Source organism: Pinus tabuliformis, chromosome Q (assembly GCF_031772625.1).
Source record: "Pinus tabuliformis cultivar Carrire ecotype Pingquan chromosome Q, CPIR1, whole genome shotgun sequence".
In the NCBI taxonomy this organism is placed as follows: Eukaryota; Viridiplantae; Streptophyta; class Pinopsida; order Pinales; family Pinaceae; genus Pinus; species Pinus tabuliformis.
In genome coordinates, this window is record NC_142296.1 from 1,060,202,160 (window position 1) to 1,060,490,517 (window position 288,358).

The following is a 288,358-nucleotide window of genomic DNA, read 5'->3' on the forward strand; positions in this document are numbered from 1 at the left end:
GTTCTTCGCACTCGACGACAGACTTACATTATTGGTCTTCGATCGGGTGATTCCACGAGTGTTTGACTCCAGATCATTCTTCACGCTTCGTGGATTGTACTGGCAGTGCCTTGAGAACCATTGACCTTACTGGTGGTTTCTCTCGCGCTTGTTAACGATTTACATCATTGGCCGGTAATCAAGCGATTTTCTAGTATGCTCGACTTCAGCACATCTATTCGCATATTAGAAATTGTACTATGATCGGTTGGGTTTCAAGACCCCGGACTAAGATTACATAAGTTCAGGTTGCGTGGATTGGTTCGTGATTGCATACATGACACTTTGATTGGATGCCTGCGACCATATCCGAGTCTTTTTGGATGGCTGCGACCATACTTATATTTTTATATGGTCTTATCAACTGGATGGCTGCATCCATGCCACAGACCACGTCTATCTGTCTTTTGGATGGTTGCGCCCATACCTAGACTTCATGTCTTTCTTTCACTATCAGAGATATCAGTTGTACTTGCGCCTGCAGGCTCTCGGCGATGGTGTTCCGGTTCGGTTATGATTTCGTAAAGCATTTCACCCCTCCCACTCTCTCGGCCTTCATGCTTTAGGGGGCATATGTTACACAGTAATTTGTCACTGACCTCATATCCCCTGATCTCGGATAAAGTCAATCTCTGAGCGACATCTCTGCTGTGTCATACATCAAATAAATGTGTCCACATCTTCCCAATCATTCAAGAAGATTAACAAGTGCTCTTTAATCCTGAAGATTGACCCTTTTTACCCATGTTTCTGCATCGTCGCAAGTGAACCTCATTCTGCCTACAACGATTCTCTGTGATGAACTATAACGTCGTGACGTCGTCGCAAGGGTACATCTGTTCCCTGCGACGGTTGAATTTTAGGGCTCGGCGCAAGTCCTCAAGATCTTTCTTGCAACGATGGCTCTGAATACACTGCTTCCTTGCGACGTCGTCGCTAAGCCCTAGTGTATGACTTGCGACGATCCAGATATGGCGAATTAGTTCAAACAGAATGCTTCTGGGTGGTTCTAGAACTGGTTGTTGGGTCAAGGGAGTTCGCCTTTCCTCCTCTGGGATCGTGGTTCCACCTTTTGAGAAACCTCCCTTGAGGATAAGCTCTCTCTCCCTCATTTTATGGAGGCTCCTCCTCTTATAAAAGCACTCCCTATTGCTATGATTAGCTAGTTTTTGGTATTGAGAAAATTAGCTAGCTTTGGTGTGAGTTTGATAGTTTGCAGTGTGAATTGCTGATAGTTTAGCAATTGGTTGTGGATTGCCTTAGCCTTGTACTAGTGCTTATGAGAGAGAGAGAGAGTTATCATCTTCTTGGGAGACCCTTTTTTAGAATGAATGCTTGAAGAAACATACCGACTGGACCCTTCAAGAAAGCTTGCAACGTCAAGGCTTAGTTGTAAGCTTTGCTTTTATTCATTTTAATACAATCAATGGTGATTTCCTATGTCTTATGTAAAATATACTTGATAGCTTATGGTTCCTTGACTTTGTAAGTAAATAGATCATTGTTGTACTCTGTTACATGTTTTGTTGTTCTCTTGTGTTGTTTCAGGTGAATCGCTCATTGAGGAAAAGGAAACGATAGCTAAAGCGGTGCAATGGAAGCTTCATCGAACATCGGTTTGAGGTAGGCTATTTCAACAATGACTGTTTAAGAAAATTAGCTGTTGTTTTGTCTTGCTGTGACTAGACCCACTCTAGGGCTAGAGGGGTTGCCTCTGTCCGCAGAGGGAACATTTCCTACATCACACTCCCCCTTTGTCATTGATGCCAATATTCTTGTCCTTCCAACATTCTCTCCCCCTTTGACATCAATGGCAAACAGGGTGCCTAACTGTCAAGTTGCTTCTTTTCTTCATGAATAGTAGTTCTTCATAGGTATGTTACTCCCCCTGTCATGGTGCTCTTTGATCTGGCAATGTGGTCCATGATAGGAGTCTTTGCATTTCTTCATGCGATGAACCAACTCCCCCTACTTGTAGCTTATTTAGAAAAGAATGATCAAGAACTCCCCCTAACTTTATGCATGGTCTCCTTTTATCGTCAAACACTTGGGATATCACATCTGCCAAGGATGTCTTCATCAAATCAACAACATGTGTTGTTGGCTGGAGTGTCCAAGAGACTTTCGAATCCAATTTTCTTCCTTCTCCATACTTGTGTAACTTTCTTCTCTGGCTTGGTCGTCATGGTTCTAGCTTGTTTAGGGACCCAAGTCAAGTTACAATCACGAGCCATATGTCCAATTCTATGGCAATTGAAGCATTCCATCTTGTTCATGAGTGAGGGAGCATTAAAACTTCTTGCAAAGTTGCTTCTAGAAGATTGACGAGGACCATTATATTTTTCTTTGTGATATGCCCTACAATCTTTTGCCATGTGCCCAAAATTTGTACAAGAATAGCAATAACCAAGAAATATACTTGGGAGATGAAGATTTATTTGATGTACTTCTGAAGTCGTTTTGCCTTAGGATTCTTTGATGATATTCATTGCCTTTTGTATTCTTGACACCATCTACAAGTCTCCTTGAAGTAGGATTTATTCCATAGTTGTCTTGACTCTTCTCCTTGCCTTTGTTGGAACTAGGAGCATCAACATTTCTTTTTGGCTTCCTCACATCCTTGTTGTTTGAAGCATTATCATACTTGCTCGAGGATTCACCTGCATAGCCAAGACCTGATTTATCAAGGGGAGACCTTTGATGACATAGAATGTCATCTAGGGTTTGAGAACTTTTCAAGTTATTATTCAGCAAGTCCACTTCTTTTTTATGAAAGACATTTTCTTCCTTCAGTTTTTTGCATTCTTCATCCCTCTTTGACAGAATGATCTCCATTTCTTCCTTCATCTTGGTTGCTTCACATGATTGGGCCTTCAGAGAAGTGATTTCTAATCTTAACTTGGTGATGTCATCATCCTTTTCTTCTAGTTGGCACATCATGGTGTTTCTCTCCTTTTCTTCTACATCAACTTGTCCTTCTATGGATGTCAAAGCTTCCATCACCTTCTCAGCTTCTTGTGCTTGTTTCCTTACTTCTTCTAGTTGAGATCTAAGGGAGGAGACCTCCACTTCAAGTTTGTTTAAACTCTTGAGTCTTTGTTCAAAGTGGCTTGACAAAATTTCTTCCTTTTTCTTTGCCTTATCCAATTGATTTGTCATGGATATGATTTCTTCATGATGCTTTCTTTTGTTTTGATGAAATTCTTCCTTAAGTTTGGTGAGCTCCTTATCTCTTTCTTGTACTTGAAGCTTGAACAAAGGTCAACTTCCTTCCTTGTCTTGTCTTGGTCACCATTTTTGTTATGAAACCAGCTCACAAAAAGATAGAAAAGAAAGATCAACTTCTTAGAAATCGGCCTCTTCGAGGGGGAAAACTCATTTACATTACACAAATGAACAATTCTTGGATTATACAAATGAGAAGACCACCTTTCTATATATAGGAGTCTAAGGGGTCATAATATAATCAGAGCCGACATACCAATAATAATGTAGGGGCACAACAATAACAATAGTCGACTTCTATGGGGCACAATAATAACAATATGGGGACTACGTGGGCACAACAATATAATAAGGGGGTTACACTAATAATAGTAAAGGGTTACACTAGTAGTATAGGGACCTAACATGCCCCTCTCCTTCAAAAAGTGTTGTCCTCAACACTTGAGTAGTTCTGGATGCTTCTGTATAAAATTCTCGTCCTCCCATGTGGAATCTTCAGCGTGTAAGTTCTTCCACTTGATGAGATACTCTGAAATTGATTGATTTCGTAGCTGTCGGATCCTTGTTTCTGTGACTGCTTTAGGTTCCAATATGATTTTTCCTTCCTCGTCAAGTTCTCGCAATATTGTTTGAACTCGACGCTTGTCACTTAGAAACTTCTTTAAGCATGAAACATGAAAAACTAGGGGCACTCGGGAAGATGCAGAAAGCTCCAATTTGTATGCCATAGTACCAATCTTTTGTAACACCTTGTACAGACTATAATACTTTGGTGATAATTTATTATCCTTCTTAGCTTGCTTGAGGGATGTTTGTTTGAATGGTTGTAGTTGTAGACATACCCAGTCACCTACATCAAAACTTCTTTCGCTGCGATGTTTATCTACCCGTTGTTTCATTCTATTCTTCGCCAAAGTGGGGTTATCCTTTAAAAGCTGGAGAACTTGTTGTTGATACTAGATGTGATCTTTCACTGCTTGAACTTTTTTCTCTATCTTGAGAGTTTGAGTGGTAATTCCTGCTTATGCATTACAAGGTATGCTCGGATTCATTTCTTGATGCTTGATGTGATCTTTCACTTCATGAACATTTTTCTTCTTGATATGTCCTTCTATCTTGAGAGTTTTGGAAGTGGTAATTCTTGCCAATGCTTTACAAGATATGATCATATTCATTTCTTCTTTCTCTAGGATTGGTTCCTGGTGTATATCCTTTTCTTTTGATGTTTCTTAATCATTTTCTTCCTCCTCTTCACAATCTATGTAAAATAATTTCTTCTCGACACGCATATGACCTTTAGTGTATTTGCTATTACAAATGTAACAAAGCCCTTTTTCTCTTTTTTCTTCCAATTGTTGTGGTGTAAACCTTGTAGGTTATGGAAGGCTAAGAGCAAAAACACTTCCATATTTATAGTTGTGAGTGGTAAGATTCCTTGTTTCCATAATTCCCCTTTCAATTTTCCTTGCCAACCTCGATGCCTTCTCCAATGAATCAAGTTCCCAAAGACGAACCTCATGTTGAATGTTATCATTTAAAGTCCCTAGGAAGACATCAATCCTTTACTTCTCTGGAATATCATTTACTCTTATATTCAATTTTTGGAAGTCCTCAATGTGCTCTGCCATTGAACCCTTTTGTTTGAGATTTATCAATTGGTTAAAGAAGGTGTTGCTCTTTGTATCCTCATAATGTGCTATCATTTCCTCCATGAAAATTGACCAAGTGATAAGTGGTTTACGAGAACAAAGCCCTTTAAACCATAAAAAAATGATTCAATTCTAAATATAAAGATGCAATATGTACCTTTTGTAACAGTTGTACATCATGTAGATCAAAATATTGTTTCACCTATAGTATCCAATTTACCGGATCCTTGCCATCAAACTTTCTCATATCGCATTTTCGTGATTTAAGGAGTTCAATCTCGAAACGACTGTAACTATGTAATTTCAGATCTCCTAGGTCTGAAATTGCGACATGCAGTAGCTCTCTGTGTCCTCCTTCCAATGCCACCAGTCTGATCGAAATTGGATTCTCCAAGAAAGAGTTATGCCCAATCTCCGAAGATGACCTTCTTATATACTTTTTCAATAGAGCAAACTTGTACAAAGTGCCACATATTACTGTTTCGACCTTCAGACCTGAAAACAATACACAGAAAAGTCCAGTCCGTCCTCTTTCTGTAACTTTTTACGAAATTTCAATCTGATGATTAGAGACAAAGTTATGACGATTTTCCCCAGGTCACCTATTTGAGATATAATTCGAGATCCTGCCAAATCCCTAACTTCCTTGGATCATATCTCCAAAAGTCTAGCGAGAAAAGATCTAAAATTCGGACCCGAAGTGCAGAGAGATTTCGACTCAAATGGGTTTTTTTTAGATTCTGAAATGTTGTAAAAAAAAAGTTATAGCGAAAATGCCACGATGACCTGTTTGGAGCAACGAAACCGTAGAATCCAAAGCTCTGATACCAAATATTATGAAACCAACTCACAAAAGAATAGAAAAGAAAGATCAACACCTTAGAAATCAGTGTCTTCGAGGGGTAAACCTTCTTTACAATACACAAATGAACAATTCTTGGATGATACAAATGACAAGACCTCTTTTCTATATATAGGAGTCAAAGGAGTCATAATATAATTAGAGTCGACATAACAATAATAATGTAAGGGCACAACAATAACAATAATGGGCTTCTATGGGGCACAACAATAACAATAGTGGGCTTCTATAGGGCACAATAATAACAATATGGGGACTACATGGGCACAACAATATAATAAGGGGGTTGCACTAATAACAATAAGTGGTTACACTAGTAGTATAGGGACCTGACAATTTGGTGCTTTCTTCCTAAGTGCCTCATTTTCCTTTTTCAAACTGTTAATCTCTTCCATGGCAGCTATAAGTTTAGTCAAGAGATCTTCTTCAAAGCCTTATTTTCTTTCTTCTTCTAGGTCTTCTTTGGCCTTGAAGCCATCATTCTTATTTTCAGCTTCCTTGATGGGTTCTAGATTTCCTTCTTGCTTTCCATCATCTTCTTGACTAGAGGTCATGGTCAATGCTCCTTTTAAGTAAAGGTCATGAAGTTTGTCACATATATCTTTTGTTGACGAACATTTTTCCAAATTGGCCTTTATAGAATTTGGTAGCCCATTCAAAATTGTCTTCATTGCTCTTGTATTGTGCTCCTTGGATTCATCGTCCATCATGTTATCAATATTCACTTATTCCCATACTCCAACCCCTTGAACCATTAAGAAATTTCTCATTCTTACCTTCCATACATCAAAGTTTCCATTGAACTTTGGAACTTTCTCAATTTGATTGTCTTCAATTTTCATGGTTGAGGATGAGACATCTTTAGGAGGATTGGAGGCTTTCTTCCTTGACTTTGCCATTTGTGTTCTAAGGATCAACCTTAAAGTTGTTAGGCTTTGAGTGAAGGTACTAGCTTTGATACCAATTGTTGGAAATATTGAGGGGGGAAGGGGGGTTAATCAATATTTCTTTTCAATTGTTATTTTTACCAGATAGACCACTTACATTTAGAATACAAAATGAACAATAAGAATAATTGTTTTTATTAATTTCTTCTTTACAATAAATCAAGTATAATATATGTAGAGCTCCAACCCTAGATGAAGACACCAATCTTCAATCTCAAAAGCTCCAACCTATATTTGCCAAGCACCGACTTGGACTTCCAAGGCTCCAACCTTGTCAATTTTGAGGCACCAACCTCAAGGGCTCCAACCCTATATCTAGTTAGGGCTCCAACTAAGGTTCCAACTCTATCCTCCAAGGCACCAGCCTTGTCTTTTCGAGGCTCCAACCCTCAACTTCACTTCATCATGGTGTGTTTGGTTATACTTCAAGGCTCCCAATGTCTTCTTCAACAAGCCCTTTCAATCTTCACTTAGTTTTCACTTTAGTCTCCATGTCACATCATTAATGAAAACCTTGTTCTCTTAGAAGGTGTCACCACTGCTCTTCATCGTACCCAAACAAAATTCTCCAAGGTTATTCCATGAGGGCCTTCAATAGTGCATCATGAACTCCAAGGATGTCTCCAAGATTAGCTTTGATTATGCTTCCAATTCCCTTCAATTGGTCTTCAATGACAACTACAAAGTACTCTCCAAGATCTACAAGGTTCCAAAATAGTCTTCAAGATTTTTCCTCAACAACAAGATCTGTCCACTTCAAGTCTGTTTCAATGATGATTAAGTGTGCTCCAAAAATACTCAAGAGGCAGCTCCAAGATGTCTATAGAATGCTCAAAAGGTTGTCTAAAAAAAAAACTTCTCCAAACCATGCATAGTATGTTGTTATAGGACTGCTCATAAATGATGCTCCAAGATCTTCAAAAACAATGCTCCTTCAACCTTGTTCAAACCAAATTTTATCACTATTCAAGCCTTAACAAGTGATTGTTCTATAATAACTTCGAAGTATAAGATTGAAATTAAGTCTAAGCTCCATCATCAATAGTCTGAGATATTGTCACAGGTTTTTGGATATAATCACAACACTTTCCTCAAGTTTAGATTCGAACTACAACAATTCTGAGCCTTCTTTGCAATTATTATTCCACAGATCTGAGTTGGAACAACAAGTCTGAGCTGTAGTGATAATTGTTAGTTTGGGTCCTAAACTTGTGGTTGTCCTACCTAGTCTTCGAGCTTTAATTTGTTGTAGGCCTTAACAATCCAAACTGTTATATGTTCAAGCTCTACACACAGATCTGAATTAATAGGAGATATCTTAAATGCCCAAACAATGATTAAAAATCCTCCTAAGTCTCTTTGATGTCTCACTCTGAATTCCTGTGATTTTCACCAAAAAATCTTCTCTAAAATGCTCACCGAATTGTTGGCTAGAATGATAAGTTCAGATGTCAATATATACTAGTTTAGGTCGACTCATAAAAAATTATATTTTTTATAGCTTAAATTGATATATGGTAGATAACTTTATTGTGTATGGCAAACAACCTTAACTTATTTTCAAAGGGATTGCCATGATAGTAATATAATCAATTATAGCACCAAGGTTATACAAATGTTTAACACATCATGTGTATTTCATTAGAGCATCAAATTTTATATGGTCTTCCATGTGATGTATGCATTACATCTGTTTGCCATGTGAAAGATGGACCATATAAAACACCATGCAAAAAGTCTTTGTATGCCATATGAGTGTTGTATCCCCTTTGCCATCCCTGTCTCCCATGCAAGTGATGTCTAACACCATGTTGTTGCATTATACATTTGTCTACCGTGTATGGTCATAGAGAACCATCTTGCCTACATTATACATTTCCATGTATGGTCATATGTATGCCATGTTTGTCTGCCATTAAACAAAGCCATTTGTTAATAAGAAAGCTTTTATATTGTTTCAAAACATATTCATTGCCAAGGATTATGTTTGTTTTAATAATGTTTGGGATTTATAAAAACAAGTAGACATTACTATTTAAGGTCATAATGTCATCATGATATGCTTCATCCATGTCATCTTGATATGTCATAGTGTCATCATGTACTAGTGTAGTGATATGACATAGGCAACTTCATCATTAGGAAATTTCCACGATAGTAAGATAGTCTTCCAACCATCAAATGAGATCTTCCATTTCATCAACTGATCTTCCAACCTCCATTAAGTACCATCATTAAGTGTGGTCATTCAAGAGTATGACATCATCAAAAGTATAGCTTCATCAAGTATAATCCTTCACATGACGAGGTTGTATATTAGCACTTAGGATCTAGATCATCAATCAAGGCACATGATTGGCACTTGTCAACATCATAGTTAATTCAAGTATTTCTTAGGACATCCTTTATTAGTGGTTTGACTTCTTCGTGACTTGACATCTTCATTGATGTTGTCCTAGTCAACCAACCACCACGAGTCATGGCATCATCGTCTGGAACCAGTCATCTTAAGAATATTGACATCTCAGTCAATGCCATATTAACATAAATGACAACCTTGATTAACAGTGACAAGACCTTGGAAAGGAGGGTTGGTGAAAGCTTTGGTAATCTAGGTGATGATCAAGAAGATAACTCGTCGTCAAGTCCACATGACTTTGAGAGCATGTGTGTTGAGAAAATTGGGCCTATGGAAAGTGAGGTTGAGACTAATCTTACCTTTCTCAAGGATAGTACTCCCAATGATTCTCCTCTTGAGAACCTTGAGGAAGGTGATCCCATTAGCCCCTTAGAGGATGATATTGAAGATTATTTCCATATTGTAAAAGAGAAATGGGAAATTATTGGTCCTCAATTTGACTGTGCTCCCATTTATGACACTGACAAGGAGGATGAGGTTGAGAGAGGTCCTCCCTTTCTCCCAAGCATTATTTATGAGGACATATCCATCAATACCTTTGGGAAGGAGAATTATCATTTTCCGTTGCATGAAAGGAGAAATTAGGGATGATTAATTCTCCTTTTTGGTAAGACCCTATCTTTGGTACCAACAATGATAGGATTGATAAGGCCTTTGCTCATACCTATATTCCTTATGATTCTGGGAGTATATTCAAATCACATGAGCCTCTAGAGTTGGATTTTCAGGTAAAGGATCCCGTTGAGACTTCATCCTCCCCTTTGCCCTTTTCTATTGTTCATTATCTTGAGTCTTCGTCAAGTGATCCCTTCACCCCTTGTCATATGATCTCAGGTAACCATGAACCTGAGTAGTGTCAAGGAAGAGCCCCTCATTGATTATACTTTATTTCCTTGGACACACCCTCAAGGTTTTGATCACTCCATGACCTCCCCTCTCCAGTGTGACCATCACCTTCAGAAACCCATTTGTTGCACTCCTTTCCCTAACCTTTTGTTCCCCTCTCATCACAACCATGTGGCATCTACAAAGCATAATATTATAGACAATAATTATGATAAGGAGTTCTTGAGAGTGATCATTCATTCCACCATTGTGTGCTTAGAAGGAAAGCTCGAGACTTCTAGATTGACATGTTCTCTTTCTCCTAGGGCTTTCATTTACCTTGGATGGAGATCATGTTTTCCCACCTCCCACCCGCTTCATCTGCCATGTGACTATGTCCACATTCGATTTGGGAGTTGCTACATGAGTAATCATACTGGCAGGCATATGTATATTGATGTGATGATATGTTGGTTGCACTGGCTTTATGATTACACTTAGTATTAGCCTTACTATATGCATGTTAGGATAAGATGCATTGCATGCTCATTTTCTCATTAGAACTAACATCATATGATATTTCTCATGGTAGAATAGGTGCATTTGAATTTTCATATTTATTTTTCTGTTGATTTTATGGCCTAACATTAAGCATGTGCGATCATGAGACATCGTGAAAGCATGTTGCCCCGTGTTTTTCATCTATTATATGTGCAACTAATAGGTTTGTGGTAACCAAGAGATTGTTGGAGTTCTCATGACCTCCCATTCGAGTAGCTTCATCCACTTCTTCGAGAGATCACATTCCAGTTGGAGCCAAATGTTACCCACCATTTTGTGGGCGATAGCTTTAGGAGAAAAAATTTCTCCAAGATGGTCCTCAGCCAACATCCAAGAACCCTGCAACCACCAACTAGCTCGTTGTGCCACTTCTCTGCCACTTGAGCCATCCATGTGGTCCCTCACCCATCTGCCATAATCGTAGGTTTGAAGGTGGGCCTCCAAAACCTAAAGGTATGCCTTGTCATTTGGTAATTAAGTATTGTAGTTTGCTTATCCTGGACACTTTTGAGCATGGATTAATGGGGGGATTCGGTGGAAAGAATGGGCTATGTCTGTGCTCTTGTCCCCTAGACCCCTTTTGGAGGTTAGCCTTGGATTCTAGTCCTCTGGGATCTATTTGACTGACCATTTGGCTTTAGGGATGGTACTTCATGGGAAACCCTTTCCACATATATTGCCCCCTTTCCACTCAGTGTAACCCCATTCATCATTTCTTCCACTTGGGTCCACATAGGGCTAGCTCTCCCCTTCCCTTTGCCCACACCTTGGGCCAGGCTTGGAATGATGTCGTGGAGGTTGATGCAGCGAAAAAAGAAAAGTAAAGAACAATTGGCCACATTCAACCAAAATGCAAAAAATGGTCGGGACAAACACATTTAACACATAGACGAAAGCCAATACATGAGCTCTACCCCCATCATCACAGCCATCACCCTAGTTCCTATAGGTTCTACGAGCCTCCTTCATCATATAGGAAGCCATGATTGTCCAAACCCCTCGTGGGCAATGAACCTCCCTACCTTAAAAGCGGGTATCCATTGTTATATCTCACACATCATGTTCTTACCCCTTGAGCCCGAGGAGTTAATTAAAGAGGAATCATAAAAGGCAAAAGGAATATAAAGAAGGGTGGAAAAATCAAGGTCGTGGCACCTCATGTACCATGATTTCTCCCTCCTATACATTATATGCCTAGGTGTGGGCTTCCCTCTTACTAGCTACCCTTGTAACCCAGCATGTGGCCTAGGGCTGCCCCTACTCATTCCCTACTCCATTCATCTCTTTATCACATGCCACCACCTTTTAAAAGATGTACCTTGGACATATTATCCCCTTTTGAAGTAGAAACTACCTAATAGGATATTTGGTTAACCCTATTTAGAGTTTGGAGACATTAGCACATGCCAAAGCCTATTATAGAAGGGCATGCTCTTATGAAGTCCCAACTTGTGGTCAATGGTTTGTAAGCTCTTTTACTCAATTTCCTTCATGACTTGTTGTACTATTAGGCTAGGGGACACATTGGATCTTATGCAGGATTGCAGATGGTCTCCATCTTGGGCTTGGTCTCCCTATACGGGGTTCTATACCTCCAGAGGGCTATAGTGGCACATGTACGGTGTGTGTAAAGAGCCATGGGCCTCCACAGTAGAAGACAACACTCCATGGATCCCCATAGATGTTCATAGATTGCTCGAGATTCACTTATTGGATGAGGAAGAAACACTCGGTTCACCTTTGCCCAGCGAACCCCACAGATGTACCATGCACTTGTCAGCTAGCCAAGGACTTGTATGTTGATGTGGCATCACTTTGGATTGGATCATTCTTCTCTCTTGAGAATTTCGCACTTTTTCTTGGAGGATGAATTGGAGCATGGATGAATTTTGATGTTTGGATTGTTGTATCTTATCTTGGATCTTCTTTATTGTCAAATTGTTGATGGTTGGATATACTCTATTACATGTAAGTACACACATTTAATGTTATTTTTCTTTTGCTTTTGTCATATGCATTGAATGGGATTTTCGCTATAGTAGGGCTAATTGTTGCATTGGATAGCTGCGAAATTGTGGAATTATTGTTTCTATATAGCCACTCCCAATGTATGGGCCATATCTGTTGAATGAAATCTCCTAGGGATAATTCTACCAGTGAATTTATCTTGATAAGCTATCTCTTTTTTCAAAGCGAAGTATAAAAGATTTGACGTCACTTTTCCTTGCCCTAAAGGCCAAGCGAAGTAGTCCTTAAGGCCTCCTTGACTGAAATACGAAGTCCTTTCTCATCATTCTCGTAGACTCCATTCTCCCCAAGGGATTAGGCACTAGTCTACCAATAGGTGATCACTCAAATAACATTTTTCTCCACCTCTTCCCTTTCTCTTCTAGGTCTAGTCAAGTTGGGTCACCTAGGGCATCACTTTCCCAACAAAATAGCCATAGAGAAAGTTTGATCTCCTAGCCTCTACTGCATTGATGTGTCATCAAGGGCTCCTCCAAATTTGAAGCCATTTTGAGAGGTGGAATTGTGAGATAACCCAAGCCCTAGCTCTAACATCAAACTTTGCCCTGGTATTCCCTAGGCTAGCACCTTATATAATCAATTTGACACCTTTGATTGGAAATCTTTGCTTTGTTCCTTTCCCCTTCCTTGTATAGGTTAAGAACATCATTGATTTCTAGATTCCGTCTCCTTAACCTAAGTTGGGTCCACTTGGTCCCATGTGGTCCCATGCCTTTGAAAAGTCAATTCTTCAATAACCATTCGGGAAGTCAAGTTCAATAAGGATTTTAGGATTGGGAAACTCCTTTACAAGGCATATTCCTCTAACCTAACCCTCAAATCCTCACCTTCTTATCCTAGAAATCTTTGTACCTAGCTTAAAGAAAAAGTAAGCTCCATCCTTAACCTCCTAGGAAAATGATCATTAAGGTCACTTCACATCTGTTTGTTGATTCATCTTTCACAAGTGACTTTCTATATACCGGCTCTCCTCCCATTGATGAAAGTCTGTAAAGAGTAGGGAGTCTTAGCTGAGGTGATAGTGGGCTAAGCCTCCATTGTTGCCCTTAACCTAGTAGTAGCTCTTCAAAGATCCCCTTTTAGGACCCCTGCTAGTTTGAGCAGTAACAGGACTCCCATACTGTATTCACACTGGAAGTAACTTTCAGTCCCATTGACCTCCTTTTGTGGTCATTTATTGCACATTAATAAAATTATCTTATTTTATGAGAGAGGATCCCTATGAGTCAAGAGTTCGTTACAAAAAACGACTATCAATGGTTTTATCCATATTAAGACTGGAGTCTTTTTGCTGCTAGAAAAAATTACAGTAATGGTATTCTACAATGTAGAGGATATTACCATCACAAATGGATCCAAGTTCGATATCTGCCAATGAGGATCTATCTAAGTCATTATTAGAAGAAAAGTCATTCAATGTTTTTATACATATTAAGACTGAATAGTCATTTTGCTCCTTATTCAGGCGACATTAACATCAAATACCTATATAAAAGTTCTGCTGGAAAATAACAGGTATCAGTTTAAGTGAAGAGGGTTAAAGAACATAAATATAGTTTTACCAATAATTAATCCATAATCTTCTCAAACATATGGTGAAAATATCCATATACTGACTTCTAGAAGAAATTTATCATCAAAGATGTATACAAGTTCTGCAGGGAAATAACAGGGTTCTGCAGGGAAAGTTATCATCAAAGACGTATCAAAGACGTATATTAGTTTATTTAAGAGGGTTGAAAAACATAAACATACTTTCACCGATAACTAATATCCATTATCTTCTCAAACATGCCATAATATTCTAGAAGATTGAAAAGGGAAAAAATTATTTACATAACCCATTCCTACTGTCATCAAACATGTAAGATAACTTGGCTATATAACATCGATATTACTTTTATTTGTAAGAGATTACCAGCATGGCTGGATGCAAATCCAACAGTAGGCACAGCCCCTATGTTGTTGGAAGAGGGATCCTCGCAAATTGTGTAAGGCTCGATAATTTCTTCCCACACTATCAATGTCACAAATCTATTGTTCCCAACTTTCCTAGGCTTGCATCCTTTCAAGGTGATTGTCTTGGAATTTATGTATGCAATCATTCAATATTACAACACTTTTAACAGCAGGAATGTGACATTAGAACAGAGACCAAAATTGTCAAACTTTCCTGATGATATGCATGAATATCATATACATAATTATTATTTGAACCTAGCTGCAGTGGCAATTAAAAAAGCATGAAAAAGCTAGATTTCTGAAGTCCAAACTACTGTGCAAATTAATAACTATGCAGTTGCATGTCTGATCAAGAATTTCTGAATTGACGTCTTATTGAGCTCCAGCCAACCCAAACCCTAATCAAGAGTTTCAACAAATATTAAGTAAGAAAACGATAACCAGGTTTTTCAAGCAGAAAAGCACCCAAGTTGTGGAAAGTGATTATTGGTTACTTACTGTATGGTACATAGCTTCCATCAAAGAAATCCTCTTAATTTTCAGATACCATCAACAACTTATATGGAACCATATTTAATGGACTGAAGTGTGGAAAATCTTAATATTGCTCTGAACTCACCAAGTAATCTCCATTCATAAGTGGACTAAATGGATACTGCACATTGATCACAAAAAGCAATCAGCAAGGCTGAAAATAGTTGGTCTGGAATTCAACATAAGCACAATCAACCCTGTTAAACATTTCTAACTCTAGGAAGAATGAATATGGCCCTTCACCCACAAACATAATAAGACCTGCATTCTGAAATAAAGGAGACTTTAAAAAATCAGAGAAGGGAACCTTTCCACAATTATTCTTCCAAAAAGAAAAACACTATTGAGCAGGTTCTATTAATCAAAAAGCTCATGCACTTGCTGCTGATTCTTCCATCAATATGTGAATGACATTCCAAAAGGGAATGGAAGATTGTTAACCATACATCAAAATTGTATTGATGATTGCCTGTCTGGAGGAGCAACACACTGCCATAGTGATGCATAGTCAGGGATTTCAGCTGCAACAATTCCAAGGGCTGCGAGTCGGCGTCCGTATTCCTGAGATCACAGCAACATAATGAATATAATGAAGAAAAACATGAAAGGATGTATGTTTAAACAAAAGGGGAATATGAATATGATGCATATTCTGAACCTCTTCATATCAATTCCGGATTTCTGTGAAATGAATTATCCAAACAAATATGATCAAATGGAAATCACAATTCAAATAAATCATTAACTCAACAGTGGAAAAACTTAAATCACAATCGAATAAATTATTTTCAGAGTTCACGACTATCAAAGAAACGCCACTTGATAAGGCAACGAAGAAAACTGTGTCAAACAGGATGAAAGAAAACAAATTAATTTTTGCTCTCTATCATGAACACATGCGAAAACAAATACAATCAACGCAAACATGATTACTCAATTTGCAAAAATTATCCAAATACATCTGTATTCTTAAAAATGACAGTTCTAGGGAGAAAAACCATGGATGGAGATCCAACCATTAAATAAAAGCACTCGGTTGATAGATACAACTAAAAAACCTATAACTTCCAACAGCATAGAAGCAAAACAAGATTGATCTTCACTCTCTATTGTAGTCAAGGATAACTATGCTTCCATTGACATGAGCAATTATTGTAAACACACATAGGGCGGTGTCTTCACCTACATATGTAACCGATACAATACTAATGTACACAATTTACAAATTTGGAAAGGTTTTGATGAAAATAATCATGCCATTCTCCTTCTACAATATCTAATTCTTTTATTAAATATCCCCCCTGCCCCAACACCCCCGCCCCCCCATACTAAAATTTACGGTCTTCTCGTTAGATTTAAGGTTTTTTTTCCATTTTAAAGGTGTCTTGTCTTGTCATGCACGACTCATTTGAAGCAATGCGGTAAAATTGTGGGAAAATACCAAACTAAACAAATGATAAAATTTAAGTGTGTTTTCATGCTATCATTTTACATTTACACTCCGTCCCACACATTTGGCTATCTCCAGAGTCCAGTTCTTATTCATTTTGACTCTTCCAAGGCTTGATTTTTGCTAGCATGAGCTGGCTTACACTGTTCAATGATTTCACTTTAACAAATTTAAATTTCTCATCAGGGAAAACAATAATAATAAATCGTGTCCCTTAATTTCCTTTGCTTCTGTAATTACAGCCATAATGAAGCATAGAATCAAAAGTTCTCAATAAAAATAAACACTTTTCTTCCTCCAGCAAATAACATAAAGTAATTCAAAGCATCTTCGGCATGATTCCATAAATCACTAGTATAAGCAATTTTATATATAATGTTGTGTACACCAGAATGTGTTTAAAGATCCTTGATATATATATATATATATATATATATATATATATATATATATATGAATGATAAATACAATGACAAATGACCTTGGTATATATAGGCATCATGGTAACCTTTCATGTAAAGTTATGTCTTTACATGATGCACCTTTTAGAAAATACATTTAAATTTAATATATTAGGTGCATATATTATTAATAATGTTATTTTATAAACGTATCATTGCCTCCCCCTTCAAGATGCTTTGTCCTTGGAGCATTTCCAAGGAGAATTACCTCAGCTGATTTCATCTTTCGTTATTGAAGCTCACCTTGATTTCAGATTTGTTTTTGAATATTTGTGAGACTTGCTTGTTGGGATTCTGACATTTCAGAGTTCTTTTATTTTGTTTCTTAATGCTAAGTCTCTGTGACTATAAAGTGGTATTTGCTCAATGTAGTGTAATTCACATGAAGTATCGTGCAAAACCTAAGAAGACAAGAAACAAGAGAGATGAACTCCAAGAAAAATCTATTTGATAATAGAAAATAAAGAGCTATGTTCACTTGTCTCTTCAAGGGGGCAACCTCCAAGAGCAATGCTCTAAATACAATCACAATTCTTGACAAAACATTACATAACCTTCTACTCAATATATATCTATCTATATAGAATATTAACTACCTATGGGCCCACTTATAATGAGGGTCTACTAAATAATTTGGGCTTTATTAACAAAGAGGACCCATTTGACAATGACTGGCTACTAACTATTTGATGGAACCATATACATTAATAATGTATCTAAGGGGTTAAGGTAGGGCATTAACATGCCCTCCCCCTTCAAAAGTAGTGTTGTCCTCAAAGTTCAAGGTGTGGAAATTGTTGGAGAATCATTGTAGGTTCCCATGTGGTATCTTTCGGTTGCATATCTTTCCACTAGATCAATACTTCCTTGATAATGCGTCGGTGCAACAAGTGCTCTTTGGTACCCAATACTACTTCTCATTGGAGCCAAATGGAACCTTTTTCATTAAGTTCTAGTAGGTTGGTCTGCACTTCGCAGTTTGATTCCACAACTTCTTCTGGAAAAGACACCTGAAAGACTGGATGAATCTTGGACTGGGACGGAAGTAGGCAACCTAACCAATACACTGTATGATTTGATAGGGCCCATAGAACTTAGGAACTACCTTCTGGGGAACATTATCTTTGGCTGATGTTTGTTTATAAAGGTGCAAGTGAATGAACACTTGATCCCCTTCAACAGAAGAACATTCAGATCTATGCTGATCAACTTCTTGTTTCATTCAAGTTTGCATCATAACCAAAATGTCCTTGAGGATATAGATAATAATTTCTCCAGTATGAAACATTCTATCTACTACACAAACCTTGAATGTGCCTAGTACATAGGATGCCATGGATAAGGGGTTTGGTCCTAAACTACTTCATATGGTGTCATTTTCATAGTTGTATTGAACCACCATTCAACAAGGGGAAGCCATTGTGCTCACTAGTGCGGCTTTTCAAAAGCAAAGCATCTCAAATAGGTTTCCAAGAACTTGTTGACCACTTATGTTTGACCATCCACTTGAGGATGATATGCAGTGCTCATATTTATATGTGTAGCTTGAATTTTAAATAGTTCTTTCCAAAATCTGCTAGAGAATGTGGGGTCTCAATCCGAAACAATGGAAGTGAGCATACCATGTAGAATAAAGATCTGATCCATGAAGGGCCATGCAACCAAGAAAGAAGTGAAAGGATAACCTAGAAAACAAAAATGAGCAACTTTTGAGAGACAATTTACCACCACCTAAGTCACAAGGATTTCCAACCTTTAAGGTTGAAGTTCGAAATGCAACAAACACCAAACAAATTTGGAAGTTCATTTTGGTTTAGCAAAAGGTTCATGAGGTTAGATGCCATCGACTACTTCCATGTGTTGTTGTGAGATTGAACCAGAGTCTTCTACATATTATTATGAGTTCCATTCCAAATTTAATGGTTAACTTCTACATGCCCTCCTACCACCGACTGGACTAGTTGAAACCTTTTGGGCTCTGGCCTCATCTCCATAATGTGGAATTGTTTGATTTGATGCATCAAGTGATTGGTGTCTCCATACAGTATACATGTGGCGATTGGTGACGCGTGAAGATTGCAACTTATTGTTGGCCATACTCACACTATCACAATTCAAGTTGTTCCACTAGTCATGGTCATACAATCACGATGCACGGGTCGTCACTCACAAACTATGGCCCACCATTACCAGGGACCAAGCGGCCATTTATAATTTTTTTGTTTTTTGATATCATAAGCTATTTATTATTAGTATACTTTATATTATATATTTTAGAATATCAATAAATAAGTTTAAATTAAATATTAATAAAATCTGTTTTCTATATAGTTATAAATTAATATAACAAAGGTTTATATATATATATATATATAATCCAACCTAACGACAAGCCTTATGTGAATCTCATAGAGAAATTCAAATTCGAATCAAACTTCATAGTTGGTGAACCTAAACTCAAACCCAAATCATGTGGCATAGACCACCACCATAATCACTATGTTGTTTCTTGCTTTTGGAAGTCTATATTAAAATCCATTGAAATGTCTAATCCAAATCTATGTTGGGATTCATAGAGGTTGAAATGGCCCTAGTAAGTTTATTATATCCCCCCTATTTCTTTGGCAAGCATCACAGGATGTTACAAAAGCTTGGATATTTTTATTCATGCCTTCCCAGAAGAATGAACACTTAGTTATTTCATAAGTTTTATGAAAGCCAGAGTGACATATTGTTGGTGATGAGTGTAGCACCTCTAAAACATTTCATAAGTTTTATGAAAGCCAGAGTGACATATTGTTGGTGATGAGCGTAGCACCTCTAAAACTTGTTTTATAGGTTGAATCTTTTTCCAAAACAGTGTGCCCTTTATACCGCAATGTATCTTGTTTCCATGTATATTTTTTTTGAGGTTTGGCATCTATTTCATGTTGTTGGATGAGTTGCTTTAAAGTACTTTTTATTATCCATTCCCTACAGGGTTTCCTCAAGCCATCCTGGACTTAGTAATGATAAGGCAATGAGTTGTTAAAATCTGAAAGTTCTATGTAGAAATTAAAAAAAATCTTTGCAGAAACTTGAAAGTTCTATGCAAAAAACTAAATGTACTTGCAGAAACTTGAATGTACTTTCCAGAAAACAGAATGGAACTGAATGTACTTAGCAGAAAGTTGAATGTACTTTGCAAAAAAATAAACGTATTTGGCAGAAAGTTGAATATACTTTGCAGAAAATTGAATGTTCTATGTTGTTACAATTACTTAGAATGCATATTTATTCTTCACAACTTTTCAGATTAGCAATTGTAGATAGAACATAAACTTAAGGATCATATGAAGACAACCAAGCACAAATATGAGACACTGAGAGTTAGGTCCAATGACTAGGGCAAAACCCACAAGGAGAAAACCCAAATGATTCTTCTTCTATTAGATTTCTTCAATTGTTCAGTAGAGTACAGAGAGAGAGAGAGAATGAGAATGAATAAAGTCACCAATGTCTGATCAACTTGCAGCTAAAGTGCTCTTTCTCTTTGCTTGAAGATCTCCTCCTTTTCTTGATCAGATCTTGTCCTTCACACTTGCTCCAGCTCTTCCCTTGCTCTTACTCTTCACTTGCTCTCACACTTCTCTTGCACACACTCAACACTAGCCCTCCTTCTTCACAATAAATATGTTACATCAACTCTCATTTGCTCTTGCTTAAATAGATGAGAAAGGAGAGGAGTTACAAAATGAATTCATGCCTTGAGCCAATAATAGGAGAATCGAATTCCATGAGAGAGGAGTTACTTGAGGAGAAGTGTAACTCATCCCAAAAATAGAGAGAGACGTACACATCTTGAGGAGTTACAATTCAAATTAAGGAGAGAGAGAGATACACTTAGACATGAGAGAATATTTGGTGAGGTACAAATCGAATTGAATGAGGGAGTTACAAGAGCATTTAATGAGAAGGAGTTACACTTTTGCCATACATTGAATTAGTGAAAGAGAGTTACATTCTCTCAAGTGTGGAGTTACTATTTTATTCCAAAAGAGAGGTTCAATTTTCCAAGTAAGAGATTATCAATTTAATTTACTTATTTCATGAGAGAATTCGTTTTTATCAATCTATTAAAGGTGAATGACTTTAGACTATTTTATAAATAATAGTATCATAATAATAGTAATACTAATAAGGATAAAAATATTAATTCTTGACTTGTATAATCATGATTGATTTGATTTTAAAATGGATTCCATATGTCGAGATCATCCTTGATCATTTAGACATGACTTTCTATTTTTAGAGAGTCACTTCCAAATTGAGATGTGACTTACTATTTTGGAAAGTCATATTAGAATTGTTAAAAATGAAATTGTTCAAACAAAACAAAAAGATATCATTTCTTCTAGGAGAAATTCATCCCTAAGTTGTCAAATTTTAACACTCCCATTCAACTAGGGAGAAATTTCTTTCTGCATCAAAGATCTTTGCTTCCTCTGATCTCTTTCATTCATCTCAATACAATGTTGTGTTGTAACATCTGTAACAATGAAGTCACAATCTAAAGAAGAATCATCCACTTGACACAAATTTGGAAAGGAAAAAAACATCACATGTCACATAGACAAGGATTACACTCAACCAATTTTCATCTCAAAAAAATAGGTGATAGAAGACAGACATCACATAGACAAGACTCAAACAAGTCACACAAACAAGAATCAAACACAACCAAGTGTCAAGTGGTGGAACCCCTGCATCCTAGACAAGTCTCACTACACCTATTGGCCAAATAAGTGGCTCTTCCCACGTCCCATACTGTGGGTTAGATGCATACTGAGGCCTACTCTTGTGGCACACACTACACAGGAGGTCCCTCATCCTCAGAAGCTTCCCGACATCATTCCCTAATCCTGTGAGCTCTGATAGGGCGGAAAGGTAGCTCAGTGTTCTCAATCAATTGTGACTGCTTCCTGGAAGGGTCATGTCCATAAGTCAAAGTTGCTCTCTAAAAAACAAGAACTTTCCTTTCGATAAAGACTTGGTAAGAATGTTAGCTATCTAATCATCAGTGGAGATGTGATGGAGACTCACTGCTCCTCTCTACACCATATCTCGGATATAGTGATACTCGATCTCAATATGCTTGGATTTGTCATGAAACACAAGATTTTCTGCAAGACGAATATCGCTCTTATTGTCACAATATATAATTGTTGTGTCTAGAACTTGCTCAAATACTTCCCAAAAAAAAATTCTCAGTCAAAATGCCTCACAGCTAGCCATGCAAGCAGCAATGTACTCAGTGCAACAGACTTCTGCTTTCTACTCATCCAAGAAATCATGGCAAATCCCAAGTTAAAGCAACACCCAGAAGTGCTCTTTCTATCAACAGAGTTACCTGCACAATCAGCATCAGTATAGCATCAGTATATCTATAAGTCTTACATTTTTAGCAGTATATTTCAATCCTAGATTTATAGTTCCATGCAAATATTTGAGTACATGTTTTGCAGCAATCCAATGGGCATGAAAGGGATCAATCATATGTTGACTTAAAGTGTTTACATCAAAGCATATATCAGCCCTAGTGTTTACCAAAAATATCAATGCACCAATGAGTTGCCTATACTCTGTGGGATTTGCTAGACTAGGTCCTGCAACTTTGCCACATAATTTCTTGAAGTTCATTTCCATAGGAGTATGCATGGACTTACATTCTACCATAGAAAATATTTCAAGAAGCTTAACAACATATTTTCCTTGAGAAACATAAATTTCACCAGCGCTTTGCTAGACCTCTAGACCTAGAGAGTAATGCATCAAACCAAGGTCTTTCATTTCAAATTCAGAAGTTAACTCCCTCTTACACTGGAGGATAAGAGGTTCTCCTCCTATCAAGAATAAATCATCAACATACAATACCAAAATCAAAGGTATACCTTGGACTATCTTGAAGTAGAGGTTTGGGTCTACACTGCTTCTTGTGAAACCAAGCTTTATCAGGTAGCTATCAATGTGAGCATACCAAGCTCTTGGAGCTTGCTTCAGCCCATATAAGGCTTTCTTCAGTCTGCATACATGATTTTCCATGTCATGCTCTTCAAAGCCTTGTGGTTGTTCCACAAATACCTCTTCCTTGAGGAAGCCATGCAAGAAAGCAGTTTTCACATCCATTTGGTGAAGAGTCCATCCCTAGCTAGTAGCTAAGGCAACAACAGATCGAATAGTAGTATATCGAGCTACAGGTGCAAAAATCTCATCATAATCTATTCCCTCTTTCTGAGAGAAACCTCTAGCTACAAATCTAGCCTTATATTTTTCAATACTACCATCTGCACCATGTTTAATCTTAAACAACCATTTGGAAGTGATAACAGATTTACCCTGAGGCCTAGGAACCACTTCCCAGACATCATTTTGGATGATGGACTCGTATTCTTTAGTCATGGCATCTTTCTAGACTTGTTCTTTTGCAGCTTCTTCAAAGGTGCATGGTTCTGCCTGAATGATGTTGCTCATGGCAGCAACATACCCTTGAAACCGACTTGGCTTCTTACTTTCTCTGAACGTTCCTCTTGGGGAAGTGTAACAAATAAAATATATAAATAATATAAATATAATGTAAAAGATAATAATCATAAATAATAGTTAGTTAAGCTAGTAATTAGGTTGAAGAGGCATGTCTAATAGGACATGAATCTTCATGAAGAGAAACTTGCTTGGTATATAAGCAAGCCTCTCATTCTCATTTGTAAATCATTATCATTCTTATTCATATTTAATAATATAATATTTATATCCTCAATGGATAATTTCATATTCCAAGTCTTCTGGAATAATTAATTTGTAGAAGGAACTTTGTTCGCTTCATGTGGTATCAGAGCCACGTTGGCTGATCACCAGGCCTTTGGCTATCAACCTATCATCAACTTCGTTGCTGTCATAATTGAAGTGTTTCACTACATATTGGGAGATTCTCCATTTTTTAAGTCTTTGGCCATTATAAAAAAAAAAAAAATTAATAAAAAATAAAGAAGAAGGGTATATAAAAAAAAGAGGAAAGGAAATAATATATTCCGAAGAAAAAAAAAGTGAAAAAAAATATATATATATATAAGGGTTTTACATTATTGATAAAAGTGCATAATAAAGATAAGCGGGAATCTTTTCAAGTATATTTAAAACTTTTTACGTGGAGAAGCCCGCGGTTTTAAAAACAACCCATGGTAATTGCCCATGGTATTTTAGAAAGTTAAAAGAAAAAGAAAGAAAAACAAAAAACAAAAGGAATACGTTTTACTTTTTACGTGGAGAACATTTTAACGGAGGTTTTAAAAACAACCCACGGTAATAGCCCATGGTATTTTAAAAGTTAAAGAAAAAACAAGGATACAAAAGCTCTTACGTGAACGTAAATATTACTTTTTACAGGAGGTTTTAAAAACAACCCATGGTAATAGCCCATGGTATTTTAAAAGTAAAAGATATTTTGATAACATTGGAGAAAAAAGGTGTGATCTAAATAATTTTAATCGTTCAAATCTAAAGATTGTGACCGTACCAAGAGTCACGTCTCATCCAAATTAGTCACGACTCATCCAAATTCTAAAAAAAATATTATTTTAATTATAAAAAAAGGATACTATATAAGCCTTATATAGTTACATATAATTTTATAATATATATAAATTAAAATTATATAATATATATAATTTATAATTATATATAAAAAAAAATATTATTATATAAGAATTTTATTAAAAGAGTGAACAAAAGAAGAAGAAGAAGCAAAAGAAGAAGAGAATATTTGAAATATATATATATTAGATTTTTATAAGAGAGAAGTGGAAATATATTTTATAGATTAAAACAAAAAGAGAGTTAAAAAAATTATTATATATAAAAGAAAAAAAAAATCCCAAGTTCATCTTAACAAAGTAAAAATGGAGTCAACTGATAAAGAAATTGAGTGTAGTCCAAAAATGAGAGATGAAAGGTTTCCTGAAACCTTTGGTAAATATGAGAGATGAGAGGTTTCAAAAACAACTCCTCCTAGGGGAAGTGATTGATGAACGATGGAACAACACACTCCATCGTCCCATTCATGCTGCAGGGATCTACCTGAACCCCGCATTTTCTTACCCATGTGGATTCGTATTTGATGCTGAGATCATGGATGGATTCTTAACCTGTGTTCAGAGGATGGTGCGATCTCCAATAGAACGTAAAGAAATCTCCAAAGAAATGGAGACATACAGGATGGCAGGTGGCACATTTGGCTTTGAGATGGCTGTCACTGATAGGATGACTAAAATGCCAGGTATTTTTTAGTTTGTTTCAAATTTCATTGTCTCTTCAAGTTCATAACTTCATACTTTGCTTCAACTTTCAAATTTCATTTTTTTCTTATGTTTATTTAAAATTTTATTTGTAATTTTGTTGTAGATGCATGGTGGAGAATGTATAGTGCCAGGGTACCCCATCTGCAAAAGCTTGCCATTCGAGTCCTCAGCCAAACATTAGCTCCTCAAGATGTGAGCACAACTGGAGTGTATTTGAAAATATACACAACAAGAAGCGCAACAGGTTAAACTTAAAACTTAAAATATTGCAAATTTCCAATTAATTTTTTGAATTCATTAAACAATATTTTTTTTATAATTATTATTACATGATCTTTGTATAGGTTGGAGTCCCAACGACTTAATGACATGGTATACGTCTACTATAATCTTCGATTGTGGGTGAGGCAACTTGAGAGGATACTTGATATGGATGCCATCTCATTGGATGGGATTGACACCACTGCTGCATGGAGGGTTGAGGTCGAGAAGTCTCTCATGGAGTCTGCCAATGATTGGTTAGAGAAGGGGGTAGTGGAAGGCGTAGAGGGGGAGGAGGAGGAGGTGACACCACCTACCCGGGCTACCCCTGCCACCAGTAGAGGATGTGGTCTACCTCCTATAGCTCCTACTCCTAGTTCTTCAGCTTCTAGAGCACAGCAGAGTCCACTGCCAACTCCATCGGCATCTACATCTAGAGGGAAAGGGAAAGCTATTGCATTTTCTCGCAAGAGGGGCAGAGGAAATCAGTTGTATTAGTTATTTGGTGCATTTCATTGTATATGACATTATGACTCATAATATGAGATACATTATTATATTTTTTATTGATATTTTGAGGATGAGTTGGGACTCAGGAGTCAGGACTTACTATTCAGGACATGATTCACTGTTATGAGTGATGTAGCACTAGAAATGATATTACACATCTTATATATTAGTTCTTTTATCATATTTATGTGTCAATGTATTTATTTTATGTTTTCGATGCTTTAGATATTAAGAAAATTGAAAAAAAATGGATATTTTTGTATTTTACGATTTTTTCCCGATTTTTACAATTTTTCCGATTTTTTTTCTATTTTTTCCCTTGCCGATATTATCCCGATAACGATAACTGCAACATTGGTTTTTTCCTCCAAAAATAGTCCCTTCAAGAAAAACATGCCTACCCTCTCATTTTCCTGACACATCTCAACCCTAACAATGTTGGCAATTAATGGTAATGTTAAATTCTTAAAGTAAAAGTGACATTTCCTTTATTTTTCATTTTCATCCTTTTACTTAAATTTTTAACATTACATGAAATGACTCAGGATGTTTGAGAGTGGTTTCGACCTCATTGGATTTCATATGGAGAAACTGGAATTTTAGATTTCACTCAAAATTCAGCAGACTTAATGGTTTTCAGAGTTTCCTGGTTTGGGGTTTGCAATGTTTCCATTTGATTCTATTATGCATGAGGGTATGAGATTGGCATTTGATCAAGAGCATGAAGCCCTTTAAGAACCTTGATTTTCGTGGCATTGATTGTTGAACTTTGTTGATGTTGGTGGTATTGAATGTTGAACTCCTCTACCATGGCCTGAACAAGAACGCACCCTTCACTCAAAGGAAAACAACTGGTTAGGCATGCTAATCTTTTTCTGCCATATTATAAGGTTGAGGAGATAAACCCTACACTCAAACCAAAATCATTGGTTAGGGATGATAAACCTTTTCAATTTCTATCATGTTATAAGGTTGAGCAATCCAAGTTTGATGACTTTGAGCTAGATGATGTTTATGTATCTCTTGTTGATGATGTTTATGTATTTCTAGGCGTTGAATCAAATGATGAGTTTCATGAGTAACCATGTTGATCAGTGATTTGTAATTTTGGTGTCTATTTTTTCTACTACTACTAAAGTTGTAGAGGAGTTTTAGGAGTCCTCAAACTCGGAGCCATATTATTTATGTAGCTCATGTTGATAATCTCTTGTCTAGTAGTGGTGATGAGTTTGATCATGATGAGAGTGATCATGTTGTTGATCATTGATATGTAGACTTGTAGTAGTTCAGTGACCCCATAGCTTAGAGCATTTTTTTCGAACTCTAGAGGCCATTTAGAGCCTCATTGATTATGTATTTTGTTGCGGATATGTATTGCACTCAATGCCATTTTGATATATTCACCTTTACATGGTATACAGATGAGAAAACCTTGCATATTTTGTTTTTATTGGTTTGGAACCATGGTTTTAAATCTTAAAAATATTTTTTTCATTAAAAATTAATTATTCAATGTATTTTTTTTAAACCGGTTCGTTTAGACCGGACCAGTCCCGGTTCGACCGATTCTAGTTCGAAACCCGGTTCATTAGGTGGACCGGTCCGGTCACCGATTCTAGTTTTAAAAAAATTGTTGGCAACATGGTGGAGCATAAGAGCACATCTGGGTGTTGCTTCTCTTTGGGGTCAGCTTCAATATCTTGGATGAGCAAGAAGCAGAAATCGGTTGCTTTAAGCACCGCAAAGGCCGAATACATTGTTGTGAGTATGGCCTATTGTAAGATGTTTGGTTGAGAAAGGTCTTTAGTGAGCTATTCGAGCACGTGCTAGATACCAATGTGATCTTCTACGACAACTAGAGTGGGATTCGCCTTTAAGAGAATCCTATGTTCCACGACCGCTCCAAGCACATTGATATCACATACCATTTTATCCGGGATATGGTACAACGGGGAGCAATAAGGCTCCAACACATCAGGACATATGAGCAAGTCGCAGACTTGGAGTCGTGGAAAGACCCTCTTATGACAGTCCCGCATGAGTTGGACACTGAGCTTTGGGAGCTCCTGGGGGCTTGGGATACTTTTTGGAGCTGAGCAACCATAGGGTGAGTGGTTCACCTTCCCCTAGTGGTGCGCTATGTACAGGGTAAGTGGTTCACCTTCCCTTGTGATACCCCATGATGATTGACATGTGTGTAGGGTGAGTGGTCCACCTTCCCCTACAATTGGCATATGCATAGGATGAAGGGTTCACCTTCTCCTATGGAATATGAGCAGGATGAGTGGTTTACCTTCTCCTGTCGATGCCCCAGTATACATCCTACCCATGGAGTCTAAGACTCATGGGAAGTACCTCTCATTTGGCCATTGAGTTGGGAAAAGTGGTTAGGGACCATAGCACTACCGATGGACGCATTGTGTACTACTGTACTCCCTATGACTAGGATGCATGGTGTTCAACAACTTGATCTGGGATCGTGGACTGACTTTTGTCAGTGAAGAGTGGTAAGGTCTTGTGACTCACTCTCGATCACTTCTTCATTATTACTTCATGATTCAGCAGAGCAAAGCTAAGATGACAAAGATGGTAAACGACAACGAGATGGCATGATGATGACAAATGGATTGGCAGGTGGAATTCTCCCTAGTTGAGAGCGAGTGTTAAAAGTGGCAACTAGGGCCAAATTCCACCTTGGGACAGCTCATATGATGGAGATGATTATTGCATCGAATAGGTTCGAGAGGTCCAAGATTGATATAAAGTTCATCTCTTTCGGACAAACAGGAGTGTGATATTGAATTTATTCTCTCTCATGTACAAATTGTTCAGGTCGGCCTCAACTTAATGTAGGCTCAAGAAGCCCAATAGATGTGTCTCTTCACCCACAACAAAGTGTATAAATACTAAATAGAAGAGACCTCTCTCCTCATTTGGACATCATTCACTCAACCATCTCTCTTCAACAGATTGGTCCATACATCTTGGGGATCTTCTCTCTCTCTCTCTCTCTCACCTATGGCTAGTAGCACTGTTTTTCTGGGCTGAAATAGAACTGAAAATTTCAAATTGTTGACCACCGCTAATTTGACTGAATTTGACTGCGTTTTTGGAGGCAGAATTTCGCTCTCGAGTCCACATTGATTGGCACAAAAATCGAGGTGTTTGGGGCTATTTGACCTGCATTGACCGCAGGGTTGTTTGACCACAAGGTTGACTGTTGTTTGACTAGCGTTTGTGGCACTGTTTTGGGTTGAATTTGACCCTTGATGGAGGCCGAATTGATCTGCCTTTGACCAAGCTTCAAAGGAGCAGTTTTGCTGTTGATTTGACTAGCATTGACTTTCTGGTTAGGGTTGACGATTGACTGCAAATTTTGACAGAGTTCATTTGACTTTGTATTGAGCTAGTTTATTTGACTTTTGTACTCTCTCTCTCTGCTGAACTATTGAATAATAATAAGAAGATTTGATCAAAGGATTTTCCCCACATTGGGGTTTTTCCCTGGCATCCACCAAATCTAGTGTCCTCTTGTCTTGGCTTGTCTTTTGCATTTGTTTTTATGTTGTTAAAATTGGAAACTAGGACCAAATTCTACCTTGGGACAGCTCATATGATGGAGATGATTATTACATTGGATTCCTCTCTTCGAGAGGTCCAAATTTGATATAAAGATCATCTCATTCGGACAAATAGAAGTGGAATTTTTGAATTTATTCTCTCATGCACAAATTATTAAGGTCGGCCTCAGCTTAATGTAGGCTTAAGAAGCCCAATAGATGTGTCCTTTCACCCTCAACGAATTGTATAAATAGGAGTGACCTCTCTCCTCATTTGGAGATCACTCACTCATCATTTCTTCTCTCTGCTAATCTGATTGGTTCGTATAGCTTGGTGATCATCTCTCCCTCTCTCTCACACGTGTGGATGAAGGACGAATTTCTGGGTCATATTGCAGGGCAAATTTTAGAGTTTCAGGACAGCATTGACCAAGGCTTCATTGACCAAGTTTGACTGTGTTTTCTGGGGCCAAATTTCGCTCTCTTGAGGCCACATTTATTAGCACAAAAATCGAGGTGTTTGGGACTGTTTGACCAGCGTTGACTTCAGGTTGGCTTCTGTTTTGACCAAGGAAAATCACAGCAGATTTTCTCTCCTTTGACCAGGTTTGACCGAGCTGTTTTGGGCAGCATTTGACCTCCTCTTCAGGCCGAGTTTGACTAAGGACCGAGCTGCATTTGTGAAGTGTTGTTGTTGTTTTGACCAGCATTGACTTTCTGGGTAGGGCTGAAATTGACTGCAGAATTTTAGAGGGCTGATTTGACTGTATATTGGGCAAGTGAATTTGATTATTGTACTCTCTCTCTCTGTTGAACTATTGTACTCTCTCTCTCTCTCTCTCTCTCTCTCTCTCTCTGCGGAACTATCAAACGGTTTTCCCCACATTGGGGTTTTTCCCTAACATCTTCCAAATCTGGTGTCCTCTTGTCTTGGCTTATTTTCTGCATATGTTTTTATGTTCTATCTGCATTTACTGTCAATGTGATTAAGTTAATGTGATTGCTACTGGAAATAATTGGAAATTGTCATTGGGTTGCTAAAGAAACAATGAAGTAAATTGTGCTAAGCATAGAACATACCATTGTTATCTAAAATTAACATATGTTCTATCTGCATTTACTGTCAATGAGATTAATGGTTGATGTGATTGCTACTGGAAATTGTTATTGGGCTGCTAAAGAACATTGAAGTAAATTGTGCTGAGCATAGAACATACCATTGTTATCTAAAATTATCATGGACCCATTCAAGATGGTATGCCTTGAGGTGAGTGGAGGTTGGCAGTTTAAGATCTTCTACCAACTGATGGGGTATCAGATTCTTCTTGTTGTCATCGTCCATGACCATGGAAAGCTAGTATGACCTTGATCTCTCAAATCTATGTAAGCAGGACTTCTTATTGTTATCGGAATAGTCTCTAGCAATTAAAATGATTTGCAGGTCAGTGGAGGTAAGAGTGGTAACATCAACTTTTATGTCTACATATTCTTGTTGTTTTCTCAGCAAGTAGGGCCTTAGCATTCTTGCTTGCCCCTACTAGCAATACACGACATTGATCACTGGAATGATCATAATTTTAGTGATAAGTACAATACTTCTTTCCATTGCCAATGGAAGGAGAAGCATTAGTGGATCTCTTAAATTTTCCATTCTTGTTAGGCTTATTAGCCTTGACCACAAAAGAGGAAAGTAGAAGTTGTTTCATATAAATTCTTATGGTAGGTACTACATGAAAAGATTTAAAGTAGCTGACGTTTTGAGTCCTCAACTGAGACTCGACATCAAAGAATTAAACTTAGATTCAATTTTGAAGCTTGCTCAAAGGCATGTTCCAATGAAGAAATGGGGAAAAGTTGTAGCTCTTTTCAAAAGTTGAGAAACAAATATAAAACAAATTTGATATAAAAAGTATCCCCTTAAAGTCATGGACCTTAAGCTTGATCAAGAACTTGTTAAAGACTTCAAAGTATAGTTAGACAAATTGGCCAGGGAGTTATTTGTGTAGAAATCTCTGTTTTCCCACCCCGGTTTTCAGTTTCTCCTTATTTCTCCCATATAGTTAAATGCCCTTTCCCATAACCATACATTTAACAAGCCGAAAAAAATAAATTTGCTGAAAACACAAATTCTGGAAATTTTACAGAATGCTGGAAATTGTAAAAATAAAAATCAGCAGTAATAAACAGCCATTAAAACACATTTAAACACTGAGATTTTTGGTCAATGTGACCCTAGAAAAACCCCCTACAACTCTTGGGGAAAACCAGTTTGAGAGCTCTTCTTTATTTCTGAAAATTGCCTTTTACAGTGAGAAATTTTCAGCAAAAAATCAGCAAGCAAATTTACAACTTATCTCTTTTCCCATGCTTCACAGCAAACTGGAAATTACAACAAACAGGACAGCAATAAATGTTGTACGGTCTCCTCGATTTTCGTGCCCACTTTCAGCATTAAATGTTGTTGTATGGCCCTCATTTTGCATGCAGAAAAACCAGCAAACTGCTCCTCGATTTTTGTGCAAACCTCTCCTCGAAAATCATGCCAAAATCTGTCTTTCACTGTGTGCTGAATCAGCTGTACAAATCTGCTCAACTGCAGCCTTGGAATGTGTGCCAAGCTGCTGTCTTCTTCTCCTCCCTGCTCAGAAATCTCTCTTGCTCTCTTGCTCTCCTTCTCCCAATCTGCTCATAAAAGAATTGAATCGAATGTGATCTTTTCCTCATTTTCCTCCCTTAATATAACTCCAAATGACTTTTGGGTGACCCAAGTGATTTTTGGGTGATCTCTAAATCCAATGGCTGAGATTAAATGCTCATTTAAATCTCACTTTTTATTTTTTAATTCACCCCACTTTAATAAAGACCCACTTAGTCATTTATTTCCAAAGTCACTTTTCCTTTCTAATTTTTCATTGACTTTACAAAAGTCACTTTAAAATTAGACCTAGTAACTTTATCACTTAAAGTCACTTTTAAATTAGATTTAACTTTATAAAATTATAAAGTCACTTTACGAGAAAAATTAAATTCTTTTGGACACTTTTCCCTAGGCCAAAGATCAAAGCCTAAGGGAACCACCTGTCCTCCGGTACCAAATTTCAACACTCCCTCTTACCGAGGAAGGTGTTCCTCACCACACCCATCTTGTCTCTGAAGTAGAGATGCTTACCTCGTGGTAAGGCTTTGGTAAGGATATCTGCAACCTGCTCATCAGTGGAAATATACTCAAGCTTCACAACTCCCTTCTGAACATAGTCTCTGATGAAATGATATCTGATCCCGATATGCTTTGACCTGTCATGAAATACTGGATTCTCCGTGAGTTTAATGCAACTCTGATTATCACAGTAAATCACTGAAGGTCTCAACGGCTGACCAAATAAGCCAAACAACATCTTGCGAAGCCAGATAGCCTCACAACTAGCTAGACTGGCTGCCATATACTCTGCTTCCGCTGAACTCAGTGCTACTGACTGCTGCTTCCGGCGGAACCATGACACTAGTGCTGAACCCAACCCAAAACAGCACCCTGAAGTACTCTTCCTATCAGAAGCACAACCTGCCCAATCAAAATCAGTGTATCCTGCCAATCTCACTCCATCTCCCTGCCTGTAGTCCAGACCATAATCCACTGTCCCCTGCAAGTACCGCAAAATGTGTTTTGCAGCCACCCAGTGAACCTTCCTAGGCTCACACATAAACTGACTCATCGTGTTGACTGCAAAACAGATATCTGGTCTAGTGTTGACCAAATACATCAAGGAACCAATCAACTGCCTGTACAATGTGGGATCCACCAACTCGGAATCCGAAACATGAAGCTTCTTCCAATTGGTGATCATTGGTGTCGACATGGGTCTACAATCCTCCATGTGGAATCTGCTAAGAATGTCCACAATATACTTCCCTTGCCCCACGAAGAAATGCCCCTCCTCCTACCACACCTCCAAACCCAAAAAGTAATGCATCAAGCCGATGTCCTTCATCTCAAACTCCGTCGCAAGATCTCTCTTGCAGTGCTCTATGAGTCTCTCTGCACCTGTAATGATCAAGTCATCCACATACAGCACCAGAATGAGAGGCTCCTCACTAATCACAATAAAGTAAAGGTTCGGATCTGCCTCACTCTTTGTGAAACCCATCCCCTGCAAATATGTATCTATCCTGGAGTACCAAGCTCTGGGAGCTTGCTTCAGGCCATAAAGGGCCTTCTTCAGTCTGCACACATGGGACTCCTTCCCATGCACCTCAAAGCCCTGTGGCTGCTCAATGTACACCTCCTCCTGTATGAAGCCATTGAGAAATGCGGTCTTCACATCCATCTGGTGGATCTTCCAACCCATCTCTGCTGCTATCGATATAATGGAGCGGATCGAAGTATATCGAGCCACGGGAGCGAAGGTCTCCTCATAATCAACTCCCTCTACCTGGGAGAACCCTCTAGCCACAAACCTCGCTTTGAATATCTCAATGCTGCCATCTGCAACATGCTTTACCTTGTAAAGCCATCTGGAAGTAACCACGGATTTGCCCTCAGGCCTCGGCACCACCTCCCAAACATCATTCTTCATGATAGAAGAATACTCCTCCTGCATGGCCTCTCTCCAGACCTGCTGGCTAGCTGCCTCCTCATAGCTAGAAGGCTCAGAGTCAAGGATGCTGGTAACCATCGCCATATAGCTACAAAACCTCTCAGGTGGTCTACTCTCTCTGACCGGCCTCTTCGGCTCAGCAACAGATGTGGCATCTCTCAAGGTGTCCTGAAGCCACTTGGGCTTCCTCTTCCCTCAGTGCACATCTCCCACCGGAGAATGAAACTCCTCCTCCTCATCATCATCAGTAGCCTGAACTCCTGACTGTCTGTCTGCTGTCCTCCTGCCTGCACCTGAACCTGTAGAAGCTGAGGCACCGTGTGAACTATCCATCAATGGACTCCCTAGTGAACTGCTCTGCATGCTGCCCGGAGCACCACCCCTCTGGCTCGGCGAGCCACTGCTCACTGACGGACCTGACATCCTCATAGATGTACCTCCGGATCCTCCTGATCCCTGCCCACTGGATCCCTGCGACTGACTCAACTGCTGCTGAGGGTCTGGCTGATCCAGATACTCTAACTCCCGTGACCTCCTAAAGGCCTTGTCCTCCTCGAACTTCACATCTCGTCTGACAACAACTCTCCTCTGTGCAAGAATGTAAATCCGAAAGGCCTTTGAGGTCTCACTGTAGCCCACAAAGATAGCCTTCTCTGCGGTGGGCTCTAGTTTGGTCCTCTTCTCCTTGGGTATATAGGAGTATGTAATGCATCCAAAGATATGAAGATAACCAATATCAGGCTTCTTCCCAAAGAAAGCCTCCTCCGGAGTCATGTGCCCCAAGGCATGATGCGGACTCCTGTTCTGCAAGTAAACAGCTGTGTTGCAGGCCTCTGCCCACAAGAACAATGGCAACCCCTGATCATGTAACATGGCTTTTGCAACCCCTATGATGGATCTGTTCTTCCTCTCCGCAACCCCGTTCTGCTGGGGGTTGTAAGGAACAGTGAACTCCCTCCTAATGCCTGCCTCCGCACAATAGTCAACAAACTCTCCAAGGGTGTACTCTCCTCCATTGTCCGACCTCAAGGACTTGATCTTTCGACCTGTCTGAGTCTCCACAAGAGCTCTGAACTCCTGAAACCGATTGAAGACCTCACTTTTGGTCTTCAAAAAATAAATCCAGGTCCTCCTGGAGTGATCATCAATGAATAAAACATAGTACTCATATCCACTCAAGGAAACATGAGACATCCGACCGCTCACATCGGAATGAATCAAATCAAGTATCCCCGTCGCTCTGCTGTCACTGCTGGGAAAAGGGGATTTGGAAAATTTGCCCATCGCACAAACTCTGCAAGTATCAAAGTGATCAGTACTGAAATCTGGCACACCTGTAGTGATCTCCCGCAATGTCCTCAAGGCTCCATGATACATATATCCCATCCTGCGGTGCCAAATCTCACACAGCTCAGAACTGCTAGCTCTGCTGTCGGTACTACTGCTCAATGCCAAAAGGGGCTGGAATGCAAACTTGTACACCTTTGCATGGCGTACACCTATCACTCTCGCTGAATCAGCTGGAGTGCCCCTGGGATACATCAACACCTGTCCTCCCCTGAACAGTACCTCATATCCTCTGTCCTCCAAAGCTGAGACGGATATGAGGTTCTTCCTCATCCCTGGCACATAAAGAACCTCTGACACCTTCAAGGGAAGTTTGGACTCCCTCTGAAATGTCACTGTCCCCACCCCGACTGCTCTAACAACTCTGTCATCACCGAGTACTACCTCAATATCAGTGCCACTCTTTGAAAGCTCTGAGAAGTACTCACGGACTCCTGTCATATGACGTGAAGCCCCACTGTCCACATACCAGATACCTGAAGATGCTCCGCTAATTGAGGGAAAAGCATGCTCCCTCTGAACCTGTGTGGCAGGTGATCCTGCACTAGAGGACTCACACGTAGTGAACGCAAACTCTCGGTCAAAACGACCAGCAAAGTCCTCAATCTCTGCTGAAGCTACCACGTCCTGGTTCTTCCCCTTCTTCTTCTTCTTCTCCGGACACACAACTGCATAGTGTCCCATCTTTTGACAATTCCAACACTTCACCTTGGAATAGTCCTTCTGTGTGTTCCCCTGTTTACCTTTACCTTTGTCTTTGCCCCCACCACTGCTTCTGGAAGCCTGCTTCTTCCCTTTGCCTTTCTTGCCTCCTGCCACCAGTGCTACATCCTCATCCTACTCAACTGGCTTGGCTGCCCCAAGCTGACCTTTCCTGATCTCTGTCTGAATGCAATCATCCCAAAACCTCTCCCATGTGGGAAGGGTCTCACGTGCACAAACCCCATCAGCAAAGTTCAACCATGAACGGGGGAGGCCATTCACTGCAATCCGCACCAACTCAGTGGGTGGAATGGCCTCTCCAATCGCTGCCAACTCATCTCTCACATTAGTAATCTTTGTGAGATATCCAACTGCACTATCATTACCCATCTTAATGTTCTTCAGCTTCTCCTTCAGGACCATCTTCTGGTTCTCATTGGTACTCTGGTAGAGATTGGACAATGCTGTCCACATCTCATGGGCATTGCTCTTTCCTCTCACATGAGGAATGCAATGGTCTTTGATTCCGTCTAGAATCAGCCTCTTACCCTTGTTGTTCTTTTTATTATAAGCTGTCAACTGAGTAGCATCAGTAGGCACAACAACAAGGTTCTGTGTGGTATGCACCATGATATCCCAGACTTCTGCCTCCTCAAAGATACTCTGCATTCTCTCCTTCCAAACGCTGTAATTTATATGCCCATCCAGCCTATCCTCCACCCTCAATCCCAATGACATCCTGCTGTCCTAAACTTGAAAAATAGCACTGCTGTAGTAAAGATAAAACTGTTGTTTATGAAAAAATCAGCTTGCTGGAATTTTCTAAGTGAAAAATCAGCGACTGTAATTTTTCATTTTTCTGTCCCAAACTGCCCTTCAGCACTCAAGCTCCGATACCATGTAGAAATCTCTGTTTTCCCACCCCGGTTTTCAGTTTCTCCTTATTTTTCCCATATAGTTAAATGCCCTTTCCCATAACCATACATTTAACAAGCCGAAAAAAATAAATTTGCTGAAAACACAAATTCTGGAAATTTTACAGAATGTTGGAAATTGCAAAAATAAAAATCAGCAGTAATAAACAGCCATTAAAACACATTTAAACACTGAGATTTTTGGTCAATGTGACCCTGGAAAAACCCCCTACAACTCTTGGGGAAAACCAGTTTGAGAGCTCTTCTTTATTTCTGAAAATTGCCTTTTACAGTGAGAAATTTTCAGCAAAAAATCAACAAGCAAATTTACAACTTATCTATTTTCCCATGCTTCACAGCAAACTGGAAATTACAGCAAACAGGACAGCAATAAATGTTGTACGGTCTCCTCGATTTCGTGCCCACTTTCAACATTAAATGTTGTTGTATGGCCCTCGTTTTGCGTGCAGAAAAACCAGCAAACTGCTCCTTGATTTTTGTGCAAACCTCTCCTCGAAAATCGTGCCAAAATCTGCCTTTCACTGTGTGCTGAATCAGCGGTACAAATATGCTCAACTGCTGCCTTGGAATGTGTGCCAAGCTGTTGTCTCCTTCTCCTCCCTGCTCAGAAATCTCTCTTGCTCTCTTGCTCTCCTTCTCCCAATCTGCTCATGAAAGAATTGAATCGAATGTGATATTTTCCTCATTTTCCTCCCTTAATATAACTCCAAATGACTTTTGGGTGACCCAAGTGACTTTTGGGTGATCTCTAAATCCAATGGCTGAAATAGATTTAGATCAATGGCTGAGATTAAATGCTCATTTAAATCTCACTTTTTATTTTTTAATTCGCCCCACTTTAATAAAGACCCACTTAGTCATTTATTTCCAAAGTCACTTTTCCTTTCTAATTTTTCATTGACTTTATAAAAGTCACTTTAAAATTAGACCTAGTAACTTTATCACTTAAAGTCACTTTTAAATTAGATTTAACTTTATAAAATTATAAAGTCACTTTAGGAGAAAAATTAAATTCTTTTGGACACTTTTCCCTAAGCCAAAGATCAAAGCCTAAGGGAACCACCTGTCCTCCGGTACCAAATTTCAACAATTTGATTCCAACCATTGAGCTAGCACCACATCCCTTTACTGTTTGTAGACAATAGCCTTGAAATCATCCCAGCTGGTGATGAGCTGTTGATTTTTTTGACGTTAGTGGCATGGTGTGTGTTTACCACGACGTTAAAGCCTGCTCCTCCATATGTACATATGCAAACAATATTTTCTAATGTCCAACCATATTATGTTGCATCTTGAAGTATGATTTGAGACTACAAAGCTGGGAATCCAGCTTGTCCCTATGAAAAGATCCATCAAACTTTGGAATTGAGAACTTTGTGTAGAGTAGCCTATTTTGAAAGATTGTTGGGTAATATGTGTAATGGTTGGTATGTTGTGTTGTTGTAATGTCCCTGATTTTGGTGAGTGCAGAAGTTACTAAGGAGTTTGTCCAATTTTGATGATATTAATAAAAAGGGAGAAATATTATTTTATTAGAAAAAGGGAGGCAAATATTATTTTGGTGGAAAATATTATTTTATTAGGAAATGGCGGCAAATTCTATTTTATTAGAAAAAGGCGGCAAAAGCCACTTAGTGGAAAGTGGCCCCCACCAATATAATAATATTAAAAAGGGGAATCTAGAAGCTTGGAAGAAGACTCAATGAAAAGTTATAAAAGGAGGGTGGACTCATTTGCTAAGTATTCTATCTGATCATTTCTCATTGTCATTGAAGAGAAACTCAAGCGAGTTTCAGATTGAGGATTTCAAGCAAAATTACTCAACCTAGTTTCGGTGGTTCTCATTGCCACCCTAGCTAGTTCTTCTCCAATTTCCGTGGACACTTTCTTGCCACCCTCGTTGGATTATTTCCAACATTTTTCTTGAAGATCTAACTAAATTTAATTGCAGAGGAATTCCAGTATTGTGGAGCAAGATTTGTTATTGCAGGAAGGCAAGGATTCCTCATTTCAAGAGGTCGAAGTTTCCAGGGATACATCATTCTTCAAGGTCGATTTATTCTTCTCCAAAGGGGCTGAATATCTAGATCAGGAGGGCTGAAATTATTTAAGAAACATAGAGGCTGAATTGGATTTCATAGTGCCCACTGTTCAGCCAAACATATCAGGGATTGTCCATAATTTTGATGCCAAAAAGGAAGATCAAGCTCAAGCAAATCTGTTATCTTGTAGCAGGGTTCTAACCAGAGGAAGAGAGACTGAATTTCTTGAGCATTTCCAGAATTTGTGTCACAAAGAAGGTCGAATTTCACTTCAGCATTTTGGGCTGGGTTTGACCAAAGAATGAAGAGGCCGAATTCACTGTCAAAGGACTGATATACCAGCATTTGATTTCAAGTAAGGGGTTGCATTCTTCCTTGTGCGGGGCTGATATTTAATGCACAAGAGTGGGCCAAAAACATCTGTTTTTATATCAGCTGTGTGAGTAACATCAAAGAGCCACATTCCTCACCTATCTGCTGTGCGTATTTCCTTTCCTTGAGGACAGGTCTGTGCATGAAACTGAACATTATTGGCTGAACGTTTCTCACTCCATTGGCTGGGTATACTGAAAGGAAGGGACTGTGTTTTAATTTGCTGACTGTATATATGTATTGGGCTGCGTTGCATGAAGGAAAAAGGGTAATCGTCAATGGCTGTAGCTTACTTGGCCACTGTATATTGATGCTGGTGCAGATTTGGCATTGCAGACTCCTTTAATGGTGAATCTACCAGGTTCTCCTGTCTAATGTGCTTTGTTTCCTTCCTTTACCAAGCCCATGAAACGTATATGAATGCTTAAAGGATTTATGTGTATTTTCTGAAGTGTTATTTTAATGGAAAATGGTGTTTAGTGGCTGCCATTGTGGTTGCAATATCATTGGTGTTTGTTGAATTCAATATAAATGTCTAATTGATATTTTGAAGGATCCTTATTAGCCTGTACTTCGGCATTCAGTGGCTAAATGAAACAAGAACGCAAACAGTGCACCTACAGCAGTATTTAAACTAACTGTTTGACAAAATACCAGAATGACAAAAACCATATAAACACAGAAACTTAGTGATCATTTGGGGGTTTTTCGAAAAATTCCAAGAAGGGAATATTAAAGTTGTGGAGGACTCTAAGGTGTTGGTTGTTGTTTAAGGACCCACAACAGATTCTTGTGTATCCATCATTTGCCAGAATAAGGACTTCATGTCGTACATCATTTTGGCTAGTAATTTATTTTGATGTTCTTTATTCTGCAAACCTCTTTGCTAGCACTTGATAAAGTTGTAGTCTTAGGAAGACCGAGTCTAGAACTTTCATTGTGGCATAAAAGGGTGACATTGGGACAAATTAGATTTTATACTAAAAAGTTCCCACATCATGCAAACATTTTTCGGAGATTCCGCTAGTTTTTTGTGACAACTTTGCATAATTAACTTTGGAAAGATCTGTACTAAAAGAAAAAAAATGAATGATTTCAAGGGGATTAACATCTAGGTTACCTATAAATGATTATGGAAGTCACCCACACGTATTGCACTCAAAGTCTTTCATGCAGATCATGTTGAGATTTAAGGTGAAACCCTTAATGGGAGAAACTGCAAGAAAACAAAATCTGCATCATAGAATCCTACTTGCATTTTTATCTGCTTTCGAAAGCATAGCTATAGGAGCTGCTTTTGCACTCCCACTATGTATCTACATAGATGTAGTTTTTTAGTCCCATGACCTACTTATTGTGGTCATTCATTGGATATTAATAAAACTATCTTATCTAGAGAGCCCTAATTATCAATCAATATTAGGATTGATATATGCATTATTAGATGGTGGAAAGTGATCATCTTTGACCATGTCACCTACTAATCATGATATGTACAAATATAAAATGCAAAGTTACATAAGTGATCATCTTTGATCTAGTCACATATGAAATATTTTTACAAAGAGGTAGATCAAATGAGACATTTAATATACTAAACGACAAAATACAAGGACGATACACATTTGGACTAGACCCACTAGACTAAAATATAGATTCTGTCTGATGGTGCCAAAGCATATAAATTGGCACTCCTAGCCTTTGTAGGCTACGGATTATGCCATGCCGACTCTTTGGCTCTTGGATATGATGATCTCAAGGCTGGAGATTATGCCGTGCCCTTTCTTTGCCCCTTCTGTACGTTGATCTAAATGTACATGTTTGTTGATTTTTAATGAAATATATGCTACATTTTCACCTTGAAAAAAATTGTAAAATATACCACATATGGGGAACAATTAACCAGAACTCATACATTAGAAAACATACAAATTTTTAAAATTACTACTGAAAAATGTGCACACATTGACACACCCATAACCGAAGTAAATGATTGCCATGTTAAAGTTCTCCGTTTATACTACTCTAAATTCATGTATTTCTATAAATCATATTATCTTAAATTTATTTTATTCATTTTATATGCATATACAACCGCAGGCATGTTAGCAAACACACATGCCAGAAAGTAAGCACATACTCAATAAAGGAGGGCAGACCTAGTAAAAATACATAAGAAATATGTCATTCAGATGGAATGTATTTGGTTTCAAAGATTCATACCTTCAAAGGTTGAAGCACGCCAGAGACATATGGTGAATGGCGAACTGGGAGTGGCTTGTTTGTCATTCTATATGTTGCAGTGATTCCCTTGAGTTGTCTCAAAACCTGCAAAACAGAAAGGAATAACACATAAATGCTATCAGTTGGTTCCCATTTTCTAAATTTATACTTATGGGTAGATTACAAATATTTGAATTATAATGAGAACATTGTGGTAGACCAGATAGCAGCAATATCAACCATAGTAAACAGATCCTGTTTGGAAAAACGTCTTATGGCAGTATGCTCTCAGTGCAGGGACAGAAGCCAAATAGCATACAGCAGGAATGGGTAAGCTGTTCTCGTTAGCAACCAATGGCATTAATTGCTAACTTAAGACCTCTCTTTTATTCTCTTCCAACACCGTTTCCTCAACAATTTTGATGAAGAATACCTTCCACTGAACTGGTATATTTGAAGCATTGAGGTATTGCCTAGCACTATGACATTTAGTGCCATGCATCTACTCTTCCCATCTTTAAGCAGTGCATGTAATGGCACAACCCATGAGGAAAGGGCATTCTTCCTCGAGAATCAATTTTAAGAAATAAGAAACTAAAGACATGAAATTAACAGTCCATCAAGATATTATTATTATTTTTCATAAAATAAAAACAAGCATCGCCACCTGTGTGACAGCAAATTTCCTATTCTAATTTCAAACATAATAATGACAATTAAGTGATCTCATGAAAGAATGCATTGACCATAAGAAAATGGTAAGTGCTTTGGCTCTTACCGAGATCTATTTCTAATATAGTAAATGGCAGAGTAGAATGATAATGCAGTCAATGTCCTTGACTAAATTGTTTAGTCAAACCCAAGCTCCAATTTGATTCCATGTAATTTTAATCTTTCTGACTCATGGAGCATCTTCCAGCAGATATGGTAATTGTAAAGACTCAATGGTTGCTTAAACCTTCTACAATGCTCCTTCTATTCCAGCAGTTTATGCGCTAGACAGAGTCAATCTTGAAGAAAGTTATCAATTTACTCTGGGCAGTGATAAGATAAGATAAGATAATTACATTAATGTCCAACAAATGACCACAAAGTAGGTCAGTGGGACTGAACTTTGAAGAGTACAACTAGTATGAATACAATGTGGGACTGCCAGCACAACTCCTAGAAACGTCAAAAATAATACAACGAACAAAACCTACATATATGTATAAAACCGTGATGAAGGTACAGTGATATAAAACACTAACTGAGTTTGTCCAAGACTACAAAGGTGGACAAGCCAACACAAGAACCTATCAAGAGAAGGAGATCAGACAATGGGAACGATAAAGTCAAGGTCTCCTGAGTCTGATGGTCGAGGGCAAGGGGCAAATTGGACACTAGCAGCTAGCTCATTATCACAGTCTTCTAAACCCTCAAGCTGTCTAGCTGCATACTCCTAACATCTGAGGTTGAAGAAGGAAACTTTGAATAGATCTTTGATTGTTCTTCTAGATCTAGGAGGTGGTTTGATGGGTGGGGCGTGCTCAAGTCTAGATTCGTCTAGAGTTGATCTCTCTAATGTTTTGAGAACATGTGGCTCGATGTACCTTCCAACATCTTTGTACCAATCTCAATAATATTGGGTGGTCTCCTAATGGAGGAGGCTGAGGAGAAGCCCAAGGTCTCACCATCCTGTTGTCTAGTGGACTTTGGATTTCGCCCTATCACTTGTTACTTTGATCTAATGGATCAACAAGGAAATATGACGTAATCAGTTAGGTCATCCTAGCGCAAGGCATGGCATGCAGTTGTTGAGCTTTGTGCCGGAAAATCTCTTTGATGAAAAGGACTAAGCAACTTTGATCCTGGTACCGAAAGAAAGTAGAGAGGAAGCCTCTTGAGTCCTTATAGAGGCAGTGACAGTATCCTCTGCTCCCATAGTATAGGGGACACTGAAAAATGAAGTACATCTCTATGTCCAGCTCCTTAAGGTGGCACACTTGGTAGATCCTATCAGATCATGGTATACAATGATCTATCTCTAACTAGAGTCAATGGGAGCTAACTCGAAGCTATCCCAAAGGGATCCTAAGTGAGTGCATCCAATGTCTATGTGTATACAAGGGGTGATGATCATGCCATCACGCAACTCCAAAAATGCTCTAGGTAGAAAGAAATATTCAAGCTCAAGCTTGTCGAGGTTGAGATCTAAGTGAACTAAATGTGCAATCTGTAGATATCTTCTCTAGTAGTCTGCTTATGTGTCTGTCTAGTCAGCAAGAAATGGTGTGGCTCATCAGAGGAGAATCTAAATGGGGGGAAGCACTTTGGGGAAATAGTACTTGTCTAAAGAGGCCAAGATGCCTATGAGAACCAGCCTCATGCTTGGCTTGGGGAAGGATCTAAGGCAAGAAGCCTCCATGGAGAAAAGTGCAACGTAGTGATACCTCTCTCACCCAATGACAGTCTCTGAGAGATAGGTCTCTATGAAGGAAAGAAACCAAGAAAAAAATGACCTCGAGGCAAAAAGGGTGGACACCAAACTTTACCTGAATGATGGGCTATCGAACCATCCGCTTACATCAAATGATGCGTCTATGAAGTAAAGTTTGTACTCTCTCCAATGTAGTCCAGTTTGTCTGCAACAAGCTTCATCCCAAGATCTCAAAGCCACGGAGAATTTTGATTCTGATAATCGCGTCCATGAGATAGAGTTTGGCCAAGATGTCCTGAAACTGTCCCTGGAAGCATTGTTACTTCTAGGTAACTATAATTTGTGGCAATCTCAGTCCCTTAGCAATAAAAGTGTGAATATGTAAGACAACGCTTTGATGCATTCAAGATCAAAAACTTAGTTTTAGCTAAGTTGACCGTCAACTGTCGAAGATCACAAAAATTGGCTAGTGTGTCAATTTGTCTCTATGATCCCTCAAGAGTAGAGGCCAACAAGACCAAGTCATCAATAAATAGGAGTAGAGATATCAACACATGATGTAGAAGACAACCATCGCCTTCCTGGATATTCTGTTGATCTGGTGTAGCATCGGATGTGGTCTAGCCATGAAAATTGGTGGAGAGGCTAAAGCACATGAGATCTCCAATGCCCAGGAATGGTTTGGGCAGATTCTAAACAGTTTGGGAGATATTAAAATAATTAATATTTTTAATGGAGTCCTTAACTCTAAACTTAGGAAAAATAAAATATTAATGTGAATTAATATAAAATTGTGTTAGAAGGGTCCAAAAGTCATGGACCAAGCCAGAGTTAATCCTAGCCATTGATTAAGAACTTAATCTCGGTCGTTGAATTGTCAACGAGAAAAGTATAAGAGGAGGCTTGAGGGTCACTTGGAAAACACACCGAGTTAATCAAGAATTCGATTTTCTGGGGCAGGGCTTGCTAAGCAAATCGAAGGAGTGATCAGAATTGCAGCTGACGAGCAGTGAATACAGAATCAGAGAAGCAGACCAGGAGCATCAACGCAGAAGCTGGGAGTGAGGGATGCAGAGCCAGCTAGAGGCCACACAGAGCCAGTCAGGGCCCACGCAGAGGCAATCAGGGGATGCGCAGTGCCAGAGAGAGCCAGCGTGGGTGACACAGAGGCTCTAGAGGCTGACACAGGGCGAGTTGGGGTGACACTGGGCCAGAGAGGTTGACGCAGTCCCTAGAGGCAAACGCTAGAGATTTCATGGGGCAGATTGGAGCTGAGAGCTGTGGGATTGTTCATCCGGGGTTTTAGCTAGAATATCTATCTTCGATTGAGAGGTACTACTGCCGAGATCATTCTCTATTGGGTGAGTCGGTTTGGCACCCAGATTGTATTCTGAAACTGCTTAATAATAAAACCCTCAGATAGCTGCACTGGTTTTCCCGCATTGGGTTTTTCTGGGGACATTGGTCCAAAAATAAAGGTGTCACTTGTGTGCTTTTTTTCCTTCAGTTGATGATCTGTAATGTGTTGAGCATGTACTTGTATTTATTTTCAGTATTTACATGGTAAATAACTTGTTAATTAAACAGAACAAGTAGGCAGAAATAAATCAGAAAGTACATGAAGGATTTCTAACAGTTAGACTTAGAAATTCCAACATGGTATCAAAGTGTGGTTGCAGATCACAGGAGAACTGAGGGCATCAGCCGAGTAGAGCAACAGCAGCAGAAACAGTTGTCCCAAGTGACAGAAGTTGTTCCTAGCAGAAAAGCAGCAAGGAAGGGGTGACGCAGTGCCTACATCATCAAGTTTGAGCCAGGAGAAGGATCAGCGCAGTGGCAGAAAGGAGCAGACCTGACCTACGCAGTTCCCGGTCATCTTTCTCAGTCAAGAAGGATTGACGCCTGTGGCCAGGAGGTGCGGATTTTGCTAGTGTCGAGATTGTGCAGAGTCTAGAAGCTCTAACCTTCAGTTTGATGGGGCATAAGAGGCTGTGGGTAAGTTGCGGAGTGAAGCTAGTGGGGTACTGTGGTCAGAACAATACCTAACAGGGCAAGACCAAGGAGTAGGGAGTTGTTGTTGAGGATTTCTACCCAAGAAATTTGGATCAGTGGTGCAGTTGCACTAACGATCAGAGTGGGGGCATCTCGACATTGGCAGAGGGGTTTCCAGGAGGGAAATCGAGGCTTAGAGGGAGTCACACTGAGAACTTCCAGAAGGGAAGTAGAGGAGCAGCGAAATGGCAGTGAACGGGGTAAGAGACCAGGACAGACTGGACAGAGCCTCAAACTTCATAGTCTAGAAGGCCAGAATCTTGTCCATTCTAGACAGGAATCATCTCAAGCACTTCGCCTTGAAGACGATAGCGATCCCAATTGACCCGGTTGAGAATGACAAGTACAAGGAGGCAATGGTGAGGGCCAAGAGCATCATCCTTGACGGGCTCAAGGACCATGCAGTACAACATATTGTTGAAAAGGAAACAGCAAATGTGATGTGGGAGGCCCTGACGAAATTGAATCAGCATACTTTCGTGCAGAGGAAGATGCTACTAGAAAATCAGATGCGGTCATACCAGATGCAGAAGGGAGAACAGATCGACACCTTCCTCAGTCGATTGAAGGAGATCCGAGATCAACTGACTTCCATAGGGGCCACGCCAAATCAAGAATTGATGGTGAGGACAGTCGTGAACGCAGTCTCAGAAAACTGGGAGGTGTTTGTCCAGAGCATATTGGGCAGGTCGACCCTTCCAGATTGGGAGGAACTGTGGGCAGCTCTTTGCCAAGAAGAGATCAGAATCAAGAAGGAGGAAGAGGAGGATGTTGCCCTAGCATCTGAGGGAAAGCAAGAGAAACAGAAGAAGAAGGACCTCTCCAAGGTCAAATGCTTCCACTATGGGGAACTGGGTCACTATGTGAGCCAGTGTCCAAGGAAGAAGAGCAAGGGAGAGGCTTCCGAGACCAAGGCTGCGCTAGCAAGGGCGGAGAAGGAAGTGGAGACAGATGATGACTGTGCCATGAGTGCTCACACGCCACTTAAGAGGAAGTGGGAAGACATCGAGCTATAGTCAGATGAACTATAGGCGATGAGGGGCAGGATCCTCGAGATACCCACCCTCTTGGATTATACCTTGCCACAGGAGCCCTGAAGAGGAGTAGCAGTACTGGCGGATGTCAGTAGAGACAAATGCGAATGGAGCGACAGAGGGAGCTACAGTGCAGGAGTCCTAGGACAGCGTGAGGCAGCAATGTGAGGTGCATGGAGTTGTTGCAACAGCGCAGAGGTCAGAGAGGGAGCACTTGTCAGCGACAGAAGGAGTTTCAGCATTGTGGGTGTCTCTAACCTGACGGAGATGTCAAAGTTGGGAGATCAGTTACTTACTTCTCAGTAATTGAGTTACAGTGCAGCAGTTAGCAGTGGCAGTACTATGGGCAGCACAATGCAACATGATGAGAGAGGTTTCCGTACAGATGCAGCAATGGCAGTGGCAGGGCCATGGGTAGCAGTACATGATGCAGCAGTACAGAGGATGTTGGGCAGCAGGCCTAGCATCAGCACCAGGACCGATGCCAAATGATCAGGGTGATGCTCAGTGAAGAGTATTACTAGAGCACAATCCTCGCTAAGAGGGAGTGTTGATTTGGGGTAGCATCGGATGTGCTCTAGCCACGAAAATTGGTGGAGAGGCTAAAGCACATGAGATCTCCAATACCCATAAATGGTTTGCGCAGATTCTAAACAGTTTGGGAGATATTAAAATAATTAATATTTTTAATGGAGTCCCTAAGTCTAAACTTAGGGAAAATAAAATATTAATGTGAATTAATATAAACTTGTGTTAGAAGGGTCCAAAAGTCATGGATCAAGCCAGAGTTAATCTTAGCCGTTGATTAGGGACTTAATCTCGGTCGTTGAATTGTCAAATGAGAAAAGTATAAGAGGAGGCTTAAGGGTCACTTGGAAAACACACCAAGTTGATCAAGAATTTGATTTTCTAGGGCAGGGCTTGCTGAGGAAATCGAAGGAGTGATCAGAGTTGCAACTGGGGATAGTGAATACAAAAGCAAAGAGGCAGAGAGGGTGGCAGGAGCATCAGCGCAGAAGCCGGGAATGAGGGACGCAGAGCCAGCTAGAGGCCACGCAGAGCCAGTTAGGGCCCACGCAGAGGCAGCCAGGAGCTGCGCAGTGCCAGAGAGAGCCAGCGTGGGTGACGCAAAGGCTCTAGAGGTTGACGCAGTGCCTCCAGAGGCTGCACAGGGAAAGTTGGGGTGACATTGGGCCAGAGAGGCTGACACAGTCCCTAGAGGTAGGCGCTGGAGATTTCGTGGGGCAGATTAGAGCTGAGAGTTGCGGGACTGTTCATCCGGGGTTTTAGCTGGAGTGTTGATGCTACAACATCAACACTCCCTCTGACTAAGGGAAGCATTCTCAACTAATCTAAGCTTGTCCCTGAAGTACACAAACTTCACCCTGTGGCAGAGCCTTTGTGAGAATGTCAACATCCTGCTCATTTGGAGAAAAATACATTCGAGCCTCACTGCTTCCTTCTATACCATATCCCAGATGTGGTGGTAACATGTTTGTAATCACGGTCGTCTCATGCACTTGATCAAACAATCTTGCGAGTAGCTTCCGAAGCCACACTGCTTCACAACTCGCCAAACTAGTTGCAAAATACTCGACCTCTGCAGTGGTGAGTGCAACAGATGTCTACTTCCTACACAAGCAAATTCCAATCTAAATCATCATCCTGATGTACTCTTCCCATCTTCAACACTCTCTGCCCAATCTGAATCTGCATATCCCTACAGCTATACTTCTCACTTCACATCTAATTGTACCATGTCAGTACCTCAACACATGTTGTGCCACAACTACTTTCCGGCCACCCTGACTGGGTGCTCCTTTTGACACTGAAACAAATCTTGTTGTGGCAATCATGGCTTCTCCCTCTGCCATGGAAGCAAATCCTTCTGCCATTATTGCTTCCTCTATCACACGAGTTATTTTGCTTCTATGAGAAATAAGTCATCTAATAGCAAGATCCACCATGACTCATCAGATAATCACCATGCCTGAGGTTCGTACAAAGCCTTCTTTAGACTGCAAACATTAGATTCCCTCTCTTGTACCTCAAAGCCCTGAGGTAGATCTATGTACACTTCTTCCTCAATTACTCCAATGAGGAAAACGGTCTCCACATCCACCTGATGTAATTTCCCACCCATAATAGAAGCAACATAAATGGCAGTTCTAATAGAAGTGTAGCTGACAACCGGAGCAAATCCCTCTTCATAGTCCTCTCCCTCTTCCTGGGGGAATCCTCACTTTGTATTTCTCTATGTTGCCATCTACCGCATACTTCATCTTCTAGATCCACATGGAAGTCACTACTGACTTCTTTCCGGCACAATTTTATCCATCATGGCATCCTTCAAACTTGATGGCTTGCCTGCTCCCTTTGAACTAGGAGCTGCTCTTCGGGTCATCAAGCACGATGTCAAATCAATTTCTCCCTCTAAAACACATAACATTGATCCTGGTAGAATCCTCTTGCCACAAACTTTGCTTTGTTCTTCCAATGCTTCCATTTGCTGCCAGATCCTTGTCAGCCTTCACGATGTACCTGCAAACCTCACTAGGAGATCATGGAAGAAACGATTATAACCCAGCGAAAGAAACAAAAAAAACAAGAGGATAACCAAAATTAAATTAATAATAATAATAATCAAGAAATAACGATATGAAGTACTTATCTTTTGAGGTTTGAAGGAAATTTGTCAGCTCCCTCTGGATCCTTGCTTTCTTTGAAGAAATCATAGAAATCCATACGCAAACTTAGCATCTTTGTCCTCATCATCAGCATTTTGCTTTGATTTCCTTCCTTGCATGAGCTAGGGTTTCCTCTTTCAACGGAAACATCGATCTAGGTCTAGCTCTAGGGTTTTATCCACAAACCCTAGGGCTTTCTCATCCAAGCCTTCAAACACTAGGACTTCCAAATACAAACTATGTCACGTGCTAATTGAAATTTGTTGCTTTATAGGTGAAGAATGCATTCTCCTCTAGCTCAATTTGCTCTAGCAACAGCATGTTAAGTTATGGTATGTTCTATGCTTATAACAATTTACTTCTTTTTCTTATTATATTCCACCGATTAGCAATCACGTGTACATAAAGTAAAGTGCAAATAGAACATTAAACGATCGACAGAAAACAAGCCAAGACAAGAGACACAAGATGTGGCGGCTAGCCAGGGACAAACCCCACAATGTGTGGGGAAACCCTTTGATCAAATCTTCTTTTATCTTCAATAATTCAACAGAGAGAAATAGTACAATAAATCTGATTCATATCAGCAGTAGCAAACCCTAGATCAGTAGCATCAGCATTAGCGGCTTCATTATCAAACTAGGGCAGACCATATCTCACAAACCGACAGTCGGATTGACTTCATTCTACCACCAAAAGTTGCGGCTTTCAGAGGAGGTTCAGATGAACCTACAGCGCAGTTCCAAAGAGGAGATCTTCTAGGCCACGCAAGTCAATCTTTGCTTCTGCAATTGCAGCTTCAGTTTCAGCAGTTTCCGGCTTCAAACTAGGGCAGTCGATATCTTGCAAACCGTTCGTCGGATTGACTTCATTCCACCACCAAAAGTTGCGGCTTTCAGAGGCGGTTCAGATGAACCTACAGCGCAGTTCCAAAGAGGAGATCTTCTAGGCCACGCAAGTCAATCTTTACCTCTGCAGTTGCAGCTTCAAATTCAACAGCTTCCGGCTTCACATGTGTGAGAGAGAGAGACCCATTTCAGCGCAGTAGAGAAGAGACTCATATCTGCGCAGTAGAGAGAGAGAGATGTGATGAGATGAGTGAGTCTAAATGAGGAAAAGTCCTCTTATATTTATACACAACGTTGGTGGGTGAATAGATGCGACTGTTGGGCTTCTGAGCCTACATGAGTTGTAGGTCGGCTTGATAATAATTCCATAATCAAAATAAATTCATATCTCCATGAATACTTATCGGAATTGGATGATCTTTATATCAATCCTACACCTCTCGACGAGAGGAATCTAATAAAAATATCATTAGCCATGAATAAGATGACCCACATGAAGTTTTGCCCTGGTTGCCAATTTTAACACAGCAAGACTCAAGTAATGGCACCCTAGCAACATAATCTCAACAGTATCATATATGTAAGTCATCTTCTTGCAAGAAGATAATTTCATGGCCCTGCATACTTCTTGTCCTACAACGCAGCTTTCTTAGTAGTTCACAATCTAACATTAATTTCTTCAAGCCTTGTTTCATTGAACTAGAGATTTGCAACAGCTCCAAAAGAAACTTTGATACAAGGTTAAAATAATCAAAATATCCATCTACCATGGCACCATATCTCAGCCAACAATATATACAAACATGAGCATCATTCTTGAAACAAGTTTCAAATTTGTCCTGGAGGTTATCCAATGAGCCTTTGTCTAGGATTAATTTTGGCTCCTGCTACTAGTGTTCTATTCATATTATCAGTCATTCAAGGATGCTTAAATTCGATCAAATTTCAATATTAGTCAAATGTATCGGGATCAATGATAGACTTTGTAAGGCTTGTACTTTGCCTCTTTAAGGAAACAATGCCTTCCAATTATCATGAAAGTATGCTTCATAAAATTACTTCAGCAAAGAGAGAATATAGTATTTCAATATTTTTAAATCTTCCAGGAGAACTTGCTTAATCAACTGGTCCTTAATAAATGTGTAAACAACAACCTTCATATGGAGATAAACATACCTTGTTTGAATTTAAACTTGCTAAAGCCTTACTTCTTTAAACAATGATAAGAGTAGATGATAACCTCTTCAAACCAAAGTTTTCTTATTGGCAACTTAAGTCCACCATTATTGGCCTTCTGAGGCATTTCGGTCCTAAATTGACAAAAGGGTTTGAGGCCTCTAGTTCTGCAACCTAGTCTGCCCAGATTTTTGGCCTTGACCAATCTACACTAAGGCCTTTTGGCCCCCTGTCACAAGCCTGAGGCCTCTCAGCCTCCGTCTGAGGTTCTACAGCCTCTTTCTTGAGGTTTTGCGACCTCTTTCCTAACAACTTCGGACCACTTCTCTAGTTGCAGCCTAATCCAGTTAACTTCGGCCTTCCTTTTAGTAATCTCGGTCAGGTCTCTAATTCTGATTCAGCCTTGGCTCAAACCTTCTCTTGGCTTTCTCTTTGACCTCATCTAGTTGTAGCCCTTGCTTATCTCTTCTCTTAGGGCTTCTCTTTAACAACCTTTGCTATGAAATCATGTTGATTTTTTAGGATCTTCTGGCCTGATAATTACTTCCAATAATTTCTTCATTAATTTATCATGTATCACATTCATCATTAAGCAATTATACATAGAAAATATTCAACGGTAAAACAATAATGACGGTAGGAGCATGAAGGAACAACCAAACACAAGAGACACAAAATTTATCCTGGGAAAACCCTAACCATGGAAAAACCCAACAACCTTTTCTTAAAGAAATTATCCAATTCAACAAGAGATACAATCAAATATCTATAAAACAACACGGAACTTCCTAGGGCTAGACCGGCCCTTCATCCATGAACAATAGTTCCCAAAAATGGATACAAGGTTTACTTCCAGGGTTTCCTTCCAACTAGGCCTCCTTCAATCAGAAATTGGGTCTTCCAATCTACCTCAGAATAAACACAAACTCTTCCTACAGATTCATCCTTTATTCTACCTCATATTCTTCCTTCTTTTGGCCTCATATTTATCCTCCTTTCTTTCTCAAATTCGTCCTTCTTCTATCTCAAAAGTCCTCTTTTCCACGTGTGAATAGAAACAATGGAGGATGAAGATGATCTAAATTCATGCCAAGAGGTGGAAGTCGAGTTTCCTTTATAGTGAATCGTTGAGCCCAAATAGGTGTGACTAAGGGGGCAGGATGACTTGAACTTGTGGAGGAGCAAACTTGTATTTTGGAGGAAAAATAATTTCAATTTTGAATTTTAAATATTTTTCTTTGCATTTCCTTTTCAAGGTATGTTACCCACCACCTTGTGGGTGATATCCCCAAGAGAAATTTTTCTCCATGATGAGCCTCTGCGGGCAGCCAGCAGCCCCTTCATGCCTCCTACTAGCTCGTTGTGCCATTTCTTTGCCACCTGAGCCAGCCATGTGGTCCCTCACCCACTTCTATTGATCGTATGTCTGAAGGTGGGCCTCCCGAATCTAAAGGAATGTCTTGTCATTTAGTAATTGAGTATTGGGTTTACTTATCATGGCTACTTCTAGGTATGGATTGATGGGGGGATTTGGCAGAAAGAGTGGGCTTAGTTTGTGCTCCTGTCCCCTTGATCTCTTTTGGTTTTTATTATTGGATCTTAGTCCCGTGGGATCTCCTTTATTGACCATTTGGTTATAGAGTGGTACTACTTGGGAAACTCCAATTTTGGGTGCGTGGTCCCACTCCTTTATCCACACATATCACTCCCTTTCCACTCACTATACCCCCATTCATCTTTTTCCCACCTGGGTCCACATAGGGCTAGCCTCCCTATCCCCTTGCCCCCACCTTGGGTCAAGCCTAGAATGATGCCCCGGAGGTTGAAACAATTAAAAGAAAAAGTGAAAAGCATAAATGGACACATTTAACAAGAAATAGTACCACAAAATGCAAAAGATGGTCGAGATAAAAATAATTAGCACATGGGAAAAAGCCGACACATGAGCTCTACCCCATCCATGGCCATCACCCTGGTTCCATAGGCCCTAGATGAGCCTCCTCTATCATTCAGGAACCCATGATTGTCCCAACCCCTGGCGGGCAATGAACTGCCCTACCTCAAGGGGGTAATCACTGCTATATTATACACATCATGCTCTTGTCCTTTAAGCCCCGAGAAGTTGATTAAAGAAAATTCATAAAAGGAAAAAGGCATATAAATAAGGGTGGAAAAATCAAGGTCGGGGCACCTCATGTTCCACAACTGCTCCCTCATATACATTATATAGCCAGGTGTAGGTTTCCCCTTATCTAGCTACCCCTATGCCCCATTATGTGGCCCAAGGTTGGCCCCCTCATTCCCTATTCCATCTCACCTATTGTCACTTGCCACCCCCATTAGAAGGATGTACCTTGGACATACTATCCCTTCTAAGAACTAAAACCACCTAATAAGGTCCTTGGCTAAAACCATACTATCCCCCTTTGGATTTTCGAGACACTAGCACATGCCAAAGCCCACTACAGAAGGGCAAGCCATTATTGAAATGCCCACTTTGTTATCCATGATTTGTAAGCTCCTTTACCCGATCATTTTAATGACTGATTGTACTGAAAGCCTAGGGGACGCATTGGATCTTATATAGGATTCCACGTGGTTTCCATTTGGGTTTGGTTTCCCTATATGGGATCCTGACCCCTAGAGGTCCACATTGACACATGTAGGGTGTGCATAGAGAGCCATGGGCCTCCACAACAACTAACAACACTCCACAGAGATCTTCGTGGATGTTCAGAGACTACTAGCGATCCTGTTAAAATTGGCAACCAGGGCCAAACTCCATGTCGGTCATATTATTCATGGAAGCCGATATTTTTCTTGGATTCCTCTCGTCGAGAGGTGTAGGATTGATCTAAAGATCATCCGATTCTCACATGTATTCATGGAGATATGAATTTATTTGTGTTATGTGAGAATTCGTCAAGGTCGGCCAACAACCAAATTACCCCCTCTTGTCCTCAACATTTCACCATAAATAGGAGAGGTCTTCAAGTCATTTCACACTCATCTCTTGTCATCTCACTCTCCACTTGTTTGGGTTCTTGGTCGAAGGAGAGGTTTAAAGGAGATGCCTTCTACACAGCCCTAAAGAAGGAGTCTTGGACGTGCCCTAGCCGCAGTCAAGAAGGGCAGTAGTGTAAGCCCTCAACGCAGCCAAGAAAAGGGTATCTAGTCTAAGGGAGCTTCAATGCAATCTAAGGAGTCCTAGAGGGAGCCCTAGCCGCAGTAAAAGAGATCTTCACACAGCTGAAGGTAAAATGGTCCCAATAAGTTGTCTCTTATGCCCTAGCCGCAGGTCATGAAGGGACCCTAATTTTCTGTCTCTAGAAACCCTCAAACGCAACAAGAAGAGAGCCTTGATCTGGTGTCTATGCAACGCCTAATCTGCAATCTTCAAAGGTCTTTATACGTATCGTAAAAAAGACCCTAGGAGAAGGATTTTATACGTTGGAAGAAAAATGAGGAGATCTGGCCGTAGGCAAAAGGGAGATGTCCTACATTGCCATAAGGAAGCCCTCAAACATCTAAACTCAGGGCTAAAGGGAGTTGCCCTCTTTGTTGTTCTCAACAAGAACAAGGCACAGCCATAAGCCCTAATTGCTGCCAAGAAGAGGCGACCTCAATCCGCAATGAAGAGTGATTCAAGAAACCCTTATTCGTTGTAATAAGGTATCTCAAACACGTTGTCTTAGTCTTTGATCTTAAATGGACAATGGAAGAGGTTAGTTTGAATGTAGCTTTGAATAGACAGCGGCAGCACTATCTTTGGATGTAATCACAAGAAATATAAGGGATAGCAGAGTTCTGTCAAGGACTAATATCAGTCAACAGAAGCTTGGATTCATCTTTGATCTCATACAGTGATAAGGTCGGATAAACTATTGTGGAATGTTGGGTAATGAAGCATCTTGTCTCACAATCAACAAGTTCGGATGGCTTGTATTGGGAGGACAAGTATTTCGACATGTGGGAACTCGGATTACTGTGATCAGAATTTCGATGCTGCTACAGAGGTCACATTTTGGTGACACCTGTTTGAAAGGGATGACAGCAGAGTCAAGTTCTTATGATGCTTGGAGGCTGGTTGATAAAGGACTGGAGGCCTATCTTGTTGCTAGGCTAGGTTGCAGGCCATAGCCAGCAACAAGGCTATTCTCAGGATTGCCTATAAGATGGACAGAGCTACTAATCATGGGCTCATTGAGGATTAGACAGCTAGCTAGGTGCAGCATGGTGATGAGGTGTAGCATGGTGATGAGCTGCAGCACGATGACAGATGCAGCATGATGGATGCAGTATGATGAGTGCAGCACATTGTAATGAAGTGCGGCACAGTGATGGGTGCAACACAGTGATGGGTACAGCATGGTGATGGAATCACCAGTGTTCAGATCTGCTATCTCATGTGTCATCTTCCTAGAGAAGATCTCTGCTCTTATTTTGTCAAGTCAAAAATGTTGACTTCTGATGTATATGTACTATCTCTCTCTGTTGAACTATTGAAGAACATAAGAAGAATTGATCAATGGTTTCCCCACATTAGGGTTTGTCCCTGGCTAGCGCCACACCTTGTGTCCTCTTGTCTTGGCTTGTCTTCTGCGATTTATGTTTATGTTCTATCTGCATTTTACTATCATGCTAAATGTGATTGCTAATCTGGAATTGATATTGAGCTAATATGGAAAATTGAAGTAAATTTGCTCTCAGCATAGAACATACCTAAAATTAACATGGTATCAGAGTTGAGGCAAAGACAAAGCCCAAGCAAGGGTGGAAAAACAATCACCGAAGACAGTTGGACAAGGTAAAAGGCTCAATGGGTTCCTCATCCCTCTTCCCGACTGAAGTCAAGCTCCGTAAAAGGTCTGTCATGGATGGAAGATGTCTCTGAATCTGACATTGGAAGAGCAAGAAGTGTTGGATTACGTTAAGGGTAAAATCCTTGAGCCTCCATCAAATGCACCAACTACTACAAAACTCAAGTACACTAAGGGTGGAAGGAAAGGCAGATGCGTTGTGTGCAATAAGTTTGGCCATTATGCAAAGGAGTGTCCAAATAGAAGGGACACATCACTTGATGATGATAACAATCATTCCAGGGGCATCTTCAATGATCTAAGGAATGTAGGTCATCAAAGAAATGCCCGACTCTTCAAAAAAAACAAGGAGCTCTAGGTATGAAGAATCAAATGTTGTTTTTGACAAGCCAAAGGAGTATTATCTTATATTGGCCCTCTCCACTACTTCTCCTCCAGACTCTTTGGGAATCTGACTTATTGATAGTAGTGTTTCAAGGCACTTCATCGGATAGAAGGAAGCTCTCTCTAATCTAATAGAGAAGGAAACAATCATGAAGATTATACTTGGAGTCAATGCCACCTATCCCGGAAAGGATGTAGGGAATGTTACCCTTCAATTGAATAAGGGTAACACGATTCATTTACAAGAAGTTCTGATCTCAAGAAGAACTTGGTGTCCATTTCAACAATGGAAGTCAAAGGTTACAAGGTGGCATTCATTGATGGAAAGGTATGTGTTTGGAACAGGAATCTTAAAGATGTTTTTGAGTTCAGGGGTGGCAATTCGTATCAAGTTGCAGGAAGTCCATTAGGGACCATGTCATGTGACACATCTCTTTTATGGCACCAGAGGTTTGCCCATCTTCATTATAAGGTCCTACCCAATGTGAGTCGGATGGTGAAAGGGATGCCTAAATTCAAGAAGAGCATGAAGGTACATGTCAGATATGTACCGAAGGAAAGCAATAGCAAGACCATAGATGTGGAACAACCTGAGGAGTTTGATATTCATGATCAGGAATCTCATGTATACAGGTGAAGGAAAGCTCTCTATGATTTAAAACAAGCACCCTGAGCTTGGTATGAGAGGATTGGCAGTTATCTGATGAAGCTGAGATTCACTAGGAGTGAAGCAAATCCAAACCATTGCTTTAAGGTTGTGGATGATAGACCTCTCATACTGGTACCTTATGTGGACGATCTCTTTCTGGCAGGTATAGACCCTCTCATTTACAAAAGTAAGAGGGAGTTGCATTCCAGATTTGGAATGGTGAACTGCAAGCCCGTGACTACCTCAATGAAGCCTAACTTTAAGAAGTTATCCAGTAGTGATGCCGGACCTGATTTGGGAAATGCCTCTGAGTTCCATAAACTCATACTAGCATTGATGTTCTTGGTGAACTCCTGTCCGGATATATGTTTTGCAGTTAGCATGTTGAGCTCATATATGGTTGAGCCTCACTGGATTGGTGCCAAGAATCATTTGAGATATCTTCAGGGCACAATCACACATGGACAGAGATACACTGCTGGAGCTATGAGACTGCATTGTTATTCTAATGCTGATTATGCAAGCAGTATGGAGGATCACAAGAGCACTTATGGTTGTTGGTTCTCTTTGGGTTTTGCTTCGATATCTTGGATGAGCAGGAAGCAGAAGTCAGTTGCTTTGAGCACCGAAGACGCCACAAACATAGCAGTGAGTATGGCCTCCTGTGAAGCTGACTAGTTGTGGAAGCTCTTCACTGAGCTGTTTGGACATGTGTTGGATACCACCGTGATCTTTTGTGACAACCAAAGTGGGATTCGATTGTTGAGGAATCCCATGTTCTATGATCGCTCCAAGCATATAGACATCAGGTACCATTTTATCTGGGACATGGTACAACGGGAAGCAAGTAGGCTCCATCACTCTGGGACTGATGTGCAGGTTGTCGATATTTAGATGAAGCCCCTGGGAAAGGTCAAATTCTTGACTTTCCGAGAACAACTAGGAGTCATGGAGAGACTCTCTCCTGAAGATCCAGTATAATATGGACATTGAGCTCTGGGAGCTTTGGGGGGCTTGGGCGTACTTCTTGGAGCGATGAGCAACCATAGGGTGAGTGGTTCAGCCTTCCCCTAGTGGTCTGCTACAGTGTTGCGGGGGAGCGCCCCCCCCCCCCTCGAACCCGCTCCCGAAGCGCGCTCCGGGCCGGAGCGGCTCGGGAGCGGGTCGGGAGCGCACTCCCAAAATCGCTCCCGGACGGGAGCGATTTTCGGGAGCGCGCTCCCTTAAAAAAATTTACGCTCCCTGCTCTGATAGGGAGCGTTTCAGGGAGCGATCGCTCCCGAGCTCCCGGAGCGCTTTTTAATGCCCGGGAGCGATCGCTCCCTGATCGCTCCCGGGCATTAAAAAACGCTCCGGGAGCGATTTTTAACCAGCCGGGAGCAGTTCGGCGGAAAAAAATTCCGCCGGACCCGAAAAATCAAAAAAATTTAACTAATTTTTTTTTGTTTATAAGCCCAATGGGCCAAAAAAAACTCATTTCAACTTCATTGAGCTTGAGATTGAGAGCTGAGCAAGAGCAAAGGAGCAAGGAGCAAGAGCTGAGGAGCAAGGAGCCAGAGCTGAGGAGCGAGGAGCAAGTGCCAAGGAGCGAGGAGGAAGCTTGCAGAGGTAAGTAACTTAATCATTTAGTTAGTTTAGCTAGTTAGGTAGTTAATTTGGTTAGTTTCATTTACCTGTTTGAGTTTAAAGATCATTAATTTAAATTAAATTAATAAATTAAATGAATTAATCCCAATAAACTAAATTAATTTGCAGATTCAAGACTCAAACCCTATAAACATCAAACACGATGGACCTGAGGATTTTTAGTGGCATTTTCCTCTTCCTGGTCCCCTTTCTGGTTATTATGGTGGCGGAGAGTAGGAAACGGAGGGGGCCTGAAACTGAAGAGGTGGATGAAGAAGCCGGAGGAAGTCAAATGGGTGAAAACCCCAGTGAGGAGGATGTGGAGGAGGGTGAACATGAGGGTCAAAAAACTAAACAAGACCAAACTCCATTGTGGAAATATGTTCACAGGGCTGAAACAGGGAGAGGGGGTGGAACCACTAAATTTCATTGCCCCCATTGCAACACTGACTACACAGGCTCATACACCCGTGCTAGAAGACACCTCTGCGGGAAAAGGCCATGGGATGGAGAGAAACAAATAGGAATCAAAACTTGTGACAAGGTGTCAACAGCGAATAGAGCCAAATACATAAAGGAAGAGGAGGACGCCCAATACAGAGCAAAAAGATCAAGGGGTTTCTTTGAACCAAGCTCACAAAGAACTCCTTCAGCATCCTCCCAAGGCAGTGGATATGGACATGGAGGCACAGGGTCATCATCTTTACGCCGTAGAACCATATCAGATTTCCTTGATGAGGGGTGTAGGAATGATGTGGATTCAAAAGTTTACAGGTTCCTCTATGCATGTGGGATACCATTCAATGTTCTACGCTCACCTTATTGGCACGAAATGGTTTCTGCCATAAATGATGCCCCTAAAGGATACAAGAACCCTGGGTATGACAAGGCAAGAACTGTTGGCCTTGATCATGAAAAAGCAAAAATATCACATTCTTTGAATAAAATGACAAGTTCTTGGACTGACAATGGGGTGTCCATTGTATCTGATGGATGGACAAATGTAAAAGGCAAGCCATTGATAAGTGTTCTTGCCGTGTCTGTTAGTGGTCCCATCTTTCTAGCTGCACATGATTACTCAGACAAGTTCAAGACCGCTATCAACATTGCAGAAGCATTGCTTGAAGCAATTGAGCGTATTGGCCCATACAATGTCATCCAAGTCATCACTGATAATGCTCCTAATTGTAAGGCAGCGGGAGCAATTATTGAGGATAAATACCCGAACATATTTTGGTCTGGATGTTTGGTTCACACATTGAACCTTCTGTTGCATGATATTGTCAAAAACAAAAATGAACAATACCAATGGATTGGTGATTTGTACAAGAAAGGAAAAAAAATGATAAAATTTATTACAAATCATAGCAATACCCATGGCCTTTTCCGCAGTCACTCGAGATTGGAGTTGCTGAAGATTGCGAGGACTAGATTTGGTAGCTATTACCTCACCTTCAGGCGCCTTTTGAAGGTAAGAGAGGCATTAGCTAGCATGGTATCAAGTCCACATTGGCAGGTGTTAAAGGAAAGGGCTACAAATGTAGCTGACATTGCAGGTTTTGAAACGGTGGAGGAGGCCGCTCTTGATGGGCAGTTTTGGACAACTGTGAGACAGGTATTGGATTTCACCAAGCCAATTTATAACATGATTCGGTTTGCAGATACAGACAAACCAGTGATTGGCGAGGTGTATGAGCAAATGGATACCATGTTGGGGGAAATAAAAGACATTGTTCATAACAAAGATCCCGACCTGTACAAACTGATTCACGATTGTGTGTGTGAACGGTGGAATAGGCTTAACCTTCCACTACATTGCTTGGCGTATATCCTTACGCCAAAATACTACTCAGATTCTTGGTTGGGCAAACCTGCAGCAGGGGGTGGTGTTAGGACCAAACCCCATTTAGATCGAGAGGTAACTAGAGGATATCTGGAAGCATTAGAAAAGTTGGTGCCTGACAGGGAGGAATGTGCAGCTGTGCGCCTTGAAATAGGCAGATACTTCACTGGCAGTGGTTTGTATGGTAACTTCCATGCAATGGATGACAAAGATAAATTTGATTCTCTCACATGGTGGGAAACATATGGCGGCCACGGACTTTTGCGAAAATTGGCAATAAAAGTTCTTTCACAGGTTGTAAATTCTTCTTCTGCAGAGAGGTGTTGGAGCACCTACAGTTATATACATAATGTGAAAAGAAACAGGCTCAACGAAAACCGAGCAGAAAGCTTGGTTTATGTGGCACTACAACTTGAGGTTGTTGAGCCATTACTGTGATCGGGCTAATGAAGATCCCACATATAAAATTTGGGACAATCACCCTGAGGACGACAATTTGGAGGATGGCATTGTACATATGGAAGAACTAGAAGAGGAGCTTGTACGGGATGAAGCTGAAGCAGCTGCAGCAGCCATGGCACCTCCACCTCCACCATCCAGTAGCAGTTCTCGGGGCCCGAGTCTTGTTCCATTGCTGTCGCCACCTCCATCGGCACCCTCGCGTGGAGGCTCTAGTTCTGGTCGTCGGTCTGGGCGGGAGACTCCTAGAAGACCACCACGACCTACTTATACTCCTGGAGACTCTCGTGGCAAGGGCCACTTGTAGATTTACAGTTTACTTGTCTTTTTTAGTTTCTATTAGACTTGTCACTTTAGTTTTCATAACTGTTCAGTGTTGAGTTTTGAGTCCTTGACTCTTGACTCTTGACTCTTTCATATCATTATGACATTATGATATTTTTTGTAAACATTATATCACTGTGACAATGAAAATTTGAAGTTTGAAGTTGGGCCTTGGCAATTATAACTCATTGGTAATGATTGTGAATTATGAATATGATGCTTTGTGAAAGACTAGTCACTAAAGTTGTTTCATTTCATCTCATTATTCATGTTTCATTTTATAAATTTTTAACATTTCATATCATGTTAACAGTTAGAAGTTAGGAGTCAGGACTTAGAAATATCTTCGATATTACTTCTTGTAATGGTTAAACTTGGCTTACAAGTACAACTTGTTACTTTGGTGATCAATGATGATAAATGTTATTGAATTTTCAATTCTGAAAGCTTGAAGTTGAAACTTTAATATTGAATTTGATGAATCATGATTTATAAGACTCAATATGTTGCAGTTGTAATATGTATTTTAATTTTACTAAGGTTGATGACGATTATAATTTCTAGATGATTGATGTGATATGGTTCAATGATCAATTTATGTTTTTTTATGTTTTTTATGTCTATTTCATCATTCTACATGTTTTTGTTGACATATATGTATCAAAAATTAAAAAATATAAAAAATATATATATTTTTAAAAAATCGCTCCGGGATTCGCTCCCAAACCGGGAGCTTCTGAAAATGGTCGCTCCCACTCCCGCTTCCGCTCCCGCTCCCAAGTAACATTGGTCTGCTATGTAGGCAGGATGAGTGGTTCATCCTTCTCCTACTGAGACACAGTCATAAGGTGAGTGGTTCAGCGTTCGCCTAGTGATTTGCTGTGTACAGGGTGAGTGGTTCAGCCTTCCCCTGGGATACCCCATGGCGACATCTAGGCAGTATGAGTGGTTCATCCTTCTCCTGTTGAGACATCCTACCCATGCAGTCTGGGACTCATGGGAAGTACCTCTCACCTGGCCAATGAGTAGGGAAATGAAGATAAGGACCATAGTAGTACCGACGGACGTATCCTGTAACTATCATACTCCCTATGCTAGGATGATATTGATATGGGATCAATTGGAACTGACTTCGAGTCAGTAAGAGTGATATACTCACTCTCTTTTGGAAATGATTTCGAATCAGTAAGAGTGGTATGATACACTTTCTTTATTTGGAACTAATTTCGAATCAGTAAGAGTGGTATGAGACACTCTCCTTTATATGGGACTGACTTTGGGTCAGTAGAGGATGGTATGATACATTCTCGATCACTTCTTCTTCTTCATAGTTCAGTAGAGCAGAGCAGAGCAGTAGAGGGCACTAACGGCAGAGGTAGTATGGACTGGCAGATGGAGTTCTCCCTAGTTGAGAGGGAGTGTTAAAATTCGCAACTAGGGCCAAACTCCATGTGGGTCATATTATTCACGGCAGCCAATATTTTTCTTGGATTCCTCTCGTCGAGAGGTGTAGGATTGATCTAAAGATCATCCGATTCTGACATGTATTCGTGGAGATATGAATTTATTTGTGTTATGTGACAATTCGTCAAGGTCGGCCAGCAACCAAATTACTCCCTCTTGTCCTCAATGTTTCACCATAAATAGGAGAGGTCTTCAAGTTATTTCACACTCAGCTCTTGTGATCTCACTCTACACTTGTTTGGGTTCTTGGTGGAAGGAGAGGTGTAAAGGAGATGCCTTCTACGCAGCCCTAAAGAAGTAGTCTTGGACGTGTCCTAGCCGCAATCAAGAAGGGCAGTAGTGTAAGCCCTCAACGCGTCCAAGAAAAGGGTCTCTAGTCTAAGGGAGCTTCAACGCAATCTAAGGAGTCCTGAGGGAGCCCTAGCCACAGTAAACGAGACCTTCACACAGCTGAAGGTAAAAGGGTCCCAATATGTTGTCCCTTATGCCCTAGCCACAGGTCATGAAGGGACCCTAATTTGTTGTCTCTAGAAACCCTCGAACGCAGCAAGAAGAGGGCTTTGATCTGGTGTCTATGCAGCTCCTAATCCGCAATCTTCAAAGGTCCTTATACGTTGTCATAATGGAGACACTAGGAGAAGGATTCTATACGCTGGAAGAACAGTGAGGAGATCAGGCCGCATGCAAAAGGGAGATGTCCTACACTGTCATAAGGAAGCCCTCAAACATCTAAACGTAGGGCTAAAGGGAGTTGCCCTATTTGTTGTTCTCAACAAGATCAAGGCATAGCGATAAGCCCTAACCGCTGTCAAGAAGAGGTGACCTCAATCCGTAGTGAAGAGTGATTCAAGAAACCCTTATTCGCTGTAATAAGGTATCTCAGACACGTTGTCTCAGTCTCTGATCTTAGATGCACAGTGGAAGATGTTAGTTGGAATGTAACTTTGAATAGACAGTGGAAGATGTTAGTTTGATTGTAACTTTGAATAGACAATGGCAGCACTATCTTTGGATGTAATCACAAGAAAGATAAGGGATAGCGGAGTTCTATCTAGGACTAATATCAGTCAACAGAAGCTCAGATTCATCTCTGATCTCATACAATGATAAGGTCGAATAAACTGTTGTGGGATGTTGGGTAATGAATCATGTTGTCTCACAGTCAACGAGTTCGGATGGCTTGTATTTGGAGGACAAGTATTTCGACATGTGGAAACTCGGATTACTATGATCAGAATTTCAGTGCTGCTACAGAGGTCATATTTTGGTGACACCTATTTGAAAGGGATGACAGCGAAGTCAAGTTCTTATGATGCTTAGAGGCTGGTTGATAAAGGACTGGAGGCCTATCTTGTTGCTAGGCTAGGCCGCAAGCCATAGCCAACAACAAGGTTATTCTCCGGATTACCTATAAGATGGACAGAGCTACTAATCATGGGTTCATTGAGGATTAGACAGCTAGCTAGGTGCAGCATGGTGATGAGATGCAGCACAGTGATAGATGCACCATGATGGATGTAGTATGATGAGTGCAGCACAGTGTAATGAAGTGCAGCATAGTGATGGGTGCAGCACAGTGATGGAATCACCTGTGTTCATCTCTACTACCCCATGTGTCATTATCCTAGAGAAGATCTCTACTCTTATTTTGTCAAGTCAAAAATGTTGACTTCTGATGTATATGTACTATCTCTCTCTCTATTGAACTATTGAAGAACATAAGAAGAATTGATCAAGGGTTTCCCCACATTGGGGTTTGTCCATGGCTGGCACCACACCTTGTGTCCCCTTGTCTTGGCTTGTCTTCTGCGATTTATTTTTATGTTCTATCTGCATTTTACTATCATGCTAAATGTGATTGTTAATCTGGAATTGATATTGAGCTATTATGGAAAATTGAAGTAAACTTGCTCTCAGCATAGAACATGCCTAAAATTAACAGATCCACTTTGGGGACAATGGTGACATGAATGGTACATTAGGACCAGCAGGCCCGCACAAGAGCCCCACAGTCTTGGCAGGTGTCCCAGCACTTGTACGATGTCATGGAAACATTCATTCTGCCACTTGGACCATTGCAGAGGATCTACAAACATCTCTGATTCATATGGAGACCCATGTGGTCATTGATGTGCCCTCAGACCCACTAAGAGCACCACAGGTCTACTACTTGGAGAACAAGGCGCCACCCCCTTGTCCATAATATTCCGAGGAATTTATTCCTCAATATGGCACTTCAAGATGTTATTAAACCTTTGGAGGGCCCTACGACATGCATACATCATTATTTGGCCCCTTGTGAGGCTTGTTTTTACATTATGAGTTAGTATGGTGAGATTGTCACCATTAGGAGTTATTATTTGCACATTATTTTATCTTTAGGGGCCCATAAGCTAATTCAAACTCCTTAGGAGGTTGTATATTGATGTTAGATACATTCATTTGTATCATCACTTGACTTGGGATCTCTCTACTCATAGAGAATTTTCGCAGTTTTTCCTTGGAGGATATTTTTGGAGATGGAAGAATTTTGATGTATGGATTTGGGCTATTTCTTTTATCTTGGAGCTTTGTTATGCAAACGAATTGTTGGTTGGATATACTCTATAATGTTGTAAGTGATTTTTATCGTTGTTATTCTAGTCGGTGCATACTGCTAAAATTAGGACCAGTTGTTGCATAATTGTAATGTGGAATTAAGCAATGTATTCATTAAATGTATGGGCCAATGTTATATGAATGAAATGCCCTAGAGATTATTTAGCTCGAGAAGCTTGCATCATTTGCTTTAAACTATAAATGCTTGAAAGTCACTTTTATTTTTTCACCATCTACATTGGATGAAGTTGACTTTTTAGGCCTCCTTGATCAAGAATTCAAGTTCTTGCTCATTACCATCCTTGACTCAATATCCCCAAGTGAATTAGGCACTGGTTCTAGAAAAAGGATGATCACATTAACTTTCTTTTCACCATTTTCCCCTTTTTCCCGAGTCTAGCCCCAATGGGTCACCTAGGGCATCAATTTCTCGGCAATTGGTCCAAGGAAAAATTTCGATCTTCTCTAGGCTACTATGCTGGTGGGTCCCCTCCTCTCCTCCAAATTTGAGGCCATTCTGACGGTGGAACCTCCGGGAATCACAAGCCCTAGCTCTAGGACCAAATTTTGCCTAAGCATCCCCAAGGCTAGACATTAATAAGATCAGTTCAACCTTCTGAAGTAAATATTCTTGCTTGGTCCTTTCCCCTCACCTTGTTCAGGATAGGAACATCATTGGTTGCTACATTCTATCTCCGAACCTGGGCTGGGTCCACTTGGCCCCGTGTGGTTCCACTTCTCAACTAAGACTATTTGTCAAAGACCATTTGGGAGTCCAAGTTTCAAGGATTATAGGGATTGAGAAACTCCTTTATAAGCTTATTCTTTCTCCCTCAACCCTCCAATCCTCACCCCTTACCCTTGGTGAACCAAGTCCCTTGCTTAAAGAGCAAACAAGTTCCATTTTTCATTCCATCCTTGGGAAAGGGTTTTCAAGGTCACTTCTCGCCTATCCATTGACATCTACTTTACAAAGTGATCCCTACACTATCGAGACTCCTCCCATCGGTGAAAGTCTGTAAAGAGCAGGGAGAATAGTTGTGGTGACAGTGGGCTAGGCCTCCATCGTTGCCCTTGACCTAGCAGATGCCCTCTTAGGAACCCCCTTTTAGGTCACCTACTGGTTTGAGTGGTAACAGGGTCGACTTGGAGTAGCTAGGAATAACGACTACAACTACCCCAAAATTCAACACCTTTTACCTGGTTGCCATGTGGAGCCTCTTCACAAGTCTCCTCCTAGGTGAAATCATCCCACAACCATTCCCAGGTTGGGAGATTCTCCCGTGCCATAAATCCTCTAACAAAGGTACCCCATTGCTCTATGAATGTGTTCAGAGACCTATCCCAGGTTAGGAAATTCTCCCGTGCCACGACTACTTTAACAAAGGTACCCCATTTCTCTGTGAATCTGTTCAGAGTGTCCTTACTAGTTACGAGTCCAACACTTTCTCCACTACTGCAAAAAGCTCGTCTCGTACTTGAGATATTCAGGTGAGATAAGAACTTGTCTCAGTCTTGGACATCTCGGTGCTCCCAAGTTTCTCTCTCAGCACCATTTTTCGGTTCTAGTTGTCACTTTGGTATAGCTTGGTCAATGCCTCCCACATTTCTCTGCAATTTTCTTCTCGAAATATGAGGAATAATGAGATCCTTCATTTCGTCCAGGATAGTCCTCCTGGGTTCACGTCCTTCTGCTTATGGGCGACCAAAAGTGTTGCATCGATAGGAGGAATCTGAGTTTGTGCTACAAACTCTCAAATCTCATTCTCCTCTAACACCAACATAATTCTCTCCTTCCAGATGTTGTAGTTAGACAACCCATGCAAATGATCTTCCAACCTGTGACTGTTAGTCATCTTCATGCAACTAATCAAACATTGTCAAAAACAATTTTCCTTGATAAAGAAGAAAATTGTGCTCCTCATGTTGTCTACAGCTGCTCAAACCCCACAGCCTTCTGCCTTCTACAATTCTACCACCCCCAACCTCCACTAATAGCACCTATGTTTGTTGCACAAGGTTGTCGGTTGACCGCTATGTGGGGTTCCTCCTGCGGGTTGTCTAGTCTGTGTTGTTGCCTGTGGTAGTCAGTGCCCCTGCAATCGATCTATCCCTGTTTCTCTATCAGCCACAGCTAATTTCCTTGATGCACCAAGCCCTACCAACTCCAAGTTGGCTTTCTCTGAGCCTATGCATTCCTGTCAACCATGTGTCCTTGTCGGCTCAATGTCCCATTGATGCAATCCCCTCACTTAGCCTCAACCATCAATGTTGTTGTTGGGCTTAACTATCATCTTGGCATGTCTTGATGCCTAGATGTCGGCCATGTCTCCTTTTGCGGTTGGTCAGCCCAAGTGGTTGTAGTTTCAGCTACGTCTATTGTCACAACCCCAAGCCTTGCAGCTTGTTGGCTTGGCTCACTTGCCCCCTGTGCTAGTTGTTGAATCGCTATTTGCCTGCACCATCTCCCATCTCGATACTATGTCAGCTTGTTGGCCCTAGTGGCAAGTCTGACATCCTGTTCTTGTTGGCCACTTCAACTAAGGGACCTTCATGGCCGTACTCTACTTCGACCCGCGACCTTCTCCTACATTGTGCTCCCCCTGCGTCGATCCCTACAAAGCCCAATTGCTCTATCGTCCGATGTGCACATTGCCTACTATCAAATCCATTGGCTAGGTTAGTGACTGGCAATTGGTTTGCGGCCACTGGCCACCACAGTCATCGATTCCCCTTTTTATGTTTAAAAAAAAAGAAAATAAATCAGCCCCCGCTTGCCGAAAAAAAAACTCTTCAGTCATTCAACTTCCCTAAAAAAAAGAAATTGTCTCGTACAATCGGGGCCAAACCTAGCCCGAGAGATCATATACGAACCTGGCTTTCGTGATTCCAAGATCTATTTTCAACTTTCGACCTCTAGTACCATGTTAGATTTCCTGTGAACCTAGCACTCGATATTTAATCCCTAGCAAAAAATTGATTGATTGAATAAACACAACTAGGCTCCTAACAAATTCAGCAGAAGCAAATATAACAATATCAATCACAATGACACAAACAAATTTTTGCCCAACAAGTTTTTCTTTCAAAAATCCAAACTTAGGTGGGCTCTTGTTCTGGGATGATTGCCCACTTGAGAAAATACATAATACAATAACCTGGATCTGATCCAGCAAATATACCCTAGCTCATTGCTCGATCTTTCCTATAGATATTGATCTCCAACCCCTCTGCAATCCCTCGGACCAAGCACACCGCTCACTGAGATGTCACTCTCAATCTTGTGTTGTTATAGTGTGTCTATCTCCTCTCCTCAGTCTTGCTTTTATAACTTTACATTGAGCTAAATCCCTTACCCTAACCCTAATCTCAAAGTGATTAACAGCCTAGATTAGATCCCGCCTCGCTTGAAATCAACGGCTACGATTAAAACTTACTAAAGTAAATTACTTTACTTTTCCTAAGTTTCTTTTAGCTCAATAATCCAACATATTAATATGTGTTTTTCCCTAAGTTAGACTTAGACTAAGTTACATCAGCAACTTGCTCACTCTAGAGCAACTGCTCTAAGGAGAATATGGGAGACTTTTGCATGCCTAGACATAAGGCTTGTGCAGAAGTACCTGCCTGAGCTACAAAAATCAACAAAATGACATTACAAAACATTATAACTTTTCCTAGTGTTGGTTGTTAAGCCTTCCTTCTCTTGACTGTAAAAGGCAGAAAGAAGGTCGGAGTTACATTTTGATTCTCAAATCTGCAAATGCTCTTGTTTATACCTATCTTGGCAATTAAGGGCATATGAAGGATATTGTCAATTGGCCAAGCCCCCAGAACAACATGAGAAACACCACCGCTTCCTTTCACTTGATAGATTTATTTATTTTGTTTATGTCTTCAACAAGTAGATGAAGTGCAAATCTAATTTCTTTGTTGCAACAATAGTAACAATAGTTGTAGATTTGATTTCTGAATTACAGGAAATACCTGTGATTGATTAGATGTGTGGAATTATAGAGTTGTAGTAGCAGCATTTCCATTTCAAGTAGTAAAGTTACTTTCCAAATATGCACAAATTCCAAAGGAAGCAGCAGTCAGTGGCACTTAGCTTAGAAAAGGCAGAGTACATGGGAAGTTGTGAAACCATATGGCTTCGCAAGATGCTCATAAGGTTATTTGGTCTTGAGTTGGATCCCATGATGATTCACTGTGATAATCAGAGTTGCATTAATCTCTCTGAAAATCATGTGTTTCATGACAGATCCAAACATATAGAGATCATATATCATTTCATTAGAGACAAGGTTCAGAGAGGTATTGCGAGATCGCAGAACATTCCCACAGAGGACCGAGTGGCAAATATTCTCACCAAACCTCTAGGGAAATGGAAGTTCATGTTTTACAGAGACAAGCTAGGGGTGATGAAGAATCCCTTCCTTGCTAGGAGGGAGTGTTGAAGTTCTTGGTAGCTTCGAAAGGTCTTGTACATGAGCTTGGTGTCTTAGCATGTAGAAGATGGTTGATTGTCTCTTAGTTGCTTCCTTGGTGTGTTGGAAATGTAATAAGATTCGGTCTTCATAATGTATAATTTTTCGTCAATGTATTTATTTAAGCATGTTCTTCATACTAAGAGTAAAAAAGAATATGTTTTTGTCATGTCACATTTGGACATTGAAAAGGAAAAGAAAATTGATTTTTTCAAAGTATAATTGTGTCCTCAAGTTGATCAAGTTGGCCCTCCAGAAGACAAGTTGGCCTGCCCAAAAGACATGTCCTTTTGGATGAAAGAACAAAACTATATATTGGCAACTATCCTCCACCATTTGGCAAGAAATTCAAACTTCATCAATTGAAGAGTACATTCAGACATATGAGGAAAACTTCTCTGTCGTATACGAGTTATTCAAGGCACCAGTCTTTCTGTGATGTGAACCTGTGACATATCTCTCCATATTGATGCAAGTTTCTATGATATTGATGCAAGTTTTTGTGACACATCTCTCTATGATGATACAAGCTCCCACAGTGTATTTCTCTTTGTTGATGCGAGTTCCTATGGCACCTTTCCCTATAATGAAGCAAGCTTTCTATGGCACCTATATTTTTGTGAATTGCTTGATGACCTAATGAATAAAGTAAATGCTAAATGAAAACATATATAAATAGTCACAAGTAATTACCATGATTATAAATTCAGTCAATTTCCAACATGGTATCAGAGCTAAGATATAAATGCAACCATGTTCCATATCAAAGGAAAACAATGTGTTGGTGCAAGAAAAGTTCATAGGAAAGTCGTAGCTCTCAAGCTCTAGGTCTCAAAACCTGTCTCAGTACTAAGACAACAGAATGGTGCAGAAAGGTCGAGAAGGCCTCAAGATGATCTCAGGAGGCCGAAAAACTCAAATACCCTATTAGAAGGCCAAAGGGAAAAAGGAACAATCTCATTGTTGAATACCGAGCATGTGCACTGTAACTGAAGTAAAAAAGAATATATTTTTGTTCTTGAAATTCCTAAGCGAGAACTATTGAAAGGATAAATTAAGAGAGTCGATCCTAAGTAACTTTTAAAGCAGTTTAGAGGAATTTTGAGAAACATATCTGTCTGAACCAACAATTTCATGAGATGTATCCTTTTAACAACTATACAGAGTCAATGACAAGTCTTCAAGGCAAAGTACTCATTTGTCATGAAAGCACTTACAATAATAAAGATGAATATGAGGCCCACAAAACAAAGTAGTGCAAGGTCTGACTGACATTGTGATCTACTGAAGGTGCAAATATTACTCTATCAAATCATTACAAAACATTCAAAAGATATTGCAAAGGCCTAGTAGAATGTTGAAACATAATCCAAAGTCAAAGCTCCTTTGAAAGCTTAATACTTTTGCGCTCTATGATAAGTCTCTGTGGTAAAGTCCAAAGTGATCTCTATGGTCCTTTGTCTAAGGTAACATTGGTCTATGTTGTTGCACAAACTAGCAGGCCTAGTTTGTAAGCTAGAGCTCAAAGGCAGAACAATTTGGGACAAAGGCCCACTGTCACCATAGCCTAAGTCCCCTTCTCTTCTTGGATTTTCACCAACAAGAGGAGTCCCAGTATAGAGGAAATCACTTAGGATGATGGGATCAATGACGAGATATGAAATGATTTCCAAGGCCCATTCAAGGAGAGGCTCAATTAATGGTTCAAATGCTTCAAAAGGAAGCTAAAAGGCTCCCCAAGAAGAACCTGTGAAGGATGACTAGAGGACGAGCTCAGGAATGATCAAGAATGATAAGTGCCTAAGATCAAGACTTCCAATATTCCTCACTTGCAATTAATATGTCTATACCAAGGTCCAAAGTGAGGCAAGGATGGCTTATTCAATGCAAAGATTCAATCAAAGTGTGAGTTTTGGGAGAAGCTAGGATGACTTTCCACGAAAAACCCCTTGAGAGAAATACTATAAGAGACCTAGGTTTGAGAGATATACCGAGGTAAAGGCTCATCCAATGGTCAATTATAGTTAAGAGAAAATGTTTTGAATGATGAACTACAAAGTGCAAACCTTCAAGAAATCCCCATGTCAAAAGAAGCTTCAAGGGTTCCCACTTGGTGTGGTAGCTAGCGCATCAATCTATTTAGAATTCCACTGTCAGAATCTTTGAAAATTGGAGGATGCCTAGAGGAAACACAAATGAAGAATTTGGTCTAGCCGGAATCCCAAAATTCCCCCTTCCTAAAATTTTGCACCAAGCCCTAGAAAATCTCCTTATCCTTAGAGAGACGAAGAAAAGAGGTGAAGGAATGATATTTCATTAAGCGGGACTGATCACCAAGGATCTAAGGCCAGTGCCTGGCTATTGGGAAGATTGGAGTCAAAATGATCAAGATTTAGGAACTTTGCTCTTCAAGGAGGCCTAAAGAAGCAGCGTCACTATCTCTGCATGAAACTACACAACTTCTTTAGACTTTTACACTTCGATGGCAATTATTATGGAGTTTCAAGGATGCAAATGCAAATTGTCCCCTAGGAACATTCATTCATTCTTTGTCCAATGAGTAGCACATGCAAAAATCTCCAATATTTTCAATGATTCCACTAATTCGCATTAATTAGGGCATATTATTTCACCATAAGAAAATAATTCTATACATTAGACATCCATTGAGACATAAATATAGCATTATATTGAACATACAAGACAAATAAGAATATATCCATCCATAATCTTGCCAACAAGAAGCTCCAAGACAAATAGGGAAAATTTTCCACACATCAAAATGCATTTATTCATCCAAATCATTCCACAATTGCAAGTCTGAATACTTTAGAGAGAGATTTCCCAAATCCAAGTGATGATGAAATTACAAATGAGGTCTCTTCAATTTATATGAGCCTCTCACAAGTTTGAATGGCCTAACTAACCTAATTAAGCCCCTAATAATATTTTAATGTGCAAATAACAATAACTTTGGTGACAAGCCCACCAAATAGCTCAAATGTGTAAAATAAGCCTTCCTAATGAGGCCGAAATGATAAAAAATGGTGTGAAGGGCCGTTGGAAGGCCAAGATGAGCCCTCAATGTGCCATGATGAAGAGTAGGGCTCCAAAAATGATAATCAAGCGGGTGGCCTCTTGATTTCCAAGCAAAACATCTTGTGTTGCTCCCAAGTGGTTGTGGGGCACAATCAATAGTCTCATGAGTCTCCAAGTGGCTCCATAACAAGTCGTTGCTCCATCAATGAGGACTAGAAGATGGCACATGCCCTCCCATGTCTCTCCAAATGAGACAAACCTCCTTAGGGTCCTGGATCAATTGCCAAGTGTCAAGTGTAAATGTGTGGTCGACTAGGCAACGTGGTCCTAGTGCATCATCATCTTTGTATGATTGGGGCACGAACATAGCAATGTGTGCCAGTGAAAAACCCCATGGTGTAGTAATCAATGCTCTACAAGGCTAGAGACCCATGGCTCTCAACGCTCAACCTATAAGTGCCATTAGGACTCTCTCGAGGGCTTGGACCTCGTATAGGGAGACCAATTCCAAGATGAAGACCCACCTGCAATCCTATATAAGATCCAATGTGTCTCCTCACCTTCTAGTACAACAATTCATTAGTGCAATTGAGTAAATAAGCTTGCTAATCAAGGGGAGAAGTGGACACTTCATAGTGGCATGCCCTTCCAAATGGGCTTTAAACATGTACTAATGGTATTTTCCTTGACAAGGAGGTTAATGAAGGACCCTATTAGGTGGTTTCTACCTCTAAGGGAGTGGAAGTTCCATGGTACATCCACCAAATGGCAGGGGTTATGTGAAATAATGATGGAACGGAGTGGGGGCAAAAGGGGAGGCTCCAAGCCACATGCCATGGTACAAGGTTAGCTATGATAAGGGAGGCACATACCTTGGGTGTATGAATGTAGGAGGGAGAAATCGTGGTACATGAGTTACCCCAACCTTTATTTTTCCACCCTTCTTCATATGCCTTTTTCCTTTTATTGATTTTTCTTCATTTTACTGCTTGAGGCTCAAGGGGATGAGAGCATGATGCATAAGATATAGCAGTGGATCCCCCGTTAAAGTGGGGCAGCTCATCGCCCACCAGGGGTTGGGACAATCATGGGTTCCTTGATGATGTAAGGGAGCACTCATAGGGGCTCTAGGAACCAGGGTAATGGCCATATATATAAGGGGTAGAGCTCATGCCTGGATTTTGCCCACATGCTAAATTTTAATGTCCCGGCCATCTTTTGCATTTTATGGTACATTTCCTATTATCAGTGGCCAAATTATGCTTTTAACTTTCTTTTAGCTACATCAACCTTTGACGCATTGTTCCAAGCCCGACCCAAGGTGGGGGCAAGGGGAAGGGTAGGCTAACACCTTGTGGACCCAATGGACAAATGTGGACCTAGATGGGAAAAAAGCAGAAATGGGTTATAATAAGTGGAGGGGAGTGTGAGATATGGTGTCGGGGAAGTAGGACCACATAGCCAGAATCGGGATTTCCCATCTAGTGTCATTCTTAAAGCTAGTACCCATTAAAGGAGATCCCACAGGACTAGGATACAAGATTAACCCCCAAGCTAAGGTAAGAGAACAACAATACAGGCAAAGACTATTCTTTCCACCGAATCCCCTGACCAATCCATGTGCAAATATGCCCAAGAAAAGCAAGCATAAACACCCAATTACATAATGAAATGTCATACCTTCGGGGTTGGAAGGCCCACCTTCAAACATATGATCATAACATATGGTGAGGGTCCACAATGGCTGGCTCAGGTGGTGAAGAATAATGGCATATTGAGCTATCAATTAGCTATAAAAGGGCTATTGGTTGTCGGCTGAAGACAAATCTAGGAGAAAATTTCTCCTATAGGGGTCACCCACTAGAGGTGGGTATAGACATCTGAAATTTTTGAGTAAGCAAGAAGACATGTTTGAGACAAGTCTAATAGGAGATCAGTATGAATGACAAGTTTGAAGAAGACCATAGCACTCACATCCAAAAATTTGTGAAAAGGGTCTTAAGTCATAGCACCAGTTCGAGCCATGAAGATACAAGCCCTATTATCTACAAGAGAAGTTTGAATTTGTAGATGAGTGTAAACTTGTGAAAGAAATTTCTGAAGCATTTAAACACAGGAAGGAGTCTGAAATCTGAGCTCCAGTTTGAAGCCTTGGAGCCTTATCTTTCTAAAATATGACCAATCAAGCCCTTCTACTATGGCATTCGAATTTCAGTAGTATTATTGTGACAAGTATTTGAACCTATTCATTTTTTGAAGATCCTTTCTCTGTGGCACAAGTCCGTGTAGGTTACAGATTGATCTTGTGACCATAAGATTGTTTTCTATTCATGATAGCAGGACGAAATACATATTGCAAGAATCCAACCTGATTGATATGAGAGATGACCTAACTAATATTGGCACGCATCTTTAAGGGTCTGTTATGCCAGAGATCCAAGATGATTGGTTAATCTATGTCAAGAACAACATGTCAAATTTAAGGTTTGTAAACCCTAATATACTAAGGGGTTTGAACAAGAAAACCCCTATGGCCTATAAAACCCTAGGATCTTACAAGAAAGAAATGACATCACAATGATGATGTGGATAAAGCTGACAAAGTTGGAGATATATGCAAGAAGTCAACAAATCAAGAGGGAGTTGTCATTCTTCTCCAAAGATAAGTATCTTATATCTCTCTTTTGCAATTATTATTGATGTTGTTATTATTAGATAGTCTCTTGTCTTCAAATTCTTTGCTTGATTATAAATTGTTCTTCCATGGTCTCCTAATGAGGATTGTAGGTACACAACGAAGGTTGCCAAAGCCTTGGCAACAAATGGAAGAACAAAGAAAAGTTATAAGAAAGAGACTCGTTCTAATGAGCGATATTGTAATAAAGGAGATCTAGACTAAGAGGGAGCAAAATGCCCTTCATTTATGACAAAACATGATTGGCTGGCAAGAAGTACAAAGCAAAGAATTACCTCCAGAAGAAGTCTATGAGGGGATGTCTTGTCAAGTACACTTCTATTAAAGGTTTATTGTATTCATGATTTTTGTTATCACATCTGATAGTTGCAGAGATCATTTTCTTTGATGAGAGAAGAAGTGTACATAAGAGTTATCTCAAGCTTGGGAGGTATATGAAGAAGTCCTATGCTTGTGAAGGAAGACTCCTTTGGGATTGATGGATCAAGGTTGATCCTATATAATTTGTTTTCTAACAATAGTAGGAGAGCCTATGTGTCAGAGGGAGTTGCGTTGACCAGAATATTTTCTTCTGTAACCCTTGTCTTTGGCTTCAGAATTCAAGGATCTTGACTTGGTAGCTAATAGCTTAAGTGACAAATCAGGATTGTCAATCAGGGTAATCGATGATGGATCAAGTACAAGCATGGTATGATTGGTCATGGCATAGTCAGAGAAGCATGGTTGCAGGACAAGGAGTGTTGAAAACAAAGAAAGTTTGTATATCACTTCTTATTGGTCTCTGATTTTGTGGATGAGCAGGAAATAAGACATTTGTTGCACTCAATGACCAAGTATGTTGCAACTTGAAAGGCAAGCTGTGAAGCAATTTGGCTTCAAAAAATGTTGGATGCACTGTTTGATAACATGTTGGATTCGACCAGAGAACTTGGTTTTCATGGAAGGTCGAAGCACATTATGTTTCAAGAGTATGGTGCATATAGGTGCCAAGAAAGCTACAACCAATCTCTACAATTGAACTTCTAGTTGATGTAAGGGAAGTATGAGTACTTCCAAGGCAAGCTTGAGCCTGTGGATTTTTCCTCTCAGGTTGAGAGCGAATGAGGTTGGACACATAGTACTCCTTGTGTAATGTACTGTAACTAGGACTAACAACCATAAGTCAAGTACATGGATAAGGAGAATGGTGGATTGGATAAGTAGCTTGGACAAACATTCTTGAGTCATGTACTGTGGCAGATTAGGATTAACACCCTAAGTCAAGTACATGGACTTGGATAAAGAATGGTCTGGTGGACTAACATTTTCTTGAGGGAAATGGTCCTGTGGAGGACATACTCCGGTGATCCTAGGTGGAGTATGTGCCCTCGGGGAGGCAGTGTGGTGTCCTATTGAATGTCTCCCAACATTGTGCTTTGATCTAGCGGAGAGATAGAGCTTACTTGTCAAGGCCTTGGTAATGTGACAATGTTGTTTATGATGATACAATCATCATTGATGCTTATCAATCCAGATCCTTTCTTATAGAGTCTTCAACTTGAGATTAGCCTGATGAATCATTATGAATACCTCCCTAGTTAAGAGGGAGTGTTGGAAATGTAACAAGGTTCGGTCTTCATAACATATAATTTGTCATTGATGAATTTATTTAAGCATGTTGTTCAGGCTAAGAGTCAAAAAGAATTTGTTTTGTCATGCCACATTTGGACATTGAAAAAGAAAAGAAAATTGAATTTTTCAAAGTATAATTGTGTCCTCAAGTTGACCAAGTCAGCCCTCCAAAAGACAAGTCGGCCTGCCCAAAAGAAGTGTCATTTCGGATGACGAAACAACTATATATTGGCAATTATCCTCCACCATTTGGTAAGAAATTCAGACTTCATCAGTGGAAGAGTAAATTCGGACATCTGAAGAAAAAAAACTTCTCTATGTTATACGAGCTATTTAAGGCACCAGTGTTTTTGTGATGCAAACTTGTGACATATCTCTCCATATTGATGCGATTTTCTGTGATATTGATGCGAGTTTTTGTGACACCTCTCCATGATGATACGACACATCTCTCCATATTGATGCAAGTTTTTGTGATGATGATGTGAGTTTCTGTGACACATCTCTCCATGATGATACGACACATCTCTCCATCTTGATGCAAGTTTCTTTGATGATGATGCAATTTTTTGTGATGATGATGCAAGTTTCTATGACATGTCTCTCCATGATGATATGAGCTCTTGTGGTATATTTCTTTGTGCTGATGTGAGCTCCTGTGGCACCTTTCCCAATAATGAAGCAAGCTTTCTATGGCACCTATATCTTTGTGACATGGCAGGCATGTATAAACAAATTGATTGGACAAATCATGGCAGAGCTTGGAGGGTTGACTTGGCACTTCGATCACTGGTTAGTTTGACTTGGATTTCTCTTGTTGACATAGAATCTATAAGGAAAGGATTGATGGGTTTTCCCCTTGTTGGTTTTTCCCTAGCCTCTAGCCTAATTTCTGGTGTCTCTTGTCTTTTTGAGCAATGTATTTGTATAATTGCTCGATGACCTAATGGATAAAGTAAATGCTATATGAAAACATATATAAATAGTCACAAGTAATTACCATGATTAAAAATTCAGTGAATTTCCAACATGGTGGAGTAAGTCAATTAATTATTGTGGACTATTAAGCCAAAGTACTTATAGCATAAAGAATTTAATTATTTAAGTGACTTGGATATGATCTCAATTGTTGATCACAAGTGAGGCGATATCTAATCTCGATAGTCAATCACTTAGAAGATTAGGGTTAAGGATTTGGCTTAATGAAGTTATAAAGTAAGCCTAAGGGAGAGGTGAAGGCATACAAGTGGAGGAAGCAATTTTCTCTAGAGCAAGAGGCTCAGCTAGACTATTAAGAAGGAGGAAGAGTGCAGGGAAATTTCGGGAGTATTTTCAGGAGGTCGAGTTCAGGAAATCGAGAGGCCAAGTAGGTAAAGCGTAGAGGAGGTCGAGTTGTGGAGACATTGATTTATCTAGTGGGCAGATTTTTCTCGAGTGCGCAGGGGTCGTACGAGGAGGAAAGGAGAAGCCAATTTGCTGGTAGTGGAGACCGAGTTTCTCTAAGGCCAAATTCTTTAGGAGGCTGATTTTCTGGTGTGGGCTGAATTACTTGGGCCGAGTTTCCTAAAGGAGGCTGAGTTGCAGGTTCCAGCTATGCATTTTTCTATGTATTTTTCTCTATCAGTCTAGACCCAAATTTTCTGAAGGATTTTAAATAAAGGAAAATTGTTATGGGTGTATACTTACTGTTGTGATGTGATTGATCTCTCTGATTTATTTTTCCGCTGCAAATATTTTATTTCAGAAGTTAAATATAAGTGATTTTATTTTCATAGCAATTCAAAATTTTATTTAACAATTTTCTAGGAATAAAAAATGTTGAGGTATAAATAAATCTAGACTGGTAGTAGAAAAAAAATAAATTAAACCATGGTGAATCAATAACTCGTTGGAGTAATCTGGGCGAGGCCTAAGATCAAACCTAGTACTGCCACTATAACACCAAGAGTATATCCAACAGCCCGTAAGCCTACCAGAGTTTTATGACTTAGCAAGAGCCAACACTCCATGAGGGTGGCAGAGCCTTATCACAATAGGCCAAAGACGCACCCTGTGGGATTTAAAACCTGGTGGAGGGGATAACATCCATTGTGCCAACCACTCGGTTGTCCCATGAGGAGACAACTAGTATTAGAAATTTAACAAAAACCTTGTGTTTAAAATAAGGGTCTGATTTCCAAATGCATTGGCAACTCTGCAAGGAATGCACCACAAGGTTCTTCACCCCACACTTGTGTGACATAATTGGAATTCTCATAGGGATTATATTTTTGGCATGTGTGTGAATTTCAAACTTATGACAAGAAGAAATCTTTGCACACAATTTGTTAAAATGCGGTATTTTAAATTCACATGATTGCAAGTTCTTCCCTGCTTAGGAGGCTTTTCATGTGTCGCAGTTTGAGGGGCATTGGGATGGTTGGGATTTGGTGGCCTAGCTAATTTGGATGTTCCCGTCACCTGATGGACATGCTTTTCGTTGATCTAGGTTTATTGCAGGTTCTATGGAGTGAATTTTAAATAGTGCTCTTTAACAAATTATGCCACGGATTTCTTCTTGTCATGAGTTTGATATTTGCACACAGGTCAAAAATAAAATCTCGTTGACTTTATCATTCAAACTAACATTTCTTTGAATACCTCTCTGTTTCTTAAAATCAGGATATGGTTATCTGCACTCAACTTTTGAAATTAGGTATGTTCCTCCATATTCTCTACTCTTTACATGGTCTTCTCTAGACATGGTATTCATGTACTTGGGAACTCCAACTGCATTGAGAGTAGTTGAGAAAGATCATAACAATTGTTTGGCGAGTCTATAAATTTTTCCTTATTCTAATGCATTGTCCAAAACAAAGTTAGCCAGATCAGATCAAGAACAACCCTGGTGGTACACAAAAAATTCCTAAAAAGGAGAAAACAGGTAATCTCGAGCCCAAATCATTAAACAGTTTAAACGATAAGATAAGACAGCATATATATTATCAGAAACTTGTTTATTAACTGTTATTATTTCTATAAAACATTATGCAAATCAAGTTGATGAGTATGTCCAAAGTAAATCAGCTCAGAATCTAAATTTCAAAACCATATCCTATCTATTATCTGTCTATCTATATTTATATCTATATCTAGCAAACGTCAAAACGCTTAGCTGAGATTAAAACAATATATCCTTATTCAGTTAGAACAAACATCCAATCCTTTTCTCATGCAGCATATAAAGAAGAAAAGTTCAGAGAAAACTAACACTAACCTCAACAGACTTTTCCACCACTGCTTCAATCATGACATCCATTATTATAGGCACAGAATCTAATAATGTTTGTGAGGTATGGAGAACACTTTGTTTCACTAGAACAAGAACTTCATTTGGACAAGACACAAGCAAACTGATTACATGGTCCAGGTAAGGACCATTAATTTCTTTCACAAGGAGGTCTACATCACGTCTCATCTGCAAGAAAACACGTTCATATGTTAAAATCTTGACATGCAGTAGCAAGACTTATAAACCTTGTCAATAAAAGACTACATTTAGTGTGATCAAAACAATTATATGTAGATTGGAGATAGTGGGGAATCTGTGCTGCATTATTTATTCTAAAACCCAATGTCCAACACAGAGAAAAGTTAGAGAAAAAATTGGTCAGAATTACAAAAGATAACACTAGTTCCCTGAAATAAAATAGGAAATGTGAGACGTGAACATTTCAACCTGAACAAAGCTGCACACCATGCCTGAAATAATCCTCAATATTCTCCTTCAATATATACCTGTTTGTTTCTTCCTAGCTAAAACATTTCTTAAATTAGCTGGATCTCCCTCAAGCCTAACTATCACTAGATATATCTGACCATAATTGCCACTCATTAAATGCAATAAAGATAAAACAAACTGATTAACGGCCTATACAGCACTTTTGCAGACTTAACCATACAGATCATCTACCTATTTCCCAAGTCTACTCATGAAATGCAATAAATATAAAACAAACTGATTAACGGCCTATACAGCACTTTTGCAGACTCAACCATACATATCATCTACATATTCCCCAAGTCTCTGTCTCAAAGTCATGGGAACAACTTATAATGCTATTTAGTGATGTATCTAATTTGGCATCAAATGGCTTTATAACACTTACGAGATTTGATCAGGTACTTGATATAGTTTTGTCCCCATTCACTTCTTCTTACAAGCTTACACCTAACCTTGACTAGGATTAGTTTAAACCCATCATGCATACTACTGCAAAGTATGAAATAGTTTCTGAAAGGGCACTTCAAGCATTAGTAAAAGCCCTTGATTTATTTCAGTTAGACAGCCGCAACCAAGTTACATGTGCCAATAAAACCTTAGGAAATTAGGTTGTAAATTATTTTAGGCTGTTGTCTTAACAGATCAGTAAAGATATGGCACAAAGAAAATTCTCCATAAAATTTTCCTGACAGATCTGTGCTGATCTGCCGGCAATCTGATTCTGTTGAGAGAATCAAAGCTTAAGTTTTCCTTGTCCTGGCATCTTATGGATGCCCACTCTTTGGTATTAAAATAAACTACCTTCATTTTATCATTTTATCCAGAGACCTTCACAGGGGCAAAGATTTTCAAAACATGCACCGCAGCAAAGTATGAAACTTGACAAACTACCAACTAGATAAAACTTGATAGATGGTATGAGACCGCAAAAGGGAACTGGGAAACAGAACAAGGAACGTGAAGGAAACAAGAAACAGGGCTTGAGGGTTTTGGGATGTTATTTTTTTTAGGGCTAGATTGTTGATGTAGATAATTGTATTTTCAAACTTTTAAATCATTTACATAATACATAACTTCATATCATCATTATCAATTATGTACAGAGAACAATAAACATCAACAATGCAGTGGAACAATAAAGAAAAGTAGAAGAAAAGCATGCACAATAGAGACACCATGATTTAGGTCAGTGAAATAGAAAACAATTTAACTCTGTTTTCACAGATTATATATATATAGAAAATTGAATGATGATCTTACAATGGAAGGGCCCCTGGCTTAAATATAACCTTGGGTGTCTTTACACAAGGGGGCATGATCTTTGATCGTGCCCCTTCTACCTAATTAGACATTAAAACATATATATAGAACATTGCCTTCCTCTCAAAAAAATGCTTTGTCCTCAAGGCATAGGTAACAAAGGGTGTTATTGACAGAATCCTTCCGTCTCCCAAGAGGCTTCTTCTTCTAGTAGGTTCTTTCACCTGATAAGGTATTCTTTAATTACTCGTGATCGTAATTTCTTTTCCCTAGTGGTGATGATTCCTTCTGGTTCTAATATGATCTTCCCTTCATCATCTAATGTCGAAGTATTGCCTATGTTGCTTGGTGTTTGCCTAATGTTTTTTTAAGGCAAGTTACATGGAAAACGTTGTGAACTCGGCTATTATCAAGAAGGCTTAAGTTGTATGCTACTTGGCTGATCTTTTTGCTAATCTCATACAGTCCATAGAACTTTAGTACCAATTTGTTTTTTCCCTTCTGTTTTAAAGACAATTGCTTGTAAGGCTGAAGTTTAACAAATACTCATTCTCCAACCTCAAATTCTCTCCTTGTTCTATTTTGGTCAACTTGTTGCTTCATATGATTTCTTGCAATATTTAGATTTTCCTTTAATGCTTGGAAGACATTTTGGGTTTTTTCTAATTGATCTTTAACTGCTGGAAATTTTGCCTCGATAATGGCAAAGTCCTTACATTTAGAAGGCTCATACCAATACAAAACTTGAAATGGGGTCATTTTCACTGAAGTGTGATAAGTGGAATTGTACCACCATTCGGTGAGATGTAACAATTGAGCCCACTTATTTTGTTTGTCTATTGCATAACAGCAAAAGTAAGCTTCTAAACATTTATTGACAATTTCTGTTTGACCGTCTGTTTGAGGATAGCATGCTGAACTCATGTTGAGGCATGTTCCAATATGTTTGAAAAATTCATTCCAAAAATTCCCTTTAAATTTGGCATCTCTATCGCTAACAATGACTTTCGGAAACCCATGTACTTTGTAGACATTCTTGCAAAATATCTCAGCAATTTGTTTTGTTGAGTCTAATTTCTTCATTCCTATAAAGTGTGCATACTTGGTGAGTCTCTCGACTACTATGAGGATATTGTCTTTTCCATCCGACATGGATAGCACGTCGATAACGTCCATCACTATTTCTTCCCACTTTTTCGATTTTCTTTCCATCTGCTACCATCACTTTTACATTAGGCATTGGATATGTGAAGATGTTAAGCCTTTTTGCAATATTTCAGTCCAAAAAATTGTGAGTGCTCCCTGTATCTATTAGAACCATTACATTGCTATTTTTGATATGTCCTTTTAACTTTAACATCTGGGGTTGAGATATTCCTGTCATCATATTTGATATTTAACTGTAACATATTTAATATTTAACTTTAACTTTAACTTTGAGATATATATATATATATATATATATATTATAACAGTCAGAGACCAGGGCAACACCAGACAAGGGGGAAAACCCAAACAAAATATTCTTCTATTAGATATTCATCATATATTCAGCTGAGATACAAAGTACAATAATCATGAGACATCATCATCAGTCACATTCGACCACCTAGGGCCAATCCAAGTCAGTTCACAACTTCGTTTGTGAACTGAACACTCTAACCTCTGATAATCAAACAAATCCAAGAGAGATGTTATCATATCATTGCCTGAAGTAGCATCATCCATATCACTGCAATAAGTGTCATCAGGAGTCTTCACTATCAAGGGACATCATCATTGTCAAGATTCATCATTTTTGTTATAAGAGCAACGTTAATGTCATCATAAGAGCAAGGACACTATATGATATGTTTCATTGTCATCATATATCATAATAGAAAAGGCATTGTCATCAAGGAACAAGGTCATTGTTATGCATATAAATTACTATCATATGATACTGCCATACATCCTTGTCCATACACTGCCATTGTTTTGAGGTCATTGTCTCCAAGGGTCACTGCCATACTAGGTTTCTGCCATATCAAAGATTGCTGCCATGTCAAGGACATTGTCATGCCATAGTCAATGGCATATCAAAGATTACAATCATCATCAAAGGTTACAGACCTACAAGGTTACTACCAAGTTCATTGCCATCCATTCACTGCTATATCAAAGTTACAGCCATACTAAAGTTCATTGTCATATTTGAGGATCATCAAGGATATTGCCATTAGAACAGTTTTTGTTGTCAATATTTTCAAGAAAATTATAGACATAATTTCATTGTACTATCAAATCAACGCTCTTAAGGATTAAAAGAATCACTATTACAAAATTGTAGGAATAGACCTCATCATAAATGATACATATAAAGATTCAAGAATACGAGCCATACAGAGAATGCTACGCGAGTTATAGAGAGATAGAGCAATTCTAAAAACATAATGTGAGCCTCAAAGAAATAGAACGAACCATATAGAGAATTGTGAGTCATAGGATCAAATGCGAGCCACCAAATAATGATGCAAGCCACTGTAATGACAAATGTCAGTCACAACAAAAAGTGTGAGTCACAAAAAAATAACAATGCGTGTCACAGGGAGTGTGAACCATAGTTAAGAGTGTGAGCCTCAAGTATATAGGAGCCACTGTGTAGAGAGCGATCTATAGTAATGAGAACAAGCCACTGTTACATAATGCGATGCCAAGATATGCCACAAAAGAAAACCACAAACCACAGTGAAGAGCGATGCCATAGCGAATGCGAGTCATATGAGACACATCGTAAGAGTGAGATCCATCACATAATAAGAGCGAGTTCCATCACAGAGAATGTAGTGAGCCTGCCGCAGAGAATATAACCTCAAACATATACGAACCACAGAGCCGTGGTATTTCAGAGATAAACAAGTTATGCGAGCTTCTGAGATTTAATCAGAGCAACAAGAGAGCCACTAAAAACAATGTTCCACCAAGGTTCCGGGACAAGGCGGCGAGGGAGCGAGGGGGCGCGGGAGCGGCCTATGCAAAAGCTCCCCATCATTTTTTAGGAAACGTGGGGGAGCGTCAGGGTCTTAAAAACTTATAAATATAAAATATAATTTATTAATTGAGTCCACTATGACAATTGGGTTTGAATTGAAAATTTGCAAAACATGATCATTGATACGAATATCATTATCTAATATCATATAAATTTAAAATTCTAATTATTAATCAACATCATACATTATGATTAAAGTTTAAAGTTTAAACCATATTGATGTTCCACTTCCTACTATGAACATTGAATACTGAACAGTGAATATTCAATATTGACATAAAATTATAAAAGTCAAGTCTGATACATCATACATCAAGAATCCAAATTTTATAGAATTATAAAAGATTAAAGTCACGTTTGATACATCAAGAGTCGAAATTTTCAAGAGTTAGCTGTGCGTGTGAGGGTGTGAGGTCTCAGCTATGCGTGTGAGGTCTCAGGCTTCAGCTGTGCGTGTGTGGGTGTGAGGTCTCAGCTTGCGGCTTTATAACATAATAAAACTAAAGTTTGAAACAATGAAACCCTACGCTTAAGTGTTAAGAGCGTTAGTTTTAAGGTTAATTAAATTTTAGTATTAAGTTAATTAAATTTTAGTTTTGTTTTAAAAATTAAGACGTGTTCTCGTTCCCCCTCGTCCCCCTTTTCGGAAACGCCCCCTCAGGAAAGGGAAACGACCCCCTGGCACATCCCCCCGAGTTTCCTCATTTTTTGGAGCGTGGGGAAACGACCCCTACTCGTCCCCAAGTCCCCGGAGCGCGGGGGAGCGAGGAAACTAGACCCCTAGGGGGGGAGGCAAGTCCTCATGGAACACTGACTAAAAATAAGCCACAGAGATGTGATCTGAATTCACACTTTTTGGGAGGAGGATTGATCTCCCTTTTATGGCTTTCCTCAAGATTGCCTGGATGGTAAAGGAGTCAAGCCGACTTTCACTATTTGGAGGGAAATACTCCAATTTAAATTTAACACATTTTCTTTAATAATTACAAACCCAAATTTGTAACACTAATATTTCTTTATCTAATTTGAATTTTCTCGTTTGGGGCAGTTGGGCTCCTCTTGGGGTCTTAGGGTTTCTATGGGGAAACTCATCCCATAGCTGCCCAATTTTCAACATGGGAGATAAGAAATATGGCTCCAACACCCTCTGAAGCATAAAAACTGATAGCTTGTAGGCTTGAATGTAAAAATACACAAGAGGTATTTATTAATAATAATTTATTATATATAAAATTGTACAAGTGATGAATGTTTACAATGAGGACCCGCATATATATACCTAAGCAGGTGTCCTTTTGTGAATGGGCATGTCTTTTAGACATGCCTTTTCACTTAACTTAATGACTACTTAACCTAATTAATATTTGATTATTTAATATTTACATTTATTTTATTTATTTACTTGTTATGAATTATATTCATAACATAGCCCCTCCCTTCAGAAGCTTTGTCCTCAAAGCTTTAACACTGTGGATTTTCTTTACTTAGTGTTTGTCGTCTCAATGTTTTCTTCACTTAGTGTCTGTGACTCGATGTATATAATTTGACAAGCGTCTCGTCATGTAGAATTTGTAATATTCCCTTGGATTTTTTTTTAATAACCCTATTTTTTTTATAACTCTAGGTTTTTTTTTAATAACTCTATTTTTTTCTCTAATTTTTTGTATTTTTTTATATGAACTTTTTAAATATATAATTTAATTAATTATATGGTTTGATTAATTAAATTATATTCACTAAGTTCCTAATGTACCTATTATAAACTTTAACTATCAAATTTATTAGACTATAGTGCTTTGAAGATATGAACGAGATTCCTTCTCTTGATCAATTCGTCATGGAATGGATACATCAAGAGTCTTTAATTCTTAGTCATTCTCATTGCATCGCTATCGTGATTGATTTAAGGAATAATTATTGTTAGTAAATTTTAAGCTTTTGTCAGAAGTCCTTCTGCTCTTGGATATCTTAAACGAGTCTACTATTTTTAAAACAATCAATTTCCAATTCGCCCATCCAAAGAAAACAATTATTTCCCTCCATTTTTATTAAAGAAACCTCGCAGTCGGTGTTCTCTTTGTTTTGACCGATCAATCTAACTCCTGCGACGTTTGACCTCCATGCAGCGCTAGACCAACACGTCATTTTCTGCCCAAACGTTATGACCAAACGTTCCATGCAACATTTGATCTCCACATCGTTTTTTGCCCGAACGTCATGAACCCAGGTTTTGCGCTGCAGCAAACAGTGATAGTGGCTGAACGGATGTTGGTTGCATGCCACAATTGAGAGCCTGAGCGCTGGTACTTAGCGGCGGGGAGCATGGTGGACAGCTAATGCAGCTGGAGTAGCAAAAGCAGGACGGAGCGTGAGCGGTGTTGTGTGGGGTAATGAATGACAGGGATGACGACAACGAAACAAGGACTCTTATTAGAAGAACCCATGTCCGGAAGAAACTGCCAATCCTCTTTGACTCTTTTGACTCTTTGACCGATATAAAAATTGATATCATTATGCTAGGTAGCCGCAACAGCTCGTCGGGTTCCAGACTTTGCGCCATGAACGAGAGGAGGCCAAGGACTATCGGTTGCAATCCTTCGTCCCCTGTATTTAAAAACCTAAGTAAAAATCCTGTAAATTTTGCACAGTGAATCGGAGTGTCAGGCTTCAACTGGTATCGTTCTGGATGTAGACAGACAATAGAGTTATCGTTGTTGATAGCCTCGTAGACAGCAAGGCGATTGGAAGCTTTCTTCCGCTTAGAAATACCTAAATTTTTTATTAAATTTGGCATAATCTTTTTACTTATACCTTCACACAAAAAATAGTTAGAGCCATATCCACTTAAAACTGAAGCAAAATTTACCACCTTTTCCTTCATCAATAAGAAGGGTTCTAAAGGAACATCAGTTTGTTTGAGTGGCAATTCCACTACTTTATCATGCTTTATGTGTGGCATTTCTTGTTTTATTCAATCATCATACAATGGTAGACGTATAATATCTGCAATTTCCTCTAATATAATATCTTGATTGATGTTGTCTTCTATGCTTCTCGGTAATCATATAATGATACAAGTTATTTTCAATGGGCAGCGTAAATTAATATTTAAAATGAGTATTATCACAGAGCCAATGAATCAAAACATGAGTGAACATTTAAATAGAGAACACTCTAAAGGACCAGTGCTAAATTTTCGAAATTAACGGGTGTGGAAAGCACCCAAACAAAAGTTCAAACTTCAGACCAGTGTTGATAATATCGGTATCGGGAGAATATCGGCGAGGGTCCGGAAAATATCTTATCGGAAATATCGGCGAAAATATCGGCAAAATATCGGCAAATATCGGCAAGCATAAAAAATGCATAATATATTCATTTTTTTCAGATTTCTAAACATATAAAGCAATAACAACATGAACTAAACACATTGGCACATAAATATGAAGAAGGCATTGATATATATGATGTCAAATAGAAATGATACATCAAACTTCAAAGGCGATACCAAATCCTGCTGATCCCTGATAATTGTCCAATCAAGGACTCAAACAAAATAACATCACATATCCTGCTGATCCCTGATAGTGATAATTGTCCAATCAAGGACTCAAACAAAACAACATCACATATATAAAACTTTAAAAGTATTTCATCATCATGAGTTATAAACTTATATGTAGCAAAAGTTGCAAAACAAATAAAACTAGCAGCTATCTATCTGAGACCATTGGCCTCTCCCTAGCAGCTTTCTTTCTGTCTTGTTCAGCAATTGCTTCACGAGCTTTTTGTATAACCTCTGCACTAGAAACCATACAAGGCATCACATCTGCATCATATGCAGAGAGTTTAGCCAGATGGTATTTCAATCGTGTAATCCCTCCTGACATCTTGGTCCCACACAAGTTGCATGATATATATGCCTGATTTGCCCCACCAACAGCCTCCCCATACTCCCAAAATGGGTCCAAGGCTTTTGGCATATTTGACATTTGTAGTGAACTAATTCAAACCTAGGGCACAAAAAAAACAAAAAATTGGCATTAAATGAGTATAACTATACAGTGCCCAGCAAACACTCAAGAAACTATTTTAATTTTTAAAGCAACATCTTCATGTTCAGAATTTAAACAACAAAAGCAAGCATAAAAAATGCATAATATATTCATTTTTTTCAGATTTTTAAACATATAAAGCAATAACAACATGAAATAAACACATTGGCACATAAATATGAAGAAAACACTGATATATATGATGTCAAATAGAAATGATATATCAAAGGCGATACCAAATCGTGCTAATCCCTGATAATTGTCCATTCAAGGACTCAAATGTGGAGAACCAATACAAAATAACATCACATATAATAATAAAAGTATCTCATCATCATGAGTTACATGTAGCATAACAAATAAAACTAGCAGCTATCTATCTACTGCCCTCTCCCCCTTTTACGGGAAAACATGATGGGCTGTTTGCCAGGCCTGCCCCTAGTAGTAGAAGGCCCTGACACTGCCTCTGCACCTAATGTCAAATAATGAGTGATAGGCATGGAGCTATGCTCTCCTATATCTATAGCAGATGGTGTTGATGCTGATGCTCCCGCAGTGCCCTCCTCCTCCTGCTCCTCCTGCTCCTCCTCTAAGTGCTACTGCTCCTCTGACTCCGAGTCCTCCTCTTGCTGCCCCTGCTCTAATGGATCATCTGCCACTGGCTCTAACCATGAAGGTGACTCCTCCAATATGGGCTCCTGAGACTCCACCCTCCACGGAGACAATACATCAATATTGTCTAAGGAAATGGCATCTGGATCCACTGGTGATTCTATTTGCCTCACTCGAAGTCGGATGTTGTAATGCACATACACCAAATCGTTGAGGCGTGCGAACTCCAACCTGTAAGAGTGTCAAAAAAAGTAATGAGTCTTGACTCTTGACTCTTGACACTTGAAGGTCATAAATTAAAAATTAAAAATTACAATAAGTGTAATTGCTCAACTGAAGGCTTGAGTTCAAAGTTATACCTGTTGCGCTTTTTGGCGTGTATTTTCTCAAATACACTCCAATTGCGCTCACACCCTGAAGAGCTACATGTTTGACTCAAGATTCGTATAGCCAAATTTTGCAAATTTGGTACCCTTGCACCATAGCTTCGCCACCAAAGATCTACAACAAAATAATGAAATAAAAAATTCAAAAACTTAAAAGTTAAAAGTTAAAACATAATTAAATTCAAATTTCTAATTTCTAATGAGTGATGACTTGTCACTTACGTGGCATGAAGAGGGCCCTTTCCTTAATGGCATCATCAAAGCCAAATAGGCCAACACAATCCTGATAATTATGTATCTCGCGGCTGATTTTGCTACGAACCTCAGAATCAGGTACCATCCTCTGAATACAGGAATGGAGCCCTTCCATCACCTCGCCATCAAAACGAAAATTGCATTTGTATGCAAATGCAGGGTTGAGGAAGAGTGCTGCTGCATGAATGGGTCGATGAAGCATCCCTGTCCACCGACTATCGATCACATCCCATAACATCATCTGCCTATTAAGGCCAGCAGAACCCTTGTCTGCATAATAGGAACGAATGGCCTCCTTGGCCCTATCCATGCCCTCATACAAATAAGGCATTGCAGGCTTCTCTCCATCCACCAATCTAAGAACCTTTACTATAGGTTCGCTAACTGCACATGCTTCTTGTACTCCACGCCAAAATGTCTCAGAGTACACCATTTTTTCAATGGCTCTCCCATCAGGTCTCCTGCTGTATCTACAAGCACGCCAATCATCAGACACAAACATTTGCTTCAACTCGAACTGACATCGAAGCAAAGACTGAAGAGTAATAAAGGTTGTGGCAAAACGTGTGATGGCAGGATGCCGCAACTCCTTGTTTCTAGTGAACCTCCTCATAAGGCTAAGAACAAAAGCATGGTTATAAATAAACTTGGGGATGCTCCTAGCCATATCAACTGCCTCCTTGATGAAGGAGAGTTTCCCCATATCCTCAAGCAACAAATCAAGACAAAGCGCTGCACATGGAGTCCAGAACAATGTGGGATGCCTCTCCATAAGCATTCTGCCGGCAGACACATAATTAGCTGCATTGTCTGTTACGACTTGCACCACATTCTGCACACCAATCTCCTGAATGAACCCATCTAACAACTCACATATCGTTGCTGCATCTTTGATATGTTCTGATGCATCCAACGATTTAATAAACATGGTACCTTTAGGACAATGTACCAAGAAATTTAGAAGGGTCCTACCCTTCCTATCTGTCCAACCATCAGACATCACTGTGCATCTAGTGACTTCCCATGTCTGTTTCAACTCCGCCAATCTAGAGTTGATGTCCTGTTTTTCTGCTTGAAGAATTGGCCCCCGCAACTCATATGTGGCACTTTGTACCCTGGGCCCACAACAGCAATAGCATCACACATTGGTTGCCAAAATGGATTGGTTTTTGTGATGCTGAGAGGTAAGTCGCTCCAAAAAATACACCTCCCCATGACTCTATCTGCTTCTTCCTTCTCCTTTTTTTTATAAAGCGATTTTATGCCAGGTTGTGCTCCAGCTCCTGTTCGTGGAACAAAAAATGATGACCTCGCATTCACACTAGCAGTAGCGCTAGCATGTGATGGTGTGCCTGTTGTGGAGCCCCTCCCACTACGGCCAGTAGGGCCACTACCCTGAACATCAAAATCAGGAGAAGATATCCCAAAAGATCTACCTGCACGTTCAGCTTTGTTTCTTTCCGCCTCTTCCTTCTTTCTGTCCTTTTCTTCAATTGCCTCAAGAGCTTTTCGTATAAGCTCCGGACTAGAAACTTGACAAATGCCAACATCATGTCCAGTGAGTCTAGCAAGATGGTATTTCAGTCGTGTAACCCCACCTGTCATCTTGTCCCCACACAATTTGCATGAAAGATATGCACGATTTGTCCCACCATCAGGGATCCCATACTCCCAAAATGGGTCCAAGTTTTTTGGCATATTTGTATTTTGTAGTGGGCTAACTCAAAAGGAAACCTACAGCACCAAAAAAAATTTGGAATTAGTAACTTAATAAGTAATATATAATATTATAAGTTTTTATTAAACTTATTATATTTTTAAATTCAAAATTAAATCATATTTTTAAATTTAAATTAAATATAAAAATGAATTTTTTTAATTATTTAATTTTTATTTTGTATTTATAATTTTATAGAACTGTCCGGAGAATTTTTAAAGTATTAAATTAATAACAATAATAAAAACAAAATTTTATTTAAAATAAAATAATTCATTTTTAAAATAAAAAATTACAAATACACCTCCAAAATAAATCTATATTTATATTTTTGAGTTAAAGTTTAAAATTTAAATATATAGAGAGCATTAATTTTAACATAAGTCGGTAATAATAATAATAAGATTTATTTAGTTTTGATTATGAATAGGTTCTACTGTCTTTTTCAATGGAGATACTTAGATTTGCAGCGCCACATATGGCGATTGCAGAAGACTTGCAGTGTCTTGACGTCTATTACTACTAACGAATCACGAAAATCCTTTTTTCTCTCGAAATCTTTAGACATGCAGCGTCACAATATCTTTTTTCTGTCGCTATCCATGTTATTTTTTTGTATGGCTATCCAAGTCAATATCCCTTATTTCTGTCCTTGAGATACACAATATTATAAGTTTTTATTAAAGACAACGATTACAGTCTTCGTGGATTCCTGACGGTTATATATATTATATATTATAGTGGTAGCGGTGATTAAAACGAAAACTGGTAGTATTAATTTTTAAACGCATATGGTAGCGGATTGCAGAGACTGTAGGTACTAGGGCCACAGACAGCGTGGTATGAAGTTATGTAATATGTATTATGAAGTTTGAACTTTGAACTATATGCATTGTATACACTGCCATACAGTAAACGCAGCGGCACTGAAGAGTGTGAAGACGATGTCGGATTCAATGTTCATACCTTTTAAGTTTTCTTGGCAGCCAAACGGTAAACCCTCCTTCGCAGCACCGACCGGTTCCGTCTCACTCTCCAGCTCGCACGAAAACAGAATGACGGGCATCGAAAACTCAAAAACCTTTTTATAAATCGATAAAACCTAACCTGGCGATATTTACCCTGTTCTCGCGATTTTTGCTAAAATATCGCCGAAATTTCGGAATTCTCGCGAGAAATTGAAAACATGAAAATATCGCGATTTTTCTGGGGCGATATTTCGGCTCAGAGAAAATATCGCGATTTTTGCGAATATCGCCGATTTTTCGGCGATATTATCAACACTGGTATTTCCAGTTCAGAGATGGATTACACTCAACCTATTTTGGTTATGTGCACCCATACATGCTATATAAATGAGAACTTGTAACTTGTGGATGTGGTTGATGAAGATTATCACTTCTAGATGATTGATGTTATATGGTGTAATCCATGTTTTTATGTTTTCTATATCTAATTCATATTCTACATGCTTTTGTTGACATATATGCATCAAAACATATAAAAATATATATTATATAAAAATTTGCTCCCAACCCAGGAGTTTTTGAAAATGTCGCTCCCCGCTTTCGCTCCGACTTCCAAGTAACCTTGCTCCCGCAACAACTATAGCACTGTTTCCAAATGCTTCTCGTGCTCTTTTTCCATCTTTGAATAAACTAGGATGTCATCCACAAATACAATAACGAACTTGTCCAAATAAGGACGCAATACGTTATTCATCAAACACATGAAAGCGATAGGGGCATAGGGTCACCACCACAAACTCATAGTGCCCATACCTGGTCCGAAAAGCGGTCTTGTGAATATCTTCTTCTTTAATGCCCATTTGATGATATCAAGACCTCAAATCTATCTTTGAGAAAATTGTTGCCCCCTGCAACTGATCAATAGATCGTCTATCCATGGCAGCAGATATCAGTTTTTAATAGTCACTTTGTTTAGCTGCATGTAGTCAATATAAAGGCAAAGGGTCCCATCCTTTTTCTTTACAAACAAGACTGGGGTTCCCCACGGCGACACACTTGGCCGAATATACCCTTTATCCAACATCTCCTTCAACTACAACTTTAATTCCATTAGCTTAGGTGTACTCATCCTGTAAGGTGCTTTGGATGCTAGTGTTGATCCAGGAATCAATTCAATGGAGAAGTCGATCTCTTTGTGAGGAGGTAACCCTAGCTGCTCAATGGGAAACACATCCTCGAACTGTTGTAGCATCGAGTACCTTTTTAACGGCTCGGTATCTACTTGACATGCGTTGGCCTTTCTTTCTCTGTCCTTTGAAATCTAAACACAAAACAATTTACAACCCTTCTGACAGTTGTGCTTAGCTTGCATTGTTGTAATGATCCTAACTAATGTTGACTTCCTTTTTCCTTGTAGAATTTTGTACTCCCCAGCCTCATCCAAACATTCAACTGCTTTTTTGAAGCAATCCACTTTGGCCCTATGGTTGTATAACCAGTCCATGCCTAGCAGCAAGCTATAGTTCCCCAACAACAACACATTTAAGTGGGCTAATGTGGGCATTCCACCAAGCTCAAACGTACCAGACCTCACCCATTGGTGAATTGGCCCTTTGGTTCTAGTTGCCAACTGAACCAACCACGGCTCCTCATGTTGCTCTATAATCGCTTTACATTTTTCTATAACTTCTAAGTTGATATAACTGTCATTTGAACTGAGATCTATTAAAATTGAAACATCATGATCACTTAGCTTACCTTCCATCTCAATGATGGATGCTTGATGGTCTACTTGTTGATTGTCTATTGTTGCGTAGATCCTAGGCAAACTTTGATCCACTGTTCGAGCCTCCTGAATATCATAAATTTTCGGTCTTCCGCTGTGCTGGTGTGGGCAATCTTTCCTTTTGTGGTTTTCCCCACACGTCCAACATCGCAGAGGTTCCTTCATTTTTGCTCCTTGTTGCACTGCCAAACCTTGCTGTGCATTCTTTTTATCAACAGAGCTCAGTTTCTGCTGAAATCGATTCACAGAAGCTTGTTGTTTATTTTCCTTCTTCTCAGCATGCTTCTTAGGCTAGGTCCTTGCCTTATAAATGTTGTCTCACTGCCTCCATACGCCCTTAGCTTCTAGTCTACGTCTAGCCTGCTCAAAACAGTGCTTTAATTTCTTGACTGCATCACTTAGAGTCTATGGCTCCAACAACTCAATCTTATCCCTGAAGACTATGGGAAGACCACTTAAAAACCTTTGAATCTTTGCCTTCTCATCCCTGAGGTAAGGTACATATCGCAGCAACTCCAAAAACTTGGTGACATACTCATCATCCGTCATCTACCCCATCCTAAGTTCATAAAACTCCTTAGCTTTGTCGTCATAGTAACACTCAAATATATACTTCTCTCAAAAGAGTTTCTCGAATTCCTCCCAATTCAACTCTTTCTCAACAATGCCTCAAACATTCTTCAAGTCCTCCCACTAGATGTCTGCTTTCCCTTTTAAACTGAAAGTGGCAATCCTTGCTTTCATGTTTTCAGAATAATCATGAATTCTGAAAAACTTCTTCATGCCCAACAACCAAGCTTCCGCTTCTTCTGATTTCTTCATATCTCCATCAAATGTGGGTGGATTGGCCTTCCTGAACTCCTCCAGCATATAGTCCTTATCCTTCCTCTTTTGTTGGTGGTGATGGTGAGAATAATGATAGTGCCTTCTAGTAGCAGAGCTAGATGGCCTACTAGTCCCATGCACATGAGTGTTGGTCCCACCTCTAGGTGTGCTCAATGGTGCACCTCCTGGCACCATGTCTTCACTTTTAGGCCTATGCCTCTTCCTTGACCTACTACCTTCAGGTTCTCGAGGGCTCCTCCTGCCTCTATGGCTGACCCTCTCATCAGATTGTCTCTGCTTCTGCAAATATGAAAGGCTTTGTAGAAGGAATGCATTTATCTTGGCCTACCTTTCTTGAGCTCTCACCAACTTCTCATTATCTGCCTTGAAACTCCTAACTTCAGCCCTTAGGCTTCTCAAGGTGTCCAACCAATCCAAAGAGTGATTCCCTCCCCCTTGGTCAACTAATCTCTCTTCTTCATTAGCCCTGAACCATTCACTTCTATGTTGTGACAGGTCCAAACTATATTGTACCATCCCTGTCACCATCGCTGCACTATCTTTGTTTTAGGCTACTTGCAATGTGTTGTCAATCACACACACTGTTAGACATTTTATAATAATTACATAATCATAAAATCATGGGGTTTCCATGGAGATCTCGACTTCCTCATAACAACCATGTTAGTATGCTCATAACATCATCAAACAATAAATCATCAACATGCATAGACTTACAGTCAATTCTTTTTAAACTAGCTTTTAACACCTAAACAACTTATTAGATAATTTTCTAAAAATCCACATATGACCGAGCCCATTCAATCCAAGTGTTAAACCATGCTCTGATACCACTTGTAACAACACCCCTTACTCAAACACATGACCAAGAGGCGGTCACTCTCAATACTCGACCCTCAAAATACTGTTATGACGATGGGGTATAAAAATTTTGACTTTCACGGAACTCCTCTAAACCCAAAACTATCATCACCATTGCGTTCGTCTCATCGAAACGAATCTGGTGACATATAACTTCACCCCAATCCAAGCTACAGATCGAGAGAAGTATCCTTTCAAAGTGGGATCCACTCCACCTGGCCACATCAGCAAGCAATCACATGGCAGTCCTACCATTGGTCGCAGTGATCAGCGGGCCCACCATCAAGTCGGGTCAGCCTCCGCTCAAAATGCAAAACTTCTAAGTTAACCTGGCCCCGACTCCTGACCTCCGAACAAGTCAAGGTCAGCTTCCCCGACAGACAACTTTCCCTGGCGACTATCCCAACCTCCCGACCTCCGACCTAGTCGAGGTCATTGACCTTCTTAGTCATTCTTGCACTAGTCTTATTCTAACACTACAAAGATAAGTCCTCCTTGCCCCTCTCTGACTTCATTATACAATTATCACTTAAGGAATTGTAGTTCATTCATATCCATTGACGAAGGATTATAACATCTCATCACATATATCCATATGCCAATCACATACATAAGTTGTCTATAACAAGCATGTAACCAGCTTAGAATCATAATAGTCAACCATGAGATCATACAAGGTTACACATAAGAACTTATATTTAATTAATACAGTTGATGGGTGACTAAGTTCGGGACTTCAACTCTCCACCCAACCGTAGATAGTTGCAGCCAAGCTACTTGCAACTGTCACCCCCGAGCCAGATCCCGAGGGATTGAGGTGGTCCTACTCAAAGGAATAATCAACAACTGTCAGTTGAAACAGGGACTCTTGAGGTCCTCCTACCTCCACCACCAGCTACTCAACAGTAAGTTTCATTTAGGAAATCCAGAGGCTTGTTGCCTCCACCCTTCATCTAACAAATGATGATCAGCAATAAACAGGGAATTCAAAGGTTTGTTGCCTCCACCCTTCAACTAATTAATAGCAATCGACCAAATTCATGGATTCCTTAGACTTGCAACCTCCACTCTCTCTAGCCATCCAAAAAACACACCCACATACTCCAAAGAATCTTGAGATATCACCTCCACCCTAGCAGCATGCAACACAGTGGTTCCACCCAATTAAGGGAATCCAGAACCCACTACCACACAGTGGTTCCACCCAATTAAGGGAATCCAGAACCCACTACCACATAGTGATTCCACCCAATTAAGGGAATCCAGAACCCATTGTTAAATGACAAGCAATGGAGACCTATAGAGTTTCCTTTATCAGGAATTCAATGGTTAAACCTCTACCCCGGGCTGTCAAGGGAATCCAGAGAACGCCCTCTCTACCCTCCATCCCCTGAGGTATCCTAATATTTACCCTCACCTGAAGGAAAACTCCTCTAGTGCTCTTATTTCTTCACCAAAGGAGGATGGCAGCTTGAGAGTAAAGGAAGAAGTCAAACTCCTCCCAACACTTGAACTTGTTGTTGTTTACTGGAATAACAGCACTCTAATTTGTTATTGTTTCTTCCAATCGAGCTCCCTCTTCTCTTTTCTCGTTGTGTGTGCATCACACCTTGCGCTGCTCCTCTTTATGTTGCTCTCGGGTCTCCTTATTTGTCTAGTCATCCATGAGAGATTCCCTTTTTTGCTCCCTAGCGCAGTCTACTTGTGCGTGAGAGTTACTTTCCTTTTTTTCTCCCTCTCTACCACTTCTCTCCTTGTTTCTCCTGCTCACCGAGCAAAACTGAGGTTTTTCTTCCCCCCCTCTTATTCTCCACGCAATCTCTCCTTTTTCCATGCCTTGTGTCTTGGTTTCCTTGTTGTGTTTTCCCAAGCCAGCATGGGCTTTGTCCCTTGCCTGCAATTCATAAATTTACAACAACCCTCTCTGCAACACACCATTCCAGAGCATTTAAAGCTCAACAACCAACCTTCAATGGTTGTCCAAACTATTTTCTTTTCTTCCTTTAGCAAGCAAGTTGAATTTCCCAAGCAATTGACCTCCCTCAGTCCCTTTTGGAATCTGTGTCCCTTACTCAACCCTTTTTAACTTGAAATGTACTTACAATCATGTATTTACATGGAAAAATCCAACCATCAGCGCGCTAGGTTGTTACATATTGCATTGAGAATGATTCTCTTCTCTTTTACATTCTTCTTGTTGAACTCAGTCAACTGAACCAGATCTGTACGAGGATGCACAACATTCTCCACAATGTCCCATACCTCCACTCCTCAAACAAAAGTGTCATCCTCTACTACCATGGGCCAAGTTTTTCTGCCCCTACCAATCTATCCTCTGTTGGAGAATGCAGTAGGGCAGCTATTAATTCAATTTCTCCTTAATCCTTAATATTTTCTTATGAACTTTATTTATCTTCTTGTGTTTCTTTATTAGATATTTTCATCAAACAAATATCAAGAGCAAAACAATGAAGACAATGGACACAAAAATTAGGCTCCAAACCAGGGCAAAACCCCTCCAAGGGGAAAACCTAAAAAATCTCCTCTTATAGAATATGCTTCAAATGAGACAACAAAGACCCAAACCCTAGACCAAGTCCTCCAAGCACCAAGTCAACCCTCCAATAACCCCTTACAAATGGATCATATCAAAAAAGCTCAATCCTGCTTCAAACTGTTTCCAACTTCAACTTCCACCCCCCAGCTTCGACCCTGCAACTTCGGCATTGTAGCTGCTGCAAAAACCCTAGGACAATTCTTCAAGAGATCTTTCTTTGATGAAGAAAGTGTTTCTAAAGGTCAATAAGGTCAGATCAGAATATTCGCTCTTCCAGCAACTTGATCCTGCAACTTGTTCTTCTACAATTCGGACATGCAATTTTGGCATTCCTTGAAGCTGCAAAAACCCTATTTTTTCACACGTGTGAGAGAGATAGAGCCCAAAAAATATATATTCAAGACTTTTTCTTCCTTCCTTGATCTTCGCTCTAGCCTTCTTAGTCTTCTCAGCTTCAGATCGAACTTTTCTTGGGAGATCAAACTTGTTAGTGGATGAGTGCCAAATGAAGTCGAAGTTGCCTGTATTTATACACATCTGAGGGGTTTGAGTACCTTCCTTTAGGCTGACTTGAAGCTACCGGGGCCGACTTGTGCTAGGTGTTGAGAATTCAATTGGATTGTAGGTATGTTAATTCTCTTTTCTTGATAAATGTTTGTGTTATCTTTTTCCTTATTAACTTTGTTCCTTATTATTACAATGTGTGATACATCAAAAAGCTACCAAAACAATAAGAACAGTGACACAGTATATAGGCTGCAAGCCAGGGCTAAAGCCCCCCTCTTGAGGGGAAAACCCTTAAATCTCCTCTTCTTATAGATCTTTCAATTGACGAATACCATGACCTAGTAACTCAAACAAATACCCTCCAAGATCAAGATTAACTTAGCCTCCCGCTACAAGGACTTCGACCTCCTACTGTAGATCCAAAATTCTGTCTTTCGGCAACTACTGCTACTTCTCTTAGAGACTTCGATCTCCTTCATCTAGCCTTCTATTCCCTTCGCTTGCCTTGTCTTGAGATTTAGGGCTAGTGAGACACCCTAAGTGACCTTTGCTTGCCTTCCCTTCTCTCTTTCTTCCAAGATCGAACTAGAGATATTCCCAGCGCAGAAACCCTAACTTCGTCTATAACAAGAGAGAGAGAACTAGCCCAAGCACTTCGACTTCTTTGACTGCCTCTTCGTACTTTCTTCTTCTACCTTTCTTCTTCCTCTTCTTCACATAGAATGAGATGAGTGAGTGTGTCCAATGGAGGATGAGTTCCTTTCTATATATAGGCTCCTTTCAAGGGTAGACGTGGCTCTTCATGTAGGCCAACTTGACAACTTCTAGGTTGACTTGATTTTGGAGGTATTTCGACACTTTAAAGACAAAAATATATTTTTATTTACAAGATACAATGTGCCTATAGGGTCTTCAATATATAACAATGACTCTTAAACCTAGGACAAACCCTAGAAGCACACAATGAGTGCTTGACCTATAAAAGAACTTGGGCATGAAACCCATGCTCCAATAATAATAATTTCTTTTCATTTTATTATTTACAAGAGTACATTTCATACTTATGAAGACCGAACCTAGTTACACATTTTTCAACACTCCCTCTTAACTAGGGAGGTATTCATAAGAGGTACATGGTCATTCTCAATGTGAAGAGATCTCATAAAAAGAGTCGGATTGGTAACCCATCTGTTTAGCATCATATCAACCAGCATTGTAACATAGCAAGGCCTTGACTGACAGCTCTATCCACATGATTAGAGCACAATGCTAGCGAGACCAATGATTCATAAACACCATAATCATTTTCTCGCAAGGTACATACTCCACCCAAGTGTTCACTGAGTATGACCTTCCTTTGGACTATTCTTATCTTGGATAGCTAGTCCTCAAAGAATATAGGTCCACGACTACTCTTGTCTTAAATGTCCTACCACATTCTCAAAGAGTATCGAATGCTAGATGGTTACCCAATCCTCCATTCTTTCTTCCCAAATGAAGACAAGAATGTAGTGTCTATCTCTCCCTCTCAATTAGGGAGGATATATCAACCAAACCAAGCTTGTCTCTCAAATATACAAGCCTCTTGTTTGGAAGTGACTTTGTCAATATGTCAGCTACCTACTCATCAGTGGAGATATACTGTAGCTGTAGCACACCATTTTGTGCTAGCTCTCGAATATAGTGATACTTGTTGTTTATAAGCTTTATCTTTCCATGAAACATTGGATCTTCAAACAAGCGTATACAATTGGTGTTATCACAAAGTATCACTGTAGGGTTCACTGGTCATTCAAATAGGTCAAATATCAGCTTCCTTAACCATACTACTTCTCTACTTACTTCACAGGCTACAACATATTCAGCCTCAGCACTACTCAAAGCAACTGTGTCTTGCATTATGCTCATCCATGAGACCATGGAGGATCCCAAACTGAAACATCCTCCTGTAGTGCTCCTTCCATCTTGCTCACTGCCTCCCTAGTCGAAATCCGTATATCCAATTAGTTGGACATCATTCCTTCTATCATACTTCAGACAGTAGTGGATGGTTCCTTGCAGATATCTCAGAATATGTTTTGTTGCTACCCAATGATCATGATTCAACTCCACTTGGAATTGACTGAGAACATTTACTACAAAGCATATGTTTGGTCGAGTGTTCACCAAGTACATCAATGAGCCAATAAGTTGCCTATACTTGGAAAGATCCACAAGGCTAGATTCAGAACTCCTTAGTCTCTTCAAGTTTGTGATCATTGGAGTGGTCATAGGTTTGCAATGCATCATGTCAAACCTTTTCAGTATCTCGATCACGTACGTTCCTTTACCCAAATAAACTTCATCAGGTCCTTGCCAGACTTCTAATCCCAAATAGTAATGCATCAGCCCAAGATCCTTCATATTAAATTCTGTTGCTAGTTGCTTCTTACATTCTTACATTCTTCAATTCTACCTTCTACACCTGTCAAGAGAAAATCATCTACATACAGAAGAAAGATTACAAGTTCACCATTTACAAACTTAATGTAAAGGTTTGAATCAACAAAGCTTTTTGTGAAGCCTATTCTTTGTAGGTATGTATCCATTCTAGCATACCATGACCTTGGTGCTTGCTTGAGGCCATATAATGCTTTATTCAATCCGCAAACATATGCCTTCTTATCTTTAACTTTGAATCCCAAGGGTTGCTCTATATAGGAATTCTTCATCTAATGTGCCATTCAAAAATGCAGTCTTGACATCCATTTGGTGGATGTTCTACCCCATTGATACTGCCAGAGAGACTAATGATCGAATCATTGTATATCTTTTTGTTGGAGCAAATGTCTCTTCATAGTTGATGCCTTCAAGTTGAGAGAAGCCTCTAGCCACAAATCTTGCTTTATACTTATCTATACTTCCATCAGCTACATGTTTGATCTTATTGATCCACTTGGAAGTAACCACAGATTTGTCTTCAGGCCTAGGTACGATCTCCCAGACTCTATTCTTCATTATAGATTGATACTCTTCATTCATGGCATCCTTCCATTCTTGATTATTTATAGCCTTTTCAAAGGAGGACAATTCTGCTTCTATCAATTTGTCATGTATGCAGCATATCCAGAATATCTCTTTGGTTTCTTGCTTTCTCTAAATGAACTTGTCATTGCTCCATGACCTTCTACATCAAGTAGTGTAGATTTCAACCAATTAGGTCTTTTCCTTGTTTCAGGGATGACCACAGGTTGAACAGGTTCACAGGGACCTTCTTCATGGTGTGATTCTTCTTTCCCTTGGTCAACTTCCTCCTCAAATATCAGAAGTTCTTCATCATTAGAGTCTATGGAAAGTTCCTTTGATTTCTTGAATGTTATGCTCTCATCAAATATGACATCACGACTGACTTCTATGTGATGTCCATCTTTCATGTAGATCCTATAAGCTTTTGATGAGTTGCTATACCCAACAAATGTTCCCTTCATGCCGGAAGGATCCAGCTTCTTTCTTTTGTCCTTTGGTATATGGATATATACAAGACACCCAAAGATCCAGAGATGATCTATAGATGGCTTCTTTCTAGTGAACACTTCTTTCGGAGTTTTGTTGTTTAGAGATCTGTGGGGACTTCGATTTTGAATGTAGACAGCTGTCTTCGTGGCTTCTCCCCACAAAAACTTAGGTAGATCCTGATCGTGTAACATTGCTTTTACACTTTCTTCAATGGATCTATTCTTTCTTTCTGCAACTCCATTTTGTTCGGGATTATATGGGACTATCAACTCCCTCTTAATCCCAGACTCCTTACAGAATGCTATAATTTCTTTGGATGTGTATTCTCCTCCATTATCAGATCTTAGTATCTTGATTCTTCTTTCTGTAAGGTTCTCCACTTTAGCTTTGAATTCTTGAAATTTTGTAGATACTTCGTCCTTGGTTTTCATTAAGTAAACCGAGGTCTTTCTTGAATGATCATCTATAAATGTGACATAATATAGGTGACCTCCAAGTGATTTAGGAGTCATAGGGCCACATACATCGAGTGAATGAGATCCAAGATTTCTTTTGACCGTGAAGCATTGCTTCCAAATGGTCTCTTGGTATTGTTACCCAATGCACACCCCTTACAAACACCTTCATGATCTTCCTTCAGATTAGGAATTCCATCTACTATGGAACTTAGAGTTGGAAGGATTTTGAAATGTAGATGACCAAATCTTCGATGCCAAAGTTCACATGGGCTAATCTCAATGTGAACTAGGGTTTGGGCCACGGGAGATATCAATCTGTAGAGTCTTCCTTCTCAAATGCCAATAACTTTGGTTTGATCTATACTTGAGTCTTTTCCCCAAACAACGACCTTTCCATCAATGAAGGCTATTCTACCACCCTTATCTTCTAGACTTGAAATAGTAAGTAAGTTCTTGTGCAAACCTGGAACAAATAGAATGTTGTTGAGGTGAATGTTGCTTCTGTCTTCCAGCTTTATGAAGGTTGACCCAATGCCTTTCACGGGATAGCTCTTGTTATCTCCAAGCTCCACTGAATAAGTGGATTTTCCTTTTGATAAGGTCTTCAATCGATTGGAATGGCCAGTGATGTGCCTTGATGCACCACCGTCAATTACCCAAATGTCTTCATCTTGGAATGTGTCGGAGAGAGCCGAGAAAAGACCTTCATTTGTTTCTTTGACTGATACCTTCTTTGAAGTAAAAAAGAAACACCATGCTTCCTTGATACCTTTCTTGAGATGGCTTGCGATCTTCTTGATGAACTTCTTCACTGTAGAGGATATCTTCATGATGCCCTTAGATAACCTTAGCTCTGATTCCATGTTGAGAATTCAATAGGGCAGTAAGTATGTTAATTCTCTTTTCTTGATAACTGTTTGTGTTACCTTTTTCCTTATTAGCTTTGTTCCTTATTATTACAGTGTGAGATACATCAAACAGCTACCAAAACAATAAGAACAGTGACACAGTATATAGGTTGCAAGCCAGGGCCAAAACCCCTCCTCTTGAGGGGAAAACCCTTAAATCTCTTCTCTTCTTATAGATCTTTCAATTGACGAATACCATGACCTAGTGACTTAGACAAATACCCTCCAAGATCAAGATCAACTCAGCCTCCCATTGCAAGGACTTCGACCTCCTACTGTAGATCCGAAATTTCGTCTTCTGAAATCTGTTGTTGCTTCTCTTAGAGACTTCGATCTCCTTCGTCTTGTCTTCTCTTCCCTTTGCTTGCCTTTCTTGAGACTTAGGGCTAGTGAGACACCCTAAGTGACCTTCGCTTGCCTTCCCTTCTCTCTTTCTTCCAAGATCGAACTAGAGATAGTCTTAGTGCAGAAATCCTAACTTCGTGCATAACAAGAGAGAGAACTAGCCTAAGCACTTCGACTTCTTTGACTTCCTCTTCATACTTTCTTCTTCGACCTTTCTTCTTCCTCTTCTTCACATAGAATGAGATGAGTGAGTGTGTCCAATGGAGGACGAGTTCCCTTCTATATATAGGCTCCTTTCAAGGGTAGACGTGGCTCTTCATGTAGGCCAACTTGACAACTTCTAGGTTGACTTGGTATTGGAGGTATTTCGACACTTTAAAGACAAAAATATTTTTTTCTTTACAAGATACAATGTGCCCATAGGGTCTTCAATATATGACAATGACTCTTAAACCTAGGACAAACCCTAGAAGCACATAATGAGTGCTTGACCTATAAAAGAACTTGGACATGAAACCCATGCTCCAATAATAATAATTTCTTTTCATTTTATTATTTACAAGAGTACATTTCATACTTATGAAGACTGAACCTAGTTACACATTTTTCAACACTAGGAGGCTTCCAAGACTTTCTAGACCCAAAATAAATTATTTTACAAGGTACATCTTGCCCATACGAGTCTTACATTCATGACATTGACTCTCTTGACTCATGACAATAAATCTTTTGACCTAACAAACCCTAGAAGCATGAAGAAAATGCTTTTACCTAGAAGACCATCAACAAGACGCATGAAACCCATTCTCTAAAATAACAATTTTTCTTTCTTCTTTTGCTTGTTTCACAAGATATACATATTGACATGAGTACAATGACAATTATGAAGACTAAAACTAGTTACATTTTCCAACACTCCCTCTTAACTAGGGAGGTATTCATAATTGCAAACCCTCGTACATGAATAACTTTTATTCTCAAACTAAAGAGTTCTCATAAGAAGATTTAGATTGGTAAGCCATCATTAATCATCAACATCATGACCAACATTGTCAACATAGTAAGGCCTTAACTTTGACAAGCTCTTTCATATACAAGAGCATAATGTTGGGAGGTTTTACGTGAGAAACCACACTACCTCTACAAGGCACATTTCTTTTAGGACTATTCTTATCTTGGATTCCCAATCCTCAAATAATATCGATCTTCTTCGACCACTCTTGTCTTGGATACCTGTCCAATCCTCAAAGAGTGGCAGTCCATTTCCTGTCTTGGATTTTATATCCTCAAGGTAATCACAAATTCTTATCCAATCCTCCATCCACCATCTTCTCTCCAAGGCCTTCACTTAGACTTACGGTTGTTAGTCTTGGTCAAGTGCATGACACATGAAGAAGAGAATACAAATGTGATGTCCATCATCACTCCCTCTCAACCAGAGAGTATATCCCCATTCCCTCTTGATTAGGAATAGATCCTTGCTCCTATTTAAGGAGACTCCTTTTCTCCCTCTCAAATATAGAGGAGATCCCTGACTTCCTTCCAATTTGGGAAGTCATCACCACAAGCTTTATAACTTGTCTTCATAAATGTATCAACTATCAGTTCTTCATGGAGATAGTTGCATGGCTCCCTCTTTCCTTTGTATCTCATTATATCGAGTTTTCTTCCTTCTTGGGTATCATGGAGCCATCTTCTTTCTTCAATCTTGTGACAGGGTTCAGGCCATCAATCTTGCATATCACTTTCCTCTAGTCATCATCAATGAAGGCATTATATTGAGCCTTTTCAAACTTCAAGCTAGTCATAGCTCCCTCTTAAACATGAAAGTGATCTTTGTTGATGAACATTAGGTTATCTTCTTTCACTGCTACCTTTCAATCCCAAGGTGATGATGTGAACACCTTGACTTCTTAATTGCCAAAACCATATACTTGATCCATATGAACTTGCCTCAACTATCATCATGCATTCCTACAATATCCTACCAGGTAGCAAAACAATATGTTAACCAGATAACCAATATCAAAATATTAAATATCAGACTTACCTTGTCATGATGGCCCTCTCATCAAAGCATCAGCTTACTTGAGTTCTTCGAGATCAACATCCTTTCGCATGATCCATCTCCATATGAATCTTTCTCCATGCAATCATTTTAATCAAAGTGCCCATGGATCAAGCTTGATTACCAAGTTGTAATATCTTCCTTGGAGTTGTCATTGTTAACTCCTCTTCTGAAGACTATACTTGATGTTGATCAACATTGTTATATTTATGCCATGCAATCTTGTGAGAGAGTCTCGATCTCCATCCATTTCACATCATGCCAAATTTCTATTTTCGAGCACCATGTAGCCACATGGAAGACTTACCGAGCACATTGACATAACTAACTCTTCCTTCATGATTCTTGTATATGAACCATACCCTAAAGAAGAGTTACTTTTCTTTTCATACAATCATCTAGCCATTTCTTCTTGCTTCCTGTACATGATGAAGATAGGTTTCTTTTCACAAGAAAGACCTACAACTTTGACAATTTGCATTCCTTCATCCTTTAAGAGTATTATTTCCATACTAGATGGAATATATACCAGTCATAATGTTGCTTCCAAGAATCTTCCATAATGATGATTCTTATAGTATTTTGAGGATCCTTCTTTGCAAAATGACTACCTCTAACATGATGTTAGAAAATGCTCAGAGGAACAATAACATACAATATGGTCCCAAACTTCTCATTCTTTTTAAACTAGATGATCTTTCCCAAAGCAAATTAAACAAGTAGATTCTAATATTTCTACTATCATGTGCTTCTATCTATGATGCCATTCCTTTTACAAAATCAAGACTCTTTTAGAGTATACAATAATGCATGCTACTCTACTTTCTACTAAATAAAAGAAAGACAAAAATAAAGAACCTAACAGAGATGAGACTTCCTTCAATAATAGAGATCCTTGGGATCTTCTCCTTTCGACTTCTTCTCAAGTTCTCCCCTTTCCTCAACTATGTGAGCTTCACTTCTTTCCTTCCTTTTGTTGTTCACTTTAATGTTTGGACAATCCCTTTTATAGTGCCCATACTCATTGCATCCAAAGCATTGAATCTTGGACATGTCTTTCTTCTTGGACTTTCCAAACTTTCCTTTCCTCAACTTCTTGGTTCTTGCAATGAAGGCTTGAGACCTTTCATTTGATTCAGTATCATCCTTTGCCTTGATCCTAGATTCTTCCAAGATACATTGAGCCCACAATTCATCGACTAGTGTAGTATCTTTTTTTTAGTAGATGCTTGTTGAAAAGCTACTCCAATCAGGTGGAAAAGCATTTAGTACACATATAGTCATCTCAGAATCTGTAACAATCTCTCCAAGACCTTGTAATTGATCTCTTATTTGTGAGATCTTCATCAGATATGTGGCCATGTCTTCATCCTTTGATTTTCTTATCCTATATAATTGATTCCTCAAGGAAATATTTTGACCTTGTGTACTTATAGAGTACAACTTTACCAACTTATCATACATAGCCTTTGATGTCTTCAAATCAGCTACAAAGGGTACAAGATGATCTTTGAGGGATTCAACGATAATCCTTTGTGCTCTTACTTCTTCCTTCTTGTATTTTGCTAATTCTTGAGTCTTTTCTTCGCTTGTTCAACTACTTCTCCAAAGACATCCTCCATGACTTCATGCTCTATGAGAGCCAAGTCAATTCTCTTCTTCCATGCTAGGAAGTTTGCTAGCCCAACAAGCTTGTTGCTTTTCTAGTAAAATGTAGCCATATGATCTCTAGATTGAGATATAGAACACAATCTAACACTTATTTGTCAACTAAGAGTCCTTCGTCTTGATGATGCCTCCAACAATCTTGATGTTTTCAAGACCTCCAAGGAGACTTCAAAGATTCCCTAGAAAGATGTCTTATAGGATGCCTTCAACAGTGATAGCTTCAAAGAGTGAATGATGATATCAAGATCCCTTGATGCTTCCTCTACTTCAAGATGATGCACTAGAGAATAAGGACTTTTCCTTCCTTCCTTTAATGAGACCTTGATGATGAGGTCTTCTTCTTCAACAAAAGCTTGATGTGGAAACCTTCTTTCTAGATCAATAGGTCTTCTTCTTTCCTTGTGTCCTTCTGCAAATGATTCCCCTTGACAAGCAAATCCTTCTTTGTGTCCTTTCAACTGACTTCTATTGTTCACCTTAGCTCTGATACCATGTTGGAGAATGCAGTGGGAAAGCTATTAATTCAATTTCTCCTTAATCCTTTATATTTTCTTGTGAACTTTATTTATCGGCATGTGTTTCTTTATTAGATCTTTTCATCAAACAAATATCAAGAGCAAAAGAATAAAGACAATAGACATAGAAATTAGGCTCTATGCCAGGACAAAATCCCTCCAAGGGGAAAACCCAGAAAATCTCTTCTCTTTTTATAGAATCTGCTTCAAATGAGACAACCGAGACCCAAACCCTAGACCAAGTCCTCCTCCAAGCACCAAGTCAACCCTCCAATAAGCCCTTCCAAGTGGATCATATCAACAAACATCAATCCTGCTTCAACCTGTTTCCAACTTCAACTTCGACCCTGGAACTTCGGCCCTATAGTTGCTGCAAAAACCCTAGGACAATTCTTCAAGAGATCTTCCTTTGAGCAAGACAATGTTTCTCAAAGTCAATGAGGTCAAATCAAAATATTCGCTCTTCCAGCAACTCGATCCTACAACTTGTTCTTTTGCAATTCGGACCTGCAATTTTGACCTTCCTTGAAGCTGCAGAAACCCTAATTCTTTGCACATGTGAGAAAGAAAGAGCCCAAAAAAAATATTCAAGACTTTTTCTTCCTTCCTTGATCTTCGCTCTAGCCTTCTTAGTCTTCTTAGCTTCAGATCGAACTTTTCTTGGGAGATCAAACTCGTGAGTGAATGAGTGCTAAATGAGATCGAAGATGCTTGTATTTATACACATCTGAGGGGTTCGAGTACCTTCCTATAGGCTAACTTGAAGTTGCTAGGGCCAACTGTTGAGAAATCTAGGGCATTCAATAAATAACAATTCTCTTCTTGATAATTGCTTGTGATGCTCTTTTTTCTTCTTAATATTATAATCAATTCTTCGTTAGCTTATTAATGTGTTCTTTCATCAAGACAATTACCAATATGCAATAACAAAAGAGACAAGTGACACAGTATATAGGCTTCTCCAGCCAAGGCCAAAACCTCTCACCTCTTGAGAGGAAAACCCAATCAAAATTCTTCTTCTAGATCTTCAATTGATAAGTACCAAGACCATTACACAAACCCTTGACTCTAGTATCCTTCCAAGAACCTTGTCACCAACCTTGATACTCTGCCTCTTCCTTCGTTCTGCCTTTCTCACATTGCTTTCCTCGGCTTCTTCTAGAGAAACTCGGTCTCTATCCTTCTTACTGCTTCTCCTCGACTTCCCTAGAGAATCTCGGTCTCTAGGTATTTACTTCGACCTCCCAGAAGGGTCTTTCTCTAGCTGCCCTAACTTCGCACTTCCCAGAAGATTTTGCTGCCCAGACTTCACTGCCCCAGAAGATTTTGCTGCCCAGAAGAAATTTCGTTGTCCCAAAAGATTCTGTTGCCCAGAAGAAACTTCGTTGTCCCAGAAGAAACCCTTCTTGTCTTCGTATAGCCCAGAAGAAACTTCGCTTTTCTTTCTTTCATACTCCTCTTTCAACCCCTTCTTTGCTCTTCCTTTTTACCCTATCTTTGCACTTCTTCTTATCTCAAGTAAGTCAAGTTTCTTGTCTTCAAATGGAGGACGAGTTAGGCTATATATACACCTCCTTCGCTGCCCTTTAGGCCGACTTGACAGCTGGAGTTAGGCCGACTTGATCTAGTAGCTTCCTTATCATTTGTAGGCCGACTTGAAGAGGTTTGGTGACAAGTTCTTGGAGGATACTTTACATAGATAATATTGACCTTTTACAAAGTGTAACATGACTTCATTTACATGACAATGACTCTTACATTTTATGACTAGATGACAAATAAATCCTAAAGACTCTCAATTGGAGTCTTGACTCAAAAAACAAAAACCCTTGCTCATGAAACCCATGAAGCAAGTCAATAAAATAATTTCATTTTTCTTTATTTACATCTTATTTCATAAAATCATATTTACATGTCATTATGAAGACCAAACCTAGTTACACTTTTCAACACCAATTTGTGCTAGGAAGCTTCCAGGACTTTCTAGACTCCAAATAAATTATTTTACAAGGTACATATTGCCCAGATGGGTCTTATATTCATGACATTGACTCTCTTGACTCATGACAATAAATCTTATGACCTAACAAACCCTAAAAGCATGAAAAACGTACTTTTACCTAGAAGACCATCAAAAGAAGCATGAAACCCATGCTCTAAAATAATAATTTTTCTTTCTTCTTTTGCTTGTTACATAAGATATACATATTGACATGAGTACAATGACAATTATGAAGACAGAAACTAGTTACATTTTCCAACATCCTCCACCCTTATACCAGTAGCCATGACTAACAAAATTTCAGATCTGTTAATAGGCAGCCTTCCTCCCTCTCAACCAACAGTCCTTTGGGTTTCTAAAGATGGTTTTAGGTTGGCCTTCTCACTGTTTTAGCAGAAGGTGCTTGTTGGTCTTTCTTATGAGCTGAGGTTTCGTCAGATCTGAAGGTTCCATTCTCAAATCTGGAGTTTCCCAAGCTCTAATACCATGTAGAAAAATTTAGTTTAGTTGTAACTTGTAGCCCATCCAGTTTCACGTTGTTTTGCATCAGGTTAAATCCCAGAACCCCAAACAGTTAGTTGATATAAACTTTATGCAATTTTTTCTTGAAACATTATAGAGCCACTCTACCATTTAACTTTCCAACTGATATAAGAAATAAACAAGCATGCTCACACACATAAATTTTACACATGTACATAGTTGTTTTTGGTCAACTAACCCTGGAAAAACCCACAAGGGGAAAACCAGTTCTAAGGGAGTCTTTATATTACTTTTAAGGAGATTTGTACATAGAAAGAAAAATAACTTATCTCCATTATTTGAGTTTCCTAATGACACTGTGTGAATACAAGGAATTGGAGCCTCCACACAATCCTTAACTCAGACTGATTCTCAGTCTCAAATTCTTTGCTAGTACTCTGTGCCAATGCCACGAATTTTGGGCCTTAGCAGAACTTCTCTTGGAAACACAAGCCTTAAACTCTAACCAGAAGACTCCAATTTCTATGCTGAAGTAACCTCAATAAATTCACTGACAGTCTGAAGTGTTATGGGTCTGCTCACCCAAAATTTTCGGCCTAGACTTCTCCTGGAACTTGGCCTGAACATAGCCACAAATCTCGGCCTAGAAGAGGCTAATACCCAGCGAAAATTTTCAGCTACAAACTCGAGATGAATCCTATAGCAAACTCGGTTGAACAACCTGTCATCAACATGTATAAACTAGCCTGCAAACTCATCTCTAAACTCGGCCTCTACACTTGAAATGAAGATCACGGGTTTGAATCCTGTGTTATCAACTGGAAGTTCGAGCCTGAATGTCTCTAGGAATTCGGGCTCCTCTCCAAGCTGTTCGACTCCTTTCTTTCACCTACAATCTGCCTCCTTTCTCTCCTTTGCTTACTCCTTTGCAAGCACGAGTTTTTTCTCACAACCTCCTACGTTCTCCTCAAATTTCATGAGAAGAATGAGGCTCTCCCTTTTTGCACAAGCCTTAAACACTGGCTTGTGTGCTCCTCCCCTTCGCTGGCTCGAGCTCCTCATTAGCTCTCTCTTCCTTTCTCTCAAAATGCTCTTGAGAGAATAATACTCCTTTTCCCTCCTTTTTCCCTTTTTGTCTCTTCATAAGATGAAATACCTAACCCTAGTGATCTAATGGTTGAGATTAAATCTCAGCTCATTAGATCAAGGGTGGCGATTTCACCCTCTCTTGACCCCCTCTCTTATGTGGTCCCCCTCACTTAAAAAACCTCCTAGTCACTTTGACATGTTATTGACCTTGTGCACTTTTTCTCTCATAAAGTGACTTTTAAAACATAAAAGTCACTTTAATAATATAAAGTCACTTTGTACTTTTCACATAAAGTCACTTTAATAATACTTGTGACTTTAATAAATTAAAATACATGGTACATATCTCATAAAAAGTACTTTTGCTCCAAGATATTAATAACTCTTAATGTCCCTAGACAAAAAGATTATTAATGTGTCTTCCTAGGCCAAAAGGATAAATGCCTAAGAAACACTTCCTTAGTACCATTTTTCTCAACAGTAATCTCATTAACAAGGTCTATTCATATTGAGAAGTTCCCTTGGTATAGAGAAGTAATGGTCATTGTTGCCCTAAACCTGTGACCTTATAAATCTTCAAACCCATGTTTTTCAAAGAAAACAAGTAGGAGAATGTTAGAGATGTGTTATATTCTTTGCATGTGGACTACAACAAGTGCAAATCCAATATCCGCACTAGTGGGAGGGCACTGAAACAGATTATGAGGAGCGGCAGTAGCGAGGGACATTGAGGTTCAAGTCAGTGCCATGAATTGTTTTGAGTGGGGTTCATCTTCAGCCTATTTTTGTGCTTTTTTAACCAATGGTTTTTGAGACCACTGTAATCTAATTCAGGATTACGGATTAGGGTTTTGCATTTTGCAAAATAACTAGATATTCAATTGTGAACAGTCAAGTTAATACAATGAAGAAGATAGAGATGCCGCTCTAAGATAGGCTAGTTTCCCAATTAAAGGTTTCTAGAGTAAATTGTTGTGTAATCTGGGTGTGCCATTGTTGTTATTTCCGTTTTACTTAAGAATCCATATGCATCACTTGCATAATTTATAGCTTACAACCATATTGCAAGCATAATGGAACATTAGTCAAACTTTTGCTAGTGATATAATATTCATAGGCAAATCAAGACTACAAGAGTGTAAATGGTACGTTAAATATAAGATAGTGAAAGAAAGAGAGAATGCGACAGACCTGTGCACGAGCAATATAAAACTTCAAGCGATTCATTTCACTTGCAATTCGTTCCAAAAGCATGCTTCGAGTTTCCTCAAGATTTGCACCATTCTCAGATATCTCTGCCATGGTACCATTGCTAAAGCAACTCTTGCTAGCTGGCTCAATTTGAGATATGGGTCCTTCTTCAGGCATGCTTTGCAATTCCACCATTAGTTTCTCTACCTGCACAATTATTTTCCTAAAAAAATCAGTTCAAGGTTTTAACCTATTGAAATAAAAATAAAATTGTGTTCAATTCTGGTGTTTTAAAGCTCTAGCACGAATTCAAAATATCAGCCACCATAAAATAAAACTGGTTTTAATCATTAAGTTTTAATCAAATTCCAAACCTCCCGTTTGCTTATTCACTAAGATGGTCACATACCTGATTTGCATTTAACTGTTTTATCCTCATTGAGAAATAGGGAGTAAAATACCTACTGAGAACATGACATGGTACAAAGTTTGCTACCTCAATGTCAAAACTAAAGTGTTCATCCAGGTTTGAACAGACAAGGCTGCCACAGCCAATGCTATCAATAATTGCAGAAATCAAAGTGCGTAATCACAGTGTTGAAAATATCGGTATCGGCAAAATATCGGCAAGGGTCCAGAAAATATCTTATCGGCAATATCGGCAAAAATATCGGCAAGCATAAAAAAAAAAAATTTCAAATTTTTAAATATAGCCGATATTTTGCCGATATTTTGCCGATATTTTCCGATATTTGCCGATATTTTGAAAATATCGCGATATTTTCTCGGCGATATATCGTTTTGCCGAAAATATCGCGATATTTTCGAATATCGCCGATATATCGCAGATATTATCAATAGTGCTTCAGACAGCTGACGTGCACAGGAAACCCTAGGAAGTAATACTGGCGTCATGACCCAGCAATTTATACAATGGCGCCCGCATCATGTTCCAATTTAGAAAAGCAAGGTAGGTCCTGTTTCTTATGGGTGCTCTTGACTATGAGAAAGTTCTGAAAAAGGTAAAGCAAAAGGACATTCAGTAAGTACTGGTGACGGTCACTGATTCTATTCCACTTGTTAGCAAAACAAAGTTTCTCAGCCAAAATTTGGTTTGGCTTGGTCAAATCCAATAAAATTTGTGAATACCTGGCGAGCTTTGCATGAAACTTGTACAGACTTGCAAGTCTCACAAAACTTGCTGTTAAATTTGTCGTTGAAACTGGCTGGTGAAAGCTCATTTATGTTTTCATTACTCATATGTTGTTTTCTTCTTTGTTCGGCCTTCTCAAGATTTTGAAACATCTTTTAGCGTTCTCCACTATACAGCTAATCTGGACCATTGCCAAGAAGACTTAAAGGGTTCTACAGTGGATTTTCAGCTTTGATCAACTGTTTCAAAAATTTAAAGTTCAATGCAGTGAATATTAAGCTGATTTCAGAGAGAACAAACAAATTTTAAATTGCAGATTTCTGTCCTCTTAATGTAGATTTTCTCAAAGATTTAAGCACTTATGAATTTCTTTTGGCCAAACGAGGGTTTTCCAATGGGATGTTTCTTCATCAACTAGCTGCTTCAGCAGATCAAAAGGGCATCAAAGAAGGTATTTGGGGATTTGCTCCCCTCCTCCTCTAGAAACGTGTCGAAGTTACACTCACTACAGAGCTTGTCAAAAAAGTTGAAGTGGAAGTGGATGAACTTACCAAAGAACTTGATACACTTACCAGATTAGGTAGAGTTCCTGATAGAAATCTAGTCTGGCTTCGAAAAAGGTGTTCTAGTTTGCTTAGGCCCAGAACTATGCCTTTTTTATGATCAAATCTTGGACATTTTTGCTTGTTAGTATGATCAATAAGTAAAAACTCACCAAATTTCCAAAATAAACTCCCTATCCAGTAATAAATTTCCCTTTTCTCATGCACACAAATCAATGAGGTCACCTTCTCTAAAAATAATCATCTCCTAGTTTCCAAAGCTAGCAAGGAGGAATCAATTGACCTAGGCACCCTTCTTTGCCAAAAATAATTGATGAGGCAACCACTGAAAATAGATCTGAAGCATGCAGCCAACTTTTTAGCTCATTGCCAAATTTACCAAAGGAGGTGCACAGTGTTTCCTTAAGAATGATGTTCCCATGTGTCACACTTGAACCTTGAGAATGATGTTGCCACATGTCACACTGCAACCTTGAGCATGATGCCCTCACTTGCCAATAATAAACATGCTTTAAGATAGCAATTCAACTCCTAAAAAATAGGAAAGATGACAAATGTAGGGAAGTGCTAGGATATCATTGTATAGCATGCCTAAGTCCAAAGGAAAGAGTGTCATCATGGTGGTAGTTGATAAACTTACCAAGTATGCACACTTGTGTGCACTATCTCATCATTTCAAAGCGAGTACAGTCACTACTGCATTTATGGAAACAGTTCAAAAGCTAAATGGAAACCCAAAGATTATTGTAAGTGATAGAGATCCCATTTTCATTGGAAATTTTTGGACAAAATTATTTTCTTGTCTTGGTACTCAATTAGCTCATAGCTCATCTTATCATCCTCAATCCGAGAGGCAAACTGAGATAGTGAACAAATGTTTGGAAGGATATCTTCATTGTTTTGTATCTGATAAACAAACGCAATGGGTCAAGTGGTTACCTTTGACAAAATGGTGGTATAACACTTCCTTCCATATTGCAGCAAAATTGACCCCATTTATGGCACTTTATGGATATTATCCACCATCCATCACATCGTCTTTAAGAGAAAATTCTAAGGTTAAAGCAGTGGAAGATCACATTGAGCATCAACAACAAGTTCTCCAACTCTTAAAGGATAACCTCACTCTGGCACAAAATTGAATGAAACAATAGGCAGATCAGCATCGCAGTGAAAGAAGTTTTGACATAGGTGATTGGGTATTTTTATGGCTACAACCATACAAACAAATGTCCCTCAATCAAGCTAAGAAGGATAATAAATTATCACCCAAGTACTATGGTCCTTACAAGGTGTTGCAAAAGATTGGTACTATGGCATACAAATTGGAGTTGCATGCATCTTCCCGAGTACACCCAATTTTCCATGTTTCATGCTTAAAGAAAGTTATAAGTGACAAGCTCCCATTTCAAACAATATTGCCAGAACTTGACAAGGAAGGAAAAATCATATTGGAGCCTGAAGCAATCACGGAAACAATAACCTGGCAGCTACGGGATCGGTCAATTTCGAAGTATCTCATTAAGTGGAAGAACTTATCTACTAAAGATTCCACATGGGAGGATGAGTATTTTATACAGAAGCATCAAATACTCAAGCATTGAAGACAACACTTTTTTTAAGGAGAGGGGCATGTTAGGTCCCTATAATACTAGTGTAGCCCCCATATTGTTATTGTTGTGCCCCATAAAATCCCATTATTGTTATTGTTGTGCCCTTACATTATTATGGTTATGTAGGCCTTGATTATATTGTGACCCTTTAGACTCCTATATATACCAAGGAGATCTTTCCATTTGTATCATCCAAGAATTGTTCATTTATGTGATGTAAAAGGAGGTCACCCCCTCGAAGAGGTTTATTTTCAAGTCGTTGATCTATCTATTCTTCTGTTTTTTGTGATCTAGTTACATAACATATTTAATGAGTGAACATTAAGACAACAGTCATTTAGGGCTAGAAAAATTTACTTTGAGAACAACACTACTCCTGTTATTGGCGATGCCAATGATAATGCTACTCTTTTCCAAACAATTCTCAAAGTTGTCAACCCTCCAATTACAAGGAAAAACATTTTTCACTCTATGAACCCAACCCAGACCTCAACCAACCCTAGAAAGGATGAAATGGAGAAACATTGTCTATGAGGCTTTTGAGAAAGCCATAGGTACCTTTTTCAATTCTATTCAAATATAAAATTTAATCTTGCTAGATTTCCATGTTAGCATGTCATGATTGAGAAGAATGTTGTATATAGTTGGGGGTTCAAAGCCCTTAATTTAAACTCTCTCAAAGATAACATTTACAATTATGTTGTTTGAAGTGTTGAGAAAGAAAAAAGAGTGTGGCTTCCAAACACCATGACTCAACCCAATCCATCTTGTCTCATGATTTAGAAGGGTTCACTATCAATTAAGATAATCAACAATGGGATAATGTGGTCAAATCTTAGAATAAAGCCATAAGACCATCTTCAATCTTTCCTGATAGGACCATGGTCCTTCAAGTTTAACTAAATAAGTTGTCAAATGGAATTATCTAAAAAAGTGTTTTGAATGCATATCTCTCCACAACCTAGAGCCTATGATACTAGTTGAGAGTTTTCCATGATAGCCATTACCTGATTCCCTATCCACAACTCTCCTTATATGTGAAAATATTTCCTCGCCATTCATTTACCAGTGAAAGGATTAAACCATCTTGCCCCCTCTTCAATGGGAATGTCCAAATTGATCATGGCTTAAAATCCCATCTATTGTGATAATCTTCAATATCCTAATGCAAATCTTTTGATACCAACAACCGAGCCTACCAAATACATTTGAAAATTAATGAAACAGAAATTTTCATCGCACCAACGACATCCCTGTTACCACCAAAAAGAGGGTAAGCCCACAATTGAAATTTTTTCTCCTTCCTTGGACAGCCAGTAGTCCACATCGCTCAATACATGATGACATGCCATGACCCTCCACCATTTGCACTGATCAGACACCTCTCACTATCCAACATTCCTCTTGAAGGAAGGTGGGTCATCATTCGGCAAGTACTTTAACCATCTTGCAATCATGTGCTTTTACTTAATGTTTTGGGCATTCTAACATGAATTAAGGGGTGATCTAAATTATTGATTGATCTTGACTACAAACCTATTCCCTCACTTCACCAAGGAGGTTAGTTTTTAACCCTAGTCCAATGAGACCTCTGAGGCCCTAGGGTTATAGGAGTGGCACTACTTGGGAGACTTGGATTGGAGTAGCATGTCCATGATTAGTCCATACTTACCACTTTCCATCATTCCCTAGACTTCATCTCCATTCTTTGGGCTTGTGGTTAATGGTTCATGGGGACCATCCTATCCCCATCCTTGAGTCTGGGCTGGAAACTTTGCCCTGGAGGTTGATGCAACTAAAAGAATGATAAAAGCATAAAATGGTCACAATGAAAGAAAAATAAAGTTAAAATACAAAATATGGCTAAGACATTAATTAGCGTGTGGGAAAAAGCATGGCATGAGCTCTACCCCCTCGTTAGCCATCACCCAATTCCTTGAGCACTTGATGCTCCATCACTTAAAAAAGGAACTCTTGCATGTCCCACCCCTGATGAGTAATACATCAACTCATCATTAATGGGTAAATAAATGCTAAATCATTAATAGCAATCTTGGGCTCCTAAGTTATGCTCCCAATCAAAACATTATCAAAAATAAGTAAAAGGTGCACCAGAGGGGTGGAAAAATCGAGCCAAGGAAAGGGGTAACTCGTGCCACCACGATTTCTCCCTCCATACATCTATACACATAGGATGATGGACCTCCATCAGTTGGTCCCATGGCCATGGCATCTTGGCCTGAAGTCCATCCCCTCCATTGCAACAATAATCACAAGCACATACAGATTGAAGGGTTGACCTAAGACATGTGACCTCCCCTTAGGGGTTGGAAACACCTAATAGGGTTGACCATCTAGCTATCCCTAACACAAGTAGGAAACACTTTTACAAAACTTGGTCTAATTAGATATTTGAAGTTTATCTCAAGTTGAAGTATTGTTATCCACTTAACAATTAAGTCTGGTCCACTATGATGCATCTATGGTCATTGTACCTAATGATTGGTGGCTTTCACTTGATCTTGAGATGGTTTTGCCAAGTGGTTCTTCACACAACAACAAATGCCTTTGACGGCACATCACAACACTACACTACATAGCATGCCTAGGCCATTTTGCATCTTCCAGAGAGTGGTGATGACCTTGCAAGTGCAGTGTTGCCCCTCCAAAGCAAAGTGTTGAGCACTTTGATGATTCCAGATGATGATTGACACCCCAATGCACCCCTAGATGCTGAAACGCTAAGCTCCTCTTGCTTGGTATTGCATTTACATGATGTTGCACCTAGTGGACCCAAGACACCCCCAAGTTGGCCTTGACATTGTTTGATGGGCAATGATTGATCCAGAGTCCAGATGATGATGGTTATCCCTAGGATGACAAGGGAGGACTTGTACTCACTATGTAAAAATTTCTCATTTCCCACCCTGGTTTTCAGTTTCACCTTATTTCTCCAAAATAGTTAAATGACCTTTCCCATATCCATACATTTAACAGCTGGAAAATAAATTTTGTTGAAAACACAAATTCTGGAAATTTTACAGAATGCTGGAAAATGCAGAAATAAAAAATCAGTAGGTACAAACAGCCATTTAACACATTTAAACACAGTAATTTTTGGTCAAGGTGACCCTGGAAAAACCCCCTACAACTCTTGGAGAAAACCAGTTCGAGAGTTCCTTCTTATTTCTGAAAAATGCTTTTTACAATGAGAAATATTCAGCAAAAATCAGCAAGTAAACTTTTACAACTTATCTCGTTTTTCGTGCCTCACAGCCAACTGGAAAAACTTGCAAACAACAAAATCTGAACAGCAATAAATGTTGTACGTCCTCCTCGATTTTTGTGCCAATTTTCAGCCTTAAATTTTGTTGTACGGCCTGCCTAGAAAATCGTGCAAGCCACCAAAAATTCTGCTGTATGATTTCCTCGATTTCTACGCCGAAAACTGTTGTACGGCCTCCTTGAAAATCGTGCCAGCAAACTCAGATTTCTGCTCCTCAATTTCTATGCAAACTGTTGTACGGCCTTCTTGAAAATCATGCCCAAAAATATGCCTTTCACTGTATGTTAACTCAGTTGTACGGACTTGCTGGAATGCTGTCTTGGAATGTGTGCCAAGCTGCTGCCTCCTTCTCCTCCCTGTCCATAAATCTCCCTTGCTCTCCTTCTCCCAATCTGTTCATGAAAGAATGAATGACCTTTTCCTCCTTTTCCTCCTTTAATCTAACCCTAAGTGACTTTTGGGTGATCCCTAAATCCAATGGCTGAAATAGATTGAGATCTAGGGCTGAGATTAAATGCTCATTTAAATCTCACTTTCTATTTTTTAATTCACCCCACTTTAATAAAGACCCACTTAGTCATTTATTTCCAAAGTCACTTTTCCTTTCTAATTTTACATTGACTTTATTAAAGTCACTTTAAAATTAGACTTTAGTAACTTTATCACTTAAAGTCACTTTTAAATTAGATTTGACTTTATAAAAATTATGAAGTCACTTTAGGAGAAAAATTAAATTCTTTTGGACACTTTTCCCTAGGCCAAAGATCAAAGCCTTAGGGAACCACCTATCCTCCGGTACCAAATTTCAACACTCCCTCTTACCGAGGAAGGTGTTCCTCACCACACCCATCTTGTCTCTGAAGTAGTCATGCTTGCCCCGTGGTAAGGCTTTGGTAAGAATATCTGCAACCTACTCATCAGTGGGAATATACTCAAGCTTCACAGCGCCCTTTTGAACACAGTCTCTGATGAAATGATATTTGATCCCGATATGCTTTGACCTGTCATGAAATACTGGATTCTCCGTGAGTTTAATGCAACTCTGATTATCACAGTAAATCACTAAAGGTCTCAACGGCTGACCAAATAAGCCAAACAACATCTTGCGAAGCCAGATGACCTCACAACTAGCTAAACTGGCTGCCATATACACTGCTTCTGCTGAACTCAATGCTACTGACTGCTGCTTCCGGCTGAACCATGACACTACTGCTGAACCCAACCCAAAACAGCACCCTGAAGTGCTCTTCCTATCAGAAGCACAACTTGCCCAATCAGAATCAGTATAACCTTCCAGTCTCACTCCATCCCCCTGCCTGTAGTCCAGACCATAATCCATTGTCCCCTGCAAGTACCACAAAATGTGTTTTGCAACCACCCAGTGAACCTTCCTAGGCTCACACATAAACTGACTCATCATGTTGATTGCAAAACAAATATCTGGTCTAGTGTTGACCAAATACATCAAGAAACCAATCAGCTGCCTGTACAATGTGGGATCCACCAACTCGGAATCTGAAGCATGAAGCTTCTTCCAGTTGGTGATCATCGATGTCGACATGGGTTTACATCCTCCATGTGGAATCTGCCAAGGATGTCCACAATATACTTCCCCTGCCCCAGGAATAAATGCCCCTCCTCCTGCCACACCTCCAAACCCAAAAAGTAATGCATCAAGCGATGTCCTTCATCTCAAACTCCGCCACAAGATCTCTCTTGCAGTGCTCTATGAGTCTCTCTGCACCTGTAATGACCAAGTCATCCACATACAGCACCAGAATGAGAGGCTCCTCACCTATCACAATAAAGTAAAGGTTCGGATCTGCCTCACTCTTTGTGAAACCCATCCCCTGCAAGTATGTATCTATCCTGGAATACCAAGCTCTGGGAGCTTGCTTCAAGCCATAAAGGGCCTTCTTCAGCCTGCACACATGGGACTCCTTCCCATGCACCTCAAAGCCCTGTGGCTGCTCAATGTACACCTCCTCCTGTATGAAGCCATTGAGAAATGCAGTCTTCACATCCATCCGGTGGATCTTCCAACCCATCTCTGCTGCTATCAATACAATGGAGCGAATCGAAGTATATCGAGCCACGGGAGCGAATGTCTCCTCATAATCAACTCCGTCTACCTGGGAGAACCCTCTAGCCACAAACCTTGCTTTAAATTTCTCAATGCTGCCATCTGCAGCATGCTTTACCTTGTAAATCCATCTGGAAGTAACCACGGATTTGCCCTCAGGCCTCAGCACTACCTCCCAAACATCATTCTTCATGATAGAAGAATACTACTCCTGCATGGCCTCTCTCCAGACCTGCTGGCTAGCTGCCTCCTCATAGCTAGAAGGCTCAGAGTCAAGGATGCTGGTAGCCATTACCATATAGCTACAAAACCTCTCAGGTGGTCTACTCTCTCTGACCGGCCTCTTAGGCTCAGCAACAAATGTGGCATCTCTCAAGGTGTCCTGAAGCCACTTGGGCTTCCTCTTCCCTGAGTGCACTTCTCCCATAGGAGAATGAAACTCCTCCTCCCCATCATCATCAGGAGCCTGAACTCCTGACTGTCTGTCTGTTGTCCTCCTGCCTGCACCTGAACCTGTAGAAGCTGAGGTACCATGTGAACTGTCCATCAGTGGACTCCCTAGTGAACTGCTCTGTGAACTACTCTGCATGCTGCCCGGAGCACCACCCCTCTAGCTCGGCGAGCCACTGCTCACTGACGGACCTGACATCCTCATAGATGTACCTCCGGATCCTCCTGATCCCTGCGACTGACTCAACTGCTGCTGAGGGTCTGGCTGATCCAGATACTCTAACTCCCGTGATCTCCTAAAGGCCCTATCCTCCTCGAACTTCACATCCCGCCTGACAACAACTTTCCTCTGTGCAGGAATGTAAATCTAAAAGGCCTTTAAGGTCTCACTGTAGCCCACAAAGATACCCTTCTCTGCGGTGGGCTCTAGTTTGGTCCTCTTCTCCTTGGGTATGTAGGAGTATGTAATGCACCCAAAGATACGAAGATTACCAATATCAGGCTTCTTCCCAGAAAAAACCTCCTCCGGAGTCATGTGCCCCAAGGCACGGTGCGGACTCCTGTTCTGCAAATAAACAGCTGTGTTGTAGGCCTCTGCCCACAAGAACAATGGCAACCCCTAATCATGTAACATGGCTTTGGCAGCCCCTACGATGGATCTGTTCTTCCTCTCCGCAACCCCGTTCTGCTGGGGGTTGTAAGGAACAGTGAACTCCCTCCTAATGCCTGCGTCCGCACAATAGTCAACAAACTCTCCAAGGCTGTACTCTCCCCCATTGTCCGACCTCAGGGACTTGATCTTCCGACCTGTTTGTGTCTCCACAAGAGCTCTAAACTCCTGAAACTGCTTGAAGACCTCACTCTTGGTCTTCAAGAAATAAATCCAGGTCCTCCTGGAGTCATCATCAATGAATAAAACATAGTACTCATATCCACTCAAGGAAACATGAGACATCCGACCGCTCACATCGGAATGAATCAAATCAAGTATCCCAGTCGCTCTGCTGTCACTACTGGGAAAAGGGGATTTGGCAAACTTTCCCATCGCACATCCTCTGCAAGTATCAAAGTGATCAATACTGAAATCTGGCACACCTGTAGTGATCTCCCGCAAGGTCCTCAAGGCTCCATGATACATATGTCCCATCCTGCGGTGCCAAATCTCACACAGCTCAGAACTGCTAGCTCTGTTGTCGGTACTACTGCTCAATGCCAAAAGGGACTGGAATGCAAACTTGTACACCTTTGCATGGCGTACACCTATCACTCTAGCTGAATCAGCTGGAGTGCCTTTGGGATACATCAACACCTGTCCTCCCCTGAACAGTACCTCATATCCTCTGTCCTCCAAAGCTGAGACAGATATGAGGTTCTTCCTCATCCCTGGCACATAAAGAACATCTGACACCTTCAAGGGAGGTTTGGACTCCCTTTGAAATGTCAGTGTCCCCACACCGACTGCTCTAACAACTCTGTCATCACTGAGTACTACCTCTATATCAGTGCCACTCTCTGAAAGCTTTGAGAATTACTCAAGGACTCCTGTCATGTGACGTGAAGCCCCACTGTCCACATACCAGATACCCAAAGATGCTCCACTAATCGAGGGAAAAGCATGCTCCCTCTGAACCTGTGTGGCAGGTGATCCTGCACTAGAGGACTCATACGCAGTGAACCAAACTCCCAGTCAAAACAAACTGCAAAGTCCTCAACCTCTGCTGAAGCTGCCACGCTCTGGTTCTTCCCCTTCTTCTTCTTCTTCTTCTCCGGACACACAACTGCATAGTGTCCCATCTTTTGACAATTCCAACACTTCACCTTGGAATAGTCCTTTTGTGTGTTACCCTCTTTACCTTTACCTTTGCCTTTACCCCCACCATTGCTTGTGGAAGCCTGCTTCTTCCCTTTGCCTTTCTTGCCTCCTGCCGACAGTGCTACATCCTCATCCTGCTCAACTGGCTTGGCTGCCCCAAGCTGACCTTTCCTGATCTTTGTCTGAATGCAATCATCCCAAAACCTCTCCCATGTGGGAAGGGTCTCACGTGCACAAACCCCATCAGCAAAGCTCATCTATGAACGGGGAAGGCCATTCACTACAATCAGCACCAACTCAGTGGGTGGAATGTCCTCTCCAACTGCTGCCAACTCATCTCTCACATTAGTAATCTTTGTGAGATATCCAGCTGCACTATCATTGCCCATCTTAAAGAGATTTAAATTATGAAGTATTTGCTTGTACACAAACTATGTAAAAGAAAATCCCAGCAAGAAAATCACTTCGTAATATAAACTATGGAATTCAAAAAACTAATGAGAGCTCTTTGGAGAATGTATCAAGAGTGGGTTGGTCTCTCCAAATACTTCCCCTCACGCTTGATATTTGATCCAACAAGTTTTTCCCCTACAAAACTTCAATCCAACATTAGTCCCATATACATTTAGCAAATGGAATGATAAGAAAAACTCTAGAAATTTATTGGAAAATAGCTAGAGATTTCTACACCTAAAGCATACTCCTAAATCAATTGCTAATGCAAGATAGCTTTACATTAACAAATCTACAAGAGCATATGGAAATAACATAAATCAAAGCATGAGAAAAGGAAATTATACCAATAGTGAGTCAATCATCATACTCCAATGGAACAACTCATGAATGAACCCCAAAGTCTTTTATTGCAATTGAGAACAAGTGTACATAAAAGCAGAGCTCTCCCAAGCACAATAGCTCGTAACAACGGATTACATAGTGAGAGCCCATGGCTCTATTATACAGAAATTTGGGATCCAATCCCAAGGCAAATGGTGACAATCCCAAGACAAATGGGTGACAATCCCAATACATCTACATGCAAATTCAAATTTCCCAAGTGGCCATTTGATTTCCTCTAGAGAGGCCTACGCAATCCATGATGAGGGAGCCTGAATTAGATGAGAGGACAAGTGGGAGAGTGAAGTGGAGTGGTAGGAGACCACTTTCCACCTCACTCAAGTGAACTCTAATCCAATCTCAAGTCAACTCATGATATCTCCTTGAAGCTCGAGTTAATTTCCTCAAATCGTGGATCTTGTCACTGGAACTCGTCTTCTCCATAAAAAAATCGATTTGCTTGATTTGAGGCTTATGTGGAGTCCACATCACTTGGTGACTCAACTTTGACCTTTAGATGAATTGCCACTTCATTTCCACATCATTTGAACATGTGTGGATATTTATTTTTCTCCATTTATTTAATTGTTGGTCTAATTTATTGCCACATTTTCCATTAAACTTAGGAAAAGTGGGTTTTGAGGGTCTAAAACTTTTTTTTACCCCTCAAAGTGTGTCATAGTAGAAAGTTGAGGGTGATGTGTAATTTTGAGCACACATACCCCATACAACTTTTCTAGACATCATTACATTTTACATTCACATTTTATTCAAATTTCCGCCTTGCAGAAAATTTAAAACATTTAAAAAGACCCTTAGACCTAATCAAATTCCATGAAATTTTTTGTGTGATCTAATATAGTAATATACAATGACTCTAGACACTAGGACTCACCTGAGGCCTCACCTTCAAGCAGTACTTCGGCTTTGGGGTTATGCTTGGAGGAATAAACTCAATTAATTATTAAGTCCCTGTAAGGATATAATAATTAACCAAGTGAAAAAAAAAAACTCCCAAAGTAAACTCACTTGATGACAAGGTCCCAAGTTACCTAGGCCTGTTACATGACTCAACTCATCATACTAGCATTACTTTACATCATCCCTGCAGGGCTTGTGGAATTTGAGTACAACAGAAAAAGATGAGAAGAAGAAGTACAATTTAAAAACTCTAATGATATGATGATCTCTAATGGTACATGAAGCCTCTGATACATCCTTGGGCATGGAGTCTTCAAAAATCTTCAAGTGCCACTCCAGTGGTCAACAAGACCATGGAGAAGGTTTCATCAAACTTGGATACAAGCTCATCTACTCCGACAAAGGCTTTTGCACTCACTGCAAACCACTTGTACTATTATGATTAGCTCTTCCCCTTTTTCCTCTGAGGCCACTAAGAAGCATAGTGGCCAAAATTCTGACACTTGAAACACCCTGATTCAAGGAACTTGAATCCTCTTTCTTTCCTTTCTGGCCCTTCTTGGGCCTGCCTTTCTTACCACCCTTCTTCAAACTGCTAATGAGGACTAGATTATGCTCTTCTCCTCCTGTGGCATTAAGCTTATTAATCTTCCAATTTATGTTCTCACTCTAATATAGAGTGACTAAAGCATCAAACATCTCCTTACCATTTGTATTCTTTGCAATGTAAGGGATCATGCAATCCTTCGTCGAGTCAAGGATGACTTGCTTTGCCTTGGACACCTTATTTTTATATTCTTCCCACTGTGTGAAATCATTAGGCCCTACAAACTTAGTCTCCACAAACCCCTAATAATCAAACTCCTCCAATAGGTTCTACAATTTGCACTTCCAAGGTACAAAATTAGAAGCACCCTCCAACACGTGACACTGTCAAAGACCAAGGTTAGTGATTGCTACAACTCTGAAAAACACACTTAAAACAAACAAATCAGCAACCTAAAACAACCTATCATAGGTCCACAGTAATTTTCTCAAGCACAAATCTTTAGCATCCCACCCTAGAAACAAATGATATCCCCCTATAGAAACCAACTCATCCCTACAGGTAGCTGAACAGCCAAGACATATGATGCCAGGATCCCATGCTAGTCTCAAAAAGGTACCACCATGCTAACGTTGTACCACTCTAACTATGACTGACTGCCCATCGTGCACATACTATATCCTCCTCTCTTGGAACCTGATGGCAAATATTTGTAAAGGTCGAATACATCTTGCCCAAGCATCTCCACAATGTCAAAGCCTACCCATCCAAAGCTAAGCCCGAAACTGAGCAGCCATACGATGAAGGCCTCCGCGAACCCCCATGTGTCAACCCAAGAGTGAACTAGATCACCCTCTGCGATGATTCCACTCATCACAAGATAGAGTGATCTATCAACCAACTAAATGCTTAGATCCCAAAGCTAGATCTGTTACAGCATAGCTCTGACAACTATTGGAATCCCTTTGTACCTTGTCTTCGGTCCCTGTATGCAATCAAAATATAAACCCCATATATCATGAATCCATCTAATGCATGCAAAACTTCCATGCGCCTCCCATACCATACAGTGAAATCTACTCTCGTGTCTCCCAATGGCGCACCCCAATACTGTCTAGAATCTAAACATCCTCCTGTAAAAGAGGTTTACCATTTGTTGTGCCTCATGCTCATTCAATGCTTCAAAATGTTCTCCTAAAGGAATGTCATGTAGTCCTCTCATGACCATGCATAGGCTACCTCTATAGTAGATCATGCCATCCCTAAGCCTGCACTCGCCAACTCGCGCACCAACCACACACCTCAACTGGAAAGCCTCTCTCCTAATGTCGTGTGTCTCATCCAACTGTCTGAAGTGAGTCTCTCATGTCCTGCTACTCGTGACGAGAGCATCAAGGGACAACAACCAACTCCTTTATGACTATAAGCAATAGGGAAGAGAAATAAGTGTGTGAATCCCTATGGCCATAATCAAGAGATACTCATTCATCTCCTCATTGATGCAACGCTCTCGAATCCTATGGTGCAATACCATACACTACTGCTTGCAACCACGTATCCCTAAACTTCTCTGCAAGAAGTTGTACTGTGCACCATGGGAAACCAATGCTTGCTGCCATACCATTCAATATCATCTGGTATCCCGCATGTTCCAATGTATTTGCCACTCTGCTAGTGAACCCAATGTGACGTGAGTCACATCTCCTAAGTTGTCCCGGTAAACCCGAGCATCATAGCTCCTCATAAGCTTGTGGGTACATCACTATGGTTCTCATCCTCTGTGGCCCCTGTGCCCAGTGCATTAATGGATGAGTATCATCTTCGTACGATGCCTTGCCTAATGACATATCAATGTCATCCCATCCGAATAACTCCTACCAGGGCCTGTTGACCACCCTGAAATCCAGTGCGTGAACAATGTGCCAAGGTAACTCCCAAAGTCTACACATTTGCGATGGAAACGCGAAGGAACATGTGGTCTCGGTCACTTGGTCAATCATCCCATCAAGGCCATAATCATCTAGTGCCTTTGGCATATGATGGAAGACCCCACCTGGATCCCAAAGCCAACCTAGGCTTCCAGTATCCACTCCACTCATGTCAACTAAACCTGGATCCTAGTTGGATGTACCCTCATCCGACATATGCTTGTCTCTATGCCCCATTGGTGCATAATCAGAACCCTCTAGAACATACATCTCTACAAGTGCCTGTACAACAGGGTGCTCCTCATTCTCAAATATCACAGTAGGTTCCTCTATCCAATCATGAGTGCCCTGTCATCTTGACTGTCTACCATGGGGGATGAAGAATGTCCACAACTCAGCCCCATACGAAGCTGCTCAACTTGCAACTTTGATTCTTGAAGGGCCATCTGAGTGCTCTTCAAGGACTCCTGGGTAGTCTCAAGCTCATAAGTAGGCCTGTCAACTTCCTCGTCCTTCCCTTCAAGCGCATCATGCTATATCTCAACAAGCATGAGTAGGTGATCTCTATGCGAGAGGAGGTGCAGGTAATTAGTTTTCATCTCTACTAATGCCTCTTTGAATGTCTGAAGGTCTACAAGGGAAGGCTCCCCTCAAAAAGTATCAGGTGTCACTGCATTCCTCCAACAATATTCTGCCACTAATGCCTATGTGTCATCATAATGCTTTATGGCCGCTACAATCTTGTTGGGGCTTACCTTCAATTGGTTATCCAAATTAAGGGCGTAAGTAGGTTCATGAGCTCGTTAAACAAATCAACCATTAGATCTGGGTCCTCACAGCTAACTACTTGTATGTTGTCATCTCTACAGATTTTTTTTATTGGGAACTAGAACAGCATCAACTGTTGTGAGTGTGGTCTCATAATCCCCCTTGTACTCATCACCCCACTCATCAATCTCGCTGAGAGATAAGTAATCCGTGACAACATCTGATGCTTCCTCATCCCAAGCATCTGCATCAACCTGTTAGAGTGTATCTGGGTGAGCTCCTTCCTCAATGGGTTTGTCTTCTCCTGACTCGTCACTGTCCTCACCCTCAATCATTTTGTTCAGCGATCACGTTTCTCTCATTTTCATCACCTGTAGTTCTGCAGTTGCTTTTTCTTCCTGTTTCCCTTGTTGATGCCCACTCTTCAAACTGCTCCACCAATCTCACGAAATTCCTATGCTAGTCGTCAAATTTCACTAGTAAGTCTTCCTGCTGAGAATTTTTTGTGTAAACCCACAAATTCAATCTGAAGAAAAATACTGGATTGGGTTTCAGCGTCTGGAATTTTGGCTCAATAATAGTATCCTCGGCATTAACATGATTTCAACCCACAGCTGGCCAAAATCATACTCTAATAGCACTGTAATGGTCCCCTTTGAATAATGTCCCCTAACACCCTTGGTTTCTGAGCTAGTGGAAATTTTCTAGTGGGTTGTTAAGTCACATAATTTGTTGACAGAGTATTGTTGGTGTATTTTTGTAACGACCAAAAGTCATATACGCAAGATAAAAATTTAAAATACTTCGAAGATAAAGACATCCATCGTAGAACGGTAATTGTAAATTGTATATTGTATAAGAATTGATGTAAGATGATACAAATGAGAATGAGTGTCCTGTATATATAGCTAGGTAAGTACCCTTTCACTAACGGTTATGTCCTTAGGGACATACCTTTTTATTAATTGCTAACTAATTAATCATTAATCTTATTTGTTGTCTTTTACATTATTTTTGTTTACTTTTATATAAATTTAGTTTGTTACATTGCCTTCCCCTTCAAAAATCTTTGTCCTCAAAGCTTACTGATGAAGGATCGGTTCTCTTTTGTTGATCGGCATATCTTCTTATTTCTGAGCTTTCATCTTTGTTGATACAAGACGATATGATGTTCTGAGCAATAGACAGAATTGTCGTACTGAAAACGGATCAGACCATCCTAGATTAATCTTCTGGGAAATCTTCTGACCCTTGGAGTTGTGTGGTGAATAGTTATCGTATGACTGGATTGAGCTCACTTCAGTATTCTTCGGAACATAAGTTTGTTGTTTATGTTTTGCGTGATATAGATTTGTAGATTTATTAAGGCGTCTACTCTTGTGATTCGGATGTAGATAAGGAATTTTTCTTGTTTGAACTTCCTTAAACGTTTTTATGGCAGTTTCCTGATTTCCATCACGAAACTGACTAGAGCACAGAGCTGAACAATGATTACACAAATAACCCAACTCATGAATAATAACCAGCTCGGTATTTTTCAATGAACATGAAAGGCACAATCATTAGATCAGCATGAATAACCCAGAAATTTATATATCAGCACATAGCAAAATTACATGGCCATTTGAGTAAGAGCAACGTGCATAAAGAAAAGTTGAACCTGGTGTAAAATGGCTGTTAGTAAGGACATATATGTACAGAGTCTTGTAGGAGAAAACTCTAGCACCTCCACACTGTGATACGCTGCCCAGATCTGAAAATAATGGTTCAGCCTTCAGATTTGTGGCCACACATCCCTACTCAACCAAATATCACCTGGAGCTCCCTCCAATTGGCAAGGAGACAAATGAATTCATATACCCACTGGTGACTTTGCCTCTTGTACAATAAATTAGGCCTCAAACAGAGAGTCTGCTATAGCATCTGGATGGACTGATATACCAAGAGAGTGCTAGGCATTCTTCAGCAAATCAACCCCCACTAAATCTGCTCCAAGATTTAGTGATTACGTCCCGCTGTACATGACTGAATTTGGAGGAGAATAATCACAATCCACTGTCCAAATAACAAAGATCAATTCCCAAGGGGCTCAGGCTTCTTATGAAGATGAGTTTCGGCCTTCTAGTGGAGATAGTTTATATCTAAAAGAATATCCTCTGTGGCACGAAGAAACTCAGCCAATGTAATGGATACCAATCCCCTGAAATTACCAAGTTCTCACCTTCCTTGAGCTGATGATATTGGCTTCAGATCTTGCTGATTTGTTTCCAGGTTAATGGCTTGAGTAGCTGGAGAATTTTCTGATAATAAGATGACTACAAATTCGTCCCTCCTGTATATATATATAAATGATTCAGCTACAACAAGACAATAATATGGTGTGGAATCGACATCTCCTTTCAGGATACAAGAGATCTAAAATAACCCTTGAAAATATGATCCGAAGCTGAACGAATGGCTAGAATACAGCTCACACAAATGTTGAAATATGTAACTAGGTTCGGTCTTCATAATGACATATGTGATCATGATTTTATGTATTTCATGTAATAAGAAAAATAAATTTATTATTGTTGATCTTGAGGCATGGGTTTCATGCTCAAGGAAAATTATTTTTAAGTCAGACTCCCATTGCGAGCTCCTGGGGCTTGTCATTGAGTCAACAAGCCATTAGAGTCATTGTCTTGTATGGAAGACCCATTTGGGCATGTTACATATTGTAAAGAAAATTTTATTTGAGTCAAATAGAGTCAAAAGACCCTCCAAGACCTTGTCAAATGCAATGTTGTTAAAAGCGCGAGCGGGATTAAATCGGCGCCGGGAATGAAGCGGAAAAAATCGGAAAAAGCGGGAAAAAGCAGAAAAAGCGGGAAAAAAGAGTTTGGTACAAAAATATTCATTTTTTTTTCATTTTTTTTCAATTTTTTTAATATCTAAACCATCTACAACATAAAATAAATACATTGACACATAAATATGATAAGAAAACTAATATATAAGATGTTTAATATCATTTCTAGCGCTAAAATCACACATAACATTGAATCATGTCCTGAATAGTAAGTCCTGAGTCCTGACTCCTGAGTCCCAGCTCAGCCTCAAAATATCAACAAAAAATATGATAATGTATCTCATCATGTCATAATGTCATAGACTCATATACAATAAAATGAAAGTCTAATCCTATTGATTTCCTCTGCCCCTCTTGCGAGAAAATGTCACAGCTTTCTCTTTCCCTCTAGATGTAGATGCTGGTGCCTGTGCTGGTGGAAATGGCAATGGAGTCTGATGTGCTCTAGAAGCTGAAGAACTAGAAGTATGAGCTACAGGAGGTAGACCACGTCCTCTACTGGTCCTAGTGGTAACCCGGGTAGGCGGTGTCACCTCCTCCTGCTCCTCCTCCTCCTCCTCCTCCCCCTCGTCCTGCGCTAACCAATCATCAGTAGAATCCATGAGAGGCCTCTCGGCCTCAACCCTCCATGCAGCAGTGGTGTCAATCCCATCCAATGAGATGGCATCCACATCAGGTGTCCTCTCAAGTTGCCTCACCCACAATCGAAGATTGTAGTAGACGTAGACCATGTCATTAAGTCGCTGGGACTCCAACCTGTACAAAGATCATGAAATAATAATTAATAAATCCAAATTTTCATTATAAATCGTGCTGCCACGGACCCCCGAGCACGCTTTTTTCGAAAAAAGCGGCAAAAAAAAATTTAGGCGCTTTTTTCCCATAAAAAGCGCGATTAAATCGGCTTAGGGAAAAAAGCGCGATTTAATCGCGCTTTTAACAACACTGGTCAAATGTGCAAATAACAAGTCAGCCTTATCTAGTGACAAGTTGGCCTAAAACACAGTGACAAGTCGGCCTTCAAGCATAGACAGGAAGCCTATATATAAGAGGCTAGTTGATCACATTTGGAGAGCATCTAAGAAGCAACAACAAGTTCGATAAAGGCAAAGAAAAGGTTCAAAGGAAGAACGAAGAAGAGGAGGTGAAACCAGCAGAAGAAATCCAAATTTTGGATTGTTTTTGGGCTGATATCTCTCACACGTGCGAAGTAAACTAGGGCATCCACATATTGCAGGAAGACTGAATTGCAGACCTCAAGGAAGCCGAAATCTTGTATGTGAAGGATCTCTCTTGCACGGCGAAATTATAAGAAGACAAGTCCAAGGCCAGCGAAGAAGAATCTCTCTCAAATCTGCCCTAGTTTGGTCACACGTGCGAGAATTGCAGGAGGCCGAAAGTTGCAGGCAGAAAGGGTCGAAATTACAATTAAGGTTTCAGGTCCAAATTCTTGGTCAATGGTAAAGAGGAAGCTACTAGAAGGCAAGTTTGACTTGGATAAAGGCAAGGATTGACTTGGTCTTGGAGGAGTTTTTGGTCAAGGGTCTAGGTCATGGAATTCGTCAATTGAAGATTCTATAAGAAGAAGAATTCTTGTGGGTTTTCCTCTCAAGTTGGAGAGGTTTTGGCCCTGGCTGATCACCTATATCTTGTGTCCTTTTTCGTATTGTTCTTCGTGATTTGATAGCTGTTTGATGAAGAAAAACTCTAATAATAATGTAAAGAAGAAGAAGCTAATCAAGTGAAGTAAAAATACATCACAAACAGCTATCAAGCAAGAGAAATCATCCTATGTTGCTGCCCTTAAATTTTCTTGTTAAATTTGGACAACTAGGTCCAAACTCCATGTTCTGATGCTCAGATTAAGAGGCTAATATTTTTGTTGGATTCCTCTTTTTGAGAGGTGTAAAATCCATATAAAAATAGTCTTAATCCGATGATCAGAACTTATATTTTGAATTTATTATTCTTAATAAATTATATGTGCAAGGTCAGCCAGTTTTGTAATGTAGGCTCACATGCCCAACAGATGTGTCACACACCCTCATTGATGGATATATATACAAGAAAAGTTGGAGAGAATTTGATCACAACACAACTCACATCTTCCTCTCTCATCCTAAAAAGTACGAGCTACCTGGAGGACGAAGTTCAGCCACACGTGGGAAGGACGAAGAGGATTTTTCTGCTGCTAGGGTTCCTGCTGCTAGGGTTTCTGCTGCTAGGGTTTCACAGAAGTTTGACCAGCGTTGACCAAAGTCCAAACAAGCTGAAAACTTGTGGGAGGTTCGATTTTTGAAGGCCGTACTACCTGGCACAAAAATCGAGGACAAAGGGTTGACTGTTTTGCTACTGCGTTGACTTTTAGCTTGCTGCCCCTGCGTTGACTTTTCAGGACAGCATTGACTTTTGTAGAACTGACTTGGGTTGACTCATCTACTGGTTGGAGGGTTGTTGTGACACATGCTGGGCTGGCTGACCAAAGGAGACTTTGCTGGTTGAAGCATCCTGTTGACCGCCGAAACGAACACATCCATTTTTCTTGTTTCTGATTTGTCTTCTGTAAGATCTACTTATATGTTCTATCTGCATTTTGCTTATCTACTTGTATGATTGCTGTGAGAAAAGTGAAATTGCTCTTAGCATAGAACATCTTCAAAACTTTACATGGTATCAGAGCTGAGGTGAAGACAAACTCTATCTATAGCAATCATCATCGAAGGAAATGGATTCCTCTAAGCTTGAATTCAGGGAGAATGACAAGCTGACTGGAAGTGATGACTTCCATGCCTGGAAGATGTTATTAGATCTCAAATTAGAAGATCATGATCTCCTAGATCATGTGACAGGGAAGATTCAAGAACCTCCATCAAATGCCTCTGTTGCTGTTAAACACAAGTATAAGAAGGGAGAAATCAGAGCAAAGCTGCTGATCAGGGAATCCATAAATAAGAGTCTGGTTGCCTACATATCTGAACTAGGCACATCCAAGGAGATGTATGACAAACTGATACTTATGTTCCAAGTAAACAATGTGAACCAAGTGCTATTCCTCAAGAACAAGTTGAAGAATATGAAGAAGGGCCGAGACGAGTCTATTCAAACTTTCTTTATGAAGTTGACCGAAACCAGGAACAATCTGCTAGCTATTGGGGAGACAATAGCTGATCGTGAGATGGTTCTCACCGCACTTGGAGGACTTCCATATGAATGGCAAGTATTCACAACTACCATTCTCAACAATAATACCATCCCTAACTTTGATGAGCTTCTGTCTAGATGTATGCAAGAAGAAACAAGGATGAAGGAATTTGATAATGAAAGAAATGCTGCCTATGTTGCTCATTCCCGAAAGAAGAACTCTGGTGGTTCCAAGGACAAAGGAAGGACTAAGACTCAAAAGAAGAAGGGTAAATGTTTCACCTGCCATAGGACTGGACACTATGCTAGAGAATGCCCCTTCCAGAAGAATTTTCCCGATAGTGACGACAACAACAACAACCGAAGGAATGGGAATCGAAGAAATGACAAATCCAAAGGAAAGAGGAAGGCTCACTTTGAAGGAAACAATCCACCTTCTAAAAGGACCAGAAATACCAGGTATGAGGAGTCTAATGTTGTTAATAAAAGAAATGAGTATATTCTAATATCTGCTCTCTCAGCTGCATCTCCGCCCGACACTATGGATGTCTGGCTAATCGATAGTGGTGCCTCAAGACACATCACCGGATTCAAGGAAGCACTTTCTGACATGGTTGAAAGGGATACTAATCTAGAAATTATCCTTGGGGATAATGCCACTTATCCTGTGAAAGGGACCGGGACTGTGACCCTCCACTTGTCTCAAGGACAAGTCCTCCATCTACAAGATGTACTCTATGTACCCAAATTGAAGAAAAACCTTGTGTCTGTATCTGCCATGGAAGACAAAGGTTTCAATGTAACTTTCTCTGATGGAAAGGTACTCATGTGGAAGAAGAGCTTCAAGGAAGCTATCTCAATTGGTTTTAGAGTTGGTACACTCTACCAGGTTGGAGGGAGTCCGTTGGGAGCTATGACTTGTGATACTATCCGTCAAACCGAACTATGGCACCGAAGATTTGGACACCTTCATTACAAGGCTCTTCCTGAAGCAAGGAAGGTGGTGACAGGGATGTCTGATTTTGGAAATAATCATAAAGGTGTATGTAAGGGCTGTGCTGAAGGAAAACATACAAGGGGACCTCTCCCCTCAAGTGTCACAAAGACATCTGAGATATTGCAACTGGTCCATTCTGATCTTTCCGGTATGTTGCCTGTAACATCCCTGGGGGGATGTTCTTACTATATGACATTTACTGATGACTTCTCTCGCAAAACCTGGATATACTTCTTGAAGAAGAAGGATGAGGCTTTCATGTGGTTCCGTACCTTCAAAGCCTTGGTGGAAAATATGACCGGAAAGAAGATCAAGATTTTGAGGACTGACAATGGCACTGAATATGAGTCAAATGAGTTCAAAGACTTTTGCAGAGAAGCTGGCATTAAGAGGGAGACTACCACTGCATATACTCCTGAGCAGAATGGTGTTGCTGAACGCAAGAATAGGACTATTGTGGAAGCCGCCCGCGCCATGCTATGTGACCAGGGTCTTCCAAAGTTTCTGTGGGGAGAAGCTGCAAATACTGTTGTGTACATTCAAAACTGATGCCCTCATTCCGCTTTGGACTCCAAAACTCCCGAAGAGGTTTTCTCTGGTAAGAAACCTGATGTCTCACATTTTAGAATTTTTGGATGTCCTGTCTATTTCCATGTGCCGAAAGAAAAGAGAAGTAAGCTGGATGCTATTGGGAAGAAAGGAATGTTTGTGGGCTACAGTGAGACTTCTAAGGCATATAGAGTCTATGTACCTGGTCAAAGGGAAGTAGAGATAAGCCATGATGTCACTTTTGACGAAGATGCTTCCCTGAAGAAAGTAGTAGATCTGAAGAAAACCATGAAGAAAGACCTGGAAATCTGGAAGAACCCCAGGATGAGACTATGCCTGATGTTGAAGGGCCAATGGACCCTATTGATCCTTCCCCTTCTCTAGGAAAGCGGCCATCATGGCTCAGGGACACCCTCGAAGATGCTGAGGGTCATGCTGCCCCAAGGGGAACATTCCGAGAAAGCAAGAAGCCGTGTAGATACCAAGGGTATCTAGCTGCCATGAGTACTATTATACAATCTGAACCTGGATCTTTTGAGGAAGCCATCAAGCATCAAGTCTGGAAGGATGTTATGCATGAAGAATATGAGCTATTATGAAGAATGATGTCTGGGATGTGGTCCCGAGACCGAAGGACAAATCTGTTGTCACCGCTAAATGGCTCTACAAGATTAAACATGGATCTGATGGGAGTGCTGAAAAGTTTAAGGCAAGATTTGTTGCCCGTGGCTTCTCTCAAAAGGAAGGAATTGACTATGACGATATATTTGCACCTGTGGCTCGATATACCACCATCCGATCCATCATAGCCCTTGCTGCTACACAAGGATGGAGTCTTCATCAGATGGATGTCAAGACCGCTTTTCTGCATGGTGCAATAAAGGAAGAGGTGTATGTAGAACAACCTCTGGGATTTGAAGTTCAAGATTGAGACACTTATGTCTGCAGGTTGAAGAAAGCCCTCTATGGGTTAAAGCAAGCACCCAGAGCTTGGTATGAGAGGATGGATAGTTACTTGATGAAGCTGGGCTTCACTCGAAGCAATGCTGATCCAAACCTTTACTTTAAGGTTGAGGAAGGAAAGCCTCTCATTCTAGTGCTGTATGTGGACGACCTCTTCCTGACAGGTGATGACCCTCTCATTCATCAATGTAACAGGGAGCTTACTGCTGAGTTCGAGATGAAAGACCTAGGACTGATGCACTATTTCCTAGGCCTGGAGGTCTGGCAAAGACCTGGAGAGATTTTCCTTTCTCAAGGAAAGTATATTGTGAAGCTTCTGGAAAGATTTGGGATGGTGGACTGTAAGTCCGTGTCGACACCAATGGAACTCAACTTTAAGAAGTTGAGTGGCAGCGCTGCAGGGCCTATCTTGGCCAATCCTACTGAGTATCGTCCACTCATAGGAGCTTTGATGTTCTTAGTGAACACCCGTCCGGACATATGTTTTGCAGTGAATACTTTGAGTCAACAGATGGTTGAGCCTCATCATTTTCACTGGGTTGGTGCCAAGAATCTTTTGAGATATCTTCGGGGCACGATAAACCATGGGCTGAGATACAATACCGGGAGTGTGATACTCCGGGGATATACTGATGCCGATTGGGCTGGCAATGTGGTGGATCGTAAGAGCACATCTGGATGCTGTTTCAATCTTGGTTCTGCTTCGATTTCATGGATGAGCAGGAAGCAGAAGTCGGTGGCTTTGAGCACCGCGGAGGCCGAATACATTGCTGCTAGTATGGCCTGTTGTGAAGCAGTTTGGTTGAGGAAGCTCTTTAGTGAGCTGTTCCAACATGTGCTAGATACCACTGTAATACTCTGTGATAATCAGAGTGGGATTCGTATGACTGAGAATCCTGTGTTCCACGACCGATCCAAGCATATTGATATCAGGTACCACTTTATCCGGGATATGGTACAGCGAGGCGCCGTAAGGCTCGATCATATAGGAACTGATGAGCAGGTCGCGGATATTCTCACTAAGCCCCTGGGGAAGGTCAAGTTCGTAACCTTCTGTGAGAGTCTTGGTGTCGTGGAAAGACCCTATGATGTGGGTCCTATTGGACGATGAGCTCTAGGAGCTCTGGGGGGCTTTGGGGATAGCTTCTCGGAGCTATAAGCACTCATAATGCTTCTGCCCCACCCTTGTGATTATTGAGCTGGTTCGCCACTCATTTAATCTGTGCCCCGTATGCATCCTACCCATTGAGTTCAGGGCTCATGGGAAGTACCTCTCATTTGGCCAATGAGGTGTGGAAAAGCTAGAGACTGTTAGCAAAGACTGATGGACGCATCAGAGATTGCCGTACTCTCTATCTAGGATGGCATGGTCCAACCACTTGATCTGGGATCAAGATTTGTGAGGTCTGGGACCTCTGGACTGATTATGTCAGTCAGGGAATGATGTCTTTGTGACTGACCCACTTCTGTTCTGAAATAAAGAAGCCAGCAAAGCAAGTTTCGGCGGGATGACTCACGATGTTAATTGCACTAATAGATGGAGTTCTCCCTAGTTGAGAGGGAGTGTTAAATTTGGACAACTAGGTCCAAACTCCATGTTCTGATGCTCAGATTAAGAGGCTAATATTTTTGTTGGATTCCTCTTTCTGAGAGGTGTAAAATCCATATAAAAATAGTCTTAATCCGATGAGCAGAACTTATATTTTGAATTTATTATTCTTAATAAATTATATGTGCAAGGTCAGCCAGTTTTGTAATGTAGGCTCACATGCCCAACAGATGTGTCACACACCCTCATTGATGGATATATATACAGGAAAAGTTGGAGAGAATTTGATCACAACACAACTCACATCTTCCTCTCTCATCCTAAAAAGTACGAGCTACCTGGAGGACGAAGTTCAGCCACACGTGGGAAGGACGAAGAGGATTTTTCTGCTGCTAGGGTTCCTGCTGCTAGGGTTTCTGCTGCTAGGGTTTCACAGAAGTTTGACCAGCGTTGACTTTGGTCAACGCTTGGTCCAAACAAGCTAAAAACTTGTGGGAGGTTCGATTTTTGAAGGCCGTACTACCTGGCACAAAAATCGAGGACAAAGGGTTGACTGTTTTGCTACTGCGTTGACTTTTAGCTTGCTGCCCCTGCGTTGACTTTTCAGGCCAGCATTGACTTTTGTAGAACTGACTTGGGTTGACTCATCTACTGGTTGGAGGGTTGTTGTGACACATGCTGGGCTGGCTGACCAAAGGAGACTTTGCTGGTTGAAGCATCCTGTTGACCGCCGAAACGAACACATCCATTTTTCTTGTTTCTGATTTGTCTTCTGTAAGATCTGCTTATATGTTCTATCTGCATTTTGCTTATCTACTTGTATGATTGCTGTGAGAAAAGTGAAATTGCTCTTAGCATAGAACATCTTCAAAACTTTACATTTCTCAACAACAAAAAGGAACCCGGCCTCTTCAGAATTTGACTCTCTGTCAACTGAAATCCGAGCCCACTGGCAAGTAACTTCTTCCTTGTTACTTAGTCCTCTTGGAAATGAGTTTTGCCTCTCTGAAAATTTGGCTCTGTTCTGCAAATTCTTTCCCTGCAAATTAAATTTTAGCTCTACAACTCCTGCAAGGAAAATGATACTTAGTCCAGCAAATAAACCTAACGAGGGTGGCAAGGTATTCCACCGAAATTGGGGGAACCAGCTAGGGTAGCAATTAAATCTCCCGTAAGATGCTCTGGTTGAACTCTCTTGAGCTCTTCTTCAGCTGCAAATAGAAACGGTAAGTTAGGATAAAACCTCAAAATGAGCTCCTTTCCTCCTTTTATAATTCTTCATTGAACCTCCCTCTAGCTTCTAGATTCATCTTTCTCATATTATTTTATTAGTGGGGGCAACTTTCCACTAAATGGCTTTTGCCGCCTTTTTTATAAAATAATAATTTTCCACCATTCCCCAATAAAATATTAGTTGACGTCTTTCTCCAATAAAATAATATTTTCCCCTTTTTAATTGATATAACCAAAATTGGGCAAAATCCTTAAGTAATTTTTTACACTAACAAAATAGAGGATATTACAATATTAATCAAACTAAGCCCTCCATCCTACCTGGAAAAAGTGCAAACATCCCATGAAACTAACAAAAGGCCCCTATTTGCACCCTACTTCCCCCAGAGAAACACCCAAGAAGCAAAGTTGGTTATTCAAAATAATTTCAAATACCAAACAGGATGAACATTTTTAGGAAAGAGGTATATTCTCTTGAGATCAGCATCAAACCCTCCTAACTTAAGTAGGAAGGGGAACTTGTGTGATCGCCCTTCAACAACATGATGTATCAATCTTGATACACATTTTTGTTATGAACTATAAGATTCATTTTACAACAAAACCAAAATGATCTTAGCAAAGTGCCATGCTTCTAAGGCCAAGATCAATCCACCATTACATTTGATGTGTGGAGTAATATGGAAACTAGAACCACTCCGTATTTCCTTGTGCCTTTCCCTAAGGGCGCTATTTTTTCTTAAAAGTGTTGATGCTCTTGATATAGTCAAGACAGCCTACTTGCGTGTGATTTGTTGGTCTTCTTTTGGAGATGAGTGTGGAGCATGTCATGCAAATCATTAGCAGATATGCTTCCGATTATGATGTTGCTTATAGACTTCTCACAGAGAGATACCCAACTAGTTTTTGGACCCCATGTGCAGACCATTGTATGGACCTCGTCCTAGAGGATAGAGGGAAACAGGCATGGGTAAAATCTATTTGAGAAAGGGGAAAATGAATAATCACGTTTGTCTATGACCATGCATGTGTTCTCAACTTGATGAGAAGATATATCGAATAAGAGCTAGTCTAGCAAGCTTCTGCTTAGTTTGGAAATCTTTAGCCAACCATATGTGCCAAAAAGAATAATCTCAAAAGAATGTCAGTCTACCAAGAATGGTTTGTCTGAAAGTACAAGAGGGCAAGTGCAATTGATTCTGTGGCATTGTCTTCAATAATCCTTTGAGGACAGATGTTAGTGTGGTTGTTAAAGTTTATAAGCTATCGGTCAAAGTGCTAAAGCGGTGTGGGCTACATCTACAAGACTATGGATAGAACCAAGGAGACCATTTCAGAAACTTTAACTGTCTATGATATAATACATCAGAATAGTTACAATGAATAGATAGTAGGATTAGAAATCCCAATATAAAATGAAAGGAAGAGAGAGAGATAGAGAGATTTGAAGACATAAAGGAGCAAAAGGGTCATCCAATCCCAGTATTCAATAGAAGCCAAGTCCACTACAATATTTGATGTGTGATCACTAAGAACTTGTTGAGTGATGTCATCTAGGGAGAGAAATTTGAAACAAGACACTACTAAGTGTTGAAAAGTGTAACTAGGTTCGGTCTTCATAATGACATGTAATTGTGGCTCTTGTAAATAATGTGATGAAGAAAAATAAAATTATTATTATAAGCCTTGCTTCATGGGTTTCATGAGCAAGTGATTTTATTTTAGATGGCTCCCACTAAGAGCCTTAGGATTTGTCATTGAGGTCAAAAAATTAATGTCATGTATGAAGAGCTCTTCTTGAGCATGTGTAAAATGTATTTGAGTCATTCTAAGTCACCTGACACGGGGATTCGGGACACGTAGGATTCGGGATTCGTGGTGTCGGATTCGGGACACGCTGACCCCCCGGAATAGGACACATTAGGACACGTTATATATTATTTTATTAAAAAAATATATATATAATATATATTTATATATATATATATATTAAAAATTAGATATTATCATATTTCTTACACAAATTTTAATTAATGATACAAATTTATTGATTTCAAACATAGATCTTCATCTATAGCTATTAGCATGCATAGCACATACAAAATTCAAATAAATGTCAGTGATACTGGTCACATAAATGATAAATCTATTAAAAATTTAAATCATGATTCATAATTCATAACTGAAAGACAACTTACAACTACAAGATAGTAAGATAAACACATTGACAACTGTAGTTTTCTCATTAAGTCATCAAATCAAAATGTGTTACATAGGTAGTGTTAGTGCAATGCCAATGGCAAATAGAAATAGAAAATATAAAACAACTACAGGTATACAAGCCTCAAGGCATCAATCAGCATCAGAATCAGCATCACTGTCCCCATCATCATGGTCCCCACTGCTCTCCTCTGCATCCTCCTCCTCCCCTGTATCCATAGTCGCCTCTGCATCTGCTGGTATGGAGGCTGACCCCTCTAAGTCATCAAATCTAACAGGCTCTAGCACTGGATCATTGAGATCCATGTTGGCCAATGCCAACTCAACAGTGGTGTCCAAACCCATATCATCAGGAACAGTGTTACTTGGGAGCGGGAGCGAAAGCGGGGAGCGGGAGCGAAAACGGGAGCGGGAGCGACATATTCAGAAGCTCTTGGTTTGGTGCTTTTGATTAAATACGAGTTCCATACCCTAATACATGACAAAATTCAATGGAAACATTGCAATCCCCCAATCCTAAAATCCTGAAAAACTGATAAGTCTGCTGGATTTTGAATGAAATCTAAAATTCTACTTTCTCCATATGAAATCCAATGAGGCCGGAACCACTCTCAAACATCCTGAGTCATTTCATGGTAATGTTAAAAATTTAAGTAAAAGGAATCTTCATTTTCATCCTTTCACTTTAAGAATTTAACATTACCATGAATAGCATATCAATATTAGGGCCTAGACTTGATCATGAAGCTGCCAAAATGCTCTACTCCTTGCTGCAAAAGCACAAATCACTTACCAAATGAAAATATTAATGAGAAAACACGCCCTTTTCATACCCGCGCTGAGCTTAGCGAGTCCTGGAAACCGGATACGTGTCCTAAAATCGCGACACGCCCCTGAAAATCGTGACACGCCCTCGGACACGACGTGTCCGAAACGGACAGGACGTGTCCTGTGATTTGGACACGAATCCGGACCGAATCGTGTCGGATTCGCCGGATTCGGGATTCGCAGGGGGTTTAGGACGAATCCGGTTTCCTAGGAGTCATTAAGAAAGTCTATTAGCCCTCCAAGACAAGCACATGCCTCTCCTCTTGAAGTCGGCCTCAAAAGAAGATGGAAAATTCAAGTCGGCTCAACAATTGGAAGACACACCTATTCACAAGTTCATGTTGGCCCCAGTGTAGGGACAGACTACTATATATACCCAGCTCGACTGCCATTTGGAGACAGAATTTCGATCAAGGTTTTTCTGTGATTCTAAAGTGCGAAAGTCACATTGAGAAGCACATATACCAGCAAAGAAGAAGGGAAGAAGAGCGAAGTTGTAGGGTCATTGTTTTGGTACTTTTTTGTGATATTCCTCCTCCCACACATGCGAAGAATTGCAGGTCTGCAATCTGCAATAGGAGGCCGAAGTTGCAGCAGTACAAGGGTGCTACATTGAGTGTATTGCAGTCATATAAGTGTGGAAGACTTCGCAGAAAGAAGGCCAAACACAAGGAAGAGCACTCTCTCTAAAGGGAAGGCTAAACAAGGCTTAAAAGGCTAATCTAGGGTCGCTGTCCTAAAGGAACAAGTTGCAGATCTACAAGAGAGAGTCGGAATTCTGAAGTAGGCCGAGAAGACAAAGAAGAGGAGCAGCATCATCCGGAAGCAGTAAGAAGAGGAGCAGTATTGGGTCAAGGGTGAAGAGGAGGCATTGTGTCCTGGTCTTGGAAGGGCTCTAAGATCAAGGGTCTTAGTCAAGGTCTTGGTATTTATCAAAGAGAAGCTTTCTATAAGAAGAATTTATTTGGGTTTTCCTCCCAAGGAGTGGGAGGTTTTGGCCCTGGCTAACAGCCTACATACTGTGTTTCTTGTCTCTTTTATTTTTCATGCATTGGTAATTGTCTTCATGAAAAGAACATTATAATAAAATAAGCAAGAGAAGATCTTAATCAAAGAAGTAAAAGCTCTCACAAGCAATTATCAACATAGAGAAATCACTTGTTCAACGATGCCCTAGATTTCTCAACACTAAGCTCAACTCCAAACAAGTTGACTATATTTGTCTAGGCCATATTGGTCAAATCTCATCAAACTTACTAAAATTTGATGAGTTTGATCAAGATTTGATGACATTGACCATGTTTGACCAACTTAGTCATCAAGTTTGGCAATTTGACCATGCCTAAGTTGCCAAGAAACACGGGTTCAAGTATAGGTACAAGGAGGGTACATCACTTTCTGAAACAGGGTGCGTGGATTCATGGAGGGTATATACTATATTATAGTTTATATATATATATATATATATACGAAATTTGAATTTTCAATTTTCAATTTTGGAATCTTCCAATTTACAACAAGAAAAATAAAACATTGAAATTTCAAATTTAATATCAAGCAGAGAGATATGAATTATGAAAATAGATATATATTATATGTCCAAGACTCCATTGTCATACTACATTCAAAATTTGCCTTAATGCATTTCCACTCATGAAATAGAAAATTCCAAAAAAAAAGTGAATTGAACAATGAACAAGTCTCAAGATAATTGATTTGGCTTCCTCAAGCCATGTCATCACTCATCAGCATCCATGTCATCATGATCAACATCACTAAGCTCATCAGTCAACAGGCTCTCAAGGGAGGCACTCTAATCTGGAGGCTCCTGCTCATCCATCATCCATTACTAACTAAGTAGACATACCCTCCACATACCTGTTTTCAGGGAACCACGTACCCTTTTACGGGGCACCAAGTACCCACCACAAAGAAAAAACTCATTTTTAAATTTCAAAATGTTGGGTTCTCCATACCCGATCAGGGTTTGGAACGATGCGTTTGAGAAGAACCTAAACCCGTTTCCAGTGCTTGGGTGCGCAAATCAAGTATGGGTACGCAAACCCCACCCCTGGGTTCACATACCCCTACTTCACAAGACCAAGCATGATCATTTTGATAAACTTTGATGAAGTTCAACAAAGATTTACCAAATTTAAGTATGTTTTAATTTTTTATTTGCCAACTTTTTCTCAAGTCCAAATAATTCTCAAGTTTGAGTCATGGCACTTAGTCTTGAGAAAGAATTTTTTCACTTGGCCTTTATTTTATCGTACACTTTCTCTAACCCCAAACTAGGAAATGTTTATACTGTGACCTCAAAATATCTACTTGTAAAGATAAAATCACCACCTTTTTAGTCTAATAGTAGTCCAAAGTAAAGTTTCTATTTAAGTGACTTGCAAATTCCACAAACAGGGGCTGGCATCGAAGAGTTTCATTGGAGCTCAATCCTACTTGGAGATATCCAACCTTGGTCTACTATTTTTCCACAAGATAGCTTGTCCTTAGAGTGGAAATCTTTTTTTATGTCCAATGAAAAGAAATAGATTCAAATGATTGCATTCATGCTAGATAGACTTCATGCTCATGGATGCTACTTTGACTATAATGACATCCTTGCATGCAATGTGCCTAGATGCAAATTGGCACATTACTATTGCTCTTACAAATCTGCACTAGAAATAGAAGTACAAATTGGATAGATATAAAACTCAAAGTTCAAAATGGTAGAGAAAAGATATTCATTGAGCTGACATAAATAGTAAAAGGGAGTTAGGGGGCACCTACACACCCAAAGTTGGAATGCACATTCGATTCTCGAGATGTGGAGAAAGACTTCTCCAAGAGACATTATTAAGTTTGATTAGGTAGAATTGCTTAGGCATAGAAGTGGAGAACCCCTTATTTATACAACAACGGGTGAATTCCTAACTTGAGGCCTATGTAATATTTATTGGGTGATTAGGCTTTTATTAATACCACTCTTTCTAATTATGCTTTATACAATTTAAATAAAATCCTAAAAACCTATGACTATAACTTTGCTATACTGCATTACCAAAATGATGAGCTTGATGGCATTGTTGTCATTGATGGCAAAGGAGCAGCAAAGGAACAACAGGGGCAGCAAGATTGTTGTGATGCTAGGCAAAGGCATGAGTACTCTTGTGATGCAAGGCAAAGACATGATGCAAGGCAAGACAAAGACATGATACAAGACAAGGCAAGATGCAAAGCTAAGGCAAAGGCATGAAGAAGTTGTAATGCAAAGGAGGTGATGGCATGCTTGTGTTGACACAGGTATTGGAGGTGAAGGAGAACAGCTTGTTGGAGCTTGCTTTCAGATGGGTCTCATTGATGGCATGGTTTTCTTGGAGCTCTTGCATTAATATTGGACTATATTAATGCATGCTATTTGAATGTGTTGAAATTTATGTTGGAGAATATGAATGCATGTTATTTGAATATGAAGAAAAATAATTTATGTATTTTAATATTCAAGAGTCTAAACGGTTTTGGAATTGAAGAGACGCCTTTGGAATGCAAAGAGACAGGTTTTGTCATTTCAGATTCGTGTGTGTGGAATACTAACAGCCATCAATGTTCAATTATAAAAGTGTGTGAGGTTGCAGAGCTGAAGGGTTAGAGAGTTAGAGAGCATGTGAGAGTTGATTATTTGTAAGTTATCTGGCACATATGAAGCAGACTTGAAGGGGAGAAGAAGCAAAGATAAAGGTGGATATATATAGAATTGACGACTAGGTAAACTAGCATGTTGTTTCTAACTTTCTTGTATGTATCAAGGGATTGTAGTCTCCTTTCAAGTTGGAGCTTAACAAATAGTAGGTTGTAGCATGTTGAGTTAGGAGCCTCCTGTGGGTTGTAGCCTGCAAAAAACTTATGGGAGCTGGAGCTTCCTTGCATGTTATAGCTTGCAGAAAAATTGAGGTAGCAGCCTCCTGTAGGTTGGAGCCTACAGAAAATCAAATGTAATAAGGGAGTAGGAGCTTGCATTTGCATCACAACAATAACAAATAGTGGGTTTCTCCCTTTATGGGTTTCATCTTATATCGGGTGTCCATATGTGTTGATGTTATGTGCTTATGTGATGTTTTGGATTACTTATTGCTTGTTGTTCACATATTCAATATGTTGGTCATTATGTGTTAAGCTGCTCATTTAATGTTTCAGTTAATTAGTCAAAAGAAAAGAAGCTTAATGTCCATGAATGTACTAAACTAATTCACCCCCCCTCTCAGCTTAGTCGAGTTTTCATCAGAGCTTACAAAGAAAATAGCTCATTTACATGTGAGCAAAAATTGTTGTGTTTCAGCCTATGTTGCAGGGAACATCATGATAGGGGCCATCTTGATACCCAAAATGGCCCTGAAACATCATTGGCCATCTCGGACAATGTTTCACGATTCCGAAACGCCATCCAAGACGGTCAGCAGAATTTTAGGGCCATTTCAGTTGGAATTTTCCTTTTTTAAATTCTCCCGCTGTCTCAAGGGGCCAAGAAGGTCGTGGGTCCATTCTATGGACCAAAAACTGTAAGTTAACACTTTTTTATGTAGTTAAACACTTAGTTAACAAAATTTAATAAAAGAAACTAATAATAGACTTCTCTACAAAATTAAAAAATTAGAATTCTCTAGAAACCCTATCAATGTCTTCTTTTCCATAGAAAAGCACTTCATTCACTCATTTCTCACACATTCTTCTGCAAGAGGAGCTTCCTATAGCAACAACAAGCATTTTAGTTGTGTTTTGGAGCATGGGCAGCAAGAAGAAGGGTGTGAACAACAGTTGTTTTGGTGAGTGTTTCATTTTCTATTTTTGCAACATTCATGGCTTCTCAAAGTTGTGTTTCCAGTGCCCCTAAATCTACTCAAGCAACCAAGCAGCAAAAATACTATCCTCTGTGGAGGTATGTTACCAAAGTGAAGCAAATGGGTTTCGGTGGTACATGGGAATGGAAGTGCAATTTATGCAAAATTGATAAGACCTTCAAGGGCTCTTACACAAGAGTAAAGGCTCACACTTTGCATGAAGAGATAAAGTGTGTGCACATACCAAAAATCCAGAGGTGAGGGTTAAATTCAAGAGAGAGAGTGATAATGTTCAAAGGTTGAAGGATCAAAGAAGAAAAATCGGAATGGGCACTAGCAATCCTCACATGAGTGCTCGCATTGAGCCAAGGATTGTTCATGAAGCAAGAAAGAGGATGGTGCTAGCAAAAGAAGAAGAGTTATCCAAACCATCAAATCCAAATAAAGACAATAGATTGTTGAAAATGCTTGATAATCAAGGGAGAGAAGAAGTTGACTCAAGAGTGGCAAGGGCCATCTTTGCTTGTGGCATCACTTTTAATGTGGTTCGATCCCCATATTGGCAGGATTCGAAGGTTACAAGGGGCCGAACTATGAAAAACACAAAACAATTTTGCTAAAGAAAGATGATGTTTTGAAACCAATTCGTAACTCATGGGGTAGCACAAGGCTATCCATTAGCTTAGATGGTTGGACTGATAAAAGATGCAGGCCTTTGATTATTGTCATTGCATCAACACCAAAAGGAGCCATGTTCATCAAATCAAAAGGTTGTTTGGGTGAGGTAAAGGATAGTTATTTCATTGCTGAAATTTTAATTGTTGTTATTGAAAAAGTGGGGCCAAAAAATGTGGTGCAAGTTATCACAAATAATGCACCTATTTGCAAAGTTACAGACATAATTGTTGAGAGTAAATACAATCACATAGTTTGGACTCTTCGCATTGTCCGCAATTTGAATCTGATTTTAAAAGAGACTGAGACAAAAAATAAATGGATTAAGGAGGTCACAGGGCAGGCTACGGAGATTATAAAATTCATCAGCAACCACCACCAATCCCAAGCAATATATCGAGAATACTCCAAATTGGAGTTGCTCGAAGTTATTGAGACAACGTATGCCTCAAATTTCATCATGTTGCATCACCTTGTTGAGGTTAAAAGTTAAAACTACATTAATGAGTATGATGGTGGATTCAACTTGGATTGAGTGGAGACAGGCAAATTCAGAAGGGAAGTATGGTGAGGAGGGTGTTGATTGATGAAGACTGGTGGAGCAAGATTGATTTCTTGCTCACGTTTGAAATGTTCTAGGGTAATTTTTGCCCTAGGGTTTCTTATTCATGCTAGGGTTTCCAACAGAACAACAACATAATCCACTCATTCATACAACAGTGGACATCCCTTCATGTAATATAAAGATCATTGAACAATAACAGTAGGCATGCATGAATAATCCAAGGACTACCAACAACAATATTCTTTTCCTCAAATCCACAATGAATAGGGTTGACTGCCCAATGTAACAGAAATAGTATGCAACCAATAGTTCCACCAATAATTGTTTACAATGTCATAGTCTAGTAAACCATATCCAACTATAAATAAACTATGTCAATCTAAGATTCCTATACCAATTTATTGTCTACTGAACAAAGCCTAATATTACTTCCTTAAGGGCCAAATTCCCTCCCTGTGGATAGCCACAGACTCAGAGACTTTAGTTGCACGATCACCTCTGCGACAGGGACAGAAATTTCCTTTCTGTCGATGGCCACAGAAGCAGAACCACAGTGTCACTTGCCTCAAGTTCCAACCTTCTTTCTGTGGGTAGCCGCAAAACAAAGTTGTATACTTGGTCGCAGGGTCACCTGCCTCAAGATCCGAACTTTTACTTGCCTCGGGGTCTAACTTTCGTTTTGTGGATAATCACAGAAACAAACTATGTATTCAGCCGCAAGACCCCTTGTCTCAAGGACCAAGCCTCCCTCTTGTGGGTAAAGAGAGGGTCAAAACCTTATTTCAGCAGTAGAGCCTCCTTGATTCAGGAACCAGACCTCATCTCTTCCCTAACAAAATTTGAACTTCCTTTAATGGATCGTAGATTGAATTTAGCTTGACCAAAGATTAGGGCTTCCTCAATCACCCGCAGATCTTCCAAAGCCACAAAACTAGACCAAGATTGCTCCACAAATTATACTCTGCCAAAACAATGAAATAGGAGTCTAGGTAGGGTGGAATTAGCTCCACCGAAACTAGACAAAAGGATTAGACAGGGTGGGATCACCTCCACCGAAGCTAATCAAGAAAAAGGGTGTTAAAACCCTCAAAGCCTCATGCTCAAGAAAATCAAAGATATTCCAATCCAAATTGATGATCCAAAATGATTCCAACTCCCCTTTATTTATAGATTTTCTCGTGGGGTTGACTCTCATGTGAGGGGTTGCAAGTGCAAACCCCCAAATTTGGGCTTTTTGCCCCAGCCGACCCAAAATTTACCCAATGTTGCCCCAAACATTAGATAATTGGGTTTTCCCCCTCTATCAAGACTATAGCCTACAGGGTTGGATAAGTTACAAGGTTGGATAGGCTACTTTGTCCTTCCATAGGCAATTAATCCATAGGGGGCATTACAATCCCCCCTTCCCAACATTTCTTGTCCTCAAGCAATGGCATGTCTGGGTGCTGCATAATTTCCCCTCCAACCCCCAAGAATAAAAAAACTTTCTCCCCTCCTCACAGTTGTTATTTCGAACATACCAGCATTCACTTTTTCTCCTTGTAGCAAAATAATCGTAATGTTAGTGGATGACATCATCATGCAATAGTTGTTGCTTCCTCTCACTAGATCACAGGGAAAAAAATTTATAGTTGTGCGCTATTTCTAAAGTAATCTCTATTTTAGATGAAGTTCTTCCTGGCATAGCAGCGACCTTCAGTGGCTTGAGTAATAACTTGTATGGAGATGATCCTTGTTTTAGTGGCAACAAGCTCACACTAGTTTCCACTGGTTGTCTATGCTTTGCTGTTGTTTCCGAAATATTTGGAGATGGCCCATTACCCTTTCTTAAAGTGCCGCCTTCTATGCAAGGTTGGTTATTAAATAATTATATCATTGCGCAAGTGAAGGATCCTTCACCCTAGGAAGGATCAATGACAATATGTCTCCTTGCAATTCAACAATCACTTGGCCATAGTAAGAAAGACTTGGCAACCTACAATAAAGGCATGACATCCTTCCAACTTTGAAACACTTCCAGCCCTTCCCTTTTGTAACCTTGAGATATTTTGTAGCACAAAGGACTATAGCAACATTGCAGATATTAAATGCAGCAAAACTTTCATAATAAAATTTGGTACTTAGCTCAATTGCATGAGGTCCCCATGGAAGATTAGGAGGGTCAACTTCACGGTCCTATGATTTAGCAACCTTTGCTACCAAACTCTTTCCATGCTTTTTACGCCACTTCTGGCAGGTAACCTGTCTTGCGTTCCCTACCTTTGTAAGGCTATCATGAACTTCAGGGAAATTTGTTGTTGCAATCTGTTTTTCCTTATGGCTTTTGTTATCAGTTTTTAGCTTGTTCTGCTCGATATTTGTGCAATCCCTGTCTTGAGGGTAAGGCTTGTTAAAATTCCACAACTGGAATCCTATTGCAACAACTGGTATTATTTCTTCTAATTGATAAATTAATTATTCAGTTTATTGCTACGAAAACATCGAAATAAACACACTGCAACCTTCACAAATAAAAACTGCAAAAAATAAATAGCACTGGAACTGAGAATATACTAGCACACGCACAAAATTTACACCATTGTTTTCGGACAAAAGTCCCCATAAAAACCCAATGTGGGAAAACCGGTCCAGTAGATGAGGGTTTTATTTTATTATGCAGTAGTAAAATCTGAGTACAATCTATGGATGCACAACTAGCAATCCAAACAGAAGTATCTAACAGAAATAATTAGAGAGAAAAAATTCTCTCACCCCACAAGCAATCCTAGCACTAGCTTCTATAGAAAACAGTCATCCAAACCCCAACGTAAGCCCTTCTACGTTGCCTCTCACACGTGTGGCTTGAATCTGCCTCTAAGCAAGCCGTCTAGCCTGCCTCTGCTGCTAGAAGTGATTCTTTGGCACTCTAGAAGACTTTCCTGGCCTCTGGAAACTGAATTGAACTCCTCCTCAGCTAAATCGAACTGCTCTGCTTCAGCTATTGCGCAGTCCTGCGCTGCTTCAGTGTGGATCACTTCTGTCACTTGTTGTTATCTCTCTGAATCTGGAAAACTTCCTCTGGATCGCTATCTCTGCCCCTCACTGACCCTGCTTCGATCTCTGGCTCTCCAACAACTGTTGTTGCCCTCTAGAAATCAATCTGCCAAGAAAATTAAACTGCAAAAGTGTTTTCACCAAGTGCCCATCGACTTCTACTTATAATCCTCTGTCGAGACTCCAATGGCCAAGATTAAATCTTAATCAATGGCTAGGATCATCTTGAAGTCGATCTGTGTGAGTTTCTAGATGATTCTCACCTTATCTCAATTAATACTGACTAATTAATCATATTCCCTACGTTTAGACTTAGGAAATATGTTAAAAAAAGTTAATAATCTAATTGAGACACTTCTAAGTGGAATTTCCATAAACGATTTATGGGTATTGGAGAACTCATGTATTCTAGTCTCTCCACCAAATTTCGTGGCTAGAACACATATGATGCTACAAAAACTAACACTCCCTCTTAAAGAGGAATGTGTTCTAATGTTGCACACCCTGCCACAACACTGTCTCTGTATCATCTCCGGTCACGTCGTTGATGTTTGATTGTTGCTGCCCACCAACTACTACGCAACCCTGATGCTACTGCTGACACTACCATACTGCTGCCAACACTGCATCTGCCCTACAACTCCCTCTCATTTGTTGTTGCTGCAACTGCAACTACTACAACTGAAAAGCATCCAAAATATTGAATCAACTGTGTTCAGTATGATGCATTTGTCTCCCGAGTCTCTGACTGCTACTAGCATCTACACTGTCACTGAAGAATCTGCGCTACTGCCAACTCTGCACTAAGCCACCTGCTCTGCTGTCAACACTGCACTGCGCTCCTCAGTATCTGATTGTTACTAGTCTGCAACTGTCACTCTGATTTTGACTGCATCAACTGCCACTAATCCATCCTACTACTGAATACTGTGGGCCCCCGTAGCCAGGTAATGATCCATGAGGTGGACTCCTCAAGGACCCTACCCAATCTTTGTAGCTCTCTGGGGCTACAACTCCAAGTCACCCCACCTCACTCCTGGAGGTATGGCTGCCAACATTACGAAGTCTTCCTCCAACCTGGAGGACAACTTGTCGATCTCAACTGACACTGCCTGCTAGTCCTACTTCTCTAACTTGTCCTTCTTCTTGAGAAGACATTGTGTGCTATAGTGATTAAGCTCACCACATCTAAAGCACTTGACCTTTGACAGGTCCTTCTTCCTTCTTTGTTCCCCCTGCCCCTAATTGGGACCCTTGGATGCTAGGGCCACATTCTCCTCCTCCTTCACCACCTTTTATTCGATGCCACTGATGGAGCTCTTCAACAGAGCTCATCTCAACTCCTCCTGTTGCAGATCAAACCCACATTTTGTCCCATCCTGGTAGTGTGTCTTTGCCCGATATACTTTAGAGAACTACCAATCCTCTGAGGCACTTTTGAGTGCCAATCGTACTAGCCCTGAAGGTTGAGGCATTGCCCCAACAGCTGAGAGTTGATCTTGAACTTCCTGAATCCTGGTGAGGAAGGGATTTATGCCTTCCCCCTTCTACATCCTGATGCATCTCAGCGTCTCCTCCAGGAACATCTTTCGTTGCTCGGAAGTACCCTGGTATAGCGTGGAGAGAGCATCTCACATTTCTTTGGACGTTCCCTTGGCTATGTGAGACTATATGGTCCCAGACTCCATCCAGGATCAACCGCTTCGCCAGCCATCTCCTTCCTATATTCCTTGAGTTGGTTACATCCTGAGGAACTACCACTACATTATCAATGTAGGCTTTCAGGCCATATTCATCTAGAAGGTGTTGAAGAAAAGTGTAACTAGGTTCGGTATTTGTCAATATAATTTTGATCTTTGTATTTGTCAAGAAAAAGAAATATTATTTTATATGAATGAGTTTCTTGCTCATTCTATAGGTCTAGGAAAGTCAAAGAGTCAAAATTATGTTAAAGAGCTCCTCTTGAGCATTTATGTAATGTACATGAGTCAACCTAGTGTCAAGTAGCCCTCCAAGACAAGCACCATCCTTCAAAGAAGAAGACTGCCAGCAAAACGATGTAAATCTCAATCATGTCATCCTACAAATGAATTAAAAGGACAGTCATGTCGGCTCAATTAATGACACAATGGTTCACAATCATGTCGGCTTATTTATGGAAGCATAACCACTATATATACCCCATTAGGGTCTGTGCAAAAGAGCAAGAAAAATCTCGGACAAGGCTCTGAGATCTCGGATGGGTGCAGATAGAATCTCGGATGGGTATAGGATAGATTCTCGGATGGGTGCAGGACAATAAGGTGCAGTCTCGGTGATAGATACAGTGAAGTCCTCGCATATCTCTCTGCTGTCTCAGCCTAGTCACAGGGTCATAGTAAGGATCTCGGTGAAGTATCTATATCATAGACACAGTCAACACTATAATCATGATATCAATAATGATCCTAATGAAGATAAAGATCTCAGTTATAATCCTAGTGGAGATAAGGTCATGATACAGATCTTGGTGCATTGGTGAAGATATGTTATCAAAGTCATGACGAAGACAAGGTAGAGTGCAGTTATGATTTCAGTGAAGGCAGAGCTATGGTAAGATAGTCATGATCTCAGTGAGTCTAGGAGCAGACCTCATGGAGATCTCAGTGGTATGGTGAAGACCTCGGTGAAAGTGCAGCAATGATGTTGCAACAATGAAGATCTCGATAGTGCAGCAATAATGATGATCTCAGCAGTGACAAGGAAGAAGAATGGTGTCTTGGTCTTGGAGTGGCATAGAAGGTCAAGTGTCAAGGTCTTGGTGTTCGTCAATTGGAATCTCTATAAGAAGAATTACGTGCAGGTTTTCCTCTCCAAGAGGGAGAGGTTTTGGCCCTAGCAGAAAGCCAAACATCTTGTGTTCTTGTCTCTTTGTTTTTGGTAGCAGTTTGATGAAGTCAACACACACACTAATAATAAGAAGAAGATCAAGCTAAGATAAATTGTAAAAACACTTCACAAATTGTTATCAAGCCTAGAAGAATCCTACTAATACTAATTGCCCTAGATCACGGAACAACCAATTGCTTGTAGGACTCCCTCTTTTGATGTCATGAATTTCTTCTTTGTTATGGAGCCTACATCTTTTGGGACTTCTTCGTAGGGCATCGGCCATCCATCACTTTCATTCATGAATCATGTCATTCATGTCATCCTTTCTTTCATCGGAAAGTGATTCACTAATCCATATCTGACTTTCCTTCATACAGCTACCTTCTCCACATCATGTTTTCTTCAAGATCTTATCATCCCACCACATGAGTATCAGTTGTAGATGACATCTACAACTCTTCCTTTGGTAGCCCTGCATTAGCCCATCCAAATATTGTTCAAAAATCAAAAATGAACATCAAACTACCTTTGTGATGGTCTTACATCATGACATATGCTTGTCGTATAAACATCCTGCATTCATATTGACACATCTCTAAGACCATCCATTCATGTTGACACATGCATGTCCTGATGATGAGTAAATTTGGTGACTCGAAACGTAGACTTTAAAAATGGCACCTATGGATTCAATTCTGAGATTTCACTCTTCAAATCTCAACCACGGAAGTCTCCAAACAGCAAGATATCAAATGTCAAGGGTCATCTTCCTTTCCAGACTTCTTCGGAATCTTCATAACTTTTCCATGGAGATGTCACGGTCAATTCTTCTTGTTATCAAATGTTGATTTCCTTTTCTATGTGACAGTAGTTGCATCTTTCACGATCTCTCCTTACTTTCTTCACATATTGCTTCTCAGAAATTTCCATTCATAGTTCCTTCATTTTTATCAACCACCTCATATTCCATGTGAAGACTTATTATGTTGATTTCATCGAGTCAATATACGAACCGTGCCTTTATGCATCCTTCCAAAGGAGGAGATTCCTTTCTCTTGATCATGCTCATGAGGTGGAGCATTTATCCATGTTGTCTACAACTATATGACATGACTCAATTTTATCAAATACAAGCATACATACCTCATCTCTTCCTTTTGGTCATCTAGAGTCTAGACTTCCTTCAGCAGCTTCCTTGATTGAAAGAACTTCAATCACCTTGACCTACTTCACTTCTTTTGACATCATACCATCATTCAATGAATCCCATAAAAGGTGGAATTCTCAGCGAGACACTTGCTTCTTCCAGTAGGTGAACCTTCCAATGAAGATTCCAACGGAGGATCTTGATCATCCTCATCCTGCAAATGCTCCTTTTTGAATGATGTATGATGAGCTCTATACTAGATGACTTTCTTTTACCATAAGTACTACTTATGCTTCTAATGAGGTTACCAAGAGCTACATCCTTCTATAGGTAACAGCCATAGACTTCTATTTTAGCTATCTTTCGTACTTCTTTATGATGATGTCACAAGCTCTTGCTTTCAATCGTATGCTTCTATGATGCCATCTCCTAACATGATGCATCCTATCATGCTTCTAATGATTCCTACCATGATAGTTATACTTTACAACAGAAAACTTGAAAAGAACTAGGTGAGGAAGACTATCTTAATCATAGTAGAGATCTTTTACTTTCTCCTTCTTGAATTTCTTCTTTTTTAGCTTCTTCCACTTCTTCAGTGATATGGGCTTCTTCCTTTCCTCTTTTGTTGTTGTCCTTCTTGAGCTTTGGACAATCTCTCTTGTAGTGCCCATATTCATGACATCCATAGCATTGAACCTTCAACATGTTCTTCTTCTTTTTCTGAGGACCAAGCTTCCCAAACTTCCCTTTTCTTCTAGCCATGGCAAAAATGCTTGAGCTTTCTCGCTTGATCCTACGTCGATTTTTACCTTTAGCCCGGTTTCTTCCAATTTGCATAATGACCGTAGTTCATTGAATGGAGTAGCTTCCTTCTTCCCATAGTTGCTTGATGTGAAGTTGCCCCATTCCTCTAGTAGTACATTGAGCACTATGGTAGTCATTTCCTTGTCAGACATTATTTCTCCCAACTCTTGGAGTTGGTCTCTTATTTCTGACACCCTCATAAAGTATGAGGTTATTCCTTCTTTTGATATCTTCATCTTGTAGAGATTGAGCTTCTTCTTTTGGCGGTTTGACAATTAAACCCTAACATGACCAACAACTTCATTTTCTATGAGGATCAAATCTATCTTCTTCTTCCATGCAAGAAAGTTTTGATGACCCAACCAATTTGTTGCTCTCCTTGCAATATGAAGTCATTTTGACATATTCAAATATAGATATAAAGATACTTACTTGTCAAGTGAAAATACTCCTAAATGATAAAATCTTCAACTTGATGCCTTCTTGATTTTGATGATGATGTAGATAATAGAAGATGTCTTCTTGGTGAAGATGTCTTTCTTCAAAAGTGATCCTTGGCTCAAAGGGAGATCACATTGATTCCTTGATGATGATGACAACGCTTTTTCCTGTTTTTCTTCCTTCAAGGCAACACTAGTTAAACTTGTTTCACAACCTCAAATTTCAGCCCTTCTTCAAAATTTCGGCTTGTTGTAGCAATTCTGCAATTTCGGCCTTTTCTGCAATAACCCTAGTTCACACGTGTGGCTAGAAGATGGACAAATTTGCCTCCTTTCTACTTGCTTGACTTGACTTCTTTTTCTTGTTATTTCAACTTGCAAAGGAGACCTTTCTTGGCACAAAACTTGATCCTTGATGGTGGCTGCAATTCGATACTTGCTAGATGTCTTAATATTTCACACATGTGGAGAATATGGCCGATAAAAACAAACCCAAAAGTGCTTCGATCTTCCTTCCTCGTGATAATGATTGTAGAATGTGTGAGTTTCCCAAGAACGCTTCAAGTGTGGAACCCTTCTTTGGATGAGCTAGGGTTTTGAGGTCTTCTTTAATGCTCTTAATTATTCCCTTTCAATATGATGAGAGGGTTAGTCCTTCTTGATGATTGATGCTCTTGATGTTTCCAAGATTATCTCTTTATACTTTAGCCCTAGAGTATCCTTCTTTGTGTTGCCCTTCCATGATGTAGTCACCTTAGCTCTGATACCATGTTGAGAAATCTAGGGGGCAACAAGGGTAGGTGATTTTTCTTACTTTGATAACTGCTTGTGACGTATTTTTACTTTACTAGATTAACTTCTTCTTTCCTTTATTATTATTAGTGTTATTTATCATCAAACAGTTACCAAATCATAAAGAACAATGAGACAATAGGACACAAGATATAGGCAATCAGTCAGGGCCAAAACCTCTCCAACTAAGAGGAAAACCCACCAAAATCCTTCTCTTCTTATAGAACTTCAATTGAAGAATTCCAAGACCTATGACCCTTGACCAAGACCGTCCAAGACCACATCATCCTTCCTTCATGATGAACTTTCCTTCCACAGCTTCTAGAACAAACTTCGACCTTCCAGCAACTTCGACCCCAACGACAATTTCTACAACTTCGACCTAGCAGCTTCAGCAACTTCGACCTAGCAGCTTCAGCAACATCGACCTAGCAACCTCACAACTTCGACCTTGATGCAACTTCAACAACTTCGACCTAGCAGCTTCACAGCTTCAATCTAGAGGCAACATCACAGCTTCGATGTAGCTTCAGAATTTCGTCTAGCCCAGAAATTGTAGAAACCCTAACGAAAGAGAGAGAGAGAGAGGCCCAAAAACTTCGATCTTGATCTTTTTCTTCTTCTTCGTCCTTTTCCACCTTCTATCTCGAGGAGATCGAACTTTCTTTAGTGAGTGTACAAATGAGGTTGAATTCCTTCTTATTTATAGGCTTGTGAGGGGTACGAATTGTTATCTTGAGGCCGACTTGTCCCTTCATGTAGGCCGACTTGATCTTTGTGCCATGATGAGGTCTTGGAGGGTCTTTTGACTCAATAATTTTTTCTTTACAATATGTAACATGCCCAAATGGGTCTTCAATACATGATAATGACTTAATTGACTTTATGACAAACCTAGAAGCACTCAATGGGTTCTTGACCTAAAAATAAATTTCCCTTGAGCATGAAACCCATGCCTCAAGAATACAAATAATAAATTTATTTATCTTTTCATTAAATGTATAAAATCACGATTACATATGCCATTATGAAGACCGAACCTAGTTACATATTTCAACTCTGTATTGATTTATTGTCAACTAAACAGAGCCTAATCTTACTGCCTTAAGGGTCGAATTCCCTTCCTGTGGACAGTCGCAAACTCAAAAGACCTTAGTTGCACGATCACCTCTACCACAGAGACCGAAACTTCCTTTTTGTGTGTGGCAAGACTCTATCAAGACTATAGCTTACGAGGTTGGATAAGATACTTTGTCCTTCTGTAAGCAATTAATCCATAGGGGACATTACAAAGTTCACATTGCCTACATTTGATCTTCTCCGAGATGTAGACACAAAGAAACCTTTCCTAGGATAGGTTTATGATGGCATGGATACCACAGTTGAGAAAACCGTGAAAATTATTACACAAGAGAATCCCACTCTTCCTTTTGCGGATTTTGATTTTGCTGAGTGAGTGAGGTCCATAATTGTTGCGAAGTGGAATGGCTTCAACACTCCATTGCACACTTTGGCGCATGCTCTGAATCCAAAATTTTATGATGAAGAATTCATTGTTGAAGCCAACGGGAAGAGGAAGGCCCCACAAGGAGGTGGCCAATGGAGTGAAGAAAGTCTTTCAAAGGTTGTTTCCAACTTCTTTTCAAACTGATGTAAGGGAGTAATTTGTCTGTTTTGCTACTGGATTAGAGGATTTTGCAGACATATCAACTTTGGATGAGAGGAGGACCATGAACCTAGTTAAGTGGTGGTTTTATCATGGAGAAAATGGTGTTTATTTGTAGAGTCTTGCCACTCTATTCTATCACAAGTGGCAAGCTCTTCATCAGTAGAACATAATTGAAGCACTTATAGTTTCATTCACTCTGTGAAGCGCAACAAGTTGGGATCGCAAAAGGCTAAAGATCTTGTATATGTTCATTCAAACCTACGCCTTATGTCTCGTAGGGGTAAAGAATATACAAGTGGACCCAGTAAAGATTGGAATGTGGAAGCATAATGTCCAAACTTAAAGCTCTCTCTTTTTGCTCTTAATATTAGTGCTAGTGGTGATGCAAGTGGAAGTACTAGTAGAGTTGTCTCTTCTACTGAACAAGCATCCTATTCTATTTTTGTTATTGGGGTTGAGGATTAATGATATGTTAATGTAGCCAATAATTGACTCTAGCTCATGCTTTATTTCAGTTTTAGCACATATAGTCTCATGTATAAAGGCTGATTTTGGAGTCTTCAATGTAAAGCCTCATCTATAAAGCTAATTTTGGATTTTTGCATTAAGTACTCATCTATGAGAGTTAATATGGACTTGGTTTTCCTTCTAAAATGTCATTTATGTGTCTCATTCTTTTATTTTCTTGTAAGATAATGTGTTTAATATATATATACACTCGTCATTTATGTGTCCATTTTCCAGGGGCCACATTTTGGGTCGTACCTGTTTCGGAAACTTCTATACGTTTCAGTGTTTCGTGCAACTTAAGTTTCGGCACACAATCTTGCAATTACATTATAAAGATTCAAAATCCTACAATAGAGTTAAAGCACTAGCTTTGGTTGGCAATTCGGACCAAGCCACTTGCAACATTATAACAGTTACTCTAAACTAGGGGACTTTCCACGACACATCAAACAGAAATGTTGGTTCACTCACGATGAAATTTTGGCTCTCACACCTAGTGTTTCTCCTTCACTTTGAAATGAAGACGAGAAAGAAATTCTGCAATTTCAAATAAGAATCGTATTTCCATACTTAAAACATAAATAGAGGGCTTTCATGAAAGCAAGTTTTCAAATCAAATCAAGCAAAGTCTAACAAATATCATAAGAAATTACATTACTGAGTCTACCTTTGAGACAACATGAGAGGTGTCGAGAAGAAGCTCAAGTATTTCTCTGGAAGAAGAAGCCTCGGCCCGCCTCTGTAAACCGTTTTGGAGAGCCAGAAGGGAGGAATCGATGCTGTCCCTAACGGAGCTTATTTTGGCCTTGAGTTCCGTTAACGGCGTTCGCATTCTTAGCACTGCACCTTCCACATCCACGAGCTTGGTAGTTAAATTAACGAAATCCGCATAATCTCTGTTGATCAACTCCACCAATTCATTCTTAAGCACGGCGAGATGGCCCCGGAGCTCTGCTCTGAGTGTATCCAGGGCAATAAAGCGCCTCAGATCTGCAATGTATGATTCGCTCTCGAAATCGGATTGCAGAAAGACGTCTTTTTTGAACCATAATGGCTGCTGCGAATCGTTGGAGTCTTCTCCAAACAGTGCTGTCACAGATCTTGGTCCCCTCGACACAGGTAACTGTACATCGGCCATTTTCTTTGGCTTACCTTTCTGTATGGACGGCCCTCTGCTCTGGCTATGCAACGAGGAATGGAAATCGATAACCGGAACTTATGAAATCTCCTTTCCCACCTGCATGGCTGACTTATTGGGTAGGATTGAACAGAAGGGCCAAGTCTTCTTTCGTGTAAACATAATTCTAAATCTTACCTCGGCTATTTCTTTCGTGTAAACATAATTCAAAATCTTACCTCGGCTATTTAGGCAAATTACAAACAAATAGATTACTGATGCGATCATACAAACAAACGATGCCGTGTACCCTACCCAGGTGGGGGGACAAGGGAGCTGCCCCTAGCGATAAAGGTTGCCGTAAGGGTTAAGGCAAAAATGCCCTTAAACCGATAGTGTTTCATAAATAATGCCCCCGGGCGAGAGTGAGATAGCAGCCATGCTTTCAGACTAAAGTGGTAAAAGGTTGATGCTTTGAGGAGGAGGTGGTTGAGATTATGACCCAAGTCATGGTGGGCATGAAAGTTATCTTCGTGGGTTATTAGTGATTATATTTAAATTTGGAATAGAAGGATTCGTGGCTAAGTTAAAGGTGTTAAGGGTGGTTGTGCAAACACTTCTTACCATAAATATTAATGTATTTGGTGTATAAGAAGGCACATTACACCATATCTAGTTTGGGAGAAATTGGAGTGTTCTTTACGCTTTGTGAGTGTCTATCATGAAATCCAATTGTATCTGGTTGAAATGCTGAAATTTGGTGTGTTCCAGTGGTGTTCATGTTTAAGGTGCTATAAAGTAAGGGTTTCTCAAAGCTTATTTTAGGAGGTCTGTGAGTTTGCTTAGTGTTTCTATAAGTTTTTTTCTTTTTAAGGACTCTAAATCCTTAATGTTGTGAATGTCCCACTTGTGGTAGTGACACCACGCATAAGGTTAAAGGTAAGGGAAGCACGTTAGGTGTATAGTGTAGAGATGTTTTTAGGAGCATGACAAGGATATGTTATGTGACCATCAAATTCATGATAGCTACAATGTGAGTTAGTAGGTGCACTAGGATAGGCACTTGATTCAACTTCAAAAACATTTACTTGAGTTTTAATGTCATCTTAAACAATGTGTTTGGTTAGTTAAGTGGGGACAAGTTCAAAATTGCCAAGGCCCTAGGAGGATAGGACCTAAAGTTAAGATGTTTAGTAAATTGTTTGACTAATGAAATACATCTCATAGGCCATCAGTTATAGGTCGGACCTACATGTGGAGTTTAAAGTGGTTCTCTAATCAAAGCTTTAACATTGATGGTGTGTGTAGCTCAAGGTAAAGTTGTGTTATGACCTTAGATAAGTACAAACATTGTGGATAGTGTTGGAAGGAGGGCCTAGGCAACTTTTGTTGATGACTAAGTTTGGGTGGAGAGGATAACCTAATTTGATTGAGTGTGATCCACATTGTCTTGTATATTGTTTGTGTGTTGAAGTGATATAATGTTTCACGATGGCATTTGAATTTGTGAAGTTTACATGGTTGGATCACAACTTTGGCTAGTTAGTGTCCTTTGAACATTTGTTGGATTTACATTTTGGTATGTATTGAGACCTTTATGTAATGTACCTAGCTCCAAGGTGAGCCACATTATGGTAAAATTTTGTCTCTCATGCCAACTGCAGTGTACCCGAATCACAAGGTATATCAAGCACTCACATTTGTGAACAAATTTTAGACCTTTGATACAATTCACATGAATTTAAAAAACATGTAGTGGAAAAGATGTTGAAAATGGCACAAAGAAAGATTGTAATTTAATTTTCCCTTGAATTAAATTAGAATAAAATTGTAATTCCACATCACATGACAACTTGTACAAGTTAACTAAGTTAGTTTGACTTAGTTGGTCCAGTTAATTCGAGTGGAGGGTCTAACTTAAGTCATGTAGAGTGGATCCTACAAAATAGGAGCCCTTGTTGAGTTTATCTTGAGTTGTAATTAATTAACTCAGTTTATCTGAGTTAAGTCAATTTAACTAGTTCCAACTGTTGGAGGAACTAGTGAGAGGTCAAAGTGTGGAACTTGAACTTGTACCACATGCAATGATCAATCATATATCTAATAAATCAGCCATAAATAAATCATGCATGTCAAATCAAAGAAAGATAGTTGAGATTGGAGTTCAAGGGTAGTGTACTATTAGTTGTATAATCATCCAAATTGTACAGGTGGTGCATGCAGTCAGAGGAAGTCCTTAGATGAATTGTGTATTTGTGGATGGGAATTTCCCTAATTAATAGGGGCTAATTACCTAAGGAAAGAGCGCAAGGAAATAGGGATCCTAGCAAGCTGAAAATTGGTTAAGTATTGGCCTATGCTTGTCTAGGAAGCAGTGAGACAGATAGAGATAGTGCAGAGGTTTCTCTGGTTTGAGAAAAGCATTGTAATCTTCTCATATTTTCTTACTAATGCAATATACAGATAGCGGGTTTTTAGCTGTGGCTTTCCCCAGGAAATCATTGTGTAATGTGTGATTGAAATTCATTCTCTTTTATGCTTTGTGATTTCGTGATCGTTTATTGGTTTCCACAATTGGTAGAGTAGATTCAAGTATATTGTTTTAGCATATTATAATTAGCAGTTTGAATCGACGTGGATTTTCTACATGGTACTAGAGTTGAAATCACTATAGAAGAGAAGAATACGATTTTGTACTTGCAGGAGGAACAACTTTTGCAAATATCTTCTCTAGAGCTAGTAGCAATATTAGGATGGCGTTCTATGGTCTAAGGCTAGAGTATGCCCTTGAGGGTAGCTCGAATTACGTTTCCCGGAGAGACTAGATGGAATCAGTCTTGGAGGATAACAAATTGAAGGAGTTCATTGACAAGGACATCCTGAAACCAGCTCCAGCTGATGCACGAGATCTAGCAAAGTGGAAGAAGTGTGTAGCAAAGGCCAGAAGGATTCTACTGGAAGGTGTTCGAGATCATATTGTCTCAAACCTCCACGGAAAGGAAACTCCATTTGCAATATGGAAGGCCTTAACAGATTTGTTTCATAACAACAATGACCATAGGAAGTTAGCACTGAAGGAGAAGCTCAAGAAAAACAAGATGGAAAAGGGCAACACAATACCAAAGTACTTGACCAAGTTCAACCAATGTCAACATGAGCTTGGAAGTGTTGTTGTTACAGTTGTGGAAGATGATTTGGTGAGCCTAGCACTTCTAGGCCTTCCCAAGCGCTGACATAGCTACCAGGATTCGGTAAATAGGAGGGAGAAGCTACCAGAGTAGGAACGGTTGTGGTCCAACTTGGTGCAAGAAGAGATTCGACGGAACACCAGAGATGGATCCTCATCCAATCATGATAATGAGGAGAACTGTTCCTTGGTCGGAAAGGCAAAGAAATGGAAAGGGAATCTATCCCATTCCAAATCAGATTGTAGTCAGGCAGGCAAGAAGAAGTACTTGTCGAAGATTAAATGTTTTCATTGTCATGAGCTGGGACACTATGCCACGAAGTGTTCGCACAAGAAGGTTGGCAAGAAGCCATCAGAAGGAGCACCATGTGAAGCACTTGCTTCACAATTCGAGTTGGATTTTACCCTCATCGCATGCATGGTGTCATCAATGATTGGTAGTGTGTGGTACATGGATAGTGGAGCCTCATTCCATATGACCGGCAACAAAGAGTTCTTCAGCGACCTGGAGGAGAAGGACCTCCAAATGCACATTAAGATGGGAAACGATGGAAGGTATAGTGCGATCGACATCGATATTGTTTTTTTCAGAGGGAGTTTGGTTCTCCTCTCACATTAAAGGATGTCATGTATGTTCCTGGTTTGAAGAAGAACTTAGTTTTAGTTGCTATGTTGGAAGATCATGGCTACGATGTGATTTTTAGCAAAGGAAAGGTGTTCCTTCATCACATAGCCATGGGACAAGTGAAGAAGATCGAGGTTCGGGTAAAGAACCTCTACAAATTGGATGTAGAAGATTGTGCTACCTTGAGCAAGAACGCAGAGAAGGTGCAGAGCTGAGACATTAGTGAGTTATGGCATAGAAGATTAGGCCATCTACACCACGGAGCTTTGAAGATCATGCAGCAGATTTCTACAGGACTTCCCAAGGGTGCACTTGAGCAACATGATACATGTAAAGGGTGTACATTGGGGAAGTACACCAAAGCCACCTTTCATGATAAGAACAGTCGAGTGCAAACAATCCTTGAAATAGTTCACTCAGATGTGTGTGGACTATTCTCGATAGCCTCCATGGCCAAGCACAAGTATTATGTGATTTGTAGATGATTTTTCATGCAAGTGTTGGATATTCTTCATGCAGAAGAAAGACCAGACGTTCTCAAAATTTTATGAGTTCAAAGCACTTATTAAGAAAGACACAAGCAAGAAAGTGAAGGCTCTCAAGAGCGACAACTGTGGAGAATATGTGTTGAATGAATTCAATAACTTTTGTGCATCAAAAGGCATTCAATGGGAGTCAATAACACCCCATAACCCACAACATAATGGGGTTACAAAAAGGAAGAACAAAAGCATTGTGGGAGTTTCACGGGAAATGTTACATGATCAGGGTCTACCATTGCATCTGTGGGTTGAAGCATGCAACACAGATATATATGTGCAAAACAGGATTCCTCATCGAATTCTCAATATGAGTACACCATAGGAAGTTTTTTTAGGTAAGAAACTAGATGTGGCGCACTTTAGAATTTTTGGTTCATCAGTTTACTATCATGTTTCTAAGGATGTGCGGAAAAAGCTAGAACCAATAGTTGAGTTGGGCATATTTGTGGGATACACCGATACACCTCACAATTTTTGGGTGTACTAGCCATCTCACAGGATGACAATGCTCTGTAGAGATGTGAAGTTTTATGAAGGGAAGGCCATGTGAATTTCCCTTGAGAGGGAGCTTCAGTTGCATGGAGATGAGGAGATTTTAGCTCCAAAAAAAAGAACCTCAAGATGTGGAGCAGCCACAAGAAGAGGAGCAGAGAGTGGAAGAACCCACTTATGTAGAGACATCCAAAGATGGAAGGAAGCGCACCAGAGAGGCTGACAGGTTGATGCATGATGCTAAATAGAATGTAGGAGCACCCACATCACAGCGCAGGCACATAAGGTCCACAGATCAGTACATTGGTTACATGGCTCTTACGAGCGAGAGTGTAGAGACTGAGCCATCCTCATTCGAGGAAGGAGTGCAACAACCAGTATGGGTTGATGCCATGGTAGAGGACTATGACTCCATTATCAGAAGCAATGCATGGGAAGATGTCCCAAGACCGGAGGACAAGTCAGTTTTAGGATCTAAGTGGATCTACAAGGTGAAGCAACCAACAGATGGGAGTGTCGAGAAACAAAAGGCCAGATTAGTGGCCAATGGGTTCTCTCAGGTGGAGGGAATAGATTACACGAAGAACTTTGCTCCAATAGCAAGATACTCTTCAATCAGATGTATTCTAGCACTTTCAGCATAGACGAGATGGAAAATACATCATATGGATGTAAAGACAGCCTTCCTCAATAGCGTAATTGAGGAATAAGTGTACATAGAGTAGCCAAAAAGATTTGAGACCTTTGACCGAGAGTTGCATGTGTGCATACTCAAGCTAGCGTTGTATGGACTAAAACAAGCACCCCGTGCTTGGTACACCAAGATCGAAAACTATTTCATCGAGTTGGGCTTCACCAAAATGAAGCAGATGCGAACCTTTACCATATTGTGGTGGAAGGCAAATTATTGGTTATAGTATTATATGTCGATGATTTAATTCTAACAGGTGATAAGAAGTTGATAAAGTCTTGCAAAGAAGATTTGGCTAGATAATTTTAGAGAAGAGACATGGGGCTCTTGCATTATTTCATTGTTTGGAAATTTGGCAAAGAGATGGGGAATTGTTTGTCTCTCAGGGCAAGTATGCCAATGAGATACTGAAGAAGTTTCACATGGAGAGAAACAAACCATGGAGACTCCTCTAGTAGGGAATTGGAGGAAGGAATATGCTACTTCAGGTGAAGTGGTAAAAGATACCATTTACAGGCAGCTTGTGAGTTCACTTATGTACTTGGTGAACAAACGACTGGACATGTGTTATGTGGTTAACCAGTGTAGTCAAGCAATGGTTAAGCCAAACAAGCTTTATTGGAAGGCAGCCTGATCTGAAATGGAGCAGATTAGTAATCTTGTGCTAATTCCCCATTCAGAATATAAAAATGTGCTTGAGGGTTGTACTCCAAAATAGCAAGTAAAAAAAAAAACATGAATTTTATGTGTATTTACTTAAGTTAGTTTCATGAAGAAAACTTAAACCATGAAACCAAAACACTGAATGGAAACATGCATCAATCAGTAATACACCAGCCATTGTTAAAGGAGTTCACCCCCCCTGCTCTACATCTCCTTGGATCAGCTCCAAAGGCATGACCCTTTCTCATTATGCTCAATATCTATTAAAGAGGAGTACATAATCTGTTGAAATGGAATGGTTAGTTTCTCCTTCAAAGAAACTACTTCTGCAAAAGTTCTCACTCCATACACATGTTAACCTACAGTCAAACATGTAAACCTTTAGCAAACACAAGCATCTTACACAAAGACCCCATATTCCAACTTCAAAGAGCATAAAATAGTACCACAATCCACTTGAAGTACATCAATAAGTCTCTTCTCCAAAACACATATAGAGGAAAGAAGAGATAAAGCTACAACACTAATGTAATGCCTACTGCAAAAAGCACATGGAGGTTGGAAGACCCCTGCAAGGTCATCTCCATCTTCAAACTCCTCCATTAACTGAATCAACACTCTAGTTGACCATGGCACCCATAGGCTTCACTTTGCAAAAAAACCTATCCAGAAGTGCTCCTTTGATCCTAAAACCTATTCCAATCAATTCAAAATGTCCAAAAATGGATATCTAGCCTCTTCTTGCATCCCATTTGGTCGAAAATTTCCTTAGTTATGACTTTTGTCAGTCTTTCCACAATTTTCTCATCCAAATTTGGCTTACTGCCAGTTAAATTCATTATCTGGAGTTAAATCTGGCAGTTCCGCCGAAATCACTGGCCCTGCCAACTTCCAAGGCTATCTCGCAGTTAAGGTCGAGTGGTCACATACAAAGTGGTTAGACCAGCGAAAAAGGCGATGGTTCCACAGCTTTGTCACAACTCACAATTGGCTGAAAACCCGTGGTCTTAAGGTCTATGAACAAAAGTAGGCGATTTGTGCGATTTCGATATCGGCGGACCCGACGGGATATTAAAGCACAACCTATAGTTGCATTGCATCTGGGATATCATATTGCATTTCGCATCAACGGAGAACCGGTGGTAATGTAATGCTAGACTTTTTTTGCGATTGCGATATGCGATAAATCGCATCACAGCCGTGCTTTTACTGGGGTCGATTCTTATCCACTTGTAATATGTGATTGCATCGCAACCTCTCTGCGTCGGGACCGATTTTGTAACACTGACCCTTTGTCGATCTGCGATTGTGATATATCGCATTGCAACTCTGACTGCTCCGGGGTATGATTACCTTAACTCCTCTGATATGTGATATGTGGGACCCAATGGCAACCTGCCACTTGGTGCATCCCCATTCGCTGGGACCGTTGCTGTGTCATCCAATCCTGCCACGTGTCCAAATCAAACCTAAACTTTGACTTGCTCTAACTCCTGCATACGAGCTCAGATTTGAGTGTCGTACGCACCATTGGATTCAGAATGACGAGCTCTTCAATCTAAAGCTAAGTTTAACAAAATTCTGACATTCTGATTTTGACAAATTTTGAGCTCCTGATCACTCTTCCCCACTGAAAAACTTTTGGTCTCCAAAAGTTTCAAATCATCAATCAACTGTATGCAATGTCTTTGAAACATCTTCTTTGTCTCCTTCACCTTTGTTCTTCGGAGTTTGAACGATGAAGCCATTACTTGCATCTGTAGCTGACATTATCGAGTTTACAATGAAGCAATTTACTTGCCAAGAGTTTATAAAATACTCTTTGGACAAGTTTACATGGAATTGCCAAGATGGTTTAGGCAAATTGCTTCTTTCAAATCGATTACATAATGATGATTACAAAACCCATTACAAAAACTTAGGCATAATGCCTCTCACTCTCTCATCACTTCAGAGTGGCTACAAATCCCCTTGATGGCCATTTAAAACACTTTATGTTTTATTGTTTCTTGCCATCATATTATCATGTACAAATAATGGGGTTAGTGCTCTAAGTACCATAAAGCACTAAAAACTTTAATTAAGGTTCTTACTGCAGACTCTCATAATTCAACAAATCTACTTGACTTGGGTTTGGAATGATGTTACCACTATGCATTTCACCTTTGCTGCAGTCGATGCCTTCAACACGTTCAAAGTGCCTTCAACTGTTGGATCAATGAGTGCTGCCTTCGAATCATCAACTTTATCGATGATATTTGGACATGCCAAGTGAAACACTCCCCTGCAACCATTAATGGCCGCTGCCAAACTCTCATGATATCTTCTGAAAAGATGACACTCATGTCTTCTGAGGTCTACGTAAGATCTGTTCATCGAAATGTGACTCTCGTTGCAACAAGAGAAAGAGTTCCTCACTTCTTTCAACATTTCCCGCACGATGGCCAAATTATTGCACTGCCAGTTCATGCACATATTCTTGCTATACAAGATGGAGCTGACTTGTAAGATGTGCTAGCCTCCGCTCATTTTCTGTCTACTTTGAAGAGTGTGCTCCTTGTAGACTGCCATATTCCATTCTTTCAACAATGGACAACCCTTGGATACTTCACCCATGCTTGTGGTAAGTCTGCCCACACATTCAACATTTTGTTTGTCAAAATCATGTTGGGCTTCCGGTCAAAAGGATGTTCTTCTCGGCTTGTCCATGTCACTATGGCCATCCACAACAACATCCTTTCCAAGAAGAATTCCAAGGTGCTCATCTGCAAAATCCTTATTGAGGATAAGATCCTAAAAGACTTTGCCAAATGAACCAAAACAAGCCTCACATAGTGAATACTTGTATAACTTGAGTGCTAAACACATTTGGAACATACTAAATGTGCAGCAACTACTCATACAACAATTTTAAAATGCTTTCTCAAACTACAAATAGAAATGCATTTTACAAAATGGAATAAACTTGACTCCCAAATTTTCCATTCAAATTGACTATCAACAAGCCAAACTAGCATTGTAATGCTTAAAGAAAACATTGTTGCATATAAGTGATTTATTTATGAACATCACTTTTACAAATTACCCAACTATGGGGATATGCAACTAGTGCAAAACAAAAATTTACAAACTTCAGCTGGACAAATAGTCCACCCATTTCTTACCCAACCAGGTAAATGAACCCTCTATTTGAACTTTCTCTTCTTTTGAAGTTGCTTCAGGGATGGTCACATCTTGCACCACTTTTTATTTTGTCGCTTCCTCTTCTGGTGCTTGCATGATTTGCTTGCCCTTACTAGGATGAAGTTGTGGAAACAATTTCCAACACTTCTCGGCCCAATGCCCAACGATATTGCAATGAGTACAAAAATTCTTTTGAGCTCCTCTTGGCTCACTTTCCTTTAACCTTAGATGAAATTTTCTCTTTTCGGTGTCAATTCGATTAGACATAAACATCTTCTTGATGATTGATTTCCTTTTATTGCACTTATCTACGCAATGGTTAGATGAAAGGCAAAAGGTGCATGGAAACATATTCCTCAACATGTTATTCAAATCAACATGTTGTTTTCCATTATGAAAATAATTTGCATTAATAGGACGATTATACCTCTTTTTGTTGTCCTTTGGCTTACGCTTCTTACGTGAGGAACTTGCATGGCAAGAAGAAATTAGATTCCCTTCTTCTTCAACTTTTTCATCTTTCTTTGGAGATGTTTTGCACTTCAAGTCCTCCTTACGCTTGGGGAACCAAGTGGGAACCAATTCTGAATGCAAATCCCAACATCTTGCCTCCTTCCTTGTAACCCATCTTGGTCAAGAGCTTGGATCCAATGCCTTTACTATGTTTTTCAAAGGCTGCAAATGAATTTACATCAACACTTTCGCATAAGGAAGAAGCATGTAAATTATTACCATTTGCCTCATCTTTTCATTGACATACAAAGATGTTTTTGAACTCCCTTTTGATTCTGGATGTGTCCTCTTGGACTCTTTGGATCTCTTCTTTCATCTCTTTGAATTTGGGTGCTGATAGAACCTCATCTTCCACATCATGTGGACAAAAGGTACAAACTTGTCCATCTTCCTTCTTGGAGGGAATTTCTACACTAGCATCTTGCATAAGAGTTGTAGAAAAACATGAAGATTGTGGAGAAGATGGTGGTTTATCACCATTCTTGTTACCTTCTTCCCTTGGAGAACATTCTCCTCTTGGAGGTCTAGAGCTTTCACCTTGCAATTTGGTATTCCTCTCTTCATAGAGGATTTTCACCATTTCTGCCATGTCTAAGAAAGCCTTTCTAAAAGCCTTCACATCCTCTGACATTCTTGCAAGCTCTCCTCCTTGGGACATGCTTTGCTTGAAGCTTCTATTGCAATTTGAGGTAGAACTTGGTGGTAGAGATTGTAACAATCTTGCTCTCCTTTCCAAAACCTTCTCCTCACTTGAGCTTCAAAACACATTTACTTGCAAACAACAATCAATTCCTCCTTGCACAAAGAAAACCAAAGCTCTGATACCAACTTGATATGAAATGGAGTAGATTAGTAATGCTGTGTTAATTCCCCATTCATAATATAAAAATGTGCTTGAGGTTTGTACTCCAAAATAGCAAGTAAAAAACATGAATTTTATGTGTATTTACTTAAGTTAGTTTCATGAAGTAAACTTAAACCATGAAACCAAAACACTAAATGGAAACATGCATCAATAAGTAATACACCATACATTGTTAAAGGACTTCACCCCTCCTGGGCTACATCTCCTTGGATCAGCTCTAAAGGCATGACCCCTTCTCATTATGCTCAATATCTATAAAAGAAGAGTACATAAACTGCTGAAATGGAATGCTTAGTTTCTCCTTCAAAGAAACTACTTCTGCAAAAGTTCTCACTACATACACATGTTAACCTATAGTCAAACATGTAAACCTTTCGCAAACATATGCATCTTACACAAAGACCCCATACTCAAACTTTAAAGAGCATAAAACAGTACCAAAATCCACTTGAAGTACATCAATAAGTCTCTTCTCAAAAACACATATAGAGGAAAGAAGAGATAAAGTTACAACACTGATGTAATGGATGCTGCAAAAAGCACATGGAGGTTGGAAGACCCCTGCAAGGTCATCTCCATCTTCAAACTCCTCCATTAAACAAATCAACACTCTAGTTGACCATGGCACCCATAGCCTTCACTTTACAAAAAGCCTATCCAGAAGTGCTCCTTTGATCCTAAAACCTATTCCAATCAGTTCAGAATGTCCAAAAATGGCTATCTAGCCTCTTTTTGCATTCCATTTGGTCAAAAATTGCCTTAGTTATGACTTCTGTCATCATTTCCATAATTTTCTCCTCCAAATATGGCTTACTGCTATTTAAATTCATTATGTGGAGTTAAATATGGCAGTTCCGCTGAAATCGACGGTCCCGCCAACTTCCAAGGCTATCTCATAGTTAAGGTCGAGTGGTCACATACAAAGTGGTCAGTCCGGTGAAAAAGGCTACGATTCTACAGCTCTGTCGCAACTCATAATCGACAGAAAACTCGTGGTCTTAAGGTCTGTGAACAAAAGCGGGTGATTTGTGCGATTGCGATACCGGTGGACCCAATGGGATAGCAAATCGCAACCTATAGTGGCATCGCATCCAGGATATCTTATTGCATTTCGCATCGGTGGAGAACTGATAGTAATATAATGCAGGACTTTTTTGTGATTGTGATATGCGATAAATCGCATCACAACCGTGCTTTTACCGGGGCCGATCCTTATCCACTTGCAATATGTGATATCGCATCGCAACCTCTCTACATTGGGATCGATTCTATAACGCTAAGCCTTCGTCGATTTGCGATTACGATATATCGCATCGCAACTTTGACTGCTCCAGGGGCCGATTACCTTAACTCCTCCAATATGCGATATGCGGGACCCAATGGAAACCTGCCACTTGGCACTTCCCCATTTGTTGGGACCTTTGCCATGTCATCTAATCTTGCCACGTGTCCAAGTCAAACCTCAACTTTGACTTGCTCTAACTCATGCATACGAGCTCAGATTTGAGTGTCGTTCACACCATTGGATTCAAAATGACACGCTCTTCAATTTGAAGCTAAGTTTGACAAAATTCTGACACTTTGATTTTTGACAAATTTTGAGCTCCTGATAACAACCAAACATGTGTTGAGATACCTTAGAGGCACCACTTTCTTTGGTCTTTGGTACAAGCGGATAAAGGGACTTAAGTTGCAAGGCTTCACAGATGAAAATTGGGTAGGGAGTCCATCCGACAGGAAGAGAACATCAGGCATAATCTTTAGTATTGGGTTAGTAGTAGATTCTTGGTACAACAGGAAGGAGAGATCAGTTGCACTCAATTCAACAGAGAAATAGTACATAAATTAAAGTCCCACTGATTGGTAAAAGTTCTATTGAGCAATATTCTTGTAAGGGAATGATTAGGATTTTAACTAGTCATTAACACTCTGTTTCTATTACTTAGGCAATCAGAATTTCATATGGTTTATTTTATTTAGATTGATGCTTGAGTGATTGAAAAGACAATGAAGGACCTCTTGTAAGGGATCACTATTAATTTCATTCACTGGGTTGTCATTAGAACCTTAGATCCTTCTAGATCTATATACTTTAGGTGAGCACCTCTAAGTGTACTTTCCCGAGTTGATAAAGGAATTAAGAGCTTAACTTACCTTAGTAAGTAAAGACCAAACATTTTGGCACCGTTGCCAGGGAGGTGCAACTAGAAAGATTAAAAAAAAAACTTAAAATCAACAAAACAACAAAAACAAAGAGTTAAATTTAAATTTCAGTCATGTTTATTTATGTCTAGGTTTAGGGATGAGAAAGGAAGATTTATAAAACCCCCCCAACCAACAACTAATCCACCATTAGGAGCAGAATCATTAGAAAAGATTGAGCACACAACACCAACAGGAAAAGTTACTGTGGAAAAACTTGAGGAAAAACAGAGATCAGGCCAAAGACTCACTCTCATTGAGAGACAAATCCTCCTAGCACATCAAGCAAAGAAAAGATATATCCCTGAAACTTCTACAGTAGAGAAATTAAAAGGGAGTAGTACAAAAATTCAACAGCCTATCTATGAACAAATCTTCCCTCAAGAACTAAAACAAGAAGAGGAGATAGAAACCTTAGAAAAATCACAAATTACAATGGCTGAAGACGGAGGATCCAGAGGACCTACACCTGAACAACTAAGAGAGTATGAGAGACAAATGGAAGAAAGGAGAAGAAAAAGGGAGAATGAAGAAAAACAACAAAATGATACTCTGTTTGGAGGAAATCAAAATCCACCAGAAACAGAGGAATCCACATTTAAATTTCCAATTCAAGATAGAGGAGAGAAAATGGATGAGGAAATTAAAATGAAAAACATACCGCCATCTGTATTACCAAACTTTTATGGTATGGCATCTGAAGACCCGAACTCGTTTTTATTTGAATTTGACATAGTATGCCGAACCTATGGATATACCGATGATGCTCATAGACTTTGACTTTTTCCTGCTACCTTAAAAGCAGCAGCACTTAGGTGGTTCATGGGATTAGGTGAACATTCAGTCACTAATTGGGATGACATGAGAAAATTCTTTTTGAAAAAGTATCAACCTTACTGTAGATCAAAAGATTCTAAGGATGACATCTTTACAATGACTCAACAAGAAGACGAGACCTTAGAGGAATACTTGGAAAGATTCTCATATAATCTACAAAAATCAAAACATAGAACTATGTCTATTGATCTTATTCGAACAATCTTTCTTAAAGGCATCCAGGATGAGTATCTAGATGACCTCAATCTTATGGGTAAAGGAGACATTTCTAATTTACCTTTTGAGGAGATTGTTGAATTGTGTCAAAAGTACTCTAGGATTAGGGAAAGAAATGGGAAAAGAGCCATGACATCGAAGATCACAAAATCTGCTACAGGAAATATTACTAGAGTTGAACTAGGCAATCTATTTGAAGATTTCAAAATAGACCTTCTAAGTACTTTGGGAAACCAAATAGATACTTTGAAAACAAAGAAACGAAAAGACGAACAAGAGCAAGAATTATCTATATACTGTCCCAAATGCAGACGAAAACATGCTTTGAAAGAATGTCCTTTAGATAATGTGCAGGTATGTGGGTTTTGTACAAAAAATCATGACACTAAGGATTGCACAAAGATGAAAATTTTGCAGAATTACAATTTGGAAGCCAATGCAAAAATGGAGAACATGTATTTCATGGGAGCTAGAAGGCCATGGCAACCAAGACCTCCAGGTATGTATCAAAATCCGAATTCAACAAATTATAACATGCCTACTCAAAATTCTTGGAATGTTCCTATGCCTTGGCAAAATTGGTTTAATCAACAGCAGCAAACATACCCACAACAAGGATGGAAAGGATATTCTTTTCCTCGGCTTTACTCAACAAAAACCTCAGCAATATCAACAACCATTTGCTCAACCATATCCCCAACACTATCAGTCACAATACTCTCAGCCATATCCACAACAATACCCTCAGCAACCAGTAGCTTATCAACAATAGAATCCTCAACAAACTTTACCTGCTCCTCCACAAATAAATTCACCTCAGCTACAACTACCATCCAACCAACCACCTAGACCCACACAGCTACCAGCTCAACCCATAGCTAACCCAAACAACCGAATGGATAGACCAACTTACAGTGTAGATGAGGGACCATTGTACCCAACTCTGCCACTACAAAACATTGAACTAAGGTCAGGTCGAACTCTACATAAAGAACCTCCACCTATTCAAACACAGACACAAAAAGAGAATCAAGATGATGAAGAAGGAAACCAACCACATAGCAAACAAAGTGACCCAACACAAAACAATCTAGAACAGGGTCAACAAATCAAAACACTACAACCACCTCCATTTCCGGAACGATTACTTCAACCAAAATTACCCACACCATTGCCACAATTTGATGTTCTTGATGAATTGAGAAATGTGTATGTCAAAATGCCATTACTCCAGGCAATCAAGGATATTCTGATTTATACCAAAGCCATTAAAGAGCTCTGCCTCAAGAAACCTGCAAAGAAAAGATTTGATCCACAAACAATACATGTCATTGGCAATTTAGCTGGCTTGATGTCAAATGTCATTTCTATGGAAAAATATGTTGACCCAGGCATACCTAGAGTCACAGCAATTATCAACAAAATTTCAATTCCAAACACATTGATTGATTTAGGAGCTGCAATAAATGTCATGACATTGGACACAATGAAAACTTTGCAGTTAACAAAGTTACAGTCAACTCCAATTGTTTTGGAATTAGCAGATCGCTCTAAAGTCATACCTGAGGGGGTACTAGAAGATATAATAGTTTCACTGGACTCTTGGGAGTATCCAGTTGATTTCTTAGTACTTCAGCCAAAATCCAACTTAGGAGGACACCCACTCATACTTGGCAGACCATGGTTGGCAACTACTGATGCATTCATTGGATGTAGATCTGGTAACATGATCATTTCTAGAGGCACAGAAAGAAAACAACTTACCTTGTACCCATCAACCCAAGCCCCAATAGTAACGCAAAACTTATGGCTTGATGACAAGTACAATGATCAGGAAGAAATATACTCTGTTTTAAGCATCAATCAAATGTATGATATTGAGGAAAATAACAATGCAGATTTAGTGGAAATGTTTATCTCCCAACCTGATGTTTCAGAAGAATTGAGAAATGAACAATACACTACTGCAGATTACATGTTGGCACAGAGCTTTCAGGAAACTTGTACTATGTACTCTCTGAAAGCAATATTTGATGAAATCTTTCCAATCAACTCCATTACAAACACACAAAGCAAAATAATAGAAATCAGCCCCAGAAAAACATTGAACATTGGGGCCTTTCTAGAAACATCTCAGGAAAAGAAATTGCTTGACTTGCTCACCAAATACCAAAAGGCATTTGCTTGGGACTACACTGACATGCAGGGAATTCACCCGGAAACTTGCACTCACCATATCTATACAGACACTAGTATTCAACCAGTGAGGTAGCCACAAAGATGGATGAACCCCATGCTCAAAGAGGTTGTAAGAGATGAACTGCAAAAGTTACTAAAAGTAAAGTTCATTTATCCCATTTTTGACAGCCAATGGGTATCTCCATTAGTAATAGTTCCCAAGAAAAATGGTAAATGGCGAGTTTGTGTTGACTATCGAGAACTAAATAAGGCCACCCTTAAAGACTACTTTCCACTGCCATTTATTGACCAAGTTTTGGATACATTAGCTGGAAAAATGTCATTTTCCTTTCTAGATGGTTTTAGTGGCTATAATCAGATTAGCATTGCCTCAGGAGACCAAGATAAAACAACATTTACCAGTCCATGGGGAACTTATGCTTACAATGTACTACCATTTGGCTTGTGCAATGCTCCAGCAACATTTCAAAGAGCAGTATTAGCAATTTTTGCTGATCTGGTCCACGAATGTGTTGAGGTATATATGGATGATTTTTCAGTATATGGTGATTCCTTTGACAATTCTTTGCAAAATCTTGAGAAAGTTTTACAACGATGTATAGAAACCAATTTGTCTTCAAGAAATGAAATTTTTTATATGATGATGAATGAGGGAATAGTATTAGGACATCATATTTCTTCTGAGGGAATCAAGGTAGACCGAAACAAAATACAAATTATTGTCGAATTGCCAATTCCAACAAATCAAAAAGATGTGAGAAGTTTTCTTGGTTATGCAAGTTATTATAGGAGATTTATTGAAAATTTTAGCAGAATAGCATTGCCACTGTTTAAACTTCTTGCAAAAGATATAACATTCAATTGGAATGAGGCTTGTCAAAAAGCTTTTGAGAAACTCAAAGAGAAACTAAGTACTGCCCCAGTTTTAAGAGGACCCAATTGGACTTTACCTTTTCACATTTCAACTGATGCATCTGACACAGTGGTAGGAGCTTCCTTAGGACAAAAAGAAGATGCTTTAACCTACGCCATTTACTTTATCAGTAAAAATTTGACTCCTGCTGAACTCAACTATACAGTAATGGAAAAGGAAATGCTTGCAATTATACATGCGGTGAACAAATTTCGTCATTATATAACTGGATATGAAGTCCTCGTTCACACGGACCACTCCACCATTAAATACTTAATGAACAAACCTATTACTAATGGCAGGATCACAAGATGGTTACTCTTACTACAAGAATTTAATCTCACCATACTAGACAGACCAGGAAAAGAGAACCAGGTAGCAGATTACTTTTCTAGACTGCAAAATTCAGGTGAAACAGTCCAAGTTGAAGATTCATTTCCTGATGAACACTTGTTTTCAATTTCAGTGTTAACTCCATGGTATGTTGATTTAGCTAACTACTTGTCCACAGGAAAGGTACCACCATCTTTCAGTTCAAAGGAGAAGAAAAGGTTGATCAAACAAAGCGCAAGATATTCATGGATTAATGGCGATTTGTTTTACATTGGTTATGATATGATTATTAGAAGATGCATTAGAGAGGATGAAATAATTGATATACTAACCTCATGCCATGATCAACCTTGTGGTGGCCATTTTGCAGCTAAGAGGACAACACACAAAATTCTTAGCCTTGGCTACTATTGGCCATCAATTTTCAAAGATTCAAAGAAATATGTAAGAAGTTGTGACAGCTGCCAACGCATGGGCAGACCAACCACTTCTGATGAGATGCCATTACAGCCACAAGTGCATCTAGAACCATTTGAAAAATGGGCTCTAGACTTTGTTGGACCCATCAATCCACCATCCAAAGGTAAGAAGTACATTCTTGTATGTACTGATTATGTGACTAAATGGGCTGAAGCAAAGGCACTTGCAAGGGCAACTGAACAAACAATAGTCAATTTCCTTTTTGAGGAAATCTTTGTTAGATATGGAGTACCCAAAGAGATAGTAACTGATCAAGGGACTCAATTCACATCAAGACTGGTTCAAGAAATTACAGAGAAGTACAAAATCAAGCATAGACGGAGCACACCCTACCATCCGCAGGCCAATGGCCAAGTGGAATCTACAAATAAAACATTAGAGGGGATCATGACAAAAACAATGGCAACAAATAGAAAGGACTGGGCAGACAAGCTAAATGAAGCACTCTGGGCATATAGAATTACTTGGAAAAACACAACAGGGTTTACACCCTATCAGCTAGTGTATGGCAAAGAGGTCATGCTGCCAATAGAATTTCAAATACATACATATAAATTGGCAGCAGACTTAGGAATAGACCTCTCTGAAGCCCAACAAGAGAGAATCATGCAATTGAACCAGCTGGACGAGATGAGACTAGAGGCAGTGCAAAGGACAACAATGATACAACAGCAAAGGAGACAGTGGCATGACAAGTTAATCAAGAAGAAGGAATTTCAAGTTGGTGACTGGGCATTACTCTTTGACTCAAAATTCAAGGATTATAAAGCTAAATTTACAACCCACTGGATGGGCCCTTATGAAATCATTGAAGTCTTTGAGAATGGATCAGTCAAATTAACTTCAATTGACCAAGAAGGACAGACATATCTGGTCAATGGACACAGGCTAAAAATCTACCATAAGCCTGTCAGCAGAGAAGACTTCATGAGGACAGTATCACAGCAAAAGGAGGTACAGATAGTACAACAGTCAGTTGTAATATCCAAGCCTTAAATAGTTTCTATTTTCTACAAAAAAAATAAAAATAATAATAATAATAATGAAATAATGTTTAGATATGAAAACCAAAGATGGCATAATCTAAACACGAATTCTTATGAGAAAACCAAGAAATTGGCTTGTAAGAATTCCTCAATAGCATAGTGTAAATAGAAAAACAAAAAAATCAGAAAGAAATCTGACTTGAGGACAAGTCAAAATATCAGTTGGGGAGGAGAAAGTCTGAACTTGTTCATGCTTTTCTGTCTCCCTAAAGTTCATCTCCAGTAGAGGAAAAGATTTGTCTTTACATTTTCTAATGAAAAAATGATTATTGTTCAGTATTTTCCAAAAGAATTTGTTTGTAAACTCAGAACATATCTCAGAAAGGGACTTGTTATATAGTATTTCTCAGAAAAGGACCTGTTATATACAAATTCTATTCTAAAAAAGGGACCTGTTCAACATAATTTCTTAGAAAGGGACCTGTTATCATTTTTTAGGCAAGGGACCTGTTCTAAACACATTTTCAGAATGGGATCTGTTCAGAGGAAGATTGCATCAACAAAGAAGAAGATCGCATCCAAAAAGAAGAGGATTGCAAAGAAGAAGATTGGACTGCACCTAAGAAGACAAAGACTACATCTAAAAAATGGACACCATCACATTCTACCTGAACATATCAAGCAACAAAATCTAGCTCCCAAGCAAAGAGATATTAGAGGGTTGTAAGAATTGTCATTTTAATATTTTTAATTTCTTTTATTAATTTCAAATTTTAGATGGTGGTTTATGATAATTATTGATTTCAGTTTCTAAATACCCAACTTATCCTATATTATTCATTCTTATATCTTGTAGGAGTTAGTCCTACTCTTCTACCTATATCCTATAACTATAACCTATTTCCTATTTCTAAACATTTGTCCTATTTTCTACCTTGTATATATTCCTGAAAGTCTGATCCTTAAGGCCTACCTTTTGATCCTGTACATACAATTCTAATCAACCTATAGTCATAAGTATCGACAGACCTACCAACACTAAGCATGCATACTTAAGGACTAAATTTTGAAGAAAGGGATCAGGTCATGAATACAAAGGATTTATCAAGCCACAGAACAGGTCACGAATATGAAGGATTTATAAATTTGTATGGTTTTCAACCTACAATTTTTTTTTAACAAAATCTAGAAAATAAAACATAATTGATAGACAAAGGGTATGTGATCATAACAAGGATTAACGACTATCTTAGCAAAATCATCATGACCCGATGTTTTTATGACCTGAATGCGTCATAATGGCCCATATACCCAATTTTATCATTTAAAGACTGTTGCCAGGACTCTGATGCCAGGACTCTGAAGGCCATCATTAAAAGAATCCTTGTGTAAGGCATTGAAGGTAGTATTAGTGAAGCATATGCTGCGATTGAGGGTTCATTGCATAAACAGGTAATGAATGAAGGAAGTAAGTACTGTATTCATTACGAAGTATAGGCAGAAGTTTCGACCTGTAGAAAACGTTGTGAATTAGAGTTGTTGCCATTTTAAAGGTCATAAACGAATCCTCTATGAGTTTCATAAGGATATAGCATTACGAGTATGTTGACAATAAGAATGTCAACATACGAGTAAAAGGGCCAGGGCACAGGGGAGACCTACCAGAAACGGTCGAAGGGAATTGCGATTTTATTGGCAACATCCTCCATCAAACAAGAGATACACATAATACTCAGGCCCAGGTAGTCCTCTTATCGTAACTTTGGTAAATTTTGTTTTCATAAACATAAGGGAAATACAATAATTTTCTACAAACCATGGTAGAATCCTTTTACAACTGTAAATCCTTCTTACACACAGGGTAACAGGAGATAAAAAAAAAAAATCTCTCATGGCAAACAAAGCAGAGCCATGACAATTCGACCCTTCTAAATATCATAAGGACTGCATAGACATTTTTAGGGCAAAACAATGGTTTTCATTCTTACAAAAACAGAGTGGGCACAATGAGAAAACGACAAGGGAGTTTGCCTCTTCATTTAATGGAGAGAGAACCATTGTAGGAAATTTGTCTTTTAGGGTTTCAGAAGACACAATTGCTCAAGCAATAGGTATAAGCCCAAAAGGAGAAAAGTATTTTAAAACCAAGCAGTTCAAAGAGAAAACATGGACACATTTCATATCCAGGACAAGGGTATCATCAGTTGACTGGAAATCAGGGATTCCTAGGAGTTGGCTTATTCATCCATGGGATGAAGTAGTTTATGTCATGCAAAAATTTATAACCTGTGAGGGAAGATACAACATTGTATTTCTTTATCATATCAAATTGTTAATGCATCTAAGAGGGGACTGCATTATAAGTTTGCCTTATTTTCTTTTGCAAAGTTTGACTAAAATGTCTAAGACCATACAAAAACAGAGGAAAAACAAGGATAAGAGTCTACACCATTTTGGTTTGATAAAAATATTGATTGAATTTGAACTGCAAAAGATGAATGTAACCTGCAAGAAGTTCTTGGTAACTAATGAGTTTATAACAGATGAGAAGCAAGCAAAGCAGCAAAATTCACAAGAAGAGCAGCAACATGCATAATTAGTGATTGATGTAGATGCTATAGAGGAAGACTTTTCAAAATATAGATTAATTAACTTTGTTCCATCCAGCAGCAGTATCAGAACAAGGAGGATGGTGAGGGAGGAGGTTGAAAGGGCTGAAAAGGATAAAATTTTCTCCACTTACACAAGAAAGTCTAGAAAGACTAAGTTAGGCTAGAAGGGGAAACGGTGGAGGAGGATGATGTTCTACAACAGGCATAGTATGACTACATATAGGGATTGGAAAGTAAAGACAAGGAAAAGGAGCAACAAGAACAGAAGGTCTCAGGTAAAAAGAAAAGAAAACTGGAAAGGAAGGTTGAGAAGTTACAACAACAGCTTATGGAATCAGAGGTTTTGGAAAGAGTAGTAAAAAGAGAAAATGAAACACTCAAAATACAAAGCAAGAAGTTTCAAGTTGAGAATGAAAAATTGAAAAAGAAGGTTAAGAAACTCACAGCCTATAAAATGCAAATTTGTAGGAAGGCCTACAAATTTCACAAGCAAAGGAAAGCAATTAAAACCAAGTATCAAATCCCGAAAACAGAGTATGAAGCCCAAATGAACATTAATGCTTTACTTCAAGTAGCAGAGTAGAGGCAGAAGCAAAAGTCAGAATTTGACAGGTTAGAACTTATTTGCATGAGGGCATGCAAAATCCTGAGTTTGGGGGAATGTTGGTATCAAATTATGATTGTCCATTCCACTTAAAATTCTCTTTTGACTATCATTTTTGACCATTTAACCTTCATATTCCAGCTATAATCCTTAGAAACTAAATGACATGATGTCATTATCATTAATTTTAGCTTGGAATTAATTTTTGAAATTATTATGTTAAAAATGACATTTTTGAGAAAATTACCAGAAGTTGTGACTTCCTGTAAATGCTCCATTGTTTGACATGTTGCACAACAAGTGACCGAATCTGAAGACTATGGGTGTGAAGTGAAATGTACACGGATGGTGGATCACTTATCCACTTTCAGTTTTGAAGAAAACAAGTGTCCGGTCAACGCTGGTCAAACCCAGCCACTTTAACAAGTTTTCCAGATTTTGTGAAGAGAATAATTTCTATTTTGAAGAATTTTTGCATAAATGAAGGAACTGATTCAATTTTGACCTTCTTGGATGTAATTAATAGAATTCTGTTAGGATAATAGGGAGGAGGAATAGCTTCTTTTGTTATAAGGATTTATTATAAATAACCTATGAAAGAAGACTATGTTTTAGAGCTAGATTGTGAACGTATGAAAAGACAGTTTGTGCATTTTTGATTCCAGACTTAATACAAACTTCATCACCAAGTTTATGTCTCAAGATCCAGTAGTTACACTCTTCTGAATCGTTTTATAGTGTGCTTGTGAAGTGTTGAAGGGCCCTCATCACTACGCTGGTACACTCTGTTTTTTTAAGTTTCCTTACTAGCTATATATTCCAATTCGAAAATCAGAAGTTATTTGTGTGCAGAAGTAAAGGTTATGTTATTAGAATTATCAATTGAAAAAAGCTTGTATTCGTTGTGAAGAGAACCTTGAAAAAGGATTCAACTAATTCTGATCTTGAAATTGATATATATGCTTTCTGTCATACAATTTCCATACTTGCTTATTAGTTTTGACTTTGAAGATAGTTCTGGTTTTATTTGCAAGTGATTCAGATAGTAGTTGTTGAATTCAATTTTCAATTTGATAGGTGATTCTTGTAAAAGATTCAACTGTTATTGGGTTGCAACTTTACTCATCTTATTCACTGTTTGATTTAATTTGTTATTGAAATTATCTTGGATTGTTATGATTGGAAAAAGTTCTATTGAGCAATATTCTTGTAAGGGAATGTTAGGATTTTAACTAGTCATTAACACTCTATTTCTGTTACTTAGGCAATCAGAATTTCATAAGGTTTATTTTATTTAGATTGACGATTGAGTTATTGAAAAGACAATGAAGGACCTCTTGTAAAGTAGCACTATTAATTTCATTCACTAGGCTGTCATTAGAATCTTAGATCCTTCTAGATCTATATACTTTAGGTGAGCACCTCTAAGTATACTTTCCCAAGTTGATAAAGGAATTAAGAGCTTAACTTACCTTAGTAAGTAAATACCAAACAACCTCCATCTCAAATATTGTGTTCAAAGGCGGATCATGATTCTAGAGTACATTCCTACGGAGGAATAGGATGCGGACATCTTGACGAAGGCATAGTCAAGAGGAAAATTCGAGTTCCATAAGAGTAGGGTCATGGTATCAAATACTCCCTTTCTTTCTGAGAGGGAGTGTTGAAAATGGCACCAAGAAAGATTCTAATTTAATTTTCCCTTGAATTAAATTAAAAGAAAATTGTAATTCCACATCACATGACAACTTGTACGAGTTAACTAAGTTAGTTTGACTTAGCTAGTTCAATTAATTCGAGTTGAGGGTCTAACTTGAGTCATGTAGAGTGGCTCCTACAAAATAGGAGCCTTGGTTGAGTTTATTTTTGAGTTGTAATTAATTAAATCAGTTTATCTAGGTTAAAGTTAGTTTAACTAGTTCCAACCATTGGAGGAACTAGTAAGAGGTCAAAGTGTGGAACTTGAACTTGAACCACATGCAATGATCAATCAAATAATTGATAATTCAACCATAAATAACTCATGCATGCTAGATCAAAGAGAAACCCAGTTGAGAATAGAGTTCAAGGGCAATGTACTATCAGTTGTATAATCATCCAAATTGTACAGGTGGTGCATGCAGTCAAAGGAAGGCACTAGATGAATTGTGTATTTTTGGCTAGGAATTTCCCTAATTAATAGGGGCTAATTTCCCAAGGAAACAACGCAAGGAAATATGGATCCTGGCAGGCAGAAAATTGGTTAATTATTGGCCTAGGCTTGTCTAGGAAGTAGTGAGATAGACAGAGATAGTGTAGAGTTTTCTCTGGTTTGAGAAAGGCATTGTAATCTTCTCATATTTTCTTACAAATACAATATACAGATAGCGAGCTTTTTAGCTGTGGCTTTCCCCAGGAAATCATTGTGTAATGTGTGATTGAAATTCTTTCTCTTATATGCTTTGTGATTTCACGATTGATTATTGGTTTCCACAATTGGTAGAACATATTCAAGTCTATTGTTTTAGCATATTACAATTAGCAGTTTGAATCTACGTTGATTTTCTACAAAAGAAACCCATTCAAATCGTCAATAATCATGTACATTAGCATGGAGCACATTATTCAACACACATTGGATAGCATCAATAGAGATACACACCAATGAATGATAGGAAAGAATAAAGTAAACACAACATGAATCAAATATACAGAGAACACTTATCTTTCTCAAATGACTCCACTGAATGATGGCTAACGTCAGATGTTCCACAGGAACATAGACTCTTGCTCCAAATCTCCCAACAATGAGTCACCCTCGAGTTGAGGCCATTAATGGACAAGGAAAAACACCCGAGACAACTCTAATCCCTCAGAGACAGTCAATACTCCCGTGTTGTCACAGTATATATAGTTTAATAACAAACTCATGTCGTCACAGTTTACTCAACTAGTCACATAGTCATATCAACTTCCAACTCTCTTCCCTTGAACCTACACAACCTAGGGAAATGAATTCCCTTCTTTATAATGCAATGCCTTGGGCTATTCTATTTCCCCTTAAGACTCCAATGCCACTACACATGAAATCTCAATGTCAAAAGCTCTAAAGATTCTTAGCCATGGACAATTTCCTCAACAATGCTAATGCATCCATGCACTAAGGCCTCCTCACATGCTAGGAAATAACCAGTCTTGACACAACCAACTAACAATGGTTATCTCCTATGTGACGCTTCTCTCCAACAAGCCAGAGCAAGAATCAATGAGAAAATCCCCATTGACCCCAAAAAAAGGGTTAATATATTAATGTTCCACAATGTGCCATGTAGCACTCCAAAGACAAAATTCACTTAACTCCTTTTCTCAACTAATTCAAATATGGATTTAATAGAATATGATAAACCTTGGTCTAGCCTCTCAAGCTACCCCTCTCTCATGGAAGTATAGCCTGTTATAACTCTTTTTCTTGTTTGCTTGTAATTGATGATGTATTTAATCAAAACTATTCCATTGCTAGGCTCTTTGGCCTTTCATTGTGTACAGACATACATTATTCATTTAAAGATCAAGAGCAGGATATTACACTTTATAAGTGAAGGTTTGAGTTGGATTATCGAGGAGAGGTATGTTAAAGATGTTCATCTCGATGTGATTTTGGATGAATATCCATTCACATTATTTGTGAAGTGGTTATTTCACAAGTTTAATGGTGTTTGGCTTTACCTTGGTTAAGGTTTTATATGTTTTAGGGATAAGCTCAATTAAGGCTATTGGCAATGACATAACATTGATATAGGGAGTATTAAGGAAAGAAACAATCATTCTTGAAAGTGGAAAAAGTGGATAAGAGTATTCATTTACTTGAAAAACAAAGGGTTAATGTTAGCTTCCCAATGGAGTCGCCAAACTAAAGGTTGTCAAGGTGACCTGTGAAAGGAGGTAGGTTTATTCACCACTTTGCAATATGTCATCTACTTCGTTTTTACTAAAAGGAAGTACATATCTAAAAATGAAAAAAATTGTAACTAATTATTCCCCTTTCAAACTAATAGTAATCATTAAGATTTGTTTCCCAATTTGAACAGTGATCATACAAATTAAAGGTAAACTCAGGGTTTATTTGTTTCCTAGGTGGATGAAAACCCTTGATTTTTTTTGTTGGAATCTAAACTAACCTACTATAGTATAAATCTAGTGGTAACTAATTTGACTCAAGGTAGAGACAAATAATATGTAATTAAGTAGGGTTAGGACTTCTTAACATACCTAAAAATGTTGATGCTTCATTTTTTAAAACAAACAAAGATAACTTGTCTTCAATATATACAAAAATGTGAGAAATAAGCTAGTGAAATAAACAAAAGATATCTAATCCATTAAGGCACAAAATTTGTATAACCTATGTGCCCTCGATAGTGAAGTTTATTTCCTCTCTCAGGAGTTGTATTGAACACTTATTTGAGGTGAACTTGAAGGTTAAGTGGAGTACAAATGGATGAAGCTAATACAACAAAATATACAAAAGTCTCATCTAATAAAGGCAAATCCAAACCAATAAGGAGGACACACCAATAGTAAAAAACTTTTAGTGGGAGATAGAAGATTCAACCAAGCTTAGGTACATAATAGATGACATAATGAGATTAGAAATTCATAACTTTTTCAAAATTCACGTTAAAGTATTTCATAGAGAGACCTTTAAAACATAGCCAAAGAGCATAAATGGATTTGGGGGTGCTTGGATTGAGTGACTAGTCATTGCACACAAAGAGAAAGCCACAATTTTAGTATCAATTAAATTATGGGTGTTAACTATCCAAATTGCAAGTGTCCAGGGAAACTATTCATATAATCAAGTAAAATGGTCCTCTACTTCACATATATGTGGAAGTAGCGAGATGGTGGAAGAGAAAATGGGATTTACAACATGGAGCTTCTCTTTTTTCTAATTTTTAAAAATAAGTATTTTAATAGGAAGAAGCAAGGAAAATGTGAGATTAGGTGATAGTGGAGGAGAAGAAGCTTGACTTCTCACATGAACCCTTTGGCGAGTTTGAATTCAATCCATTTTCCCCACTCATGGGGAACACCTAAAAGCATGGCCAGAGGAATGTGCACTTAAATGTTTCAAGAATGAGATACTAACTTTAATGAGAACCACAAGAGTTTTTTCTTTGCTAATGAGTGTAGAAGTGATAAACTATGTCATCTCAATGAGTATTCAATCAAACTAGTTGTGTGAACAAGTTCAATATGTTCTATGGATCATGCATGAGAGGAAAAAGAAAAAATGGTAATCCTTTGCAAAAAAAGGAAGGAGTATCAATTTCAAATAGGTTTATCATTGGTGGTTGGGAGGAATGTTTGTTATCTTACACACCCAGGTTCAATTCCCATAAGTGACATGTTGAGCTCATGACTTTGAGCTTTGTTTGTTGTACAACCTTGAGCCATATGGAATATATTATAGTTGCCTACTAGTTGAAGTATGAGGTGCTTCGTTACATGGGAACAAAAAGAAAATAAAAGGAAGGAGTATCTACACAAATCTCCCCTCAGAGGATCCAATCCATGCTAATATATGACTCTTCTCTAAACTAGCTCAATCAAACTCTGGGTCTCAAGATTTGCAAATTTCCTCTCAAAACTATAATCTAAGAGAGAGCAAAAACATTTTTAACAAATTCACGGGGGAAAGTTGTTCTCGCGCTTTATAGCCCTAACCCTAGGTCTGCAGTCATTGACGCTTTCTCCATTTATTGCACATGAAATCTATATTGGAGAGGGATCCTCCCTCTCCAAATGACGAATTGGCAGCATTCACGCATTAGTCACTTGTCTTTGAAAAAACTTGAGCATGAAGCAACAACATTCAGAGTATGTGAAAAGGGTGAAAACATTTCCTCTATCACGCCTCCATTTGGATTTCACAAAAAAACCTAATGTATTCAGACAAAGCCTTGGTTGGAAAATTCACTGGCATGTGGCCCTCTCTAAAATCAATCGACTAGTGGATTGACAAAACATGGAAGCTAATGATGAAGGGGAACATAGCCCTCTTCGCTTGCAGAAATGGTTTTTTCACCTTCCTCTTCAATATCAAAGAAGATATAGACATTATCTTCTGGAACGGGCCATATTTCTTTGAAACCAAAGGTATGTATCTCAACTGATGGTCTTTGGATTTTGACCCCAATGAAGATATACCTAACACAGTTCTTGTCTGGTTAAAGCTCTTATGGATTTCCCTCTCATGTTGGAGTGACGATTGCTTAGGAGTAATAGGTAATGGAGTAGGTAGATACCTAGATCGAGTAGAACCCAAAGGATACTAGTTCACTTGCATACAAAATTATGTGGAGGTAGATCTGGAAAAAGGGTTATCTTCAGAGATCAATCTAATGTAGGGTGAATAGAGCCATTACCAGGTCCTGGATTATAAGCACCTCTCTTTTAAATGCATTTTTTTCCATGAATATGGCCACTTTTCCAAGCATTGCAAGAAATCCCAACCAAAAAAAGGAGAAGAGGCAAAGGAGTGGAAAAAGGAGTAGTGGCAAATGCAAAAAAGGGGGGGAATAGAGGAAGAATAAGGCCAACTAGAAACCCTCAAGGGAAAAATCAAAACATTGCAAAAACCTCTTCAAACCCTTTTACAGCTCTCCAAACTCAAGACGAGTAAGAATAAGAAGTCCTACAACAAGATAATCCAGAAGGGGATGAGGGAACTCAAGGAGTTAAAGAAGGGGAAATCCTAGAATCTTCTCCTGGGAAAACTGAGACTCCATCGTAAAATGAATCTTCTCCAGTGAAGGAACAAAGAAATACACATGATCCTCCAACCCCAGTACAAAAGGAAAACCCTCAAGGCCCATTAGAACCAAAAGGTATCCCAAGGGTTGATCCCAAAGGCATCCCTCAAGCATCAAAAGGAGCAAATTTTGGTTCTGAATTCTTGATAAGAAATGATAAAAAAAAATATGAGTTGGGGAGACAAGAATGCCATCCATGACTGATGGAGAGTGAATCCTTGAGAAGAACTGGGTTAAAAAATGAGAAGGATGAGAAGAATGGGCTCTGCGGTAGACCGTAAGGGTTTTGGTTAACCCCTTCACTGTAACCTGTTACCTCTCAGCCCGCGAACCTGTTGCAGCCTGTTACCCAGCCCGGTTTTTCAGGTCCATATGTCGCTTTCAGGATGACTTCAGCTAAAATGGGTGAAGCTATGGAAACGGAGGAGACTGTTGATTATTCAGAAGACCCGCATCCTAAATAGGTGATATTTGGGTGCCCTAACTTTTCATCTGCAGATGCCGGCCCTAGCTGTCCATTGATCCCATCGCCGCATATACCTTCTCCGGTGGTAACCCTGCCGGTTCATAGCTCTGCTCAACTTTCTGCCAAAAATTCTCCCCGGGGTTCTCCTGCCTTGGACCTTCCCCCTCTGTCCCCTGGGACCCTTCGCTTTCTGTCGACTGTTATCCCTCCGTCGCCCTCTTTTGATCCGCATCCGCACAATACAACCTTCTTCAACGCGACATCTTCGGGTCCTCCTATTTCGGCAGCCGCAGCCCCCTCTGTCTCCCTTCACTCGCCCTCGGGCTGTTTTGAGGCTCCAGCTGTTAGGGTTAGACCTTCAAAATCGATTCATTTGGAAGGCTCCCTGGACCCATTAGTGGATCACCCATCTGCACCGCGTACCGGGAAGAAAAGAACCAAGTGTGTTAAAGCGACTTCAAGGGACATCTCGATTCGTTTTGGAGATACCTCTGCTATCGGGGAAGCAACTATCATGGCGAGTACCATACTTGTTGGGCATGTCCGCGGGAGGGCGTATTCGGCGACCCGACTCACCCTATGGGTAAAGGAAATTTGGGGAGGGGTCCTCAAGGAATTACCTGAGGTGCAAGTTTTACCTAGAGGCTGGTTTGCCCTTCATTTTGCAAAGGAGAACTATACAGACTTGGTGCTGGCTAGGTATTGGCACATTGAGATGGCGCCAGTACTGTTAAAGAGATGGAGCCCTCTCTTTGATCCGGAGAGAGAACAAATTGGAGCTGGTCCACTGTGGGTTCGTCTGCCGGGGCTCCCTCTACAGTACTGGAGTGAGGAGGTCTTCATGCGCATTGGGAATGCACTGGGATCATATCTTGATCATGATCGAACCTTCGTAGAGTCAAGGAACAGAACTCTCGCACGCATCTTGGTATATTTGGATACCCGCGAAGGTTTGGAGGAGAAGATTACCCTGCACTGGGGGAAATATACAAGGGTTCAGATATTGGATTACGAAGGGGTTCCATTTAGATGTCGTCGCTGCCACAAGGTGGGGCATATATTCAAGGACTGTCCACTCAACAAGAAACAGGAAGAAACCCCTGCGCCATCCAATGTTCCCTCGAGGACCATGTACTCCGGCGCCTGGACCTCCCATCAGCAACCCTCAAAATGTACCTGGAGTCGCTCGCAGAACTCTCTCGCCGCCGGTCACCAGATCTCGGGCTGCTGCAGCAGCTGCCACTGCTTCGGGTACATCTCTCTCTCCTCCCTTATCTTGTATTTCTCCTTGCTCCTCATTGCATATTCCATCCATGTCTGTTGCATATTGCACTTTACCCACATCTCCGGTCTATGCTCCATCGGCGCCCTCTTTGCATTCTCTCCCCTCGCCATCCTCTTCTCCATCCTCATCTCGGGGGTCAAAACACCATTATAATCTTCGCCCTCGCATTCATTCCCATGGATCTCATCTTAAAATTGCTGGTTTGGGTCTTGTATCATCCGGGTCGACTCCCTTGACTGCCCGGGGGAGAAAATCTTTTTTGTCTAAAGCTATCAGGCGTGCTAGAGCGGAGGTGGCCTCTGGGCACCAATCTACAATTGATGGGGTTCTTAGAGCAGCGAACACCCCTGGCAATCTCCCTCCATGAAGTGCCTTTCTTTTAACTGCAGAGGCTTGGCTAGTGCCTCCAAGAAACTAGCACTGCGTAGACTTTTTGAATCTGTACCTGTTGACATCTTTCTCCTCCAAGAAACCCTCGGCCCGGCTGACCCTATTACCGATTCCTTATCCTCCATTATCCCGGGATGGCAGTTTTTGGCTATGGATTCTACTGGAAGATCGGGGGGCCTCGCGATAGGCTACAATCCATCAACCATCAAAGCACAAGCTTCCTGGGGAGGTCAGGGGTTTATGGGCATAGACCTCTTCTCGGCGGACCTAGGGACCAGCCTTAGGGTTATTAACATATACGGCCCCTGTCAACAAAGGGAGAATTTTTGGAATCATTTGCTGGGCCTATCTATCTTCTCTGCTGACAACATCATTATTGGGGGTGATTTAAACTTTTCCTTGGGATATGGTGAATCTTGGGGATCCATGGCTCAAGTAGACTCGATCACAGGTTATATGACAGACCTTCTGGAGCGACATAACCTGATTGATGTCCCTATGCACAAACCACTTCCTACTTGGAGGAACAGAAGAATTGGAGAGGCAACACTTGCCCGCAGATTAGACAGATTTATTATGAAAGGAACCCTTATTCAACAACTACATTTCTACAAACAATGGGTGGGTACTGGAGGCATTTCGGATCACTACCCAATATACCTGGAGATTCTGGGTCCTCATAAAAAGCCAAAAGCCCCATTTAAGTTCAATCACGGCTGGCTACAGGATCCTTCATATATCAATATGGTAAAGGAATTTTGGACTCAAAACCTGATTGATAGGTCAGATTCCTTGGCAAAAGGTTTCTGCTCTAACCTATCACAGCTCAAGCACCTCTCTATTAATTGGGCCAGAGAAAAATACCAAAAGGAAAACTCAGCCCTTCTGCTCATAGAATCTGAACTCTCCACATTATTGGATGAACGAGGATTGGGGTTTACCACAGCAGAGGACAAATCCCACCTGGTGGATCTAGAAAACCAGAAGTCAAAAATATTAAAAGATCGAGAGGAATCCATCCGTCTTCGTAGCAGAGCCATTTGGTTAAAAGCAGGGGATGACAACACTCGGTTCTTCCATAATTATGCAAAAGGCAGAAAGGTCAAAAATACAATCTGGAATATCCCATTGCCAGAGGGTGGAGTAGCAGACTCCTTCAATAAGCTCTCACACCTGGGATCTTCCCATTTCAGGAATCTCTACAAACAACCTCCTGGCTCGACTATTGCTGATATTATCAACATTGCTGGACACTTCCCCAGGTTTGTAAATGAGGATGAGTCGGAGGCACTATATGATCCAGTGACACCTGGGGAACTTGAGGGCACTCTAAAATGGTTCAAAAAGGAGAAAAGCCCGGGCCCGGACGGTTGGACCATTGAGTTCTACATTGCTTTCTATGAACTTCTCAGCCATGATTTACTAAGGGTTGTGGAGGAATGCAGGGTATCTGGGTCACTTTACAATGCCATCAATTCGACATTCATAGCCCTTATTCCCAAATCGGACTCCCCTTCCTCCTTCGATGATTATCGCCCCATCTCTCTGTGTAATGTGCTCTACAAGATCATCTCCAAGATCATCGCAAATCGCCTCCGACCTATACTGTCCCGTAATATTGCCCCTCAACAATTTGCTTTCCTTGAACATCGTCAGATACATGAAGCCATTGGTTCGGCTCAAGAAGCCTTTCATACCATTTGGACCAGAAACCATAAAGCCATTATCCTAAAGATTGACTTGGCAAAGGCATTTGATCGTGTCAGCTGGCTCTACATCAAGATGCTCCTCATCCACCTGGGCTTCCCCATCAATTTCATTACCTGGATCATGGCTTGTATCACCACCCCCACCTTCAGTGTTCTGATAAATGGGTCGGCATCACAGTTTTTCCATTCTGAACGCGGTCTCAGACAGGGTTGTCCTCTGTCTCCCCTACTCTTCTTGATTGTTATGGATGGTCTGAGTCGATTGATTGCTTCAGCTAAGAGAAATGGGGAATTTAGTGGACTCAAAATATCTGATGACTGCTTTCTCACCCATCTTCTTTTTGTGGACGATGTCATGATTTTCCTTGATGGCAGCATCAGGGACTCTCGTACATTTTCGAAAATCCTCACCCTTTTTTCATCTGCCACTGGGATGCTTGCAAACCATTCAAAATCATCAATCATCCTCACCAGAACCTCTATCCATGAGTCTCAATTTGCTCGGCAACTGTTTCCATTCTGCATTAGTCCCTTAGATCGTGGTCTCAAATATTTAGGTTTCTGGATCAAGCCTATCAGCCAAAAGATAGCTGACTGGGTCTGGCTTGTCACAAAACTGGAAAAGCGCCTTAACATATGGAGTCACCGATATCTATCCAGAGCTGGTAGACTTGTATTGATTAAATCTGTTCTGGAGGCTACACCGGTCTTTTGGATGGCTCTTGCTTGGATTCCGAGGAACATCTTGGCAAGATTACACCAAATATGCAACAGATATCTTTGGAATGGGAACCAGGACAAACGAATATTTGCATGGGTGGGATGGAAGAAGATAGCACTGCCCAAAAAATGGGGAGGCTGGGGAATAAAAGACCTGCCCACATTTGCACAGGCTCTTGCTGCAAAAATGGGGTGGACGTTACTCACAGGTCATAATCTCTGGACTAGCATTACATATCACAAGTACATTTGGCCTATGCACATAATGGAATGGATTCGACTTCCAAATTGGCCTAAATCCGGCATCTCATCTGTATGGAAAGCACTTCTAAAATCCATGCCTCTCATCAGGGACAACCTGGTTTGGAAAATCAACGATGGATCTATGGCTCGTATCGGTACAGACCCATGGAATGGGTGCGGAGGCAGACATCTATTATCCGAGGCTCTCATACAACACCTAAATACACACGAGATCAAAGTACTAGCTGACATCGCAGATCCTCACAATTCATCCATTTTAGAACAGCGTTGGAAATCCGCATTACAGATCAATCTCCCATCCCACTCGCACCAGGAATGGACCGATTATATTAATGCGTTGACAAAATCTCACATTAGGATTAAACAGGGGCCGGATGAACTTATTTGGCATCAATTCGAGAATGGAATATATACACCAAAGTCGGGCTATTTAACGCTGATCTCACATAATGTACCAGATCTGATCTCATTTTGGTGGAAGTCAATTTAGAAGCTCACTGCGCCTCCCCGGACCAAACTCTTTTTTTGGTGTATTCTAAAAGGTATAGTCCCCACTGGCGAATATCTTATGCGCAGAGCTATATACAGACCTACCTGGTGCACTCTATGCAAAAGCGCAACTGAATCGAGCCTCCACCTGTTCCTGAATTGCACAGCATTGATGAACCTGTGGAAATTTGTATCCACAACTATACACTTCTCAGGCACATGGGAAGGCGATGATATTAACAGAGCCTGGGAATCATGGTATAATCGACACAAAGGATCCAAAATACAGAGCCTTCCCATTATTATCAGCTGGTACCTCTGGTTGGCTCGGAACCGGGCTATTTTTGATGATAAACCTGTGAGCTGGCCACATCTATCTGCTCTTATTATATCGGCTTATAATGATATGCCTGAGCCTCCGCAACCTCGTACTCGAAGACCCCGCGACCCTCCGCATATTGATAAATGTTCTCCTTGGGCCTTTTTTGATGGTGCTGCCCAGCAGCAGGGGTGCGGGGGTGGTTTTATTTTATACATCAATGAACATCATTTCTATAAAGTCCGGATGGGTTTGGGGATTGGCTCAAACAATTTCGCTGAACTCATCACTCTTCGTCATCTCATGCATTTCTCATTGGGGCATAATTGCATGAACATTCATATATTTGGAGACTCGAAGATCATCATAGATTGGTTCAACAATATTACTGTTTGTCACACACATACACTCAGTAACATATTGGATGAAATAAATATATTGAAGGCACAGTTTATTGACATTACTTGCAATCATATCTACAGGGAACACAACAACAGTGCCGACCAACTTTCCAAGGAGGCCACGACACTTCCCTGAGGAGAGTGGATGATTCAGGAGTAGCAAGGGTCAAATGCATATCAACACTATCATCGACCTTATATAGACCCACATTATCATAGGGCGGTTAGCGGATGAGATGCAATATCAGACAAAATTTTGTTATCTTTTGAACAGATTATTGTATATAGTGGACAAAATCTTTTTTACAGAGCCCTGCGTGGCAAATATGTACATATAAATAGTAGAACTATAAACGAACATCCTGTGCGATGTTCTTGGTTATATACTGATATTATAGACCACATACTGAGCCCACAGAAGGCTTACTGATGCTATAGCATATGCATAGTGCATCTACAATATGTAATTTTTCAAGTTAATGAAAGATTACGATTTTTCCAGTGGAAAAAAAAGAATGCCATCCATGAAATAGAAGGTCATAAAAGAGGAAGATACTCTAAAAAGGAAGAAAGGAAGGAAAAGTCGGAGCTGAACAAAAAAATAGGAAATCAACCCCAAATCACTGATGTTTTAAACTTTGTAGCAAATCATAAGCACAGGAGCAACAAAGCTGTAGGAGGAGGTAAGAAATCAAATCTCCCTAGAACACTATGAAAAGTGTTTCATGGAATGCGAGTGGATTGGGAAACTCCATTAAATCCTAAGTTGTAAAATGAATAGTAGCAAAGTAGAAACCTCAGATTTTATTGCTTCAGGAGACCAAACTGGAAGAAAGCGAGATTTTAAATCTCTCAAAAAACTCTTGGCGAGGAATAACTGGAGCAACTCGGAGCTCTCGAGGAACTTATGGTGGTTTAGTAACTTTATGGTTGGACTCCCATTTTACCCATATAGCTAGCATGAATTCAATATTTTGGATAACTTTTCGGCTAGAAAAAAAATGACTCCAAAGAGAAATTTACAATAATAAATATGTATGCACTAGTTCACTATGGAGATAAATTTGAATTTTGGGACTCCCTTATCACTCTCAAGGAAGATCTTGGCACGGTCATAGTATCGTCAGGGGAGATTTTAATATGATTATGTACTCTTCAAAAAAGTGGGGGGAGGGGGGTGGGGTAGGTCACGATCCTTTCAAAGAAAGAATGGAGGACCTAGTAACTCAATGAGATCTGATAGACATTGTCGCTAAGAAAGGAAAGTTCACTTGGACAAATAGGAGGACAGGGTAAGGCCATATAGCAGCTAGATTGGATCACTTTCTCCTTCATAGAACTAACTATCTAAAGGGATCAAATGCATTTCGTCAATTCTAGCACAAGGTGAGTCAAATCATCGACCCATCTCTCTAGAAATCGATCCATTGGAAGACCTAGGATCCATTCCTCTTTGGTATAACCCAAGTTGGGTCCAGGAGGAATGAGTGGTGGAAATCATAAAAACAATCATGGATCATCCCTGTTGTGTTGAAAAATGTGTAACTAGGTTCGGTCTTCATAAGTATTAAGTGTATTTTTTATTCTTGTAAATTATAAAATGAAAGAAAAGTATTATATTTTTGAGCATAGGTTTCATGCTCAATATATTTTATTTTATAGTTCAAGCAGCCATTTAATGCTTCTAGGGTTTGTCCAAGGTCAAGAAGTCAAAAGATTCATTGGCATAAGTTGAAGACCCTATTCGGCACATTGTAACTTGTAAAGAAATTTATTTTTTCTTTAAAAGTGTCGGAATACCCTCCAAGACCAAGTGTTACATGTCATTTTGTTGCATTAGGCAAATGAACATCGGTTTGGATCTTTCACTATCAATAAATGTGTCCCAAGGTATTCCACTGCAAAGTTATAATAAAAAACTATCCCAAAGAAGGTGAAATTACTGGATTCCATGGCTCAAAACCCTAATTTTGGCCTCCTGCACAATTCCCTAGTCAATCTCTGTGAGAATTCCATTAGAAAGTCCACATAAGTGCACTCTGTCTTACACTTTGGCTTGCACATGTGACTTAACGAATGTAAAAATAAAAAGTAAAGTCTAGAAGCATTGTTGGTCGTATCTATCCCAACTAACAAGCTTCAAATGGGTGCCTATTCAGCCCTGATCCCCCCCATAATGTAGCAAATCCCTTTCTTTGTGGAACCCCTATCCCACTATTAATGGATCTCATCCCTTGGAGAGTGGATCTAAAACTTCCCATTCTTGGCCTATAAAACTACTACAGGTCTTAGGATTGGGAGAGGACTATGGGAAGTAGGCTTATGCTGTTGGAATAAGGTTGGAAGGCTATTCATTCAAAGAGAGGATTGGAGATTGTGGGTGGGGACTTGCGACATCAAGGCTTCAAGGTTGTAAGTCTATTCTCCATTTTTATGAATATAAAGGCAACTATTCTTTCTCAATTATGCTTCTATTGTTATAATTTGTAGGATTCCTTGATCACCTACATAGGCTTTGATTGCATATTGATCCATTTTGGTATATGATTAGGTTAATTAGTCCATTTATCTATTATGCTATATGATGGATGCTTTGATCGCGTGTATGTTTCTGTCTATGCAGATCTCCTTCAGGACATCTTGGAGAAGTTGTGGGAAGCAATGGGAAGATCTCTAAAGAATCGAGGAGAAGCGGATGGTCAAAAGCTCTGAATAAGATTTCATCAAGCATTTCAATTTAAACGGTAAGTGGCTTCTATCATACTATTGGTTTTAGTCAATCGTAGTCTAGAGAAAGGTAGCAGTTCCTGGTTGTTTGTTACTAGGTTTATCTAAAGTATAGGGAGATCGCTCTTGTCCACAAGAGGGATAAGTCCACATAACAAATTAAGTTTTTTACTTTTTGGGTTTTTATAAGTTTTTAGGCTTATTATTATTTGTATTTATTTTTTTGCCTATTAGCCCTTAGAATCCAATTTTTTGATATTTCACTTTGGTTTTGAGCAGTGATATGATTTTTGAGTTCAATTCTGCAGATCACAGGTTATTTACGGAAACAAAACATTTTGGTATCGAGTACATTTTTATCACTTTTTCAAACTCGTTTAAACTTATGAAAAAGCAAAACCAAGGAGTTTTCTTTACGCTCTTTTTCAAACTCCTTAAAAATGAAAAGATCATTGAGTACTTGATTGTTAGAACTCGTAAAAGTAAATGAACAATCGTCTATTCAGTATAAGTTTACCCCTTTTACAGACTGAACTAAACTATTTACGAAAAAAGTATATGTTGACTATTCATAGTCAATAGAGTTCTCTCTTGAATTCTTTTATCCTTTTTCGGACTTGAGGGACTCAATTTATGAAAAAAGATACAATGGATTTTACTTATGTTTTTTTCGTGACTCCCTAAAACTGGAAAACACCAAGCTTTACTTTCTTCGGGCTCGTTAAAATTTTACATTGAAAGAGTTGAACAAGTTTTATTTTTGTGTCTTTCAAACTCTTTAAACATGAAAATGACATCGAGTTACCCCTTCATTGGACTCGTAAAACCTAAACAGTGCAGGACTCGTTAAGCATGACGAGACCGAACCACTCCTTCCTAGGGTTCATTAAAAATAAATCGAAGGACTCATCCAAAGGATGAGCTTACAGGACAAGCATATGCTATCCTCCTCAAGCTTGTAATAAATAAAGAGGTACTTACCAGTAATGGTGGGGGAAAAGTGAGAAAGAACCTTTATGTTTGTTTTATAAAAGTCAGTATGGCACTCTTGAACATGACACTCCATCACTTTTGTGTCTGCATTGGGAAATCCATTTGCCTCTCAGTTGACCATACCTTATTGAAAGTATTCAGTTGGTTTGGGTTTTATTTTTGAGTAAAATGCTACCAAGTCATCATGTCATGCCTTTGATATGTTCAAGAGAAGTTCAATCTCAGTCAAATTATTTTGCCAGTCATAGCCTTAAGTTGCGTCGACCATCCCTAAGTCAGTCCTGGATTACTCTAAACTATTGTTCTTCAAAACTTGACATGAGTTTTGTGCCGTAGGCCCTCATGCGACGGATGGCTTTGTATCAAATTCAACTCACTATCTAGGAAGTTGATATAGAAACTTTTAGTACCTTGGAGCCTACATGCCTTAATGGAAGGTTTATCCCCTTCGATGACAGGTTCTCATTATTGACCTTCGATCAAATGATTCTATAAGTGTTTGACATCAACACATCGATTCACACTTCATAGATTGTACTAGATGTACCTTGAGAGACATTGTCATTATTGGTGGTTTCTCTCGTGCTTGTTAATGGTTCACATCCTTGACCAACAATTAAGTGGTTTCTACCATGTTTGACTTTGATGCATTCAATCATATGACTAGATTTGTACTATGGATCGAGAGATGGAGATCAAGACCATGGATCTAGTTTCATCCAACCTAGTTGCAATGAGTTATTAAATATTCATGATTGTAAACATAGATCCATTGATGGTTGCGTCCATTCTATGTCTTATGTTGACATAGATCTTCAAATGTATTTATGTACTATTCTTTGAGACATTTAAACTATGAGTATGGGAATGCCTACCTCAACGATGATATTATATATTGCATTATAACATTTGATTGATTGTTTCAAGTCTCCGACTGCAGTCTCTAACCCAAACCTTGGCATGATAAAGTGCTTCAGTCATCATACATATCTTTTGAATTTTCACTTTGGGGGGAATCTGTTACACATCGTTTTGTTGCATTAGGCAAATGACCATCGGTTTGGATCTTTCACTATCCATAAATGTGTCCCAAGGCATTCCCCTGCAAAGTTAGAATAAAAAACTATCCCAAAGAAGGTGAAATTATTGGATCCCATGGTTCAAAACCCTAATTTTGGCCTCTTGTGCAGTTCCCTAGTCAATCTTTGCGCATACACAGAGAAGTCCATTAGAAATTGCGCATAAGTGCACTCTGTCTTACATTGTGGCCTACGCACATGACTTAACGAATGTAAAAATAAAAAGTAAAGTCTAGAAGCATTGTTGGTTGTATCTATCCCAACCAACAAGCTTCAAATGGGTGCCTATTCAGCCTTGATCCCTCCCATCATGGAGCAACTCCCTTTCTTTGTGGAACCCCTATCCCACTATTAGTGGATCTCATCCCTTGGAGAATGGATCCAAAACTTCCCATTCTTGGCCTATAAAACTTCTATAGGTCCGAGGATTGGGAGAGGATTGTGGAAAGTAGGCTTACGATGTTGGAATAAGGTTGGAAGGCTATTCATTCAAGGAGGGGGTTGGAGATTGTGGGAGGGGATTTACGACATCAAGGCTTTAAGTTTGTAATTCTATTCTCCATTTTTATGAATATAAAGGCAACTGTTATTTCTCAATTATGCTTCTATTGTTATAATTTGCAGGATTCCTTGATCACCTACATAGGATTTGATTGCATATTGATCCATTTTGGTATATGATTAGGTTAATTAGTCCATTTATCTCTTATGTTATATGTTGGATGCTTTGATCTCGTGTATGTTTTTGTCTATGCAGATCTCCTTTAGGACATCTCAGAGAAGCTATGGGAAGAAATGGGAAGATCTCCAAAGCATCGAGGACAAGTGGATGGTCGAAAGCTCTAAATAGGACTTCATTAGGCATTTTGATTTAAATGGTAAGTGACTTCTATCATACTATTGGTTTCAGTCAATCATAGTCTAGAGAAAGGTAGCAGTTCATGGTTGTTCGTAACTAGGTTTCTTTAAAGTCCAGGGAGATCGCTCTTGTCCACAAGAGGGATAACTCCACATAACATCAAGTCACCCTGGAAACTGGAAAGTCAGCCTAAAAGGAAGAGCCACGTCCACCCTTTAAGAGCCTATAAATAGAAGAGAACTCGTCCTACTTGAAGCATATTCACTCACCACTCATTCTAGTGAAGGAAGAGGAAGATGAAGGCAACGAAGAAGGAAGAGGACAAAGAAGAATTTCATTTGGGATATTTTCTCTCACATAAGGAAAGCTAAGGTTTCTACAATAGACCTAGGATTTCTATCTACAAGTTCAATCTTGGAGAAAAGAAGGCAAGGAGGTTAAGCGAAGGTCACCAAGGGTCATCCTTAACATCTAAAAGTCAAGGAAAGGAAAGTGAAGGTCAAGGGAAGGTTCCACAGGAAGATTGAAGTTCACACATGCGACAACTGCAACTGCAGGGAGGTCGAAATTTCATATCTGCAGTAGGAGGCCGAAAATATGACTACGGGAGGTCAAAGAAGTGCTACTGGAAGAGATTCGACTGAGTTTGTGATCTGATTAAGAAAATTAGTTTTGCAGTGTTAAAATTCCCTTTCGGATCATATTAAATATGTTTGAGGAATTGTGTGTTTGTTTACAAGTTTAATGAGTGTTGTATGTAATTTTTATGAGCAAATTAACATAAATAAATGATTGAACAACAACAAATGATAGACATAAACATCACCATAAACAGTATCACAACAACACATTATGAAGGAGTTCACCCCTCCTGGGCTATGTCTCCTTGGTCTAGCTTCCAATGGCTTGGCCCTCTCTATTATGCTAAAAAATATGAATACATCGGTTTACAATGCTCAGAAGCTCTGAAACCTGTTCCAATGGCTCCAGAATGCCCAAAAATGTTTGTGTAGCCTCTTTATGCTTCTGATTTGGTCAAAAACTCAAGAAGTTATGGCCTTTCCCAATATTATGCTAATCGCACCACAAATTCAACAAATTCTAGAATCATCCTACAATTTTTCTAGCAAAGCGCGCTAACGGAGCGATAATTTCGCCGAAAACCAGGCGAAATTGTCGAACAGTTAAAATGCCTGCTAACACTTAAGGTCCAAAAATTGTGGCCACATGGGGGGCCACGTGCCCGGGGCTAAGGCCAACGGCCCGATCCCGCCGGTCGGGCCCCCACTTCTCCACCGTAGTGGTCTCATGGGCGGTTACATAACTGTGGTTGGCGCCACGTGGGCTGGCCCATTCTTTGAACTCTACGCTGACACACTGTAAATAAATGTAGAGTTCATAATGGCTAATAACTACCGCAACGATGTATTGGTAATGGGCTATGTTGTGTGTTGGGAGGTCACGGGTTCGAGCCTCGCTATCTCTGCCCGAACTATAACAAAACTTTTGGTGGCCTCCTGGGCTTCCATGTGGCAACCTCCGACTGGGCCACGTGTCAACCTGTGGTTGGCCACTCCTTAAACCAATCAAACCCACAAAAATATGACCAATAAGTGAATGAAACTTGTCACAATATCATTCATCGAGGGGCCTGTTGACCAAGTCAACATCCACATACCTTGCCCAGTCAGCGCCACATCAGCAGTACAGACTGCTGACTGGGTGGGTTGTCCTTTTTTTCTTAAATTCGTTTTTTTGGGAAAGTGGACATAACTCATTTATGGAGTCATACAGAGTCTGTTTCACGCGAAATGAGTTGCACCGATTTAGGATGATGAGCACTATGCGATTGTCCAAGTTCCACACCAATCCAACAACTTTGAATTTTGAGCTATTTTTTTTAGCACCTGATCATTCCTCCCCACTGGAAACCTTTTGGACCCCAAAAGATCACTTTCAGTCATCTAGCAGGTGAGGGTACAATTCCCTCACCTTTCCAATCTTGATACATTTGGCCTTTGAAGGATTTGTTCCCTTGAGCCCCACTCGAAGGTAATCCAGATTCCCTCATTTTGAAGACCTTGTTCTTCTGTCAAGTATGGTGTCTTGTTGTAGTTCATCAAGGTATTTAGGAGAAAGATCTTCTATGTAAGGAATTTGGACATTTTCTCCTTGATCTTCAATCAAAGGAGGATCATACAACCTTAAATTATCAACATTAACAACAACATAAATTTGCATATATGAAGGAAAATCTAACCTGAAGGCATTGTTACCAATCTTTTCCAAAATTATGAATGGACCATATCTAATTGGTTTTAGCTTTTTACCTTCTCCTTGGAGCCCTTCTTTGCTAATGTGAAGCCAAAATTCATCACCGACTTGGAAATTGTGATTTACATGATGCTTGTCATGCCTTGCTTTGTACTTGCCTTGGCTCTTTTCAAGTTGTTCTTGAGCTCTTTGGTGTACGAATTGGTTTGTTCAATGAACCTTCTTGCTTTGTCTATGTCACTATGACCATCAATAGCAACATCTTTTCCAAAAATGAAATCCAAAGGAGACTTAGGCAAGTATCCCAAACATTCCTCAAATGGCAATGTTTGAGTTGAAGAGTGCTTGGCCTGGTTGATCAAGTGATCAAAATTAGGCGAAAAATCAAAGTGTTAGACTCTTGTTAAACTTAGCTTCAGATCAAAGAGCTCATCCTTTTGATTCCAACGGTGTGAACTATACTCAAATCTGAGCTCATATGCAGAAGTTATAGCACGTCAAAGTTCAGGTTTGACTTGCTCACATGGCAGGATTAGATGATGTGGCAAGGTCCTTCAACGAATGAGGAGGCACTATTGGCCCCGCATGTCGTAAAACGCAATCGCAGGCAGGTTGGCGTTAAAAATCGATCCCTGAGTAGGGAAGGGTACGATGCGATAAGGCAGGTGGGAAGATTTTCAAGAATCGGCCGGAGGCGCGTTATGATGGATCGCAATCACAGATTGGTGAAGGGTCGGCGTTATAGAATCGTCCCTTGGTAGGTTTGGGTTGCGATGCGATATCCCAATCGCAAATCACAATGGTAGAAAGTCCCGCATTGTGATTACCGTCGAGGCACCACCGAATTGCGATTTGTGATAAGTTCCTAGATGCGAGATGTTCGTCAGTTCCAATTTATAGTGCCGTCGGGTCTGCCACATCGCAATCGCACAATCAACTGCCACGTACACAAACCTTAAGCCCACAGGTCCTTATCGATTGTGATTTGTGATGGATAGTTGGTTCTGATGGATTATGGCCCGTCGCGCGGCAAAATTCTCGCTTGGTTAGCGGATTATTGGAGAAAAATTGTGGGTTCTTGTCTGATATGGAGCAATTTGTGGAACGAATAATGGGAGAACTAGGTGGTCATAACTTCTTCAGGTTTTCACCAAATTGGGTGCAGAAAGAGGCTAGATAGCCATTTTTTAGTATTATGGACTAATTGGAGCAGGTTTCAGAAGCATTTGAGCACTATAAACACATATTTTTACACTTTTGAGCATAATAGAGAGGCCCAAGCCATTGGAAGCTGGACCAAGGAGATGTAGCCCAGGAGGGGTGAACTCCTTTATCATGTGCTTGTTGTAATGTGTTTTTGATGATGTTCTGTACATGTTTATGCTGCTATTCAGTTTCTGGTTTATGTTAAATTGCTCATAAAATTAACATAAAAACTCTTCATTTTACTTGCAAAAATTGATGAATCCTTAAGCACAATGAAAGCATTTTGTTTATAATCTGAGGAAGATCTTAGCACTGCAACTAATATTATAAATCAGATCACCGATTGTAAGCATGTTGAATATAATGAAAATGTTCATCCCACAACTTAGGATGCTTGCTGCAATACCCATGAAGAAGATGTATCACTGTCATGTTCACCACCTCTGTTTGACCATCTGTTTGCGGATGAAAAGATGTACTATTTTTCAATTTGGTGTCCATGAATCCCCACAAGCTTGACCAAAAATTCCCAAAAAAGCGAGAATCTCGATCACTAACAATGGATGTAGGCAATCCAAAATGCACCCATACATTCTGAAAGAATAACTGAGCAGTTTGTTCAGTTGTAACTTGCTTTTTACATGGCATCAAAATACACATTTTGTTGAACCTATCCACAACTACATACAAATAATCATGACCTCTTTTTGACAATGGAAGACCTCCTACAAAATCCATAGAAACACTCTCCCACGGTCGTGAAGGAACCAGAAGTGGTGTGTGCAATCCTAACTTCCTATTGCTAGGCTTACTGACTACACATAATGAACATCCTTTGATAAAATGTGACACACTTTCAAGCATACGAGGCCAATAACAATACCTCTGTAGATGTGCCACCGTCTTACTTACATCGAAATGACCAGCAATAAGAGAAGTATGTGCCTCTCTTATGATGTTGACTCTTTCTCCTTGTGGAATATAAAGCTTGCCAAGATGGTACAACAAGTTATCATGCAAATGATAATCTAATTCCTCTACTTGGTTACCTTGACTCAAGCTTGCATAAACATCCTGAAAGTCATTGTCTAATTCATATTTCTCAATATAACTTTCAAGCAAAATAAAATTATGCTTGAGTAAAGTAGCTGCACTAATAATAGGCCTAGAAAGAATATCATCAAGTTTATTGTAGATACCTTTCTTATACCTTATTACTAAGTGGAATTGTTGAGGAAAACCCATCCATTGGAAGTGCCTTGATTGCTGTAACTTTTATTGAGATTGCAAGTATTGCAATGGTTGATGATCAGTGTGAATGATTTTTTCCTTACCCATCAAGTAATGTTTCCATTTTTTCACACTTTGCACCAATGCATACAGTTCCATGTCATATGTAGGATAATTAATCACTGCACCATTGATGAGGACTACACCCATGACGTAGTCACTAGCATCAGTTTAAATCTCAAATCACTGTCTCAATTTTGGAAGTGCAAGTATTGGAGCTAAACTGATCTTTTCCTTCAATGCATCAAAATCCTTTTACTATTTGCCTCCCCACTGAAAAACCTTTTTCACACTTGTCAATGCATGCAAAGGAGCTACTATAGAAGAAAAGTTAGCAATGAATTTCCTCCAATATTGGGTTGCTCCCAAAAAACTTCTTACCTCAGTAACTGTCTTGGGCCTTGTCCAATTCAAAATGACATCAACCTTGAAGGGATCTATTTTCAACTCACCTCCTCCAACAATATGACCCAAGTAAACTAAAGAAGTTTTTCCAAACTCACACTTTGACATCTTTAGATACAATTGTTCTTTCTTTAAGACATCAAGTACTTTTCTCATGTGCTTGAAATGTTCATCACGAGATTTACTAAAAATTAAGATGTCATCTAAGTAGACTATGACAAACTCATCAAGAAATGGCCTCAACACATCATTCATCACACACATGAATGTAGCAGGAGCATTACATAAACCAAAATGCATAGCTAACCATTCAAACAAACCTTGTTTTGTTTGGAATGTTGTCTTCCAAATGTCTCCTTCAACGATTCTAATTTGATGGTAGCCACTCCTTAGGTCCAACTTAGTAAAATACTTTGCATATTCCAATTGATCAAGTAAATCATCTCTTCTAGGTAGCGGGTAACGGTTCTTTACCGTAATCTTGTTTAATGCATAGAAGTCCACAAACATGCGCCATGTTCCATCCTTCTTTGGCACCAAAATAATAGGTGAACCACATGGCGAAGAAGATGGCTTGATGATCCCTTTATCCAACAACTCTTGACTTTTCTTTTTAATTTATGCACTTTCCATCACTGACATCATGTACATGCCAATGTTAGGAAGAGGACAATCTTGCTGCAACTGTATCTCATGTTGGATTCCTCTCTTGGGAGGCAATCCTTTTGGTTCCTGAAACATCTCATCATATTGGTTAACTACATCAACCAATTTATATTTCAATCTTGAATCACAACCTTTAAAAGCTTCATTATCAACATCATTCTTGGGTTTGATCATTAGAAGTACAAAATTCTTGCTTGAATTCACAAGTATTTTCATCTGTTATGCATTAACAAGTGAAAGATTTAGTTTCTTGCTATGATCTCTCACAATATATTCTACTCCATCTTTGAACAAATGGTATTTGTTTTCATGTCTATGGAAGATAGATTTTCTATCATAGAGATACGGGCTGCCCAAAACTATACCACATATGTCTAATGGCACAACATCAAGCTCCACTTCATCTATGAAATTTGCAGTAATGGCGAATTTCAGTTTACACTTTCTAGTTGCCCGCAGTTGTGCATTATCACACACCCATCCAAGTGGATATGGTTTATGATGTGGAATGGTTCCAAAGTTTAAACTTTTGACAATGTTTTTAGAGATAAGATTAGCTTGAGAGCCATTGTCGAAAAGTGTATCAGTATTGCTATGTTTTGAGATCACCCTTATGTGAAAAAGTTCTATCCTCTTCTTTTCATTTAGAGTTTCATTGTGTGAATTTGAAGTACTAGTGCTAGCAATGGATTCTTTTCCCTTCATACCCATGGCTGTAATTTTAGTTTCATCACCCAAATCAGATCCCAAATCCTATTGAGTGGTTGCAGTTGTCTTTTGTTTTCCCTTGTTGTTGAATTTCTTTCGTTTCATTTCGGGATGAGGCTTCCAACAATGAATTTCATCGTGACCCTCTTTGGAACAATGCTTGCATGTTAAAATTTCTCTCCTTCCTTCTTGATATATGCATTTTTATTTCCCTTCCCTTTGAAAACCTTTTCTTTTCATTTACCCTTAAGTGGATTTTTACTACACTCTTCTGGAGTGTTTTCCCCTCTTGCCTCAAGATGAGTGGCTTGTACACACACCTTATCTATATTATTGGGATTAAACATTAGGATAGTATGCCTAAGGTAACTGTGTAAACTCCCTATGTACTTCGGCAATGCGTCTTGTGATTGCAATCCTACACCTAACATTAGAGACCTTTTTTTCTGAATTCTTGGGTGTAATCTTGCACATTTTAACCTTTAAGTTGTCTAAAGTTTTACCAATTCATGATGGATTTCTGCATATAAGCTAGAGGGTAGACTTATCTTTTAATTGAAACAATGAAATTAGACCAAGAAATTGAGATCTTACTATGTTTTTTTTATCTCTTCTTGTGTCTTTGATTCCCACCATGCTAATGTTGCACCCTCCATCCTCAAGGAAGCTAATTGAATATTTATGTCATCCTCTTGAAGGTTTTGAATTCTCCAATAGACCTCCAATTGACGTATCTAATTATCAATCTTTTATGCATTCACTTCACCATTATACATGGGCAGTTCAAATTTAACATCAAGTTTTAATAAGGGTGATTTACCAGTTCCTTTTAAGGTATGTTGATGAGCATGAGTAAGGGTTTTGTTAGTGGAAGATGGTGAAGATGCTTGTGAAGAAGAAGATGAAGAAGATGGTGAAGAGGGTGGAGGTTTACTCCATTTCCATTACCTCCTCCTCCTGAAGAACCTTCTCCTTTTTGAGGTTTGGAGCTTTCACCCTGTAGTATGGTATTCCTCTCTTCGTAAAGGACCTCCACCATCTTTGTCATATCAAAGAAAACCTTCTCATCCTCTGTAATGTTTGTAGGTTATCCTTCATGAGACATGCTCACTGGAGTCTCAACTGCAACTTGAGGAAGAACTGGTGTTGGAGATTGTGGCAACCTTGCCCTCCTTCCCCTTGACCCAACTTCAGGGCTTTCAACCAACTTCCCTTCTCCTCTTTTGAGTTTTAACCTTGTAAGCATGACATAAAGTTGCAAATAATTAAATCCTTCTTGTACAAATAAAACCAAGAGCTCTGATACCAAACTTGATCTGATTAAGAAAATTAGTTTTGTTGTGCTAAAATTCCCTTTCAGATTATATTAAATATGTTTGAGGAATTGTGTGATTGTTTACAAGTTTAAACATGGGTTTTTGAGTGTTTTATGTAATTTTTATGAGCAAATTAACATAAACAAATGATTGAACAACAACAAATGACAGACATAAACATCACCATAAACAGTATCACAGAAACACATGATGAATGAGTTCACCCCTCCTGGGCTATGTCTCCTTGGTCCAACTTCCAATGTCTTGGCCCTCTCTATTATAATAAAAAATGCGAATACATCAGTTTACAATGCTCATAATGCTCTGAAACATGTTCCGATCACTCCAAATTGCCCAAAAATGCATGTGTAGCCTCTTTCTGCTCCTGATTGGGTCAAAAACTCAAGAAGTTATGGTATTTCCCAATCTTCTGCTAATTGCACCGCAAATTCCCCAAAACTTAGCATCATCCTACAATTTCGCCTGCAAAGTGCACTAGCGGAGTGACAATTTCATTGGAAACTGGGCAAAATCGTTGGATAGTTAAAATGCCTGCTAACGCTCAAGGTCTGAAAACTGTGGCCACGTGCCCGGGGCTAAGGCCAACGGCCCGCCCCTGCCGGCTAGGCCCCCATTCCTTCGCCGTAGTAGTCACATGGGTAGTTACATATCTGTGGTTGGCCCCATGCGGGCTAGCCCATTCTCTGAACTCCGCATTGACACACTTTAAATAAATGTGGAGTTCATAATGGTTAATAACTACTGCGCTGGTGTATTGGCAATGGGTTGTGTTGTGTGTTGGGAGGTTGCGGGTTCGACCCCTGCTACCTCCATGATCCAGGTGGATCTTCATATACAATGGCATGGAAAAGATCAGAAATCAAGCACTCAGAATGAAGTCAACTCAGGACCAAAGCGTAGATCTCGTCATCATGATTTCAACGGCGTGAATGGTACTTCAATCCGAGTTTGGATGATGAAGTTATCGCGAAAGGAAGGTTGCTTTGTTCCTTAAAAAAATGAGGATTTTTTTTTTTTTTTAATGGGTTTAAGCCTTAAGAGGCAAAAATCGCAATCTGAGGATCCATGGAGGCAGACTTAAGAAGGGCGTAGAGAAAACCCCAATCATCGATCTCCGATTAAATCGAATCGGTGGATTGGAAGTAAATCAGATTGGCGGATCAGAAGGCAATCGGATCGGAGGACTATATATATGTATATATCGGTGATGGCAGGGGCCGACTTACAATGCGATCGACAATAAAGAACTGGGTCGATATGAGAGCAGGATGCCGATGCGATCGGCCGACGTTGATATCGCCGATCGGTCATCCCTGGGTAACAGGATTGTTGCACCCCGATATGCCGATTGTGATGTCGGCCCCGAACCTGATAAGGAATATACGCCCGATTTAATAAATTTTGAAGTCCGGGTAAATGGTTTTTTTCGTCGGATTTTAGTGTTTTTCGAGATTTCTTGGTATTTATCGTTACAACGATAAAGAGGCTTTTTTAAGGGTCAGTTGTGCCTACCAACCCTTCCATGCCACCCGCCTCTATTTTGAACCAAGACAACCTCGATTTAAACAGGATTTTGTCCAAAAGACCCATTATAAAGGCACGATGGTTGGAAAAGCACGGGGGGGAGGAACTTCCAGCACACTGTTTCATTTGGTAGGTGGCCGATAGTGCATTTTGTCTGTTTGGGACAAGTTTCAGATGTTTTTAGCCCCTTTGAGCGCCACGAACACTTTGATGCTGCTCACTTCTCCATCTAAGGTATCCACTTCACAACCATTTGTCAGAATGGAGGTATAAGCCTCTTATATGCAGTTGATGATTGTAATTCTCTTCTTTCATGCCACTTAATATAAATGCCTCCCCATTGTTCGAGCTGGGTCCAGAGACGTAGTCCGAATTGGACGAACTCCGTTATCAAGTCTTTGTGTCTTCCTTCATGCTTTTTATGTGTCTGTTCTTCTTTTCTAGTGTGCACATTATAATTCTGTGTTAAGTTGCAACTTTTACATGTGATTCTTTTCATACATCTATAAGCGAAAGTATCCTAGATCAAGTGGTATAAGAGCAGGGCTTTTTAGATGTGAATTGCATGTTTGTATGCTAACAAGAAACAGGCTCCAAATAGGTGAAGGGGAATTAGAGCCTTTCGATCCCCGAGTGGGGGTGTGCACATCGAAGGAGAAACATGGTAGAAGATGAAGCTCATATTGAAGAGGAATGCAATTTCCGTAAGACTTTCTATTCCATGGCAGAGAATATCAGTCAGCTAGTTTTAAAGATGGAGAAAGCAAAGTAGAGAAACCTAGAAGGACAAGGTTCAGCACATGGGAATGGTGGAGAAGAACCCCCTCATTCTCCTTCTGGGAGTGAAGGTTCTCCTTCCTCTCACCACCATAATCATAGAAATCCAAAGGATGCATCTAAGAAACCCTTTTTTAAATTAGATGTTAAATTTGATCTTCCTATGTTTAATGGTGAAAGTAACGCAGAGAAGCTTAATAATTGGATTAGGCAGATTGAGGTCTACTGCAGGATTCAACAGATCGTGGAGGATGAGGCAAAGATCCAGCTGGCCTCTCTATGGCTGAGCAGCACCACTCTCGTTTGGTGGGAGAGCAAATTGTAGAGCAGTAAGAATGTGGGTAAACTCTTTTCCTCATGGCCTGATTTTATTTCTGCGTTAAAAGAACAGTTTTATCCCTTAGGATACAAGCAAAAAGCTTTGATGAATTGGCAGTATTTAAGGCAAGGCAAAGGGCAGGATGTTCAGAGTTTTACAGAAGAATTTAGGAAGCAAGCATTTAAATTGGGTATTGCACTTGATACACCTGAATTTGTAACTAAGTATATTGGCTCACTGCATAGTTATATTAGACATTCATTGTTGTTGTTTGAACCAACCACAATTGATTCAGCCAGCGTAAAAGCAATTCATATTGAGAACAGGGGCAAAAATGAAAGAGATGATCAGTCCAGAAAGCCACCGTTATAACCTCTCGATGGAAAATCCAGAGTGAATGGAAAGGGAAGGAGAAGAAAACAACAACAACCAAATAAGGAGAGCAACCTTATTGAAATCACTGCAAGAAGGAAGGCCACGATGATGATCACTGTTGGAAGTAGCACCCAGAAAAGCGTCCAAAGAAGTATGGAGGAAAAGGGAAGCCAAAGACAGTGGAAGCGGCGCAGCAAGACATTGGATCGGATTCAAGAGATGAAGCGCTGATCATAGCAGCAAGAACAAAAGGTACTCTTACACCTCATGTTCATTCTAAATCCCATGAAAGCACCAATTATGTAAATGAGTCCCTTTCGAATGACTGAAAAAGAATTGAATTATTCCATATCAGAGTGGTTGTAAATCATACCAAAGTTGAAACTCTGTTTGATATTGGGTCCCAGGCAAATTAAATTTCAAAATCCCTGGTAAAGAAACTTGGCTTAAAGACAAAACCACACCCGAAACTTACCCACTAGGATGGATACATGATAAAGCAAAACCGAATGTAACCCAACAGTGTAAAATCAAATTTGTGATCGCTTCTAAGCTCGTAGATGAAGTAGAGTTTGATGTAATACCATTGGATATCTGTGGCATGGTGTTAGGTAGCCCATACTTGTATGATAGAAAGGCAGTGTTTTTACATCATGAGAACAAATATCAAATCACCAAGGATGGGGTAGAATATATAGTGAGGGCTCATCAAAATAAAATTAATGCCAACCTTGTAAGCACTGGACAAATGAAAAGACTGGTGAATTCCAGTAAAGGATGCATGCTTATGGTTGTAAGGGAAAAAGAGGCAAAATTCGCTGATGCTTTCCAGGGCTGTGATTGGGAGCATAAACAGGAATTAACTGAATTGATTTCTAATTATGATGAGCTGTTTCAGGAACCAAAGGGATTACCTCCGAAGAGGGAAATCCAACATGAAATCCATCTACAGCATGATGCCCCTCTACCAAATATTGGCATGTACAGGATGTCGGCGATTGAGATGGAGGAAATCAAGAGACAAGTGCAGGAATTGCTGGACCAAGGCGTCATCAGGCCGAGCACCTCTCCGTGTGGTTCACCGATTGTTTTAGTGCCAAAGAAAGACAACACCTGGAGGATGTGCGTGGATTACCGTGCTCAACAAGATCACGGTGAAAAATCGCTATCCCCTTCCACACATAGATGATTTATTAGACCAATTAAAGAGTGTTGTTTATTTCACAAAGTTGGATTTGCGCAGTGGCTATCACCAGGTTAGAATTGCGGAGCAGGACGTGTGGAAAACCACCTTCAAGACCAAGCAGGGGTTGTTCGAATGGATGGTGATGCCATTCAGACTTTGCAATGCTCCAACCACTTTTATGAGGGTTATGAATGATATATTTCAGCCTTTCATTGATGATTTTGTTCTTGTATATTTAGATGATATACTTGTCTTTAGTAAGAGTTGGTAACTTCTCAGAATGGTAACAAATAATGCATAGTGTGAAAAAGTGGAAACACTACCTGATCGACAAGGAGACCATCATCGATCATCAGCCCTTGCAGTACCTTCAGTCACAAACCAAGTTGCAGAAATCTCATCATTTCATGTGGATGGGCTTTCTTCAACAGTTTCATCTAGTAATAAAGTATAAGACGGGCACTAGCAATAAAGTGGCTGATATGCTATCTCTCCCTCCTATTTATGCTTTTGTTATTTTGCATAATGCTCCATTATCTTTTGAGAGTTATGCTGAACAATATGCTAACGATGATGACTTTAAGGAGGTTTATGCAAAACTAACCCATGGTTCACAGGTGGACAACTATCACTTAGAGGGGAAATTGTTGTATCACCTTGGTAAATTATGTATTCCCACAAGGGAAAGAGTACATGTAATTCGAGAGGCCCACACCTCTCTTGTGTCTGGACGCTTTGGTGTCGAAAATGCTTTATGTCATGTAAAAAGATTTTGTTTTTGGCCTCATATGAAAAACATTGTGACTCGCTATGTAAAGGGTTGTGTGATGTGTTCAGTTTCAAAGCCCTCTAATAGAAAACTCCGACTCTACACACCACTCCGTATTCCGAGTCGTCCATGGGAAAGTGTGTCAATGGACTTTGTAGGAGGTTTTCCTTTGTCTAGGAAGGGTCACGACTACTTGTATGTCGTCATTGACCGTTTTAGCAAGATGTGTATTCTTATGACTTGTAAAAAGCAGATTACTGCAGAGCAGACTGCTTCTCTTTTCATTCAGCATGTTTGGGTCCACTTTGGATTACCCACATTGAATGTGTTAGATCGGGACTCTCGCTTTCTTGGAGAGTTTTGGACTAGCTTGTGGAGGATGATGGACACCAAATTGAAAAGAAGCACGACATTTCACCCGCAGACAGACAGACAGACAGAGGTTGTAAACCATATCGTGGTACAGTTATTATGAGGCTATTCTGGGAAACATCCCAAGTTGTGTGATGAACATCTCCCATATGTACAACATTCCTACAACCGAGCAATGCATTCATCTACGCAACCTTCATCGTTTGAGACATGTTTTGGTTACTTGCCAAAGTACCCTTTTTATATGGTCTTTGGAAAGGAAGATGGCTCTAGTGGGCGTAATGATAGGGACAAATCTCAACAGTTCATTTAACGAATCCAATTGATTCAAGAAGCAGTACAAGAGCAGTTGGAGAAAAGTCAAGCCCATTACAAGGCTCGACATGATAAACACTGAGTCGACCATGAATTCCAAGTGGCCGAAAAAGTGTGGTTCCACATCAGCAAAGACAGGATGAAGGGAGAAGGAAAGAAGTTGCGACCAATCCGGTATGGACCATTCACTATTTTGGAGAAGATTGGGAACAATGCCTTTCATCTTGACTTGCTGGTATATATGCAGATGTACTCAGTAGTGAATGTGGAGAACCTAAAGCTGTATGAACCCCCTTTGATCATGGACATTGATGAGGTGGGCACAGTTCCTACAGTGGATGATTTTGCACCAGAATATCTTGATAAGTTGCCCGAAGACATCATCCTCGACATAAGAACCAGGACTTCATGGTGAGGAGATGTGGAATACCTTCGAGTTGGTTTTAATGGAATGCACCCCAGCAAGGCTAGATGGCTGGAGAAGGAAAAGGTGAGGGAACAATTCCCTCACTTGCTAATTGACTAATGAAAGCTTTTAGTGGTCCAAAAGCTCCTCAATGGAGAGGATTGATCCACGTGGATCTTCAGATACAATGGCATGGAAAATCTCAGAAATCAAGTGCTCAAAATGAAGTCAACTCAAAACCAGAGTGTAGATATCGTCATCCTGATTTCAACGGCGTGAACGGTACTTTAATCCGATTTTGGATGATGAAGTTATCACGAAAGGAAGGTTGCTTTGTTCCTTAAGGAAATGAGGATTTTTCCTTTTAAAAATGGGTTTAAGCCTTAAGAGGAAAAAATCGCAATCGGAGGATCCATGGAGGCGGACTTAAGAATGGCGCAGAGAAAACCTCGATCGTTGATCTCCGATTAAATCGGATTGGTGGATCAGAAGGCAATTGGATCGAAGGACTATATGTATGTATATATCGATGATGGTAGGGGCCGAGTTGCGATGCGATCGACGATAAAGCACCGGGCCGATATGAGAGCAGGATGCCGATGCGATCAGCTGATGCCGATATCAGCGATCGGTCATCCCTAGGTAACAGGACTGTTGCACCCCAATATGCTGATTGCGATGTCGGGCCCGGACCTGATAAGGAATATACGCCTGATTTTTAACAAATTTTGAAGTCCGGGTAAATGGTTTTTTCATCGGATTTTAGTGTTTTTTCGGGATTTCTTGGTCTTTATCGTTACAACGATAAAGAGGATTTTTTAAGGGTTGGTTGTGCCTACTGATCCTTCCACGCCACCGGCCTCTATTTTGAACCAAGACAGCCCCAATTTAAACAAGATTTTATCCAAAAGACCCATTATAAAGGCACAATGGTTGGAAAAGCACCGGGGGAGAAATTTTCAGCACGCGATTTCATTTGGCAGGTGGCCAATAGTGTATTTTGTCTGTTTGCGACAAGTTTCAGATGTTTTTAGTCCCTTTCAGCGCCACGAATTCTTTGATGCTTCCCACTTCTCCATCTGAGGTCTCCACTTCACAACCATTTGTTAGAATGGAAGTATAAGCCTCTTGTATGCAGTTGATGATTGTAATTCTCTTCTTTCATGCCATTTAATATAAAGGCTTCCCCATTGTTCAAGTTGGGATTGGAGACGTAGTCCGAATTGGACGAACTCCGTTATCAAGTCTTTGTGTCTTGCTTTTTATGTGTCTCTTCTTCTTTTCTAGTGTGCACATTATAATTCTGTGTTAATCTGCAATTTTTACATGTGATTCTTTTCATACATCTATAAGCGAAAGTATCTTGGATCACTCCACCCAGACTATAACAAAACTTTTGGTGGCCTCCGGCTAGTCCACGTGTCAGCCCGTGGTTGGCCACTCCTTCAAACAATCAAACCCACAAAAATCCAACCAATAGGTGAATGCCACTTGTCACGATATCATTCGACGAGGATCTTGTTGAGTAAGTCAACATCCACATACCCTGCCCAATCAGTGCCACGTCAACAGTATGGACTGCTGACCGGGCTGTCCTTTTTTTTGAAAATTCGCCTGTTTGGGAAAGTGGACAAAACTCGTTTCTGGAGTCATGTGGAGTCCGTTTCGTGTGAAACAAGTTGCGTCGGATTCAGGATGATGGACACTACGTGGTCGTCTAGGTTCCACACCAATTTGACAACTTTTAATTTTGAGTTATTTTTTTGAGCACTTGATCAGTTTGACTGGATCAAAGTTAGCACATCATCTGAAGAGGTTGGTCTTACTCTTGGAGGGTATCGGTCTCAGTATTAAGGTCATGGAATTCATCAATTGAAGAATATATAAGGAAGAGAAGAGATTTATAGGTTTTCCTCTCCAGAGGAGAGGTTTTGGCCCTAACTTGCAACCTATATTATGTTTTCTTGTTCTTCTTGTTTTGGTAGTTATTTGATGATTCACACATATAATAATAAGGAACAAAGCTAATAAGTAAAGGTACATCACAATAAATTATCAAGTAAAGAGAATAAATTATAATCATTTCCCTATAGAATTATCAACATGGTATCAAAGCTAAGGTGCACTAAGGGCATTATGAAGATCTCCACTACATTGAAGAAGTTCACCAAGAAGTGTTCAAAGGTTGCAAGCTATCTCAATAAAGGAATCAAGGAAGCATGGAACTTTCTATTCACTACTAAGAAGGAAGTAGTCAAGACAAAAGATGAAGGTCTCTTCTCGGCACACACTGACACATTCCAAGATGGGAGCATTTGGGTAATTGATAGTGGTGCATCTAGACACATGACTAGTCATCACAAATAATTGAAGACATTATCAAAGGGAAAATCTTCTTACGCAGTGGAACTTGGAGATAACAAAAGTTATCCCATAAGAGGAATTGGATCAACCTCTATAGAGCTAGAAAATGGAAGCAACATTCACCTCAACAATATCCTATTTGTTCCAGGTTTGCATAAGAACTTACTTTTCATTTCAAGTCTAGAAGATAAGGGTGATAAAGTAGCTTTCATTGCTGGAATATTTGTTGTATGGAGTAAAAATTCAAGCATAGAGAATACTAGAGTAATTGGTATTCAAGAAGGAATACTTTACATGTTGATATCTCCTCTAGCTCAAGCTTTGGTTCACATTGAAATTATCCCATGTGAACTCTGGCATAGAATATTTGGTCATCTTCATTTCAAAATCCTTCCAACTCTAAGTTCCATAGTAGATGGAATACCTAAATTGAAAGAAGACCACAAAGGAGTATGTAAGGGATGTGCATTGGGTAAGAATAAAAGGAGACCATTTGGAAGAAGCGCTTCAGGGTCAAAAGAAATCTTGGATCTCATTCACTCCAATTTATGTGGTCCTATGACTCCAAAATATCTTGGAGGTCATTTGTATTATGTCACCTTTCTAGATTATCATTCAGGAAATGCTTGGGTCTACTTGATGAAAACCAAGGACGAAATATTTACAAAATTTTAAGAATTCAAAGCTGAAGTGGAGAACCTCATAGAAAGGAGAATCAAGATACTAAGATCCGGTAATGGAGCATAGTATACATACAAGGAAATTATATCCTTCTGTAAGGAGTATGGGATTAAGTGGGGCTTGATAGTCCCATACAATCCCGAGAAAAATGGAGTTGTAGAACGAAAGAACCAATTCATTAAAGAAAGTGTAAAAGCAATGTTACATGATCAATATATACCTAAATTTATGTGTGGAGAAGCCACAAAGACAACTGGCGATTGCATATTGGAGGTCCAGAGATATCGACGATCTCATGTCGGAGGTCCTGCATATTGACGATCACATATCGGAGGTCCAAAACATATCGATGATCACATATCTGAGGTCCAGAGCATATCGACGATCGCATATCGGAGGTCCTGCATATCGATGATCAGATATCGGAGCATCGACACATCGGAAGGTCGACGAATCGGAGAATCAGAACTTCTTAAGGTGACAACCTTTAAAAAGTTGCAATATGCATAATGTGTCGATAGTGTTAAAAATTGTCGGTGAACATCGATAAAGGTTAACAAAGGATTTCATGGAAAAATCAAAGGTGGATGAGCCCTTTTTCTCTCTCCTCAGTGGGACACATGGTAGAATATGATTAGTTCCGATAAAGCTACAGTGGAATTTGACGTGGCAGTACGACAAGACATGTGGTAGGCAATTTTGGCATTTTGAGGGGCCTAAGGGGGAAAATCTAGGTGACATGTGTTACCACTCATGAGGTTCCATGTGGAGTGATGATGTCATATCATAGGATGGCATATCGGAGGTTGAGGATATCGACACTTTATAAAAGTTGGTAACTTGAAACTTCTGATAAGGGGGCTCTGATATTAGGCTAGCACATGGTTGAGAGGAGTTTAAAGAACCTCGGGTGCTAAGCACTTAACAAAGGCAAAATAGCCCCTGACAACGAACAAAATGCCCTAGCACCTCAAGGCTAAGAAGTAGGTCACGACCCTCGGTCCTATGGTGAGAAATGCGGGAAGGGCTAAAACAAAAGGAGCTAGTACAAAATCAGAACTTCGTCTTAAAGTTATGTTATAAAGGGGCTCTGATATGTCATTAATCCGATAGTCATTGGCCCAGTCATAAAACAAAACAAATTCCAAAGGAGAAAAGCGCAAGGGGATGAGGAGTATCGGTGAAGAAATAAGATGGAAACTTCTCCGATAAGATCATACAAAGAGTTGAAGGCATATGAGTCGACAGCTATTGAATTGTGGGAAAAGAGGGGTTGGTAGTTTGAATGGATAGTCAACAAGTTTTTGCAAAAACAACTTCAGCCACTCTAGATTCCAAGGCAGAGGATCAACATTAATGAACCAATTTCTAGATTTGAAGGCTAAATATTTTCCAGCAGAATTGAAGAAGAACGAGAAAAACAAAGGAGCAATTTTGATGGATTGTTGCAGAGGGACCTATTATGCTAGCAGAAATGCTAAACTACAATTTAGGGACTTGTTCTACTTTCAAGGGAGGCAGTTGACCAGATATTTCTTTTTGCCTAAATATAAGCATATTCTCCTATAGTTATTCTAAGAAAGACAAAATATTTTTAAGTTTATCTTTTGCATACATGAACTTGAAAGATATTTAAAATATCTCAGTTTATGTAATTATGTGATGACTATTATTTTTCAAACTGTTATGTAATCTCTATATAAACAATTTATGAATATTGAAACGAGGTGGGATTTTATTGAAAAAACACTTGTAGTCCAAATATATTTGAGCAAATCTTGAATGTATTCAGAGTGTTTAATGAGCAGTTACTAGGAAATTCATGTGTTACTTCTCCGTGTGAGTATCTATCTCTTATATAATTGTCTTCTTCAATGTCTGAGAATGCTAGTTTATGATTTTGGATTTCTTTGATGCCCCTCTCTTAAAATTATCATTCATTAATATGTGTTATTCTAGCCATTTATAAACTTTGTTTTCCTTCAGTCATCTTTCTTCTAAACCTCTCAAACAATCAAAGGACTTCTAAATTTTCATTCTTTGTACAACCTTCTCGTTGGAGTTGTGATCTCATTTGTTTAATAGCTTGACTCCATGCCCAATGGTTTTGAAGATCACCCAACCAATTTATCCCTAGACCTAAATCTGGCTACCTGAACTCAATACCACAAAACCTTCTACTACAGTGACCATAGGGTAGTTGAGTTTTACGGATTAATCTCTCTTCGGGTTGAAGGGCCAGCTTCAACCTAAATGAGGTTATGAGGTTACCTTAGGGTTTTTCCCTACAACTAGGATTTTCCCTTAATGATAACATTTTGGCGTCATTGTTGGGGAGGTGAAGTTTCATGTAAAATTATCTCTAGGATAACGACAAAGATCAGATCTGCTCTCTAATGGTGAATAAAGGACAAACACAGAAAGGTTGTGCATCATTCACCCGACGAATCCATTCTCAACTGAATCTAGAGCTCAAAAATTTCATGACGACTCCACTGGACGAAGACTCAGTTTTCTAAAGAACTGTTTCGTGACTTGAATGTCTCGAGATCGATCCACAATTTGCAAGGCATGCTCCTATGAATCGTGCTCATATTCCTGGTTTTCGAATCACATCCCTCACATACATTGGAATACTTGCCTAATAAAGTTTAAGGATCAGGAAAGGGATGATGTTGTTTACATTTGATCAAATTTCAATTGCATATTCGTAATTTAGGAGTTTACTTGCCTGAAGACTGCCTCATGAAGATGTTTATGGCTACCCTAGAAGAAGATGTGAGATCATGGTATGAAAAACTACAACCTGGTAGCTTGTATTCTCTAAAGGATTTCCACACAACATTCTTTGAGAATTATAGAGAAAATTACCCTCCCTTATTGTTGTTTGAAGATTGTTGTGAAAACTATGAAATTTTCATTCAGTATCTAGAATATGTGCATGGTAATGAAGAGTTAATGGATGAGGAAATATATGAAACCCTATGTGAATATTCATCCCAACAACAAATGGCAGTTTCCTCCTTGGATGAAAGAGAATTAGATCAGGATCTTAAATTTGAAAATTATAATTCTTCCCTTGAAGTTGATGAAAATGTTCAGACTTTAAGTGACCAAGAAAGGGGTAATGATAGTCAGTCAGTAATTTCTATAGATTATTTACCTCCTGTTTCAATCATGGAAGAAGAGCAAGTTCTTGTGGACTGTTTCCAAAATGGAGAGATCATTCAGGATCTCACATCTCTTGAAGATATAAAATCAGAAAATTCAGGAAATCAAGATGATGTTTTTGTTGAAACATATGAACAACCATCCTCAGTCACTCTTGTTTTGCAATACATGGCTCTTCCATATTTCTCTGATATACATGAAGATAATCAAGAATCAGTGTTGCAACCAATATTTTCTTGTCCATAAATTTTTTGTTTGCAGCATTATGACAGTCATCAGATGGAGGTATTTGAGAAAGAAAATGCAGTTGGAGGAGTTCCATATCAGAGTGACAAAATTTGGCAAAACTATAAAATCAATTTTGATTCTTATGAGGATCCTTTTGCAACACGTTTGGAGTCAGAAAATAGGCCCAAATTTTCAAATTTTTTAAATATCAAATTTATTTTCATATATGCTTTTGAGTTATCATTAAATAGGATTTTCAATTTACTCCACCATAAAGACATGCAAGGTTTTCAATCGATGGACAAGATGATTGCATGGTTGCATTGGGTTTTTTATTTCACCTGATTGGGCAGATACTTTTAGTAGGTTGTAGTAGGAAATGGAAAGCATGAATTTCAATTTTTTGTTTTCAACAATTGGTGTTCAGGGTGAAACCAGAGTTCGAGTGTGGATGAATTTTCTAAAGGACTTGAATCCTGAAGAGAAGGCCCTAAGGTTCTACTAATATTCATCCAGGAGATTTCAAGCTCTGATGTCACTCTCTAGGAGATTGTAAGCTTGTTGGAATTCCAAGAAGGCATAGGGAAGAAACACTTTAGTTACTTAGGAATTCCCCTCTCTATTATTGAAGAATCGAGCGCATCATAGTTAATATAGGATTCTTCTAGTAATGATAACAATTTGTGAGTAAATTTTAATTTTCTTGTTAGCTTGATCTTCTTATTATTATTAGTCTGTATTATTTTACTTCATCAAACTACTATCAAAACACAAACGACAAGAACACAAGATGTTGGCTCTCTGCCAGGGCAAAACCCCTCTCTCTTAGAGAGGAAAACCCTTCTTCAAATTTCTCTTATTGAAGCTTCTACTGATAAATGTGAAACCCTAGAACCTTGACAAGAATATCCTCTAAGCACAAGTCAAGTATTTGTCCTTCTTCTTCCAGCACTTCGTCCTCCTTCCTCCGACACTTCGTCCTTCTTTCTCTGGCACTTCGTCCTTCTTCTGTCAATTGACATAAGTCATTGTTATGGTTCTTCTACAAGAGATATTCCTCTTTTCTCCTTGGTAGATTCCTTCACATATGAAGAGTACTTTATCCCTCCTCCAACCAAGCTCTTTGAAATATAGTTGCAAGTCTGATATGACAACAGTGTGGCCCTATTTCTTCGCACGTGTGAGGGGATTGCTTCTAGAACCTTATGTGAAAGTCCTCTTTCCTTATTCGCTTGAGTGAGCTTCTTCTTTGCTTGAGTGAGAGGCCTTATAGGCCTAATTTTCTAGCCAAAACAATGAGATATGTATAACTATGGTGGAGGGTTGTTATGACAGTAGAGAGACCCTCCCTTTCTTCACACGTATGACTGCAATTGACCTTAAAATAGTCCTCTAAGGCTCAATGTTCTTCCTTCCTTCTTCATTGCACTAGAGGCTCCTTTCTTTGTCCCTTTCTCACCCTTAACTTGTCTTTTATTCTCGCTTATTTTAGAGGTAGATTGTGTTATCATTGGAGGAGTGGACAACCTCTTATGTATAGAGGTATGTCCCTTTTTTAGGCTGACTTGTAGACATGAGGCCGACTTGTCATTTATACTTCAAATTGCTTTTTCAGTGATGTCGTTGCATGGAGGAGACTTGCGACTTTGCTTAGAGGTATTCCTTATACTCTAATACATAAGTATAAATGGTGTAATATTCCCTTAAGGGTCTTCAACATTTATTTTGACTCTTTGAATTCCCTATAACACTTTGACATGTGCTAGACCCATGCAATGAGCAAGAAACTCATTGATGTAAATAACAAAAATAATATTTTTTTTTTCTTTTTTAAATACAAAGATCAAAATTACATTTATGAAGATCGAACCTAGTTACACTTTCTTCAACACTCCCTCTTAACTAGGGAGGTATTCATAAATCACTATAAGGTGTTTGGCCATTTTCAATATGAAGAATTCACATAAGAGAAACCGGATTGGCAATCCATCTGTTATAGAATCATAGTAACCAACATTGTTTCCACAACAAGGCCTTGACTGATAGATCTATCTCATATTAGATTAGAGTACAATGTTGGTGAGACCAATGATTATAGACACCTTCATCATTGTCTCTCAAGGTACATACCCACTCAGGTGTTCACTGAGTATGACCTTCTATGACTATTCTCATCTTGGGTTCCCAGCCCTCATAAAATATCAGTCCTCTTTCCTACTCTTATCTTGGATTCCCTACACATCCTCAAAGAGCATCGGACGCTAGATGATTACCCAATCCTCCATTATTTCTTCCAAAGTGAAGACAAGAGAATTGTGTTAATATCTCCCTCTTAATTGGGGAAGATATGCCCAAGCTCCCTCTGACCAGGAACTAGTCCAAGCTCCTTTGTAATCAGGAACTTGTTTAGAACTCCCTCTTATCTAGGGACTCTTCCATACATCAACAAATTCTTCTTCGTGGGTCCTTCAGCTGCTTGATCTCCTTCTTTCCTTGATGTCATGAAACTTTGTTGAACTTCTTCTTTGTAGGGCATCAACCATCAATCACTTTCCTTCTTTGTCATGTCATTCATTCCTTTGTGGAAAGTGGCTTTCTTGATACATGTCTGGATCTTTCATCATATAGCTACTCCTTTTTCATCATACTTCATTTCTGGAATATTCATTATATGAATGCTTAGTTGTGCTTGCACTTTCAATACTACGTTCTAGTATCTCTTCATGAATTCATTCAAAAATTAAATAGTACTTTGCTGGATGGCTTTCCATCATGACATCTTGTTGACTTGAATCAGTAACCTATGTCATCATATCTCCAAGGCCTTTTCTAAATGTCAAGGGTCCTTTGATCTTTTCCTTCTTCTATCAGAGTTCTTGTGCCTTCTTACGGGAGATTACTTCAATGAATTTGTCAGATAATGATTCCTAGTGACTATGGTGTATTTTCATCTTTGATTTCTTTCTTCAGATGCTTCTTCATAGATTCTTTAGTCAACCACCTTATACTCCTTATGAGGGAATGTCTTCATGTTGACCTTATTGGTGTGTAGATCATGCCTTTCAGCATGTCATTTAGTGAAAGAGATATTTCTATTCTTGATCATGTTTTAGAGCCATATCTCATGATTCAATGATGACATAACTGAAAACATAGATGAATACATACCTCATCTTAATTATTCTCTTGATCATCTCATCTCCCTCAATTTCTTTTGTGTTCCTTCATCTTTTATTGAATGCATATCATCATTTCTTGAATCCCATGAATGGAACTCCTATTGCGACATTTGCTATTATGAATTTTCTGTTGAAGATTCTATCGGAGAATATTAGTGATCCTCATCCTTCAAATGCTTCTCATTTGATGATCGAGGCTTTCTAATATTAGATCATGATTAGTTTATTTCATCATGGATGAGGTCATACAATAGCTACATCCTTCCTACATGAATATCTTACACTATGCTCCTATATTCTAGAAGATGTCATTTCTCCTAAGTCGTGCATTCTATCCTATTTCTACATGCTCCTATGATACCCAAAACTTTGAAAGAAGACTTGTGTAAAGAAGTTGACTTAGTCATGATATATATATAGAGGGTCCTCCTCCTTCTGCCTCTTTTCTTATTCTTTCACTTCTTCTGTAATGTGAACTTCTTCTCTTTTCCTTTTGTTGTTGTCCTTCTTGAACTTGGGGCAATCCCTTTTGTGAGGTTCCTCCTTCTGCTTCTTTTCTTCTTCTTTCACTTCTTCAGTAATGTGAGCTTCTTCTCTTTTCCTTTTGTTGTTGTCCTTCTTGAACTTGGGACAATCCATTTTGTAGTGTCCATATTCTTGACAGCTAAAGCATTGGGCTTTGGACATATCTCTGTTGCTTGTTCTTCATGGACCAAACTTGCCAAATTTTCCCTTTCTTTTGGCCATAGCAGCAAATTCTTGCTCCTTTGATCCCACATAATCTTTGGCTTTGAGTCTTGTCTCCTCAATTTTGCATAGAGACCAAATTTCACTTAGCAGGGTAGCTTCTTTATTAGCATATATACTTGATGTAAAGTTACCCCAATCCTGAGGTAAAGCATTGAGTACTACAATTGTCATTTCACTGTCAGACATGACTTCTCCTAGCTCTTGTAGTTGATATATCATCTAAGAGATTCTCATGAAGTAGGGAGCTATTACTTCATTGGATATCTTCATCTTGTACAATTCATTGTGTAGTGATATCACTTCTCCAATTGTGCTAACCGAGAATAGCTCTATCAACTTATCATAGATTTCTTTTGATGTTTCAAGTTTGGAGACATAAGGAATGAGAAAGTCCTTGATGGATTCTATTATAATCCTTTGAGCTCTTGTCTCATCCTTATTGTACTTTGTTAAGGCTTGAGTTTGTTCCTTATCAGGGATAATGATACTTCCTTTGATATGATATAGAAGTTCATTCTCTTTGAGAAGTAAATCAATCCTCTTTTTCCATGCAAGGAAATTAGCGGTCCCAACCAATTTGTTGCTTTCCTTGCAAAAAGACATTGTGATATGATCAAAAGAGGACATACAAATACTTACTTGATAGTGTTGGTGATGTAGAAGTCTTGCTCCCTTCTTGAAGATTTGATGATTTTTCTTCTTGGATCTTGATAATCTTCAAAATTGCCTTCTTTGATGATGAATACTTCTTGGAGTGTGACGTTTGACTTGGATTTCTTTTATTTTGAAGACAATGTAGCTTGATGTAGGTTATTCTTTGAATGGATCTTCTTGTAGGTGCCGTTGTATGAAAGTATTTTATTTTTTCTTTGTAGTCTTCCATGATGGATCTAGAAGAGTAGATGGTAGACCTCATTGTCTTTGATGGATTTGAAACCCTTAGCTTGATGCTTCAACCTTGTATACGTTCTTGATATGCCCTTCCTTGGTGTGTCACCTTAGCCATGGAACCATGATGAAGAATCTAGGGCATCATAGTTAAGATAGGATTCTTCTAGCAATGATAACAATTTTTGAATCACTTTTATTTTTCTTGTTAGATTGATCTTCTTCTTATTATTAGTGTGTGTTCTTTACTTCATCAAACTGCTATCAAAACACAAAAGACAAGAACACAAGATGTTGGCTCTCTGCCAGGGCAAAACCTTTCTCTCTTAGAGAGTAAAACCCTTCTTCAAATTTCTGTTATTGAAGCTTCTATTGATAAATGCCAAACCCTAGACCCTTGACAAGAATATCCTCCAAGCACAAGTAAAGTCTTTGCCCTTCTTCTTTCAACACTTGATCCTCCTTCTGTAGAAATTTCACTATAGATTAAATTGATTATGCAATGTACTAAAGCAAAATACTTAATCTACTTCTACAATAAAACTTGCGGAAGCTTAATCGATTTTGAGAAAGATCAAATAGAACACATATAACAGAGAAGAAGATTCAATCACACATGAAACACAGAAGAATACTCTGGGGAAAGCCTTAGCTAAAAACCCCGCTATCTGTATTATCATACAAGTGGAAATATCTCAGGATTACACAAAGCTTTAGCTCACAAGCTATCCAGCTCTCAGTACAATCCCTCATTGCTTCTCATAGACAGAATAGACAACACATATGCCTTCCTTCAGTCCTCCAAGCCTCCTATTTCCTTGTATAGTTTCTCATGGGTCCTCTAGCTGCAACCTGTGTGATTCTCACCTCACACACAACACTGACCTTTGAAATAACTGCGCAATCTTGAAGGAGATAATTCCTTCTGCATGGATGAGTTTCCTTTATAGGAAAATTCCTCCAACTGATAGTACACTGTCCCTTCCTTTAATCTCAACTGGGTCTTTCTCTAAACTGACATGCATGAGTTATTTATGAGAGAATATTCAGTTATTTGGAGAACACTAGTTCCATGCATGCATGCATTAACTGACTGAACTCACAATTAGTTCCTCCAACTGTTTGGAACTAATTTAACTGGACTTAACTCAGTTAGCTGAGCTAACTAATTACAACTCAAATACAACTCATCCTTATCTCCTTAATTAAGGGATAACTTCCTCAATCAAATGGATAACTGTTGCATGTCTTCATATAGACTTCATGTTTGATTTTCTCCAACTAATTAACTTAAGATGAATTAATTAATTATTTTTCAAACAACTGCTGAGACCAAATTCGAATTTTAATTCTCAATTTTAATTCAGGGACTAATTAAAATTGGAATATATCCCGAAACACTATTTAAACATTACCATTTATAACATTTCTATTTTTTGTTATTTCCAACAGAGTTGGAGTATATATTGGAATGCTATTTTTATCATTTCTTGTTGCCATTTTCAACACCTTCCTCCACCACTTCGTCCTTCTTCCTTCAGCACTTCGTCCTTCTTCCAACAACTGATAGAATTCCTTGTTATGGTTCTTCTATAAGAGATATTCCTGTTTGATCCTTGGCAGATTCCTTCACATATGAAGGATACTTTATCCCTCCTCCAACAAAGCTCTTTGAGATATAGTTGCAAGTCTGATATGACAGGAATGTGGCTCTATTTCTTCGCACGTGTGACGAGATTCCTTCTATAATGTTAGGTCCCTATACTACTAGTGTAACCCCTTATTGTTATTAGTAGAACCCCCTTATTATATTGTTGTGCCCATGTAATAACCATATTCTTATTATTGTGCCCCACAGAAGCCCACTATTGTTATTTTTGTGCCCTTACATTATTATTGTTATGTCAGCTTTGATTATATTATGACCCCTTAGACTCCTATATATAGAAAGGAGGCATTGTTGTTTGTATCATCCAATAAGTGTTCATTTGTGTAATGTAAAGGAGGTTTCCCCCTCGAAGAGGTTGTTTTATATGTTGCTGATCTATCTTTTCGTGAGATGGTTTCATAACATTTGGTATCAAAGCTTTGGATGCTAGGTTTCGTTGCTCCAAAATAGGTCATCATGGAATTTTTGCTATAACTGTTTTTCTGTGACATTTCAAAAGCTACAAAAAAACCCACTTGAGACAAAATCGTTTTGAACCTTGGGTCTAAATTTCAGATCTTGTCTCGCTATCTTTTCGTAGATATGATCTGAGGAAGTTAGGGTTTTTGCAAGCTCCATAATTCCATCTCAAATAGGTCATCATTGAATTTTCGTTATAAATTTTTTTATATGAAGGTTCAGACCCTAAAATTAAAACCCATTTGTGCCGAAATCTTGCTGAAGCTCGGTTCTGAGTTTCAGATCTTGTATCGCTATATTTTTGGAGATATGATCCAAGGAATTTAGGGTTTTTATAGGCTCCCGAATTACATCCCAAACAAGTGACCTTGGGAAAATTGTCATAACTTTCTCTCTGAGTATCAGATTGAAATTTCATAAGAAGTTACAAAAGGAGGACGAATTGTAGTTTTCTGTGCAGCATTTTTGGGTCTATAGGTTGAAACAGTGACACGTGGCACTTTGTACAAGTTCTCTCTACTGAAAAAGTGTATAATCAGGTCATGTTGGGAGATTGGGCATAACACTTTCTTGGAGAATCCAATTTCGATTAGACTGGTGGCATTGGAAAGAGGACTCAAATGGATACCACAATTTGCAATTTTAGACCTTGGAGATCCCAAATTTCAGAGACAACTTAGATTCAATATCAAGCTCCTACAAAGTGAAAAAAGGTGTGTAGTTTTTAAATTTTGCATAAGTTTGGTTTGAAAAATTAGTTTGAAGGAATTCAAAGGGCATAGTGAATAATAATTATCATTAATTGATGCCTTGAAGAAAGAAAAGGGTAACACCTAGTAAGCAACCTGAGATCTCTAGCATGGCTCATGAAGAAGAGGAAGAAATGCAACATGATATATCAAAATTACGAGACCAAGTGCAACAAATTTCAGTCTTACAAAAAGTAACAGAAGCTAAGATGGATGGTTTAAAGAAAGATGTGGAAGATAAGATGGATGGTTTCGAAGCTAATATGGATGGTATGAAAGACAAAATTGAAGATTGGAAGAAGGACATGGAAGGTTGGAAGGAAGGTTTGACAAAGTTGCTACAAGAAAGGCCTCCTAACGACGAAAAGGTAGTAGGGAAAACTCAGAATGAGAAAAAAATAAATGTTAATCATGATTCGAAGAATGACAACATTGAAGATTTGAGGAAACACGTGGAAGGTTTGACAAAGTTGCTACAAGAAAGGCTTCCTAACGATGAAAAGGTAGTAGAGAAAACTCATGATGAGAACAAAATAAATGTTAATCATGATTTCATAGACTCTAACGATGGATTGAAGACCCACCACGTTGCAAAGATCGATATGAGGAAGTTTGATGGCAAGGATACCGTAACATGGATACTACAGATGGAGCAATATTTCGATTTCCATAATGTGCAAAACACACAAAAGGTACACATTGCAACTTTATATTTGGAACCAAATCAGCTTGTATGGTATCGATGGCTTTTCTCTCGTAAACAAATTGTCACTTGGGCAATTTTTATGGAAGAAATGATAGCACATTATGAGGATACAAAAAGAAACATTTTTTTTAGCCAATTGATAAATCTCAAACAAAAGGGTTCAATGATGGAGCACATTGAGGACTTCCAAAAATTGAATATAAGGGTAAAATATATTCTCGAGGAACATAGGATTGATGTGTTCATAGGGACTTTAAAAGATAACATCGAACATGAGGTTTGCCTTTGGGAACCTAATTCATTGGAGAAGGCATTCAGGTTGTTAAGAAAAATGGAAAGAAAAATTATGGCAACAAGGAAGCCTACCACTCACAACTATAAAGATGGAAATGTTGTTTCCCCTAGCCTTCCATAACCTACAAGGTTGAAACCACAACAATTGGAAGAAAAAATAGCAAAAGGGCTTTGTTACAGTTGTGATAGCAAATACACTAAAGGTCATAAGTGTGTTGAGAAGAAATTAATTTACATAGATTGTGAAGAGGAGGAAGAAAAGGAACAAGAAACGTCAAAAAAATGAGGACATACACCAGGAACAAACCCTAGATAAAGAAGAAATGAATCCAACCATATCTTGTAATGCATTGGCCGGAATTACCACTCCTCAAACTATCAAGATAGAAGGACATATCAAGAAGAAAAAAGGTAATAATGTTGATTGATTCGGGCAGTACCCATAATTTTATTCATTGTAAGATAGCCAAGGAATTGAATTGCTTCCTATATCCGGCACCGGAGTGTCAAGTGATGGTTGCAAGTGGAGGAACCATAAATTGCTCTAGAAAGTGCAATAATATCAAGCTATCCATGGGAGAATATGTATTGAATAGCCCAATGCTTTCAATTCGAATGGGTGGTACTGATGTTGTACTAGGAGTCCAATGGCTACAATCCTTGGGTATAATATCTTTTAATTTTCAAGAACTTTTCATGAAATTTTCTTCGGAAGGAAAGGAAGTTGAATTAAGGGGTATCACAGGGAAACTGGGAAAGATAATAAGCTCTAACGGAATGACAAAGCTTCTAAAGAAAGAACAATGAGGCGTAATTGCACAATTATGTTCGCTAGAGGTTCCCACATCGAAATCATCTATTTCTTTAGATCTCCAAAAATTCTTGGACAATCATTCCAAGGTATTTGAGACTCCCAAAGGCCTCCCACCTATTCGTGATCTTGATCATGCTATTCATTTGATTCCAGGAAGTGTTCCTCCAAACATCAGGCCTTACAGATATCCATATGCCCAAATAAGTGAAAGTGAACGTATGGTTAAAAAAATGCTAGAGGTTGGTATAATTATCCAACCAAATTCAATAAATGAAGCAAGGGATGAATGGAAGAATGATGAAGCAGGGTGGGAACTCATTCAAAATTTGCAGAAGATCCCAGTTCAAACAATATTTCCAAAACTTGACAAGGAAGGAAAAATCATATTGGAACCTGAAGCAGTCACAGAATCGAGAAATCGACAGATACGAAATCGATCAATTTCATAGTATCTCATCAAGTGGAAGAACTTACTTGCTGAAGATTCCACATGGAAGGATGATAATTTTATACAGAAGCATCTAGAACTACTCAAGCGTTGAGGACAACATTTTTTGAAGGAGAGGGATATGTTAGGTCCCTATACTACTAGTGTAACCCCTTATTGTTATTAGTGCAACCCCTTATTATATTTTTGTGCCCATGTAGTACCCATATTTTTATTATTGTGCCGCATAGAAGCCCACTATTTTTATTGTTGTGCCCTTACATTGTTATTGTTATGTCGGCTTTGATTATATTATGACCCCTTAGACTCCTATATATAGAAAGGAGGTCTTGTCATTTGTATCATCCAAGAAGTTTTCATTTGTGTAATGTAAAGGAGGTTTCCCCCTCGAAGAGGCTGATTTCTAAGTCGTTGATCTATCTTTCTATCTTTTTGTGAGCTGGTTTCATAACATATAACCTTATGTGAAAGTCCTCTTTCTTTCTTCGCTTGAGTGAGAGGCCTTATAGGCCTATTTTTCTAGCTCAAACAATGAGATATGTATGACTGTGGTGGAGTTCTGTTATGACAACAGAGAGACCCTCCCTTTCTTTGCACGTGTGACTGTAATTGACCTTAGAATAGTCCTCTGAGGCTCGATGTTCTTCCTTCGTTCTTAGGTGCACTAAATGCTCCTTTCTTCGTCCCTTTCTCACCCTTAACTTGTGCCTTCTTGTCACTTATTTTAGAGGTAGATTGCGTTATCATTGGAGGAGTGGACAACCTCTTATATATAGAGGTCTGTCCCTTCTTTAGGCTAACTTGTCATTTAAACTTCGGATTGCTTCTTTTAGTGATGTCGTTGCATGGAGGAGAATTGTGACGTTGCTTGGAGGTATTCTTTAGACTCTAATATATAAGTGTACATGGTGTAATGTGCCCTTAAGGGTCTTCAACATTTCTTTTGACTCTTTGACTTCGCTATAACACTTTGACATGTGCTAGACCTATGCAATGAGCAATAAACTCATTGATGTAAATAACACAAATAATATTTCTTTTCTTTTATAAATACAAAGATCAAAATTACATTTATGAAGACTGAACCTAGTTACACTTTCTTCAACATTTATAGGGATGTCAAAATCAAAGGAATGGAGTGAAGTTCTCCAAAAAACAAAAAATAAAATGTAGGCTTGAGGAGCTCAGTGGCTAAACACAATTGGAAGAAAAGTAATGATTAAGGTTGTTCTTTTGCCATGTCCAATTTATCCATGTTCCAATATCTTAGTGCCAAAATGAATTTTCAAGTAGGTTAGCACCCTCATTCCCAAGTTTTTATGGCAATGAGGCAAACATAACAAAAATAGATTTCATTTAGTGCATTGGAAAATTGTTTCGCTTCCTAAATCTTGTGGGGGGTTGGAAATTAAAGACCCACATCTTATGAACTTGACTCTCTGATCTAAAATAGTGTGCAGGATACTATTAAATTCCAAGGATTGGTGGAAGCAAGCCTTATTGAAAATATACTTTCGTAGAACTTGCCCAATTTCTATCCATCTTGCACTGCTTGGTTTTGAACCTTTGAGTCCAATCCTGAGGTACTCAACATTCCCTCTGCGCGTAGTCCTCACCTTTCTATCTAGAATTGTATCTTCTTGCAATTCATTGAGATATTCAGGCAAAAGATCATCAATAGAAGGCAATTGACTCTGCTCTTCGGGATCTTGAATTAATGAAGGTTCAAATAGTCTCAAGCTTTCTGCATTAACTACTAAATAGATGTGCATGCAAGCTGGAAAATCAAGGCAAAAAGAATTCTCACCAATTTTCTCAAGTATCTTGAAAGGTCCATACCTTATTGGCTTTAGCTTCTTACCTTCACCTTGCATTTTGTCTTTGCTGATGTACATCTAGACTTGATCACCAACTTGGAAACTATGCTCAATCCGATGCTTATCATGCCTTGCCTTGTACTTGGTTTGGTTCTTTTCCAGCTTTTCCTGTACTGCCTGGTGAATCTCTTGGATTTATTCAATGAACTTGGTTGCCTTGTCCACATCACTGTGTCCATCAACTGCTATGTCTTTACCAAAGACAAAATCCAAGGGAGACCTTGGTGTGAAACCAAAATAGGTCTCAAAAGGAGATCTCTGTGTAGAAGAATGTTTAGCTCGGTTGTAAGCATGTTGCACATAACATAAATGTTCATCCCAAAGTTTGGGAGGCTTGCTGCAATAACCTCTAAGCAACTGGATCACTGTCCTGTTGACCACTTCTGTTTGGCCATCTGTTTGCGGATAAAAAATTGTGCTCTTCTTCAGTTTGGTGTCCATCAATTCCCATAGACTCAACCAAAATTTCCCAGCAAATCGAGAATCTCGATCAGATACAATGAAAGTGGGTAATCCAAAATGAACCCATACATGCAGAAAGAACAACTTTTCTGTTTTTTCAGCTGTAACCTATTTGTTACAAGGTATTAAAATACACATTTTACTGAACCTATCCACAATAACATACAAATAGTCATGACCTTTCCTAGATTTAGGCAGTCCCCCAACAAAGTCCATGGAAACACTTTCCCAAGGGTGAGAAGGAACTAGTAGTGGAGTGTACAAGCCTAGTTTTCTGTTGCTGGGCTTGCTTCTAGCACACATGGTACACCCTCTTACATATCTAGAAACTATTTCATTCATTTTTGGCCAATAACAAAATCTTTGCAGTTGTGCAACTGTTTTACTTACACCAAAATGACCTGATATTAGGGAAGTATGTGCCTCCCTAATTATCTTTACTCTTTCAGTTTGAGGAATGCATAACTTTCCAAAATGATACAAGATTTGGTCCTTAACATGATAATCCAATTCTTCTACTTGTTTTCCACGACTTAAAGTTGCATATACATCTTTAAAATCTATATCTTGAGCATACTATTGAATGTAGCTTTCATGCAATACTGAGTTATGCTTAAGTATAGTAGATGCATTTATGATTGGTCTAGACAACATTCTGCAACTTTATTGTGTATGCCTTTTTTATATCTGATGACAAGATGAAACTGTTGTAGAAAACCCATCCACCTATAGTGTCTTGATTGCTGCAACTTAGTTTGTGAGTGTAAATGTTGAAGTGGTTGATGATCAGTATGTATAACTGTCTCTTTGCCCATTAGGTAATGTTTCCACTTTTTCACACTCTGTACTAATGCATACAATTCTTTGTCATATGTGGGATAATTAACTACTACATAATTAAATGTCTCAGAATGAAAACATATGGGTTTACCGTGCTGCATCAACACTGCTTCCATGGCATAGTCACTGGCATCCGTTTCAATCTCAAAGTGTCTTTGAAGATTGGGCAGTGCTAGTACTGGTGCTGTACTAATCTTTTCTTTTAAGGTGTCGAAGCGCCTCCCCACTAAAATACCTTGTTCAATCCTGTTAAAGCATGTAAGGGAGCTGCAATCAAGGAAAAGTTAGCAATAAACTTTCTCCAATACTGTGCTGCTCCTAGGAAGCTTCTAACTTTTGTAGCAGATTTGGGTTTAGGCTAGTTTACAATGACTGCAACCTTAGAGGGATCTATCTTCAATTCACCACCCCCTACAATATGACCTAAAAAATTCAAAGATGTTTTGCCAAATTCACATTTTGATAACTTAACAGAAAGATTTTCTCTTTTCAAAACATCTAGAGTCTGCTTTACATGCTTCAAATGTTCTTCCCATGTTTTACTAAATATAAGAATGTCATCTAAATATACAATGACAAAATCATCAATAAAAGGCCTGAGTACATCATTCATTACTCTCATGAAAGTAGCAGGAGCATTAGTCAAGCCAAAAGGCATAACTAACCACTCATACAATCCCTGCTTTGTTTTGAAAGCAGTCTTCCATGCATCTTGCTCTGCAATTCTGACCTGATGGTAGCCACTATGCAAGTCCAACTTGGAAAAGTAAACAAATTCTTTCAACTGATCTAACAGATCATCTATGCGAGGAAGGGGATAACGATTTTTGATCGTTATCTTATTCAGTGCTCGGTAATCAATGCACATTCTCCATGAGCCATCTTTCTTTCTCACCAAGACAATTGGAGACCCACATGGTGATGTGCTAGGTCTTATGAACCCTTTCTCGAGCAGATCTTGTACCTGCTTCTTGATTTCTGCATTCTCTAAAGCGGACAACCTGTGCATTCCGATGTTTGGCAATGGAGCATCTTGCCGCAAATTAATATCATGTACTATTTCCTTTTTGGGTGGCAGACCTTTAGGTTCTTGAAATAGTATATCATATTCGAAACAACTTTTTCTAAATTAGCTTGCTGTTTAGCATTACAGCCCTCAAATACATTGGTTTTATCAGGTTTCTTTTCATTTACAACCATCAGTAAAAATTGTTTGCATGAATTTACAATTATTTTCATCTGTCTTGAGTTTATGAGTGTATAATTATTCTTGAGTTTATGAGCTCTTACAATATATTCAATTCCATCTTTAACGAGTTGATACTTGTTTTCTGCTCTATAGAAAATGGCTTTTCTATCGTACAAGTAAGGACTTCCTAAAACAATTCAACATATATCCAAGGGAACTATATCTAACTCAACCTCATCTACAAATGCTGACCCAGAAGAAAACCTAAGTTTACATTGTCTAGTCACTTGTAGCTTTGCTTTATCACATACCTAACCCAATGGATATGGCTTCTTGTGAGGCGTGGTTAGCAATCCCAACTTCTTTACAATTGCTTCAGAAATTAAGTTTACTTGTGAGCCACTATCAAACAAAGTATCCATCTTTTGATGCTTGGAAATAACTCTAATATGAAAAATCTCATGTCTTTTCCTCTCATTTTCTTCATTATCAGTAGATTGTGCATAATGACTAGTAGATGCTTCGGAATTTTTACCTTTTATACCTGTGGCTGCGATTTTTGTTTCATCCCCTGAGTCTGACCCCAAATCCTTCTGAATAGTTGCAACATTCTTCTTCTTTTTTGCCATCGTACTTCTTGGGCCTCAGTTCTGGATGCAGAATCCAACAATGTTCATCATCATGCCCATCCTTCTTGCAGTGAGTGCATGAAGATTTGGCCTTTTGTACAATATTTGTCTTCCTCTCTTTCCATTTTTGTTTTCTCTTTTCCTTGCTTTTGCTTGTAGTGGGTTTTGATGATCCCCTAACTTCTGGGTTCACATTCTTACCTCTAGCCTCTAGATGAGTAGCCTAAACAGATACCTCATCTATGCTAGTGGGATTAAACATGAGAATGGTGTGCTTTAAATAGCTGTGTAGACCACCTATATACTTCAGCAGAGTTTCAGGTGAGTCTAAAGAAATTCCTAGAATCAAAGCTCTTTTTCTAAATTCTTGGGTGTAACTTTGTACACTTTGCCCTTTCAATTGGCGAAGAGTTTGCCAACTCATCATAGCTTGCTGCATATAAGCTAGTGGATAGAATTGCTTTTTAATTGCAGAAACAAATTCACTCTAGACAGAAATAATTTTACCATGTTTCTTCATGTCAGCTTGTGTTCTGCCTTCCCACCATACCAAGGTAGTTCCTCCAAGGCGTAGGCTGGCCAACTGAATCTTACTTTTTTCTGAGTCAATGCTCTGCACCCTGCAATATACATCAATTTGTCTAATCCAATTATCTAGCTTCTTTGCATTCAACTCTCCATCATATATCAGCAAATCAAATTTAACATCTAATTTAATCAAAGATGTTTTCTTTTTATTTTCAGGGCTATTAGGAGGTGTGGGAAGTTTTTCTTCTTTCCCTTTGTCTTTAGAATGACCATGGAGGAGAGATTCTTCTGCTCCTTTATCTTGCTTGGAGTTTAATGAATCTTCATCTCTACCTTTCTTAAATTCTCTATACATTTCTTCTACCATGGCCCTGATGGTCATGAAACTATTCATGAATTGGGAGTCTGATTCCAAGGGACTTTCTTCTGCCTTTTTCCTCTTAGGATAGACTCTTCCAATTTTTGGGTTAGCTTCAACCAATTCTCCTTCTCCTAATTTGAGCTTTGTCCTAGTTAGCATTCAACAACAAAATCTAGCACAATCTTATCTAACCTTAGTAACCTAGAGCTCTGATACCACTTGATCTGTAATTGATCTAAGACAAACAATAAGGTATTACAGAGTCATGTGCATGGATGTGCCTATGTTACTTTGTGCAACGAATCAATAAGATTGCGAAGTACACAGACAATGAAGCAGTTAAAGAAAACATAACAGGAAAACATATAAACACAACAAGTTCAATAAGGAGTTCACCCAATACTCCTGGGATACGTCTCCCCGTCCAACCTTCAGTGGTGGCCTCTCTATTATGTTTTCAAAGCAGAGTTTTTACAACAGTGAGCTTAATTTGAGTCTCACACAACAGATATAAATCAATAATACTGTACTTGGATCCCCCAAGTCTCTAGAGTACACAGACTCTCCTTACTGAAACTTGACCTCTATTGGTCACAGTGGTATGAGCCCAAACTGAGACTCATACATGACAGGCATATACAGAGTAGTTCAATTGAACCTCTCAAGCCTTCTTTGGAGTACACAGACTCTCCGACTCTCTCTGGATTTGTCTTAACTCTGGCTCGATGCTGCCTCTGCTTCTGCAGGTCAGCTCGACTTCTTCTCTCTGCAATGAGCTTACTAACTTGCTTCCCCACTGCTTTACTTCTTTTTTCTTTCTCTGTTAGTTCGTGGCTTTAAAGCCAATCTGCTTTCTGACTGTTCATTTCCGCTTCCCGGCTTTCCAGTTCCCCTGCCTCCGTCTGTCTGAATCCCTTTGTTCTGTATAATCATCACTGTATAACGCCTCACAGGGAGGTGGCCACCTGTTTCATAACGAACTGAGTGTCAGTTCTCTTGGATGTTTTCGAAATGACCGTTTAATCCGTTAACTCCAAGAATGCCCGCGAAACATGAATCTTTTGCCAATGCATCATCCACGTCAGACTTCAAATCCTATACAACTCTACCTCCACGTCAGACTTCAAATCCTATACAACTCTACCTGTTGACCCCATCAAATTCGGTCATCCATCGGAATGTGTCTCCGCCGTTGATCTGGAGCCTCCAAATCCTACGGTCATCATCCATATCGGGTGGGTAAGTAACATGATGTTTACCCGTCCGATGTGAGCGATTTTCTCTCTCTTCCACCGGAGACATGTCACCCATTATGTGGCATCGGGCAGGACTCGGTTGAAACCGCTTACCGCTCGAAGCCCTTCTGATATTCTGCCGGTTTTGTGGGATCCCGGCTCAGACAGAATCAGAATGATAATTTTCCACATTTTATAGTTATTCCGGGTCTAGGCGCTCGGGGCTTTTCCTTCTTTGAGGGGTTTGCCCTGCAACAGAAACCAGCCCCGTTTCTTGAATTTACCTCTGGTTTTGCTAATTTGTGGTAGCACGCCTTACCATGGGCCGACGATCTGCGCGCTTGACCGAGGGTCCTTGTTGCTCCGCGCTGATAAAAAATTGCAACTGTTACGAGGATATCTCCGATAAGCTTGATCTTTATAAGACTTGTAACCTTGGCATGATTTTAAAAAAGAGTTCATGAAAACTTAGAGAGTGTTCTAGGATCCAATTTGGATCAGTGATAGCTACATGGTGGTTAACAAAGCCAACATCTGCAAGCGAGTGTTGACATTGAGCAAGTTTTCCATGGAGAATGTGGGCTCCTCTTCCCGTGGCATCACATCCATCGCCTTTAATGAAATTATGGAAAAGGTTCTTAAGGATATGGAAGGCATGCAACTTGCCTTCAAGCAACGACACGAGGCTGAAGAAAAAGCTCACAAATTCCTCCAGTTGTTAACCAAATCTAGGTTAGAATTTATGCAGATTAAAGTCGATTGTCTGTAGTGTGAACTTAGGACTGAGATGGCATCCATTCACTACAAAATGGTGGACATGGAGGACCTATTTGCCATAGGAATGCAACTAGATACAAAAAAGGCTAAATTTGGTGAAGGTGTAACATAGAAAAGAGGAAAGAGGGTTGAAGTTCCAGAGCAACAAAGGTAATTTTCGAGCTCTATTTCTGAAGATTTTTGGAGGTTGGTTCGTGGATAGTTTTTTTCTTAGTTTTAATTTATGATGTTATGGAAATAATGTTTGTATCTAGGCACCTTTCACAAAGTATACAATAGGAATCTATTTAGAATTATAGGCAAAAAATGCCACAAGCATAGACTGCATATGTAATGGACATCTGAAAGTACAATTATGGTTGAAATGGATGAACTATGTAAGGGTTCTAGCCCGAAAACCAGAACATATACATTTTATTTTTAATAGAAATATTCTAATCGGCCCTTTGAGAAAAGAAAAAAAATTCATCGGAAAATTGTTGGAGTTCCCCTTTCATTATGGACCTCAAAAGGCTTAAGGTAGAACAAATCATTTGAGTAGTGATAAAGTAGGAAATATCTTTGCCATGTCTCAACTAAAGATACATTTCAAAGAGGAAAAGTAGATGAGCATAATATAGTTAAGATGAGGATTGAAGTAGAATCTCTAATTGTTTTAAAAGATAAAAGATATATGAATAAACAATGTTTTTTTTTCTATGTTAAGACTAAACTAAGTACCCACGGGGAATTGAACCGGTGACCTAGCGCAAGGAGTGCCTTAACAGCGCACCCATTCACCGTCAATCCAAAGCCCCGTGGGCTATATGAATAAACAATGTTGATAGGGTACCTAATTGGGGTTATCCTAGATGTTTGGGAGGAAGGAATGGGATCCTCCCCACCGAGGTTCAATTCCCACAAGTGACATGACAATTTTTTTTTTAATAGAAAAAATATGTATATTCCTCATATGGAATATATAAAATTATATTTCTGAAAAAAAAAGAAGAAAAATACAACATTGATAGGGCACTTCTTAGGGTCCAAAGTAGGCAAAGAAGTTGGATGAAGAAATGGTAGGAGCCTTTGATAGGTCATCTCCCACAATTACTTCTTGTGGCTAGATGTTTCATCACCATTGTCTTCAACACCAAGGAAAACAAAGATAAGGAGGATATAAGGATGTGATTTTTGGATGATAAGCACTTAAATTTGCATTACTAGGAATCGAGGTTTTATCCCTTCAAATATGGGGAACAAAACCATTTGTTTGGGTTAAAAGGCCATACTTTCTTCTAGAGTTTTGCACAAAGGACGTCTTTAAAGTAGTAGGAGATACCCTAGGAACATTGATAACTATGGATGACAAAACAAAATCAATATAGTACAATGTTGGAATGGGAAGGATTTGTGTGGAACTAAACTTCGAGAATGGCCTTCCAAATGTAATTAATATAAATATAGATAATAAGGAATATATAGAAGTATTAGATTATGATAAGGCACCTTTTAAATATGCCAAATGTATGCATTATTTCCATCTCAAGAACAATAACTTGCCTAGAGAGGGAAGAAGACAATATTCTAGATGAAGCTATGATGTTTAATAGCAATTCAATCTACAAGGACAATCTTTGACTATGTATGAACTCCTTCAAAAGGCCTAAAAGCATGGGTAGAGAAATTATAACTAAAGAGGAATTGGATAATGTGGAGGCCACAAGCAAAAATCCTCCATTGTTGAAGGTTGAACATCAATCTCAAATATACATGTGTGAATCCTTCCAAACTATGTATTATAAATTGTATATGGCCCCAAAGCATAAAGAAAAAAATAATAGAATCACGGGAGACATGTTCAATGCAAAATCTCCATGCATTGGAAATTAAATACCCAATCAAAGATTGGATAAAAGAGTTTGAAAACCATAGAAAAGTTATCTTAAGTATTTGAGTAGAAGATATCACTAGTGCTCATTGAGGATGGGAATGATAGAAAAAATGGATGAACAAAAGGAGAGTATCACACCAAGCCTCAATGAGGATAGGAATGATCAAATGAATGTGGATGTGTAGAATAAAAACCAACAATAGAAGTATCAAGCCCATCATCCTCATTTGAAAAAAATGGATCTCCATTCACTACAAAAAAGAACCGGCTCAGATAATCTAGAAAGGAGGATTTTAGGGATGTGAATAATGGAGGGATGGAAATGGGTAATAGGTAAAAGTTAAAGAAGAGTTAAGGAAGTCACATATTCACTACAGAATAAAACACAATAAGAGATAAGTAGAGGGAAACAAATGTCCATTGAAGAGGCACTCATAGCAATGAAATCCCCTAATGGGAGTAGGAGATGATTTGTCATTCTTCGAACATAAGGGGATTAGGTATCCCTTGAAACATAAATCCATAAAGAGGACTATTAATAAATATAAATCATAGGTCCGCTTTGTGCGAAAAACTATGGTAAGTAGCAAGTATACTATAAATTATCTTAAAAATATACTTAGGGATTGGTATTTTTATGGCATGTAATGCTTATGGAAGATTTGGAGGACTATAGATGGGATGTAATAATACTTGTAAGTACAAAAACCATACTGTTTTGGAATCAACTATAATTTGTACTCTATATGTGTGATAGTTGGTTAAGGAATTTCATTTTTTCAAATTCTATGGTTCATATCAAAACAAATAAGAGAAATAGGGTTAGATAATTGTTATAGGGAGTTTTGTCACATTTGGTCAATAGCCCTACAAACTGGATTGATCATCATTTGTGAACATGTTGTCATCATCCATACACAAAGCCCTAAGAATGACCTTCCAAGTGCCTGAGTTTCTAGGTCTAACTACTTTAGAACAATGCTTTTAAGGCCGATCGCACCTTACCCTTTTAAAGACCTGTGTTCAACAACAGGTTGCTCCATTATGTACCAGCATTGATCAACAACAGCTTGTCCCTTGATGGGGGCGCGCTGATTCTAGAAATTCAGGAAAATTAAAAAGAATCCCGAAGCTTCTGGGAGTTGTTTTAACCATGTGCCTTGGATAAGAAGCTAGAATCCTATCTGATCCTACCTTGGATATTTCACCTCTTATCCCTTGATCTCATCCTCCCATCTCAAGTGGATCTCAAGCCTATATTAGTAAATGGATAATAATTCCTAAACTACCACAATCTCTTATATATTTACTACCATCCAAAACATCAGGGTTATCTTTTGGAGATTGATCATGCCGTCATTTTGTTTCCTTGAACCTAAATGAGTTATCATCTTCATGCATTATGGTGACATTGAGGTGTGCTTTGTGACAAGGAAGGACAAGTCAACCTGGGGAGATCTCTATAATATCATCGCTACATTTGGTTGTAAAATCTCTCCAATTTCTATTAATACAAAGAGTATATTATTTTTCTATATGCATTATGTTATGTTTATATTCTTATATTTCAATGCCTCGCTGATTCGTTGAATAGAGTAATTGAATTATGCTACGTAGATGTTGTAGATCCTTGGATTGTTTTGGTTGAATGTGCAGGTTCTAATTATAGCAATCAGAGCTATGTTTGGAGATTACAAGCCGAGAGGAAAGTAAAGCTGGCTCAAATTCCAAGTAGGCTTCTTTCCATCTTTTAATTTCTCTAAGGAAAACTTTATGTTCTTTGCTTTTTGTTGTTCTAGACCAACCTAATAGGTCTAGGGGAGACACTTTTGTCTGAAATTGTAAATCATGTATAACAATCATGAATGATGCATGTTTATGTGAAGATATTATTGGAAGATAATACTTAAGCCTCACACCTAAAAGAGAAAAGGTATGGGGAGAAGACGCAAAGATCGTGGAAGAATACTTGCAAATGTTCTTTGAGGTAAAAAAATCTAGTAGATGTTGAAGTTAAAGAGTTGATTCCAATTTATAGAAATAAAAGAATAGGTAGATCTACAATGACAAAATAATTGGGGTTAAGTTTTGGTCTCTAATAGAATATTTGTAGAAGTTGAAAGGTGTGTATCATGGGTGAGACTAGAAGGAACATCAAATCATCGTCATATTATCCTACATTTGGAAAAATAATGCAAAAAACCTTGTTCCCAATACAAGTTCAATTATTATAAACTAAAAAATGAAAAAATAGCAATTAATAAAGAAATAATGGATTCATTATGATCCTTCATATGGGGGGAGTGTCTGGTAATCCATGCATGAGAATATGACAATAATTAATATAAAAACCAAGGAATTGGTCATTATTCAAACTAGTGCCAATTAGATTGAAGTAAACAATATTGAAGGAAGAATGGAGGAAATTATATGGAGAGCTTAAAAAGGGACCCATATCTAGACAGAGTGAAAGGGAAATGGAAAAGATGGAAAATAAGAGTAAATCAATGACATAGTAAGAGGATTATTGGAGAAAAATAAGAACAACATGCTTGAATGGGGGGGGGGGGGTGGTGGGGCGTGAAAATATTGTTTTTCCATAAATTTATTGAAGCTATAAAACCACATAATACTATATGGGAAGCCAGAGACAAAAGTGGAAGAAGATAGAATGGATATAGCTAGAGCTCTACTTCTATTTCAAGTAAAATATGATCCCTTGAAGTATCTAATATTCTACCCTAAAGTCAATTGTTATTTATCCAAGGGCTAGTTTAGGTTGTATCAAAATATTAAAAGGAAGATCAATTAGTGATGCTATAGATGGATTTCAATATGAGGAAGACTAACTATACTCAAGACTATTATTGAAACGACACCATTGTATTGGACATTAATGTCCTGCATTCCAAAAGAGATCCTTGATAAAATTAGGGAAGTTTGTTTTATATATCTTTAGGAAAAGCAAGAAAGATAAAAAAAAGATATACCCTTGGTGAGTTGGGAAAAGCTTGCAAGGTAAAAAAATTAGGTGTATGAGGTTTAAAATTCCTATGAAGTTTCTGAAGGCTATAGGTACAAGGGGGTAGTGGATATTTCTATTCACTAATGGACTTTGTCAATTGATGATAATCAAAAATTACATTGGACCTCTAAGCATTAAGGAGTGGATTTTTAACCCTATAAAATCAAGAGGAAGAGGTTTAGTGAGTCAAAAATATCTCATAATAGCTTATCCACTCATAAGGGTAAACTTGGCATCGATAATAGGAAATGGAGAGAAGGTCTAGTTAGGAAGAGACCCATGGTTTGGAGGATTGGGAATGAATATATCATCTAATCGATTCGTAAAATTCCTTGATGAGAAAAATTTAGACACTAGTAGAGGTGTATGCTAGTCTATTATAACCTTGATGGAAGGCAAGATGGAAAATGATTTAGGTATCCCTAAATAGTTGGAAATGGAATGAAATCAATATATAGATGCAATAAATAATGCCTTTATAATACCATAATATCATCTTTATAGGAAGTTTAGGCTACAAATTAAGGAGGAGGCACATATAAAGTAGAAAGCGATGTTAAAAATCTGTGGAAACCGTGGATGATGAGTAGTGGAAATGGAATTTAATGTCGAAACTTCAAGCTCCACTAAAAATAATAATCTTTCTTATGGATTATCATGTGAAATGACATCTTAACATTGGATAATATTCAAGGGAGGTCATGGCACAGACCTAGTCTTTGTTTTTTATATAAGAAAAATGTAGAAAGTGCAAACCATCTCTTCATAAAATGGCACTTTCTAAAAGATTTGGATTGTAATTATAATAATAATAAGAGGTAATGGTAATTAGGATTAAGAGATAATGGAGGAAGCTTTCTAATCATGGTTAGAAGATGTTAATGTTAGGAAAACAACATCATCCCCTGCACTATCTTGTAATCAGAGTAATATGGTTAACTAGAAATGATCTAATATTCCAAAGATTATTTACAAGCCCTTTTCATACTATTACAGAATCAAAGGAGCCAATGGAAATTTTGAATAAACAAAGGAAGAGACAAAATAGAGAACCAAAGGGAACATTGAGACTATTATGAGAGGGACACATGGCTTCTTTGATGAAGTTCCAGACAAGGATCCAAACACATGTGGAGCTGGTGGCATTTTGGTGTTAAATGAAAATCATAAAACTCTATTTGAATGTGGTCTTAGACAAACCACCAATAATTTTGGTAAAAAAAATAATTCACCATCTTAATGATCATATCCAAGGAAGACGATTCTGGAATTTTCAAATTTGGATAGAGTTCAAGAAACCTTTGTTTGTGTATTAACTTGTAAATTGTAGAAGATGTTGAAAATAGTTTTATGCAAAATATTTTCCACCATATATCTGAGGGGCACAACCAAGAAGTGGAAAACCTATCCAAACAAGCATGCATCAAAGATTAAGGTTAATTACTTGTGAAAAATTATGTGATAGAGTAGAGGAAATCCACCCACCGAAGTCTATATGCATATGAATGTTTAGGGAAAATTGTTGGTGCTATTGAGACTTTTTAGTGACGAAGAGAACCTAATGGTGTCAATGTCCTCTAGGAGATTATGGTGGTGAGTTGGTGATAACATTTTTTATTTTATTAAAGCTTTGTTTAAAATCTATATGTAGTTAATGAAGCTAGTGAGAATGTTTTTGACTTTTTTTCTATGTCATCACCTACTAAATGATTGGATTGTGCAATTGTGACTTTTTATTTATTTATTTTTTAACCAGAATGAGAATTTTGTATTATATTTATATGCAACTCTACACTTGGATTGCAACAAATACATCAGGAAGTACATATCTCTATCTTCAAAAAAAAATTGAGTCCTATTTTTCAGCAAATCTACAATTTTTTTAGAGGGTCTTCAAGTTGGACAACAAAAAACGGGTTTTGTAGGTTTATACCCTACAAAAATCACCCACCAAAAAGAAAAAATTACATTGCATGCTATAATTGTTTGATAATGCAGTCCTTCATAATCATGTAATGCCAATCTGTTTAGCTCTAAGGAATAAGAGAAGGCTTGATTCGACCATTGATTTTTAAATATCTCAATCTTAATTTACACCTTTCATTAGCACATAAGTTTGCATCTTTATTGAGATCACAAAGAACATGGAAATATGCTATTGAAGAGAACCCTTCCACTACTTTCCTAATTATTTCCATAGGAATTTCTAATGTTTTGTCCCTCAAAAAAGAGCCCTTCACCAAATGATGAATAAGGAGGGAATCTCCCAAAACAATGAGAGAAGACATCTGTTTTTTTTTGGCTAACTGAATCCCCTGGTAGAGGGCATAAGCTTCAGCTTGGTTGTTTGACATGCATCTTAAGCCCCATGAATACTTTGAAGTTTTAACTTAATTATTTATTTTATTTTAATTAATGAAAAGGTTATCAATATTTTGTCTACAACAAAAATAAAATAAAAATGTTTGGTAAAAACTCTTTTGGACTAATCGCATATAAATTTTCAGTGTCAACGTTTCGAACTCTCTACTGGGGTTCATCATCAGGACATGTATTTGAATCATAAGGACGATATACATTGGTAAAGATGTAACTTGTGTGCATTTTCTCACCATCCAGGAAAGGGGATTCATTAAAATAAACTCATAAAAGCATCCTCTAATAGAATTGCGTCTTATGAATCCAAAAGGGACCACCTTTAACTACTTGGGTACTGACACTTGATTTGAGAGAAAAGGGGGGTCAACATGGAGGAAGGGATAATAAGGTAATATAAGGATGGAGAGGAGTTCATTCCAACGTTAATATTTAGTTCAAGAGATAAAATCCTACATACTTGCAAAGGGTATATGACTTATAGAGAAGATATTAACAAGGGTTTTGTTGATGGGTGGGGTGGTGTAGGGAATTAGACCTACCTAATATCTTAGAGAACCAAAAGTGAAGGGGGTAAGTAACTTTTACAATGCACAGGATGGAAATACATATGATGATGTTATGGATGTGCATTCCATAGTAATGATATAGCTTGAGGACACATTGTCAAAGAAGGATTTAATTATGATTATATTGGAGTGGTTGTTCCAGTATTATTAATAGTAGTAGGAAAGGCCTTAATGTTTCAAACATGAAAGGAGCTAAAGAAGGTTAAGAGATATGGGAGCATGCTATATGATGGGCAAGGAACTAGCCTTGGGCAGGGATTTAGGGCCTTAACATGGGAAGAATTGTTAGGCAAGCATGAGGAAGGAAATAGGAGGATGTCAAATATCTCTAATCATGGGCTACTTAAGGAGTAAAAGGAAATGAGATTGTACAAATTCTTGTAAAGATAAAGTAAGGACTGCCTTAGGAGAGGACATGAGTATGGATAACATTATCTCCCTAATTAAAAACCCTAAATGGGCATTTTTTGAGGAAGAAAGCCTCATGATTCTCTTTATGTTTATGGATGGGGAAGGCCTAGTATGGGTTATTAGGAATTTATTATAGTTGCACAATATTATAAGAGGTTGGCTTACCTTTGAGTTTCATTCTAGAGCTTAAGTAGAGGGAATTATCTTAACATGGAGATGGTTATGGGGTCATTCCTGACCATAATTATGGTGATGGAGGCTATGATTAACCTTATAAAGGAAGTTATGCATGTGCATGTTGTATGGGTGAAGTTGTCAAAGTTACCTATAAAATTATGGAGTGAAATCATGTTGAGGCTATGGGGAATGAGATTGGAAAGTTCAAATTTAGAGGCTAATTTTCATTCCAAAGCAGATAAAAGGTTATTAAAATCATAGTGGATTTTGACACTTAGGAGCATTTGTTAAAGGAACTGAAGATTACTTGAGGCAAGTGGAAATTCACACAAGCGAGGAATTATTGGAAAGTTTCATTTTAATGTTTTAACTACCATGAAACAAGTCACATGAGGAAATAATGTCTTAGACCATATAAAAAATATCTTTAGAAGAGAAAATAAAAGACCACATAATAGTCCATGCAAACAAACGGGAATGTAACCATAAATGAGGAAATCAAGGTAAATTTTACACCATTTTGGAGATTTTTTTTGATGACTAGAACAATGAAATATAGGAAAAGAAGTAGAATAATAACAAATGAAGATTGAAAAAAGTTTTTGAAGACCAAAATAAAGAAATATAGGAAAAGGAGTAGAAGATTGCAAAAGGAATATTGATTATGAGAAATTGTTAATGGGTAAAAGTTAATATCTAAAGAGTGAGGCTACAACAACAAATTCGAGGAATGCACTAAAAAAGGTAAGAACAACAATATTCTTACCCCAATTTTATGTTTAATTTGAAGAAACAGAAGTTCCTCTTTTTGTACATGTATTCTTAGGTTAAAATCATAATTAGCTGCTGAAGTATTCTTGCTTTGTTTAATTTAGAAGTATTTGAATGATTTTTTAGTTTTGCTTCCATTAGTTGAAGAAGTAGATCAATGGTACAATAGTGAAAGAGAATACTTCAGAAAATCTTGTGATAGTGGCCTCTTCCTCATCTCCCTCATGGGATCATGGTTTGAGGGCCCCACTCTCACAGCCCCAAAAATAGATTTATCTTTTGATCATTACATAGCTTAGGGTTCCTTGTTGAAAAGATTATTGTATATAGTTTCTTGGAAGCACCTGCAGTTGTCATTTTGTTTCTTAAGTTTGCTGTAGTTTAAGAAGGCATTTCATTCCATAGATATAGTCATTAGCCATCAATAAATCCATTTTCTCAAATTCAACTCATCTTTTCCATATTTATGTCACTGGCATGGAGGATTGCCTAGATTGATAGTGTATTTTCCTAGCCTTGCCATTTCCTAGATAGCCATGGTGTTTTGGGTTCATTTGCTTTGTTTTCTGGCTACTTCTCATGTTTCCTTAGCTTGGGTTGAGTTACTAGTTGCTGGAGCCTTGGTTGGACAAACGCTCTGGAGCCCTTAGTGGGTTGAGTTACTAGTCCTGGAGCCTTGGTAAGACAAACACTCTTTAGCCTGGAAATAACTGTGGGTTGAGTTACTAGCCATGGAGCCTTGGTTGGAACAAGCGCTCTAGAGCCCTGGAAGGCTTGGATAGAGACTAATCCGATGATGGTTTTTTGATGTCTGACCATGAGGTGGAATCATTGTTTAATGGGTTGAGGTGGATGGCCTCTGAAAGCCTTGGATGGTTTTGGATTGATGTGTTCTATGAGATCCCACATTCATGCTTGGAATATGGCATGGGGGTGAATGGATGAAGAGAGATTTGGCTCAACCATTCTACGGTCGGGTGGAACGTGGAAGTCCCATCTCGGGTTTGGATTTTGCATAATCAATATGAGGTTATTTCTCCTTGTATTTCTATGAGTATTATATTTGTTTATATGTGGATCATATTGCTGTGATTTCATTGGTATTTCTGCTACTATTATGCTCGTTATGTATGTGTTTTATGAAAATAGCTATGTATTGCTCTCATCATGTTTTTACTGGTAAATAAATGAACAATGTATCTATGACCTAATGGATGAAATGGCAACTAATGTGTTGAGGCATCAATGTCTCTCAACGATTCTCAGCTAAGTATGAGACCCCTATGCTCATATTTGTTATTTACACATGTAAATTACATATTCACGATATCTTTGACGAAATTCCTATCATGGCTAGTAGGGGTCCAGTCAAGGTCTTATTCAAGTAATTGCATTTGTACTGCCATTCCTTTGTTATCTTAATGTTCTCAAGGTGTCATTCAATTTTGGGCAGTGACGTGGGCTCTGGGCTTGAAAAAGTGGGTCAAATCTCGGGGACACTAGCACAACACTGGGAAAAATATTCCCTGGACGTTGGCATGCCTCTTCATGAGAGCGTCTAGGGCCTCTTGGACGATAGCAGACCTATAGCATGGGAGGATCCGGGGGTCAAATGGTCCAAAATCTCAGTGGGACCCAGGGGTTGGTTGACAGAAAGGTTGGGTTGGTTCCTAAGGATTCTAATGATGATGTTGAATGTCTATATGGTGTGTTTCTATCGGTCCCACTTCCTTAACGTGACTTAGGAGGTCGAATCATATCATAGTGGCCTATCGTTGCATATTTACCCCAGCTGGCCGGTTTCTTGGGTAGATGTGGGAGGAGGGTGTTACAGAGTGGTATCAGAGCATGATTCACCCCTCAGACTGGATGGGCTGTGTGATGGTAATGCATTCATGTTAGTTGCATATGTGTTTCTTATGCTTGTAGTCCATGTGCTTGTTGCATTTGCATGGTGTTGATCATGGTTGTAGTGATGTCACCATGTGAAGGTTGATGGTGTTGTTGTGGAATGTGTCGTCATGAGTGTATGGTTGTACATGAAATTGTTATGCATGTCAGTGTCTATATGTTGTTATGCATACATTTTCATGGTTATGGTTTTGCATGTATGGTAGGTCAGACATGAATTTTGAGGTCATTGTATGCAATTAGGTCATCATGATGATATTGGTATGTTATGATGCTAATGTGTTGGTTGAGATAGAATAGGAGATGCAAATCATCAAAGTGAAGCTGCAACATTGGACCTTGAGGCAAGAGCATGTTGTCATACAAGTTTGTATGTTGGGCATGCAGGTACTTAGGTTAAGGATTGTTATGTGCATTATGGTTATGTGTATGTCTTCCATTCTATTGATTTTATGGTTACATACATGATAGACGCTAGTTGATCAATGTAGTCACATACACACATGTCAGATAGTTATGAATGATAGTAACCTGTGGTTGTATGCATTGCTATTGTATTTTTATGTTAGATAACTTGAGGATTATGTTATATGTTGTTGATGAGTATGTTATAGGTTAACTTGTTATTGTTATATGATAGTTAGCTTGATGATTATATTATATGTTGTTGTTGAGTATGTTATAGTCTTTTTGTTGTTATATGATAGTTAGCTTGATGATTATGTTATATGTTGTTGATGTGGATGATATATAACTTGTTGGTGTTATATGCTAGTAACTTGATGATTAGGGTTATTACATTAAGACCTTGATGTTATATGTATCCTACTAAGTTGGATTGGTCTATGCAGATGGTTAGGGTTATGACATTCAGGTATGAGTCGACTTATTTGTGACATTGTGTTGTACTAATCTAGATTGACTTTGCAGTGTGATTCTTATGCATGAATGATAATTATTTATGAGTTTATGATGTGAACATGTTAGCTAGTTACTGTTGTGGATATCGTGACCTGATTTATGGTTGCTTCGATATGTTGTGAAGTATATCGTGATAGTATAGCTTGATGGTGCAGACAAAATAGCCTCCCCTAAGATACATTAAGGTATGAGTTTTCTTATGTCATATTTGGTGCTTGACTGTTTGATTATGTCGTCTATTTGGTGTTTGAGTGTTTGGTGTCTATTATGTCATCTAGTTTATTTATCTAACATGGTACTTTTATATTTTTTTTGAATGTCTAATTAATTGCATGATATGAGTATGTGTCTGTAAGATTGCATGAAGAAATTATCTTGTTTTAAGATGACTGTACCAATACATATGTGTTGAGATAACTGACATGTACTTGAGTGTAAGTAGGTGATAGTTGTATCAGTATGTCTAATGGATATGAGTTGACTATGGATTATGACATGATTGTTAGTCTTGGTAGAGGTTGATTTCAAATTGATAGATATGATTGTCTTGATATTTGGAACACGTGGTTGACATGTGTGAAGAGTTGTAGGAAACATGCTTGGTATTAGCATGACAAGGTAATAGTTGATGTATTTATATAACTAAAAGTTGGGTGATGTGATGACATATATTAAGCCTCGATTCCAACAAAGTAAAAAGGTAAAAGAAAGGAATTTGGCAAGAATTCCTTTGGTTAGGTTGGAAACCCTAATTAAAAAAGAATGAACGTTTTGCATACAAGAAGTCTTCTTAACCTTGATTTCTCTGAAATTATGTGGATATGTGATATATTGATGGACATGTATAACAACTGGTGTCTAGTTATAGCTATACCTATCAAGGGGATTGGAGTACCTTGAGAGATGGCATGGACGTGTATGTTGTTATGTTTAATTATGCACTAAGTTACCTTAGTATGTTACCTTAGTTACCTGGCTACTTTGAAAACATGTGAAAAAACATTTTTGCAATGATATGATAGCTTGGTCCACCAAATTTATTTGTGAAATTCACCAGTGCTGAGCATCTTTGGGAACCACTAACAAACGCATTAAAAAAACAAAATTCTAGCAATTTAATGAACCACCTTAACAATAGTCCAATGAATGCATTGACACATTGATCAAAAGTCATGAAGTCATTTGTAGTCAATATTATAGAAATAGAATATCAACACTATGTAGCTTAATCACAAAACCAATGAACTTTTTGGATAGGTACGTAACATTACTTTTTTTCTTCAGAAAGTTCCAAAGCAGAGGAATATAACATTACCTTGGATTGCTTTGGATTAAAGATGCACCCATATATCAACATTCTCCTAAAGCCAATCTTACATATTCAATTGATTTCTATTTGACTTGTGACTCAACAATGTTACCATATCAAATGGTTCAAATAAAGACCCACCATCACACAAAAACTTGTAAAAAAAAAACATTCCAATTGTAGATTTGGTTTTCCTTTTGGACCAATGCATGAAACTTGTGTTTGCAACCTTTATGCATTAATGCAAATGATAATCAAGAAATGAATTTTTTTTTTCTTCCATTTTACACAACAAAATCTACTCAAAAGACATGACATTTGATATTTTCCTAATTGATCTTGGTATTACAAACCAAGAATATATATTTATTCTTCGCTCATATATTGTTCGATCCATCATGTTGTTAAAAGTAAATACTTACGATATTTGGATAAATCCATTTACAAATAAAATCCCAACAGAAGTTCCTCTTTTTGTACATGTATTCTTAGGTTAAAATCATAGTTAGTTGCTGAAGTATTCTTGCTTTGTTTAATTTACAAGTATTTGAATGATTGTTTAGTTTTTCTTCCATTAGTTGAAGAAGTAGATGATTGGTACAATAGTGAAAGAGAATACTTTAGAAAATCTTGTCACAGTGGCCTCTTCCTCATCTCCCTCATGGGATCATGGTTTGAGGGCCCCACTCTCACAGCCCCAATTTTTTTTTAATCTTTTGATCATTGCATAGCTTAGGGTTCCTTGTTGAAAAGATCACTGTATATAGTTTCTTGGAAGCACCTGCAGTTGTCATTTTGTTTCTTTAGTTTGCTATAGTTTAAGAAGGCATTTCATTCCATATATATAGTCTTTAGCCATCAATAAATCCGTTTTCTCAAATTCAACTCATCTTTTCCATATTTATATGAAGTTATGCATAAATGAAGAGAAGAACATATGATGTTGCAGGATTTATTGATCTGTAGGGAGGAACTCATTCCACCAGCCTCATCTAAGATTTCTCCACCTACTGCCAAGGCCTATGAACTCCTAATCTGAATTTTTGTTTTATAGACACCATATGCAACCTCCTTGAGCAAATCCAACAATCTTGAAGTGTTGGGCTAAGCCTTGGGAACTATGCACCTTCCATACACCTTATTCCACCATCAGACATATTCCCAACACTCCATTTTTCCTTCCCTACCTTCCTAAAGCCTTCAACTAGTTTCCTATACAAAACTAGGACATCCCGTAGTAAACTAGGACATCCTGTAATAACTATAGGAAACCCTGTAGCAACTTGTTTTAGCCTATTTTGAGTAGAAATTATGATATGAGCATAGGGTAGGCCCTCCACTTGACTTCCATGCCCCTCAATGCCATTTTGGACCAACTTTTCCATGCCTTTCTCTCTCCCCTGCAAAAGATTAGATTGTTTAGCCTAACATTTACATTTCTAAATTGAAAATCAAGATTTATTTATTTATTTATTTATTTTAATTTTTAATTTAATTTAATTTATTATTATTATTATTATTTATTTATTTATTATTATTTATTATTTTATTTATTATTATTTTTTGCTGTAATTTTAACAAAATATAGCTAGTGCATGCATACATCAGTCATAACAGTGTTAGGATAATTTCCATGCCTACTTAGTCCAGATAGCTAGATGATAGAATGCAAGGTTAGATTAGTTCTCTTTTGCAAGTAATGTGTGTCAATTCTTAGCTAGATGATTTCATGTCATTTCATAAGCACTTTCCATTCAACACTTTCATTTTCCTAAAATAGGTAAGCATTTAATTTTGCATTAAATATAGCTTTACATTCATTGTCAATTGTCAGACTCCTTCTAGTCAATAGAAGAGTGGTTTGAAAAACCCTAGTGGTCTATTGCTCCAGTTGAAAAGTGATAAGAGTATACTGTTGCATGTGCTATGCATATAACACTGGCACGTCCAAGTTTGTACGAATCTCGGGTTGATAAACTAAAGTTGGTATCCCTACGAGTTGCATCATCCTTGCTGTAATACCGGGGCTCATCAATATCCACAATAGTTTACAAATCATTAAACTTTAAAATGATTCCTACATATTTAAATATTAACATTGGATTTATGAAAAAAATAAAGGAAGGGTGACTAGATATTGTTACAAGTGGTTGGAAAGGGGATGTAGGTTAACTTTAATGAAATCAATACTGGAAGATGTATCTATTTATTTGCTATCTATTTCTCACATTTCTAAAAAAATGTGAGAAAAAAGGGAAGAAGTGTTCTAGTTTAAATGGACAAGGAAAGAGATAAGGAAGGTATACCCTTGGTTAAGTGGGAAAAAAATGCAAAGGCAAGAGAGGTAGGGAGGTGGGTTTTGAGTAATATATAGTTGTTTGGATATGCATTGCCTATAAAAATTATATAGAGAGTGATGCAAGCTTAAGATTTTATGGGTAAAGTTATGTTTAGAAGGAAAATAACCCTCGAATAAAATGAATTTGGATTGGAAAATAAGTGAAGGCCTCGGGGAGACTTCACTTATCTAGAAGGCCTTAGTAATGGCATTTACATTGCTAGGGAAATGGTTTCTTGGAAGGTAGAAGAAGGGAATAGAGTAAAAATAGGTAGCGTATCCTTAGATAAGTTGCTTTCGTAACTTTAGAATTTTTGAGCCCTTAAAGAAGGAACCTTATAACCTGCAGATATGTGGCATAGCAGAGGCAGGTAATCTAGTGTCTAGGTCCATATGGGTTGAAGGTTGAAAATTAGCCAATAAGTTGGATCCTAATGGAAAGGTTGTAAAAGAATGGAAAATTTATAATTCAATCTTAATTAGACCTAAGGATTAATAAGATTAAATTACCTAGTCTAAGAATAAAGGTTTTTGAGTTTACATAATGAGGTTAAACTATAATGTTAGAACATGTGATCTAGATTGGATCATTATATTTATTTTCATCCATATTGAAGCTTTCAAAGTGTTAAAAGTGGAGGAATCAACTCACATAACCATTTTTACTAGTGGGACCCAATTTGGCAAATTAGGGTTTGAAACCTTTTAGGAGCAGTTTGAGGCATTAAATGATGTTTTTTGGGGGTAAAATTTTACCATGTTAATTGCTACAACTTTTTGTGCTATTCTACACACATATACCTTTCCAATGGTGCAAGCATAAACTTAATTAGACTCCGCATGCAAAATTTATGCCATTTGGAAGTTGAACTTCCTATTTTGACCACTATAATTCGAGAGAATGCCATGTCAATCCACATTATTCATGGAAAAGAGGCTAGCCACACGATCTTGATGAATAATACTCTAGAAGAGTCAATATTATAATTCTAGTTAAGAGTTAAAGAAGTTAAACTTAACCACTAGTAGGTTGTTGATAGATAGAGGAAGATCCACAAGTTTAGGTATTGTAGTCGATGTTTTAGAACCTCCAACCGGGCCAATATTTTGAAACGTCGATTGCAATACCTAAATCTGTGGATCTTCCTCTATCCATCAAAAATCCTAATGACATAAATCTTAATACACTAGTAGGTTATTGATCCCTTTTATAACTGGGCCACTAGGTGAAAAAGGTGTTCCATTCTATTCGAGTGCATTTTGTTCCATAGATAAGCATAGTAGCTAAGGGTGAACAGGGATAGAGAAAACACAAACAATTTGTGCATTGTAGCATCCCACAGGCCATGTCTCACTTCTTAGTACTTGCATCCATTTTCCATTAAGAGAAAGAGAGTAGAGCAATCTCACTTTCCAACTGGGTTTTCTTCTAAAAGGGTTTATGAGGTTACACCTTGTCTTAATTTGTGGTTTGTGAGTTTTATTTCATTTTTTGTTTAATTATAACTTGAATGCATACACAATAAACAATAGTTTTCATATCCATAAATTTAAGGATAAATAAACCCTCATAATGTAGATTTAATATTTTAAGCATTTTTATTAGATTCGTGGTGACAAATTGTGCAATGGAATATCCACTGCAATTTATGGTTCAATGGAAGACAATGAAGAAGTAGAAAAGAAGTGGTGGTGGAAGTCAATAATGAAGTTGAACAATTCCTTAAAAGCTTGGAAATTTCTATGGTTTTCTCTAACCAACAAAGTTACTCACTTAAGACAAATGCAATGCAAGGGCTTAACAATGTTCCTGTAGGTGTGTGTTTTGCAAAAATAATGATAAATTTATTGATTACCTACTATGGCATTGTCCTTATAGTAAATAATTTTTGTGTGATGCTCTAAAATTGATAGATGGAGAAGGAAATTGGGAAGGGGAATATAATTCTTATTGTTTTAAAAGTTTTTTCTAAGGAAAAAATAGTTTCAAAATCACAAGGCTTTCCCTTGTATCATTGTCGAGGCACTATGGCTAACAAGATATGAAAGTGTACCCCAAAGCAAAGAGATCATATCATTACAAGCTAGTCATCAAATTAGATTTTCTTATGGAGGTATTTGGAGACCTAATATGATCAAGAATTCCATAGTATTAAAATTTTCAAATACAGACAAATCAAAGGCTTGAAGATACTTTTTGGAGCAAGCCAAGGGACTCTTGGAGCATGTAGAGTAGGAGGTGATGGGCTCCAATAATGCTTGGGATTGATGAACCCAGGATATGATAGAGCTTAATTTAATTTATTAACTTGAAAGCATAGTAATTTGACTATTCTAATAGTTGAAATATAAATCAACTAATCAAAGACCTCCCTAGCAACTCTATCAAATGTAATTCACTGGGATACAATTCTTTTCTTTTCCATTCTTCCAAGGAAAAAAACCAACAGAAATAAACGTCAAGACCTCTTAGGAAACTCAAATAAATTTAACCCACTAGGATACAACTCCCTGATTCATTGAGTTCTCTAATGAGATCAAAACAAATATAACTAAATTTAATAAAGGTAGTTAACGGTGGGAAATGAATTGTCAAATATAAAGCTAACAAATTACACAATAATGAACAAATTGATAAATTAAATGCTAAGTTAAAGAAAGACAATAACAACAAGCAAGAAAGTTGGAAATTCTACATTACAACTAAAAAATTTAGGAAGACATAGAACTGCATACTTGAAAAGTAGGCCCTTGTTTTGAAGCTCATAGATATCCCCCAACATTAATAATTATTGAAAGAAAATGCATAAAAGGAAAAATAGAACTATAGAATATAACAACAAGAAAATACATACTTGGAAAGAGGGGATTCAACCATCCATTGCATCTTCAAACCCTTGTCTCCAAAGGGAGCAAGGGGTTGAGTCCATCAAAGTAAAAAACTATTAAAAACCACATAGTAGAAAATAACTATCTCAATATTTATTGAAATTTTGAAGTGAAGTGAATTTTGAATGGGCTAAAACTTATACATTTATAGAAAATAGTTTGGTTTCTTAGATAGTTCCAAATCACAGGAAATCCCAACAACTTTCACTATAATTGTTTTTAGAAAGAAAATGCTCCTAAGAAGTAACTAATTAGCAACTTCTTGAAACATAAAATAATAATTCACTCTCCTATAAAATGATGCTTAGGTTGGAAATACTCAAGTGTAATATAATTTATTTTCATCGTTCCACTACCTAAAGAGAAATTACCCCTTTCCTTCATGTTTTGACTTCTACAACATGCTACAAAGGAACTTGTCAATGCCTAGAGAACTTAGAAATAACATAACACATTGGGAAAACTCAAAAACACACTAAGAGAACTTAGCAATTCACAACATGTTTTTTTTAAACATACGGATTTTTATAGCACTCACTAGAAAACTCATCAACAACTCATTAGGACATACATAATAATTATCTGGACGAACAAGACTTAATTTTTTTTAGAGTCTCTACAACAAAGAAGAACAAACACTAGTATTTCCTTGCAACATTGATCATAAATGCTTCCAACATATAATAGTCATCAATAAATCATGCATTTCATTTTAAAACTCAATAAAAATGATCAAATGGATCAACCTACAGAGAATTAATAGATAAAACTCAAATAGCCATATTAAGACGACATATATAATGTTTACAATACCAAATGTGATATTTAGGGTTTAAGTAGTCATGAAAATATTAAAAAAAGATGAGCTAGATGATACATTTTTTAGGCTCACTAGGAAGCATATATGATTTTAAACCTTTTAGATCAACGATGGGACTAGGTATAAAAACATGGGAAAATGGTTTGTTTTGCAGTTGTTGCTAAAAATAACATCTAATAAAGTTATATCTAGTCTCTAGATGATGAGATATTGCAAGCTCATTATTTGTAACAACCCTAGTTAAATCTCCATGTAAAAATGTATAAGACCACGGTTGATGGGACACATATTCCAAGCTTAATGTTGGGCAAAACATCCTAGTGTGGGTGTTAATCGATTTAATATGGCTAAGGAAATTGGAAAAGGCAATGGCAAATGCTTTGGAAAGGCAGGAGGCATTAATTGGTATTTTATTTATGAAAATAAATGAAATTAGGAGAAAAGGAAGGTGAAAGGTCACAGGTTGCATGTGACGAGGAAATTGAAGGAAAATAATGGAAATTGAAGAAAATAGAGGCATCATTGATAAAAAGAATCATGAGGATCAATGGGTGGGCTTGGTCAGTTCAGTTTTGGAGCTGTCTCATTTCCTCTCTCTCTCTCTCATTCTTGGACACTTAATGTTTTCTTGGATCACTCTTAGAGCATGTGGCATACTCGTATTTTTGGAGAAAGAAGGCAAAGGAAGAGAAGGAAAGTGGAAGAGGACATCGGGATCAACAACTGCATTAGGTTTTTCTTGTAGATACTGAGTTGTACGTATGTATTGGGCGTGATATGTCACTAGCATGGAGGATTGCCTGGATTGATAGTGTATTTGCCTAGCCTTGCCATTTCCTGGATAGCCATGGTGTTGTGGGTTCATTTGCTTTGTTTTCTAGTTGCCTCTCATGTTTCCTTAACTTGGGTTGAGTTATTAGTTGCTAGAGCCTTGGTTGGACAAATGCTCTGGAGCCCTTGGTGGGTTGAGTTACTAGTCCTCGAGCCTTGGTAGGACAAACACTCTTTAGCCTGGAAACAACTGTAGGTTGAGTTACTAGTCATGGAGCCTTGGTTTGAACAAGTGCTCTGGAGCCCTAGAAGGCTTGGATAGAGACCAATCCGATGATGGTTTTGTGATGTCTGACCATGAGGTGGAATCATTGTTTAATGGGTTGAGGTGGATGGCCTCTGAAAGCCTTGGATGGTTTTGGATTGATGTGTTCTATGAGATCCCACATTCATGCTTGGGATATGGCATGGGGGTGAATGGATGAAGAGAGATATGGCTCAACCATTCTACGGTCGGGTGGAACGTGGAAGTCCCATCTTGGGTTTGGATTTTGCATAATCAATATGAGGTTATTTCTCCTTGTATTTCTATGAGTATTATATTTGTTTATATGTGGATCATATTGCTGTGATTTCTGGTTATGTATGTGTTTTATGACAATAGCTATGTATTTCTCTCATCATGTTTTTACTGGTAAATGAATGAACAATGTATCTATGACCTAATGGATGAAATGGCAGCTAATGTGTTGAGGCATCAATGTCTCTTAACGATTCTCAGCTAAGTATGAGACCCCTATGCTCATATTTGTTATTTACACATGTAGATTACATATTCATGATATGTTTGACGAAATTCTTGTCATGGCTAGTAGGGGTCCAGTCAAGGTCTTATTCAAGTAATTACATTTGCACTGCCATTTCTCTGTTATCTTAATGTTCTCAAGGTGTCATTCGATTTTGGGCAGTGACTTGGGCTTTGGGCCTGAAAAAGTGGGTCAAATCTCGGGGACACTGGCACAACACTGGGAAAAATATTCCCTGGACATTGGCATGCCTCTTCATGAGAGCATCTAGGGCCTCTTGGATGATAACAGGCCTATAGCATGGGAGGATCCGGGGGTCAAGTGGTCCAAAATCTTAGTGGGACCCAGGGGTTGGTTGACAGAAAGGTTGGGTTGGTTCTTGAGGGTTCTAATGATGATGTTGAATGTCTATATAGTGCATTTCTATCGGTTCCACTTCCTTAACATGAATTAGGAGGTCGAATCATATCATAGTGACCTATCATTGCATCTAGCCGGTTGCTTACGTAGATGTGGGAGGAGGGTGTTACAGAGTGGTATCAGAGCATCATTCACCCCTCAGACTAGATGGGCGGTGTGCTGGTAATGCATTCATGTCAGTTGCATATGTGTTTCTTATGCTTGTAGCCCATGTGCTTGTTGCATTTGCATGGTGTTGATCATGGTTGTAGTGATGTCACCATGTGAAGGTTGATGGTGTTGTTGTGGAATGTGTCATCATGAGTGTATGGTTGTATATGAATTTGTTATGCATGTCGGTGTCTATATGTTGTTATGCATACATTTTCATGGTTATGGTTTTGCATGTATGGTAGGTCAGACATGCATTTTGAGGTCATTGTATGCAATTAGGTCATCATGATGATATTGGTATGTTATGATGCTAATGTGTTGGCTGAGATAGAGTAGGAGATGCAGATCATCAAAGTGAAGTTGCAACATTGGACCTTGAGGCAAGAGCATGTTGTCATACAAGTTTGTATGTTGGGCATGCAGGTACTTAGGTTAAGGATTGTTATGTGCATTATGGTTATGTGTATGTCTTCCATTCTATTGATTTTATGGTTACATACATGATAGATGCTAGTTGATCAATGTAGTCATATACACATGTGTCAGATAGTTATGAATGATAGTAACCTGTGGTTGTATGCATTGCTATTTTATTTTTATGTTAGATAACTTGAGGATTATGTTATATGTTGTTGATGAGTATGTTATAGGTTAACTTGTTATTGTTATATGATATTTAGCTTGATGATTATATTATATGTTGTTGTTGAGTATGTTATAGGTTAACTTTTTGTTGTTATATGATAGTTAGCTTGATGATTAGGTTATATGTTGTTGATGTGGATGATATATAACTTGTTGTTGTTATATGATAGTAACTTGATGATTAGGGTTATTACATTAAGACCTTGATGTTATATGTATCCTACTAAGTTGGATTGGTCTATGCAAATGGTTGGGGTTATGACATTCAGGTATGAGTCAACTTATCTAGATTGAATTTGCAATGTGATTCTTATGCATGAATGATAATTATTTATGAGTTTATGATGTGAACATGTTAGCTAGTTAATGTTGTGGATATCATGACCTGATTTATGGTTGCTTTGATATGTTCTGAAGTATATCATGATAGTAGAGCTTGATGGTGCAGACAAAATAGCCTCCCCTGAGATACATTAAGGTATGAGTTTGCTTATGTCTTATATTTGGTGCTTGACTGTTTGATTATGTCGTCTATTTGGTGTTTGAGTGTTTGGTGTCTATTATGTCATCTAGTTTATTTATCTAACATGGTACTTTTATAGTTTTTTTTAATGTTTAATTAATTGCATGATATGAGTATGTGTCTGTAAGATTGCATGAAGAAATTATCTTGTTTTAAGATGACTGTACCAATACATATGTGTTGAGATAACTGACATGTACTTGAGTGTAAGTAGGTGATAGTTGTATCAGTATGTCTAATGGATATGAGTTGACTATGGATTATGACATGATTGTTAATCTTGGTAGAGGTTGATTTCAAATTGATAGATATGATTGTCTTGATATTTGGAACACGTGGTTGACGTGTGAAGAGTTGCAAGAAACATGCTTGGTATTAGCATGACAAGGTAATAGTTGATGTATTTATATAACTAAAAGTTGGGTGATGTGACGACATTTATTAAGCCTCGATTCCAACAAAGTAAAAAGGTAAAAGAAAGGAATTTGGAAAGAATTCCTTTGGCTAGGTTGGAAACCCTAATTCCAAAAGAATGAGTGTTTTGCATACAAGAAGTCTTCTTAACCCTGATTTGTCTGAAATTATGTGGATATGTGATATATTGATGGACATGTATAACAACTGGTGTCTAGTTATAGCTATACATATCAAGGGGATTGGAGTACCTTGAGAGATGGCATGGACGTGTATGTTGTTATGTTTAATTATGAACTAAGTTACCTTAGTATGTTACCTTAGTTACCTGGCTACTTTGAAAACATGTGAAAAAACTTTTTTGCAATGATATGATAGCTTGGTCCACCAAATTTATTTGTGAAATTCACCAGTGCTGAGCATCTTTGGGAACCACTGACAAACGCATTAAAAAAAACAAAATTCTAGCAATTTAATGAACCACCTTAACAATGGTTCCAATGAATGCATTGACACATTTATCAAAAGTCATGAAGTCATTTGTAGTAAATATTATAGAAATAGAATATCAACACTATGTAGCTTGATCACAAAAATAATGAACTTTTTGGATAGGTACGTAACATTACTTTTTTTTCTTCAGAAAGTTCCAAAGCAGAGGAATATAACATTACCTTGGATTTCTTTGGATTAAAGATGCACCCATATACCAACATTCTCCCGAAGCCAATCTGTTATGAAACCAACTCACAAAAAGATAGAAAAGATAGATCAACACCTTAGAATTCAACCTCTTCGAGGGGGCAACCTCCTTTACATTACACAAATGAACAATTCTTCGATGATTCAAATGACAAAACCTCCTTTCTATATATAGGTGTCTAAGGGGTCACAATATAATCAAGCCGACCTAACAATAATAATATAAAGGCACAAAAATAACAATACAAGGATTCTATGGGGCACAATAATAACAATATGGGGACAATAGGGGCACAGCAATATTAATAAGGGATACAACTACAATAGTAATGGGGGAATCACTGGTATTATAGGGACCCAACATGCCCCTCTCCTTAAAAAAAGTGTTGTCCTCAATGCTTGAGTAGTTCTGGATGCTTCTGTATAAAATTCTCATCCTCCCATGTGGAATCTTCAGTGGATAAGTTCTTCCACTTGATGAGATACTCCGAAATTGATCGATTTCATAGCTGTTGAGTTCTTGTTTCTATAACTGCTTCTGGTTCCAATATAATTTTTCCTTCCTCGTTAAGTTTTGGAAATATTGTTTGAACTGGAAGCTTGTCACCTATAACCTTCTTTAAACATGAAATATGGAAAACTGGATGTACTCGAGAAGCTGCAGGAAGATCCAATTTGTATGCCATAGTACCAATCTTTTGCAACACCTTGTACGGACCATAATATTTTGGTGATAATTTATTATCCTTTTTAGCTTGATTGAGGGACATTTGTTTATATCATTGTAGCCATAGGAATACCCAGTCACCTACATCAAAACTTCTTTCGCTGCGATGTTGATCTGCCTATTGTTTCATTCTATTCTGCGCCAACACGAGGTTATCCTTTAAGAGTTGGAGAACTTGTTGTTGATGCTCGATGTGATGTTCCACTACTTGAACCTTAGAATTTTCTTTTAAATATGATGTGATGGATGGTGGCTGATATCCATAAAGTGCCATAAATGGGGTCATTTTTGCTGCAGTATGGAAAGAAGTGTTATACCACCATTCAGCCAGAGGCAACCATTTCACCCATTGTGTCTGTTTATTAGATACAAAGCAACGAAGATATCCTTCCAAACATTTGTTTACTATCTCAGTTTGTACATCATATTGAGGATGATAAGATGAGCTATGAGTTAACTGACTACCAAGACAAGAAAATAATTTTGTCCAAAAATTTGTAGTGAAAATGGGATCTCTGTCACTTACAATAATCTTTGGGCTTCCATGTAGCTTTTGAATTGTTTCCATAAATGCAGTAGCAACTGTACTAGCTTTAAATGGATGTGATAATGCACAAAAATGTGCATACTTGGTAAGTCTGTCAACTACCACCATGATGACACTCTTTCCTTTAGACTTTGGTAAACCTGTGATAAAATCCATTGAAACCTCCTCCCAACGTTGGCTTGGAATGGATAAAGGTTGTAATAGACCTGGGATCTTAATTGTTTCAACTTTATTTTGTTGGCAAACCAAACATTCTGCCACAAACTTTTGAATATCCGATTTAAGGCCAACCCAAAAAAATTCCTTCTTAACCCTGTGGTAAGTTTTTAGAAACCTTGAGTGCCCTCCTAAGGGAGAAGTATGCGATTCCATAAGAATATTTTGTTTGAGTTGGGAATTCTTACAGAGGTATAAGTGATCTTTGTACGATAACGAATCATTTTTCCAGCTAAATGTATCAGATGTACTGGAATCTTGTTGTAACTTTCGAGTAAGTGCCCACACTTCTTCATCATTCTTCCATTCCTCCCTTGCTTCGTTTATCCAATTTGGTTGGATAATAGAAATGGCGCACAACAATGCTTCCACATCCTCATCCTTTCTTGAGAGTGCATCTGCCACAACATTTTGCTTCCCTTTTTTGTAGATGATTTCAAAGTCATAACCCAACATTTTTGTGACCCATTTTTGTTGCTCTTCAGAGGATAAACTTTGTTCTAGAAAGTATTTAAGGCTATCATGATACGTTTTGACCTTGAAGTGTCTTCCCATTAGGTAGGGTCACCATTTCTTAAGTGCACATAGTATTGCCAACATTTCCTCCTCATAAATAGCTTTGTGTAAATACTTTCCCTTGATTGGACGACTTTCAAAAGCAATGGGTATTTTATCTTGCATTAAAACAGCACCAATTCCATTTCCTGACGCATCACATTCAACAATAAAGGTTTTTGTGAAGTCTGGTGTAGCTAAGACCAGTGCTTGGCACATTGCCTCTTTAAGATGTTCGAAGGCCTTTGTTGCTTCTGGAGTCCATGAAAATGCATCTTTCTTCAATAATGTTGTTAGAGGTGCTGCTATTCTCCCATAATTCTTAACAAACTTGCGATAATACCCTGTCAACCCGAGAAATCCCCGTAGATGCTTTATGGATGTGGGGATCTTCCATTCCTTAATGGCTTTAATTTTCCTAGGGTCTACCTTAACACCTTCATGAGATACAGTATGACCCAGATATTCCACCTCTTGTACTCCAAATAAATATTTGGAGCATTTTGCATAGAATTGTTTCTCCTCCAATAGTTGTAGCACCCTGTCAACATGTTCAACATGATCATTCCAAGACTTGCTGTAGATTAGTATATCACAAAAAATACTAACAAATTTTTTCTAAGGAAGGGTTTGAAAATGGAATTCATCAGACCTTGAAATGTAGAAGGTGCATTGGTAAGGCCAAAAGGCATGACCAAAAAATTCATAATGACCCTCGTGAGTTCTAAATGCTGTTTTTGGAATGTCTTCAATCTTCATTATGATTTGATGATGTCCTGAACGAAGATCCAACTTGGTGAAGTAAATTGATCCATGCAATTCATTCAATAATTCATCAATGACAAGAATGGGAAATTTATCTTTAATAGTGAGCTTGTTGAGCTCCCTATAATCCGGACACATGCACCATGATCCATCCTTCTTGTGCACCAATACTACTGGAGCAGAGAAAGAACTTTGACTATGTTGAATTATACCAGCGTCTAGCATTTTTGCAACCATACATTCAATTTCACTCTTTTGGGCATAAGGATATCTGTACGGCATGATGTTTGGAGGAACACTTCCTATAATCAAATGAATAGCATGATATTGATCACGAATAGGTGGGAGACCTTTGGGAGTCTCAAATACCTTGGAATGATTGTCCAAGATGTTTTGGAGATCTGGAGAAATAGGTGATTTCGATGTGGAAACATCTAGCGAAAATAATTGTGCAATTACACCTCGTTGTTCCTTTTTTAAAAGCTTTGTCATACCATTAGAGCTGATTATCTTTCCCGGTTTCCCTGCAATACCCCTTAATTCAACTTCCTTTCCATCCGTAGAAAAGTTCATGAAAAGTTCTTGAAAATTAAAAGCTATTGTACCTAAGGATTGTAGCCATTGGACTCCTAGTACAACATCAACACCTCCCACTGGAATGCAAAAGAATTGGGCTATTCAATACATATTCTCCCATGGATAGCTTGATATTATGGCACTTTCGAGAGCAATTTATGGTTCCTCCACTTGCAACCATCACTTGACACTCTGGTGCTGGATATAAGAAGCAATTCAATTCCTTGTCTATCTTACAACGAATAAAATTATGGGTACTTCCCGAATCAGTCAACACTATTACCTTTTTCTTCTTGATATGTCCTTCTATCTTGATAGTTTGAGGAGTGGTAATTCCAGCCAATGCATTACAAGATATGGTTGGATTCATTTCTTCTTTCTCTAGGGTTTGTACTTGGTGTATATCCTCTTCTTTTAGTGTTTCTTGTTCCTTTTCTTCCTCCTCTTCACAATCTATGTAAAATAATTTCTTCTCAGCACACTTATGACCTTTAGTGTATTTTTTATCACAACTATAGCAAAGCCCTTTTGCTTTTTTTTTTCTTCCAATTTTTGGGGTGTGAACCTTGTAGGTTGTGGATGGCTGGGGGAAACAACACTTCCATCCTTATAGTTGTGAGTGGTAGGCTTCCTTGTTGCCATAATTTTGCTTTCCATTTTTCTTGCCAACTTGAATGCCTTCTCCAATGAGTCAGGTTCCCAAAGGCGAACCTCATGTTGGATGTTATCCTTTAAAGTCCCTATGAACATATCAATCCTATGCTCCTCTGGAATATTTTTTACCCTTATATTCAATTTTTGGAAGTCCTCAATGTGCTCCCTCATTGAACCCTTTTGTTTGAGGTTTATCAATTGGCTAAAAAAAGTGTTGTTTTTCGTATCCTCATAATGTGTTGTCATTTCTTCCGTAAAAATTGCCCAAGTCACAATTTTTTTACGAGAGCAAAGCCATTGATACCATACAAACTGGTTTGGTTCCAAATATAAAGTTGCAATGCGTACCTTTTGTGTGTTTTGCACATTATGGAGATCGAAAAATTGCTCCATCTGTAGTATCCATGTTACGGGATCCTTGCCATCAAACTTCCTCATATCGATCTTTGGAACATGGTGGGTCTTTATTCCAATGTTAGAGTCTATGAAATCATGATTAACATTTCTTTTGTTCTCATCATGAGTTTCCTCTACAACATTTTCGCCATTAAGAAGCCTTTCTTGTAGCAACTTTGTCAAACCTTCCTTCAATCCTTCAATGTCTTTCTTCAAATCTTCCATGTTGTCATTCTTCAAATCATGATTAACATTCCTTTTGTTCTCATTATAAGTTTCCTCTCCTACCTTTTTTCCATTAGGAAGCCTTTCTAGTAACAATTTTTTCATACCATCCAACTTAGCTTCCATCTTAGCTTCCATGTCGTCCATCTTAGCTTCCATGCCGTCCATCTTAGCTTCCACGCTATCCATCTTAATTTCCACACCATTAATCTTAGCTTCCACGCCATTCATCTTAGCTTCCACACCATTTATCTTAGATTCCACACCATTTATCTTAGCTTCTATTAGCTTTTGTGAGAGTTACATTTGTTGCACTGGGTCTCGTAATTTTGATATATCATGTAGCATTTCTTCCTCTTCTTCATGAGTCATGCTAGAGCTTTTAGGTTGTTTACTAAGTGTTTCCATTTTCTTTCTTCGGGGCATCAATTACCGATAATAATGCTTCACTATTCCCTTTGAATTCCTTCAAACTAATTTTTCAAACCAAGCTTATGCAAATATTTAAAAAAAATACACACCTTTTTTCACTTTGTAGGCACTCGATATTGAAGCTGATGTATCTCTGTAATTTCGGATCTTCTAGTTCTGAAATTGCGACCTGCAGTAGCCCTCTGTTTCCTCTTTCCAATGCCACCAGTTTGATCGAATTTAGATTCACCAAGAAAGAGTTATGCACAATATCCCAAGATGACCTGATTATATACCTTTTCAGAAGAGCAAACTTGTATGAAGTGCCACGTGTCACTGTTTTGACCTTCGGTCTAAAAAATATACACAGGAACTACAATCTGTTCTCTCTCTGTAACTTCTTACGGAATTTCAATCTGATGCTCAAAATAAAAGTTATGACGATTTTCCCAAGGTCACCTGTTTGGAATGTAATTTAGGAGTCTGCAAAAAGACCAACTTCCTCATATCATATCTCCGTAAATATAGTGCTAAAAGCTCTGAAATTCAGATCCGCGGTTCAGCACGATTTTGTCTCAAATGGGTTTTTTTGGCTTTTGAAATGTCGCAGAAAGAAGTTATAGCGAAAATGCCACGATGACCTATTTGGAGCAACGAAACCCTAGAATCCAAAGCTCTGATACCAAATGTTATGAAACCAGCTCACAAAAAGATAGAAAAGATAGATCAATGCCTTAGAATTCAGCCTCTTCGAGGGGGAAACCTCCTTTACATTACACAAATGAAAAATTCTTCGATGATTCAAATGACAAAACCTCCTTTCTATATATAGGAGTCTAAGGGGTCACAATATAACCAAGCCGACCTAACAATAATAATATAAAGGCACAAAAATAACAATACAGGGACTCTATGGGGCACAATAATAACAATATGGGGACAATAGGGGCACAACAATATTAATAAGGGAAACAACTACAACAGTAATGGGGGAATCACTAGTATTATAGGGACCCAACACAATCTTACATATTCAATTGATTTCTATTTGACTTGTGACTCATAAATGTTACCATATCAAATGGTTCAAATAAAGACTCACCATCACACAAAAACTTGTAAAAAAAAAAACATTCCAATTGTAGATTTGGTTTTCCTTTTGGACCAATGCATGAAACTTGTGTTTGCAACCTTTGTGCATTAATGCAAATGATAATCAAGAAATGATAAAAAAAACTTTCTTCCATTTTACACAACAATATCTACTCAAAAGACATGACATTTGATATTTTCCTAACCGATCTTGGTATTACAAACAAAGAATATATATTTCTTCTTCGCTCATGTATTGTTCGATCCATCATGTTGTTAAAATTAAATACTTACGATACTTGGATAAATCCATTTACAAATAAAATCCCAACATTGTGGAATTTAACTAAGGTAACAAGGTAAGGTAACTAGTATGTTGTTATGTTTAATTATGCACTAACAATTATGCATTCATGGAAATATGATGCAAGGAATTGCATGGCAAAGAGACTGTCATGAAATCTTGAAGAAGGCTCAGGTTGAGATTTCCTTTTGAAGCACTGGTAACCATGGGGATTGAGTCATGGTGTCTGTTGTTAGTTTTGTGCTTTTGGCATTTTGTGATTTGCTTGCGCTTGATTTTCAATTTTGTTATGTCGAGCACATGATCATGCCACCTTGTTTGTGGTGTCGTATTGCTTTTGGTTTTCATGTTGTTTGCTTCTCAGTATTTCCTTTATTGTTTTGAGAGTCTTGGGAATTGGTTGGGGAAGGAGGAAGTTAATGGAGCATGGGGAGAGCTGAATGAAACATAGCAGGTAATGTAGGACCTAGATGAAGCTTGATGCATGTATAAGGGCAATTGAGGCAATAGTATGACAACCAGTGGGACTGGTTGGGTTCATTGATGTGAATAGATAATGGCAGGACATTCATGGGAAAGGTAATCAGTAAAGGTAAGGTGAATGGATTTGAGGCGTCATATGCCTTGGCTATGTTGGGAATGGTCGTTCTCAATGTTATGCATGATGTGCATGGACAAAGGAAGTTCTCTTAACCTTGACGTTATGCTATTTGGTAATTATGTTATGATGATGATTATGCTGATGTCTATATATGTATACATGTATGTATGTATGCATGTATGTATGTATGTCACGTCTGACAGGGTCATCATGGATCATGATTGTTTTATGCTAATGTTTATATGTACATATGTATGTATGTATGTCAATGACTAACTAGATCATTATTATTTTATGTTGATGTTTATATGTATGTATGCATATCATTGTATGACAAAATCTTGCTTTTTTTATACTCATGTTTATGTATACGTATCTATGTATCTATGTCACTGTCTGATAGGGTCATCGAGGATCATTCTTGTATAGGAATGATTGCTTATGCAGGTGAATGGCATGACAAGGTTCCTAGTCTTATGGGAATCAAGTGGGAAGAGTAGTCATGATGAATATATGAGGTCAGTATCACATGGATATGAAATGATATTATATGCTTGTATTATGCCTATGTTTATGTTATGACTGGTAACATTGAAGGATACATCAGTAGAATGAAAAAAATGTTCTTTGCGACATGCTAGGACAAGCATGGATAAGACACTGGAAGCAAGGTTGCTTGGTATAGACAGTGTGGTTTTGCATGTGTAGTACTACTGTTGTTCATATGTTGTACATGTTGCATCTGTGATGTTGTGCGCATGCTGTGTTGTGTATATATAGTGTGTGTACGTGTTGTTTTATGCAATGTTATGTACATAGTGGTAAATATAGTGTTGTGTGAATATTGCATATGTAGTGCTGGGTATAGATGGTGCTATGTACATGTTGGATATGTGGCGCTGTGTACATATTGTACTGTGCGCATGATGGATATGCGCTGTTGTGTGCATATGGTATTGTGCGCATGTTCAATATGTAGTGTTGTGTACATAGGGTGCTATGTACATGTTGTATATGCAGTGCTATGTACATATGGTGTTGCGTGCATGTTGTATATTTGGTACTATGTACATATGGTGTTGTGTGCATGATTGTACATGTGGTGCTGTGTGAATGTGATGCTGTGTGCATGTGGTGTTGTGTACATGTTGTACATATGGTTATGTGTGTAGGTGGTGCTGTGTACATGTGGTGTCGTTTACATGTCGTGCATGTGGTGCTGTGTACGTTTGGCGTTGTGTAGGTGGTGCCATGTACATGTGATGCTGAGCACACGTTGTGCAAGTGGTGCTTTGTATAGGTGGTACTGTGTACATGTTGTACATATGGTACTAGTGTACATGTGGTATTGTGTGTATGTCATACATACTGTGTTGCAGGCATGCGATACTATGTATGTGCATTGTGTAGTTGTGGTATTGTGACATGTGTACTCATTGTGTTATACTCTATGTAGTACATGTATTGTGTTGTGTTGTACACCAGGTGTAGGTACATGTATTGTGTGGCATTGTACATTAGGTATAGATGTATGTATTGTGTTCTACATCAGGTGTAGGTGTATGTATTGTGTGGTGGTGTACACTGGGTGTAGGCGTATGTATTGTGTTGTGTCGTACACTGGGTATAGGTGTCTGAGTTGTATGTCAGGTGTAGGTGCATGTATTGCATGGAGTTCTATGTCTTGTTTGGTTGTATGTGTGTGATGCACACTATGCATATGTACACATGGTTGAGGAGAAGGAACTGAGTGTTTGACGGGTGTGGAAACCGATCTGGTGTGTGTACTAAATAAGGACAAAGGTAGAAGCTAAGGTTTGACTAAAGGATAAGTATCAATATTTTATTTCAGTTTAATTATGCATGTTATTTATGATTCTGGTATATGATGATTACATGTGATCTATTATTTTGGTCAATGATGGTTACATGTGAGTTATGATTTTGATCTATGATGGTTGTGTTTCAAGCTAACCCGATGTGATATGTTTATACATGATGATTTAGTCAAAGATGTTAGTTTGACTTGTTGTGATAGGAAGAAAACATGATTTCAAGTGTACCTTATTGACGAGCTACTAAAGAGGTACGATGTGAATTTATTTCAATTTATTTTAAATCTAATGGAAATTATGTGCTTGGTATAGGAAGCACGGAAATGCCCATTTGGATGGTTGAAATTGACTGCAAGAATTAGCGGCAACAATGAAAGGAATTGGAAAATGTAGCAGTATTCTGGTAAAGTATTTAGGAGCAGGGCCATTGTGGGACACTTGTACCCAATAGCATCCATTGATTTCCATGAGCATGTTATGACTGATATGATGGTTTTAAGGCAGAGATATGCCTTGGATTTTGTATCTCACGATGTGAGAAAGCCTTGCCAAGGGATGGACTATCCGGGATGGGGGTGCCAATGGAACTTAGAAGGGGAGTGACTACACAAAAGGGGGTGACCGGATTGCTCGAACGACTGTGTAGCAGAGAAGGGAAGGTCAAGGATATATTTGTTTTGGTCATTAGCATTGCCAGATGGAATCAAATGCACATTGGGAGTGTGCCCTGGAACAATGAGTCGGTAACTCTTCACTAAGAGGATAAGTGGCACAAGATTATAGCGCTGAACATTGGATGCAGTTTGAATTTGGCAATGGATTCTAGAATTTCTGGGAAGGAGGTGAATCCTGGTATTACTTTGAGGGAGGAGGTGTGAGCCTCTAGATTCCCTTATCGTGGATGCAGGCATCATATCCTTTTATTTTTTGGTTGAGAAAATGTGCATATGTGTATATGTGGTTATCATTGTAAATACCGTAATGAGTTGTGTTATAAAGCTTCAGTAAATGGTATGTTTGTCATGTTTTAGTAGATGGTCTTTGTAAATACTACAACGAGCTATGTTATAAATCTCCATGGGCAGTATGTTTTGTTTTCAACAGTCTTGCTGGTTATTGGTGTCATTGAACACTGAGGACGGTGTCCCCCTAAGGGGGAGGCTTTTGTAACAACCCTAGTTAAAAATCCATGTAAAAATATATAATACCACGGTTGATGGGACACATAATCCAAGCTGAATGTTGGGAAAAACATCCTAGTGTGGGTGCTCATTGGTTTAATATGGCTAAGGAAATTGGCAAAGGCAATGAAAAAGGCTTTGGAAAGGCATGAGGCATTAATTGGTATTTTATTTATGAAAATAAAGGAAATTAGGAGAAAAGGAAGGTGAAAGGTCACAGGTTGCATATGAGGAGGAAATTGAAGAAAATATAAGCCTCATTGATAAAAAGGCTTCTAAGGATTAGTGGGTGGGCTTGGTCACTTCAGTTTTGGAGCTCTCTCATTTCCTCTCTCCCTCTCTCTCTCATTCTTGGATACTTAGAGTTTTCTTGGAGAACTCTTGGAGGGTGTGGCATACTTGGATTTTTGGAGCAAGAAGGCAAAGGAAGAGCAGGAAAGCGTAAGAGGACATCGAGATCAGCAGCTACAACGAGATTTGCTTGCAGGTACTGAGTTGCATGTATGTTTCCTCACTAGTTTTAGCATGCATGGAATATGCATGTGGTTTATTGGTCATGATCTCTCATTGTCATAGAGGATTGCCAGGATTGACATTGGATTTTCCTAGCCTTTCCATTTCCTGGATAGCCATGGTGTTGTGGGTTCATTTGCTTTGTTTTCTGGTTAGTTCTCATGTTTCCTTAGCTTGGGCTGAGTTACTAGTTCGTGGAGCCTTGGTTGGACAAACACTCTGGAGCCTTGTAATAGCTATGGTTGATTTATTAGTCATGGAGCCTTGATTGGACAAAGCTCTGGAGCCTTTAGTGGGTTGAATTACTAGTCCTGGAGCCTTGGTGGGAAAAACGCCTTGGAGCCTGACAATAGCTATGGGTTGAGTTACTAGTCCCAGAGCCTTGGTTGGAACAAACACTCTTGGGCCCTGGAATGCTTGGATAGAGACCAATCCAATGATGGTTTTGTGATGTACGAATATGAGGTGGAATCATTTTTTTATTGGTTGAGGTGGATGGCCTCTGGAAGCCCTGGATGGTTTTGGATTGATGTGTTCTATGAGATCCTACATTCATGCTTGGAATATAGCACGAGGGTGAATGGATGAAGAGAGATTTGGCTCAGCCATTCTACATTCGGGTGGAACGTGGAAATCCCATCCCAGGTTTGGGTTTTGCATCACCAATATGAGGTTATTTCTCCTTGTATTTTTATGAGTATTATACTGGTTTATATGTGGATCATATGGCTATGATTTCATTGGTATTTTTGTTGCTATTATGATGGTTATGTATGTGTTTTATGACAGTAGCTATGTATGGATCTCATCATGTTTTTACTGGTAAATGAATGAACAATGTATCTATGACTTAATGGATGAAATGGTAACTAATGTGTTGAGGCATCAATGTCTCTAAGTAATTCTCAGCTAAGTATGAGACCCCTATCCCATATATATTATTTACATCTGTAGATTACATATTCGTGATATGTTTGAACAAATGCCTGTCATGGCTAGTAGGGGTCCATTCAAGGTCTTATTCAAGTAATTGCATTTGTACTGTCATTTCCTTGTTATCTTACTGATATGAAGGTGTCATTCAATTCTGGGCAGTGTCCTGGGCTCTGGGCCTGAAAAAGTGGTTCAAATCCCGAGGATGCTGGAACAACATTGAGAAAAATAGTCCCTGGACGCTAGTATGTGTTATAGACATTTTTGTGCCTTACAACATGGAGCATGAAATGTCAATAATCCAAGGGATCCAAAGTCCCTAAACAAGTTGTTCTTAGCCTTAGAGGAACAAGGTCAGCAAACCACAGCACTACAGTTCAGTTCTCCACTGAAAAACACTCAAAAACAGGTCAGTTTTGGATCATTGCAGCTGCTCCACTAGGCATCTGCGCTGCATAGCAGGTACAACAAAGGCTACCTACGTTGCAAAGCAGGTAGGACAAAGGCTACCTGCACTGGGCGTACCTTGACATGTGGAGGAATCTTTCTCTCAATGTGCCAGCGCCCAGGAAGCTTCCAGAAAGGCACTTGATCATAAGATTCGCCTAATGATGAGTTAAGAGCTTCTAAAACTCCAAGTGGAAGACAAAAACTCCAAGTGAAGAACTGAAGAACAACTGGAGTTGAAGAGGACAACAAGTCACACATCAAGCTGGCTTATCTTCACTCCAAAACTCTATATAAGGATCTCATCCCATGGGATCTGAAGGGCGGAATTCAGTGCAAAGAATCGCTGTTGGTTTGCAGTTGAGAGTATTGGGTGATTGCTTGAGGGAGGTGAAGAAGAGATTTCTCTCCGTCGGGAAGGTGATGCTGGATTGGACCTCGCATGGTTGTATCACCGCCTGAACCTTACTTCCATATATTAATAAAGCATTTGAGGTTCTTCTATTCGCATGTGTTTCAATGATGTATTGTCTTACTTGCGTCTTTGATTTATGCTAATCCTTGAATCATTTATGCATGCATGCCTCTTGTAGTTTCCTTTTCTTGTCTTATTTGCAGGATCTTGTGTAGCTGGGCCCGTGAAAAGACTTGGAGCTGGGAGCAAGTGGCCAACAAAGGAGATAGGATCGACCATTTGCGCAAGACATCGGTAAGTGGATCTATCCTTTTTATCTCTTGCATGTCATAAAGAAGAAACTTTAGATAGCTTTGCTTTCAGCTGTTGCTAAGGAACTGTCACCCTTAGAGTGGGTTAGGGTCATTCCGAGTTGGATACTTTCCCCCACAACAGACTGGCGACTCCGCTGGGGATCGTGTCTTGTTGGTAGCTTGTGTTTCTTGCTATTCATTTCTTAAACAAAAGAGTACCGAATCGAACTGCATGCGAGTCCTTCGAATGCAAAGTAGAGGGCAGCTACTCTAGCCCAGTGCTGGGCATGTTTATGATTTGAAGAGCTGATCCACAAGGACTCTTTTTAGCTCTTTGTGATAGTGTTCCTCTTCCTTTAATCATCCTCTAGAGTATACTTGACTGATAGCAACTGATTTGGCCAAAAACCGTTCATTTTTGAGCAAACTGTGAGCCGAAATCTGAGAGAGACGAGAGTTGTCTCATCAGTGCAACTGCAACAAAGGCTACCTGCACTGACATCGCAGGTCCCGAAGGGGCTACCTGTGCTGCATCGCAGGTTGACAGTGCAGCACCTGCACTGATCCAGTTTTGCCTTGTGCAGCTGGGGTTACCCACTGTCTGTTGCCCAGTTTTCAGTATTGTTTTTGCACCCTGTTGTCAACCTGTATACCCAGCTGAAACCACTTCTCTTTGCCTTCATTCCCCCTTAGTTGTATGAAGAAACCGTGATTGTTCTTATTGTATTTCTTGCTGTCATTCACTGTTTCCCATAGCGAAAGCGAACTAGTCTTGCTATGACCTCTTGGATCTAGACCTGTGAGAAAGTGTCGTTGTGATTCTAAGAGCTAGTTTATTGCTGTTCATAGCTGCTTGAGCATTTGCTTTCGTTATATGGTTCGAATTTCAGTATTTCTTGTGTTGAAATGAGTGAATCTTAAGGTGTTCTTTTGATTATTGGACAAAACTTGTTTGCTTACGCTTGAAATCGAATTCGAAATTATACAACAGCTTTCTTTTTGTAATCATCAACATTAAGGAAGAAGAAAAGAAATACTTGCATTGTGCATGTGCATTTTGACAGTTTGCATGTCGATTTAGGAAAAGTGCATCAGTGTGTGCTCTATGATCTGTTTGAAAAGATGATGTCTTTCTTTTCCTTCAGTAGTTAAGGTTTTCATAAGTTGAAAGAATTGAAAAAGCTTGCTTATCATTCTTAGACTGCATTTAGGAGTTGTCTCATACATCACGTGGTGATCCATAAAGGCAAACTGCTAAGCAAGATCAACCTAAAAAGAACTGAATTTATCTAACAACGCTTTGAAACATAACGAAACACAGTAGAGGTCTAGGTAGAGACGTGAACCGGCGTCGTTAAACATAGTGACTGTCGATCTCTACGAAGGTGGGTGATTCCTCCTGAGGGACGATAGCACTAATACGGACTTGTGCCCCCGCGTACCGTCGCGTATATTGGGGGACCCCTATAGGAACAAAGCCTTTATCCATAGGAAGCCGTGTCGGCTGCCCTACTGATCGCGATGCAGTGAACACAGCATTCACGAAGATCGACCACTCGTACCGTAAAACGTATTCTGTGGTTTCGCGAAAGGTTTGGCACACCCTTGCCTAGAACTCTAGAGTAGTTTCTTTTGGCCTTTTTCAAACTCTATAACTGAAAAAGTCCATCCGAGCATTTGTCACTTCGGGCTCGTTAATACATCGAAGGAGACTAGAGTCATCTTTAGCTTTTTCTCGACTCTTAAAAAGTGAAAAAGCAAGTTGTGTCTTAAAAAAGCGTCGTCATATAAAATTCATTCTAAACGGAACATAATCACCCCTGATTCCTACGTTGATCTTAAAGTTGAGAACATGGAACACACCAACAAAGGGATTCCACATGATGGGACCCCTAGCCCTTTCTCCTCTTGGGGAGAAGTTGGTGCGCCCCACATGGCCACATTGTCGCTTCCAGGACTGACAATTGGCCTGCCAGTTTGGCTATTCTCAACTGCTGTAGTTCAGACCACCACGGTTCCTGAACAGTCGAATCGACAGTTAGACCCGTCTAGAGCTACCCTCCAGCCTTCCACTTCTTATGAGCCTTCCTCCGATCCTTCTTCTTCGAGAGGTCAAGCCGCCGTAAGCGCGACGCCCATAGAAAAGAAAAAGGAAAAGAAGAAGAAAGAAAAGAAGCAGAAGGAGCCAAAGGCACCTGGGGGCAAGCAGAAGGTATCTAACGAAAAACCACACACAGCACGGACCGAGCCCAAATCGCCATGTGTCATATGTAGAGGGAACCACTTCCACAGTGATTGTCCCAGTATTCCCCGGATACTAAGGGACTGGTCCCCTCGTTTGCACAATCCGGAAGCGTCAACCTCTGACAACCAGGTTGAATGCTTACCATCGACCAGCGAAAGTGAAGGTCCTAGACGACGAAGGGGAATGAGATTCCCCTGCGAACTGTGTGAAGGCGATCACACCCTTCGCCGTTGTCCCTTTTTAGACGAGGAAAAGAGAGTTTTGGAAGATCAACCGGTGGCACCGGTGCTACTTCCTCCTGGATATCAAAAACTCGCGCCAAGTCCTTCGTTGGTCGAAAATGCAGCTGCCCCGCTCATAGGGCCAGCTGAAGTGTCAGTCGCTGAAAGTGAACCTACTGAATCCGGACCGGACGAAAGTCCAAAGGTCGAAACGGCAGTTGACCCGGTTCTCCCTTCAGAAGTTTCATCTTCACATACCACAGTCACTGAGGATTCATCTTCAGTTGACGCCCTCACCGAAGAGAGTAAGGATGACACCGTCCATATTCTTTTCGTCAACACCGATTCTGATGAACATCAGGGCAATGTGCCCACTCCTTTATCGCAGGAAGGAGCGTCGTCAGGATCATATCCGGCCGTATATTCGGTCCCACCACCAAGCAACCTAGTTGTGTCCTTTGATTGGAACCAACTAGGCAGACCTCGGTTACCAGCCAGTATACCATTTAGAATTATAGTCCAAATATACCAAATGGTGATGGCTGGAAATATCATTGATGAAGGGGCATCTGTGAGTATTCTGTCCTCTATTGCTTGGAAAGCACTGGGTTGCCCGGCGCTTTTGCCTGAGACAAGAAATCTCTCGGGTTTTGACAGAGGAACCAGTCGACCATTAGGGGTTCTACCTAATGTGCCTATTACCTTGAAAGGGAAGGCCGTCAAGATAAATTTGATGGTCGTCCAAGGACCCTTGGATTATAACCTACTCGTTGGACGGGACTACATATATTGCATGGAAGCAATAGTCTCATCACTCTTTCGAATAATGTGTTTTCCATATGAAGGAAGAATGGTCAAGCTCGTAGACCAACTTTCATTTCCGGGATCACGCATCGCAAATAGTCACATACCTACCCTGAATGGTCTATTTGATCAATTCGATCAAGAAGGGTCTCTACCTCCGGTTCTTCTTCCTGATGAAGGCGAGTGATTCGGGAAAGGAAGGCCGGAACCCAGGGGGCATGCATCCTGGTCTGCTCTGGAGGCAGAAGAAACCTTGGGTGTAAAGTAGAATTTCCGCGGAAGAATATGACTAGTCCGTACCCCGTCCCCTCCTTCATCTTTGTGAATCTTCCTCTGAGCCATCTTCGTGGAGAAGAAGGACAAGAAGACAAAGAGAGACTGGGAATCTCAGAAGGGGCTGTTAGGAGTAGGGTTGTTCTAGAATAGGATTCTTTTGTCAAGGTTACTTGTTTGACAAAGGTCATTCAACTTTTGTCTAGATATGTAGGCTCTACCGAAGAAGGGGATCCGTTTGCGGCAGCAAGTAGGTACCGTCTTTGGGTAAAAGGCCAGCCTCACCCATTAAAACAAATGTTTTAAAGGATAAGTAGGGGCAACCCCCAAAGAAAGAGATGCTATTTGCTGCAACAGATTGTAACCATCTTTGTGTAACCTAATGATAGACATCGCCGAAGAAAGAGTTTCATTTGCGGCAGCAAATAAAACCATTCTTTGGGTAACCAGAAAGAGGTAGGCCTCTCCCGGTAGAACAATTTGTTTTACCTGCAAATTGAGGGGTAACCTTGAAATTAGACTTACACATGGAGGCATGCAAACCTCTTGGAAGGCAAGCATAGGCGACTTTTAGTTTTAGGTAGAACTAACCCACTAACCCGTAGATAAGTCGATACCTGGCTTGCACAAAAAGAGGATATGGAGCAAAGCGTAGGGAGATGAAGCTCCTTAAAAAATAGGAATCTTCCATGAGACCTTACTACTTTATGACTGGTAAAAACGAGCAGTTTTGGCAAAGTTCATGCTCGTTAAAAAATAAACGCAAGATCCGAGCAGTTTTAATGCGGAAATTCATGCTCGTTAAAAAATAAACGTAAGCTTGTGAGCATGCTTCCCCCAGTGTTCAAGCTCATTCAGAAAAAATGAACCGGTAAATAGCCATTTGAGACCGTAAATTCATCAGCCATAAAAGCCTTGGTTGTGTTTGTGCACCGTCACCTCCACTTTTCATTTGGCCGATCATTCACATCCACTTGATTGTTTACCTATTTTGAGGAACAGCTGCGAAGAGTGATTTCACCTAGCCATCCTTGTAATACTGCCGTGATTGGAAAATTCCAACCTGTACCTGGAATCTGCTGCTATCCCTGTTTATCACTCGTTCCTCAAAAGACGAGTCTTCTTTGAGCTCTTTTCACTGACTCGTAAAAAATGAAAAGTTTGCCGAGTTTTGGCCTTCCAGCTCGTTAAAAGGACCGGAAGAGCTATCCCCCCTCTAGATTTTAATCTTTTTGGACCTGAGGGATTATTGCACAAAAAGATCGAGCGCTTGTCTGGTTCGGCTCGATAAAGATATCGAACATTCATCCCTTCTGTATTGTTTTATACTTTTTCGGACTTAAGGGATTAGATGACGAAAAAGGACCCCTGGAGTCTACTTTATGTACACTTTTCAGACTCTCTAAAAATGAAAAGGACCGAGTTGTCTTTGTCGCTGGACTCGTTAAAAATATTAGATAGCGACAAACTTGTCTTTAGACAAGAACGAGTTTCCCTATCGCTAGGCTCATTAAAAACATAGCGATGGGCTTGCCCGAAGGGCAGGTTATAGATCAAGCATATGTTATCCTCCTCAAGCTTGTCAAAAAATAAAGAGGTACTGGTCAGAAATGACTGGGGAAAAATTGGGAAGAACCTCAAAGCTTAATGGTAGCAAGTCGCTCTTGAACATGACACTTTTGCCTCCATAAATATCGGGTTGGGTTATTATCATTCACCGGTCCCTTCACCATGGTCTCGCCATACCATCCATACATGGGTTAATGCTACCGATCCATCTCATTAGTGTCGTTATATGTTCAAGAGATGTCATTCAGAAAGTGTCAACCGGGTCCCATCCACTACCGTACATCATCTTTCATCCTTCCATGACCGCCACCCTGAATCATATTTCACAGATCGTTTTCACCAATCATAACTAGCTCCGTTCCGTGTCACTGATGTGGGATTCATTAAGGCCCTCCTTTGACGGATCACTTCTTGTCGACATCAGCTCACTATCCAAGAAGTTGATCTAGGAACACCCCCTCAGTACTTTGAAGCTTGCATGCCTCAATGGCAAGTTTCTCACTCCCGGCGATAGGTATACATTAATGACCTTCGACCAGGAGACTTTGCGTGGTGTTCGACGTCAGATCCTATATTCACACCACGTGAATTGTGCTGCAGTACCTTGAGGGTCATCATCATTATCGGTGATTCCTCTCGCGCTTGTTAACAGTTTAAATTATTGACTGGTAATCAAGCGATGTCTTTCCATGTTCGACTTCAAGAAATTCTCACATGGATCGACTTGTACTAATGTGAAGATCGGACAAGTTTGAAGACCCCGGATCTAGTTTCATCCATCCGGGCTGCGATATATATTCAGGAGATAAAAACATAGACATGTGCAGCAGATGATCATCCTACTAAAAGGATGATAATTAAAAGCAGAGAATTATCCGTCTCTTATCAGACGATCGTCTGTTTATGTACAGCAAATGTATTTATAAAGCTGAGCATGGGAAATGCTCGCCTCAGCTAGATCATGAAAAGAAAGTATGAAAAGATAATGTATTGTATTGTATTTTGTTACAGGTCACCTCCCGACGATTGAATGAACTTCGGATCCTCCTAATAAAGCATTTCACCCGATAAACGACCTCATACGTTAGGGGGCAACTGTTACAGACATTTTTGTGCCTTACAACATGGAGCATGAAATGTCAATAATCCAAGGGATCCAAAGTCCATAAACAAGTTGTTCTTACCCTTAGAGGAACAAGGTCAGCAAACCACAGCACTACAGTTCAGTTCTCCACTGAAAAACACTAAAAAACAGGTCAGTTTTGGATCATTGCAGCTGCTCCACTAGGCATCTGCGTTGCATAGCAGGTACAACAAAGGCTACCTGCGTTGCAGAGCAGGTAGGACAAAGGCTACCTGCGCTGGGCGTACCTTGACATGTGGAGGAATCTTTCTCTCAATGTGCCAACGCCCAGGAAGCTTCCAGAAAGGCACTTGATCATAAGATTCGCCTAATGATGAGTTAAGAGCTTCTAAAACTCCAAGTGGAAGACAGAAACTCCAAGTGAAGAACTGAAGAACAACTGGAGTTGAAGAGGACAACAAGTCACACATCAAGCTGGCTTATCTTCACTCCAAAACTCTATATAAGGATCTCATCCCATGGGATCTGAAGGGCGGAATTCAGTGCAAAGAATCGCTGTTGGTTTGCAGTTGAGAGTATTGGGTGATTGCTTGAGGGAGGTGAAGAAGAGATTTCTCTCCGTCGGGAAGGTGATGCTGGATTGGACCTCGCATGGTTGTATCACCGCCTGAACCTTACTTCCATATATTAATAAAGCATTTGAGGTTCTTCTATTCGCATGTGTTTCAATGATGTATTGTCTTACTTGCGTCTTTGATTTATGCTAATCCTTGAATCATTTATGCATGCATGCCTCTTGTAGTTTCCTTTTCTTGTCTTATTTGCAGGATCTCGTGTAGCTGGGCCCGTGAAAAGACTTGGAGCTGGGAGCAAGCGGCCAACAAAGGAGATAGGATCGACCATTTGCGCAAGACATCGGTAAGTGGATCTATCCTTTTTATCTCTTGCATGTCATAAAGAAGAAACTTTAGATAGCTTTGCTTTCAGCTGTTGCTAAGGAACTGTCACCCTTAGAGTGGGTTAGGGTCATTCCGAGTTGGATACTTTCCCCCACAACAGTATGCCTTGTCATGAGAGTGTTCAGAGCCTCATGGACGCTGGTAGGCCTATAGCATAGGAGCTTCCAGGGGTCAAGTGGTCCAAAATCTCAGTGAGACCCAAGGGTTGGTTGGCAGAAAGGTTGGGTTGGCTCCTGAGAGTCCTAATGTTGATGTTGAATGTCTGTATGGTGCGTTTTTGTCGGTTCCACTTCATTAACATGATTTAGGAGGTAAAATCATATCATAGTGGACTCTCATCGCATATTTACCCTAGCTAGCCAGTTACTTGGGTTGATGTGGGAGGAGGGTGTTACATTATTAAATGGGTAAAGGGAAAAGGTAAGCTCCAAAGCCTACTATTTATCTCAATCATGGACTTAATTAGAGAGACAAGATTCAAGTGTTAATGTATTTCCTTTTCAACACTAATGAGCTTAGGTCATACTTTATTTTTCCCATATGTTTTGCCATCATTTTCTTGTGTTCGATCATTTAAACCTTTCCTTTATGTTTTTTTTGAACAAATTCATACACTTTTATCACCTTGGGGACATTATGCATTCATGCTTGGAATTTTATGTTTAACTGATGACATTTTGCTTAGAATGCGTGAATTTACATGATTGGGATTGTTAGAAATTTTTGTTTTAGGTTACAAGATGATGTTGCTCCTCATTTTTCTGGAATCCAATCATATTTGGAGGAGTTGTGATTAATTTTGTCATCCATTATCATGTTGAAGAGTTACTCATCAAAATGCAAATAAGTTGCTACAAAATCCTATTATATTACTGATGAGTCCATCACTTGCTATTGAGTTGTCTAGTGACATGAAATGATCTCAAAACTAAATAATTTTGCATAATTTCAAGTTGTTTTGGTACACATGTTCCTCCACAATTACAAACTCACACTTCCATGATCCAAATCATTGAATCTAAGGAGAGATTAAACTATCATGAATTTGTTGGATCACAATGCTCTTTTTGAGGAGAGAATCTCTATGCAGTTTCATCTTATAGTTGTAAAGAAAATCTCAAAAATATATGAAAATTGTTTTTGGTAAATGCTACTTGTTTTTATAAAATTGGAGGACCACCTAATAAATTATTTTGAGGAGAATGTATAAATAAATGATCTGGAGAACCACATGGGCTCACTACTAATTTCAATAGAAGAATTAAGCTTTTGAAGCATAGCTACTAGATTAGTTTTTAGGAGATCATCCAATAAGATGCATACCAGGTCCCACTCTTGTAACATGTAATTATTTATGATCTCAGTGATTTTTAGTGTTTCCAATCTTTATTCCATTTCCTACTTTCAACATTGTGATTTATGCATTTTTATTTCTTAATTTTGATAATGCAAGTAGAGTACCAATTTACATTTATGATTTCATTATTTTATGTTGTTTTTCTTTCTATAGTTTAAATTTTTAAACAATTAACTTTTACGAGCCTTGGTTTCTTTGAGTTGGTTCTACAAAGCTATATTGGTAACTTTTGAGTTACCCTTGGTTGAATTTCTCAATGAATCCTAGGATAATTTGACATCTTAGACTCCTTCGGATAGTTCTAAAAGGCAATTAGTTGGTAGGCATTAGCTTACCTTGAGCTAAATTGTATTTGGAGTTTAAAATAATGAGGAAATATTTGGTGATGTCTTGAGTCCAATCAGTCAAGGTGTACAAATTCAAAATTTGTTGCAAAGTGATTTATCTACATCACATAGATTTTTTAGTAGTCAATTTGTCCCGTGGATGAATCTATGGATCAAGGTGTGAAATGTCATAATTCATAACACATGATTCACTTGCATGAATGTTAGAGTAGAAATAGAACATAATAGATTAAATCAACAAAAGAACCCGCAAAGTCATTTAGCAAAATGATGGTAAATCTAGTAATTAAAAGCTATTGGGTATGTGCTATATTCTTTGCACAACTAATCCCATGCATGATTCATTCTGCCAAGTGTAGGAGGGGTCGTAGGGAGGACATATCCCCCTCAAATATTTTTTGGTGAATTTTTGTGTTTGCTTTTGGCAGTTTTCGACAAAGAGTTTTTGCTTTTTGCAGCTTTTTGGTGCATGGTGGTTGAACCCATGGTT

The 288,358-nt window shown here is 39.0% G+C and overlaps 3 protein-coding genes across 3 annotated transcripts; 1 reads left to right on the plus strand and 2 right to left on the minus strand.

Moving 5' to 3' along the window:
- Window positions 1–14,438: 14,438 nt before the first annotated feature.
- LOC149223160 (conserved oligomeric Golgi complex subunit 2-like) lies at window positions 14,439–163,989 on the minus strand. The gene is made up of 8 exons (XM_089387805.1): window positions 163,874–163,989; window positions 163,185–163,832; window positions 114,881–115,087; window positions 81,311–81,511; window positions 41,840–41,944; window positions 15,498–15,618; window positions 15,016–15,172; window positions 14,439–14,915 (listed from the first exon to the last, which is right to left on the minus strand). Exons 2-6 carry the CDS (start codon window positions 163,653–163,655, stop codon window positions 15,499–15,501), a joined length of 1,104 nt encoding a protein of 367 aa, XP_089243931.1. The 5' UTR covers window positions 163,656–163,832; window positions 163,874–163,989; the 3' UTR covers window positions 14,439–14,915; window positions 15,016–15,172; window position 15,498.
- LOC149223161 (uncharacterized) lies at window positions 89,553–92,419 on the minus strand. Its single transcript, XM_089385779.1, has 3 exons — window positions 91,384–92,419; window positions 91,135–91,276; window positions 89,553–91,006 (listed from the first exon to the last, which is right to left on the minus strand). The coding sequence occupies exons 1-3, from the start codon at window positions 92,414–92,416 to the stop codon at window positions 90,760–90,762; spliced, it is 1,422 nt and encodes a 473-aa protein (XP_089241905.1). The 5' UTR covers window positions 92,417–92,419; the 3' UTR covers window positions 89,553–90,759.
- Window positions 163,990–181,974: 17,985 nt separating the features above from the next.
- On the plus strand, window positions 181,975–182,571 carry LOC149223162 (uncharacterized). The gene has a single exon (XM_089387806.1). It carries the CDS (start codon window positions 181,975–181,977, stop codon window positions 182,569–182,571), a length of 597 nt encoding a protein of 198 aa, XP_089243932.1.
- Window positions 182,572–288,358: the final 105,787 nt, after the last annotated feature.

Coding starts and splice junctions, on each gene's coding strand:
- LOC149223161 (XM_089385779.1), bottom strand. CDS start 92,416: ATGTCTGATGGTTGGACAGATAGGAAGGGTAGGACCCTTCTAAATTTC. Junction 91,277..91,383: donor AAGGGCCCTCTTCATGCCAC/GTAAGTGACAAG, acceptor ATTTTGTTGTAG/ATCTTTGGTGGCGAAGCTAT. Junction 91,007..91,134: donor CACGCCAAAAAGCGCAACAG/GTATAACTTTGA, acceptor ACACTCTTACAG/GTTGGAGTTCGCACGCCTCA.
- LOC149223162 (XM_089387806.1), top strand. CDS start 181,975: ATGGCAACAAATAGAAAGGACTGGGCAGACAAGCTAAATGAAGCACTC.
- LOC149223160 (XM_089387805.1), bottom strand. CDS start 163,655: ATGGCCGATGTACAGTTACCTGTGTCGAGGGGACCAAGATCTGTGACA. Junction 41,945..81,310: donor TGGTGGAAAAGTCTGTTGAG/GTTAGTGTTAGT, acceptor TCTGTTTTGCAG/GTTTTGAGACAACTCAAGGG. Junction 15,619..41,839: donor GCGTGCTTCAACCTTTGAAG/GTATGAATCTTT, acceptor ATGTTGCTGTGA/TCTCAGGAATACGGACGCCG.